The sequence below is a fragment of the Lutzomyia longipalpis genome, chromosome 1, assembly GCF_024334085.1.
Source record: "Lutzomyia longipalpis isolate SR_M1_2022 chromosome 1, ASM2433408v1".
NCBI classification, from domain to species: Eukaryota; Metazoa; Arthropoda; class Insecta; order Diptera; family Psychodidae; genus Lutzomyia; species Lutzomyia longipalpis.
Window position 1 is genome coordinate 5759246 of NC_074707.1, and position 257873 is coordinate 6017118.

Here is a 257873-nt window from a genome sequence, read left to right on the forward strand (position 1 = left end):
CCTTGTGTGTATCTTGTACACACCGACACATGCTACCGATCCTCTTCAATTCACCCCCCAAACATTGCCAGATAAAATGTGTGATGAATTTACGATAGTTGCCTTCACATGCTGTTGGGGAAATAAATTCATTGGAGTCCCCTCAACCCTAAAACTTCTAATTAATTGAACTATTAAGGTGTATGTGGAAACATGACGTTCTTTTTCCATTTTATCTTATAAAATATTATTACTTTTCTTTTAATTTGTCAAAAAAGTCAACTGAAATGACTCACAAATTATCTCGTTTAATTAAAAACTAACATAGCTCTATTAAACCAAATATTCTGACATTTTGTGGAGTTAAAAAAAAGCACCAACAGTTAGTAAAATGTACTGGTAAGCTGACCAAGCTTACGAGAGCTGTGTTTCTTTCAGTGTACCAATTTTGTGAGAGCAAACTAGAACGCGAATTAGTTTAAATACGCGCAAAGTCGGGAAAAGTTGAAAAGTCATACCCTAAGAAATCTTTAGAAGGCCATATCTCGAGAACGGATCCATAGATTTTCATAAATTTTTTTTTGTTTGAAAGGTCTTGAAGTCAGCTATAACATATCGAAAAATGAGAAAAATTTATGTCGCCATTTTCGAAAAATTCGAGTTCGAAATTTTCGAAAACTTTGTTTTTGACTTTAGCGCCTCTTACGGTCATTTCTCGAAGTTGCAATGTTCTAGACATTTGTAGGGTTTCACGAAACCTTTCATTTGCGCTTGAGTTGATCAAGATCGGACCTGTAGAACCCGAGATATGACATGCCAACTTTGGAAGGCTATATCTCGAGAACGGCGACATAGATTTTCTTCATTTTTGGCATGGAGCTAGATAATATAGTCAGCTATAACATATCAAAAAATGAAGAAAATCGATAATGGCGTTTTCGAGATATTCATCGAAAACTCATCGAAAATTTTGTTTTTGATTTTTGGCCCCCTAGCGGTCACTTTTGAAACTTCGGATGTTCTAGAGAGTTGTAGGGTTTGTTGAGATCTTTCATTTGACCCCGGGTTGATCAAAATCGGTCAAGCCGTTTTCGAGTTATGGTCGATTTTCGATGAAAAATTGTGGCGGCCATATTGACTAAACGGCTTGACCGATTTTCGAAAATGAGGCATCGTTGGAAAGCTCTTGATGGCCCCTACAACATATCAAAATTTCAGATTTTTAGCTATTACAGAAGCTGAGATATAGCGAAAACAAAATTTTGAGGTTATCCAAAATGGCGGACGCGGGGGTGGGGGGTAAAATTTGACATCATAATCGGACGTCTTCCAGTCGACTTTTAAACTTTGCCGTTTACCGCAAGTCTCTATCTATTACCGTTCTCTTGCAATTTAGGGTTGAACCACGGCGGACGGACGGCCGGACGGACGGCCGGACGGACGGCCGGACGGCCGGAAAAAAATTTTTTTGGCGCATACGTTTTTTGGAATGTGGGGACCCTAATTCGTGCTCATCCCAAGTTTGAGCCCGATCTGACGACTTTCGATTTTGCTCGGTACACAAAAGCTGTGTCTGAAAGAAACACAGCTAAAACATGGATTCGTGATGAAATATTGCTGAGTGCTCTGGGGATAGTCTTGCGCCATCACCATTGCATTTTAGACTTTTCCCCAGACACCCTTCTCCATTCACTGCAAGTAGTATAAAACATATACTCTCTGCATATTCTTTTTAACAACTTTTTTTTCTCTCTCTCAAACCCCCATTCCACCCCTTGCCCATTTCACCACATCACAATCCCGCATCCCATTTCGTCTCTCGTCGTGCATAACATATTTCCCATATTTTCTTCTTCATATCCCCCAACATAATATCTTGAGATTTGTATTTTCTATTTTGTGCAGATTTCCCGGAGCTCGTTTTTTTTCTCTTTCTCTTCTACGAAGAGATATTCCATTTCATTTTTCAAATGAATTTTTCTGCATCATACACTACATACATTGCATACATGAAGAAGTCACATAATGTCGAAAAATGTAATATAAATACATTCAAGTTGCAAAAAGTACATCATTAAAATGAAATATGTACTATTTTCATACAAAAAAAAAAGCTCTCACATGCTCTTTTCACTCGGCACCCTAAGTAGGTATTCATCGAATACACAAAAGTCTCTATATTTGATTGATTTTCTATTGTTAACTTTAATGGGAATGCCATATAATACATACATATGGGGAGGGGGTGGTAGAAGAAATTATTGTTCTCCTTTATTGTTCACTCTATTCATCCAGAACTTTTTGGAAGTTTTCTCTCAATGAAGTTTCATCATTTTGGACATTCTCGATATCAAATAGTGAGTCTCAATATGAGTATTACTTCAATTAGAGAAATTACGTTGTATACTTCAAAGTGAACTGTTGAAAATTAATTTCTATACATTTCTAATTCATTTGGAATTATATATTTACCACAGAAAGTTTTGTTGATGAGAACATTTCATTTGTTGAACTTTTGAATTATTTTATGTTGCATTAAGTTGTGTTGAAAGACCACGAATGGTATGTTGTTGCATCTACGGAAGTTCAAAACTTTGTGGGGAGTAATTGAATAAATTGATAATTAACCAGGATTTCTTATTCATCAACTTCATCGACCATAGGATTGGGAATTTAGAAGCAAAGTTGAGAGGAAAATGAATTTATTTATAAATTTGAGAAGATAAAATTTAAAAGATACAAAATGATGAAATCATGAGCAAAGAAAAAAAGCGAATTTTCTTCTCTTCCTGTACTCTCTTTACCTGCTGATTTTTTTAATCTGAAACTTTTCCAGGTTAATCTCATTAATCTGCAATTACCTCGATAGTTACAATGATGGAGATCATTAAATTTCACATAATTCTCAAAGAGTTTACCTACGTAATTTCTCAATAAGATTAATGAAGTCAAACATTTACGCTTGCTTTTAATAGAGAAACTTACAAAAAGTTCTTGATTCATGGGGGAGTTGCTTATACAATTTTCTTTACTCTTTTCAACATTATGTAGTTTGGGAGAGGGATAAAATCTTCTTTTAATGATATAGGTTCTGTGTGGGAGAAATATTTTGTAGAGTGTAAATTTTGTATGTGACAATGCGACAGGCATGCATGCGATTGCATTTATGAAGGGAAATATCCTGTACGTACATACATAAATGTATGCAAAGTCTGCATAATGTTAGTACGACGGTATATGGGTATAAATGTACATAAATGTTTGTCAGGTGGTGATTAATAACACCCACAAACGCGGATACTCATAGTTGCTGAGAACGTATAAAATCGTTATGTGGATGCTTTTGCCACATGGATATCTGCAGGAAGGAATCGCTTGCATAGGTATGTAGTGCGTATTATGCAAATTTAAATTGATATGTCGCAACATTATTTTCCATTTATATGCACTCTCTCTCCCCTCTCACTCCGTACTCTCCGGGAAGTTGAATGAGAATGGAAAATCGGGAAAATCTATCGCATCACAACGGGATTGTATGTATAGGGGAAGAGGGGGACCCAAAAGAGGCTTTGGGGAAAGCAAAAGACGATGCCTTGAGAGGAACTCTCGGGAAATGATTATTGATTCATTGCACTTACCTTAATCCGGGTACCGCATTCACTACCGATCCATCTTTATGGAGCCATGTAACAATTGCAGGAGGATTTCCGTGTGCTGAACACGAAATCTGAGACCCAGTATCATTGCTGAACGTAAGCCTCGATGATGGCTCTTGCAGGAATGATGGGGCTTGCATCGTACTACCATCCCCCATTATTATACTCTCAACATCACGGAGGAAATCTGAAAATTACACAGAAAGAATATTTCATTGTCATCCATAAACCCCCTTTTTTTAAAACATTTTGCTACATACAGGTTGATACATAAACTTAGGGGTTAAAATATAATATTCTCCTGTGAATATATGCACATACAAAGGGTTTTTGTACATAGTACAAGTTTAAAACCAAACATGTGGGTATTTTCACCGTATCACCCAACATTTGATTGTAGAAAATTGCAAAATGTGACATTTTAGTTATTGATGGACACATCGGGTTGGTTCAATTTAAAACAAACCCCCACATAGTATTTGGGGTGATTTTATGTTGTACCTACCACATATATCAAAAAGTTTCAGGATCGATGCGAAAGGATATCTATTTTTATCACAATTTGTGTGTGGGTTAAAAAAAAGATACTTTTTTTATTCGTTGAATTGTGTATACAGAATTGCATCACATATTGATTTTACTTGAGTGGATTGATTGATTAACTTTTGATTATTTGCACGTTATAAAACACATCTCATTTTGATATTAAATTAACATAAATCACCGTGCAATTGATGTGAATATGTATGCATGTGTGTCTGTGATGTGTATAATGTCAAAAACAGGATAGTCATCTAATTGATATTAATGTTTAATCCATTATCTCTATGTGCCGAATCCTTTTCCTCCTTTCAATGGATTTCCAGCCCTATAACAGTCTGCAGCAGCCACCAACCTACCACCCTACCCCCCTCTCATACTATTAATATATTGATTTAGTCCTGGAGCCATTCTATTCATCATCCGGGTAAACTCATACAGGCGCTTTACCGTGTTGGCCATAAAACCTGGGTGAATCTAATCTGAAGAAGCGGAAAATGTTGCCACATCGCATACATTGGAGAACATAAAGCGTCAAGAACGGCCTCATAAAAGGATGGATTCATGAAGGATCGAAAATTTTCCCTCTAAACGTATGAAAGGTTTCCCATTTATCCAATGTTATGTATCTCTTTTTGCGTTCACCACCTTCGCCCTCCCCCAACATGAGAGTCACACGCTTGTCTTGAATGAGTTTTCACGGAGGCTTTGAATAAAAAAAAAAGGTTCAGTTCTTCAATACCTTATTGCCGTCGTCCTTTTAAACATTCTAATACTCACTCTACTCATTCCATCTCAATGCAGCGACCCTTCTTATATCCTTGTAAAGTCATTGAAAGTGATTCATATTGGGAATTCATTCGAGGGAAATTGGCTTGAAAATTTTCTTTTCTTCTTTTCTTTTTTGCTGAAATTGATAGGTTGTTGGATGGAAATGATTATAAAAATTTCTATTTCCTCTTTTATTTTTTAAGGTTTTAGAACTATCATCGTTTGAATAAGAAAAAAAACTATTTCTATATTTTCATTAAGTCTTTAACTATGTCCTAGAATAATAAAAAGATTTTTTTACAACTGAAGGGCTCACCCCATGTAATGTGCATAAAAACTATTTTTATGCACATTATTTAGAACAATTCAGAATTGATTTTTCTAGGCAATTTTGAAATGATTTCTTGTACAAAAAATCCTGAACATATCTGGGTTAAAATGTAAAGTATAATTTCCACCATATATTTTTAATTAAAATAATCAAAATTTAATTTAAAAATAACCATAAATAAAAACAATAGCAAAGAGATAATAATGTTCAAAAGTATTTAAATTTATTTAGGCCATCTGTTCAATTTCCAATAAACTCTTTCATTCATTAATTCATCCATTCATTAATTAAATAAATAATTTTATATCAATAATTAATCAATGCTGTGATTAAATTTTGGTTAATCAACCTTCTATGCTCTCTAATCTTATTATGTGGAAATATTGCGTGTGCATTATGTAATAAAAGCCCCAAATCACAAAACGCTATGAAAATTCTCTTTGGCTGGTTAAATGAGTATTATATTATTTATGAATAAATGAAAAGTACTGGACAGCTTAACACTGAAAAATATTGTACAAGAGGACAGCAATAATATAAATTGAAAAAAAAATGTGTGTGGTATGATAAATTATAAATTTAGTGGATGAAAAGCTCTATCAATACATTTTATTGCTGTAGATTTGACATCGCTTTCGTGATTTTGAATACATTCACCGTGTTTTACCTACATAAACGATAAATATGTTATGCAAACGCACATTCGAGAGAGCATAGAGTGCATGCGGGAAATAAAAGGGAAAATTGTACGGGTGGCTGTAAAAATCACAAAAATTGCCGCATATTACATTTTTATTTAATTTGAATAAAATATTTTGAATGCCTCAAATAAATTGAATTTTAATAGATTAAATTTTTTCCCTTTGCTTCCTATCTAGTGAAGAAAATTCCAGAGAATTTTTCTTATTTTTTATGGGCTTAGGGTGGTGGTAGTATATGGCAGTTCTTTCTTCCTTCTATCCTTTTACACAATTCTTTCTTTATAATACAAATAAATCCTCTCAAAAGAATGCGGTTGTAGTAGCAGCAGCAGTGATTCATAAGTTTTGCAGAAGGAATTTCCATCTTTGCAGAGCTTTGTGCCATTATATTTGACCTAATGGACATGGTATGTGTTATATGTGAATTGTTGCTGGGATGCTGTGCATGTGCAGTGAACATGGAGCGAGGAAGGGGTACCAGGAGGGGGGGGTATGATGGCGCACTATCCTCTTAGTGGGTGACTGACCGGGAGGACCAGCACAGAGTGGGCTGATTTGGGGGTATGGGGTGTGCCGGAAGGGCAGCGGGTATTCAATCTGAAATTGAGGATGGCACAAACAGTGTACAGGCAGATGCATATAGTTATGGGGAGGAAGATTCTGTATAAAATTACATGACAAACAGAGTGTTATGCAATCTGAATACACAGAACAGAACACACAAATCCCAGTCCTGGTCACCCACACGAATTTTCGTCTGAATACTACTGGACATGAAAGTGGACTCTATTATTTCACAAACTTCCCCATTTATGCATCATACCATTGTCAAATGGCCAAATCGTATTTACCAAAAATGGTCTAAAATAGAATACTATCTGTGTTCTATGTGATGTAGAGCTTAAATTACATTATTTTCTTTTTATAAATGAAAAATGATTCATTTAATTTCAACATACGCCTAATTTGCGTGAATTGTGAAAATTCTTCACTATATCACGTTTCATTTAGTAAAAGTTTTGGTGTAGCTCCAAAAGCGAGGATATTGAAATCAGAAATATTACAGAGAATAAGTGAGAATTGCAACGCATAAGTTTTTCTTGGGAAATTCGTTTGGAAAAACCATGCCAAAATGTTTCTGCTAAATTGAATTTGGTTGTGCTGTGTGTGTGTGTGACGTCGCAATCTGATGTTGTACTAGTTTGGATAAACTTTTATTGAGTAGAAAAATCAGAAGTGTGGAAAGGCAATAGATCCTTTTAGATGGTTGGTTGTGGTATAGCGCAGACATTGCGCTGAGGAACCGAAAAGACCTATAAATAAAATAATATCAGATTGCTCTGTCTAATAAAAGTCATATCAGTTCATGAATTGAGTTGAAAAGAAGAGAGAAAAGAAGAAAATTCAATTCAATTGAATTCTATGGTGTGAGCTTTCGAGGGAGCTTTAGGCACTTTTGTTCGCCTTTCTCTCACTCACTCATGTACGAATGTGTTGGTAAAGTTTCCATTCACTTCCTACATGCAAGAAAAAATTAAATGCGTAATTATTTTCGTTGCCTAATGTTTGTTGATATTAAACAGAAAATAATGCTTGAAGGAAAAGTAAATTATATACATAATTTATGTTGTACTTTTCAATACCTACATACAGTATGTTGGGAATATTAAATAAGGTAGAAGTCTGAGGTTTTTAATTAATATTTTTTCGTCTAAAAATATTCCCAGAGACGTTTTAGTTCATTCATACCACCAAATTTTAATTAAATTTAATTATTAAATAGTTAAACATTTTTTTTTGCAAGTAATTAAATTGGTTTTACGTTAAACGTCTTTTATAAATTTTCTTGGTACACCAAATAAACCATTCTTTGTTCTATAGAGTGGCGCATAAGTGCAAAATCATGCATATTAACTTATGCGCCACCTAGTATAATACCCACCCTAAATGATTGTCGTAAAAATATTATAATTTATTGCCAAATTGCAACTCTTGTGAAAAAAAGATTTTCAATATTTTGTCTTATGAAAATATATAAAGAGGAAAATTCATTTTCATTTCTTTTACATTAGTTTTTATTGTTTCGTAGCTCAATTGATTTTTTGCAGAAAGCACAAAGATTCACATGAAAAGAATTTTCAGCTTAAGGGGTTTTTAATAAATCTTTACACAAGATAAAAAGAGAGGGAAATCAAAGACTTTTACACGCCCTTGCGTTCGCATATGGTACAACAATGTTATTTGTTATTTTATTATGTGACATGGAAATGATGCTCATCGTAAGAAAAACAACCCCTGCTGGCTACAACCCCATTGTAAATAATCTTAATTAAGCCGGGATAAAATAAATCGCAATAATGGGGCTCTATTTTGTGATTACACATTCCTCCAAGAAGTGAATTTGCTTTTTCACCGCCCTCCCCCGTCCACATTTCTCCACCGTACCGCGTTTTTCAATTCATTTCTTATATCCACTGCTGCACAAGTTGTCGACACCGTGTAGCGAATGCGGGGGAGGGTGTGGGAAATTGCTCCTCCAGGAGCGCGCGGGTATGTTGAGAATCAACTTACAAGGATATGTTGAATCGCATTCATGTACTACCTACTACGGGTTCTATGGTAGACAACCCTGAAGTATGTAGAGAATTTTCCTTTTATAAAATATCAAAATGTGTAGCAAGTAGAAATGGGAAAATACTTTTTGAGAGAAAAAAATGAGAAATGGCAAAGATATTGGAAGGAGGTCAGACAGGGTCGCAGTTGGTATAATCTTCCTCAAATTAACGTGTGTTTTTGCTCCTCACTGAGAGCTCACAAGTCAGTGTGCGTTCAATGTGAAATGTTCTTAAGAAAAATCTGGTTAGAATTTGCGGGAAGACGTAATAGCAAATTAATGGTTAGCTTGGCAGAAGAAAAGGATAAAAGCCTGGAGGGATGGATGTTTGTATAGGACAAGTTCGTCCCTGATTGAAAATATATACATATATTTTATTTTCACACAAGAGAAGAAAATCTTACATTCCATACCATTGGAGAATATCTGGAGCGCTATGAACACAATTTACACATTCCTCCTTCCTTGCTTTTCCCATACCACCATGTCTCCTCTAAAGCTCCCTCCCAAACTACTCTCCCATATATCCAGCATTATTCCCATCAAATTGGAGGACATGTTGCGGGATGAGGGAATACGAACAAAGTGTATGGGACAACCAACTACAGAGATTCATAGATTTTCCTCCTAAGCTGCAGAGAGTTGTGCAGGCAGAGTGTGATGGTTGAAGAGATTGAAAGCTCCCCCAGAGTGGAAAAGTGGGGGGTGGGTACATAAATTCATGAATAAAATATCTATTTTTCACTCCAAGCCGACCACTCATAAGCACTCTAAGTGGAGATGACTCTTGTGTGTTAGGTGAGATATATCGGGCGTGTGTATACCTAAATATCCCACCCACCCACATAGTCATTCTGGTGAAGCGGGGAGAATTAGAAGGAGGTCCCTCCTCTTTCTTCATGAGCTCTTGATGGAACACTCGGTGGTTTTCCTCCCTTGAAATATTATTCATCGAGGCAAGATGGGCCTATATGTATGTACATAAAAGAGTGTATCCCATTCTGTTTTGATAACGAAAAATAGCTAGAATTATGTGGTGTAAGATAAAAAAATGGTGATGCGACTTGGGGGGAAGGGAAGGAGAGAAAATTGTAGTAAGAAAATGAAATGAGGATGAAGCAGGGTTGAGCAAAGGGCAAAAAAATGGGTATTTGTCAACTTTATGTGTGATAGGGCTAACCGATGGGGTTGGAAAAGTTGATGATGTAAAAAAAGGAAGAAGAAGAATTTATTCGAATGATTCAGGGATTTTCGGGTTTTTTAATAGAAAAGTCATTTTGAAATATTTTTTCTCATGACTGAAAATTTATTTGCTTGAATATTCAAAAGAAATTGGTTTTATTATGAATCCATAATCCTTTTTCTTTTGATTTCTTTATGTACCTACTTTCTGTATAAAGAATGTAAATATTTGTATTGGATAAATGCTATATTTTGTGGTCTGTTCAAAAGTTTCTAATATTTATTCTTTGCATATAATTGAAATTAATTCTTAAGAAAATCTCTTCTAGGGAAAATTAATTAATTATTTTGCAAAAAAATGTCACATTTTGCCTTTCAGTTCTTTATAAAATTTCAAAACTTTTTTTAAAGGTTAAATGAGTCTAATCTTATTTATTTTCTAATCATTTTTTATTTACAGATAGCTGCCTACATAACGAACATTTCAGTTTCCTGACTGTTGTATGGAACGGATTACCAATCAAAAAAAAAAAACATTTTAATCGTCAAAATATATCAACTTTAACTGCTCGTGGCACATGGCTTTTATGCAATATTTCTTCGTTAAAGAGAGGACGAGAATTTGAAAAAGATCCCCTCTGTGATTACTAATTCGCAAGGCAATCTCAAAAATTGTGTAAACATAACATTTTTTTTGAGAGGAAGTAGGAAATGTATGAGTTTGTAGACAAAAAGAAAAAGGAAAAAACTCACCACTCGCTATAACAATTCCAAGAACAATCCTTATGTACTCCATTTGGGATTCGGTGGACTTCTCCGGCATCTATATGTTGCTTTCCTGGAAGAAAGAAAGATGAGAAAAAATGTAAAAAAAATTGAGAAATATCGAAAATTACTTGATTTCTCCCCCGCCAGTTTACAACATTCATCTTCTTCTACAAATAAAGTCATCTAATTTATTTTTCGCCCAGATAATTTTCCCCATGTACTTTGCACCCTCAACGAGTCAATGGGGGTGGCCTTAATCACAAGACGAACTTTATACGTAGCGTGTTGATGAGGATATAGGAATATAAACTCAACAAGTGGCAGATAAAATTTTCTAGTTGTGAGAATGGAAATTTTCACCCTGAGGGCAACACAGTTAAATTACCCACACCCCCCATACCCCAACTTTGCCGCAAATTCTCCTGTGTTGTAGGGTATATGTTTAATATTTTTTTCTTGCACACACATTGTATCGAGCATGGGGATTGAGGTGAGTTTAATGAGCCATTTTATAAGCGTTTAATTTATTACGGGAAAAGGCGGTTAAATTGTGGTGGAATAAAAATTGCTCTTCGCATGATTTAATTTTTGAATTGGGAGTTTTGTTGTTGTTTTGTGCTGAAAAAGAGGATTTTCCTTGTACGAATTTATCTACTAAATTTCAGCCAACGGGCAAATTGAATTTAATTGAAAACGAAAAAGCATTAAACTCATTTTCTTTGCTATGTACATTACATACATGTAGAAGTATAGCTTTTATTATTCAATGTTGAAGTGAGACACGTAATACAATGTTAAACAATTTCAATAATTTTAATGTACGTAAATATTTGTTTTACCGCGTGGAGCAAAGTTTAATCTGATGATATGGATATTCAAGAAGGATAACGTGGGTGCAGGGAGTGGAGGGATGTTGAAACTTTTGGAGAAAACTTTCTGGTTAAAAACTTCAGGGGGAGTGCATGGAGTTTGGGAGAAGGAAAGTTTCTTTTTGGGGGGTACTTTCTTCCTGGAAAACTTTGACATTGAAACTGTGACTAACACTTAACTTTTCTTTTCTATATCTTTCTTTTTCACCCATAAACAACTTGTTTTAAAAGCATTCCTCCGGATGGTTTGAGGGAATAAACAAAAGTTTGAAGAGAGAGTAAAAAAAAACTCTGTGGATTTTCCCTCAACTCGATATATGTATTATTGAATTATACTGGACGAGTGCGGGGTGAAAAAAAGATGCTGTGGAACTTTTTTAGTAGCATTCACAGATCTCATTTCTCACTCAGCAGTAGTACACAGCAAGTCAACACAAATGTAAGCACACAGCTACATATATATAGGAGCGAAAAAGCTCAGCAAAAAGTTCAAATTGAATTCTATCTTTGGATAAAGTGGTTGTACTGTATAATTAGAAACAGAATCTTTTGAAACTTTTTTCTACTTTTTTTTTTCTAGCAAGAAAATACTTTTCCAGTGAAATGTATTTTTTATACGTCATTTTATTTCATTCTGGACGACCACAAAGCTAGACAAAAGTTAAAATAATTAACAATGGAACTTAGCAATTTAGTTGTTGAATTTTCTAAAGGTGCTTTTAAGAGAAAATATGTTCAAAACCACAAGACTTCATCTTGTTGAGTGTTCTTAAAAAATATTCTTGCTTGAGTGAAGTGCAGTCGTGAAGGTGTCGGCGAAAGGTGCTATTAATGGCATAATAGAATTTTATGTACATAAAGAATTTTCAATTTCATTTCTTGCATAAAATTAATTTTCACAACGAAAATGAGAAAATTCTATTTCTTTTATGGAATTTCCATTAGAATTTTCTATTCAAGCTCATACACATTGAAAGCAAAATAATATTTTTTTTAATCCAATTTTTAGCTCACGATTCATTTTAATTTTATCGCGTACGCAATGCTTTTAATGCAATAAAAATAATAAAGTTCAATGTTTAGGGGTTAAACGTGGGGATGTGTTATAAATTTTCAGTCCCTCGACGTGTTATGTGGATGGTTGACGTGAAGGTGATGAAAATATGCATGAAAGCTCCAACCACTTTATTCTGATTAATTTTCCTGCTTGGCATACCAAAGTGCACAACATTCCCTTTCCTTTGTTAGCCCCCCCCCCCCCACACACACACACACTTTCCCACCCGCCATTGGCATCGAGTGTGTCGGAAAAGTTTCACATTAACACCCCCCAATACTCTTGCTTGCAACTCCTGATGCGGTGATTTACGAGCCTTCTTGGCAGTTGCAATAGACCGAAAATGTGATTGTGAATAGCATGGAAGTTAATACTAACCTTTTCAAAACACCATAATCCATTTCATACTCGTGGTGCCCATTGTTGTAAATTATCCAATGCGAATTTGGGTACTAAACTTTGCATTTTGCTTGCACAAATACAAAAGGGACACACAGTGAATGTTTTTGGGGGAGAAATGTGGTACGATGTTGTAGCTAAAGTTGCGCACGGAATGTTCCAACTTCATTTTTCACACAAAAATGAATTTACAATCTGCAACATCATAATGAAAAGAGGGATACACGAAAAGTGGATGAGAGGAAAGTTTCTGCATCTTTCAATTGTATTATTTTGGGTGCACTTATTTGAGAGAGCACTGGTACATCTACTTCCGTGTTGGATGCCCCACATTCTCCCACTCTCTACTTCTTGTTTTTTGCCTCTTAGCCCAAAAAAGCTCTTCAAAAGTTGAGTGTGGAAGAAGTGAAAAATATAATGCATTCTTTTGAATTTATTATGTGGCTTTCGTATGCCTTTTCAATATTCCCCATCCTTATGCTTTATTAATGAAGGGGTATATACGGAGAAAATGCCCGAGTAAAAGTAGAAAGCTCTCCTAGAAAATGTACAGGTAACTACCACTCTATGTATGTGTACGGGGAAATTTTGGGAGAAGCAAGAAAATTAGTTAAGGTAGCTTTTGCAGTTATTTTCCTCTTACGTGCTCCCAAGTTTTCTTCAAGGATATTTCTTCAGTAGTGTTGATCCTTACAGAGACTTTTCTCTCTGCGGGGGGTGGAGTTTAGTTTTCTTTTGTTGAAAAGTAATAAAACTTAAAGATACATAACAAATCAAGGGGGTAAACAATCCCACCATATAGCAAGACTTTCAAGTGCTTCAATATCCAACAGCAGCAGCACTCGTAAAAGTGTGAGAAACTAAACAGATGGTCGGAACATATACGTGCACCCCGCGTGGAAATATTTGCCCATTCACCGGTGTGTGCTGAAGATTAAAACGGGAAGGTATTTTTAATTGAAAGTTTTTAAGAGATCTAATAAAATATTTCTCAATGGGGTAACACCCGCAACTCTCATCATGAAGGGAAACACAAAGTTTTAATCGCTTTGCACAGGATTTTTCTTTTTGAAGCGACTTCTTCAACTCAAATTTATTGGTGCACATCATATGGAAGTTTGATCTATAAAATTTCACTCAATTTAAGCGATTTTAGGGGCTTGTGGATGAACTTTGAAAATATTATGATTTTTTTTTAAATTTTAAATAATATCAAATTGATTTATATTGAGATTAATAAAATTCTGCACTCTCAGGCAATTACTGACACAACTTTCATTCATATAAACAAAAACAATTAACGTCCATTTAGAGGTCTTTTTTTTTCAGTGTGAGCGAGTGAAGTTTATTTTTATAACATTCAAAGCAAATTGGGAAATGCCATCAAAATATATTTTGTTGGTATTATATTGCTTTTATAGTGCTAATTGCACGAGGTTGATGAGAATGCTGAGTGAAGTGGAAAATTCGCGGGAGCTTTTGCTAATGACGATTGATATTAATTTTTCCGAGAAAATTTAATTTGATTTTACTGAAATTATAAAATGGAAACTGTAGGTATCGCACGTAAGTATACATAGCTTTTCGTTGGTCACACCGGGTGCAAATGAACTAATTAGGATATACTACGTAGTGGTGCTATATGCATAGCAAATGGAATACCATATGTAAAATACCTGACAATGAGATACCAATTGTCATAGCCAGGTACTACGATTCAGACTTATGGGGTGGGTCCGTCCGTACGACCCCATGGCCCACGAGCAACTGAGCCAACCGTACTAGGGTGGTTGGGAGAGAGAGTCACCTTAAGACTCCCGCCAACACCACACACATAAGCCAATCTGTCCTATACCATGACAGTTAGTACCAGCGGTACTACATTCGGCCATTCCTGACTTTTGTGACGTCCTCGGCACAAGCTAGGAAAAGCAAGACAGATTGACCGAATTTTCCCGTGATCTTCGACCAGTATACTTCGCAATGAATGCGATAACAACTGCGGTCCTTTGTATAGAGTACAAGTCTGTATTAGACAACAACTCTATTCACAAACTGAAGATCATATCCAATTGTTCCTAATGGAACCGTACCTGGTAGCCCAAGTACACAAGGGTTCTGTTTGATTTAGTACGCCAGTGCACATGACACAAAATCATCACACCCATGAACCTACAGAAGGTTCTCTCAACACAGCTTTCGCCATGTTACTTGTTTCTCATGGAACATATGTCTAGACTTAGCTTACCCAGTTCCAGGAACCGTAAGCTCGTTCCATAGAGACTAGTGTCTCCGAGAAACCATTCGCCGTATGACTAACTATCAAGAACCTTGGACCTTAACCTTGGATTGATGTTAATCAATACGACATTTCAGGTTTTCAACGTAACAGGCCCACCATGCAAGCATGATGCCTCTCCGCGAAAACCTCGTCATGCTTTATCTACACCAGTATCATTTACTCACAGACTCATGATTTGTCTCTCTATACCATCCGATCAACGAAGACTCATGAATGTTGTCTTTAGTATTAACTGGTTGCATAGATACATGACCTGAATGTCTTGTCTAGCTTACAATGCGTCCATTGATCGCCCAGACCTACATTCCTATTCATCCATTCTACCATATCTACTGAGACATCATATTGGTTCTATGGATGCTTGAAGAGCCAGTTTATCACAGTATTTCTACTGATCACATAAACATAGTGAATTGCTCTTCCATGTGCACAGGCACCTTTCTCTTCTCCTGATACCTCAATGTGTGAAACAATAATTCTAGCGGACTTCGTTTCACACAGATATCTAATGCTTTAGTAAGCCCTATTCCGAAGAGAAACACTACTCCTAACCTGACACACTTTATCCTTTATACTTTATACTTTATAAGCTTCCTTGAGATCATCCCTGGATACCGTCGAGTGCTGTGCCAAGATCCTTGCACTCGGTCTGATCCACTTCTCAAATGGCCTGTTCTCAAATGGCCAAATTCCTCAACTCTTCCCCCTTTTTTCCAAGAAGAGTCCCAGTTTCCATTCCTATCGTCGGTTGCACCGTGACGATTATTTCCACGTAACTACTACTGCTACTGAATGTTTCAATTAATCCTTCACCTTGCAGTATTCTCTTGTCTCATCATTACCATTTTTCACTTTTCATATTTTCACTGAACTCATTCGTGAAAATATAGAAAATAGTAAACTGACATTCGCAACCAACATTGAAGCGACCAATTTTAATTTTTCCGCAACTAAATCGAGTTTATCAAAACTTCATGAGCGGACGTGCTTACCAAGCAACAAATAAGTTTCTTGCAAGCTTATCTTGCATAAGAATTGTACTATAAACCTCTTTTTACTCATCCATCTTCTTTGAAAGTTTAATTGATTTGAAATTCTTAATGACATTTTTAATTTCACTGCATTTAATCTAAATAAATTTCCTTAGATTGTAAGGCCACAAGGAACTTTTCCTTGATTTACTAAAACTTCAAATATTCATGAGAATTAATTAAACTTTCCAATTCTTATGCAATCTTTCAGCCCCAACATGTAAAACAATACATTTTACACCGTAGAAATAAAACAAACAAGTTTTTCTTTTTATTTCATTTTTTTTTGCTGAAAGAAAATTGCAATTTATTTAAGTTGCCCAAGCATTTAACCCTTTGAAATTTTCATCTAAATCCTTTTTTTTTTTTCACTATTTCAAATTTCATGAAATTTCCATGAAAATTTCAACCCTTTTTTTTCAAACAAATAAAACAAGGAATAATTTTCATATTTTATTCCCTAAATTCTGTAAAGAAATCTTACAGTTATCATTCTCTTAAATTTAGCATGTTACACAATACATAACATAATTTTCATCATTAAGAGAATATCAGGGGGTTGAAAAGCGCTTTTCAGGGTTAACCAAAAAAATATAATTCATCAATTATAATTAATCGGAGAATACCACTCTCCTACCAAGAGAAAATACTTGCGATTTTCCTTCTCTTTTACTCTACATGCATCGTCCTGCATGTCTTCTTTTCCGCCGCATCATCCTCAGCGTGTCAGGCCGCTGCATGATGCTGCTTCGTTGTTGTGTGTGTGTGAATCGCTGTCGCCACGATGTACGCTGCGGAGCTCCTCGTCACTCACCGCACACACCCATGCCGCATTCTCCGCATGCGAGCCTCGCTGCATCGATGAGAGACTTCGTTGGTGTGCGTGTGTCCGCTCTCTCGCTGAAAATGCTGCGCCGCTCTTCGTCGCTCGCACACACACACACACACAGAGTCTTTGCGCGCACCGAAAATGTACCGTTAATCGATGCACGCACGACTTTTGTGTCCCCTTGCGTCGCCAAATTACGCAATTTCTTTCACTCGCGACGATTTTTCTTTTTGCGGAAACGTTTTCCGCATTGAAGGAAATCACGACGGGACTTTCCCTGCCCCGAAAAAGCCCCACGAAAGACGTTTTTCCGCACACATTTCGCGCTTGGCAACTACAAAAATTGCCCAAATGTCACTTTTTCGACGCGGTTTTCACGGCTTTTCCGACGCGTTTTCACACAAAACGGCACTTTTCCCGCCGAGGAAAACTCTGATCAGCACTTACGGGTGCCACAACTCGGTTTTCTACGCCGCGAAAGTCCCAAACGGTGGACTTTTTTCCGCGAATTTCACCACGAGACGTCAAAGTGACGCCATGAAATTTTTTCACTCGCGAATTTCACGCAAATCACTTACTTTTTCACGCGTTCCACTTCCGCGAACGTTATTTGGGCTAATCCCACTTCTGAATTGTAAAATACCTGACAATGAGATACCAATTGTCATAGCCAGGTACTACGATTCAGACTTATGGGGTGGGTCCGTCCGTACGACCCCATGGCCCACGAGCAACTGAGCCAACCGTACTAGGGTGGTTGGGAGAGAGAGTCACCTTAAGACTCCCGCCAACACCACACACATAAGCCAATCTGTTCTATACCATGACAGTTAGTACCAGCGGTACTACACATATTCTTCTTTACATCCAGCAGCAATCCACAGAAAAGAGATAATTTCACAGTTGGGTGATTTTCATCAGGATACAATTTCGGAGAGAGACAGACTTCCAAGTACTCTGTTATTATGTAATTTGAGATATATGTATTTGCATCGAAGCTATATATGGGGAGAACTTCAGCTGCTTTTCGGTAAAATTTAAATGAGCCCTTCTAATGTAATTTCTGGTTAGACGCTCTCTCTTGCTTATTGGACAACGAAGGAAATTACATTCGGAACACAAAGTGCTTGCAATGGAATTATTTTCCACTATCTATGGGATTTTGCTTATCGAGGGCTGCATTGTAAAACCGGCTAAGTCGGTTCGGAGCTCATACCGACTTAGCCGGTTTTACAATGCAGCCCTCGTTATATGTTTATACTCATATTATACATATGCAGTTCATTGCAGAGATGTGTGTGTGTGCAGTGTAATTTGTCATTTAAAATTAATTTTATAATTTATTTTTAGACACGGAATGCATTAGATTTTCATGCATTTCCTCGCGTAGGTAATAAGTCAATTCTAGTTTATTTTATAAAATCTTCATGGAGACGTTTAAACTGCAAATTAAATTATAGACACACTAAGTTTGCAGCACATAGACACATCCTTTAGGAACAAACTGTATTTTGAAACAAAGAGTATGAAGTTTTACATGTCCTTTTCTGTCTCCACATTACATATAACACTTCCCTTTCCTCATCGTATTTGCCGGTATCTCAAGTGAAACTTATGGAAGTAGTTGAGAGAGAGTCTCGTGGGATTTGGGTTTCTCATCTCCCCTTCCTTCCTGGGTGTACAAATTCTACGTTGTCTCTGGATTATATTTGGCTAAATTTGAGAAATTGTTGACTTGCAACTTTTGCAGTGAAAAGGTATACATATATTTAAATATTTCGACAAAGGATCAAGAATAAAGATTATTTTCACCTCTCTCTCTCTGGGAAAGTGTTCTTGTCGAACATTAAAAAGTGAGAAGAAAAATTGTGGAAGAACTTTTCAATTTTAATCCACTCAACATTATTTTTCTGGCACTTGAACGTGAAATATATATTTATTAATATTAGTTGGTGTTCCACTTCGTGGCCAACACCAAGTATTGTAATCGTCGGAAAAACCGACCACCTCAGATCGGGCTCAAACTTGGTATGAGCACGTTTTAGACATCCCACATTTCGAAAATGGTGGTGGAAAATTTTTGATCCGGCCGGCCGGCCTGCCGGCCTCTGGCCCGAACTTTGCTTTATAACTCGAGAACGGTAAAAGATAGAGACTTCCGGTTTGAAGTTTTCTATAGAAATGTGGGTGTAAATTTTCATTTTTTCGCATTTTCAAAATCCAAGATGGCCGCCGTCCGCCATTTTGAACTACCGTCAACCACTTCCCTTATAGCTAGAGGTCTGAAATTTTAGTATGTTGTAGGGCTCAGTGAGACGTTTTCATCAACAATTTATACTTGAAAATCGGTCAAGCAGTTTAGCAAATATGGCGGCCTAAAGCGAAAAGTGTTTTTTCGATATAACTCGAGAACGGCTTGACCGATTTTGACCATCTTGGTATCAAATGAAAGGTTTCAAGAAGCCCTACAACTGTCTAGAACATTCCGAGTTCCAAAAATGGCCACAAGAGGCGCTAAAGTCAAAAACAAAAATTGCCTAACTTTAAGGGGCAATATCTCCGAATCCCCATTAGGCAAATCTTTTAAATTTTGATATGTTGTAGCAGAACTAATAATCTTGCACCAGTCCAAAAATGAAGAAAATCTATGTCGCCGTTTAGAAGATATCGCAGTTTGAAAAAATCTTTAATTTGAAAAGTTCTAAGAGTCATATCTCCTGAACTGCTTGTCCGATTTTGCTCATCTTGGTATCAAATTAAAGGTTTTACAATTCCCTACAACTTTCTAGATCACCAGAAACCTCTAGTACTATTCCTTCAGGATAAAAAATGCAAAAAACTGTTTTGTTAAAACAAAAATCCGCCATTTTGTGTTCTACAGGTGACCTTGAAAATCATTGAGATATATATCAAATTACACCTTATTTCAATACCTTTCCAAAACTAGTCAAGAAATTTCTGTAGGTTTTATAGAACCAGAGATATGACCATTTTTATCTATCAAATTGCTGAATTTCATAAAAAAAATCAACTTTGCCTACTAATTCTGCTCACAAATCGCACTACAACGCATAAACAAACTTCTACACGTTGTGGGACACCAACTCTTATAACTGGACGCGTTATGATTGACTTTCTGCTATATATATAATTTATCTTGCCATTTTGTCAATGACTCACAATTGTGGGGAGAAAATGTTTTTACGGATAATAAATTTTTATGTTGTTTATTTTTTTTGGCCTCTCACCACACACCATTCAATCGTGCTATGTTTTTTTTTTCGAGAAGATCCCTCAACTAAATGCCACGTTTTTCACATTTGCACATTTCCCATTAAAGTCTGGCGCTTGGAATCGTGTATGAATATCGTGTATAGATGTTGTTTTTTATGGTTTTGCCTCTCATCACTTTATCTCCTTCGTATATATGGGTGTAAAATAATAAAGGAAGAAAAATGTATATATATGAGGAAAAATCCCCCCTGAAAATGCACCAAGGTCCGTATAGCGGCAGATGAAAATACGAGAAATTATCGTACGTTATAAATTTCCTTTCACATTTTTCCCACACAACACAGTAAAATAACATTGACCACACAGGGTTGGGGGGTTGGCAATTTGGCTTTTAAAACAACCCCAAACTGTTGGATATTTTTTTTCTTTTAGGTTCTTCTCACTTTCTCGGAGCACGACCGTATCCTTCGAGGATTCACCACCGACTGACACACAACGACGACGGCGGAATGGAAGAGCTCCCGCAGCAAGATAAATTCAACCCGTAAAAGCACGCAAAAGCATGGCTCGTAAACGGGTGGCAAAAGCTCTGTCCCAACGTTCGGATGCTACTGATTCGTTACCATGGAGCATAGAGTACTCCAACTGAATTGATACATAGCACAGAATAGAGTATCGGATACTCTCGTCCGTGCGCACGAGAGTCAGGAGTCAAGGTGTTGCGGAACTCTCTCTCTCACCGGGGGATGTGAATGAAACATGAGGAAGAGTCAAATTGTCTCATATATATATATTTCAACATTTTGCTACGCGAGAAGTGGATTCTCCGACAAACCGGGAGGATAAAATTGAATAAATTCTTTTTACACTATAATTAAGATAATCCCATTCCCCATGGTTTTTCCGCTCATCAGATCACGGGAAGATTTTCAATTATCTCGTGCGCTTGCAACGTAACAACGAAGATATGTACATTTTTTGACTTTTTGCTAGATAAATTGTTAATGGAAAAACAAAGTGCTACACCTGAGTATTTTTTTCCGGGAGATAATTGAAAAATACATTCGGAGAAATTCGAAGCGACATGACTATTGTGACGCCCCGAATTGGGGGCACCACAGGGCTTTGGTCAACTCCCCACAGTAACCTCCACCCTCGTCCTCGAACTAACCCTAAGAGCACTTTGAGCTTGCAGCCATACCCGCACAAGGCTGAGCTCCGACTGACACCACTCTCATCATCCCTCTTTACCACTCTCCTATAATTACTCTCTCAGTGCTCTCCTACGTTCTCTTGAGGATTCTCGTATTCTCTCTCACCTATTGAGGGTTTGTAACCTGGGGGCAGAAGCCGTTGCCGAGGGAAGGGCAGCCGTTACAGTTACCGCCAATCTAAGGGTACTCACTCTATGAGCTAGGTTAATATTCGCTGGATAGTGAGTCGGGCGCTACACTATGAAGTTCATTTTAAGAAGAAAAAGTCAGTGTAATTCTTGTCCATTTTAATTCCTCTATCTATATGTACGTACATTGTATACATACATATGTTTAGGTATTTATCCAAACACCTGCATTTTATCTTTTCAATTTTGCACCTGAGCTTTTTGGGGATTTAATACAAAACTAAACAGAATATCCACAAGGAATGTAAACTTTGAAATTTTATGTAGAAGAATTTAAGGGTTTACTATCCTCTATATGTGTGGAATATTTTACTTACTTTGCCGACAACATAAATTTTACAATTTGTTTACTTTTGTTTTTTTTTTTTTTAACCCACCCCTCCCTAAGGTCTTCGGTGTTTACTTTTGTAAATGGAAATAAATGGAAGGAAGTTAACTGGATTCAGTTAAGTCAAGTTGACTTTAGAGACAAAAATGACTTCTTATTTATTTATTCATTGTTAATCCAATAAAAGCATAAAACTAATATTTTAACAAAATATTACTTTGGTAAAAGAGCCACAAAATCAATAAGGAAAAATTTGCAATAATTTTAGTAATTTTCCATTAATTAATAGTGAAAAGCAATCCTATTGAAATATTTTGCACAGCAGTCTATTGGTAATAAAAGCATACCGAAGTTTGCAAAATCCAGTAAATAATTCAATGGATTTTCAATTAAATTTTTGCCTTTAGCCGTGTATGCGAGTGGGGAGCTTGCAATACAAATTAGGTAAAATGCATAACGTGCGAAAAAAAACGTGCCCTATTAGCAAATGAATGGGAGAAGAATTAAAATGATTTAACATGTTAAATTGTTGATGGAAGAAATTAGTGCCACATAGTTTTGTTTCGCATGAATATTCAATAATCCCCCATCGTCGTTCCATTTGGCCAATTTTCAGCCAGAAAGTCACTGGACACGCTGCACAAAAAGCCCTGTGGGCGTATACCCGATTGTATATGTATGTAGGTATGTTTTGTGTACCGTTGGAAAACAAATTTGCATTTTTTTTCGTATCACGCCACCACATGCAGGGATTGTCCCAGTAACGCCACCGCAAACTACACATTGGTGTACTATTGGTCCACCTACCACGTGAAAAATGCTCAGAGTTTCGAAAATATGGAAAGGTACAGAGACTATAAAGTGAACGTTTTATTCATTGAACATGAAAGCTCTAAAGCTCACATACCTGTATTCGAGTTTATTTGTTTGTAGTTCGGATTAAACATGGATCGGAAATTTAATAAATTTCCGAGTTAATTAATTTAGGTTTAAGATTAAAGCTTCAAAAAAACAGGATTGTTGGTTTAGAGATTACCTATTAGCAAACAAATATACTCGAAGGAATAAACGACATTACTCATCTGTTTCCATTCTCAAACCAATCCGTGTTGGTGCACCCAATCCCCCTTTTTCAATTTTACCTGTAGCCTTTTCATTTCCGGCCTTGAGGCGCGACAAAAGCTAGGCAGGTGAGTCTACCACTCTAGGAGGATGCTATGTCCCACGTATCCGTACACCTGAGGAAATGCCAAAGGCAAAGTCGCGTGATATTCAATTTATGTTGTCTGATTTTTCCGCAATGATTTGATTTTTCCACTTCACATTTTTTCACACCGCGCTACGAAAGAGTGATGGTAGAGGGTGGATATTTTTCCTTCTCAGGTCCCTTCCTCAACCCTCCACTCAGCACAGGGCGGAGAATAAATGGGGATGCCGTGGTGGGTACGATGATGATGACGACGATTATGGTTTGATGAAATAATAACAGCACTCTCAACTGTGGCGGTGCTCAGACTTTTCTCCTGGCTTTTTTTCGACCCCTATACTCTTCTATTCTCTTTTCCCCCATACCCCCCAAAACCCCTGGTGCTGCTATGTATGTGAATGGGTCTAGGATTGTGCACGCGTGTAAATGGCGTAGGGGGTGTGAAAAGAACCGTGAGAGAGAGAGAGAGGAAGAGAAAAAAAGGACTCCAAAGAGGTGGAACGGGTGTGTGTAACCCTCTTCGGTGAGGCCCCGTGAGCCCTGATAAATGAAATGAAAAGTGTTATGAATAGATGATGAGGATGAGGGAAGAGCATGAAAAAGTCAATCATAACGCGTCCAGTTATAAGAGTTGGTGTCCCACAACGTGTAGAAGTTAGTTTATGCGTTATAATACTATTTGTGAGCAGTATTAGTAGGCAAAGGTCATTTTTTTTGTGAACTTCAGTAATTTTATGCAAAAAATCGTTATATCTCTGGTTCTATAACACCTACAGACATTTCTTGACTAGTTATGGAAAGGTCTTAAAATAAGCTAGAATATGGGATAAATTTTGATACTTTTCAAGGGCATATCCAGAACACAAAATGGCGGCTTTTTGTTTTACCAAAACAGTATTTCGCATTTTTTGTCCTGAAGGAATGGTTCTAGAGAATTTTATTGTTCTAGAAAGTTGTAGAGAATCGCAAAACCTTTAATTTGATACCAAGATGAGCAAAATCGGTCAAGCAGTTCAGGAGATATGGCTCTTACAACTTTTTAAATTCATGATTTTTTTAAATGGCCATATCTTCTAAACGGCGACATAGAATTTCTTCATTTTCGGACTGAAGAAAGATATTGAGTCCGGCTACAACATATCAAAATTTAAAGGAAATCTATAACAGATGTTCGGAGATATTGCCCCTTAAAGTTAGACAATTTTTGTTTTTGATTTTAGTGCCTCTTGCGGATGTTTTTGAAACTTGAAATGTTCTAAAGAGTTGTAGGGCTTCTCAATACCTTTCATTTGATACCAAGATGGTCAAAATCGGTCAAGCCGTTCTCGAGTTATATCGAAAAAACACTTTTTGCTTTAGGCCGCCATATTTGCTTAACCGCTTGACCGATTGTCAAGTATGAATTGTTGATGAAAACATCTCACTGAGCTCTACAACATAATAAAATTTCAGACCTCTAGCTATAAGGGAAGTGGTTGACGGTATTTCAAAATGGCGGACGGCAGCCATCTTGGATTTTGAAAATGCGAAAAAATGAAATTTTACACCCACATTTCTATAGAAAACTTCAAACCGAAAGTCTCTATCTGTTACTGTTCTCGAGTTATAAGGCAAAGTTTGGACCACCGGAAGGCCGGCAGGCCGGCCGGCAGGCCGGCCGGATCAAAAATTTTCCACCACCATTTTTGGAATGTGGGTTGTCTGAAACGTGCTCATACTAAGTTTGAGCCCGATCTGAGGTGGTCGGAAAATCCGACGAATACAATACTTGGTGTTGGCCACGAAGTGGAACACCAACTAATTGAGATGTTTTTCCTAAGTGAAATCCCCGCCGCTGCCGCCAAACCCCGACAAGACAAGATGAAATTTTCTCTTCACACCGACATGTACTTTTATTTCATTATTCAATTTTGTCTTTCATTCCTTATTTTAATGGGAAATTCGTTTGTGGTGGTGGCTCTTTGCACCCAATAAAATGCTATATATCGCACCACATATAGCGGAAGGGTTGCTGAATAGCGCGGGACAATGGGGCTTGGTTGGTGTGTGGTGTTGGTTAAGCACGAGTAGGTTGGGATAGTTAATCCGTTCTTGCAAAACTTCATTCACTCTCTCTCTCTCTGGGTATGTCGAAATGCAATGCTGCGGCTGACCCATCATGGCACTATATAAGTCAAAGTTTCAATAACCTAATTGTGTAAAGCTTTTGCCTGCGAGAGATCCCAGTAAAAGCACAACATATACCGGTAAATTGTAAATCACAACGCTGAAGTGAACGGAGATATGACTTCCAGTTCCGCTTTTAGCTATGTTTTATCTATTTTAGTCTCACTCCACCCACACTACCATTCTCTAAAAAACAAAACGAAAGACAAAATAAGCTTTCGTGACTGAAAAAAAAGTACATCAATGTGGTCTAATTTTCTCGAATGGATGTATATAATACGTACAACAAGTAAAGAAATGCTTTTCCACTCTGAAATTTTTCAACTATTCCTTCTGTCTGCATTAAAAGTCTTTCGTACTGCCACAAATGATACAAAAGCTCTTGGAAATTTTAATCCCAAAAAAAAATCATGTCACAAGACAATTTTCGTGACTCGTAAAAGAACATTTCTTGCAAAATACAAACTATACAGCTAACATGAATGAAATAGAAGCGCGCTTCGGAGCTGAAAGTGCAGGCGAAAGCTCCTTATGCTGTTCCCATTCCATGTAGCTTTGAATACTTGATGATGCCATTGCGGTGTAGCATACCTATGTATACGTATATGTCGCAATAAGAACTTCGAAATAGCATTGAGGTCTTAGCATTTGCTACTGTGAGGACACTCCGAAAAAAAAATAAAACACATGTACATATAAAATGGAAAATAGTTCTAGTATAAATTTGATAAGAAAAAAAAAAAGAAGGGAGCTTACACTATCAGAGGAGCTTTTTGAGAGTATATGTGTAGTGGGTGTTGTAGTGAAGAGAAAAAAAAGAGTAATTTCTGGTAAAAAACGAACTCACTGGCATGTGCAAAGAGGTTCAGCAAACTTCACAATCATCAGTATATTTATATCCACAAAATGTGGAGGAGAGCGTCATCCCCGAAACGCAAGGACTAAAACTCATATATTATGGAGACAGTTCATCCGAAAGGGTATGAGTGCACAAGAAGATTCGCAAAATCCAAGAGAAGCAAATTGAAGTGTGAGAAAAAGTGCAGAAAAGTACTGTGAATGTATTTTTCACAAGAACTTCACTATGTTTACACAATGTTCTCAAACTTAAATCTACAACGAAAATATGGTGAATTCTTTGAAGGGGTATGTTGTATGTATGTTGGATAAAGAAAAATATATGATTATGTTAACAGTTGCTAAAGTAAACACACTTTGAAAGTACCCAAAATGCTTATTTGTTATATAGAAAATCTGAAAATAGAGAAAAGCACAAATTCAGCTTTTCTGCTCAGATAACTCCCAAAAGACATTAAACATACAACATATATACATAATTTCCAAGTAACGAATAACGACAGCTGAAGCTTTTGGTAATTGAGTAAAAGCTCTTCTCTGTGCTCAATCGATTCGGTCCATTTCTTTAATTATTAAAAGGTTTAATTTGTTAACGGAAATCCATTTTAGTTGTGCTTTTTTCAAGTTAAAACAGATTTTTTTAAATCATAGAAAATAATATAAACATAAAATGAAAAAAAAGAACTAAATGTTTCTGATCATTTTTTTTTAAATAGAAAAAATTCCATTCATTTAAAAATAACTTTACCACTAAGCATCATAATTTTATAAAAGAATCTTCTCATAAAATATATAATACCTAACATTTTTTTTCTGCATGCTGTGAAATAATCTGGTGTAAAAATGGTTGTTTACTGCTTTTTGCAGAAGAAGCATAAAAGGCTCTTCTGTGGGATAAATATTTATCATGTTCCCATGGAGAAGTTTGGTTAAAAGAATATGGAGCTTTTTGTACACGCGATTTATGCTTTTCACGAATACTTTAATTCATATTATACACAGTACGTATAACCCTTACATAATTGCAAGAGTGAAAGAAGAAGGGAATGAGATTAACTATACTGATGTACAGAATGACCAATGAAAAAGCTACAGTGATGTACAAAGTGAATAAGAGCAAAAATTTATTCATTTGCTCTAATGCATCTGGATGGGAGGATGAGCTTTTTTACACCATAAATATTCTAAAGGTTTGTATGCAGCTTACATAATGTAAAATGCTGTCTTCATCTTCAATCAAGTCTCTTTTATAACAAAGTCTCTACAATCTATTCTTTGTACATTCTCACGCTTCGTCTCGCCGGTTCTTTTTCCCACAAGCGCAATGTATGTATACGGAAAGCTTCTGTGTAAAAATCCCATATGACGTATAAAGCTTCTCTGAGTCTTTTGGAAAACCCTAAATGTTTTAAAAGTTTTCCACTCCATTAAATTGCAGCTTCCTCCTCACTTTAGTTTAAACTACTACACACACAGCATTACAGTTGAGTATTTTCCTCCAAAAAGCATTGCATGATGGTTATGTATATATTATTTTGGAAATATATATGTACAACAACACACTGCTGGCTCTTTTGGAGCTTTTATCCAACTCCATGAGCATGGGAACTTTTAAACAATTCTACAACTATTCCTCCCGGTGTGGTAAGTATTGTACCAAGCTCTCGTGCTGTGAAACAAAATGGGATTAACACACAATTTGGCTACAATTTGTCCTATCATTCCAAACAATATAATTTTGTACCCAAAACTCAAAAATTCTTTTCACGTAGACGAGCTTGGTATAAAATTCTTCCTATGGACATTACCTAGACATAACGCCAAGGTGCAAGAGGGAGTCTCATTAACTCCGGTGCACGTGCTTAATAAATGAAAATGATGCTATATTGAGTGGAAAATACAGACAAAAATATTCTATGTGGAATACCAACTAATTTAAACAATTTAAAAGTAAAGTAAGTAGAGCATTAAGCTTGTTTTAAAGCTCTCTACCATTAATTTGCATAATATTTGCTTGCACACACACCTTCCATGCGACCCAAAATGAGTCCATCCCGTGCGCTCATGTGCAATGATTAATGGGAAATCTTCGAATTGCATTGTATTTTATCTGTCAGAAATTTGATTAATTTTGTGCATTTAAATAAGTTTGCAAAACCATTAAAAATTACCACATCTATAAATTTAGAGTAGTATTGGAATTTTCACATTTAAATGCAAATAGAATTGTGGAAATAGTTTTGGTTAATCTCACCCCAAATATCATGCAAATATACTTCCGGTTGTTTTGAATATTTGCCTCTTTACATTCCTGCAAAAAATTGTTAAACTTGAAGGAATTTTCCATCAATATAAAATTTCTTTTTTTCTTTCATTTTTGATCTGATAAAAGCATAAATTAGTTAGCTAAGTGCTAAAGCATATATTGGTATTCTGTGGTGTTTTCTGGATGATGTGACAAGGATTGTAGTGGATTAGTTCTGCTGATTTTATTTTATTCTCTGGCATATTCTTCTATTCCCCTCATCTTACCCCAATAGATGTGGCATAGATTGACACAACATAGTGCCACACAACACGCTTTCTTCTCAATGGAGATGGAATGCAAAGGAGTTTCCCAAGGAGTTGTCATTTGTTAGGGAAAAGGAAAACTCCTTGACAGATTTTGTGAAAAATTGTCGTGTAAAATATTCTGACAGAGAAATCTGTGTCGCAACATTCCTGTGTGCGCGGGAAAAATGACAAAGAATTAATTTGGTGGCATCTTTCACAATGAATGGGGTGAGGATGTTTTATTTAATATTTGATTATGCAGCCTTTGCGAGTGCTTGTATATAGCATGTTAGTATCTTTCCATGCATCACATTTTCCTATTTCTGTTGATTCACCGTGACTTCTCGGTTGGAGATTCATTAGTTTCTGAGTGCTTTTCTCTTCCCTCACATAGACAACATCCACTCATTCTGGTGGAAGCATCTTGTCTCGCTCAATGTATTTCCTCCATCATGACACCTACCAACCCCTCGCTGCCATTCCTCTAATACTTCAACTTGCATTCATCGCTGCCATATATAGCATAATACACATAATACAGTAGACGCCACCACTGTATTTTGTATACAACGAGATGCACACTGCTGGTCGTGGGGAGTGAGAAAAGTGTTGAGAATGAATTGTAAATTAAAAAAGCACAAAAGACAAATTGTGCCCTCCACACTCACTTGTCGACATTCACGAGCTGTGAAAGATGGGTGCCACATAGGGGTGGTAAGAAGAAAGGAATAAAGCACCGCTAAAATGAGGATGTGCAGCGTGTGCAGGAGCGCCAGACGCTCTTTGTTTATCTGGCAAATTTCTCATTCTCTCCTCTCCATCCACCAGTATGTATGGTATGTATATCACTAGTGAGCTTTAAAGCACTCAGACACTGGACACTATGAAAGTTCGTATATGAGAAGAGGAGGTCCTCCTTTTTCTCATTTTTTTTGCTTTTTCACACCGCTTCCGACTTTGCTATCGTGTGAAAAATGCATGACCATTCGCAATATGATTTATTTTAGCATCCAAAAGGGGTTACTTATTCATGTAGTTAATACCGTGAGACACCCCTTATTTTATTTACACTTCCCTGTTTGGTACATACCTATATATATTTATAGTAGAGAAAGAAGCGAAAGATTCTCTCTAGATTGCTTCTCACGTGCCATTGAGTGGAAGAATAAGCTCACAGGATGAGGGATAAGGTCTTGAATTTGGAGATTAAATGTGAAAATTTGTGCCAAAGGTTGAAACGTTTTCAGTGATTTATTTTGGAGACTTTTTGCCCTTTCTGCTGTAAAGGAACCTCTCTCCTTCTCTTCGGCATTTGACTTTTTTAAGGGACTTTTGGGATAATCTAAAATTTATCTCTATTTGCATTCAATTCCGGAGTTTTAATTGATTTGATTTTAATTTTATTTTTCAATTGAAAGATGATTTATGGAGAGGCCTGGTAAACATTGGACGTCTCTATTTAATTGCAAATCATTAGAGATACAGTGGAGGCGCCTAGTTATTTATTTAATTCATCCTATATAGTTAAAAAAAAGTTTACAAGCTTTAAATTGTCTTCTTGTAAAGATCTTTAAAATATTTACCATGCATATTAAATAAAACTAATAATCTTAAACGGTTCAGTGCTCTTTTGCGAAAGTTTTTAAAGAAAAAGTTTCTGTTCATCTTTGAAATAATTCTATATTTAAAATTTTCCTTCAAATTAAATGAAAAGATTACGCAAATAAAATCTTTAATGAACTTAAAGTGTAAATTTTACTCAATTTCTTTTATTTTAATAATGTTTTATAAACTAAAGAATATGAAAGAGAAACGAGATACAAGAGTAAGAGTATATACGGGAAGAAATAAATTACGAAAGTAAATAGACAGCGCAAGTAATGCCTGTTAATGACAAAATCCGTCTCTAATTTCGTCTCTATGGAGGAAGTTGATCAAAAGTCATGGAAATGAAGAGAAAATAAATCTTTGCGAAACTTCTTACTTTGCAAATCCACTCCATTTCGAAAGCTTTCTTTGGCACCTAACTTTCTTCCATCATTCAATCTATTTTTCCCATCCACCCGCACATACACATATGAGAGAAAAGTAATGGAAGAAATACACAACTTTTCATGGTTCTATGTAAATGGCGTAAGGAAACTCTCTCTCTGAGTCTTTTTTTGCGTATACCCCCAGAAAGAGCTCACTTGTGTAATATGATGAAAAACTGATGTGCTGTGAAGTTGATTCTGTGTATAGCAGAGAATCTTGCAACTTTTGTGTAAAGTTTCCACTTCCTCCTTCATCTTTATGAGCTTTCGACTTGGTTGTAACACATAAGTAAGAAGAAAAAAAAAAGATGTGTTTTTGCCATCCTCCACACAAAGTGAAAGAACCCCTTTTTTTTACACGACAAAATCTTATGCGGAATGAAAATAGAGAGTGTGGGAGTAAAAATGTGTCTACCTCATCCTCACCTCATCGTGGGGGAGAAGAGAAAATATTGACGATGGTGAAATGGAAAAGTTACTTGTTCTTACTTCATATTTCTCTTGCTTTATGTCTATCGTTTGTGGGGTATCTCACCCACTCTCCTTCGCCGCATCCATATAGCCCCAAGAAGCAACCATCGCCGTGGGGATGAAAATTCTCTATGTACGGGCATCCAAAGTGTGCGAAAAGTGGGTGAAAATCGTGAATCGCGGACATAAATGTCAAGAACAAAACTTTTATGGCGCATAGAAAATAAATCATGAAAGAGAATTTCATAAATATTATTGATAGAAACATGTACTGACTCTCCTTCTCTTGCAATAATGGTTGAAGATTGAGTCATTTTTCAGGCAATTTGCACTCACATGAAATTACTCCATGTATACGGGTGGGAAAATTTTCTAAATGGAGAGTTATAAAAATTCTTTTCATTATTATTGGTGCTTTTGAATTTTTTCCATGCATATAAACATTTCTTTTTGAGACATTTCAAGTGAAAAAAAAATGAAAAAAACCCAAGCATCTCAGGGAGCTTTTTATGTCATCAGAAGTTTTCTTCGTGGTTATGTAAAAGTTTTAGTTGTATACAATTTTGAAAAGATTAATTTTTTTTCATCTTTTTCTGTCCTTTGAAGAAGAGCTTCAATTGGCTTAAATCCGAATGAAAAGTTTTACTTACAATTTGGATAATATCTCTCAACGGTAGACCTGTTTATTCACGCAATTAAAAGCTCAAAAGCTCCAAAGCAAAACCCTTAGTTTATGTTCAATAGATAAAACTAAAACTTGTATTCCATACACGTACACAACCAATTTCTTATCAACAAACTTTTAAAACAAACCCAATGTAAGAGCGAAATTTCCAATGATTCTTGATATGACTGATCGTTAAGTGGACTCCTTTTGCTCCTTGTACCCCATTGAATTGGTTCTATGGAGAAACAAAATATCGAAAAGTTTTATGTTCTTTGTACAATAGTTTTCATTTTATGGATCCCCATATAGCCATTTCAATCTTAATTCATTCTTGTCGTTTACTTTGGTGGAATTCAATAAAAGAAGACTGAAATTTCGTTTTACAATTTTCTTTCCAATGAACATTGGAGAGGAGATGATGGTGCAGTAGGAGAAGAAGAAGGAATCATAAATTGATATCGAAGAGTGTACAGAAGTGGAGTCAATCAAATTGAAAGAAAAAGAAGTAAAAAAAAAAACGAATAAAGTATAAAAAGTCAATCATAACGCGTCCAGTTATTAGAGTTGGTATACCACAACGCGGATGGGTCAGTCTATGCGTTGTAATTTAATTTGTAAGTAGGATTAGTAGGCAAAGTTGATTTTTTTTATGAAATTCATCAATATGAAAGATAAAAATGCTCATATCTGAAGTTCTATAAGACCTATAGAAAATTCTTGACTAGTTTTGGAAAGGTATTAAAATAGGCTATAAATTGACATAAATTTCAATAATTTTCAAAGTCACATCTAGAACAAAAATGGCGGTTTTTTGTTTCACCAAAACAGTTTTTTGCACTTTTTGTCCTCAAGAAATGGTTCTAGAGGTTTCTGATGTTCTAGAAAGTTGTAGAGAATTGCAAAACCTTTAATTTAATACCAAGATGAGCAAAATCGGGCAAGCGGTTCAGGAGATATGGCTCTTACAACTTTTCAAATTCAAGAATTTTTCAAATGGCTATATCTTCTAAACGGCGACATAGATTTTCTTCATTTTCGGACTGGTGAAAGATATTGACTTAGGCTACAACATATCAAAATTTAAAAGAAATCGATGATGGGGATTCGGAGATATTGCCCTTTAAAGTTAGGCAATTTTTGTTTTTGATTTTAGCGCCTCTTGCGGATATTTTTGGAACTAGGAATGTTTTAGACAGTTGTAGAGCTTCTTGAAACCTTTCATTTGATACCAAGACGGTCAAAATCGGTCAAGCCGTTCTCGAGTTATATCGAAAAAACACTTTTTGCTTTAGACCGCCATATTTGCTTAACCGCTTGACCGATTTTCAAGTATGAGTTATCGATGAAAACATCTCACTGAGCACTACAACATACTAAAGTTTCAGACCTCTAGCTATAAGGAAACTGGTTGACAGTATTTCAAAATGGCGGATGGCGGCCATCTTGGATTTTGAAAATGCAAAAAAATTAAATTTTACACCCACATTTCTATAGAAAACTTCAAACCTGAAGGCTCTATCTCTCACCGTTCTCGAGATATAAGGCAAAGTTTAGAGTCCCGGACGGCAGGACGGCAGGACGGCAGGCCGGCCGGATCAAAAATTTTCCACCACCATTTTCATAATGTGGGATGTCTAAAACGTGCTCATACCAAGTTTGAGCCCGATCTGAAGTGGTCGGTTTTTCCGACGATTACAATACTTGGTATGCCACGATTGTGGTATACCAACTAATACGACTGCGTTACAATCTTCCCTTACAAACATACTTATATATATAGCATACGGTCGACCCTTAGAGATGTTAAGTCAACTAACCCCTGTTCCACTTGAATAACCTTTCCACCTTCTAAACATTTATTTACAAAGTTTCTTTCGTACACTTTCTGTCCCGACGCTTCCACCGCACACAAACTAATCAAATTACATTGATTGGGTGTTTTATATACCCTATCGATCAGTTTCTTCTTCTCTTCATCGCATATTGGGACAATTCTGCTACACAATTTTCATCTCACCAACCATCACATTGCGCCATCCTCCTCCACCAACCATCCCCATTCCCTTGCAGCTCCCGCATGGATTTCCTAACGTTGTTTGTTTCAACCTTTCCATCCGCATGCCACACAGCACAGGGGTGGGAAATATATAGCAATGTGGCCACAGTTAAGCAATTCCACCCTCGCCATGCACTTGTGGATTGGATAAATTTAAATTAATTCTCTCATTTCATTCATCTCCTTTCCCTTCAACGCTAAGGCAGGAGAAACGACCACGCCAAGAAACACGCAAAATTCATCCAAAAGCTCCAAAGAAGGTCTCAGGACTATCAATATTTCTTCGGTTAGAGGGGGTACACAAAGGAAAATTGCGGGGTAATCTACAAATTTATCCAATTATCCCTTTTACGAGTTTGCTAACATGGGGCAGAAAAACCCTCGAGATTACCCCCCGCAACAACAATTAAGCTTTTCAATGAGCGCTTATGAATATTTCACAGTACTAAAAGATTCAACAATTTCGCTCTCTCGCATCACCACAATGTTTCTTCTTATTAAATGCAAAAATTACTAAAGGTAACAATATGTATAATTTTCCGCATAATTGCTTATACAAGATACCTTAATAGGAATATTAAATTCTTCTCAAAACAACAGAGAGGTATGATAAAGTCAAATTTTTTTTCTTTGCTAGACTGAGAGGGAAATTCAATCATTTGGAAAAAAAAGTTTATGTTTAAATTCAATGCTTATCGCTCAAATTTCAATTTCATTTTACGGGAGTTTGTAATTTCAGAGGTTTTAGCAAATTGTGCTCCCCTCCACCCCCTAATGTTGTACATAACAAACATGTAATAATAATAAAATAGGAGTTTTAAATTTCAACATGAAATTAAAAGGGGGTTGTAAAATGTATGTAGTACACGGTCAGCCTTCGGTGGTAAAATTGCCCTTTCAGTGTTATCACTATATTGCATACAATGCAACTATTGCAATGCACACAGAGATTCTTTGTCTTTTGCACATCATCCCAAATTGTACATAATGTTATGCTAAACCCAATATTAGTGCGTGCACTATCTGAGCCGTAAATTTGCAAGCTTCGTGAGCTTTGTTTATGGACGCAGTCATACAAAATTAATTAAAATTTCGCAAGGGAGTCACTATGTAGGTATATGTACGTACGTGCGGGTACATCCCCTTCTGACACAAAATATCCTCGTTCAAAGTTAATGAAGCGGAAAACAATTGAAATTTTGCGGTATCACCTCTTTGGTAATGGGGTAGACAGACATGTGCAGTGATCGCATTTCAAACAGTTTAATCACGAACATTAGTCACTTGACTTTCACTCACGCACATCCTCTTGAATTTCATGGTTATTTTACTGTCTCTGTGCTGTCATATATCCCCGCCGACACGCACATGAGGAATGCTAAATACGTATGTTGGTAAACGCTGTAATATCTCAAAGCCTCTTAATTATACATAGGTAGAAGATACATATACTTTGAGTGAAATCGAGGTTTTCATCAGCTTCAAATGAAAATGAGTGAATTTTGTTCGTTTGAAAGTATCTAAAGAGAGCTTAGTCTACTTTTTTATATTAAAAAAATGAAAAATAATTTAAATTTTTTCTTGTAAAACTCAAGTAAATTAAATGAATAAATTGAGAAGTTATTTGAACGATTTTTTAGTTGATTTTGAAAAGAAAATTTAAAAATTTCTCATATTTAAGTCAAATGGCTCTCTAAAGTGGTTTCAATTTTGGGTTTTCGTTTTTAGGACAAAGCTTTTCTATCCTCTAAAAACGTTTTGAATTTTTAAAATCTTGTTCGTGCATTATCGAAGAAACTCTTGAGATTTAATTACCTCTGTTAGCTTAATTTCCCAAAAGAAAATTTAGATTATTTTTAGAAAAAAAAAACTAATAATTATTTTCAATAAATTTTATATTATTTTTAGTACAGTTTGTAACAAATTGATTTATTTTTACAATAAATGGAATTATAATTATTTGTAATCTCACCGCTGAAATATTCAATGTGTTAATTTAATATTTGAATACTTTGCTTTATATTATTTTGTAATTATTTAATTACCTTGTAATTTATTTAATATTTCGAAATATTAAATAAAAAAGTAATCTAATATTTATATTTAATATTTTTAAATATTAAATAACTGCAAATGTGGTGAAAAAATATGGGTCGTTTATCGATTTTTGAAAACTCAAACTTGTTGCTGTGACATACTATTTTAAAGATTATTAATAAAATATCAACGTATTAATTGACAGATTTTTATAAATCCTGCAGTTTTGGAAAGCAAATGAAACGAATTCTAGGAAATCTCCAGGATATTTTTAAAAATAATTTCCGCTTTTTATCCAATCTGTACGTAGGGGAGAACGGGATTAAAAAAGTCACTTAAGGGTTTAGAAAAAGCTCAAAATATCATATTTCACAAATGGATAAAGCGAAATGTATAGCTCATTTCTTTAGGAATTGTACTGCCCTATTACTCTTTCTCAGATCATTTTGTTCTATCTAGCTAGGAAATATGATATTTTAGGCCTTTTCCAAACCTTTAAGTGACTTTATTAGCCCCGCCCTCCCCTATACATGCAATTTTTTACTTCAATTCTGACTCAGATATTCACATAAATTGCACCAATTTTATTTTCAATCATCCTAATAACTCTACAAACTCCAAAGCACTTAAATTCCAAGAGAATTTCACTAGGGGTGAGTTTTGGAATTGTTGTTATTAGTCTAGGAGGATGTAGGGAAGAGATACGAATAGATAGGGGATGTGTAAGAGATTGGTCAATGTATATCTATCTACATAGCATGGTCGACATGTTAACGTGGAAATCCCAGTAATTAATCACTTGTTCAAATATTCATGAAACACTTCTCTCCAATGCATCCAATTGCAGTACTATCGTATTTCCCATTGCCCTGGATTACATCAAAATCTATCAATTCCCTCTCCAATTTTATTAATCTTCCTTTAACATCATACTTATGGGCCTACAGTACATAATATACATAGGTAGTGTACAAAGAATGTGGTAGAAGTTCTTTAGAAAATTTACCTTTCAATATGTAAAAACTCCGAAATTGTGTGCCAAATTCAGATTGTGATAGGAGAAACTCTTGTACCTACAACATAAGAAACCACACAATATTTTCGTTCAGTATTATAGAAGAAGAGATTTTCTATAATCCGTTTATGTAAAATTCATTCTGACTTATTTATTGTGTGTGGGGGTGGATTCTTTATTTGCGTACCATTCTTAGTGTCGAGTAAAATGCGGAAGTCAAGGGAGAAGAAGATGAAAAAAAAGCTCCAAAGGTACACACATATTCGATTCTACTGTAACATCAACATTGAAGGAGCAAAAGAGGATTTTTTGCGAGTGTGTGGTTAGAAGGGAAAACTCCTGTGAGAAAATATTCCAGCAAAACTTCTTGTCGGAAGTACCAGCAAAAATGTGTATGAGGTTGAGTCAAATTGCGAATGGGGGGTGGATGATGGCAATGGGTTTGAGCAAATCCTTTGAATTCATGTCAATACTAAATCCCTTGTTGCGGGTGGATAAACCCCCAAAAGCTTCCCAAGCATGAAGCTTTCTCCCCTGGCGACTGACTAGAATACCTATATGCAATGTACCATAGCTCATGTGTATGTGTACATATGTAACGATATCGAAGGCTCGTGGAAGTTTTATTTATGTGATGGGGCCTCCACCCGCCTGCCTCCCCTCTCGAAAATCCATAGCTGAGGAACCCACATAAAAATTTATTGCTTCAACCCCATACAGAGAGATCCTGTGGGACGTTTTTTTCGAGATTTTTTCTTGATTTTTATATGCGTTTTCTCGCCCTGGCGCACTTCATTGTTTCACCACGTGCCACATGGTTGGTAATAAATTCCAACCATCCGCTCCTATCGCAACACATTGCATGATAAGGGCTGAAAAAAATAGAAGGATATGTGTGTACATTTAGAGTACAAAATCACAAGTGCTTGAAGCTTGGCTTGAAGGGAAGAATTGTGTTCTAAGCAAAGTAATAATATTTTATCAATAATTCCCCAATTACGTGTATCGAGTGGGCAAAGTATACATCCCATGAAAATCAATGATTTTATTTATGGGTGAGTGATTTTTACTACAAATATATTTTTGGAAATAACTACCTACTTAACCCCCTATACTCGGGGAGCTTTCAATAAGCTCCTTGTGACAGAAAGCAATATCGCCAAGTTAATTTGCCGGTTGACATTTAATTTCTACGAAATCAGCATCTCATCATCCACTAGATTCAATTTAGTAGCTTCTCGAAATCATCCTCAATTTACGTTTATTTTTTCCACCCCCTCAATCCTCGTCCATGAAACCACTCAAATACATCACAAAATTCACCCTCCCATACCATTTTCAATGTACATTTCCCACCCCTCCCCCATCGCCGCAGAGTCGTTTTGTGGAGCTGAAAATTCAATAAACAAATTGGCTGGATATCTTCCAGAGAGTACCTACATACATACCCCAATATTTGGCACACATTTATTTGTGAGAACATCACATCCAAGTATATTTTGGCCCGAGTTAGTCGATAAAAGTATGCAAATCCTCTCTATATCATCTCCATGTGTGGGATTCTTATGGGTGCGATAAGAATTTTGTCGAATTGGGAAATTTCGGCAGATTTTTATACATATTACATAAATTGTATATTATGGAAATTTTAGTCATTATTTTTATGATGAAATTTTGATAAATGATATATTTTTCCATAGATTTTTATCGCATTGACTTGTTTGGCATAACAACAATCGCCTACAACCTACAACCCATTTTGCTGTGAGCTTTCAGAAGCATTTTCCATCGTTTGGAAGCTCAGAAAAAACTATGTTGTTAGGTATAAAAAAAAAATTAGTTTTCTCCGTTTTCTCACAATTTCCCTGAATTAAATGATATAAAATGGAAAAAAATATAGAAAATCGTGTAGTCAAGCTGAAAATTCTGCTTTTAAAAAAATTAACTTCCGCACGAAGGGTGTGTGTAGGTGTATATAGCACGGGGGAATTGAAAGCGGAATTTCATGAAGCTGCATTATCCTTGCTGTGCTTTATTTCCTAAAGTGCAATATGTCGGACTTGATAAATTTATGGCAACCTTTTGTGAGCACAGAGAGAGAGAGAGCAAGAGGGAGATAAATGAATGTTAAAATGCTCCCCCAAAACATTTCCTGGTCAACGGTGGAGTTTGATGGAATTCCTGGGAGCATGCACACTTCCTGGAATGTGTGAGGAAGGGCGGAGAATTTTTATTATTACCCACTTCCGATTTCATTGGGGTAGCTCACGAAAGTCGCGCGCTTTTGCATTGTTGTAATGTTGCTGAAGAGCGAACTTCCCTCCCCGTATAAACATAAGCGGGTGCAAAAGCAACAACCTCCGGCACATTGGTCGCATGACGATCTCTCACTAGGGAGTGGGTGGGTGGTGAAAAGAATGGGAGGGAGGGTGCTGAATGTCATTTTCCGGTATTTTAATATAGAGTGGAAAAATGAAGGAGAAGGGGTTAAAGGAAAAAGGCAAAAAAAAAGAACAACATGGTGAAGAGAGGGAATATTCGAGAGAGAGCACTTTGCATTCATTTTGTGTCGTTAAAAGCACTTCCATACTTCTATAACTATATATGCCATTATATATAGCTGAACTATATATGTTATGTATATAATTTTGGAGACACTGCAATAAATTGAATTTGCATGCGACTGAGAAATAAATTGTATTTTTCCTGGGAGGAAGAATCACTCGGTGAGGCTCTCCCAGAGCTCTTTTCCCACCCACCCACCATTCTACCTACCTGCGGCGACATTGCACAGTCAGTTGGTGGGTAAGATGGAAAAAGCTGTGAGGTGAAAGCACACCTCCCACCCCCACCCCCAACACTATGCCACGTCGAAGGTAATATATTGATAGGGGATTTTCTCCCACTAATTTTTCACTCAACTCCTTGAGCACCATCCTGGTGGGTTTTTCTTCTTCTGCTCCCAATTTCCGTTCTGTCACACGTGGAAATGGATGGCGCACACAAGTACATATTTTATAGGAGGAACCCAAAATTATTTCAACAAATTAAATCCAAACACATCCATCCCACTCTTTGCTGGTGGTGAAGCCAAAAGCCACCATCAGGATGTTCATTTGAGAAGTATGTAAGATAATCATTTAATCATTTCTGTCGTCGTCAAAATCGTACCATCTCCCACTCCCCCTACCTTGCTCCCAGCATACAAAATATGAATTTCATTTTATCATCCCTTCCCCCTCCGTGAAAATCATACCAAAACGCCACGAACAGGAGAGAAGCTTACGAAGGAAAGAGAGAGGATTTGACACTGGTAATGAGGGTGGGAAGATTTTCTCATACTCAAATTTCCATCCTTGCGCGATTTCTCCAACACAAAATCCACGTTCAAATGAACTTCGTACACCACATTCACCGCCCCCCACAAGCCCTCATCCCCCATCGGATTTCTGCAAGGTGGTCTTGAATGGTAGTGAAAGTGTTACACCCCGAAACCATTATAAAATCCAAGTCCAAAAGAGGAGAACGTGATTTTCAGCTGTGTGCTGTTAACCACACCATGGATTCAGCTGCCGGCACGACTCCAAGTGTGGTGGGTATTCCTCACAGAAAGTTCCTCCAGAATGTGCTTTAACCAGAGTCGCTTTTGAGTTTGTTGATCATGTGGGTTCGAATTTGGAGTGAGTTGTTCACCATCATCGCATTTCTAAATTACCAAAACTTTATGTGGTTTGGGGGTGGATTTATAAAAAAATTAAATGTGATAAATGAGGGTTGAAGGTCTTTCTTTTTCTCCTATTAATTTTTTTTTGTGTTTTGGCTACAATGTGAATTCCTCAATATAATTTTCTATCTTGAAGAAAATGCGTGAATGGGGTGAGAAAGAAAGTTTTCATTTGAATAAAGTTTTTCATAGTGAAACTTCATTCTGAGGAGCATTAACCTCTAGGCCGCCAAGCGGGGTCGTTGAACGACCCCAGCCCTATATTTCGTGCTATAACTTAATAAATATAAAAGTTAGCGATCCCATCTTTTGGAAATAAGTTCCTTGGTTATCTGAGGAGGTTGTGTAAAAATTTCAGCTCAATCCGTCCACCACAAGAAAAGTTATTAAGGAAAATGTAGAAGAAGGGAATTCAAAAATTGGTGTAACGGCCATGCTGCGGAAAATTTCTTAGAATGAAGTTAGTCACATCATAAATCATATGGTTGAAGGGGGTTGAAGGGTTGTGTTTACTTTCTCACTTTACCTTCTCAGTGTCAGAATTATCGCGAATAAGTAACATAAACATCATAAAACATAATTAGAAGCATATAAATGTGCAAAACAATAAAGAATATTAGAGAAATATTGCCATTTATCACGGTGCGGGAAGTGAGGGGAATGTGGGGAAGTAGTGAAAAAAATAGCAGTTGCGGTCAACTTCGTGGCAAATTTCTCACGAAGAAAGTGTGAAAAATGAGTGAAAAATGTTTTTCCCTAATATCTTCTTCTGCGTGTTTCCGGGTGGCGAATTTGTGATGCAAGGGGCAAGAGGACTATATAAGGAGTCTAAAGGTAGTGACCCGACAGTTCCCGGTTTTATAGTTTATGAGAAAATCGACTTCCTTCTTGGGGTCGTTCAACGACCCCACCTTGGCGCTCTAAGGAAGCTCCAAGGTCTTGGCGGCCAGCAGGTTAAAGAGCAGAGAATTTTGGAGAAGAACATTAAATCGATTTGTTTAATTTTCTTCCTTTTCAATGTTTTAGGAAAATTCCCAGAAGTCAGAAAACTCTTCTTATGCCAAATTAACGAGCCCGTTATAGTCCCTACGTCTTCTCGGAATCTCCTAAATAATTTCAAAGACAAGCAAGAGTGGCAAAAAAGAACTAAAATCAACTGAAGATTATGTAGGTAGGTAAGCAACAGTATTTAACCCTTTTGTGGGTAAATTTCTTTTTGCAAAAAGTTTTAAGAAGGGGTATTTTATGTTGTTACAATTTCACCTACATTCGGAATTAATTTACATTAATTAAAATTCAAATACAAAATGCGGTTCTTTCGCGAGTAATCCGATTATGTGGCAAAAAGGAAGTTTCAGCGAGATATTAGCGAAACTTTTATGCTAAATTTTTTGAATATGAAATGTAAATTCCAAGTTTATACTCCATGGCCTCCATGGAGCTTTGGGAGTATGTATTAAAGGACCTAATGGACCACAATGACCTATATAAAATTATTTACTTCATTTAATGTGAATTAAAGCCATTTAATTAAACAAATTAAACATTTTTAAGAATCTTGAGGATTCTATGGCTGAATTATATACATTTTCCCCTTGAGAAGCTTTTGGCGTAAAATTTCATCTAGAAAAAGCTGATTTCTTTTTAATTTATTAAAAAAAAAAAATAGTTTTAAGTAAAATCGTTTTATTCCGTTATTTTATGATTTTATTTTACACATATTTCACACAATTTGTTTCATTCTCATTCATGTTTCGTGTTTCGCTGCGTAGGTTGCCTGCCTTGTTTTTTGACATTTCCATTCAAAACAAAAACAAAAACAATGTCCGCAAATTGTCTAGATCCGGAAAATACGACGTATCTGGATGAATTATGCAGAATCTGTGCTGTAAAATGTAGTATCCTGGATGTTAGTGTGTACTCTGACATGGGACTCTTGAAGGAATTGCAGAAAAAGTTGGATTCTTGCCTCCCAATCTCTGTAAGTTGCATTTGGATTTTTTTCTGATTTTCCCGATTTTCCTGTTAATTCCTGATTCTTCCTCTAGGTCAGGGAACACGATCCCTTCCCCAAGAAGTTGTGTGAAAACTGCTGCTATCAGCTTGAAGCTTTCTACGAATTCCGCCGGAAGAGCCTCGAGACGGAGAACTATTTCAACAGCTTGCTGAAGAAGTCTGAAGAAACTTCCGGCTTTTCCGGGGATTCTTTTGCCCACATTGATTTTGAGGACATACAGGAGTCTGAGCAGAAGACACACAGCACCAGTGGGGGCTACATTCTCGGTGGAGATGATATTCTCATCACAGTTGAAGAGAATGGTTCGCAATTCATTGACAATCTCTCCGGGAATGAGATTATCAATTTTGACCAAACAATGGTGAGTTAAAGCTTAATACTTCTCCCTCCCTCTGTAAGACAGATGATGACTTCCTGCTTCTTTTTTAGCTCTCAGATCCGAATATTTTCAATTTGAAAATTGATCAGAAAGAAGAGGAGCCCAAAGAAGCTTCCCTTCCGGCAAAATCATCAGACTACCTTCCGGAAGATTTGAATTTTGAAGATGAACTCCCGGATCAATTGCCAGACGTGCCCGATGTGTCGGATGTGGATGATATAAAGATGGATGAGATTGATAATTCTCCCGGAATGGATTGTCCTGACATTGAAGATGCCGCCGAGAGTCCAGAAGTTGAGAAGAAGGATGAGGAGAAGAAGAAGAAGCCTCGGCAGTGTGATGTGTGTCAGAAGACTTTTCAGAATAATTTCAAACTTGAGGAGCATAAATTGAGGCATACAGACCCAAAACCCTACAAATGCTCCTTCGAGGGATGCTCAAAGGCATTCCAGTCGAAGATAGGAAGGGAACAGCATGAGGCTTCCCACAGGGGGGTCTTCCTCCTCACTTGTGATAAATGCGGGAAGGGCTTTCAGTGTCAGAGCTACTTAACCGTCCATCAGCGTGTCCATTCAGATGAGAAACCTTTTGGATGCTCAACATGCGGGATGCGCTTCAAGGCAAAGGCTACGCTGGTTAATCATGAGAATCGCCACAAAGGTATTCAGCCCTTCAAGTGCAGCACCTGCCGGAAGGGTTTCGTCACGAAGGCTCTGTGCCAGGCGCACGAGATGACGCACACAGAGGAGGGGAATCAAAAGTACCCCTGTGACGTGTGTCAGAAAAAGTTTGTCTGCAAAACCTACCTCAAAGTCCACATGCGCATCCACACGAATGATCGCCCATTCAGCTGTGAGGTCTGTGGCAAGAAATTCCGCACGAAGATTGATCTTAAATCCCACTTTGAGGTACACATCAGGGAGAAGAAGCACGTCTGTGAGATTTGTGGGAAGAATTTCTCCCGGAAAGACTCCCTGAATGTGCACAGAAGGCGGCATTTGGGCACGAGGCCATACAAATGCCACTACTGCGACGACAGATTCACCCAATCATCCGTCCGGAATGCCCATATGAAGCTCCACACGGGCGAAAGGGCTTTCGCGTGCCCAGACGCAAGTTGCTCCAAGAGATTCGTGTCACGCAGCACAATGATGACGCACCTCAAGAGATGCAGCACGCATCAAATTCCCAGTTAACCGTTCCAATTCGCCGGACAATGATGACACAACGCAGCAGTGAGAGAGATAAGGGAGCCGATCGTGAGGACTTTTTCCGAGTCCACTTAGCGGTTTCCCCTTCAGTTCGACATTCGATCGCCACAGAGGCTAGTCGCTTGTAGCACCACTGTGAGTGTCTCTCTAATCAAAAAAACAACACACAGCTAACGACTGATAACCCGGCAATTATTTGCAGCGATATTTAACATCAAAAGGCACTCTCTCGAAGCGATTTAGTTTCGTGAAAAAGTTAATTTTCTTGTTCTAATTGTTCTGTGCTTTTGTTTGAGTCTGTTTTGGGGGAATGAAAATGATGAAAATCGGCTTTATTGGTGGTGGAAAGATGGCTCAGGCCATGGCGAAAGGATTCATTGCAGCAGGTGAGTCAAAAAAATGCATTCCAGAGTGCCCAAAAAAAAAGATTTTTTGTGCTATCGAGAGGTTTCTTGTGAAATTCTTTTACGCTGGGAAATCTTCTTTAAACTTTTCCATGGAGATTGCTTAGAAATGGAATTTTACAGAGCATTCACCCAAATAACATATCGCCTTATCAAAGCTAATTTCTTTCAATGATAATACTCAGGGCCTCTATCGGCCTTTTGGAAAAATTTGTCCAAACAGAAATGGTCATAAAAATGCTATAACAGAACATTTTCCTTCCACACAGGCCTCTCCAAGGCGGATAACATGATCGCTAGTTGTCATCCATCCGATCACTTATCAGCTGAAGCATTCGAAGTGAGTATATTGTACAATTTTTTACGCGCTAAAATGCAACGTTTTTGTTCATTAATATGTTTGTTTATCAAGAAAGCAAAGTCTAGACGGAGCTTTGAAAAAGATTGCTTTTTTGAATTCATTTATAATACTTTTAGAGCCTACAAAACATTAATTTGGGGAGTTTTTTTTTGTTCTATATTTTTGAAAATTGATATTTTTTGTTTGTTTTAAAATTATTATTTTTTAATTGTAAAAAGATAAAAAAACATGTTCCACATTCTCTGCAATATCATTCCTTATTCGTTTTACAAGAGTTGGTACAAGATTTTGCATTCATAAAGAAGAAAATCGTTTATATCAGTCAAGACACACACACACCATAAAATCAATACATGGGATTTTATTAATTTTAGAATAGATAGACAGAGAAGTTTTCTGAATTCTTTTCATTTCTGAATAATACGGTTTGTTTCTCATTTATTTGTTTGAAGTTGTGAATTATTTAACAAATATTTTATAGCACAAAATGTGTCTCGACTATAATATTGCAGATTGACAACCAATTGCTATAAAATTATCAAACAGCGCCCTCATCTGTCGTAACGTCTGTAGTTAAGAATTCTGAAAGATCTACATACATTTTATAGGTATTATTAGATTAGATTAAATGTCTATCCCTAGTTGCTATAAAATTCTAAGTTTACGGAATTTGACACCACTGGTTACTATGGTAGATGAGGGCGCTGTTTATAATTTTTATAGTAATTGTGGATCAACAATTTGTTTTTGAACTGATTAACTAGTTTTTAAACAATCAAATAAAATTCTTTTCACGATTTCACAAAATTGTAAAATTTGTGAAATTATAAGAAAATAAAAGCAAATATTCTCTTTAAGTAATTTCTTGCCAGATTTCTTAAGAATTCTTTCTTAAAGATCTCTAAAATTTCTAAATTTAATTAACCGTAAAAAAATAATCCCAAAAACTACAAAAGCTAATTGTCCAGTCCACGCTTCCCTAATCAGTTTAATATTGAAACAAAAAAAAACTTAAAAGGGATTAAAAAATTCTCACGCCTTGTTAAGAAGCCAAATAAAGTGCAAATATACATTGAGATTAATCCTCTTGGAGTTCCACGAATAAAATCGGAACAATTTTCCTCCAATTTATATTAAAAATGAAGTTTTTTCTCAGAATTAAAGTCAAATATTTGGTGAAGCTCTATTTGTGTGTTGGATTTGAACAATTTCTTTTGTATCTATATAATTTATTTGTTTGCTTCCTTTTTTCTTCAAACAGTCTCTTGGGGCGCAGTGCATCTCGAAGAATGTTCCTGTTGTGGAGAAATCGGATATTGTTTTCGTGTCTGTGAAACCATCCGTTGTCCCAATAGCTCTGTCAGATGTAAAGGATGTGAGCAATGGCAAATTGTTCCTCTCAATTGCAATGGGAGTTACAATTGCTCAGCTTGAGAAAGTAAAGAAAAATTTATTGATGAGAGATTTATGGGAGATTTGTGTTTTTATAAAGAAGATTTTTGTTGTTTGTAGAGACTTTCCGCAGAGGCACGTGTGGTGCGTGTTATGCCAAATACACCGGCAATCATCCGAAAGGGTTGCTCAGTGTTTGTTCGTGGCACCAAAGCCACGGATAAAGATGTCAGCATCACGCAGACACTCCTCCGTGCTGTTGGATCGTGCGAGGAGGTCCCGGAGACGCTAATGGATCCCGTAACGGCTGTGAGTGGAAGTGGCCCAGCGTATGTTTATCTCATGATTGAAGCTCTGGCCGATGGGGGTGTGAAGATGGGCCTACCGCGGGATCTGGCGTACCGTTTAGCATCCCAAACGGTCCTCGGTGCGGGTGGAATGGTGCGTGAAACCGAAACACATCCGGCAAAGTTGAAGGACGACGTCACGAGTCCTGCTGGTTCAACGGCTGCCGGATTGCATCACTTGGAACAGAGTGGTGAGTTTTTTGTCCTTCACATAGTATTAATTGCATTCCTTTGACAATACAATGTTGTCTCTTTCGCTGATAAGGCTTCCGGGCGAGTGTTATTGGCGCTGTTGAAGCAGCAACCCGTAGATGTGTAGAGATTGCAACGAAAAGTGATTAGTTGTGCAATTTGCTCGCGTTTGAAGGAGGAAAAAAAGAAAACAACAAACTTTAGCAATATTTCTTATCTGTTTATATTTTTGTAAGTTTTAGCTGATTTTTTTATACAAAAAGATAATATATAATTCTAATTTCATTACATAATGTCCTTAAAAACATCACAGTCTCAATAATCGCACCACGCATTGTTTTTCACGAATGTTTCACTCAATCCCGGGTTTTTTATTCTTCTTCCTTTCTTTCGTTTTATATATCTCCTCAGAAGGTAAGATCCTTAATATTATATATAGTAATATGTGTAGGTAATATAAATGGGGAGATTTATGTGATGATTCACGATGATCCAATGAGGAACCACGGCAGGATGACGGTTACAGCTAATGCAGCAACGCATGTTGCACAAACAACAACAGCGTGAAACTTCTTATTTCTATCCTCATCCTCATGCTCAGCTGGATCTTTCACATACTCCAGCACTTCCACGTCGCACCGAAAGCGTACTTTGGCTTTCGATGAGCCATCCTGACGCCATATGAGATGCCCCGATGATTCACGTCTTTCTAAATTCCAAATTGGCTCAGAAGCAACTGCAATGACACACAAAGAGTTTGTCTTTCATTAGAATCTTTACGCGTAATTTAATGTTGTAGTTTGTTTGTGGAAACTTTCAAGTAGTTTCTTATCTCTTATCTTATCATTCGTATTTATTAAAAATTTTCAATGACAATAACTACTAAGAATTCAATATTGTAGTAATATTGTTATTATTGTACGCAAAGGTAGGAAAAAAAACACAGGTGTTGTTAAAATGTTGATTGTTTGTCACGGTCTGAGAGAACTTTTAAAGGTGAAGGAATGCTATTGATTTATGGAATGAATATTGATGATTCTATTGATAACATTGAGAATGTTTACACGTAAAAATATTGATTAACAACAGAAATTTAAATTTAAAATCATTTGTCTTTTAGTGCGGAAGAAAATGTCATAAAAAGAATATCCTGATCATTGTTTGAAGAATTTCTTTTTAATTTGAATCTTAATAAATTCAATAATTTTCTGCGGTAATTTTTAGTTATTTTAAGGATTATTTTAGACAACAGATTTTCTAAAATGGGGAATGAAAGGGAGGGTAAAATACTCATAAAAATCAAAACGTATCCATCTGCAATAATTTTATAGATCTTCCAATGAGTAAAATAATAATGTAATAAAAAAATATCTATGAAGGTAATTTTGGAAATTTGGGGAATTTCAGAAGCGACTTTTGAGCTTATTTTGAATTAAAAAATTAAAAATTTGCTTAAATTTTCATTTAATGATTAAATAATCATTCGACAAAAATCTTTAATTAATTTTTTTTAATTCTTAGCATAGAAATAATCCTTTTTTGATTTCTAAAGAAGATTCTGAGCTTTGAGGATGTTATTCAGGCACCTATCCTCATTTAGCTATACGCCGACTGCTTAAAAAGCTTTCCCTGAACTAATTAGTTAGTTAAAATAATTGGATTTAATTAACTTAATTTTATTTTTAATTTATTTGGAAATATTCAGCAAAATCTTTTCAATTATTCAGCATAGAATTCGTAATAATTCAACAGATAAATGCCTCTTGGGACACTTGAAGTCATTTCTTTTAAGCTTATCGTGCGCGTATCTAATACGGAACAAAAATTCTTATCAAACAGAATTCTTCAGAGAATTAAATTTTATTCTTTCTCATGCAGAATCATCTTCTATTGAGCTATAAAGAAATGATTGTAGGCAATAATAATAATGTTGTATAAAAGGATTCGTCATACGGCGATGTAGGGAAATAAGTGCAAAACGTGCCACTTGTGTATCTAATGAGCAACATTTCTTTATTACATCCTCCTCCTCCTCCTGCAATGAAGCCACGCGGGAGTTTGCTAATGATGTGGCATGTGATATCAACAGGAGGTCATTTTCATGCTTAAACCATATATGTAGCACGCATCGAGGGGGAGGAATGTGTGACGGAAATTTTAGACGCACACCCGATAAGATAGAGCTCTGAGAAGAGCCAAAGAATTTCCTAATGAAGACGTGGAAGTCGTACCACCTGTAGTGATAAATTCGGTGAAGGTTGTGTCCCCTTTAATCTTAATAATCATCCAACACTTCAAATTAATGATAAAGAATCACAAGCAAAGTTAAGATAAGAGGTTTGCCTTTTAGCCCATATTGTTATGAATCAATTTTGCAAGCGAAAGAAGCGAGCAAAGGTGTGTAGTAAAATGTACAGAGAGAGGCGGTCTTATGATTAAAAATGTGGTATGATTGAGAATGTGCTCAAAGTCCATGCGTTGGAAATCTCTGTTTTTTTAAATCTTCTTTGTACACAAAAAATGATTTCTGACGACATTTTGGGAAGGAAAAATACTGAGAAAGTCTATAAATAAATCTTTGGATCATTTGAGATGAAAAAAAAATGTCGCAACTTCAATGTGTTTGCGTGAAAAATTAGAATTGGGAATTCTTTCGCGAGAAAACCCCCAAAGCGCGCACGTGTTTTCCCATCAGCAGATGCTATTTATGTATCATTTCCATTCACAAAATTTTCCCGCAAACAAAAATAGAAAACATTTCTTTCAAAAAATTGAAGAGAAGAAGAGAATGAAGCGCATCGTACCTGTAACTGTCATCGTGATTGAGCGTTTTCTCTCTTCTTCAGCAACGCCAAACAATGAAAAGCTCTGCTTTTGACGATCCTGTGAAAAGAAAAGCAAAAAAGGGGGGAAATTGAATTAAGTTGCAACATGGAAAGAGAGAGGAAAGCCATAAGGAAAATTAATCCTGTGCTTTATCAATATTGAGACGTTACATGCCCTCGAAATTGATTTCAAAGAACAATAAAGAATAAAAAACTCCATTTAGAAAGATTTTTTTTGTAAATATTTACAAAACCACGAGGACTTTAAATATTTTCTTCATTATATTTTCATTGCAGATTAGAAATGAAATGTGTTGCAAATAAAGAGATAATTTGCTGAAAAGAAGTGAGAGAGGAAAACAATGCGAAATATTAATCCCATTTAATATTTATTCTTCTTACTTTACACATTATTTTGTACTTTTATCTCCTCAAGCTTCATGGCCCCTTTCTGGATTTTTTATCATGAGATTAAGAGCGTGGATTAAGGAGTGAGAAGTAATCTCACACACAGCAGGGGCATTGTGACTTCACAGAAGCTTAGAAGGAATTCTCTTTCACCCCGTAAATTGCTTCTCATTAAGGAAAAATTAATTACAAATTACCTTCAAAGACATATTTTGGTTTAAATTCTTCGCATGTTGCCCCTTCCTCTTTGCACATGAGTTTGTTTAATGTTATCAACACCTCTCTCTCTCTGCCTTTGCAAAATTTATTTGAGAGCGGTGCGTGAATAGTAAAGTAATTTGCTCAATATAAATAATACAATTTACCATTTATTTAATGAGGATTTAGGCTTATTTTTTTTTTAATTCAGCAAAGCTAAAATGATTCGCCAGGGAGGAAATGATTTTCATATTTTTATTCATAAACTATTTTATTATTTTCACTTTCATGCACCTTGAGCATGAGCATGAATCAGGTCAAACACGTTGAAAGGTCACAAAGAGAAATTTTGTAAATTATTTTAATTTGATTTTCATTTCATTGTAGGAATTTGCGTTGAAATTTTAATAAAATATTAAAATAAGAGTTGGTTAGACTGTTACATTTAGAATTTTTTAAACAGCTTGAAATAGACGCTTTTTAGACACCCAAAATACCTTCTTTGACTACGAAAACTGTCTTAAAAACGTATTTACAGCCAAAATATGCTTAAGCTGTTAATTTGGTAATTAAATTAAAGCCTATATATCTGCTATTTATCGCATAATAAGAGTTTATTCTGTGTGTGGCCAAATAAACCTCACAATGAAGTTGAATACATAAAACTTATTGTGGGGTCTTTAACTTGTGAGAGCTGCACCAATCATTAATAAAGATTTATTTATAAATAAAACTTTGCTTTGTGTTGATAAAATGTTTACGAGCTGTAAGAATAGTCTGTAATGGCGATTGTTTGGGTAAACAAGTCAAAAATATTTTGTGAGATGTTTTTGGTAATCTCATATGCGCAAGAGAATATATTTCCTCATGATAAGTCGTCAAAATTATCGTAATTCATACGCAAAAATTTAATTACGTCAATTGATTTTTGATTGTCTTTCCATATTTTCATTAAAGTCAATAAAATTCATTTTTTATTAATGTACATACACATGAAAAAAAATCATAAAGAGAACGTGGTTCGAGCGAAAATGTTATACAAACAAAACCTTTTGCTCATTGAGTATTTAATTGCGAAAGCAAAATATATATTTATTCAATTGTATTGCAATCATATCCGCATTTGGTGGAAAATTGTTTAAAAAAAAAAGTAACAATTAATATCTTTTTAATTGTGCAGACTTTATTAACGAATTTTGATTGATGGAGTGGTCTTAATTAAAAGTTGCGCTTTTTAATTTTGTTCAATGTGACACAAACAGGGTTGAGTGAAGACAAGAAAAAAAGCTCATTACATAAGTTGTGTATAAACAACGCTAAAAGTAATCTTTGGTCTATTTTTGTTAATAAGTTCATAAGCAGAGATAATGGCAATCTCGTGGAGTTTTGATGCCTTCAGCAAAACTATACTGAGATCACGTAATTACTTATCGAATTCATCTGAACTCTGATTGCGTTGACCGCAAATTATTTCACATCAAAGTCATTTTCAAGCTTTCAGATTTATATTAGAAGCTGATTTATTATTTTTATTCCATAATTAAAGTACAAATGACGCATAAATTGGCGTCATTTGCATGACCACTACTGTGATTTATTGTACGTTCTGGATTTTTGATTTTCTTAACTTTTATTCTTCAGTGTTTTGTTAGTGTTCAATTTTAATTTGTTTTCTGTAAGAAAAATCTTCAAAATGAAATAAAAATTCATTCATATTGCAAGGAAAGTTTTGGGAAAGATTTCGACATTATTTAATTATTAAAAAAAAACCATAAAAAACCAGGAGCCTGGCCTAAAAATCTTAGGTAAAGTTATTTTAAAGAACATTTACAGGATTGCTGTTACTCCTTAATTTATGTTCTTATCAATTTCAGAGCTTTGAACTTCTTGATGAAATTGTGGAAATTTTTCACAGATATTCTGTAAAAATTTTAATTCATGTTTTCCTAAAGAAGTTATGCGAAGTTTCTAAAAAAATAGCTTCATTTGAAGACTCATGAAAGTAAAATGATTTTCCTCGAAAAAGCTGTGAATATATTTATTTTCCAAGAGGAAGATGAAATATTGAAGTGTTTTCTTGTTTGTAAATAAAAAAAATATCACAGATTTCCCAGGATTTTCTTGCTAATTTTTACTCTTAAATCTATCGATAAAATTCATAATTAATTCTCTATAACATTCTTTAGAACAAAAAAGGACATTTTAACGACCTCTAAAGAATATTTTTCAAGTTCCCAAAGTTTTCTTTTTACCTTTCTTCGAGCTTTTCGCGAGTTTAGAATTTTATTGAAAATTCTCAAAGAACTCCGGATGTTTTTAATTTTCTCAAGCTTCTCAAATTACAAAAGGCGAGCTTTTTTTTCATGCCATAGAACTTGAAGAAAAGTTTGCAATCAAGGAAATTGTTCTATTTATGAGGTATTCAACAAAATGGCTAAAGGAGGTGTTTGCGGGGGATGGAAGGGAGCAACAAACGAAGAGGGATTAGAAGTTCTTTAGCGCGAGCTAGAAGTGTAGAATGGAATGCGAAATAACATGAGAACAAAGGGAAGTGCACGCGGTCAATGGTCACGCGAACTCGCGAGCTTTCTCTTATCATGACAAATGGAAAGCCTTTTGCACCACTATTATACCAACGTCACATTCAATTAAAATCTAGATTAGTTCTTCAGGCTTGTGGGAGTTTTATTTCCCCTTTTCATCTCTTTGGGGCTTTGCACTTGGGGGGCTATTACATAAAATATTCATGCTTAACATGGGAAATAAAAACATTTTTCTCCTTAGAGATTATCTTGCGTGCGAATTTTCTTTTAATTTTCAGAGTGAAATGGAATTTTTTTTTCCAATTTGATAAGAAAGTTAATTTTCTGTTTTTTTTTCAAATTAGACGATAAAGAAGGGGCAAAAGTCTTTAATTGCACATGGGTTTATTTTTAACACCGCATTGTTTTTCCTTCTCTCACACAGCTCAAAAAGCTCACGAGCAAATTTATATTCCGGTCGACTATTTAATGCTTCTCAAAGTCACTGCGGGTATGTAAATAATGAAAAAAAAATGAAAAGAGAATTCTTTTGGAAATGTGTGGCGTAAAATAATATTTAAATATATTCTTCAACACTTACGGATTGAGCTGGAAATTCTCCAAAGTGTGTGACGTTCAAAAAGCTGCGATTGTCGCCACAACACAACGCAAAGAGAAGCTCTCAAAACGAGATTTTTTTTTCTTTAAGAAGTCTTATTAGATTTTTCGCGTCAACCTTGACCGCACTGCGGAGTAGCAAAACTACCAGGCAGCTTAGCGAAGAGCTTCTGAATGACTTTCTAAATGCACAAACTTTTAGTGTCTGCCTGCTTGCACCATAAATGGAACTCTATTTACTGCCAAGTAGTGTTCTATGCAATGCAACACGTAGTATTGATTTCTTCGATGCTATGTATGTATGTAGAAAATTGCACCAATCCCACTTTCACCTTTTTCTTCTTCTCCTTCTAAACCATCTGTTGGATATTTCTATCGTGTGTGAAAAATTGTCTCTCCTATATCAAATTATGGGCACAACACACAGCAGTGGGGGTAGCATAAAAGCTCTCACTAAAAAATTCATACAAAGAGCACCAAGCGTGTGGTGAGAGAAAAATGTTTAAAAAAAAAGAACGGAATCCAACTGCGAGGGAATTTTGTCTCGTTCGGAAAATTCAGACCAGTATGAATGAAAATCGCGTGCGTCGTACACGACGTCAGGAGTACTTTTGTGAGACGCACTTCGGGCCCCAAAAGAATGAAGCTCGTTTGTCTGGCACAAAATCCCCACCATGAGCTTCCAATCCAAGCACTAATCGTCGTCCCATTTTAACTCACATCTAACGCCAATTTGTGGCTCTCTCGCTCTCTTTGGCGCGTTTTATGTACATAGTTTAGTTGGGAGCACACACTTGTGGAGTTTGCAATGAATTAATTACCGTAACCGCAGGCACATAGCATGAGAAGCATGAGATGTGTACGAAAGATATGATATTGGCACCTCTAAACACTTCTCACACATCCGTTTTTCCACCCACTTTAGCCATTTATTTGATAAGAATGATTTAAATACAATTGTGTTCAGCAGAACAGGCTGCATGCTCCTCGTTTTTAGGGTTTTCTCACAAATGAATTTACCAAATGTTGATCTAAACATGAAATAGCATAGAAAGCTAAAAAAGGTAAAAGGAGCTTACGTATCCAGAGCTTTTATTCAGCTTTCTGCTTAAGGGAAATAATTATTTAAAAAAAAGAGGTTTATTCATTTAAATCATTGAAGAAAAGTCAAAGAAAAGTTTTCTTTTTCCACTTATAGAAAAAATATTGCTTTAAAGTATAAAAAAATCCACGCCTATAGCATTTAATTTTCTCTTTTAATGCATAAAACATAATAATAATTTTAATTTGGGTCAATCGTGTTTGACCTTTGAGAATTTATTCTGTAGTTTATTTGGGTAAAATTAAATAAATTCTATTACTTCATTAAACACGAATATTTTAACCCTTTTAGGTCATTGGGTCATATTGTGTACGTTGAACCAAACTTTCAACATTCTCTTCCTTCTGAATCGCTTATAATTTATTTTATTTGACAAGTTGAGAGTCAAAGAAAAGATAATGTTATATCAACCCTTCTCGTTAAGCATAAAACATAAAAAAACAATCTTCATTGAGAAAATTCTTTAACTGATGCGCTTAGAAGATTATTCTCTGTAAAAATGTATTTTTTGGATATTTCGTTTTCAAAATGACTAAACTCGGTTATTTTAAAAAATAATTTTATTTAGAAAAAAATGTCTCAAACAACTTTAGAGACTCCAATGTTGCTTAACAAGACTGCTTGACCGATTTTGATAAACTTCACAGCCTACTAAACATTCACCAAAATAATTTGATTTTTTTTTCTTAAATAAAATCTAAAAAATTCAAAGAGTTAAGGACTTTGCTGGCAAAAGTCCTGCAATCTCTGCACATGACTGCTGCTACAACATATATGTATATTTTCTCCTTGATTTGCAATCATGCGACAACCAACACACCACATACGGCGTCCTCCCAGCCAAATTGCGGCAAACAACAAAATTTTGCTCTATGTTTAATTAAAAAGTATTTGCATATCTTAATGGAAAATTAAAACTGCGCCATGCGATTTCACGTTTGATTGCATGCTCCGTGAACATCAATCATTACGCCCTCCCCGCCGGGACGTTTTGTGACATCGTCGTGAGTTTTATTGGGTAGAAAATTTATTTATTTACTAAACTGGGTGACAAAATGTGGGGCAAAATGTAAAATAATTAAGACATTGCAGAGCTGCTGAATGAATTTCTGCTTAAGCTGGATCTCATTAGGTGATGCTGAGCAATTTTGTGAGGAAGCGAATCCTTCCGGAGGCAATTGGAATTGAGGGCACGACTGTAGAGCTTCAGGAGGGATGAGTCAGTTTCAGGTGGTTCGAGATATGGGTCAATTGAGCCAACACAGAGCTGCTCCACGGTGCAGGTGATGAAACGAAGGACAGCAATGTGTTCGGACCAAATCATTTTTCTCCATTTGGCGTCATATTTCTGCGCCAGTGGCACCATCACCATGGCACTGAATAAATCATCTCCATAGCTGGAGCTTTGAAAGTGATTTAGGAACACCGTGTACACGCTCTCGAAGTCGTGTTTACCTGGCAAAGCACAAGCAGAGCGTGTTGATTTGTTCTTTTTTTTTGTTCTTCATGCAAAATAAATTAAAAATTCTCACAGCCTTACCTTTCAGTTTGAGGGTGAAATCAAACACTTGACATCGTGCAAAGAGACTTGAGATTCTCCTACGTAGAATGTCTTTCACTGTTGGTTCCATAAAGCGACATTCGGTGCTGAGGAAGGGCATCATGAGGTACATGAATTCCTCTGATGGTGACACGGGGATTAGGGAATTTTCCTCGAGAATACCCAAAAGTCCCATTGAAGCTGTGATAATTTCATCTTCAACTTGGGGGAGAATATGCAGCTGCATTTGATCTGAAGTGTGCTGCTGCAGGAAGATCGTTAAGAAGGCTAGTGGCCAGTCTTGGGGCAGTAATTCCTTATCCCAGTCGCTGCATGAGAGTTTCACGAGAGCTGTGGAAGTTTCCTCTAAATTCATCGAATAGAATTTCCAATAAATTGACCTCCAACTGCTGAAATCTTCGCATTGATTTCTCGAGGAATTCCCATAGAATTTCTCACTGAAGATCACACTGTCCAGCAACTTCCGGACGCATCCCATATTCTCACAACCTCGCAGAAGCCCAACAACCTTCATACCTGTTCTCAAGATTAAATTCTTCTCACACAAATCCATTTGCAAAAGCACAAGAATCAGCTTGATTTCATGCTGCCAAAACCAATCACATGAAGCTTCAATTCGTGCTTCCACAAAAGCCTTCAGGTACCTTTCAACCTCCCTCCGGAAGTTCAAAGTAAATCCATAAGCTTTGACTGAGGCGGCTGCAATTTCCACAGCACTCAGAAGAGCACTTCCCGGATAATTGTAGGGAAGTTTCAACTGAGGTTCTCCCGGATTGTCGTCCACGGCAACACTTCCAAGATTCGGAAGAGCCTCAAAAACCTTCCTTCGATCCTTCCGGGAATGAATTAATGGGGATGTTGTGATTAAATCATCCCATAGGGAGGAAAATTTCTCACTTTCCAAGAAATTCTGGAAGTATTTGGTCACAAATTCCCCAACAAGGTGCTGAGGTTGACGTGAGATGAGCTCAAAGCAGCACGTAATAAGGATATTGTGGGAGAAATCGTGATTCTTCCCTTGAGAATAGAGAGTTGTCCACTTCCCAAAGCACAGCTGAAGTGTTGGGGAGCAGATACTGTTTCTCCAGTCAAAGGATATGTGATTGAGGACAGAGATTATGACCGCAGCGTGCTGTCTTAGCTGCAGGGAACCATTGGCAAAGGGCATAGCATTGTAGTGCCATTCAAGAGCTAATGCAATTGCTGGAAGGAAGTCACTGGAAAGAAAAGAGAGAGCTAAAGAATCCTCTTAAAGGATGAAAAATAAAATATTTTCTCACTTTAATTTGGGCTCTGATGGGTTAAAAGCCAACCAAACGCGTACCAAACGATAAGATTCTATCTGAAGTTGAAGAAAATCCGCCTGAAATGTGGAAGAATTGATTAGAAATTTAGATAATCTTCAGCCCTAAATCTCTTACATTTAGATCTCTTCGTGTGTGGCAATATTCCATCAGGATTGGAAGGATATTGAGCTGTTTGAGGAGATTCGGAGAATTTAAGGCACAAACAGTAATCCTCAGGAGCTTCAATATCATCGCTTGAACCTTCCCACTGCCCTCGGGAAGCTCATTCATCCCAACGAGATGCTTCCGGATTAAACAAGGAAGAATTTCCTCCCTCTCCAGTACATCCCTTGCGCATCCTTCCCTGCAAATTCTCACAAGAATACGCGTCAGGGCAATAACTCCTGTGTCAGGGATTTGTTCATAGGCCAGGAGGAAGTGAATTCTCTTGAGAATATTCGTCCTGAGGAGACATTTCACGAGATCTGTCTCAGCAAGGTGAAAATCATTCATTTGCTCAATATTACTCATCTCCTCATCGAGATCTGTGCTCTCAATTTTGAGCTTTGAGAAATTTTTCTCCAATCCATCGCCGGCTTCTGCATTCCCAAACAAGGGCTGAATGATTCCCAATTGAGTCTCAAAGAGGGTGTCCAGGAGAAGTTCGTCGATTTCATTGGAAAAGAGGGAGGAGAGTCCCTTTGCTGCAGCTTCCACAACAGCTGTGGCGGAGTCATCGAGAGCAAAGCGAAGGAGGAAGAAAATTTTTGAAATTGGAAGCTCTGAGATGTCATCGTAGAAGCCCTGATTGTAGATCCGGAGGATCCCTGCTATTGCATTTAGTGCCTGAATCCGTTGCTGCGTTACATTTGACCGGGCCAGCCTGAAGAGTTCCTGAATTGTGTAGCCTGGTCGATGGGGATCCTCTCCGTGAAGGTACAGCTCCCGATTGTCAGCAGTTTTATCATCTTTCTCTACAAAGGGTAAGAGGATACCCTTCCAATCGAAACGAGCCTCGAAAGCTTCACCTTTCTTGAGCTTTGGGATGTTTTTTGGCACCGAAGTCATCCATTGGAATTTATCAGCTTCGAATTTGTCAAAATGCAGCCAATTCTGTCTCTCCTCATCCCCCAGGATGGGCACTTCAGGAAGTTCAATTTGCTGAGGAGCTTCTATTTTGGTGGACTCCTCCACATCCATCACTTGAGGTGCCTGAGGAGTCTTTCTCTTTGACCGGATGTATTCCAGAAGTTTCGGATCAAGAGATTTCATCAATCTTTCTCTTTCAATCTCAATCTCTTCTTTGGACATCTGGGAGAGAACTCTCACATTCTCCTCGTGGATTGAAGAAGACTCTGCTCCTGTGAGAATGAAGCTCTTTTCCCCAAATTCCCGGAAATCTTTCACATCTTGCTTCTCATTCTGATGGATTTTCTTGACTTTTTCTTCCCGGAGCTTTGCAAATATACTCTTCCCTTCACTCTTTACATTAATGTCGATCTTTTCAGTCCGTGGGAAGGACTCTTGGGCAACCACAGGATAACTTCCTTCTCCCTGAAACCCTTCCGGGTGCCTCTCAACAATATCTCCAATTACAAAGCCCTTCTGCGTGGTGTCAGCTGATGAATCTTTCTCTTGAGCTTCCTTATTCCTTGACTTGGCAAACAGTGATTGTTTCTTCCCTGAAAAATTATTGATTTTCAGGGAAATTCATGAAAATTCCCTGGAAAACAAACCTGTTTGAGAAGCTTCCCCAACTCGTACAACTTTTGCTGAGGGCTGAAATGAGCTACTTCGTCGCTTCTCATCGAGATATTCATTCTGGAATTGAAGAATATCCTTCTCAGAATCCGTTGCTTTTGGTCTTTTAAGCATTTTCCTCTATTTTCCGGATGAATTTTGAGAATTTCCAAACAATATGAAATTGCGTGTTTGTTTACTTTTTTGTTTGGCTGTAAAAAGTTTCGAGTGAAGTTAGGAACAATTTGTATTTCTTTTTCAAAATCTACTAAATAACCGTTACTTTCTGCATCCTGGAAGACTATGCAAAAATCTCTCAATAAAAAATTCAAGAATTATTATTTTTAGAGATTGTTTATACAAAATCGAAGCTAATTAATGATAAAACACAAAACATCTTTCAGGATCGACTTTTCTTTCGTTTTCCCAAAGAAAAATCGAGTTTTTCAATTTAATAAAAATTTGAGTTGTATTTCTTCATCAATTCTTATAAATATTGGATTAATTTGTACAGAAATATGAGTTTTTTAGAAAAGTCGTGGGATAACAATCTTCACTGGGCCCTTCTTCTTCAGCAGAGTCCTATGGGAGAGGGCTCTGATGGAATTGAGGCGGTATTTGCTCGATTTGTGACGTCTGTAGAGATAGCAAATGGCCATTTGGAAGAAACTCTTCTTCTCCGTCACCCAACAATCGTCAACATGCTGAATGCACGGGAAGCGATTTATCACGAAATTCCTGTAAAGTATGATGGAGTAGAAGCGCGAACGAGAAATGTACGATGGGACACCAGGATTGTTGAGGACACAGAGAAATTTGAGATTCGGGAAGCGATCTGCGAGGACGGAAATGAATTCCGGGTAATTTGTTATGTTGCAGTTGTTGGCCCAGAATGTCGATAAACTGGCGAGTTGAGGTAAAGTACGGTAGTAGATGGACCCATTCCCATCGAGAACAAGTGTGTGGAGCTTTGTGAAGTAGCCAAGAAAGGAGAGATCTCTGCAAAGAAAGTTTTTATTTTTAAAAAGAAATTTCCTTTAATGTGGTGAAAATCTTTCTTACGTTAAATCATTTCCCGTAAGATCAAGGGAAAGCGTCCGGGGGCCGAGATATCTCGCATAGTCAGCATTCATGCACGTGAGCTGCTCATAGGACAGGGTCAGATATCCATTAAAGTCCTCCACTCTGTTAAAATGGGAACCAAACATGTTATTTTAGGGAGTTTAGAGAAGATAAAATTATCTTTATCTAAACTATTTGGTTCATTTGCTTATTCAAACTTGTTTTTAATTAAGTATTTGTACTCAAGGGTTGTACAATTATCATTTATTGTTGTGCTGTACAGTGTACAACTTTACATTCTTTCGGAGAAATAATAAATTGTTTAAAATCCTCTTTGATATTCCGAATAAAACTTTAAACATTTAAGGAATTTTGGAATTTATTCGTTTTTTTTTTTTCAAAAATTCCCTAGGGGAAATCATCTAAACGGATGGAACCCGTAATAAAATTAAATAAATAAAAAAAAAATTCCCTAAAAATATGCCTAAATTGTTTGAAAAATTTACATTTTCTGATTAAAAATTCATTAATTTATTGCATCAAATAAATGAAGGATAAAAAAAACATCAAATATCCTTAATTTTTGAGCCTAAATTAATTCTTTCTTAGAATATCTCTACTAAACCTACAATAAATCAACAAAACAAAGCTTAAAGCTCTTTAAAATTCTTAAAGCAATGAAGTTCTGTAGCTTCTCAAGAAAGGACTTTATTCACTTTCTTTGGAGAAATTGTTTTGTTTGAGAAAACAGTCAGAATTCGTTTAACCTTCAAGAATCAAACAAACTGAGAAGTTTCTGGTTATTCTTTCTTATTGTTTTAAGAAGGATTTTCTTTTAGAAAGCGGATAAACACCTTTCTTATTTTTGTAACAAAAATAGAATTTTTTTGAATGCAAAAAATCACTTAATCCGTTTGAGAAGCTCCAGTATCTTTCCTTCAACAATTTTTTCGTTCGTTTTTGATAGCTCAACACTTTTCTATTTTTTTTTGTTGTGCAGTGTCTTTTGACCCGAGCAGGTCAGGCGGTCAACAGTTCAACAATATATTCCAATAAAAATAAACATGAAAATTAAGGGAGCAATTTTGGACAAAATAAAAGACAAAATATTTTGAAAATACAAAATATTTTGACATTAAATGTAATTTTGCACAAAATATTTCTCTAAAACTTTTGTCAATCTCTCCACAAAAGAAATTTTTGCAATTTTAGGTACAATAATAGGTGAAATATTTTGAAAAACTGAAAAATTTTGACGTTTAATGCAATTTTAGACAAAAGACAAAAGATTTTTTGTGTCAATCTTTTGACAATCTTGTGAGAACGTCTCCACAAAAGATTTTTATAGGAGAATTGTAATTTTGCACAAAATAATTTATACATTACACAAGAAATATTTTGTGTTTTACAAGCATCTCGTCGAGGTGCTTTTATAAAATCAAAATCTTTTGTCAAACTGGTGTTTACGCGTTGCATTTTTTAAAAGTTTTCTGTCATGTTTCTCGAAATAGGGATAATAATGCAATTTCGGGTAATTGTGAAGCTTTGTGCAAAGGGAATTTGTGGAATGATATGAAATTCAGCCAATTTAGCTGTGTCCATTTTCCCTTTTAGCGGTGTTGGGCAAAAATGTTATGGAGAATTTCTCTGTCTTTCCGGCAAAAATTTGGGAGATCGCTGACAAGTTCTAACCCTATATAATCAGGATTTTGGATCAGAGATCCCTTCCCTATGTTCCCGATGCGACTTCTTATGTGCAAAAACGAAATATGTAGGGCTAATTAATGCAATGAAATATGAGTCAATCAATTCATGTAAAAGAGAATCATATCAGAGTGACTCATTAACATTTTCTTGGTGTAATGAAAATCGAACTGATGAGCTAGAAGCCAGATGGTTTTTGATCTTCCCAACATCCTTAGGATACCAAATAGACTACACGCATGCTTGACTTAGTTTCCCTAAAAATTAATTCAGTTCAGATTGTTCAATTGCCCCAATCGTAAACATAACCTAATAGGAATGTTATCTTCTTCTTATTTTTTCCATCTGAAACTCTCCACTCGAAAGAAAAAACACGTCACAAAAGACGACAAAATATATCAAAAGTCTCCCAAAAGATATTTTATTCAAAATTGCTCTTCATAAAATGTCTTTTGTAGACTTCACAAAAGACAAAATATATTTTATTTTGTCCAAAATTGCTCCCTAATTTTAGAGCCCCAAAAAGAGATTTTTTCACCGAATCTTTCAACGAATTCCTTCACTTTTATTGCAACAAAACAAACCTCAAGTCCTCCAGGGAGCTCTCGAGGGAATTTCCATAGGAATCACAGTAAAACTCAATCTCCATCTTCTCCTGCTCTTAATCACAAAATTTTTTTTAGCTGCACTGTCCGCCCTTCCAGCACCAACTGACAACGATGGGAAGCAATGAGAGAGCTGTGGGAGCGAATGCTCGAAATCAATGCTGAATTTGCGGTCTTATCTCGATATTTTTCACACAGGGAGCCTGCACTGCACCACATGTAGAAAAGCTTTGTGGATGATTCATTACCCATTCTTATGTATTATATTTATTTGGAGATTAACTTTTGTGTGTACAAAAACAGAAAAACTTACAAACTAAAGATCATTTCGGAAGGCAACGGAACAATTCCGGGTTCTCTCTTTCTCTCTCTCTTCCTCTTCAAATGGGAGAGTGATGAATAAAAGTTAAATAAAAATGTTAAAAGAATAAAAAAAGAAAACTTCTAAATGAGGAAAATCATTCCATCGGCAAACATAATTTGGTTATCTTCGGTCATTTGGTGGATGGCAAATTGAATTTCTCCCGAGGAGAAGGATACAGAAGGAGACTCCCTGGTGAGGATTTCTCTGAATTTAGCCAAACTGATGCACTGGAGACGTCCCTCGCGGAAAGTTTTCTGCAGGATTGACTTGAAAGTGCCGAGTTTTTCATCATCCATCGCTTCTACGGGCTCCGTTTCATCCATCGGGATTGTGGGCTCTGCTTCCGTTGCCTGCCGGCTTTCACGCGTTGTGAGATCACCCCTGTCCGGTGGAGGCATCTCCACTTCATCATCCTCCTCAGTGTGAGCTACCACCGCCGGTTCCTCTTGACGTGCTCTCTTTGATCGTCTCGTGGCTCCATTTGGGGATGATTGAGTGGCCTGAGAAGCTTGAGATTGACCCTCAGCATCGGAATCAGCCTCATCGGCTGAAGATCCCGAATCATGGCGACGTTTCTTCTTCTCCTTCTCCAGGACTTTCTTGAAGTAGGCAAATTGAACGAGTTCTATCGCCGCGTGGGCATCTTGAACAGCCACAGATTTAGCCATTCGTGCTTTTGCATGAGCTGTGGCCAGACGAATGAGCGTCTCGAGGGTACGTGCTGTAACGGGCTGTGTACGTGCCATGTCCGAATCTGAGAGATCCTGCGAACGTAGCCGAGAGTATTCATTGGAAATCACCTCACATGCCTGCTCCGTGAGCTTCGGCTTGAGACATTTGGCAATATTGATGTACTTCCGCATAAAATCCACCGTGAGGATCTTATCAGAAGCCCTCCGGGAGCTTCCGTGCAATAGAGCGTCGTACTTCTCATACATTGGCGTCTCCTTGGAGTCTTCTTTGCGCGCATTGAACGTCGTCAGCATGTCAACGTAGCTTCCACCCATTGGCAGGACTTCCCCATCCTGCTCTCCAGGTTTCCGGTATCTATGCATACGCACCACGTGATCTGAGATCATCTGATCCGTATCCGTGTCCACAACGTCCAGCATGACGAAGAGAAGATCAAAACGCGACAGGAGGGAATCCTGAAGGCCAATATTCTCCATTGGAGTCTTGTACTGATCGTACTTTCCATAGACGGGATTCGCCGCAGCCAGAACGGAGCATCTGGCATTGAGGGAGGCATGAATTCCCGCCTTGGAGATGGTAACTTTTCCCTGTTCCATCACCTCGTGAATGGCAATGCGATCGAGATCGCTCATCTTGTCGAATTCATCAATGCAGACAACTCCTCGATCTGCCAGGACCATAGCACCTGCCTCCAGGCGCCTCTCTCCTGTCTCCTGATCTGATGTAACTGCAGCTGTGAGACCCACACCCGTGGATCCCCTTCCGGTGGTTGCAATTGCTCGCGGGGCTGTTTGCAGGACGTACCGAAGTAGCTGAGATTTGGCCACACTGGGATCTCCAATGAGGAGAACATTGATATCCCCACGGAGACGTGTTCCATTGGGTAGATTCTTCTCAATGCCCCCCAGGAGGAGGCAAAGGATGGCCTTCTTCACGTACTCATGCCCATAAATTGAGGGAGCGAGACTCTTGGCCAGCAGCTCAAAGATATCATTATTCCTGGCAAGCTTCTTGCACAGCGTGATCTCTTCGCGTGAGATTGCCAAGCTGCTCTCCTTGCTCAGCTGCGAGATGTTATTGGCCAGCAGGACAGTGCGGAAAGTCCCCGAAGTGTAGCCACCTTGTTTCCCAGGAAGGCAACGATAATTCCCCACAATCTGTACACGATCTCCCGGCTTGACGCGATCCACGAGGTCGTCGTCACAAATAACATCCACAGATCGTGGCAATTGCCCAGCTGGAGCCTTCTCCGGCATCTCCTGCAGTGTCATTGTTTGATGATCCTTGTACACAGAGAGCCCGTACTCTGTTTCCAGCAGATTCCCATCTTCATCCTTTGTTGGGTAAACTGCTGACGAAGGGATGGCTTCGAATGACGTAAAATCCGTGTACTTGCGCTCCATCACCTTCTTCGTGGCAGCGCAGTAGTGAACACTCCGGACAACTTTGGGGCGCACCAGGGAGACTTTTGTTGCAATTCCCTCCACGCAGACGAGATTCCCAAGAAATCTACAAAAAAAATCCCCAAAAAACGTTAAAAATTTAAAAAGATGAGTTTTTGGGATAACTTACTGGCAAGTGAGGGATCGTGGAGTAACGTGACGATTCCCAAAACTTCCCTCAAAGCCCACAAAGAAGTCTTCATTGACCTTCGTGTAGCTCGATTGGGTTGACATAACCACATCCTTGAGGGCCCTACTGAAAGCCAGCTGCTCCTCAAAGGCATTATTGAGGAGACTGGCTGCCCTGGCGGGATTCTTCCTTCGTAGATCATTGATGTTGACAATAAGACGCCGGGAATCCTCCGATACCATTGTCTTGATCAGCGTGGAATAGATTGCCTGATCCTCCTGAAAATACCCCAAAAAGTTCATTAGAATCCCCTCCAGAAATGCATCTTCTTGGCAATTTACCTCATCGTCCAGGAAGTCCACATATTCCCTCTGAATATCCTGCAGATATCGCTCATTTTCCGTCATTTTCACGAGAGTTTTTCAGAGAATTTTCTCACAGCGAGGAAAAAACACAAACACAGGCTAATACGCGCCAAAAATGCTGTCAGTTCAGCTTGCCATGAAGTTGCAGCAAGTCGCGGTGAATTGGTAAACATAACCTCACTCCCATCCTGAAAAGTGCGGTGTTTTGCAGAATCTGTTGATAAACACTGGAAAATCCCAGAAAACTCGGGAAATTAAGGGAAGAAAAGAGTGCCAGGGATGGATAGATCTTTCCAGAGTCCTGTTTTCAGTGGGCGGAGCTCTCGGTTATCCACAGGAAGCCCATTCCTTCCGGGTACACGGAAACCGCTCTCGAACATCAAGAAATCTTCAGTTTCCAGGTAAATTTCCTTTAATTCTCGCTCTTAGTCGTCTTTCCAGGGACTTTTCTTTGCTTCCTTAACAAGGGAGAAATTAATTTGGTATTTTTTGTTTATTTTTCGGCTTGCTGTGGGGATATAACCTCAAAAAAGCCGGTACAGTGTTTCCGGACGTTCCAATCAGACACTGCAGATTATTGCAAAATCCGACTACAATGTCGTGAAAACTTATGGTCTCCCCCTGCCAGTGCTTGTGAATGAAGCCCTCACCTTTTCAGACAGAAATGTTCTTGTGTCGATGAATTCTTCCGCCAAGAATGGCTGGGCATGGGTAAGTTCTATCATTCCTTATTCCCTGGGCATCTTGTAATGATTTCTTATTGTTTAGGTGGTCTGTGGAAGACGCCTCCTGGTTTGGCAGTACAGAGAATCAAAGTTTGGCTCTCCGAGGAGCGACGGTAGCCGCCTAATTCAACGCCGAGGGATTTCTGGACAGTGTCGTGAACTTACCCTCCCGCACTGCGATATTGGGCACAAAGCTTCCCTCATTACGGTTTTTGTGGGCGAAGGACAGCAGATGGCTTCGTGTTTAGCTGTCTCCCCGACGGGGGATATTCGCTATTGGCCCTCTGTGGCGCACGATGGCTCCTCAATTGATGACACAATCAGCCTGGAGGGGCAGGAATTCGATGAGTTGCTCAGTATTTCCCCACTGGGCTACATTGTAGCCACCACAACTTGCGATCTAGTCCTGTTGCAGCTTCAATTATCCGGTGGGAGGCAGAGCATCACCAGTAGATCCATCAGAGTGCCCACAAGTTTCCTGGGGGGCTTTGGCAGGAAGTTCGCTTCAATCATTATTGGGCTGCACAATCAGGATAAGGAAAATGTGAGTGTTGGTGCTCCAAAGAGAGGGTTCTGGGCTAATCGGGGGAGGTTTTGTTGTAGAAATTGCTGAGAATGTGCGCTGAATCGAGCGGGATGAGGGAATGGACGGTTTCCGTGATGTCTGAGCGATGGATTCAACAGTGGAGATTCCACATTGGCGACTCCGAAGTGTTCCTCTTTGAAGATTCAGACTTTGTACGACGCATCCGGGAGGCTTTCCATAAGAAACTCTGGATCAATCGAGATCCCAATGAAGTTGAGATTTGGCTGCTGGATCTCCAGATGTCCGACATGGATCTCGTTGTCTTGGCAGCTGGGATGAATAGATCATTCACACCGCAGCTTCATTACGCCTTAAGTGAGTTATTTTTTTTTCTTTTTATTTTAGTTTATTTGAATGTTTTTAATTTGCCTTTTGGGGATGTTTTTCAGTAACTTTCAACTACAGCGAGAATCAGGAACATCTAGTTCTTGGGAACTTCCTCCAGCTGGCCTACAATACGTTCTACAACGAAGAGCAGGAAAGTGATTTGATGGCACTGAAGTTCATCATGAATAAGAACTATGCGTACGTTTATTCGGAGAAAACCATCTTCCCGGTTCTCCTGAATGATCTCTCCGAACGCAGCGCAGTGCCTGAGGAAGTTGAGAGGTTGGATTTTCTGGTTCAGGGAGACAAACTAATGGCCGCAAGTATGTGTCAGGGATGCCCGATTTTCTTCTCACGCGTCTACGGTGTTGTTTGCATTTCTCCGGCGGACTTTGAGCCAGGAGACTTCCTCAATGCCTCCGATGTGCTGCAGAGTAGTCAAATCCTGTCGGACAGTGGGTACCTGCAGCAATCAACCATTGGGAATCTCACGCTGTACGATCTGGATCCGGAAGTCATCAGCAGTGCCAACAGTGACATGATTAGTCAACTCAAATCTGCTTTCATTTACCAACTCAAACGGAATTCTCTGGCTTCCTTTGCCATTCTCAAGGAACTCTTCCCCGTGGATGCTGTCACGCCGGAAATTGATGCCCCGCTGGATGTTTCAGTGCTCAAAATTGCTCAAGATCTAGCGGATGATAGACCAGCAGCTGATCCACGATGGGAACACATTGATGCTGACTTTGGCAGATATTCTCTCGGCAGTTCGACTTCACTGCAAATTATTCAGCAATTGCGCGAGAAGAATTGTGCTCTAAATCACTTTATTGACTTCCTCCATTCAGCTAAGCTCTGGGAGAGATTGCGATGTGTCTCCCGGAGGGGCGCTACCAAGGCCACGGGGCATCTTCTTGGGGATATCAATGAGAAAATTATTGCAGCGATTTCATTGAAAAATTCCCACGGAAGTCAGGCTCAAGTGCTGGAGAATGCCATTAGGGCTGTTCTGGAGCAGAGGCAGGAAGTGGCAAGTGGGAGTTTGACAAATCAGGATCTCTTCTATGTGAAAGTGACAAAGATTGAGGATGTCTTTCATGCATTGGCTGAACAAATGGAGCAATTTATTGCATCCGAAGAGATTCTCATGGAGAATAAATCAACAATTATTGAGATAAATTCCGTCGTCTTGGCGGCAATTGGGGATGTAATAAAGTTCCGGGAAGTCAAGGGGGCTACATTTGCCCTTCCGGAGAGTCAGGTGAATGTGCACGAGGTGATTCCGTGGACAATGCTGAGTGGGAAGAATGGCATAAAGGATGCTCTGATGAAGTTGATTAATTTAACACTGAAATACGGGGCAAGGAGCACGGGGGAGCCGGAATTGAGGCAGAAACATTATCAGCAATTGATGGAGTTGACGGATTTTGTTCTCGATGGAAGGAGGAATTTCCTGGAGAGCAATCGTGCGAAGGAGAAGTTCACGATCTTGCAGCAACAATACGAATCACAGAGAAGTGATCTCATTTATCCCTTTGTGGAGGACGAGCAGTACGAACTGGCGGCGAAATTGGCAGAGAAGTATATGGATTTCCAGATCCTCGTGGCCATTTGTGATCGCACGAAGAATCAGGCGAAGCTGGAGGAGTACATTGAACGCTTCAAGGATATGGATTTCTCGCAGTTTGCCATTAATTGGCATTTGAGGCAGAACAAGCAGCAGGATTTGTTTGAACGTTTCCACAGCAATCAAGCTGCCCTGGCGCGCTTCCTACACGATCATCCGTCCCTCGCATGGGTGCAGTTTATCTTCAATGGGGAACTCCTCAAGGCAGCTGAAACTCTCCATGATTTGGCACAGAATGAAACGGAACTCGTGTCCAGGAAAAAGCTCATTCTCTCACTGGCTAAACTCTCCTACTTTGCTTCCGGGGAGTCCTCGGAGCACATTGAGACGATTAATAATGAATTGAATTTGATTGAGTATCAGGAACAGCTGCCAATTGTAGTCCTCCAAGCCTTCGGCTACGACACGGATAATCCCAAAGTTCTCAAAGCTGAGGAGATCATCAATGTAAGTTGATCGTTTTTCTTTGAATTTTCTTTGAAATTCTTCTTTGATTTTTCCTCCATTTTTAGCTCTATATTTCGGAGGAGAATGAAGGAGCCACGGAATATGATTTCCGGAAGGCGCTGGAGATGCTGAGCTTTGTCGAGGAGAGTCACAGTTTGAAGCACAAAATCTGGTGTGCTGCCATCCTCAGGGATTCCTGGAGTGACTACAACATGGACAGCCCACTGAATGATATGCAAAATATGATGTTCTTCAAATTAATCGATTCCTGCCATCTGAGAGATGAGAATCTCGACGATATGTTGCCATCAATGCAGGAATTTCTGCATTCACCTGAACTGGGACAACTTGTGAACAGCAAATCCTTCCAGTTTCTCCTCAAATTCGGCTACGAGCACATCAGTAGGGCCTACAAGAAGGGAGATGTTTGATTACATTTTAATGATTATTTTTCTCATTTTTTATTATTAATTACAATTTGCCAATTTGCACATTAAAGAAATTTCTTTTTTGGGTTGGGTGATAAGGGCAGCAACATCCTGATAAGAGATCAAACACTATCAAAGGCATTACATGACAGGGGATTAGGTAAGGCATTGGCCAGACGGTGCGAGTGTGTCAGTCGATGGACGTCAGTGTTGCAGAAGCATTTTAACGCGAACAAGAGGAATTTTTATTTTATTGTGAAATTTCTCCAATTTTACACGAATTTTGTGCATTGATACAGCAGAGATTGTACCCAGGATAGCACCAGCATCATGTGTGGGGGATTCACGTGCTCCAAAAACAGCCTGATTGCCCTCAATGTGCTCTACATTGTGAGTTGTCTGGGAAATTTCACTTTTGCTCTCGATTTTTCTTTCTTCCAAAATTCACAGAAAAATCATAAAATCTCTGTATTTTTTTACTTTCTCTTTCAATTAATTTGTTTGATAACAAAGAAATAAATGAATTTTCCTTCATCAGGTGGTGGGTATCTTGCTGATTAGCGTCGGTGTGTACGGCCGTGCAGCGTCCATTGTCACAAATCTTCCCATTGTCGGTGGGATTCTTGCCTGTGGAATAATCCTGCTGCTAATCTCAATACTCGGCCTCGTGGGAACGGTGAAGCACAACCAAGTGATGCTCTTCTTTGTATCCTTTTTCCAACAACAAAAAGCGAAATAATTTCGCCAAAAAATTCTTTCCCACAAAATAGGTCTAGTGTGGGGGGAAAAAGAAAAAAAATCAATATCCCCGTTCCGTAAAGGTCGCAGATGACGCATTTAGTATGATTCTCGCAGTGCGTCTTTTTTTTTAGCAGAATTTAATCCATTTTGCCATTTAGAACCTCTTTAACTCTCAATTAACACACACACACACAGTACATGATTATTCTATTCCTGCTGTTCCTCGTTCAATTCTCCATTGCTTGCTCGTGCCTCGCAGTTAATTCCACGCAGCAGAAGCAATTGGCAGAGCAGGGATGGAGCCGGGTGACGGATTCCATAAAGGAGGAAGTTCAGGAGACATTCCTCTGCTGTGGATTTAATTCAACAGCAACATCTGATCATCCTGCATGTGATAAAATTACGGTAAGAACGTCTTTTTCTTCTATTTTAACGCCTGAAGGGCTCTAGAAGAATGAGTTGAGAGAATTTTTTATTAAATTTTTTTAATTCTTAAATTTTTAAAAAATTTAAATATTTTAGGAATTTACAAGAAAATGAGCAGAAATATTTAAATTTGGGATCTGAATTTTCATTTTAATGTTTAAAATCAAAATTTCAATAAAATAATTTAAATTTTCAATGAATGACTTCAAGATTTTTTGGTCATTTTTCAAAATTTCAATGATTAAATTAATAATTTCAAGATTTGATTTAAAATTTCAGAGATTGAATTCCAAATTTCAATGTCTTGATTTAAAATTTCAATGATAAAATTATTTATTTTAAAAGATTTATTCAAAATTTCAATGAGTGAATTAAAATATTGAAGATCCTAATTTAAAATTTCAAAGACTAATTTCAGTATTTCAAGATCTTGATTCAAAATTTCAAAGATAAAATTAAAATTTTCAGGATATGAAGAAAAACTTCCAATGCACCTTCAAAAAAATCAAATAGTTTTAGCAAAAGCTTTATTTATATTTTTATTATTTGCTCGACAAAGAAAAAGAATTTCAAAAGAAAAATCCTAATTTTGGGATCAATTTTGCTAAATTTTTTTTTCTTTTCTCACAACTAAGATGTAAGATTTTGACTTTTTATATTTTTTTAAAAACTTTTTATAGTTTAGATGATAAACTAAAATTTTAATTTTCCTTAAATTGTTTAGAAAGTTCTTAAAGAAATTTTGGAAAAGCATTTTTTATTTTATATCACTATTAAAGTAGGAAACGAATTGCTAAAATCTTGCAATATTTTTCAGGGAATAAATAAAAATTCTTATAACTCTAAAATTGGAAGAAAAGAAAAACTTTATGGTAAAATCGAGCTCTTTAGTGGATAAAAAAATTATTTCTCAACAAGACTGAAATTTTCAAAATTCATTATTTCAGACATAGAAATTTTGTATTTTAACGTTATACAATTTTACTAATTATTCATTAAAAATTACAATTTATTCACTAAAATATTAAATTATAAATGAAAATCAAATATAGTTAGACCTTGAAATTTTCAACAAGACACTGAAATTCATCTTCAGACATTGAAAAATACCTTTTCGGATATTAAGGTTTACAAATTAATTACTTGAAATTATAATTTAGACCCTGAAATAAGTATTTCTTTAAAAAATTGAAAATGAAAATCAGAGCTGGAAAATTTTTGTAAGAACATAGAATTTTTTCTATTGATTTTCCTCACGAAAATAATTTCAGAAATTTTTTTGGCAAAAACAGAAATGTTCTGAATAATTTCCTGCATAACTTTTCACGTGAAAATTCTAAATATTTTGCAAATTCTTTAACAAGTTATCTTCCCTCCTCTTTTGTGGAATTCAAAATTGTAATTTAATAGAGGAATTTCTTCTCGTTTAGCCAACTTGTTGCCCAGTCCCGGCCCCCGCTGATTGTTCCTGCCCACCGTGTCTCTTTAAACTCGAGGAAACCATTAATAGTGCATTTAAAACGTGCGGAGAACTTGGACTTGTCTTCAGTTTCACAGAGGTGAGTTTAATCCCCCTCCCCGTATGAATCATCCCCATACCGAATTTTCTCTCCCACTCCGGAATAAATTTAAAAAAAAACAAATTTCTCAATGTCTTTAACCCAAAAATATGGTGCATGATTTAATATTATGGAATTTATTCCAGATTATTAATTTCTTGTCTAATAATTTATTTTCTTGTTTGAATAACAGAAAATTAATTTTTTTTATCTAATGAAAAATCTAATTTTGTAAGGCACTGAAAAGAATTTTCTTCAATTTCATTTTGGTGATGGTTTTGCAGTTTCTTGGAGTTTGGCTTACTGTTCGTTACCGAAACCAGAAAGATCCAAGAGGAAGTCCAAGTGCATTTCTCTAATTTTGCTCTCTTGCAACACACAAAAACATTCCACATGAAATAACATGAAAAAAAAACGCTAAAAATAATAACAAAAAAAATGAAAAGAAATCAAACTCATATTGCGCGATAATTTTATCAATTTCAATTTCAAATAGGTTTGTTAATTAATCCATTCTGGCGTTAAGTGTACTCGCTGTTTTTAACCTTCTTTCTCACTTTTTTTTGCACATTTATTATTTTCCATTTAGCACTTCTTTAACGATTTGTTTTCTCTCGTATTAAATACTAGGAAATCTATCTAACTTATTTTTTGCTCCAACTCTGTGATATTTTACTAATTTTGCTTTTTTTTCTGCATTAATTTGAAGCATTTAATTTGTGATAATTTCAACGGATTTTCTTCATATATAATTTCTTCATTTTTAATTTTTTTTATTTTCCTCGCTGTGGCTTTAGTGCGTGTTGAAAGAGTCAATAAAATTGATTTTATTAATTAAAATTATATCGATTTAGGTGCTGGCAGTGTTCTTAACATGGCGCTACCGGAATCAACACAATCCGGATGATCTACCAGCAAGAGCTGTTTTTCCGCAACGCAACTATCAATATTAGTTTCTTTTAAGCACACATAAAAATAGGCAAAAAAAAGACTTCAATGGGTAAAAGGAGTTTTAGGATAAAAGAAAAAAAATAGTTTTAAAGATTTATCTCCGAAACTCTTCTAGTCGCAATGAAATTATATACATAAAATACGGTCACATCAATGTTTTTTTTTAAAGTCAAACACATCCCATTGAAGGTTCATGAGGAAGAGAAAATAGAGAGAAAAAATCACCGACTGATAACGAAATGTTGATTTGCGTTGCTCTTGAAAATCATATCTCCTTCACGTACACACACTCACTATACAATAGTAAGAATAGATTTTAAAAAGAAATGGGATTTTTATTGTAAAGTTTTTATTTAAATGTAAAAAATTTCCTAATTCTGCATTTTTTTTAGAATTTCTTTTTTATAAATTCAGTTTTCAGCAGAAAAAAGCATAATTTTTTGAATGAAGTTAACGCCAAAGATTTGAAAAAAGAATCTATAAAAGAATAAAGAAAATTTATGAATGAAGACTGAAGGGAAATATCTGTAAATTCTTTTTGTTGCTCAACCTTTCATTCTGGACAATCAGCTTATAGAATTTTTGTTGCTTATTTGGATAAATTGGATATTCTTGAAATCCTTATTTTGGATGGGTGCGGAATTTTATTTTCACAAGGAGTTTAGTAAAGAAAATCATAAGAATGAGATAAAAGTTGGTCAAGAAAATAAATAAAAAAAGAGACGTTAAAGCGATAAAAAAAATTCTTTAAGAGAGTCGGAAGAACGTAAAAAGAGCAATAAACTCATAAAATTAAGAACAGAATGGCTAAATAAGATACAAAAGTCTTAAACCGTCTAAAGATGAAAGTTTGTCTTAATCAAGTTTATTAGTTTCAAAAACTATTAAACAACCAACGTATTTTAATTATTTTACTCAAAAAAAGACGATCAAAAAATTTAAATATTATGGGGCTTAGACTATTTGGTTTAGGTAACCAAATTGGGTTAGAAAGGAGTTTTCATTTTCTTCTTTGACATGTTTACTTGGACGTTCTTAAAAGGAACCAACAAAATTAAAATATTATTCTTCTTATTCCTTTTAAATTAAATTCGTAACATAAAAGAAATTCAAAATTTAATGAAATTTCTTTGAAAAATAAGTTTCTGAGTTAACTATAGTTCAAGTCTCAAGCTAATTTGTTTAAGAAAGAACTAAGTTACCCTTATTGTTTTAATTAAAGACTTAAATTTATTTTAACAGTGTAGTACCGCTGGTACTAACTGTCATGGTATAGAACAGATTGGCTTATGAGTGTGGGGTTGGCGGGAGTCTTAAGGTGACTCTCTCTCCCAACCACCCTAGTACGGTTGGCTCAGTTGCTCGTGGGCCATGGAGTCGTACGGACGGACTCACCCCCATAAGTCTGAATCGTAGTACCTGGCTATGACAATTGGTATCTCATTGTCAGGTATTTTACAATTCAGAAGTGGGATCAGCCCAAATAACGTTCGCGGAAGTGGAACGCGTGAAAAAGTAAGTGATTTGCGCAAGAATCACGAGTGAAAATTTCATGGCGTCATTTTGACGTCACGTGGTGAAATTCGCGGAAAAAGTCCACCGTTTTGGGACTTCGCGGCGTAAAAATCGCGTTGTAGCACCCGTGAGTGCTAAATAATAGTTCCCTGTCGTGAAAAATTAGTAAAATGCGGGGAAAACACGCCGAAAAATCCGTGAAAGTTTCGAGGAAAAAGTGACATTTCGGCATTTTCGACGTTTGATAGTCGCGGAATTCATGCGAAAAAAGTCCTTCGTGGGGCTTTTCCGGGGCATGGGGACGTTGTGTCGTGGTTTCCTTCGATGCGAAAAACGTTTTCGCAGAGGAAAGTGTCGCGAATTTAAAGAAAATGCGTCATTTGAGGACGTTTGAGACGCAAAAAAAGTGTCGCGTGTGCGGTTCATGAGAGGGAGCAGGCGCATAAGAATGTGTGTGTGCGGCAGCGACGGAGATCAACTCAGCATGATCGTCACGGAGAGCGAGAGCGCGCACACACACACACACACACCAACGAAGCTCTCGGCGATGCAGCGAGTCTCGCACGCCGAGGACGATGCGGCATGTGTGTCGCGGAGAGTGGTGAGAGCTCCAAGGCGTACATCGTGAATCATGACGCAGAGACACACACACACACATCAGCGAAGTCAACATCATGCAGCGGCCTGACACGCTGAAGATGCGGTGAAAAGGAGCGTATGCAGTAATGCATGCGGAGTATAGGAAGGAAAATCGCAAGTATTTTCTTTTAGATTGGAGAGTGGTATTCTCCAAATTGGTTGTCCTGATATTATTGAATTTTATTTCAATGTTTAACCCTGAAAAGCGCTTTTCAACCCCCTGATATTCTCTTAATGATGAAAATTATGTTATGAATTGTGTAACATGTTAAATTTAAGAGAATGATACCTGTAAGATTTCCTTACAGGATTTAGGGAATAAAATATGAAAATTATTCCTTGTTTAATTTGTTTGGTATGAGACTGAGTGGAGAAATCATCTTTCAGATGAAACCACAGTCTCGAGTGGCATAGACATTATGTAGGAAAAGGTTGAAATTTTCATGGAAATTTCATGAAATTTGAAATGATGAAAAAAAAAAAAAGGATTTTGATGAAAATTTCAAGGGCTTAAATTCTTAGGCAACTTAACATAAATTGCAATTTTCTTTCAGCAAAAAAAAGATGAAATAAAAAGAGAAACTTGTTGTTTTATTTCTGCGGTGTAAAATGTATTGTTTTACATGTTGGGGCTGAAAGATTGCATAAGAATTGGAAATTAAATTTCATTATGGTTGAAAATTTCATAAGGAATTTAAAAATTTCACTGAATCTGAAAAAAAAGTAAATAAATTCGGATTTCACATTATTGAAAGTTTAATTAATTTGATGAATATTTGAAGTATTAGTAAATCAAGGAAAAGTTCCTTGTGGCCTTACAATAAGGAATAATAAAAATTATTAGAAATTTCATTAAGAGTGCTGAAATTTTCTGAAATGAATTTGAGAAGAATTTTCCAAGAAAATGAAAATGGATTGAAATTTTCCAAATTGGAAAATATATTGAAATTTTCTTGAAATTGAATGTAATGATATTTCAGAAAATTAGAAATGAAGAAAATTTTATGAAAATGAAAATTTAATAAAATTTTATGAAAATGAAAATTTAATAAAATTTTATGAAAATGAAAATTTAATAAAATTTTATGAAAATGAAAATTTAATGAAATTTTAAAGTAATTAAAAAAAAAATTAATGAAAAATTCTAAAGTTAAAGGCAGTGAAAAAAAAGTGAATGATAAAGAATTTCCTGGAAATTTAAATTCAAGACAATTGAAATTTTTAAAAGAATATGGATGAATAAAAGATTTGTAGCCCAATTCTTATGCATCATGAAGATTAAGGAAAAATCGGTTATTATTTTCGGGAAGTATGTCCGCTTAGAAAAAGTTTTGAAAATTCCCGAATTAAAAAAAGTGTCATTTTGAATGTTGTTGCAATGTCAGTTTACTATTTTCTATATTTTCACGAATGTTCAGTGAAAGTATGAAAAGTGAAAAATGGTGATGATGTTGTGACAAGAAAATACTGCAAGGTGAAGGATTTAAGTGAAACCTTCAGCAGCAGTAGTGGTCACATGGAATCCATATTGAATATGGTCATCACGGTGCAACCGACAAGAGAAATTGAAACGCAATCACGAGAAAGGATTGTTTGGAGAAGGGAAGTCAAAATTGCGGACAGATCTCAAATAATCGTCAAGAGACCAGTTGGATTCTTCTTGAAAAAAAAGGGGGAAGAGTTGAGGAATTTGGTCGTTAGGAATGAGACAATAGGGCATTTCAGGAGTTGTGCAGAGAGAGTGCCACGGATCTTGGCACAGCCAAGGATGGTCTCAAGAAAACTTGAAAAATGAATAAGGAATCAAATGCAGCAGCAATTGGAGTAGTGAGGATATGAGAATTCAAGCGGAAGATGACTCATACAGCGAAGTTTGAAGAAACTACCCAGAGCTGTTGCCTTGGATGTTGAGAGGTGAAGACTACTCCTAGTCGGCTGAGAGTATAACTCTTGATGACGTCTGAAGCGGAATAGGTTGGACGTAAGAGAACAACGAGCTTTTCAAAAGAATGAAAAAAAAATCAGTTCTCTGATTCCGCGTTTTCCAGGAGTCTGTAAGACAATATTCCGAAGGTATTTCTTGGGGACGTGATGGTCAAAGTTATGCTCGCTCAGTGAGAGAGCATATGGAGGGACCATTTGGGAAAATCCTTTTAAGGATCAATGGAGAACGATTGTAGTAGAACATTGGTTGAAGGGTTGAACCTTGAGAGCTGCTGAGTATCCACTGAAACAACGATGAGAAATACCGAGGTGAAGAAGTCTTCTGTCATGAGGATAGGCTCCTGGAAGGAAATTCAGGACAGTCTAAGGCTGTTATGTGAAAAGTTGTTGACGAATAAGGATTCCAGAATCTTCATGGTTCCTCATTAAGGATTAACGTCTCGGGTCAGGATGATTGAACAAACCGAAGGAAAGTGAAGATATTCCAGAGATTCTATAAAGCGATGAGAATCGGATGGTTTGTTGACAGTGTAGTCCGAGACAAAGGAAACATGCCAGAGGTCGAAGAATCAAGGAGGAAGAAATCAAGATTATCGCTGTCCAAGTAATACACTGCAATAAATTGGAGGGAGAGATACGATGCTGTCCTTAACCATGGTGATTGTTTACTATGAAGAGTATTGTTGTGAGCCAAGGTTGCGACCTATTGTAAATTAGGAATTGGGTTGTAAAGTTGCGGATTTAGCAATGGAACAATGATGATTGTTATCCGCGAAAGGCTCAAAGGAATCAAGGCAACACAGACAACGTAAATCTTCTGATTAAATGGAGTCCTGCAAGACAACCTTCCGGAAGTATTTCTTGACGGTGGAGTTAGGCAAATGAGCGAGGTTGTATTGGTCAAGAAATGTGATCTCTGAAAACATGGAGGGACCATTGGAAATCTCTTGTAGAATAATAATGAAGAATAGCTACAGAGGCAAGTGAATCTTCTGTCAAGAGAATTCCAGAAAAGGGTATTCGCATAGTATAAGCCTACACCGTGGAAGGATGTTTTATAAGACACTGACGAAGAAGGATCGGGAGATCTTAGTAATTCTTCGGTAAGGATTCCTACATCTCAAGTGACAACATACCATAAAAAAGGAGGGAAATGCTAAGGACTCCTTGAAGTAATGAGAATGAACAGGGTTGGTTGTTAATTCAAGGTTGAGGTGGCATGAACCTTCAGTTAGTTAGAGGAGGAATCAATGAGGAAGGGAAGTTCAGTGACTGCGTAATGGTGCCGTAGATGCCTAGTATAATAAGGGGCAAACAGCACATAGGACCAAAAGTGTTATCCAGTTGGAAGGATGAAGTGAATGGTGGAAGTTGTAATCCATGAAGGGCTCAAGAAGGAAGTTATGGCTAACAACTCCCAAAACTGGATATATACAGAAGCAGTATGAGTAGCTTCTGGTAGGAAGTTCAGTAGAATTGGATATCGAAGTGTACAAGTTCATGATGGAACATCTGAGCAAGGCTGCAGAACTGAAAGAGGAAGTTCTTGAAGGCAGAAAGTACACTTATGGATGCCACGATCCTTCTGAAAAGGTAGATGAAGGATGTGTCCGAAACGGAGTGTAGCGGCAAGAATCAATTATGCCTGTCTGATGGAAGATTCACTTAATAATAGTGCCACGGCACGTAAGAATCTAGGTATGGGAGGAATCTTGAGAAGTTCTGCAAAGATGCACTGGCATTTCAGAATAAAAAGTAACGCAGACAGGAAGTCGTCGGGAAGGTCCAAAAGGAAGCAGAAATCCACTCCGGGATAAATCAGAGAATCTGGGCAGCTGTGATTAAACAATGGCAAATAGAAGTGCGGAAAGTTGGCCAGATTCAGCAGTCTTCAGAGTGATAAGCTGGAATCCCCGGATACGCCTACAGAAATCAGCGGTTCCACAAGGTCGAGGTATGCCGAGAGGCATAAGGAATTATAGCGTGGCAAGGTGGCAAAAGCTGACAAGAGGTGTAATGTGATGAGCGATAATCCTCCGCGAGTAGATAGATGTTACTGAAGCACTAGATACCTGAGAAGAAGGAAGTCTTCTGCTTTTATTGTTTTTGTGTACAATAGGGTATCGAAAGAAAAGAGAGTGATGTGCTTGTGTACATGGAGGAGTGGCTTCACTGTGAAGTATAAAATCAATGCTTGAAATGTGAGTGAAACTGATAAGTGGCTTTGGGCCATAAGTATAGATTCTCTTCTGAGTAATGCTTCATAGCATTTGAGGATACCTGGACAAAAAGAAGTTCTCTGGAACTATAGTTTCACATAGTGAGGTATCAGGAGAAGAGAAGTGTGCCTATGCACATGGAAGAGCCATTCACTCTGTTTATGTGATCAGTAGAAATACTGTGATAAACTGGCTCTTCAAGTATCCATAGAACCATTATGATGAGGCAAGGTACCAACGTGATGTCTCAATAGATATGGTAGAATGGATGAATAGGAATGTAGGTCTGGGCGATCAATGGACGCATTGTAAGCTAGACAAGACATTCAGGTCATGTATCTATGCAACCAGTTAATACTAAAGACAACATTCATGAGTCTTCGTTGATCGGATGATATTGAGAGATGTATATCCTTGGATATGTGTATAATCAATTGGTCATTCCGTGATGTAGACAAAATCATGAGTCTGTGAGTACATGATACTGGTGTAGATAAAGCATGACGAATAGGTTTTCGCGGAGAGGCATCATGCTTGCATGGTGGGCCTGTTACGTTGAAAACCTGAAATGTCGTATTGATTAACATCAATCCAAGGTTAAGGTCCAAGGTTCTTGATAGTTAGTCATACGGCGAATGGTTTCTCGGAGACACTAGTCTCTATGGAACGAGCTTATGGTTCCTGGAACTGTATAAGCTAAGTCTAGACATATGTTCCATGAGAAACAAGTAACATGGCGAATGCTGTGTTGAGAGAACCTTCTGTAGGTTCATGGGTGTGATGATTTTGTGTCACGTGCACTGGCGTACTAAATCAAACAGAACCCTTGTGTACTTGGGCTACCAGGTACGGTTCCATTAGGAACAATTTGATATGATCTTTAGTTTGTGAATAGAGTTGTTGTCTAATACAGACTGGTACTCTATACACAGGACCGCAGTTGTTATCGCATTCATTGCGAAGTATACTGGTCGAAGATCACGGGAAAATTCGGTCAATCTGTCTTGCTTTTCCTAGCTTGTGCCGAGGACGTCACAAAAGTCAGGAATGGCCGAATGTAGTACCGCTGGTACTAACTGTCATGGTATAGAACAGATTGGCTTATGAGTGTGGGGTTGGCGGGAGTCTTAAGGTGACTCTCTCTCCCAACCACCCTAGTACGGTTGGCTCAGTTGCTCGTGGGCCATGGAGTCGTACGGACGGACTCACCCCCATAAGTCTGAATCGTAGTACCTGGCTATGACAATTGGTATCTCATTGTCAGGTATTTTACAACAGATCCTAATTAAATGATTAAAAGAAATCGATCTTAAAACAATAATTAAATTCCAGATTTGTCAGGCATTTAATTTTATTTGAGCTTAGAGAAATAAATATTAATTTTTCAAGAAAAGCTTCTTTTTCAAAAAACGATTAAGGAAAACTCTCAGATAGATCAGTTACTAAAACCTCTAATGGCAGCTTCCTTTAAGTTTTGATTTAAAAAATTTTAAAGGAACCGATTTAGTTTCTTCTCCAAATTCAGTGTTAGTTGGGTTAGTTAAAATTGGTGAAAAATTTTATCAATGTGACGAAAGTCAATTAAAATAAAAAAAAAAAAACAATTCTTCAAGAAAAAATATTATTTCAAAAGAAATCTAATTTGAGGATTCAGCTTAATTTTCTTCACATAAAGATTTTTTTTTTGAAATTAGATTAATTCCTATTATAAAATCTCTGCGATACTATTTCTCGCACCCATCTGCATTATGTGTTTTTGCAGCAAAAGACATTTTCTGTGTTAATTGATACCTTTGTGTTTGTTTACGTAGAAGTTTAGAATTAAGCAAATCAATATTATATAAATTTTAAAGAGTGATTTGCAATGTAGAAGTTCTCGTAGAATTTTACTTATAGAAATGATATTTTAATTATATTATACAACACCTTTACTATATATAATTACCTATCTTTAATTATGTCCCAAAGTATATTTTTGTATAAATAATATATATGGTAACAAAGCTTCTCCTGTATTTTTGTCAATGAATAAAAGCGCTGATCATTTTTTTGGTGTAATGCTTGTGAAAGAGGGTGGTTTTATTTTATTAAAATTTATTGACAGCCTTAGGGGTTGAAATTTAGGGTCATTTACCCTTCAAACGGTGAAATGTGAATGTCACACAGTGTGGAATCTCTGACCACCATCGTCTCTGAAACAGTCCATGTTTCCGCGTACATGAATTTTGAGGGTTTTGCGCAGAGGGAGAAAGCAAAAGAATTCTTCAAGCCATGGTAAGGCAGCTGCTATGGTGTGGATGATACTGACAAATACAACAAATATCTCTTATGTCTTTCAACCCCCGTTTTTTTTTGTGGAAATAATGTGAAGTGATTGCCGAAGAAATTGGCAAAATGGGAATTTTTTTTGGGGTGGTAAATGGGCAATTTTTGTGAATTGAAATGTGTGCGAGAAAATGTCTCGATTGGCTCATCTATGGCACTTCCAAAATATCCAGCTGGTATGTGGCACGCATGGCATTTGAGTTGCAAAAGGGTGTGTTTCCACATCGTCAGTCGGTCGGAAGGACTCTTCAGTCTCTTGTGTACTGTGAGAATGGTGAGAATTATATAAGTTCTTTGTTGGTGATTTTTTCTTATCAATGCAGATCATTTAGTGAAATCAACATAAAAACAATTTTTGGATCCTTCACAACATCCTTGAGAGAGATATTCTTTTTCTTGTGGTAAGAATTAACTTCTAAAGAAAAGGAATTTACCTTTATTTTTAGCAAAGAACAAGCTAAACTCATATAAAGACAGAGAAAGAAATTCAATAAGGAGATTTTATGGATTTTTGAAAGGTCATTCTCAAATGTATTTTGTGATTTATTGATGTGGGATTTTGTTAGGCTCTCCATGTATTGGCAAAAGGGATTTTTTTTGGCAAAAATTTATATACTCCCTGAGCCATTATTTTTATGCTACATACAAACAAACCCACCCAGGATTTGGGGTGGATGTCTTTCTGCCTTTTAAATAAGCAACAAGACGTCAGACGGATCAATAAAATACTTCTAATGGGAGTTTTATTGCAAAGAAATTAATATATACGGAGTTAATTGGAATCAATTTGATGTATGTGCTGTGTCCTTCCATAAGGATTCATTTCCCGAAAGAACTTTTCTCGCAATTTTCTCCCATAAAGACACACACGCAAAGTTTCCTTCCCCCTAAAGAAGATATCTCAATTTCTTCTTTCGCCCTCACCAAAAAAAAAAATTGCCCAAGGGTCAAATTTCCTATACTTAGCCAAAAGAGGAGGGAAAAATAATTTACAAGCAAAAATTCCTTTGACCTTGTGTCATTGCACATCAAATTAAACATTCGTGTGAATAATAAATGAAATGAGAAGTCTTTCTGCTCTCTCTCTCGGGGGAGTTCTTCTTTTCCATTAACTGTGAGATTTTTCGCCTTTCAGGGTGACATCCTGCGAAAGCCATAGAATTGCGGAAAAGAGGATAATTCATTTTTCTTGATCATCCCTCAACCACGAGACAGGCTGGCTGAATTTGTGTTTGGAAGTGACGCGGGATTGTATTCATTGGGAATGGCAGGCGTGCAAAGTCCTTCGTTATCAGACGAGGAGAGAGATGAGTAAGTGAAATTACATTCTTTTACTTTTCTTTTCCTTTCTGTGTGTAAATGGCTGCTAAATCCAGAAGTGTTTTATACAGTACATGGTCATTTATATCAGTAAAGCTTGGGAAGCTTTAAAAGTTGGAAAGTTTTCTTGATTTTCCCGCGGGTGGGAGGAGATTGGAAAAGTTTATGAATTTTAGCAAAATTTGATTTTTCCTGAAATCTTTTCCAATTTCCTGTATCTAATGGCTTTATCACACTACAGCTTAAAGTTATTAAAACTTTCTAACTGCAAATTTAGAATTTGGCAATTTTTCCATTAACTCTTGAATGGTTTGTCAACCCTTCTTAATATAAAATATAAAATTTTTAAGCTTTCTAATAAAGCTTTATAAAACTTTCCTACTTCACTGACCATGCTCTGTCCATGAACGACTGAAAACATTTTACGTAACACTTGTTATCCTTTGGGGGGTTTTCAGCAGCTTTTACGGGTGCTATGTGCTATATATTTTTAATTTAGTACACACAAAAAAGGCGGAAAGAACAATAGAGATTTAACCGGGAGATAAGAATAATGTTGAAAGCTCTCTCAACCAGCAAAATAAAAAAAAGCTTTTCAAAATTTAAAAAAAAATCAATTATGCTGGCAAAAAGCTTTTGGTTCTTCTATTCTTCTCACGAATGAAGGTTAAACAGGAACATTTCTCGCTTTAGAGCTCTACAAGATTTAATTAAATCCCTCTAAAAGAAAAAAAAAGCTTTTTCAAGGTTTTTGAACAAGGTGTTAACTTTAATCCTGAATTCAAATATTTTCTTCTCAAAACGGGAGCTTATTTTTGCATGTTGCCCCTTTCAGCATTTTGATCCTATTCACCTCATTCAATAGTAATTAAATTTCGTTTCAATTTTATCGAAATACGGATGATAAAATTAATAATTTATTGCATTATCCGGCCTATGAAAATGGAGGATTTTACGCGGAAATTTCAAATAGACCCATCAAGCTTTTAACGTTGGAAAAGCTGGAAATAGACAAAGTGAATTAAACTCTTTCCAATCTCGATAATTTAATGTAATTTTTTGAGATATTCTAAATTAAGAACATGAGTTGGAGAAAATAAATTAATTGCAGCAAGAAAATCTTAATTTAATCATTTATAAAAAGAATATTTTGTTCTTTATTTCTTATGCAAGTTTAATGAATTATAAAACATCTTACTTCATTGAAAAATAAAGTCACTTGAAGGTCAATAATTAAATTTTCTCTAGGTATTTTGTTTTTCTTAAAGTTTATTCTATTGATTCTATTGAGTTTTTTTTATTAAAATTGCATATTATTTTTTTGAGTTTAAATTGTATTAAAAGGACATTATGCACGATACGTAAAACAAGTTGAGTCCTAATTAAATTAAAAATAAAAAGGATACCTAATAAAGTTTTCACTGCACTGACTGAGTTTACGGCAATTCTACCGGAACAATTTTTGAAAGTGAAAGTTTAATTAATAATTTGAAGAATTTTAATCAATATTTGACCATTTAAAGGAAAATTATTCATAAAAATCCTCAAGTTTCATAGTTTTAAATTTTATAAATCTTTTAAGCAATTTGAAGATAAATTTTATTAAAAATTTAGAATTTTTGCTTTAAAAACAACGGATGATTTATTCCTCTAGAATTTCCAATTATTCCTTATTATTTCAATCCATTCTTTTTATTCTAAAAATTCTTGTAAATATTTCCTCCGAAATTGCAATTATAAATTATCTCACGATTCCTTAGAATTCATTAAGAGCCTTCTCAATTGGATTTCATATTCCAAACAAACCCTAAAATAAACAATATATTAAATCAATCAATAAACTCAATAACAAAATGCGTTAATTGATTAAAATAATTTCTAGTAAAATAACTACTTCTTGCCTCTTATCGTCCTTTTTTTGTCGCTATCGCAAGAACACTTTATTACGTTTTTTTTTCTTCCTTTTTTTTCATTGTTAAGTATTCTCAGAATTTTCCAAGTTTCCACACTCCAATTAATTCCAATTTATATTTTCTATATGTGGGATTGAACTTATCTCTATTTTAAATCACACAAAACACATATTAACATTGAAAGTAATTATCATGTGACGCGCACGATTTAATGCACAAAGGAGTGGAATGCGATTATGAGGGATTCAAATGCTCTCTCAGTCAGTCAGTAGTTGAAGAAAAAGTGATTGAGTTATGTGGTGTGATTAACAAGAAATGAATAATATTAATCTGTGTTTATCAACAACAAAAAAAATAGTTGGTTTACATGATGTCAAATGGCGCAGGAAAGAGTGAATGTCTGCGTGGAAAATTCAATGGAAATCTTAAGCATAAATAAATAAATATGGGGAACTGGAGAAGCCTTATCGACGGCGAAAATATATACACACCACCAGGGGCGTCGGAACGTTTTCGAACTTGGGGGGGACAAACATTTTGGCGCCCCCTTTCCCTTTTTTGGCGCCCTCCTTCCCTTTTTTTTGCGCCCCCCCCCCTAGTTTGGCGCCCCCCTATATTGGCGCCCCCCCCCCTATTTTTTTAGGGTCTTTTTTTATATATATAAGTGCGAAACGAGAACCCTCTAATTTTTTTTCATGGACAGTTGCATGATGAACAAATTTTTTTTAAAGGTTTTCAAAAAAAAACTTTTCTCGAAGGAAATTACCTTTTTAAAGACCTCTTAAGGTCGTTCCACATTATTTCCTTTCTTCCACACGACGATCTTATAAAAAACGAGAGGAAAAACATAGATTTAAAAAAATGTACGCTTTCCAACAAACACAACTTTCTTTAATATGTATATAGATTTTCCGAGCTACAACTTTGTGTCAGACAATTTGTTTCTATTTTAACGTGAAAATGCATTTTCAGTCCATTTTCCACTTTCCAAATTATAAATAATAAATGGTCAAAAATATCAATTCTATAACATTATTTTAACTCAACACTATCAAAGCTATTGAGATTGAAAGATTTGCGTAAAAATTAGATTTTTTAATAAAAAATAAATGAACAATAAATATTTACAAAACTGCACATTTATTTTTTCCCACCCCACCCTAAGGTCTTTGAATTATTTTTTATAGCAAAGTTATTTTTTTATGTTATAAAATATTGAAAATAGCGGGTAACCAATAATCCTAAATTATAAGTAGTAGTTATGCCGATTAGGGAAAAATATTTTTCAAAAAATTTACAATTTTGTCTTAAAAAGTTATTTTTAAAAAATATATAGGTAAAGAAGTCTTTCCTTACAATTTGCCCATTTCTTATTTTCAGCCAGTTTCACATTTACTGAGAAAGAAAGAATCATAGTCCGTAAATTCGTTAATTCGATCTTTCGCTTTATACTTTATCATCCATTCTATATTTAAATTTGCAATTATATATTTAATTTATGTTGTATATTTATCTTTGCATTTTTTATGCATATAAACAGTAAACTCAGAAAGTTTCCGAACAAAAAAAATTTTGAGGAGTTTCCTAAAAAGAGTAAAAAGAACCAACGAGTTAACAGTAAAAGAATCTTTGGCTTAGAGATTAGCGCGTAGTACTCTTATTGTTAACATCCATAGTTCAAATCTCACCGTGAACATTTTTTTCTTTTTGTTTTTCTATTATTTTTCATTAGATACCTTAATAATCAAAAAGAAGGATCTGTTTGTTGGAAATCGTCATTCCTATACGACTATACACATCTACACCGTTTGTCCGATCGCGATGAATGACTCTTATGCACCATACACTGAGTAAATCTTTAGAATTGAATCACAATTAGTTTTAAAAGTATGGGATCGTCTAAGATTCAAAATAAGAGTGAACATTTCCCGGGAAAGCGCTGGGAAACATGCAGATTTTCCCAAATAAAGTAAAGGTGTATCATCTACTATCTTGATTAATTTCTGAGTTTATAGGAATTGTAGAATATCGTAAAAGGTCTCAGGTAAGCTATAAAAATGTGTAATATTATGAATTTAAATAATTTTCAAAAACCCATAGAAGGTGGAAAAAATAAAGTCCATTGCAATATTTTGGAAATTAGAGACTAAAAACAAAAAAAATACGTGTTAGGGAAAACTTTTTTATTTTTTTACCTTCTAATGGGTTTTGGAAAATTATATTTTTTACGAAAAAATAAGCATTTATATAGCTTTCATCTGAGACTTTTTACGATATTCTACAATTCCTATAAACTAAGAAACTAATCAACTAAATATATGATAAACCTTTACATTCTTTGGGGAAATTTCAGGAGGTTGAGGGCGCCCCATGAAACCTTCTTATTTATTTTTGGGAATTTTCAGGATCATTTCGGCGCCCTCTGATACAGCGAGGGCGCCTTTAGAACGTTCAAAAAATTTTAGGAGGCTGAGGGCGCCCCTTGAAACGTTACAATTTTTTTCTTAAATAATTTTCAGGTCCTTTTCGGCGCCCTCTGATACAGCGAGGGCGCGTTTAGAAAGTTCAAATAATTTCAGGAGGCTGAGGGCGCCCCTTGAAACCTTCTTATTTATTTTTGGGAATTTTCAGGATCATTTCGGCGCCCTCTGATACAGCGAGGGCGCCTTTAGAACGTTCAAAAAATTTTAGGAGGCTGAGGGCGCCCCTTGAAACGTTACAATTTTTTTCTTAAATAATTTTCAGGTCCTTTTCGGCGCCCTCTGATACAGCGAGGGCGCCTTTAGAACGTTTAAAAAATTTTAGGAGGCTGAGGGCGCCCCTTGAAACGTTATAATTTATTTTTAACAATTTTCAATTTTTAGTCTTTAAGCTCTTTTTGCGCCTTTGTTTAAAATTTTATTCCTTAATTTTTTTGTCTCCTTTTTTATTATGGACTTATTATGAAAAAAAAATTGAAAGGGCGCCTGCGGCGCTCCTTTGTGGTGATTTTGGTGCCCCTGTGTGGCGCCTTCGGCGCCCTTTTGTGGTGATTTTGGCGCCCCTTTGAGGCGCCTTCGGCGCCCCTTAAATTTTTTGGGGGGTACAAAAGACCCCCTGTACCCCCCAGTTCCGACGCCCCTGCACACCACGGAAATCTATCCAGTCTATATAGCGAGAGAAGGCATATAATACATAATATAGGAGAGAGAGAATGTAGTGCTATACCAATCGCCCAAATATAAAACTCTCCAACTCTGTGGTGATTATTTTAGTCTTCCGTCGAATGTCGCTGAATTAAGTTTGTTTTACTTTGTGTACGCGGCGCAATTTCAACGTGGTGCCTTTTTTTTTAAATTGATTAGCACTTTGATTGATCACATTGAGCCTAGTGGTGTTGCATTTTCGCAAGCGCGAGGTGTGATTAAACTTTGAACATCGGTGGTGGTACAAACGTCCGGCGTGGAAAACTTTTTGGGTGCGAGAAAAGCTTTTTCGGGGGGAATTTAAGTGTGTTGTGTGGGCCACAATCGATCGATATTTTGTCGTTTCATTTGGAAGTTTCAAGGAGAAAATTAATCAATTGGAAGAATGGAACGAAGGGACGACGATAGGAATTTGGACGAATACAAAAATGGGAATAATTGCAAGAATGGCACAGACAGGGTGGTGGATGATGGGGACAATGAGGAGACAAATGGAGAAAGCATATATAGGTAAAATGCAAAGAAAGAGAATAATAAATTAATTGAACCTCGTGCCACTCCTTTTGCGCGTCTTTTTTTGCGAATTTTCCAACCCTCTCAATTTTTTTGGTGAAAATGAAAGATGGAAAATAGAATGTCTCCTTGTTGTGGGGAATTTTTGATATGAATAATAATGTGAATTCTCCAAATTCCCTCTGCTCTACCCACACAGATACTCCGATGGGTCTGTTCGCCTAAGGAATCCCAATATTGAGTTGATGGACCAGGACATTCTCTATCATTTGGCACTCGGAAGTGGTAGTCATGACCTTCAGGAAATGTTTGGTGATGTCAAGGTTAGTGCTTAAAGATAAAACAAAATTTCCATGTGCCAATCGAATTTCCATAAATTGGTGCGACTTTTCGAGCTATTTAGGCTACTTAATAACATAAATTGTGATCATTTACATAACTTTTCAATGTTTTAAGTCAATCGTTTGTGCGATTTATTTAACAACTTTTTCCCACATTGAAAATTCTCCAATATCCCAAGTCTAGACTTTGCTTGTTCTAGTTCCGCCTCATTTGAAAATTAATTAGTTCTCTACTATGAAAAAAAAAACGCGGTAAAAGAGGAACAAGAAAGAAGCAAAAAAAAAATAAGGTGCTGATTGGGTGCTTTTATCGGAATATTTGCCAATTTTACAAATTTGAACTACATTTTCTATTTATTTGTGGCGCGCGCAAAGTGAGCGAAAAAAAGGCCGTTTGCAGCGTAATTAAATCATCACCTAATTAGTGCCTCTCAAAACAGCCATTATTATTTAAATAATCTCGCTCATCTCATAATTTTATAATGCTATACGATGGAGTAATTAAATATATAAACACACTGACTGATTACTGAAAAAAAGAGTGATAAAGATGTATTTAAAAGAAAAATTTTAAGAAAAAGGCCTTGCTGTGACTTTGCGGACTTTGCTGGATTTTTTTTTCTTCAAAGAGAATTCTCACTGTGATGACGTTCTTTAATCTGTTGATTTATTCCCATTACTTCCATGAATTGTATGCGATATATGTTTTGGTGGCAAAAAAATGTTGAATGAAAATTCATAATAGTGTGTGATTAGGTTGATAACGATTCTTTTATCAACACAACTTACACTAAATACATAGCAAAGAACAATGTTTAAGTACATTCACAAAAAGCTTTTATTGAAATACAAATAGTAATATTCAATTCTGGCTCTTTCGCATTGCATTAAAATGTAGCCATAATGTATCCAAATGAATTTTTTAGAGGATTAAATTTCATAGAGGTTTGTTTTTAGTATACTCCGATAAGAGGAGTTTGTATTGGACAAAACTCCAAAATGTTTATTAATGTTCAACGTGAAACATATTGTGATTATTATTTGTAGTATGGTTGCATCCAGTTGCACAATGCTACTCAATACAGGAATATAGCTATATGTACCTATAGTTCTATATAAATATTACAAAGCACAGTGTTTGCAATTTGCATACATATTTCTCTCCTTCCTCCCATGGGATGTTCAAATCAAATAACATACGAGAAAAGCATAATAAAAGGCAATATTCAATCCAACAATATTGATTTTTCAACAGGGTATGACCCGTCGAGGGATTTTTATCCAAATAAGGGTAGACTCATAACTTTTAGCTCTCATACTTTTACTGAACTTTTATCGAAAAGGAAGGAAGTACATTGGAGTTTTTTCTTCCGGAAATTGCGAATCTTTTTTTTTTTTTACAACTGTTTGTTAAAAGTTTGAATGGTTTAATTCTGGAAAAATCTTTCTTTGCTTTTTATGATGAAATTTTAGGTAAACTTTTTGAACTTATTAAATCGTTATTCATTCGTATTTATTGAAAGATAAAATTTTGTAGAAAAACAAGAATTAATTGAGCTTCTTCTCAAATCTTTCTTTGACTTTTTTAGCCAAATCTCTCCTCAATACTTTTTGAATGGATTATATTCCTTTTGTTAATTAAAAATCAAAGAAAATATAAACAGGATAAAATAATTTAAATTATAATTTTAAAAAGAGAAGAAAGAACATAAAAATATTTTAAAAATTTATTTTTAAGTTTGAATATCATAAAATTACTATTTACATAATTAAGGCAGAAATAAGACAATTTATAATACTTTAGGAAGTTTAGAAATCTTAAGAAGTTCTGACAAAGCTTTGAAAATATTCTTTTGAAAAATAAATAATTCAAAACATAAAGAAGCTTAATATTCTCAATGGAAAGTTTGAGTTTTCAAGATAAATCTCTCGGCATGACCTCCTTTAAAAAAGAAACTCAACGCATCAATGTCGTAAACTTTGTAGAATTGAAAGAATCAAGGAAAGAACTTTCAAGAACTAATAAGAGAATTAATCACTTTAGAATTTATTCTGAAGGTATTCAACAAAAATGCCCAACTCCTCAAAAAAAAAAAAACATTTCTATGCTCGTTATATTTATATTTTTTATTCAAATAAAATATAAATCAGCAATTTAAATACATATTATAATGATTTTCCGCAACGCACAGAGATAACCCGAATAAAGTAAATTTGCAATGTTGCATGAATTAATTAAATTCTCCTCAACTTTGCAGTTTGTTTGCATGGGTGGCACACCGAAGCGCATGGAGAATTTTGCCCACTTCATAATGAGTGAGATTGGCTATAAATTGCCCCCGGGGACCCAATTGCAGGACATCAGTGCATTCTCCTATCGGTATTCAATGTACAAAGTTGGTCCTGTACTGTCCGTGAGTCACGGCATGGGCGTCCCGTCGATTGGAATCCTCCTCCATGAGATTATCAAGCTCATGTATCATGCCAAGTGCAAGGATCCCATCTTTATACGTATTGGAACATGTGGGGGGATTGGTGTTGAAGGGGGAACTGTTATTATCACTGATGATGCTGTCGATGGGCTATTACGGAGTACATATGAGATGGTGAGTTATTCTAAAATGAATTTCTTCTTCCTCACATAAAATTGTTAATTTTTGTAGACAATTCTGGGGAAGATTGTTCAGCGTCCGGCAAAGTTGGATGCAAAACTTGTGCGGGATCTCAAGTCCCTTCATGACCTCGAGGATCCCTATGAGACAGTTGTGGGCAAGACAATGTGCACGTATGATTTCTACGAGGGTCAAGGGCGCCTCGATGGTGCATTCTGTGATTTTACCGAAAACGAAAAGATGGAGTATTTGGAGAAATTGCGTGACTTTGGTGTCGTAAATATAGAAATGGAGTGCACAACATTTGCAGCTCTGACTCATCATGCTGGTATCCGGGCGGCAATTGTCTGTGTTGCACTCTTGGATCGACTTAAGGGAGATCAAGTGAGTAACTTGGCTGCCTTTGTGTGCAAAATAGGGGAGCTTTTAACCCGATTTCTGCTACATCTATTTCCATACAGGTAAACACACCAAAGGAAGTGATGAATGAATGGCAGATTAGACCGCAAATTCTCGTTTCGCGTTTCATTCGGAAACATCTGGCACAGCAGGGAAAATTGAAGTCCCTCATGCAGCAACACGGTTCAATACGATCCCCAAGGCGCTTTAAGCTTGTCCAGCAGGAATCTGAGGCACATGAGTAAGCTTACCACCACTATTTATGTATGTTACCACACAGGGTGAAGACAGAACGTGTGTTTGCGTGGGAGTAATGAGTGGTAAGAAGAGAAAATTGGAGCACGGCTTTTATTGATTTTCTTTCCCTCAAAAGGAAGGAATAAAAATGTTTCGGGGAGTTTGGAAAAGGAATTTTTGAATTTCATTCCACTCCTTTGTTTCCCCCCCAAAAAAAAGACGCATCATTCCAAAAGAAAATTTTTGCTGTATGTATACCTTTTTGCCGAAGAAAACCCTCTAAAGCATTATTGGGTTGTTTGCTAAACTGCCTATATTAAAAAAAAAAAAGAAATGTTATATTAAAAAATTCTGAATTTGCAAAAGAGGCGTAATGACAGGAAGATATATAAAAACAGATTTAATTTAACTATATATAGTGAATATATAATACGAAACTATCGTCGGCCATTAAATGCAGACAATATCTTTACGCAAACTTCGAGTGAAATATGATGGGAAGGAAGGAAGGATTACGAAGGAAAAATAAATGGCTCTAAAAGCATAATGAAGAGATTTATTTTCATCTCTCTCTCTCTGCTGAACTTTATAAGATAAATTGGCACACAGTTAAAAACGGTTAAACCACCATAACAAACAACGATAGAAGATGCTTTTACCTTTAAATGAAACATTAAAAAAAAGAAGAGAATAAACTGATAATTCGTGAGATTTTTAACAAACAAAAAATACTGTTTTAAATGTTGTTTGTTGTTGTCGTTATTAACTCAGAAAAATGAGATTAAAAGAAAAACATATTGATTATTATGATCCACTCATGTTGCATGTAAATGGCAAAATATTCCTGTTGCAATGACTAAAAGGACATGACACAGAGCCGTGGTGAACAAATTAAAAAAAAAAATATTGAATGATGTTAATGTTTGCAGAAAGAAAAATCAATTAGTTAGAGAGAATTATTGATTATATTGTTGGTATAAAATATTAATGATAAAAAAGGAAAGATTTTGCATGCGAATTGTGTGCAAATTTTTTAGCCATAAAAAGAGTTTTATATTTTTCTTTTTTGATTTTTTTTACACACACTCAGGACTCATTTCTATCAATTAAATTGAGTTTTATGGAAGAATATAATAATCATTTTCGTGTACATATCAAAAAATTGACTTTGTATTCTTAAAAGAAAATTTGGAAAAAAAATATTTCTAATGTATTAAATGAGTTTTTTTTAAAAAGGTTTTATCTTTCAAGTAGAAAAAGAATTTGAATAGATTTCCAATTCTTGAGATATTTAAATAAATTATATACCTGTAGTAATTTACAAAACTTTTTAATTGCTTTAAGCTTGTATGCGGTGATATCAATTTGATTAGAGGGAAATTATTTGTATTGTTTGTGGAAAACTTTGAGCTTTTGACAAGCTTTCCATTTGACCTCAACCTAATTATCTTGCTGATTTATTGCACCGCCCGTGTGTATTTGATGAATAAATTCGGTCAGAAACTCGAGACAGATAACAAAATTATATCTCTGTGAAAATAGGATATTTAACATACGATCTGACGTTTATGCGTTGTAATTTGATTTTTTTAGGATATTTAACAATGAATTGGTTTGTTTGGAACGTTAAGAACAATTTGAGTGAATAAAATTAAAATTTCAAAGCACTGCCCTATGAAAATCCAAGAAAATTTACACTTGAGACGTTATTTTAACGTTGAACAGCTTTTAACGTTGAATCATTTGTAAAATCTCAGAGAAAAACTTAAAAGCTCTTGAAGAAAGCCTCTTTCTGTAAAAAGAAATCAAGAATAGTTAATTTTCTGAGTGTTTTATGAGGTTGTTTTTGACTATACGAGATGGGGCTGTATTCTGCGAGTTCTTACTGTAAAAATTAAACTCTTTTATAGAGAAAATTTAATTTTTTTAAATTATTTTTTGTTCTAAATTACTTTTTAAAAAAAATATATCTATGTCTTATAATCAATTCTGTAATCAATCAAAGCTTATCAAATTGATATAATCAATACAAGCTAATAAAAAAACAATTCTAAATATTTTTTTATCTATCAAATTGAGATTTATTAATTTCTAAAAATAGATTTAATGTTTTTTTTCACATTGTTAAATACTTGATAGTGAATTTCTCTGAAATTTATGGGATTTAGCGTATTTGGGATATGATCAACATTTTACCAAATTGATAAAATTGTAGATAAATTAAATTAAATTGCTGGAAGGCGCCCTCGAAAGTACATTGATAGGGGCATAAATTGAATTATATAAAATTATAAATTATTTGTTATTTGTAAAGGCTTATTATAATAAATTTTTCCCTTAAATTCTCGTATCAATATGTTTAAAAAGAAAAAAAGAAGAACGGAAATATATTTAAGGAATGTTTCAATACATATTAGTTGAATATATAGATAAAACACACACACTCACAAATAAGGAACATTTCGTGGTTGATTAATATACAATTACATATAATATAGGAATGGTTGATTTTATTGTTGGTAAAACTTCTTATTACATAAATACCCATATAAATTATATACATATATATTCTGTGTAAAAGACATTATGTATAAACATTTTGTTTTTCATAAAAAGAACAAGGATAGTTATGGATTACAAAGCTGGAAAACCACATCATCCGTCTTTCCTCTAAACTTCGTTGTTCTTATACTTAATACCGTGAGTTGAGTACTGCAGCTAGGACTAGGACAAGACTTAAACTTAATACTGTTGATGCTGGGATGAGATTGGGGGCAGAGCCACGTTGGAAGAAGTATTTGTACTTGTGACAATCCTCATTGAGGTGTTTTGTGGGTCCCATGCAGGTGGCAAAACCAACCACGTGGGCAATGTAGTTTTGCTCAAATACCCCGTAAATGAGGTCACTCCCGGGACCCGTAGCGTAGACGGGAACATCCTCTCCGGCGTGTGTTGCATCCCCCAGGGGGAAGGTGGAGAGATGCCTGTAGAAAGGATCCTCACGCTCTGTACTTGAGATTGTCTCTACGTGCTTCCATGTTTGGGACATCCCATGATCCTCTTGGGATTTATTGAGGCGATGGTAGAGGAACCCGGGGCCATTGGCATACGTCAGAGTCTCATACGGCTCCACTTGGGCTTTGTTCCCAAACTCCAGAATATCATTGCCTCGTGTTGCATACCCATTGAAAACCTGTAGAAGAATTTTTTCTTGTGAATTTTAAGCATAAATATTCTCCAAATTAATCTTTAATTAAAATCAAGCAGAGATTCGGCGTAAATTCCTAATTGCGGTTGCTATTAAATTGCAAACTTGGCGGAGGATTTAATGTTTCAGTATTACTGAGAGATACGAACAGACATTAAATTTGATACAATTAAATTAAATTCACGAAGGATTGTGAAGTGTTCATCAGAAATAAATTATCTCTGCCCACTAAATGTCTTCAGTTCTCATCAAAAATACATAAAGCATTTAGAGGTAAAATGTGTGAGAAAATTGATTTAATAAAATTCAAAAATTAAAATCACATTAAAGGAAAATTTCTTTATGCTCTTAAAATCCTATTAGAAGCATATCTGGGAGATAGAGCATAAAAATTGTGATGATTAAATTTTATTTGCTACATAAACATCATGATGATTTTGCTTATCTTTTAGCTTCTTTATATAAATTCTAACAGAGATAGAGGGAGGGAAAGAGAATGCATTCCACGCAATTATGCTGAAAGCGAAAATTGTTAGAATTAATGAAAGACAAGAATATTTCTGACGAGTAATTGCATTTAATTGCGAAAAAGAAGAGATGCATGCTGGAAATTATGTACATACATATATGCAGCGGGCATGTTAAACGTGATTAGTTTGTTTTCTAAATTACATATCTCCCTCTCTTCTGCTTCTAATCTATTATTAAATTTCATGAATTGAATTCAAATAATTTAATTTATTTTGGTAAGAATGAAGAGAACAGAATAATTCTTCATGAAGCAAAAGAAATATTTTTCAATGATTAGTTAGAATAAATTTTCTTACCATTGCGTGGGAGTGATCAGCTGTAACGATGATTAGAGTTTCTTTGGGATTTGTGAGATTCAGGGCTGTTTCAATGGCTGCATCGAGCTCCACAAACTCCTCAAGAGCAATGTGGGCATAATTCTGATGATGCCCATGATCAATGCGTCCCCCTTCAACCATAAGCACGAATCCTTTTGAGTATTTCCTCTGGAGAATCTTGATAGCCTGGGAGGTCATTTGAGCGAGCGATGGGGCCCCCGAAGCACCCTTTTCACGCACCAAATTGTACGGAATGTGATTCTGAGCAAAGAGCCCCAGAAGGTAGTCCACATTCTCCGTATCCACGGCAAGCAATTGCCCTGTATTCTTGACGAATGTTCTTGTGGAATTCACAAGATTATCCTCGAGCCATTCTTCAGCGAGATTCCGTCCATCTGTTCGCGGACAGAGTTGCTCAAAGCTTCCATTCATCTTAATCTGCGAAATGTCGTACAACTTCTCCTTGACCCCCATCATCTCGCGCCCACCGCCCATAATGACATTCATCCTTCTCCCAGGAGCTTCCTCAACAAGCTGCCGTGCAATATCCTTAAAAGCTGTACTCGGTACCACATCGGGAACAGCTGAATCACATTCCCAATCCCTATTCGGGGAGTGAGCATACAAAGCTGCCGGTGTAGCGTGCGTGACCCGTGTTGTTGTCACGAAGCCCGTTCTCTTGCCATTCGCCTGCGCCCAATCCATGATGGAAGTCAACTTCCCTGCATTGGGATTCGCATAGCTGGACGTACTGTCCACACCAATGTACCCGTAGCGGGTTTTACTGCCCGTGAAGAGACTTGTGGCTGTTCCTGCGGAATCTGGGACCTGCTTATCCGTGTTGTAAGTCTAGAAAAACAATTGAATTTTATTAGAGATTTTTTAGACGCTTTTTTATTTTTTTTTTTTTGATATTTTATATTTGATTTTATAAAATTTCATATAAAATTTAAAAAAAAAAAGTCTTTTCTGATTGATTTCCCTGGAAGGAAATTTTCTGTCTTACTTAAGCTCCAAGTGCTTGAGCATCATAACCTCTATGTGAGTATGAAAGAGAAAACAACGGTATTTTTTCTCGTTTTTCCACATGTAAAATCTTAAGCATCAAGCGCTTAGAGCTCAAGTGTGATAACTCCCTTACATCGAAAGATTTTATTCTATACCTCATTGAAATTGAAAAATTACGTTTTATGAGCCTTATAGGATTTTTTTATCCCCTTTCTATTTTTTCTAAAAATTGTCCAATATTTCGATCGGAAAATTATTTTTTTAGTGTGGAAAAATCTTCCATTTTTAATCAAAAGAATTTCATTGCGAACAGGAGAATTTTCCATTTAAAATAAAACATTTTCCTGGTCAAAATGCAATATTCTCCTGATAAAATGGAACACTTTTTTTTCCTTCTAAAAAAACATTTTTTTCTATTATTCCACTTTTTACATAACATCCAATTAAACTATTCTTTGAAGTCATGTAGAAAAATTCTGTTATGGAATTAATTAGAGCTTTATGAAACCTCTTCAATCAAAACTAAAGCTCATTAATTTAAATTAAATGCAAAAAAAACTTTCCTGACAGTTTTGTGAAAAATCCATCTCTAAATTGCTCTCAACTCCTCTTCACGTGTTTTTTAGCCAGACAATGCTTAATATTCCATTTTATTAGCATCAAAAGTATTGGTGTTGGTCACGTTTTTCCATTAATTTTAGAATTTGCATTTCAAAGAAGTCAATAAAAGCATTTTCATGGTTTAAAAATTAACGAGATTTTTATTTGGACATAATTTCAATATTAATTAGAAATACGAGAAGATAGATTTAAGTGAGATAATTAAATTTTTTTAGTATCTTTTATTCTCTTAAAATTTTAAGAAGAAATAAGGAGTATCCTCTTGATAAAATTAAAGAAAATTCTACAGTTCTTTTTCATTTGAAAGAAATCCTGATTTAAAGCGTTTAAGATTTTAGAACTTTATCAAAAAAATTTTAAGTAATTTGGTTGAGAATTATTTACTTTAGAAAATTTTGAATTTTCCTAATTTGAATAATAATTTTCTTATCAAAAGTTCTTTCCTCAAAATGCGTTTCAGGCTTAAAATTAAAAATTATTTTTTAACGAACCCACCTTTGCCAGCCCAATATTTGGGAAGACATCAAAGGATAGCTGAGTCTCCTCTCCCGAATACTGTGACTTCTTCTGCCCCTTGTAGATCCGCCCAGCTGTAATTGTTGGCATCCCCATGCCGTCTCCCACGAAAATTATCACATTTTTCGCCAACGTGTGCTCCCCTCGATGTCCATTTGCCGCCAATTTGCGACGCAGATGAGCCTCGGACAGCCTGAGCCAGTGATCCGTATCTGCAGTGACAGAGAAATTCATGCTAATTGCCTACAATGCGCACTTTGTATATCACGGAAAAGAGTGGGAAATTGCGATAATTGAACATGCAATTTTCCAAACACTGATTCTGCACAACCGCACTAATACGTGCGTTGTGAGAATATGTAGAATATTTTGCAAAAATTATACATTTCTGTTGCCACAATTTAGCGACAATTTATGTACATTACAAATATGAAGATTTAAACTATTTTTTTGAGATTAAAAAAAATCTTTCTGGGTTAACAACTGCTCTTATCAGTCACAGAATGAGAGACAGAGAAAGTTCTTTAGCATTCGTGGGATTATTTTCATTTTGAGATTATCTTATCATTCAATAAAAATATTTATGTTGCAGGTGATTGTAGCATGAAAGAGCTTGCAAGCAGCAGTGTATAGTTACCTTCTGTTATGTCTGGTGGTGTTGGGAAAACTCTCGCATGAATTGTCGTGAAAAGCACGATGAATAATAAATTAAGAGCAACACTACAATTTAACATTTGGGCAAACATTTTTTTTCTTTCTTTATTTTTCGTCGCCTTTAAGGAGATGTGTGTATCGAAATCCAAAGAACAAACACGTGTTTTTTTGGGTGGATTATTTACAGACACGATAGAATTATATCACTTTACTAGATCACACTGATGCAAATAGAATTTATTCTTTTTTTTGTTAGAGTTTATCATGACGCAATTGCACGCCCCGCACGCATTTTTTTTTCATCCAAGATCCACAAGAAAAGCTTCTCCAGACTTTATAGGCTTCAAAGCTATAGATAGATCCAATCACTCTCACGGTTCAGCGATGAATGAGAAAAAAGTATTTGAACAGTTTGAAATAATTGAGCACAGCGCGTCTTTTGAAGAAAATTTCCCGACTCTGATAGTAAATTCACCTGGACTGATGTGCTTGTCTTTAAGTGCACGACTATCTCCACCTACATATACCCCACACAAATAGTTATTATGGAAATTTTTTCCACCGTAAGCACTATTTTTCACACGAAATGAGAGCCTCGCTTTAGCTATTTTGACGGTCAAAATTTTATCACTAAAGCAATAGTGTTCCAGTTGTGATAAGAAATAAATTGCGATATTGCCAGTGGAAAAAAAAATAAAGAATCCGATAAGGGGGGTATTAAGCACGATCAGGTGGAATGAAAATGCTTTCCTTCAAACTGATCAAATAAAGATTTCCAGAGGAATTTTCACATTAAATTCTCAACACTTGAAACACTTTCTGTTTTAAATATTCTTTTACAATTTATTCAATAAATTGCCTCACGTGTCGCGGCGTATCAGAGAATTAATTCGTATCTCGTTTGAATAAATTCCCGAAAAAATTAACTGTGTGCCCACAACGGTGCCCCACACACAGCCAGAGAAAATTAGAATGGCCCCTTCTGGGGAGCAAAAAAAAAAGTCAATCAGAAGCGAACACCTCGCAGTGCACTGCTGAACTGTCCTACCGGAGAATGGAAGTGGTTGTCTCTATTTAAAGGAGAAAAATTGCCGCTCATCTGCCTATATCGTCGGTAGTCATTTCATATTTCTTAATTTAGCACTTCCAAGTCACGCATACGACGCTATATGGCCTTTTTATGAGTTGACAAAAGAGCGGGAAATTTATTCCGAGGAGAGGATTTAAATGATTTGGTTTGCAATTTATATATTGTTGTGGGTACATCATCATCCACCATCCAGACGAAATTCCGCGTGCTCGCGATCAGATTCTTTAGCCGTGATTTTTTCTCAAACACAGCTTGAGCAGTCAGGTGTGGGTGGTGTGAGATTATTTCCTGATAATGGGGATATTTTACAGCACTGCAAAGGGTGTATGAGTACCAAAATACAATGTATTTAATACTATGTAAGGGTTGAGGGGAAAGTTCTTAATTTTCTTCTAAATAAAGATTTTAAAAATAATTTATTTTACCTTCTCAATCGATTATTTGAATGTAAGATTTCTTTTAGAATAAAAAATTGAATTTCTTCCACCAATCCGTTTTATTCTAAAAAAAAAATGAAGATGTTGAACAATTTTCAAGCTTTATTAGAATTTTTCTTTATCAGTACAATCTACAACAATCTCTCCAAGAATTTTACATACGACCCACTGGATCACGTATATAAAATACTAATCATGCCAATTAAAATGTGCAGCTTGTTTCTTTGCTTATATTGCACCGCAGCTGTATTGCAGTGAGACTGCACCAGGTAAATCCCACCAATTTCAAATCTTCAATTTTCTATTTACCTTCGCTAATTGATGCTGTTGCTTAATCAAAGATTTCTTCAATGAAAGCCCCACGTGATTCACACGCGTCTTCTGCACGGAGCGGTGTGAGAACAATATCAGCATTCTTATCACGCTTCACATGACCTTCCTTCCATTTTTCGGGAGCTTTCCCACATATTTTCCCGAGATTCTGCGCCACTGTGGCCATTTTGTTCTTAACAATTCGGTTGGGAATGATTAATTTTGAGAAATCCACATCTTGCACTTCTGGAAGCTCTTCTGAAAGTTCTTCTGGAAGCTCTTCTGGGATATCTTCAATTTTCATGCGAAAAGCTCCAGTGAGTGGTGAAGGAATTTCCTTTCGCAGCTTTTCCGCGGATTTCTTTGCAGCTGCATTTTCGGGGTCAATTTTGAGAATTTCCTGGAGAACTTCCAATGCAGACCTCTTGCAATCATCCAACTCGAGAGCTTGAGCTTTTCTCATGAGAGCTTTGAGATTTTTTGGTTCAACCCGGAGGCATGCATCGCAATCCTCAATGGCTTCTCTCAATCGGTCAAGTTTTATGTCTGGAAAATATATGATAAAATCATAGCGAGAGGTTCTATGTAAAACAAATTAATTTAATAAAAGGACTTTACTTGCAATAGCACGATTATTGTACGCAATGGCAGATGGTTCAATGTCAATGCACTTGCTGTACTCTCGATGAGCTTCTTCAAAGTCTTTCGTCTTGAAATATTCATTACCTTTGATTTTGTGCTTGAGAGCCAGCTCTTCTCTCTCACTTTTGGTCATTTTGTTCCAGATGGGATTGACAATTTCCTCAATAACCACCTTCTTTTGGGATTTCTGCCTCTCAGCTCGTTCCTTTTGAATTTCCTCCTGAAGATCCATTTTTACCATCTCAGCATCTGCATCGTATTTATCCCATTTCTCATACTCGTGCGATTTAATTCGATCTGCGGGATTTTTATCAAGCTTTCCTCCATTCTGGGGAGGAGCTTTGGGCTGTCTCACTTCCGGATATTCAATTTTTAATTTCTTCGGGTTTCCTTCAACTTCCTTTTCCTTCTCCTTTGCACTGAGGGAGAACTTTGTGAGATTCTGTCGAATCTGTTGGAAAGTTTCTTGATCCAGGTGATCCTTCTTCAGCACAGGAGCTTCAGTACGAAAGACCTTGCTGTTTGGCTTTAGAGCACGGAGATGCTCTTCAGTACATTTAGTCAGTTCTGGGTAGTAGCCTTCCTCTCCTGATTGCAGGATTTTGTAAATCTTCTCCAATTCTTTTGGGTTTGTGCACTGTTTCACGTAATCAAAGTCCAGGTGGTTAATGGGAATCTCCCACTTTTCCAGCAACGTCTTTTTGCCTTCTTTCACCATTTTTAGAGGCACGATTGAGGAGAAATATATTCCCTTAAAGTCTCAAAGGAGTATTGATTAAATGATTTTATTTTCCATGGTTACCAAATATTTCGTTGAATTTTTTTCAAATTCTTTTGAAGGGGTTTTTATGCTTTCAAATTAAGGGCATTAAAGGACTTCCTTTAAAAGACAAAATCAGAAGAAAAACAAATATTTATTATGCTACATAAATTTAAAATTTATTCTTTTTTTTATCTATAATTTATTACAATAAAATACAATTTTGTAGTAATTTCTATAAGCGTTATGACTTATGAATCCTTAAAATTAAATAGAAATCTTTATCACTTATCATATTCATTGACTTTTGAAATTTTAACAGCGCCCTAACTTCTTACTAAAATAAAAAAAAAGTCTCTACAGAATTAGCCTTTTAGTGTTTAATCGGCATTTAATTAATGACTCAAATATTGATTTTCGTTTTTCTCCGTCTTATCAGAAGAATTTTTCTTTAAATAAAATATGAAAATTACTTTATGCAAATGACCTTCAATTAATGGCTAATTGCTTATCTTTTAAAATAAAGCCAAATTCATGAAATTAATGATTTCGTTTTTGTCTCTAAAAATTTTCAGGAAAATTAGGAACATTACCCAAATATTTAAAAGAATTTTCATGAAGAAATTTTCTTTTGAAAAATTCCCTTCAAAAAGCCAAGCAAAGACTTTATGTTCGTCCATCGAGTTTCCTCTGTATAATTTTCATACCGCGATTATGCAATTTTCAAATGACTATTTAGCACTTTCCCTACAAATTTTCTTATAATGTCTTAATTGTTAATATAAATTGAATACATCGTACATAGTAAGAAGGAAAATCACATTGACATAAATTTATACAAATATTCATCATTTTTCATTGACTTGCTCATGAAAATTATATAAAAAATATATATAACGAGTTAGAAAAATAATTTGGTGGCAGAATGAAACCATTTCTCGTGGAAAGATTTCGTTTTTTTTTTCGTTATAGAAAAATAAATACAATTATTACAAATTGTTCGTTTTACATCTTACACATTCTTAGAAAATCATAAACAGCAATTTGTAGGATTCTCTCTTTTTCTTTTTCTTCAGAAAGAAAAATGCTTCATTGCCTTTAATCATTGTGCTTAAATTAAATGAATTTTTAGCTTTTTCTTTCTAATTCAAATTCATGTCTGAAACGAGCTTTTCGAGGTATCCCTGTAGTTGGTAGTACGATCGTGATCTCCAGAAGATGTTATTCTTCACCTGTTCCGTTGAGAGTTTAACACTACTCTCAATTAGGGTCAAGTTGAGCTTTCGCGCCTTGGCAATGAAGCGCTCAAACTGCGACAAGTGGTGCTCCTTATTCATGTACGTCGTTGCTGCACTGACCATTTTTGAGAGAATGGAGAAACCATCGCCGAAACTGCATGAGGGAGGTCAAGATTTGAGTGTTATCACCGAGAGAACAAACACACTGCAATGCTTTGTACTCACTATTTTGATATCTGCTGAATGTTGGACTGCAGGAAGTCAAAGGCAATCTCAAAACCAACACTATTGCTCGCGACAGCCGTGAAGGCACGTGCTCCGTCTTGTTTACGAATCCCCGACTCAGGGTACAGCGTCATGTTGAGATATCTGAAAGAGTGGACGTAGTTAATTGATAAAATTTAAATGATAATGCCAATAAATGGGGAATGGGAATAAAACATACTTGGAGAGTAGCGATGGATCTCGCGTGCAACCGAGAGCACTGAGCAGCACTTCCTTCTCAGATGCGCTCGTTGTCTCCAAGTACTGCTTGTACGCAAATCTCCACTCGTGGACACCTCCTTCCCGGATGGCTACGCAGTAAACCGTGCCCTTCAAGTTGGGTTTAATGCTGGAAGGAATTTATTTATTTTTTTAAAGAATAAATAAAGGATATTCATTTTCCTCCCAAAGACCCCTTTCGTAGCGCCCCCATATAAAATTCATGCTTTTTGCGAATTTCGTTAAAGTTCGTTAAAGTTCAAATTTTAATATTTGGACCAGAAGTTGCACGCAATTTGACCATGCAACTGAAAAATTTTAAAATATTTATTTTTCCGGGAAAAACTCATTTTTGCGACTTGGGCCTACGCGGGAAATGCTCCGGGGGGCCCCGGGGAGCTTCTGTAAAAATTTGGGCTCTAAATTCGCCGGATTAAAAAAACCATTTTATACGACTTTTTTTGGCGGAAATTTTGGGAGTTTTGCGCCGGCGACACCAATCGACGCGGCGTCGCTTCCTGGTCCCAAAAAAGGTAATTTCGCTGGGAAATTCGGCGGAAAACGCGAGAAAACTGTGAAAAACTGAAAGTGTGAGGGAGACAGTATCAGTGACGAGCGAGTAAGAGAATCGCGGTGAAATAGCATGTGCATCCGTCTCATTTTCACCTCAACCAACTAAACAGCGCCATATGCCGCCTGGTACAAATAATAAAATTTGAACTTTAACGAACTTTTTGCTTGCTTTTCCAAAAATGCGTTTTTTCTTGTTTTTCCGCCAATTTTTTCTCACAAAACGCATTTTTTGGGCTTATGGGGCACTCACGGGTGCTCCGGGAGCCTCGGGGAGCTCCTCCGTGCGGAATTTGGGGCCCGCGCAAATTTTGACGGTTGGGGATTTTACACGACTCTGTTTTCCCGGAAATGGATTTTCGTGACTTTTGGAATTTTTTATGCCAAAAATTCAAAAGTGTTCTCCTGGTCACAAAAAACACAATTTCCCCGGAAAATTCGGCGGAAAACGCGAGAAAATTGCGAAAAACTGAAAGTGCGAGGGAGACGAATAGCGGTAAAAGGCATCCGTCTCATTTTCTCTTCAACAAAATGTACCAAAAAAGGGCGCCAAATTCAAAAAGTAGTCAAAAAAGCATGACTTTTATATGGGGGCTACCTGAAGGGGGGCTTTGGGGGGAAAATGAATACGACCATCTGAAACCCCCTAATATAAGGAGATTCTGTACCAAATTTCATCGCGATCGGACCAACGGTGTGGAAATGCATAGCTCTACAGACAAATTAGGAGAGATTGCGGTCATAAAAGCTCACGAAATTAATTTTCTTAAAAAAATAAATAAGGGAATTAAAGTTTAAGTAAGTCAACCCCAATCTCCCCTATCTTATATTTAATTCATATTATATTTTTAAAAAAATCACAGATGGAGAAAATAAATCAAGCTAGATCAGCTTCACAAAACAACTAAAAAGGACATAAATAAAATTCCAAACTCTAAAATGTTCAATAAACTCTAAATTTTCTCATTTTGCAATCCATCAATGATTTAACAGCCATTTTCACCCATAAAATGCGCGAGAAAATTGCGAATATCGAGAAAATTAAATTCCCAAAACTATTTAAACATTTTATGATCTTTCAATGTTGTAAAATAAATTATGTTTAGTATTTTCTCAGCATATTTTGCACTTACTTGTTAATTTTAGGAATTCTTATCCATTCGCGGAAGAGGAATTGAGCACGATTTGTACAACGATCGTAACCAAATGTGCACGCAAGTTGCACTACTCTGGCCCTATGGAGGAGCTGCACGTGAGTCTCGTCATCTTTCTCGTCGAATCCCAAGTGCTGGAAGGCCGGAAGAACAATGTGCCGCATCACCGTCTAAGAGAAGAAGTTAATAAAATTTAAAGAAATTCATCCAAAGATTTGGGAGTCTTTTGAACTCACTTTGAATGAATCAAAGGCAGGTTCACGGATTAGCATGTCGGTGAGGTATTCAATCCCGCGCATAGCTGCTGCCCATGGCAGGACATCCGTATAGCTGTGTCCCATGCGGATGAGGAATGTGAGGGCAATGTCGTACGTGACGTACTCAGCTCGTGCTAGATTTAGAGCATCATCAATCAGCTGGGCTCGATTGATCTCTGGCAGTTGCTCAAAGTGCCGGGCCAGCTGAGTGAGGGATTCGTAGTCGTATTTCACGCGATAGTACCCTGTACGATTAACATTGAGGCACACCCACTCATCCTGCCTGACCACGTCTGGGATAACAATTTGCTCATCTTCATCCGTCATCCAATACGAGGGGGTTTCACTGTGCGCTGGTGAGGATTTCGTGATGAGCGTGATTGGGATGTACCACCGGGATTTATCTTGTACCTTCGCCTGAGGCAGCATGTAGCGCTGCTGTGTGATGACGAGGTCACTCCCATTGCGGACAACACTGAGTATGGGATAGCCGGCTTTTATTGTCCACGTATCCATGATGTTCTTCACATTCAATTCCGGCGGTAGAACGCGATATTTATGCCCAAACTCCGACATAATCTGCCACAAATCATTCTGCACGGCATTTGCGTACTCAAAGCGCTTCAGGTATGACCTCACGGCATTCTGAAAGGCTTCCTCACCCAAAAAGCTATTCATCATTCGTATAAGTGATGCCCCCTTGGAGTAGGAGATTGGATCAAAAATCCTCCGAATATCCGATGGGGTGGACACTTCAAAGGAAATTGGATGGGATGTTGTGTCAGCATCTTTATCCATTGCATGCTGAAGCTCATTGACGGCAAAATTCTCCCGCAATCTCCACGTAGGCTCCACATTGTCCAACGCCAGGTAGCTCATGTAGTTGGCAAAGCCCTCCTTGAGCCACAAATCCGACCACCACTTCATCGTCACCAAATTCCCAAACCACTGATGAGCCAGCTCATGCGCTAAAATACTCGCAACATGCTCCGTATGCTCTGCAGACGAACGACGCTCTTTGTCTTCGGGCACCAGCATTGCAGATTCCCTGCAAAAGATCAAAGGCGCAAAAGAAATATGTTAATTGCCCGGCTGTTGTGTGTATTATGTATATTTTTGTCTCGAAGCTCACTCCTCAAAGTTTGCAGCGGTGTGGTCCACTCGCGCGCTCCATTCATACCATTCACACTTTCAAATTACTCTCAAAATATATACATAGATAGGTAGCTATTATCTCTCAATGTTTTTCATTGCAAAATACCCATAGCCAAGAATTCTTTTAAGGACTGCACTGCACAGAGTGAGAAAATATCGCTTTGAGGTGCATCATCGCTAATTTATGTACCATCGTAAAAACTTTTACTTAACATTTGCAATTTGGCTGCTCTGTGAGTAATTTAAACTGCAACGTTAAGTAATATATAGTTTTTGTCGGTAATAGCAGCACTTAAGCGCTAATTGATGACCTCTTCTCTAGGTTTTAAAATCCAAAACATTTTATTTTGGACAAAAAAATAAAATTTGGACGGAAATAAAAAAGCCTCGGGCAAGTTTGAGAAGCTTCAGGGGCTGATATATGCAGTATGGAAGCTCAATTAGGGCTTATAAAATAATATTGGAGGGTAATATGAGTTTTTACAGGAGAAATGTGAATGCTCTGAATTGTTTTAGTGTCTGCTTTTGAGCATAATTGGCATTAATTTTACTTTAAGAGCTTTTGAAAAATATATAACGAAGGGAAAGCTCAAGTTTAGTTTTGACTAAAATAATTTAAGAATGAGGTCGATTCTGATTGTGATAAAAATCTTTTCTTTTCTTTTCTAACACTTAAAAGTTTTTGTAAGATTTGGACAGATGATGTTTTTTAATCGTTCTATTGCTGTTCAATAAGTAAAACGAAGTTTGTTGTTCCAGAAAATAATCAGAAATATCTTTAGAGAGAATGGAAAAGTAATTTTCCCTTAAAATCCCGGTTAAAGAAAGAAATAAAATATCAAAATCTTACAAGATTTTTCTCAGAATACTAAAAATCTTATAATTGACAAATTGTAAGAATCTAAAAGATTTATATCAGAATATACCCCAAGAATTATTAATTTAACAAACTTTTAATCCATTTAATAAATAAAAAGAAGAAATATAATATTTTCTATCGCTTAATTTAAATAAACAAGACGTACAAAAAACATTGAGTAGGTTCGATAATAACAATTAAGATAAAGCATTCATTTTCATAAAATTTTACAACATAGATTAGTTATTTATGTAGAAACGTGTATTCGTGCCATATCTTAACATTAAGAGTTTCTCCGTGAGCAGCACGAATTGCTTGAAAATTTATGAAAATGAACTAAATGAATAATCCTACACACGGGATATACATACATACATATAACTATAGAATAAGACTCCAAAGAAATATCCGCCATAAACGGAAATATTAAAGAGCAAAAGTGTAAAAATATTTTCATGTGGAATTATGATGGTGTTCATAAATTTTAATTCCATTTTCACACGTTCCATATATTTTCTCCTAGACTTTCCAGTACATAAAGAAAATCGACAAGAAAAATGGGGAAAATATTCAAAGAGTTACAGAGAAAATTCTTTATTGAAGAGTTCTGGATTTTTTTTTCTAAATTCTCCAGCCATGGGATCTCTTAAAAAAATATTAACAAATATAATTTAATTGCACTCTGACAAATTAAATGATGTGAAAAGGCCTGCGCTCGAAAGTATAGTGTCGCAGTGCGAGAATAATTGCTGTTAAAATAGTGCACGCAGCGACTATGAGGGTATTTTGGAATGCGTGCCTCGCATGTGTCGCTCAACGGCACACAATTGTATGTATTTATGTTGTGCGCTTGGCTATATATAGGAATGCTCTTGGACTTGAACTGCCTTGAAGGGCGTACGATAGTAAAAGTTAAGTATACGTTTATTGGTGGAGACACTGACCTGAAGAAGATGAGCCCCCAATTTTCCATGGCGCTAAATCCAAAATCAGGCACAGCCACCAAATCAATCTTTGGCAGTTTGTACTGGATATTGAAGTATTGCTCAAAGAATGGTAGGATGTCAGTTGCGAGCTTGTGAGCATAGCCCGTCATGTCAGACATTTCAGGACGAGACCACACCCGAATTCGCGGTGCACCACTTAATGGAGTTGTGGTGTTGGATTCAACGAGATTCGAAACGATGAAGGCCACCAAGTAGGTTGACATTCTCGGTGTCACCTCAAAATCTTCCTGCACATACCCCGGGCGATGAGTGCTGCAGAGAGACAGAGAATTTTCACACAATTATTTGACCTTTTTCCCAAAAGAAAATCTCCTCCCCATGCAACTCACTTTGAGAACATGTGCTGCATATTCGAGAGGACCATGCTCTTCTCATACGGTCTCACAATTGAAATCTCAAATTCGGCCTTCTTGTCGGGTCTATCCATGCATGGGAAACACCTTCGCGCCTCAATTGGGGAAAATTGCGTGCTAGCCAGCCATCTGCACGAATGGAAAGTAAGTCATTTATGATGCGCGAATGAAATAGCCACACTGACGTAATTAACGATGTGGTTAAGCAATAAAAAAATTCTGACTCACTGTGACTCCCCACTGATCTCGTCCTTGTAGTTGACATGATAGAATCCCTGGAGGGTGTCCGACAGCCGGCTAATGAACTCCACAAATACCTTCAGTCGAATGGGGGTTGTGTACTTCCTAAAATCCTTCTTCACGTAGATCCAGAGGGTTGAATTGCTGTCGGAATTCGTTTCAATTTGCACTTGGGCTGTCCCATTGGATTCCGTGAGCTCCAGTACGTGCACATCAATTATATCAATCTGATGAATGTCCAATATAATTGGTTGAATCCCATGGACTTTTGGGTCATTGGTCATGTCAATCCATACGCTACCGTTGTTTATGGATCTCTCTACATTTGGCTCTATTATTAATCTGCAAATAAAAAGCAAAGAATTTTATGTTGTTAGCATCATTCTATTTCTTCTATTTGCTATTCGATGTAATTGAAAATTTCATGAAATTCAGGGAAAAATAAATTATTTTTCTTTAGAGAAATAAAAGAAATTCTTTTACTGCAGCAAAATTTATTATTAAAGTGAATTTTTACAAAAAAAAATGTTTCGGCTTAAAACTATTTTCATTTTCGTGGAAATGTGATTTTTTTCATCGGTCTGTCTGCCATGCAAATAATACTCTTTCGTGCAAACTACTTCCTCCAGTAACCACCGGACTGAGCACCTTGCCAGCCTTGTTGTTCCCAGCCCTGATTCTGAGCTTCCCAACCGTGATTATCGGATTCCCATCCTTGGTTCTGGGCCTCCCATCCGTGGTTTTGGGATTCCCATCCCTGATTCTGGGATTCCCATCCATGGTTCTGAGATTCCCAGCCAGATTCGTGGGTTGGCTGCCACTTGGATTCCTGGTAGACAACATGCTTAACTGGAACATGAACTGGGACATGAACCTTGTGGACCACTGGGACATGCACCTTCTGGACAACGGGCACATGAACCTTCTGGACAACTGGCACGGGCACCTTGTGCACAACTGGAACTTGAACGTGTTTGTAGACTGGCACCTCCTTGACTACGGGTACGTGAACAGGAACATGCTGCGTATGGTGCACAGTGTGCACGTTGAATGGAACGCGAATGATGCTACAAGAAGAAATAATTCTTTAGAAAATCCTTCAATTAATTTAAATAAAAAGTTCTTTAATTTACTGCTTCTCAGAGTGAGGAACGTTAGCGGAGACGACAGCAACAAAGACAAGGATGGTAGCCTAGAACAAAAATTTAGTCAAATTATTATTTTCTTTGAAGATTTTAAAAATATTTTGCCAAAAAGAAAAAAAAGGAAATCTTACCAAAACCTTGAAGAATTCCATGTTGGCCCGATGGTTTACCAAAAGACTAGTTTCCTATCACTTCTCCGGATGTACACTTACGGTGAGACTGATGAGGACTGCTGTCTATCAGCTCCAAGAACGTGGTTTATATACGATTTTGGGCAAACACTAAAACTGCCCCACTTTTCTTAAAAAGAATTTTATCACTTAAAATCACCAAATAAAACGAATGTCTTCACGGATTTAAGAGCAAATTTAATTAATAAATTGGACAATAAGACGAAATAATTGCCTAAATGATATTTTGCAAAGCTGCAAAAAAAATTTCTCCTCTCCTGAAATAATGAGGAAAATTTCAGCAGAAAGATCAATGCAGATGAGCCTAAAGAGTTCTTGTTTAACGACTATTTTCACCACAAATTAGAAACAAATATTTGTCTTTTTAATTTATCGTTCCTCTCCCCATGACGGACTGGCTTTAATAATTTGCTGAAGATGATGGTTTGTAATTAATTTCAAACCAGACAACTTTAAAATAAGCTGAAAAGCCTTTACAATAAATTACAAATTATTGACACAAAAATTCTTTTAACACATTTTTAATTGAAAGATGTAATTCAATATCTAATGCCGCATAAAACAATATTGTTCTCCATCGACCCTAAAAGAGTCAGTGACCTCATAAATCCATTTATTGAATTCTCTCGCGCACCAATGTGTGGCATCGCGCTCTTCCTGGTAATCACTTTTCCTTTTCTTCGTGTTCTATATTCCAACATCAAAATCAATATGAGGTGAGCCGAAATTTTATACAAAACTTTATTTTTATTCAACAAAATTCTCTTTAATCTCCGTGAGTGGCGAAAAGCTAGAAGTGTGCCAAATTTTTACTCCTCTCAATATTTGCAAATCCGTGAGAATCTCTTGAATTTGCTGACAAGTGCTCTTTTACAATATTGAGAACAAATTGCCAGATGCTTTTAAAAGAAATTTCAACAAAATTGCTTTATATTTCAAATTGGTAATTTTTGTTTATTTATAGAGAATGATGTATGAATGGTTTACTTTCGGTTAACCTCAGAATTTGATTATACCATACCTAATCTATTCTCAGTGCATACGATATTGCATTTTGTATGTATTTAGACTTTTCCGCCCACACACGTTCCACGAAAATTTTGTTACTGCATTACTCATTACATATTCTTAAGTGAGATTTATTGTTTCTTTGCATATCAATTTGCAAATTTTGAATTATTTTTTTAGTTTTTGTGCTGATTATTTTGGGCGATTGAGAGGCCTTTTGAGGGCTTATAAAAGGAGGAAAATAAAGTGAAAGTAAGTTTGTTTGATATGCTATCAAATGAGGCTATTTTGCTGAATTTTAACTGTGCAAAATATTTAATTCTTTTTCTCTGAATTTTCCAAAATTTCAGATAAGAAAAATCCTGCAAAATCTTAATATTAAATGAGCACAGCTTACGAGGCTTTCACTTCCTTTAAATAATAAAAATTTATCACTTAAAATTCGGTCATTGAATCATCTTAAAAGGAATCATTACCCAAAGGCAAAAAAAATGAATAAATTATAATTAAATTCATTGTATAAATTCATTACAAGCTGCTCTTGAACTTACTTAAGCATCAATCCTCTTGAAAATCTCGCTATTGAGGCTCGCTTTTTCTGGGTGTGTCACTCCATAAAGTACCAATAATAAGATTATATTAAGATAATATCGCCGCGTAGACAACATGTTGTACCAAAAAAGTACGATACTTGTCAGTTTAGCTCCACTCGCAGTGAGATTTAAAGTGCTCGCGATGATGGAACAATAAATTAAATATGGTTAAAGTTCTTTAAATATTTCCTCAAAGGAGAAAAAGACATCAAAAAATATTTGCTTTGAATATTTTGTCGTCTTTCACAGCGAAAGAGAGAGAAATGAGATCGTTGGAAGGAAAATGCCTTTAATGCAATATTTAGATAAATGAGAAAGATGAATATTGATTTATATTTTCTCATTTATTGATGACCCTTTCCACCCTCACACTGCAACGCCCGAATGATTGCCACACAAGCAAACACATTCAGCTTTTCCTTTTTTTCAATAACCGATTGTCCGATCTTTGGTATCTTAATGATCCTCATCAATTCAATATAAGCAGCACTCCAAGATCAAGTGACCCCAACTTTTGATCATTAATTTAAACTATGCGGAAGACGCGTTTACGGCTGAGAATTGAGCACTTCTCTCGCCCATCTCTCTCTCTCTATGCTTTATACAACATAAGGTTTAGAAGTTCAGGCGAAATGTTCTTCCTCTTACACACATTTTCAATAAATGTGGTGTGTTTATAAAATACACGCAATAAAGTAGCCAATATTTGAACAAGTTCTCGAGTGTTACTTAGAAGCACCATTGAGAACATAAGTACAAGAGGAACGTGAAGAAGGCAACACAATACAGCAAAAAAATATATCAGTTAATCATCTCGCGGGCCCTGTAGCATAAGAAGCATTCACTGTGAGGAGTTTATATTGAAGAGGAGTCACAATTTTCTCTTATTAATGCGGTGCATTTGTTGAATTTTGACAAACACGACACTTAAAGCAACATGAAAGAATTTAATTTTCTAAAATTAAATTGTTCACGGGAGATTTGCACAGGATTGGCGGAAAGGCGTGTCACGTTTTAAAAGACACGCGATTTTTTCTCCCGGCGGATGACATTGTGTTTTGTGCGGTTTAATGCTCACTCTGAAATATTTAATTTATTTTAAAATGTAATTTGTCTTGCAAAAACTTTGCACATTTTATATTTTATTTTATTATACAAAATAAAGCTCTTAACTTCTTTAATCCGCATTAAACCTCTTCATGAAAGCTTCAGATACTTCAGATATTAAGTTAAAAAAATTGAATTATGCCTTGTCAATTAAGAATGAACATTGAACAATTTTTAAAATTAATTTCTTATCATCATTTCAAGAAGTACTTAAGCGCCGCTTAATCATTTCACAACAGAATTGTTTGACGTGTCCTGAAAACATGCATTTTAAAGTCAGTGTTGTCATGAAGGTCTTATCGTATAGACATTTCTTCAATTAAATTCGCTAAAAACTAAAATTCAGTCTATATTTGCATTGAATTGCGATAAAGCGGCTTTTGTATGCTCTTGTGCCCTGAATTGAGGTTCTATTTTGGGTTCTGACTGCGCTTTCAGACATGCAAATGTAAAGAAAGTTCTTCTATCTTTGCATTATTTGTTAACCCTTTCACGACAAATATGTTTTTCATAAAAATAATTTTAGGAAAATTTATTTTCTTTATCTAATTAATTTTTTATTGTTTAATTTTGGATCAAAATTAATTCTTTTAAATTTAATAGAGTTTAAATATTTATTTGTTCCCGTTTTAAGGCTTCGTAGGTGTCCTACATATCCTTGTAAATATCCTTTTGTAGTCAAATCTTCAAAACATTTTTAGAGCATAGATTTTTATAGGTTTTGCAAAATTCCTATCAAATATTTTTGACTTATGCAAACATTTGTAGCTCTATAAAGAACTATTTTTGGCTATCTGAGCCCAGGGTTAATATTTAAATTTTTCACAGAAATTTGTCCTGAAAGGGTTAATTCTTTGCTTCATAAGGAAATATTCCACAGCGAATTTATCAATCTGCTATGAATTTCAATCAATTTAATTGGAAGCAAAGATTTTTAATTCAAACAGCATAAAGTTCTAGAGAAATTCTTACATCAGTCTCGTACAAAATGAAGGAAGTCTCCTAAAGAATTAACTGAACTATAAATTCAATTGATTAATAATATTTCACTATTATTAGTTCAGTGTGCTAAATGGGGATTGGCCCTTAGATTTTAACGTTCATTCGTGTATGATTCTCAATTGCCAGCCATTTAGATCGTCTGGAATTTGATGGAGAATCATTTCGATATGTTATGAGATTAATTTCTATTTATTGCGCGCAATGCGGTAGTTGAGTAAATGGCATTTAAATAAGATCTCATTTGATTTAAATTAACCAAATTCCACCACTATTGCTATGGCCCAGCAGAGTAGTGTGTACATGAGTAATGTGCACACGACTTTCAAGTGTGGCAAGTTCAATAACAAATGGCAATTTAATTAATGCCTCAAATTCCGTTCTGTCTGAATTGAACAGGGAATTGAATATTCATTGAAGAAAGAAAATCGGAATTCTCAACTGATTCACATTGCCAGGCAGAGAAAAAAAGCACTTAATTTTTTTTCTTCATGGGGACAAACAACAAGATAATTTTGCTTGGATCCCCATTATTTTATGGTTCAGAGAATAAATATTTGAGCAATACATGGGGCCGAGGGATGACACAATCGCGATAAGAATCACGTACTCTTTTCAAGTAAATTGTGCATACAGACGTTGCTTATATCTTTCACTTCAAGGAGAAACCGCAAAATGACTTCATACTGCGGGGTTCACAGCGACTACAGAATGACTCTTGTTGTGATGCCTCACCTGTATCTTGTGGGATTCCATCCTTCGTAGAGGTGAATTTTGTCCTCTTTCGAGTTGAAACTCTCGTAGTTTTGATCACTGAGTGCACCATCATCTTCCTCTTGGAAGTCCTCATCAGCAGGTGGGGGTTTCTCCTTGGGCTTCCCTCCGCGTGAAGGACTGAATATACTAGCTGAGCTCACTGTTTCATTTGTCGGGGAATCCGTGGAAGCATCGCACCTGCAATACATTTTTTTCCATGTGTGGAAATTACTCTCATTAGTCAAAAGGAAATTACAGAAAAAAAAACTCCGAATGGCAGAGGGAGAATAAACAAACAATAAATAAATTGATGTTTATGAAATTCGATTAAAAGGAAAGAAAAACCCATTTCCAGAGAGACCACCCCCCTATGTTGGAAACCGCAAGAAACTTCTGGCATATGCTGAGGTTTTCCCATAAAAAAAACGTACCTCTACATACTTTTTCATTATTAAAACATACCGAATACACCGAGAAAATATTTCCATGATGAAATTTTGAGAGTGAAACGAGTAAAAGAACCTTAAAGGCAAATGATAGTGGGAACTTTAGGTAGAAAGAATTTATTGAGACTTTCCACGCAAGCGGATATTTATTCAATATATTCCAGATTTTCCCACTGACACAGTTCCCCCCAAAAAAAAAAGAAAAACCTCAAGAAAAACTTTCAAACTCTCCATTGCAAAGTGGGATGAAGAGAGGAAGAAAGAATTACGAGAATTTTTCAATGTTATCAGGGCCATTCAGGAGGTATGTTACGTTCTTTGCCTTGAGTACTGTCGGATTTATTTTTAGAGAGAGACTGCCTGCCTGTGAGTAAATGAGAAAAAAGAGCACACAGCGCGAAATAAAATCATGCATGAAAATTGGATGAAAATTGAGTAAGAAAAACCATTAAGGATCTGCTTTTTACCATCATTGCACAACCCCATTTTGGTAGTAATAATAAAGCTAGTCGCTTTGCTGGGAGTGTTTCAACTGTTTCAATGAACTCACCTGGGTACAACGAGGAAGTAGGTCAGGAGAAAGACAGTCAGGAGTGCAAGAATAGTAGCACATGCCATTAGGGCGATGCAGCCTTTTGTGACGAAATAACCTTCCGGTTTGTGATTCACAACGTACTTCTGCCCGTTCTTCGTCTTCAGCTGACCACCTACGGATAGAAATGAGAACATACTATTAGTACACATTTACACAGCATTTCAGTAAGTCAAACAGTGTGATATTTATTGCACTGCTGGTGGGAATTGTTTCAATAAACTGCATAAATTGCGTGGGTGTGCAATGCAAGACATATCTAACTGGGTGCTGGTGAAGTTATTCTCAAATAGTGTTGAAAATAAAAGAAAATTCTTTACTTAAAATGCCATAAAAGACTTTAAGAATTTTATGATTTATGGTCAGAATTAAGAGTAAGGTTATTTTGATATAATAATTATTTGATTAAATTGTTTGAAATTGAGATGAATAAAATAAAATGATCAGTAATTTTATTAAGCAGTAAAAAGTTTACTTTGGCTGTAAATATTTTTGTAGCCATTGAATATAATTTGAAAAGGATTAAGAAATTTTCTTGGAATACACCGAATACACACAACTTAGAACAAAGATAAAATTTTAATTTGTTCAGTAAAAATTAGTAGCAGTGGTCAGTAAATAAATTAAACAAGAAACTGCCTAAATTGAAGATATAGAAAGAAATTGTTTAAACTCTTTTACTGCACAAGTTAATTTTCTAATTGGGGTTCTACTGGGTTCTACTGCCTACTGAATTTTAAATTACTGCCAGTAAATTACTGGTTGCGAAATAGAACAGTTCAGGATTTAAATTAGATACTGCACAGCTCAACTTTTTCTAAAGATTCAAAGATTCTAAAATAACGAAGAAAAGTCGAATGTGAGATGTTTAACGGGTCAGACCAAAACCATCTTCCCCTATAAGAATAATTTTCTCATAATTTTACTATTTCTTCCCAAACATTGCAGTTTAAAACAAAAATATTTTTACTCAAATCCGCCAAGGCAATGAACTCAAACTATAAGACCGAAACGAATACAACTTGTTATGATATTTCCACAAATAATAATACGAATGTTTGAAAACACAAAACACTCTGTTGGGTATAATATTCTCCAAATATTATGATTGCACTCTGAGAAAATCAACGGAGCAATGCAAGAAGTGCTGGAATCGCGGGCGCTGGTGAAGATTGAACTGAATTCCCAAAGAGTGGAGGAGAAGCTCACGAGAAAAGCGGTAAATGATGTCACCTGAGATTTCCTGGATGATCCCAGGAGAACCGGTATTTGTGACCAAAAGAGCTACGTGGTGCTATTTACTGAACAAACCAGAAATCTTATGCTTGCGAGTGGCGGCCCAGCGTGGGTAGCATAATTATTAAACACACGAGCTGTGATACTATCGGATGGCCACTTCGTCGCGCTCACAACCGCAAAAATCAAAGGTCTCTCTCCACATCCAGGTAAGGCAATATTACTTCCCGAACAAGAAAAAGAATCCGGGGAGTGTTATGGCTTACATAAATTGATTTTTTTTTCAATTTAATTTATTTGTAATATTTATAGAGTTTATTCATAAATTGCAAGAAGAAGGAGGATATCTAATGTACTGACATTAATTATTTTTGAGCCAACAATGCTGGAATGAGAATACTGCGGGATCATTGACTTGCGCGCAAAATGATAGTATCTGACTTCATTCTATTTTCTATTCTAGACCCCTCTCGCGCGTGCACATTTTCTTCAAATGCAATTTATGTGGGTACGACTGGGCATAACTTCGAGGTCTTTTATTGCAGAAATTCTTCCATTTAAAGGAGTCTCCTTTTGATATTTACCATCAGAAAGGCGGATCTGTCGGTGAGGTTTTTCTATTGAAATTGCATCTCAAGCTATCAATAATGTCTTGAAGCTCTTGCGGAGAGGTATCGGCATATTTAAAATCAACACGTTGAAGCATTTAATTTTCTTATGCCTATGTAGACTCAATCGATTGATCTAACATGTGGAAGTGCTAAGAAAACACGTTGAGTATTGAAATCTGTCAACCACTCTTCATTTGCACAAGAAACAAGGTAAGAAAATTTACCTGTTCCTTTTATTAGGCGCTACAGGCGCTACATGCTGTGCTTATATGTTTGTCAGTCATTTATATTATAGCGATTTATATCTTTTATTAATGAATCAATTTTTGAGCAATTTATCTGTTCTAACTGTGTTCATTACATTGATTACTTCCGAAGATGTTTAATTGGAGTCTTCCCATCTGATAAAACGTTAAAGGTAATTTAAGAAATTTCTCATTTTAACAGCTTTTACTGAAGATAAATAATTTAAAAACACCTTTCTTTAACGGACTCAGGAGCAAGTGCCTTCATTGCCTCAATATAGAATTTAATTGCAATTGAACTTGACCGAAATCGAGCACACAGCGATAGCCCTAAACCTTCTCTCCCAACTGTAAGTATACATCTAGCAACTATTGGTGTGATCTTCAGTTCACATTGTCTGCTCTCAATATGGTATTGACGCCTAAGTTTCCGAACAAAACGCCCACATATTAACATATATCTCTCTCCCCCTTCTGATATGTAAACGAAAGTAAATGCGCGCGGTGTGTGTTTTCTGAAAAGGTAGTTTTTCGTGGTAAATAAGGCGCGCGATTGTCAACCTGAGATTTCACTTTATATCACAAACCACGATATTCTGGCTGACATCACACACTGATTTTGCCGCGAAAATATTAATTCCACTGATATTTAATCGGTAGGCATACAAGTTTTAGTTTTCACCGCGTTAGACGAAAACAATGATAAGGAAAAACTGTGCGTAGAGGAAGTATATGGAAATGTGAAAAGCTCTGATTTATTCCTAAAAAAAAACTTACAAAGTTTCGATTGAATTTACGAGCAATAAAATGACGTTGCAGATAATTTTTATAGTTTAGAATGACCTTTCTTGGGGTAGACAAAAATAATCATTTAATTATATATCTTTATCACTATGTTTTGTGTGGGTAATTTGTGTGCCCCTTCCGATTGAGAATTGCTAATGTCACCACACATTTAGTAATCAATTAAACTCCACTGAAAGATTATTTAATCAGCGTCTCCAAAGTTCCTCCCAGAGACAAAAATATACATTAAAAGCATAAACATTGTATGGTATAGTTTCCACAGCGTAATGCATCGAAGAATGGGAGTCAAGTAGCAGCTCTAATGCTCTCTCCATACCGAGACTATCATATTACGCATAAATATTTTTCCAAGCTAACCCCTTCGTAGTGACACAGAGTCATGTAATCAATGCTTTGATTGCTATATAGAAGATTTCCTTTGAGCTCTAATCACGCATAATGAATATCATGTACAAGTACAATGTATGGTGCGTCTAATTTGTTCTTTAGAGAGAGAGAGGAGCTCCAAAAAAAGTGAAATAATGGCAGGTGACCCAAAAATAGTTATCTCGTTAAGTAAATACATTTTATTATGTACTTGTGAGACAGGTCTTCTTTTAATGCTGCTGGTGTGTTATGGATTTTAATGAAAGAATAGTAATGCTGGGAGGGACAGCCTTTTTTTTACATAATGTACCCATTAATGCTGACATGTACCGCTGAGAAAAAGAAATATCTCTTCGTGAGATAAGATAATAAGAAAACCGCGAGACAGCGCGAGATCTCGAACGAAGATCGCTGCGATGCAAGAAGAAAATTCACAGAGAATGATGACAATGGCGAGAGCAACGAGCTGGGTGACCAATTAACAAATTCATCAATCATAACTGAAGCAATTTGTCTACATTAATATGTATTACAATACACGATGAGAACACAAGAGGCGTCGTGATCTCATTTACAGAAGGAGCTTAATCAATAATAATTTCACTCAATATGATCATCGGGAAACGGCCCCAAAGCCCTGATTTTAATCTCAACGCACTCTCTATTCCAGAAGTCGCCTACCATCTTGCCCGTTTTGTTGCTACCACAGCTCACGACTAATTTAATGTAATATTAACTACAAGAAGAAAAAAAGAAGCGAACGAGTTAACCACCTCAAGTGTTCGCACCCAGACGTGATCACACTTTTTTCTTCCCGCCATCTAACTATGTAGTCATTATTCTCTATATATCTCCTTTCTATGTACATTACACAATATACATAAGAAGAGTATTTAAGCTCTCTGACACTTTCAGCATTTCTTATTCAACACAACTCGCGATTACAACTGTTTTAGCACCATAATACATGAATAACAAAAAAAAATCTAATCTCCCTAAAGTCTATCTCTCTACGTAAGCTAAAAATTAACATTGAATGAAATGCCTGGGTCAATAGCAGAGACAAACCACAGAGAGTCCCATATAAGACATTGAATTTGAATAATCAGTTATTGGAGGCTCTATATAAAATAAATTTACAAATTGCCCATTATTTTCGCAAATTATCCAGCATTATCGCACCTCATTTATTTACTTTTCGCAATTTGTTTTAAAGCTTTTTTTTCTGAAAACTTTTTTTTAATATGGACAAATTTAAATATTTATTGTTTGACCAAGTCACAGACATAAATATTTTATGATATTTTTTCCTGCGCGCGTGATTGAAGAATATTTAGCAATGTTTGAGAAAGTCTGTCTTGGGAATATCAATAAATGCGATACATTTTGATAACCTCTGTATCAGTATTCCTCCACCAAAGTTCCCCACAATGCTTTCGAATGAAGAGAGTCTTATGTAAGGCACAATGATTTTGATTATTGGAGAAAATTGATATTTCACATTACAATAAAAATATTTAAATTTAGTCCTTGATGGTGGTCAATAAAAGCTCGAATAAGTAATTTAGTTATATAGTCAAGTATACACCCTAGGAGAGCCCACAAATGCCCCATAAATATCAATACAACAATGGCCCAAAAGTAATGGCGTTGATTTTTGACGCGCTGTAAATTTATGATCAATTAAAATTGCTAATAAAAATAATAATAGTGTAAGACGATCGTTTACAAAGCACTCGCTCGCAGCCTCCAAGGCAAATTGCTATATAGGTACACTGTTTTGTTTTCTTTGGATATTTAGCAATTTTTATATAGACTGGAAATCCTTTTTTTATGCTTTTCATTTGACAAATAAAATTGAGGAGCTTTTGAAAGAAATTGCAAGAGGTTTCAAGCTTTTAAGATTTGAAAATAAAAGCTTTTTGGATGAGCAAAAATGGCACTAAAATGATTCAATTCCTAATTTTTATAGGAAAGGATTAATATTAATATTTTTACAACTCTTCATTCCCATTGCAGTGCATCATAAAATTATTTTATATGTCGTAAAATTATTGCGAAAATAGTATTTAAAATTATTAATCCCTAAAATTATTTCGCCTGGAAAACCCAACAAAGGTTTCAGCAAAAGCATAAAACTGAAACTTCAACATATGTATGCCAAATAGCATTGCATGTATTACAAAAAAATATAACAAACAATTCCTGACTGTGTTTTGTAGTAGTAGTAGTAGTATAGTATTTATTCATCATTCTTTGAGTGTGTTTTTACATTACAAAAATTTCTTTTAAAAACAGAGTTTTAAGAAAGTTTTCATGACAATTAATATACAACAGGTTTTATTCTGCTTATACATGTAACACAGCACAAAAAAATGAGAGTGGCGCTAGCTCAATTGAGCTGTAAGCTTTGAGTGAGTAGCAAAAAAGTGGCACATATGAATTCAAAACGTTGAGAATAGAGCCATAAAAACGTTACTTTTAAACAAATTTTCGTTCTTTCCAAAGAGACAAATTTGATGACGTGCAAAAGTTCAATCAGATAAACTATATGATTAATTAATCAAGCAGAATTTCACAAAGATACTTCCTAATTTTTACCTACAGCAAATCACTGAATATTCACAATATCAGAAAAAAATCATTTTACTCTTTCAATTTCTCAAGATCTAAATAAGAATTTATGAAGATCACAGGTCCACCCTCGCATTTTCTCAGCATTATTTTACCTCCAACAACCCACAAGAACTTAAAGTCCAACTCTTTTCTATATTCTTTTGCTTTCTTAAGAAGATTGCTCCGTTGTGGTGTGAGTCTCTCGTTGATGTAAATCTTCACATTATTGCGACCAGGGACTGTCAGATTGATACCACTAAAATTATTAGCTTTATGCATTTCCTGGCGAGCTTTAATAATCTTAGATTTCGTCTTTAAATCGCAGAGCCGAAGAATGATCATATTTGTCTTTTTCCCACTTCCATTTTTGATTAACCTTGCACTTTGGATTTCATCCTCACGCAGATCGTAATTCACAGCATTTTTTATCACATGAATCGTAGTCAAAGAACAATTCTCCTGAAGCATTTCATCCGGTATATTTTGAACCTCTATTGTAGTAAGCAATTGCCGTTGTGAATGATCGTCACTTTCAGCTGAGAGACGAAAAATTTGCTGTTCCATATCACTGATTTTTTTATCGGTTTGAGCACTTTTTGAGTCCAAAGAATCAATCTTTTTACGCAATTCAGTATTTTCCTTCGTGAGAGATGTCACCTTTTCCAGTAGAACCTCGAGTAGATGCATCTTCTGATAGATAAATGCAGACAAATCATCCACTTTCGCGTTGAGGGTGATTATAGTTGGAGCTCCATCAGCCAAAGAAGATCCACCAGCTGCTGACTGCGTTGACTTGCAAGAACCACATTTGAGGACGGCATTCGTGTTCTTAGACTTCTCATACTGTGTTTCCGATATACCAAAGCATTTCAGGTGGAAATACCCCTTACACGATGCACAATCTATGTAAACCTCTGCTCTAGTGAGCTTCTGCTTGCAAAGCTTACAAGTAACCATTGCACTCGATAGCCAAAAAAACTGTTAACTTTGATAAAACCTCAGGCAGAGCACCAAAATGTGAAAACGTCCAGCCAGTGTGACCACTGAATTGCTACTGTTTTTAATACTTGTTTTTAATATAATTTTATAGTGCAAATAAAATGTTTAGATACTTAGAGGAGAACCAGGGAGAACATGATATCATCGGTGGTGGTTCGATGGACTTATTAAAAGTGAATGTTATTGCACTCAGGTCCTATTTCGTATTGTTTTCTGTTTACATGCTTAAAGCAAATTATAACTCAAAGAATTTCCTAGGAAAATTCATGTTGCTTTATGGATTATAAGCAGAAAATTTACAACTCTGCTTTATTTATACTCGTCATACTCGCAAGGCTGTGATTTATGCCCAAGAAATAGTTCTCGCATTGCATAAATTGAGAATTTCTAAAAGTTCCACAAAATTATTATTAATTCCCGCACAGCACTGGGGTTTCCTCGAAACATGTCAGATTTCATTTTAGTTTGAATTGAAAATGCGGAAAATTTTTACGATGCCTTCGTAAAAAAAAAAACACGTTAAGGTGCAAATGAGAAACAAATTCATCTTGTACAGCTCTGTGCTAAACTAAAAATATTTCTCACACCATGTAAACTTTAATAATATTTATTCAAGAAACTTTATTTTAATGTACAACATGTGGTTGGAATTTTTTTTCCTTACATTAATCCCCACAGTTGGGAAGCTGTATGAAATTATTTCTGTGGGCAATATGATTTTACAAATGGTCGTAAATGGTTAGGAGATCCAATTACATTTTGTCTCTGTATCATCAATAAATTTAGTGCTAACACATCATATTTTCTTCTATATATGTATAATTTCATCCTCTTTGGTCATCATGCAGATGAATTAATGTAAATTTGAGGGAATGCATGATAATTATTCTTTATTGATGAATTTTATGATCATCACTGTCCAACCCCTTTCTCAGTTGCATTGAAAATTATTCATGCTTATAAAATGTGGGAGGAAATTAATCAAAATTGTTGTCTCTTGTCAATAAAATTCTATGTAACCATGTGGAAGGGTAAATGGCCCCTCGCATGCATCTTGTCAATTTATATAATCAAATTTCTTTCCCTCCTTCATAATTTCTAAATTGCCAAGTACATAAATGCGCGCGTTCAACGCTAAATTACTCGCTTTCCCGCTGCAGATAGACAATCTGCTCCAAGGCGTGTGAGTGCAATTTGAGATTTATCAGCTAAAATAGAGAAATTTACTCGTAGATTGTCCCCTAAAGGGATGCGCGCTTAGTGCTTCCCCGAAGATGCAATTAAATCATATATCAGTAGCTGACCATCCTACTCTCCTCCCCTTTGCCCATTTGTGTTGAGAAAGCTTCAAGCAAAATAAATTCTCAACACTTTAAGGCACCCACGTGATGGCTTCTAGACATCCAGAGGAGTAATTGTGGGGGGTGGTTAGAGCATCTGCTATTATTTAAATTGATTTGCTCTCACTCATGGGTGCCAAGTAGAGTGAATGAATAATTTCCTTGGTGCATTTCTGAGCACGGGCGATTTTAACACTTTGCCAACCCTTCATGACACACTTCCGACCTAATTCTGTCTTTTTACTGCTCCGCATTCTACGCCACAATCTTCACCGCGCACACATGAGGTTCTCTAGTCCTCTTGTATAGAAGTAGAACGCGCCCCACAATTCATTTTTATGGAAATCACAAAACTATTATACGATCTCGTTCATTTTTCAGGGAGTGACCCTTTTTCCCCCATTCTTCCACCTCGTTTTAGAATCATAATTTCCATGCTATATAGAGAACATTTAATGGTACTAAAATGTTACATTTATCATTTCCATTTCATTGTGCACCAGATAAAAATCAACCAAAGCTACCAAAGTGCACAAAAGAAGGACTTTAAAATAATTATTGATTGCACATTATGAAGAAGGGCTAGTTGTGGGGCATTTTTTTTGTTGTTGTTGCGAAGATGATGCCTTGGAGTTTATTTAATTTCTAGTCGTTAAGAACATATTGTGTACTCGTGGGAGAAGTAGGTTTATGGACACTTGTAGTTCTCACCCCCATAAAGAGTTGTCCTATTATTGTAGACATGTCTATGGACATGTCTAACAGCAATCCAATGTGATCTTTTTTCAGCGAACATATCCAATGAAAGTCCAAAGGATTATCATTGGACATTCGTTTGGGATATGTCCAATTACAGTCTTATATCTAGTCTAATGATTTTTCTTGGGACGTGTCCTTCACTTGTCCTATATGAGTCCAATTTCCGTTTACATTGAACGTTTCCAATGCCAGTCCAATGGATTATCATTGGACATTCGATTGTGATATGTCTAACAGTAGTTTAATGTTTAATCCTACGATTTATGTTAGGACACCATAATCAAACGTCCAATGCTACTCCAAGGTAATTTCATAGGACATTCTAATTGGACGTATCTAATGCCAGTCCAATAGATTACCATTGGACATTCGATTGAGATATATTCAACCATAGTCTAATGTTTAATCCTACGATTTATGTTAGGACACCATAATCAGACGTCCAATGCTACTCCAAGGTAATTTCATAGGACATTCTAATTGAACGTTTCCAATGCCAGTCCAATGGATTATCATTGGACATTCGATTGTGATATGTCTAACAGTAGTTTAATGTTTAATCCTACGATGTATGTTAGGACACCATAATCAAACGTCCAATGCTACTCCAAGGTAATTTCATAGGACATTCTAATTGAACGTTTCCAATGCCAGTCCAATAGATTACCATTGGACATTCGATTGAGATATATTCAACCATAGTCTAATGTTTAATCCTACGATTTATGTTAGGACACCATAATCAAACGTCCAATGCTACTCCAAGGTAATTTCATAGGACATTCTAATTGAACGTTTCCAATGCCAGTCCAATGGATTATCATTGGACATTCGATTGTGATATGTCTAACAGTAGTTTAATGTTTAATCCTACGATGTATGTTAGGACACCATAATCAAACGTCCAATGCTACTCCAAGGTAATTTCATAGGACATTCTAATTGAACGTTTCCAATGCCAGTCCAATAGATTACCATTGGACATTCGATTGAGATATATTCAACCATAGTCTAATGTTTAATCCTACGATTTATGTTAGGACACCATAATCAAACGTCCAATGCTACTCCAAGGTAATTTCATAGGACATTCTAATTGAACGTTTCCAATGCCAGTCCAATGGATTATCATTGGACATTCGATTGTGATATGTCTAACAGTAGTTTAATGTTTAATCCTACGATGTATGTTAGGACACCATAATCAAACGTCCAATGCTACTCCAAGGTAATTTCATAGGACATTCTAATTGAACGTTTCCAATGCCAGTCCAATGGATTATCATTGGACATTCGATTGTGATATGTCTAACAGTAGTTTAATGTTTAATCCTACGATTTATGTTAGGACACCATAATCAAACGTCCAATGCTACTCCAAGGTAATTTCATAGGACATTCTAATTGGACGTATCTAATGCCAGTCCAATAGATTACCATTGGACATTCGATTGAGATATATTCAACCATAGTCTAATGTTTAATCCTACAGTTTACCTCAGGACACTTTAATCAGACATCCAATGCTAGTCGAAGGAAAATTTATAGGACATTCTAATTGAACGTTTTCAATGCCAGTCCAATGGATTATCATTGGACATTCGATTGTGATATGTCTAACAGTAGTTTAATGTTTAATCCTACGATTTATGTTAGGACACCATAATCAAACGTCCAATGCTACTCCAAGGTAATTTCATAGGACATTCTAATTGGACGTATCTAATGCCAGTCCAATAGATTACCATTGGACATTCGATTGAGATATATTCAACCATAGTCTAATGTTTAATCCTACAGTTTACCTCAGGACACTTTAATCAGACATCCAATGCTAGTCGAAGGAAAATTTATAGGACATTCTAATTGGACATATCCAATGCCAGTCCATTGGTTTATTATTGGACATTTGTTTGAGATATGTCCAACGATGGTCGAACGTTTAATCTTACGATTTATCTTAGCACATCTAATTCAAACGTCCTATGCTAGTCCAAAGGAATTTCAGAGGAAAGTTTACGTTAGACGTATCCAATGCCAGTCCATTAGTTCATCATTGAACATTCGATTGGGATATATCCCACGATTGTATAATATCTTGTACTACGATATCTCTTAAGACGTCTAATGCAGACGTCCAAAGCTAATCCAAAGGAATATCATAGGACGTTAAAATTTCATATATCTAATGCCAGTCCAACTATTTTCATTGGACTTTCGACATATGCTTCCATCGATATGTCTTACGTTTGTTCAAATGTCTTTGTTCTGTGAAGAGTGCGTGTGTAGCAGCGTTGGAAAATGGAAAAATGGGAAAAATATCCGGAAAAATAGCAAAGTAAGTACATTATACACTAATTAGGATATAGTTAAACGATGTGTATAAGAAATTAAGTTGCAATTTATATAATTGTACGCGAAAATAGAAATTTTCTTTTTTACAGGTTACGTGTTTCGACAAGTCCAGGTGAGAGATTTTTTTCGAATAAAAGCAGGTAAAAAGAGAAGTATTTTAATTAAAGAGCGCTCTTCTGTAAATAGTAGTAGTAGTAGTAGTAATAGCAGTAGTAGTAGCAGTAGTATGTAGTAGAAGTAGTCGGGGTAGTAGTAGTAAATATTATGTATGTAATATTTGACAAATTTTTCTATTATTCCATTATTATTCATTGATTTGTCTTTTCATGCTACATGTTCCCGGACAACTTCTATTCTCCGGACTCTCCCAGGCTCCCCAAAAAGAGTGTCCATGGACAACCCAATGGATTGTCAATGGATTCGTCCCATGTGTCCCATGGACTTTTCTTGTTTTTTTCTTATATTCTGTAATATTCTTACAGCTACATGTTCCCGGCGTTCCCGGACAACTATCTTACGGATACTCCCACGTTACAAAAGCTCGCCAAAGAGAACTATCAGCATTTATGACGAAGGGAATGGAGAAAAGAAAAGGTACTTATCATTGATTGATTATATCTCATTTTATTTTGAAGATTTTACTTAATATTCATAAAATTATTTGTCTTTTCAGACCGTGCCTTGGAAAACAGAAGTAGGAGAGCATCCCGTGTCTTGGAAAACAGAAATTGCAGAGCATCCCGTGTCTTGGAATACAGGAGTTGCAGAACATCTCAAAGACCCAGGACGTCAGAGTTCAACCGCCGAAGGACAAAGTATCATACATGTAAGATTTATATATATAATTTTTAAATAAAAAAATAAAAAATTAATTCAAAGCGTTTTTTAGTAAAAAAAAAAAATAGAAAAAAATTGGACATATCCTAAGCTATTCGTATGAAATGTCCTACGACGCGTCCGCTAGAACTTTTCTAAATACGGACCTGTCCTATGCTATTCGTATGGACTGTCCATTGATGTATCCACTGAAAATTTTGCACACTGGATATGTCTTATGCTCTTTGTATAGACTGTCCCATGGATTGTCCTCTGAGGTGTCTGCTAGATTTTTACTCTACACGGATCTGTCCTATGCTATTCATATGGATTGTCCACTGACTCGTCTTCTAAAAATTTTCTAAACACTGGATATGTCCTATGTTCTTTGTATAGGCTGTCCATGGACTGTCCCCTGACGTGTCCAATAAAAAATTTTGTAAACATTGGACAAATCCTAACCGGAAATAAGTGACAAGTCCTATGATCTGTCCAAAATCTGTCGTACGAAAGCAAGACTCGGAAGTCATGAAAATGTCTTTGAGGATGTCTTATTTTGTCGTAGGACAGAATATAAGAAAAAAACAAGAAATTTCCATGGGACACATGGGACGAATCCATGGACAATCCATTGGATTGTCCATGGACACTCTTTATGGGGACTGTTTTATTGATTGTTTTTCAAGGGAAGGCTTCTTTGAGCACATAAGTACACCATAAAGTGTGAAATTCAGGGAGAGTTGCAAATTAAATGAATAAATACACGGAAAGAAAAAAGTTGAGGCGGCGCAAAAATTCAGTACTTGTTACAATAGCAAGTTATAATGTTATTGTACCCGCCACTGTCCATTTGCACTAGCCGGAGACTCCAGCTGTGCCAACTAGAAATTCCTGTAGAATCAAATGAGATTTTCTGCTCTTTTCACACATTTGTCACTGTGGCTTTTCGTCGACTGCGCAACCTTGTCTCGTATTTGCTTTATAAATCTTGTGCAGATGCGTAACATGCTACTTCAGTCGACGGCTTTGCCGACTTGTGAAAAGACGAGATATATAATTTTAAAGATATAGATGTCTCTTTTTCTCCAATTATAGCATACAAAAATCAAAACGAATGAGACAAAATGTGTGTGCATATACGCCATTTCCTTCTGACTCATTGGCGACATAGCCAGTTTGTAGTTGAGTTAGAAGCAAACTCCAGCTCTGCCAACAATGTAACAATTCTGACGCCAAACTGTTGGCATAGCAAGAGTTTCCAGCTAGTATTAGTAGTTATTTTTCTCCGTGTAGAAATTAATTAATTTACACTGATTTTTTTAGTGTAGAAAAGTCATTATTTGAGCTCAAATTAAACTAATTTTCACTTAATTTCATAAATAGAAAATTTAAAGTCGTGAAGGGGTTAATTCTTTTATTTCTTAGTAATTATTTTGCAATAAAAGGTTCAAAGGAAAATTACATTAAAATAATAAATAATAATCTTTAATAATGTTAAAAGAATCACCGCTAAAATACTTGGTATGCCACGATTGTGGTATACCAATTAATACATGAAAACGTATTTTTTTATTTTATAAAAAACATTTTAGAGCTTAAATTTATCTTTCAGCGCTTTCAACAATTATACTATAAATATATTTTTTCATGGTGGAATTGAGTATGATTTTTTTATCTATTAAAGAAAAGCTAATTGGGGATATAAAGCATAGATTTATTCTTGCTTTTTCTTAAGATCAATCACTGAATACGACACACAGAATCAAAAGCTTTTAAAAGATTCTATATGCATAGAATATCCTTTAAAAAATATAATTCTCAACGCTTTCTTGGAAAAAATTATCCAATCTTTTTGCTTTTGAGTTTGTCGCTGATTTAATAATTTATTTTATCAAAAAAAAAAGAATATTGTACACCACCCGCAGGAAATGTCTCCCCCTTGTGTGGCAATAAAACATTCATGTGCACAATTGAATGTGATGTAATGGGACATATAGCTTAGTGACACAGTAACACAACGCACAGGCTCTTCTTTGCAGGCTTTTGGCGATTTTCTATCAAATTAACGCACAAATGCTAATTGATTGTACCCACTTGCTGTGTGAATAAATGTACAATAATGTGCTTCTAAGGTCTCCCCACAATATTGATATGTACTAATTTGTGCAACAAAAAATGGAACAATTTATGGTGACGAATGTGGAGTACATAAATTGTGATTGCACTACATAATAATCAAATCAAAACTCTGCCATATGCTCCACTGAACTCCCAGCGGCGATGGCATCATTTTGGGTTTGATTGAGATGAGAATTTTTTGCGAAAATCCCACAAGTGGGGGAATTGATGAATTTATGGGTGACGTACTGTTTGACTACAGCGCAAAGTAAACTTGAGTCACATTGTGTGGACAAAAGATCATATTAATTATTACCTTCATCAGAATCAACAACAGGATCCAAGTCTTTGTGTGCGCAAGAAAAATATACCAAAAGATATAATATAAATTACATTTAGTTCTTCTTTTTTTTCGTTTTAAATGGTGTAGGAGAAAAAATGTATAAATGTGCGATAAAATGGAGCGCGAAAAATGAGGAAAAATGTCATGGAAAGTTATGAACAATATTTGTCTAAGAAATATCTGTTTGTTTGCATTTTTTGTGGGTGTAAATTTGTCTCAAATAAAATACAAAACAGCTTGAAATGACTATGTTTAAAGTAAGAATAATGATTCCTCCCCACCCTCGTTCGTGTGCAGATAATTTTGTCACTATGAGTGCATTCTTGATGATGAAATTGTTAACCTTCAACTTTATTGAGGAAACAATTAGCACTTTTTTCGCTCCCATATCGTATTAATTTAAATAAATTTTTACGAGACACATTTTCGTGGGGCATCCAAAGTTTTTTTTTGCAAATATATTATACTGCACGCACACACCATTCTGGCGTAATTGTGTGTGGTGAGACAGAATTGAATTTTATATGCAAATCTTCCTCAATATATAATGAAGCTATATAAACTAAAAAAAACATTATTTGTTGTTGAAACATACCTTCATTGATATATCCGCCCTCCATCATTTTTGCTGGCATAGTAGAAAATTTTCAACACAACGTATTGAGTTGTTGGCAGAAAAAAAGATGTGAAGATGTCACTCTGCTGTATAATTAATGCACTTTAATTGGTATTTCGTTGCTCCTTAGGCTATTATGTGTACGTACAACACTCTCATATAGGCCTAAATGTAATTAGCTAGTTGATAGACGTCGCTGAGAATTCTAATTTACAAATGCACCATCATCATCCTAGAAAGTGTTGAAGAGAAGAAGAAGAAAAAAATCACTGAATGAACTCATGTTGTCATGAAACCGCCTTTTAACACATTCGTGAATGAATTTAATTTAACGATTTAATGTCGCTTTTTTCTGGTATTATTCACATAAGCCGGGGCCAGACCATATGTTTATGACGACGAATTAGCGCATTTTGAATAGTCTCTCTTGTGCAGAAAGACCGGCATGAAAGCCACAGAACAGATATCTTTTAGGATATTCAGAACTTTCTCATCAAGTGAAATGAAAAAAAAAGGAGAAGAAAAAAAAAATGATTCAACATTCACATGATATTGTGAAAATGAAATTTTGGCACAAAACTCTGGTATTTAGAGCATTATAGTGCCTCGTATTTCGAAGTGGATGAAAAGCAATATATCACTTTAATTTTTCTTGTCTTTTGCAAAATATTAAACACGTTGTTCTCACTCCGGATGTTCTTTTTCCTTTATTTACATAAATTTTACGATCTTGTGAGAGATGAATATTTTTGTGTGTCAAGGATTTAACACCTATGATATTTTTTAATTCAAATTTTTAATGGAGTCTTCTTATAAGCATTTGAGGGCTTATTCTAATAGATTGTTGAGTTTAATATCCATGTTCTTTAAGGACTTTTTAAAATTTTTTTTATAGAAAATAATTTAAAGGAAAAAATAAACGATAGAAAATTAGAAAATTAAATAATTAAAAGGTAAGATAAAAGGTAAGAATTCTTTAATAAAAGAAGTAAATTTTTATATCAGTAAAATTAGAATTCTTATGCTTCTTTAAGAATTCTTCTTTTTTTTTTAAGAATTCTAGAACTTTAATTATTGACTCCAGATTTCAGCAGAAAGTATTAAAATTTTTAAACAAACTGTGAAAATTAACCCTTTAAAAAATTTTTATCAATAAAAAATGTTCTTTTAAAATCACAAAACCGAAAAGATATTTTTTCTCAAAAGATAAATTAATTAAACATCCGAATGAACGCACCGTTTCATTTACCACCAACGAAAAAATTAATCTAATATTTAGACACTGGCATGACTTAAGCCTTGTATCATCGCTGAAATATTTCTTTTGCAAAAAAAATCACAGACACGGTAAAAATGATAAGTTAAAGAAGCGAAGGAATCCGATTTTTAATGTGGAAGACGATATTTATGCTGATCATCTCACTTTTGGTGAGTATCACTTTCAATTTGCATAAACGAGTTTCCTCGCATAGGGACCACATACATACTACCGAACAAAATGCGCGAATTAAAAATAAACTGCTGTCTCACATTTATTTTTATTTTCTAATTCTTGTTGAAATTGTCGTGGCGGAAGAGTTTTCGCGCGCGAAAATCAATTGCTTTTAATAATATAAATAAAATATATTGAGCGGTGGTGCCCAAACACTTGAGTTGTGGCAAAATTATTGATTCTCCATGTTAGGCGCACCACATTGAAAATTGAATTCATTGAATGAAGTTGAAAACTATATGGAAATGAGTCAATGAACTCCTCATATATTATTATTATTCGTACACAATTTAGTTACAATTTCTCAACAAAGTATATTCTTGAGTGTCTTTCGGTGTATGGTGTGTCTTAGAAGTCATTCTTGAACTCATTTATATTTCAGCACAAAATTGAAAATGAATGTAGGTAAAAGGCCTGCGAAAATATCATACAATTCACCGGCAAATGAACTTCAGTCATGCAAGACTCCACCGGATTTTCCTCAATTTTTTTTTTATTTTTCTTTCCAACACACGCGGGGTCTCTTTGGCTCCCCAAATAAAAAGGCGAATGTTTAGCAAGGTGATTAAATTAAAACTGAAACCTCCTGCCAACTTTGGGTGAATTATATCGGGTGTGATGAGGTGATTGAAAGTGAATGAAAAATCCTCAAAGATATTTACAGGCGAGGTAGTCAAATTTTTTTTAAAATTAACACTGGCACGTTAAACTTGAAAAATTGTCAGTTGGTGTGTTGCACACGAAAAAATGCAACGAGGCATACAGAATTGTTTGTTGAATTATAAAAACAAAAAAAAATAATTGAATAATGAACACACGAAGAAGTCTTCTTCCCAGACACAGAATTCTCTTCTTCTGGATGTTCTGGAAGAATTTTTCTTTAGATGGCAAAAAGGTCACAGAGTTAAACACACTGCCGCAAACTAAGCGGCGAACTCGCGACCGCGACCGTATCTATCGCACAACTGATTCCAACGAGGAGCCCGATTCAACTGAGCACAGTGAATTTCAGAACCATACGAAACCCGATGCCAACCAACACAAATTATTTTATAGCTCGCCAGACATACTCGCGCAGCCACACTATACTACATTTGTGAGAAGCCAAATGGGAATTATTCCTCGGACGACTACACGCGTTTCATGTAAAGTGAATTAAAATATTGCTCTCTGGGTGGATTATTTAGAAAGGTACAATACGGAGAGAAAACATGCGAATGGGTGCCAGACTCTGTGAAAGTTTTTTTTTCTTCTTATTCTTCCTTCCCAGATGGAGATTCTAAATATATATAGATATATAGATAGCCACATATGTTGAATTTTTCAATTTTCCTTCAGAATTATTGTAGAGGTAAGACCTTCCACTCGAGAAATTTAGTTGCCGTGTGGTCTATTTGGTTAATTGTGGAATTTTTTAGAAATTCTTATTAGAAGATAAGATAAATTTAAATATAAAAATTTTTAAAGATATTTTGTCTTAAGATTGAAAATTTTAATTTAATTTATCCCGGTTAGGATTTTAAGGAAATGAAGGGGAAACAACCAATAGAAACAGCCGTTGGACTACTTCCCCTCTTTAATCGCTTTTGATTGGTTAACCGTTTATTTGAGCAAAGAAGTAGGGGTAGTTCTAATTACATGCTAATTCTGAACACGGTAAAAATATTTAAGACTAGAATTGTACTAAGATTGCGAGTTTTATTTGAAAATGAGCTTGAAAGATTTTGAGAAATTAAAGGGGAAGTCAGCCAATAGAATGATTTCTTTGACTCTTTTCCCTCTTTTCTCGTATTTGGATTGGTTAATCGATAAAGAGTAAGACAGGTGTGGTTCAAACTGCATTCTTAACTCAAATGTGGTAAAAATATTTAATTTTCATTATTCTTTAAAGCAGCTTTTCATGCTAGAATAGAGATGAATAAATCCTTAAAAAATTCTCTTATTTTAAGAGATTATTTCCGATTCTTTTCTAAGTTTTCATTAGGAATTTAATTACCTTCCAGTAGGATTTAAATCGAACATTTATATTCAGAAAAGTAAAGAATTCTAATCAATTCTAAAATAGCAATAAAAATCAACTGGAAATATCAGTTTCACTTCAATGTTTTTCATCCAGTAGGTGTTTCAATTTTAAGCTACTGTAGAGCATAAAAATAAAGATTAACATCGTTACGGTAATTTAATATTAACAATTTGTATTAAATTCATTCCTTTCACATAAATTTTTCCCTTTTACATAGAAATCCAGACAACTCAATAAAAGACCTCTTTCCCAAAATATGCGGGTGATTTAATTACATTCCAATTGTTGAAATAGCTGTGGCATTATGCTCTCTCCCCGTCAAATCTTCATTGATTTATGAGATTATCCAAAGAGTCAGGAGGTTAACAATTACGCACCACCCTCCCTGACCAATTGATCTGAATGGAGTTGAACTACAAACTTATCCTCCGCACGCATTCATCTGCCAACAATTAAATCAAACAACGTGTGACGCACAAATTCGACAATGAAGCTAAACTATTCAATTGTGGGAGCAGCTGCTTGAAACTCCTGGGCAATCCTGATGGATGCTCTACTTGGTGTGTAGGATGAATTTATGCCATTAGGCGTGAATTAAATAATAAAACAGGGTCCATTAAAATTTAGCTGACGTGATGTTAAATAGTAAAAAAGTTGAATAATTTTTGGAAGCGCAGACGCGTAGAAGAAAAATAAAACATTTTAACACTGTTTGGGCTAAAATCACCGTGATGTTCGTGAATGCAGAGTGTCTGTCCTTGAGAGTAGCTCCACTAAATCCCATAAATCTTCCAGTTTCATGCCTCAAAGAGCTTTGGATGTGGAATAGCAGATTGTATAACAGAAATGAGAAGAATGCTGGTGGTAATGGCGGTTAGTCTCTTAAGTCTGGTCCATACTTGGTCAATATATTGTTAAATTTTTTAAATGATTTTAATTTAATTAGCTATGTGTGCACACGATGGGGTATTCCAAGTATTTTCTCTGCCTGCCTTGGGAAAGAAATTTTGAGCATGAGCGCACCAAAAGAAATTCCTTGAGGAATATTGGAAGCATACACACTGTTATTGTTTATGTGGCGTTCTTTTTAAAATAAAGAAAAAAAAATATATTTTCTAATTTTAAAACACATTCACACATATTCAAGTACGCGGAGGAATAATTATGCTTTCTCTTTCAAAACTCTCCGCCAATGGAGGATGCGATGAAAAAATACATTCTGAAGCCCTTTAATAGCAACATTGAAAGGAGATGCCTCGAGGGAATATGCGTGATCTCTGTGATCTACAAAATCACCCAGATCACGCCACAGAATCATTTAAAAATCATTCTGTTTTCGAAGCATTTTACGCAGACTTCTAAGAATGAGAATAAGGTCAATTTATCAGTTTGAATATTTCTATTTTTGAGTTTATTTTTAAAAGGAACAAAATATTTACATACTAGAATTTTTCTTAGCTTATGCTAAAAGATGCAACAGAATCTCCAGAAGAAGTCCTCTAAACCATGCAATAGTGTCGGTATCTGAGAGGAGTCAAAGCAAACAATATTCTGGAGCATAAAGTCATTTGTCTGTTGGGTTTATTTTAATTCCTCCACATCTGTATACGTCCATTCATTCATGGAGTTTCTTCCCGCAACGTAGTCTATGCGTGGCATCATAAGGGCCCCGAGGAAGTCGTCCCGTGTCACCGATAAATATCAACCAACTGCGAAAAAGTTCCCCACAAGCCTTGTAAACAAAATTGTCGTGTGAATGCCTAATGTCCGAACAATCAATATAATTTTCACAACTTTATTATATGCAAAGTCTCGCATGTTCTATATGGCATTGTTCCATCAGGCTTTGCACAGACACATTTCGCGGATAATTGGGTTTTTGACTCTCTGTTCAAAAAGAAATTTATCACCTCTGCCTCATGGCGCTTTGGTTGACAAATAGGAGGATGTATGGTCGTTTCATAAATTAGCTCACCATAAAAACGCAAAAGACATTCATTGCTGCAGTCTTAGGCTTCTGCGAGCAATAATACTTCTATATTTAATGTGAAACAATCAATATGTGATATAAATAACATTTCCGGATGATGTCATCAATATGTTTTTTGAGACATCGTGTGTGGAAAGATAAAGAGTTCATGTACTGTTGTGGGTACGATGTATCGGGTGTCTCATGTTGGGCGCTCATTTTATTAAGAAGAATGATTAACCCAGATTGTACGTTTAGCAAATTCTCTTTGATGTCTTTGATTGTTTTACAATGGTTTATAAAGTTTTTATTTTAATAAAAATCTAAAAGATTTAGTTAAAAGAAAAGTTTATGGGTTTCATAAAATTTCAAGATTTTTGCTTAAAATTGAATTTTCTAGATCAGTTTAAAGTTAGAATCGTGAAGATCCAAAAAAATGCTGGAAAATTCTCTCATGCAATAAAAAGCTTTGCAAAGTAATTTTGATTTTCCTTTTAACTTTGATTTGATTTTACGCTTCCACCATCGTCTTAGCTCATCGTAATAACCCTAAAAACCTCTTGAACTTACACAACAACTGACCATATCAATTATTACTAAGATACAAAGTAAGAGAAGCTCACAAATAGCACGCATTCATCTAACAAAATCCCTAAATTCTATTATAATAAATCAAAGTACATCAATCAAAATTATTTCCATTTAATAAACATTTTTATTGAGACACCCTCTACCGGTTCATTAACTATGTTTTGCTATTTCGCGAAGGAGAAGTGATAAATAACTAAATTTAGATGGATTTAATGGGAACAAAAGGACGCAATGGCGGTATCTTTCATTATAAAAGGTAGGTAATCAACAAACTTCTACCTCAGTGGGTATTCTTGGAAATTTCCTGAATTATATAAATAAACTTATCAGTTGACTCAGAAATAGTGAAATTACTTTTGTTGTCTGATAACACTGTGTTGGATGACATCATAAGAAGGTGGAAATTCTTTGTTGGAACATTACAACATTTTATGCTCGCTCAAACAATGTTTCCCTTCCGTGAGTTGGTTCTTTTTCTTTTTTAATTTCTTTATTTATGAATTTATGGTTGGTTTAGTGCTATCTACATAAATCAAATACATTACTACTGTAGGGAGGCAAATAAGACGTCGCGGAAAAATTATGGAGAGAAGACAAATCTTGCGCAAGGTGGCAGAGAAAAAGCTTTAAGAGGAACTATAAAAGAAAATTTATAGAATTTTGCTTTAGGACCCTTTTTAGGGCACCTAAAATGTCCAGAAAGTCATTAATTTACTACTCAATCTCGACAACAGACAAGTTATAATTTTCTTGAATTCCCCAACGTCAGCTGCCTCACGTCATGTCTTTGGGACATAATCAATTTGATGAGGAAATTGTCGCATAAAGAAAATTGTTATGTAGGTCACAAGTTCATCTTGGCCATCGACAGAATAGAAATTTCTACTTGGGGTTGGCTCGGATTGTCTTCGCAGGCGCCACAAGACTCAAACATTGCAATAAAAACAATTCCAGCAATTTTTCACCCCTCCAAAAATGAGGTCATTTGAGATAGTTCCCCGCAGGATGTATCGATTTGCTCTCTATGTAATGTTTTTGCTTTTTTTCTATGAGGGGAAAGTTGAATGTTTACCAACTTTTCTCGCAAAGTTGAAAGGGAAATTATTCTGATATTTCGTAAATTTATTATTTATGAATTTATGTTGTTGAAAAATAAATATAATAGGGAGGGTAAAAAAATAGTTTTTTCAACGCAAATATATAGGGTTAAGTCAGTCGTAAATTATTCACGTTAAAAAGCTCAGAATGAAGCTTTTTTTGTTGAGATAAATCAAAAATAAAACAAAGATATTAAGAGATTTATTTTTGATGAATTTATGTTCTAGAAAGATATATATGACGAACATTGAACAGTTCTTTAACGAAACTGTAATATATAGAGTAAGATGAGCCGTAAATCAGTTCCAAAGGAGCTTTAAAAACTATCCCTTTTTCCGTTGAAAAGGGGCAATATTATTTTTTCTCTACATTATTCAATAAACTTTAACTTAAACTCTGCTCAGGCCAACCTTCTCCTTCCCCATATTAATAAAAAATAGAAAACATTTCCTTGTAAGTAGCTCAATCTTTCAAAATGTTTCTGATCCATGTTACCACAAGCTGTGTATGTTAATCACATGACTTTTGTTTCTCTCAAATAAAAATGAAATTTAGCCAATAGAGGGGTTTCCATGGTCGAGGGCCCATCAAAGTCCGCGCGCACTAGAAATGGTAATGTGTCAATTACATTAGCTCTGATTGATATCTCCAGCAGTGAAGATCATGTTTTTTTCTCTCTTCAACCTCTGAGAGTAACTCATGTACAAATTACAAGTTAAACATTTTGGCAGCGGTATACGCAATTGGGTGGAAAACGAGTGTTTGAAATTGTAAAATAAATAGATTACCGAATGATCTTTTTATGATTATTTTAACTCTGTGTGATTGGCATTTACGACCAAGAAAAATAATGTGATGTGTAGGAAACTCGGAAAAAAACGACAATTGAGCGCGTCTTTGGGTCAATATTGGCTCAACCATCAAAAGTCAAAGTCAAAAAGCGATTTATTAATAAATTCAAGAAGTCACATTGTCCAGCCCAAAATGCTCTCACCATGACGTGATTGTGAACCAACAACATGCGACGCTATTGCGGGTACGGGAATGGTTTTGTAAAAGCCACATGATGAGCAATTGTGTAAATTTTTGTGGCCTTATCGTATACTACTGTATGAATGAATAAGTTCTGTAGGTGGAGTCTTTGACAAAAGGCTTCTTCTTGTGAATTTCACAAAGTTGTGTCTTTGAATCATCAAAACTGCAAACACTTGCTGAAATTTCTAAACTTATCCAAATGATCTTACACACCGTGGATGGGTCATCAATTGCCTATATATTTACCCTTGACATTTTGCACATAAAGCCTAATCCAATTTGACAAAAAGAGAATTCTCCACAAGTTGGCAGTAAAAAAAAATAAAAAAATTTTGAACAAGACTTTTGTAAAAAGTCACGATTTTATATCTAAATAATTCTCTTTAATATCTGCCGGATTATGCAAATGGTCCCATTAATGTAATAGATTGCTGCGCGCGTATATCACGAATTGGAATACGTCGAAGAATTCTATCTCTTCTCCATTGAGAGTCATGGCAATTTTTAAATTGTTTGTTTCTTCTTCAAAAATGAAGATCGAATAAAAAAATAAGCAAAAGACTTTTGGTTGCATTTTTTACAGCCTCTCCATGATCATCATTTTCCCTTTTGACGTCGTCTTCTTTGATGCATGTTAAACCAACATTCGCTACGCAAAAAAAAACATTGAATGAAGCCATCATCAGCTTTATTTACCACACGCAATGCACCGTGGAAGCTGGATACATTTATTTTTTGAGGAGCAAGTCGAGAAGCAATTTTTGTGACTTATAAATCACGGCACTTATCTTGCAATTTAGTTAGGGAGAGCAGGGAGGACTGTAATTTTGGTATTAAATCACATTTGAGAGCTGAGAAAGAAGACACCGAGAGTGCCAGAGGAAGTGTAGGTAAATTTAAATTCTAAACCATCAATGTTTTATGATGAATGGCGCCGCTACTATATACATACATAACGAATAAATGAAGATGTATAAATGAATCTTATACAAATTAGCATTTAAAATATGATTAAGCAGGCAAACAATGTGAATCGAAATGTGTGAAATTGTTGCATAAAGAGTCCCACATGTGTGATTAATTAATTGCATTAATGCAAAGTAAATACATCGCCAAATGGGTGCCAATTCGTAATCATATATGCAACACATCATTAAATACTTTGAGAGATTTTCATACTTCATGTGGGATGTTGAGTCACGCACATAAGCACCGTGAAAAGAGAGCCATCAATTCGCAGATATTGAATCAATTCTCCCCAGACTATAAATAAAAGCAAATACAACCGACATAACAAAATATCCTGATGGCAATCTGTTGATTCGCCAATTTTTCTTTACCTCTCTCTTGCTGTAACTATTACAGCATTTTGTATTTTTAGCTGAACTTGATATCACTGTGTGTAAGAAGGGCAACAGGTGGAGTCATCTGAGTTATTTAACGAGACGTCACAATAATAATCATCCTAGACTTCAGCGAGAAATATTTAAACTATTAATAAATGAAATGGTCTATTTTCTGTCATGTTATAATGATGTCAGACGCAAATTAACAAATGCTTAAGAATTGGGATTTAGAAAATATCCAACGGATGATCTATTAGGTGAGATTTTTCTTGTACACTCAGAGAAAATTTTTTTGTTCCTTGTGTGCCAGGTGATCAAATTTTATATTTTATATGCTTCGAATTTGATTAAAGAATAAAAATTTATAATTATTCTTTATAAGATAATTTATTTTAGGACAAATCGTACTTTTAAGGTAAGTTCGGAATGTCCTTAAAAAGCTAAGGACAATTTTTTATCATATGACTTTGATTTATTAACATTTCTTTAAAGAATTCTATTAAAGATTAGGCGTTTGCTAGGTATTGGCAATTAATTTAGATAGAATCATCTAGATTCCTGTCTAGATCTAAAAAACAAGTTTGTCGCCTCCATCTTCTACTCAAATACCAAATAGAGATGGAGACGCCTGGTTCTTCCTGCTACCTTCTCAAAAAACCGTTATTAACCAAAACTAAAAACAGGATTCAATTAAAGATTTTAGCACTTTTTTTCATTTATCAAAAATAAAAAAAATGCATTCCCATAAAAAATTTTAATTTTTTTCTCAGTGTACCTTTACATTTTTACATCGAAAATCTAATGCAATGAACTGAATGAGTACAAGGAGTACAAAACAGAGGAATATGTAAAGCAATTTAACAATGATCTCACAGAGAGATGGAGATGATTTATTCTTGTGCCCATTCTCTTAACTATACAATTCCTTTCCCATGCAGTATTGAATTGCAGTCCTTTATTTTTTTCCTTCCTTCAATATGTGGCTGTTTTGTTCATTTTTTTTTCATCCTACATATGCTCCAAAAGATACAAGAGAATATTTTTGTAGCTGCATTTAGATGCTTTAAAAAAAAGAAGAAGGGAAATGAGCCTTCAGTGATCATCCATCGATATGCAATTGTGAAGTTTGATGGAGCGGAAAGTATAAAAGTGTGCTGTGTAGGAATAACATATCCACGTTAAATTGGAAGCCAAAGACGCAAATTGAATTGAAACATCTGCATGGCGGAAAGGATTACATTTTTAGGAAAAGAAAAACATACAATTCCGGATGTTGCAGTACGTCATTTTTTATTGACGTAATTATGTACAGTATAAAGAAACTATTTCACATCAGTGGGCAGAATTCATTTTTAGTTCTTGTTTAATTAATTCGGAGTAAACATTTCTTCGTCTTTTTTGTGAGACAATAAAAGAAGAAAATGTTCGTAAGACCAACATTTTCTATGATTTGGGGAAATAAGAAGAAATCTCTGTATCTGAATGCATTCTTTGAGATGTCTTCTCTGCGGTGCCACTGCGTCTAGAGACAGAAGCATCTTATTTGAAGCATGACACAGAGCTCCTCTTATGAATAAATCAATCTCCACTTTCACATTCAATGAGAAGACAGTTTGTCAATAAATACAAGCTATGCAGAAAAAGCATACCTCACAAGGACTTAAGTTTCATATTTCAGGATGCCATAAAGAATTCTATAAATATGTGATTTAGGACACTCTCTCTGTATGCTGGTGGCAAAGCAAATAGGAACAGCAACGTGACCAACATCCCGAGGATTGCATTAGAGATGCATTTGCTTAAATTTTCACATTCAAACCACACACAAACATCTTTTTCTTTTGCCTTCCTATCGTTGCCCGCAAATGAATGAATTAACAATGATGAGATGTGATGTTAATTGAATGAAAATCATTCATTCATATCGAGACTCAAGGAGAGAAGTACATTCATTTAAAATTCCCGCCATAGCACATAAATTTGCGCCAGAAAGTATGGAAAATTCTAATATCTTCATTTAAAAGATTTTTTCTGATGATTAACCGATTAACTGACAGGCCCATCAATCAAACTACAAAGTGAACACTCAAAATGATATGGAACAAATTGCTTGATGAATTCAAAGTGGATAATTGGTTTGAGGAAAGAGAAGCTAATTAAAAAGATTTCTTTTCAATTGCCGTGACATTTTTCCTCGTCACAATAATGTGGGAAATTTCTCGCAATAACCTCCCGAGCTACTAAATATTATATTTATGATGGCAAGTGTGGAAGATCGTTGCACGTGTCGGGATCGTTTTTTCTTTCACCCTTAAACTCTTCGTAAAAAAAAATCACAGCTAAAAGGATATTTCGGAGGATGAATGGGATAAATGAGACATTGCGTGAAGGAGTGCCTCTCCACGGGGAATTTTATCTCTATTTCTCTCTGCAGGGAATGAAGATAAATTTGTAAGACAAAGATTGACTTGAGAGGCAATATAGGACAAGCAACTAAACAAGTCAACTATCTTGATTCTCTTGCAATGTTGCCACTAATAAATCACCAAATCGCCTCATAGATATTGAAGATTACACTCTGATGTTGTAAAATGTAAAGGAGACACTCAAAAATTAAAAGAAATAGCGACTGTTTCCGATTCCTCCGCAAGGTGTTTCATTTTAAAGCCCCCGGAGTAGCTCAACGTCAAATTTTTGTGTAAAAAATAAATCTCTCTGAGAAAATATCACAGAAATAATAAAGGGATCCTATTTTGTTACAAATTTGTTGGATAAAAATATCTATACGATCAAAGCGGATGAGAGAAATCAAAGAAACGGAAAGGAATTTTTCTTATAAAAGATGAAATTGTGGGAAAAGAAAAGCAAAATATTATTTTCTTTATTGCAATTAAATTAATTTATGTCTTCAAGTAATTAGAGCAAAGAATCTCTGAGAATGATTTTTTTGAACATTTTTTGGTGACAAAAAGTACAAAAAAAGGATCCTTTTTTAAAGTTTTATTAGTTGGTTTCTAAAGGATTAAAAAGCAGCTTCCGAGAAGCATTAGAACAATTTATTTTCATAAATACTTCTTAAAATAATTAAATTATTCTTATTTCAAAGAATTACGAAAAATATTTTTTTTACAGTTTAATTTTAAGTTTTAGGATATTTTAAGCCCAAGTAAATGATACCTACACACGAAAATTAAATTCTTTAGAAGGTTTTTAAAAGAATAACTATAAGGATCATAAAAAATCTAATTTGTTTTATTGAATTTTCTTATTTTGGTAAGGCCAATCTAATTTATCTATTTACTTTTCCAACTTTTCGAAATAATTGTTTTTATTTTTTAAACTTTTTTTTAACTAACTTAAAAGAAACTTGAAAGATATTAGTGACAAGATCGTCTACAAAATTCATGTTATAATCATATTATTTCTTTAAAAATTATGTTACTTCGAGAAGATTTTTTAAAAAGAAATAAAATAAATCAATATTTAATTAATATCAATATACATCGCCACAAGAATTTATTCTTTCAATAAAATAGATTGATCATCGAGAGAAGATCGAAAAAATCCAAGCAACTCTGAGAATTATGTTCAACAATATAATTCTGGGACAAAATGCGAAGATTTAAAAAAAAAAGCATAATGAATGTATTTTATTCTCAATTTGACGGTTTCACTTCTTAAAAAGCACATCGGCTTGTGCCTGGTAAAACGATTAAGCTTCATCGCGAGATTGCCTTTTAATAAAATAATAGCGCAATTGAAATTTTTATGAGATGAAAAATATTGTCATGATTTGAGATTTATCGCATTGCCCATCTTCCACAACATGATCATCGGCACTCGTTTACAAAAAGCATGGGGCTACCCTTCGGTACTACATATAAACTCTGTGGGGTTCGCTCGTTCTTCATACAAAGATTTGATCGTGTTTTGTTTTTATTTTGGCTTCCGATTGTTATTTTCCCACAAGTCACCCGCCTTGAGATGCAATAAATTTATCCATAAATGCCGTTCCTTTCTTCCCATGGCGACGTTTCTTCCTACAAAATCTTCAATTAATCTTTCAGTAGAATAATTTACGTAAAAATCAACATCAAACCAATGAGAGTCGTTTGGGATTGGGACAAGCAAACGCCTACCGAAAAATCTTCCACATCCAATTGGACATCATCTTGCTGCGGATAGATTTCGAGGAGACATAGACACCGAAAGAGATTAAAGAGAGACATCTCAGTTGGGATGCTGCTCATTTGCATACAGTGCGTGATCATGTGAGGATCGGTGATCTCTTGAGAGGAATATTTTCATCTTTTCTTTGCCTTTAAAATGGATCATTCGCGAATTATTTTTCATAAATCAGAATCAAGTGAAAATTTCGTTTCTTCCTCAAATTCTGGGAATTTTCTACCATCACCTGAGAGAAATTTGAGATTTTTCTACGAATCCTGCGGACAAAATTCGGAAAAATTAAATCTCCTCAACTACTACAGTGTGTTCAATAGTTTCAACTACAATTGGGGCTCATTAACTGATCGCAATTATTTGCTATCAGCCTTCAATGGGACTCCGTATTATGAGAAAAATTCAGCAGATACAGAACGTTGTGCCATCCCAAGTGAAAGTGTTGCAAATAGTGAGGATATCTTGAAATTCATCCCAAATTCTGAGCCAATGTTCAATTATGAATTTGATGTGCCTGAAAATAATTGCCAAAGATCATCAACTAATCAATTCTACGACGATCCTACCAAATCCATTGATTCTGTGGCAAATGAAAGAGAAGCAACGCCTGAATTTTGGACCACAGAAGATAAATCTGCGATTGAGGAGAATCAATCAAATGACGAAGAAATCCTCCAGGATACTTCATCAAATCACGCAACAGAGGACAAAGGAAGGAAGATTGCAATTAATCGAAAGGCCAAAGGTAAAACTCTCTCATTCGCACAATGCCGCCAAAAATAAAACAGAAAGGAAGATTAATTTAGTTAATTCATTGAGTTTTATGCACAAATAGTTCATCTTTGTCGCGCTTCTCTGTTTACACACAGCCATCGCATAAATTATGTGCCATCATTAAGACGTATCACTCGATTGAGATGATTACAATCAGATGCGATATTTAAGTTAAATGATTCAACACTTTGGCGGTGCTTTTTGCTGCCAGAGCGAGAGGATATTTTATCATCAAAAATGTAATTTTAATAAATGCCCATTTGTGTCATTTTCCGCTTTGTATCGCAGATATGAGTAAAATGTCGGCAAATCGGAAGGAGAGGACGGCATTTACAAAGTCTCAGGTCCGAGAATTGGAGGCGGAGTTCAATTATTCCAACTACTTGACCAGATTAAGGCGATATGAGATTGCTGTGGCGCTTGACCTCACCGAAAGGCAGGTGAGAAAAATTGATTTATTTATTTTTCATTTAACTGAGTTTTGTGAATTAATTTTTAAAGATTTGTTCAAAAATTGAACGATTTAGTGATTTTAAATTTTTTACTCAGACTTCCCCTAGAAGCTCTTCAAATTTTCGTGAAGTCTAACTTCAAAAATTGAATACATAGAGAAAAACCAGTTCTCAAACAAAATTCTTGAAATTAGACTTAAAAAGTTCTAAAAATTCTTCTTTTAATGGAATTTATTCGAATTTCGTGAAAATAAAGTTGGGAAAATCCGAGTAAATCAATCTGATTCATCTGATTTAGAAGAAATTCGAAAGATCTTAATATTCCATCAGATTTGCAAAAAAGAACTCTTTTGGCAAAAAAAAATTGGTCAGTAGACCGGGGCAAAAAGTCACTTAAGGAATCAGAAAAAGCTCAAAATATCATATTTCTTAGCTAGATAGAACAAAATAATCTAAGAGAGTTGTAGGGCGTAAAATGTCCTAAATAAAGAGCTAAGAGCTATAAACGCTGTATCTGTTTAAGAAATATAATATTTTTAATTTTTTCCAAACCCTTAAGTGATTTTTTTTGCCCCGCCCTTCTCTAGGTAATTTTATACTTATTTTCATTTTATTTTATTGAGCGAAATTAATCGCAGAATAATGATTTAAAATTTCATCATCTTACTATTTAATTAAAAATGTTATTTTAGAATATTTTTTTTTATGTTTTCTGAAAAGGTTTTATCTTTTTTATCTCTTTAATCCAAATATGTATTACCTTCAGTTTGACCAAACTTACCTACACTTTTGCCAAAACTACCGACAAAAAGAATTATTCCAATCTTTATTAATAATTTTAGTTTTTCAATAAGAAAATCTTTTTTTTTTTTTCATTTTAGGTAAAAGTGTGGTTCCAGAATCGTCGGATGAAATGGAAGAGGGTGAAAAATGCAAGCAAAGATGGAGCAGCCTCAACCAAATCCACGGAAAAGGAAGAAAGTTTAACACCAGAATCAAATTATATTGATTGAAAAAAATATATTTCATTTCTATTTATTTCTTAACAAGTTTTTTGCTCTTTTTCTGCCCCATCTTGAGCACCTTTGACCCCTTTTTGTTTTCTTTACTCACCGATTCCTTCTTTTTGGGCTTCTTGGGAGCCACAGGAGCAGCTTTTGGAGGGGAAAGTTCGGGAGTTTTCTTCTTCTTCGTCACTTTTTTCTGCAATTTCTCAAACTTTTCGGGTTTTTCTTTAAGTTTCTTAGCTTTTGAGGCTTTCTTTGCCACCGACGCTTTCTTAGGTGGTGGAGCTACTTCCTCAGCAGAGTCTTCTCCATCTTCCTCCTCTTCTGACTCAACTGCTACTTCCTCTGGAGTTTTCTTTTCCGGAAGAGACTCTGTGACCTTCTTTTTGGTCCTCTTAATGACTTTTTCAACATCAAAAGAAATCCCTGCTTCTGCAAGTTTTCGCTTCTTGGCCTCAAGTTTCTTTTCAAATCTCTCCTGACGTTTCTTGATGGCTTCCTCCGTGGGTTGTGCATTGTAAACTTCAATTGCCTTCCTCTGGCGAGCCATAGTTGATGAAAGCACAACTTCCTGCCCATCGATAACTTTTACCTTCACACGACTCTTCATAATGTTGGGCGTCACCTTATCGGGTGGAATGTACTTCGTCTTCAGGATGTTCTTCATCAGGAGGTAGTTATTCATTGTTTGGGCAGCAATTTCAGCCACTTCAGCAACACGGAATTCCACAAATCCTACTCCAGTGCTCTTTCCCGTTTTCAGGGATCGTTTAACACGTACTCGGTGAACTGCTCCGAATTGTGAGAAAAATTCCCGAAGCTGCTCCTCGAAAAATCCATGTGGAAGACATTTTATCTGGACTACTCCAAAGGTGTTTGGTTTTCCTTTCCGGAGAGGCTTCACATCGGCAGGAGTTTTAGCAGCAACACCGGGAGTTTCCTCAGCTTTAACCTCCTTCTTCTGTTCAGGATGAATAAAAGGATCTTTAGACATACAATTTAGTTAATAATAGTGGCAAAATAACTTACAATTTTAGGTTTCTTTGCTGGTTTCTCAACATTGAAACGCTTTGAGATGCCTTTCAGTTTCTTGGGCGCTTCTGTGGGTTCCTCTTTAATTTCCGGAACTGCCTCAACTTTGATACTTTTCTTCGGCGCCTTCTTTACCTTCTTCACTACTTTGGCTTCCTTCTTCTTCACACCGGCACTGCTTTTCTTAATTTTTGCAATCATTTTTGCTTGTTGAAAAAAATAAACAAAACGTGCTTTTTTCAACACGCGGTAAATGACAGAGAGGCGTACCAATAAAAATCACGTGCAGAGAAACTCTCATTTCTCTCTCATTTCTCCATGGACATTTCTGCAATTTTTCCGCTTCATCTCAATAATTTTCGAAAAAAAAACTTTCTCAATATTTTCAATTATTTTTTTTTTCTATTTTATTCTTAAGTAAATATATATTTTATACTAGAGAAAATAAAGAAAATCATTTATAGTTAGAAAGAAAACTCTCTCTGCAAATTCTCTCTCTAGAGAGATTTTTTAATGGGCGTTGTTAGCAGTTTGTTTACAAACAAACCCAAAGAAACGGCCTTTTGTGCAAAAATGTCTCGTTTTCGCGAATTGCATCGAAATAAATTAGTAAATGAAGTGAATTCTCAGAGAAATTTAGTAAACAATACGAGTGATTGGTGCAAGATTGACCAGAATGCCCAGACAAAGCGTTTTCAGCGCCAATACCGGGAAGAGAGGGATTTTCTGGAGCAGGAGAAAATTCAAGAGGAGCTCCAGAGGCAGAAGCAGCGGCAGATGGATGAAGAAGATCGAAGAAAAGCTGAAGAAATGTTTGAAGCGGAACGAGAGCGAATCTGCAAGGCCAAGATGAGGCAACAGCTTAGGGAGAGATGCCAGGAATTGAGGGAATTGGAAGCACAGCTGAGAAGAGCATATGTAGCGAAGGAACTGGCTGCTCAAGTTGCCGAAAAGGATGTCCAAAAGCAAAGGCAGAAGCTTGAGATCCAGAAGGAGCAGGAATTTATGGATAAAGAGTTGGAGAAGGTGCAGAAATCCTTGGAAGAAGAACGACTACTTGACATTAAGAAGAAGGAAGCACTTCGGAATGATTTAAGGGATCAAATGGAAGCTTCTCATCAGCGCAATAAAGTCCTGTATGTGGAGTTCTTGAAGGAGAAGCAGTTCCTCGATGAAATTGTCAATCAAATCTATGAGGAACAAATGGAGGAGACGAGACTGAAGATGATTCGAAAGCGTAGAGCTCTCTCTGAACTGGATCAATTCAGGGCGTCTAAAGAAATCTTCAAGGAACAGCAGAGAAGGATGAATGAAGATGAGAATAAACGAATTATGGAGTACTTGGAAAAGAAGGATGAACACATTCAGAAGGAGTTGGAGAAGAAAAATCAAGAGAGAGTGGAGAAAGATAAAGTAACTGAGAAATTGTCAAAGACACTCACGGAAATTGAGGAAGAAGCTAAGAAGAGGGAGGAAGTCATCGTTGAGCTGCGGATGAAGGAAATGGCTGAGAGAGAGGAGGAAAATTTAAGGCAGCAAATGGAGCGACAGCTTCGCAGACGAATCCAAGAGAGATTAATTCTTGAGGAACAACGACGTGAACGTTGGATGCGTGCACAGGCAACCAAGGAGGAAGAGATGCGCTTCAGGGAGGAACAATTGCAAATTCTAGCTGAGCAAGATAAACTGGAGCAACTCACCAAGGAAGCTAAACGACGGAAGCAGCTGGAACATCGTAAAGCTATTGAAGAGAGTCTAGCAGAGCGTAGGAAACGGCGTGAGGAAGAAATTTCTTCGGCACTCCAGGAAAAGGAGATGAATCTCCGAGAGGAGGAGCGTATGCAGCAGCTCATTGAGGAGGAGAGAATAAAGATGCTGAAGGAACATGCCACGGAACTTCTTGGTTTCCTTCCACTTGGGATTCTGCGGGAGAGTGATCGTCAACATATTTCATTGCCATCATCATCGTCCAATGGTCCAGAAAGGAATGGAAAAGATTAATTAGCGAATTATCCATATAATTTTAATTGAAAAATTTAAGAAAAAAATAATTAATTAAGAGGGTGCAATTCCCAATACGACTTGCATTTGCTATGACAATCTTTAAATCACAAATCGTTGGGATTAACCTACGCACACCCTGTTACAGCCATGGGCAGCTGTATGTTGCCAGCTCCAGGGTAGGAAACCTGGAATCAACTACAAAAAAATGAATTTAAAAGCTATGCAAAGCATATGCTGTAGTGAGTGATAAAAGCATATGCATACAGAAGGATTCTTCGGAAAAGCTCGTGGAAAATCTTTGCGAAAAAGAGAGCAATAGTCGAATGCCCCGGGATTCCCAATAGGTATGAACGAGATGGGGATTGATGTGCAGATATAAAAGGCTGATGTTGGACAGTCGCGTGAGAGTCGCGTGCGCGGTGTCAAGGCCACTGGACCAAACAACGATTCGGGTAATAAAAAAAGAAACAGCGAAAATTGAAGACATATCATCAATCAACAAGTTCATTAAAAACGTAGTGCATAGATCTGTGAGGAGCTGTGAGCAGGATGTGCTCTGTGGCTGCAGTGGTGCGTGCGCTTGTGGATGTATCGGAGAAAGCTGCAAATATTGCGCGTCTCTGTCGGGAGAATGGGGACATCTTTGAGCTGCTGGTAGAGGAGAAGAGCAAAGATGAGGCAAATCCGCGCTTTGTGCGGGACTTCAAGACACTCGCTGACGTCCTCATCCAGGAGATGGTTCGGCACGACATTGGGCAGGTGGTGAGTTGAGCTCACGCAATAATTTGATTTAACACTGCTTGGGTACGATCGATTCGCACCAGGCGTGCTCCAGCTGGTGGGGGATTACGTAATGAGACTGCCACCCTTTTTGGCATTCTTATGGTCTAATACGATGGGGATGGGGGGGTTTAGGGGTGGGTGGGCGTCCGAATATTTGAACAACGGAATGGGTCGCATTTGACGGAGAAAATTGCTGGTGGAGTCGCAATATTGATATGTATTTTTCCACCCCCGCTTCCCGCTCTTTCTGCACCTCACAGTTTCCCGATATGAAGGATAACATCCGCGGCGAGGAGAGCTCCACATTCACCAATACACTTGGGGAGACAATTACGGTGGAGGTGTGTGACAGCCTCGAGGAGACAGCAAATCTATTAGAGAAGGTATATTCAACTTTTGTGCTCTCTTGAATCCTTTTTTTTTCTACACCCACATTGCTTTTTAATATCCGGAAACCGGAGAGAGGCTCAAGGCTATTTGCACAGACCTATATTTAGTCACCACACACATATAAGATGGGGACGATTTGCGTTATCTCTCACCAAACTCATATAATATACATAAAATATGTATGTATATAAAGGCACCAGACCACCCTTCCCACAATTCAGGACACTCTGAAAGCGTGACTGTCGCGAAGATACAAATTTCTCCCTTCTTTGTATATCGGAAGGAATTTGTCTAAAATCCCCACCACCCGCCCCCGCATCCCCTTCCGCTCTCACTAGTCACGCTAATTCAATTGGAATTCCCTTGTGGCAAATGTACTTCCTTTTGACGAACATTATATTGCCCATGAAGCTCCGAAGCGTTCAACAGTCAAGTTCTATTTTGGGATCCACTTTAAACAACGCGCCATACTCTATCGAAATTTTCAATTGAGGACCATTACCCGGTGGTATGGTGGAGGGACTTTCCCATGAGTGAATTTTATCATGATTAATGAGAAAGGTTTTGCAGCATAATTGGACAGAGAATGCCGAAATCTAATGCAATTTTGTTCAAGCAAAAGGTGTTCTATTTGTGATTAAAAATTCATTTAAGAAACCATGGCGGTAAAGCGCGCGCAAAAAGGTTCTTTAACACCTCAAGAAGATTGTAAAATATTCAAAAGAAATTCCAATGGTGTGGGTGGGGAGGAGGTGTTAATGTAATAAGAGCTTCAATGAAATTTAAAAATAAATTCAATAAACTGAAGAATTTATTGCATTAGCGAAATTTTCCCACGGATTTAGTAAGTATGAGCGCTTATTGCATTTCAGGATAAACATTCATTCATCTCAGAGAGATTAAAGTTATATTTGCTCTAATTTCAATGGATTCATTTGACAATCTGGCAATATAATTTGTTAGAAATTCTAGTTTATACGTACACACATTTCTCTCTGCTCTATGAGTAAACAAAATGAAAATGAAGAGAAATTTTATTTCATTAGCATTTTGTTACCTATATTCTATATCTTGTTGGTTTCTTTCTCTTTTTTTTTGCTGACGTATTATATGTTTTCTATTTAAAATCGAACGCACAACAAGCTAGAAAATAAATAAGCTTTGAGTGCTTTTGAGCTTTAATGTATATACCTACATAAATTGTAGGTAGAAGAATGAGAGAGTCTTTAAACACGCGAGTTGATAATAATTCTCTTGTCCATCTCTTAGTATTCAATTCAACCCCCTGCTAATGGTATATTGATGAAATATTAATCTCAGGCTCTCTCTGTAATATATGGGTGGTGGTCAGTTGTTGATTGAAATTTGCATTTAATGATGTTCCACATTCAAATGCTAGAAGCCAACATATGTGTACCTGCGATGTTAAATTAAATTGTATGGATTGTATTTTGTGTACCTGTCCTTGCTTTCATCCATATTCCTGTCACCTCCTCCTTGCTATATCGAAGGGGTGGTGTAAAACATGCTACATATGGGGGTTGTCTGGTGCTAACACGTATACATAACATACCTCATGGGGTGGGAGATATAATACTTTTTTTGCGAGGAGATTATCCTATGAATCTTTTATGACTTTGTAGGTGTTGAATGGGAATAAATTGGTGGCAGATTTACTAGCAGCCGAAGTTCATCGAGACATCAAAACAGACGAGGGGCAATGCATTGAAGACCTTGGGGGTGAGATTGTAGCATGTGATGTTGGTATTTGGGTGGATCCCATCGATGCCACAGCTGAGTATGTGCAGGGAAAGGAACGACCAACTGTGGTACCCAATATTGTGGCATCAGGACTGAGATGCGTCACCATCCTTCTCGGTGTGTATGAGATTGAGTCCGGACGACCGATTGTGGGGGTGATTAATCAACCCTTTCACATGGAAAAGGAAAGCGGTGGTGGGTATTCGGGTAAAATCTATTGGGGTGTAGCTATGGATGGGCTGAAACGCTCCAATATCCCACCGCGGGAGGGTGAGGCAGCTGGGCGGAAGAAGGTGGCAATTCTCTCGAGTGCTGAGAATAAGAAATACATCTACTATCTTAGGGACACTCTGGGGTACAGTATTGTCTTCTCAGCGGGTGCCGGCCATAAGATACTCAAATTGATTCTCGGTGATGCCGATCTCTATCTCGTGAGTACTGGCTCCACATACAAATGGGATACTTGTGGTCCACAGGCAATTCTTCGTGCCCTTGGTGGTGGATTAATAAATTTACAGGAGACCATCGATACCAAATCTGTCATAGAATTATCATACACCAAAAGCTCAGGGAAGTGCAATATTGGGGGTGTTTTGGGATTCCGGACACACACCCAACTCATGGAATTCAGTAAATTGCTGTAAACTTCCTCCTTTTAAACCACTGTGGTATACGAAGTGTATTACATAATTTCTCGTAGGCGCTTCAGCAAGCAGCATACAATGTGTATGGGATATAAACTCTGTGAAAATATCTCTCTCCTTTTTTGATGGGTAGACAACTAAAAAAAAATTGTAAATTTAGCAAATCAATCATTTTTCTGATGTGTTTTAGACGTCCATGGAAAAGGGATAATAATTCATAGAGGAGAGCAAACTTGTACTGTATATCGTTGTACGTTGTGTTATGTGATCAATGGAAAGCAAATGCAATTATGTAAAATAGACAATAGAGTTTTATGTGAGGCACAAAAATTCAACAATGGTTTTTCTTTCTTTTTTCATCAAATTTCCTTCACGCTCAGGATATATCTACATGGTTTTTTTGTTGCCAGGAAATTGACACTTTTTTACCTTCTACCTATATACAGGTGCAAAATTCATGGAAAATGTAATGCAAAAGTCAGGAAATAAGTGAGTATTCAATTGCAAATTTACTCCCACATTTTGTGCCCATTGCATATTTCTATTGAATTCCTTGAATTCCATTAAAAATTTACAATTTCCATTTTCGGAAAATACATACCTAAAGTGAAAAGGATACAAATGATACATGAGGAAAAGGATGAGCAATTTATTGATTATGAAAAGAGGAATTTTCTACTATGTCTATATGCTTATCTTCACTGTACTCTGGGGGTTACGCCCTGTTCATAACTCACCCATGAACAAAAAGGCTTTGTGATTGATCCTTGTCTGGGTCATGGTCAGAAATCTCACTAAAAATCCTCCGGCATACTTTTTTATACTCTTTCGAGGTCTTTAAACCGGGATTAAATTTTCAATTAAAGAAAGTATTTTCAGCTCACCTGCATTGGGGAAAAAAAAAGTCTAAAAAGAGAACATTCTGTGAGTAGGTGAAAATGCATTCAAGTGTGAAGGACGTATAGAAGTTGTAAGGATTATAAGCCTCATTCGAAACTTCTACGTCCTTTTCATGAAGGAATTGAGATGTGAGAGAGCCTCAAGTCTCTAATGAATAAACTTCTGAGTAACTATAATAATCCCAGAACTTACCAAACTTTTTTGCAGAACCCTCAGCAGAACAGAAATTGACTGACAAAGCTGTGGCAAAAGATTGCATTTTCCGGCTCAAAGGATCAAATTTCCCTCGAGTAATGAATCTTAGATGTTGATAGGTAATGAAATGAAATTCAATTCACAGAATATTGACAGTTTTCTTGAGAATTTTCAAGGCGTGAAATTTTCACAGAAATAGAAACAAATTATTTTGTTTTGTTTCTTGTTAACACTGGAGGACCTAACCAGCTGATAAAATATGCTCAATAATTAATTATTAGTCAGTTTATTGAACGAGGAACGAAAGTTTCATTGATTCTAAAAAAAAAAAAAAATTTTCTCAAATTTTTTAAGTCTCGGAAATTCTAATAAAGCAAGAGGATAAATCAACCCAAAAACAGGAAGTTGGCATCACGGGAGAATTTATTGTTTTTAATTTAATGTATTTTAATCATTTTAGTAAAATTGAATAAAAAAGAAATAAACGTTTATTTTAAATTGAAAAAGTATTTTAACGGTTTTAATTATTGCAGACTTTTTGCGGAATACTGTGGAAGTATTCTTCAGAGAATGCTCCTTCGGCCACACAAAATGTCTGTAGAATTTCCTCGGAACCTAAGAAATTTTCTGCAGAAATTCGGCATATGGTTTTTGATGGGAAGAACGAAACGAAAAGTCGGCCAATTTGACATTTTGTCATGACATTTCGTTATTTCAGTGCAAGTTTTTCTCAATTTTCCCTTTAATTCCTTGTATTTATTTCCCAATTTCATGTATTATGAATAGATATTCCTACAATACAGGTGAGTCAATAGAAATCTTGTACCCGGATGGGGTATTTGGGGCAGGAAATGAGTGTGCGGAAAGGTGACCTCATCCGCACCCCAACTTTATCAATAATTGCCCGGATTTCGCTGAGGAGGGGCCCCACACAATGCTAAATTGCTTCTCTGTGCGCAGATTCGACGTATCAGGAGCACCAGAGTGTTATGGGAAGTGAGAACATCATGGATGAACTTGCATCACTAATTCGCACAGACATTCCGGAGGGGCGACAGAACCTCAAGGAGAGCTTCACAAATCTGGAGCGAGTGGCTGAGTACTGTGAGGATACGTATTACAGGTGAGCCGTAATTGCCCCAATTTCAGCGCCGGACGGTGGTTTGTGTTGCATGCTAATCCAATTGACTTGCTTTTTAGGTCAGAAAACAAGAAGGCAGCCCTCGAAGAGACGAAGAACTACACGACTCAGTCGCTGGCCAGTGTGGCATATCAAATCAATACACTGGCCTACAACTACCTCCAGCTGCTGGATCTGCAAGCGCAACAATTGGCTGAAATGGAGTCACAAATGAATCATATTGCACAAACTGTTACAATTCACAAGGAAAAGGTGGCCAGGAGGTACTTACTGACTTGCTTCCCTTTTCCCGGATGTTCCTGGGGGAATTTAATGATTATTGGACCTTATTCAGCGACCAAGAAACCCTTGAAATTCGCTTGAAATCTTGAAATTTCAGTACAAAGTTTAATTTTTTTTCAGGGAGATTGGCGTTTTAACAGCCAATAAAGTGAATTCGCGTCAGTACAAGATTGTAGCCCCAATGAACCCGGAGAAGCCGATAAAGTACGTCCGGAAGCAGATTGACTACAATTTGCTGGATGAGATTGGACACGGTGTAGCTGCAACACATGCAGCAATGAAGCAGAAGCACCGTGGCTCTAGTCAGAGTTCCATTCAATCCATGGGAACACCCACAGTTGGCCCTCCGCCCACAACAAAGCCCCCAACGCCACCGCAAATGTCCCGTGGGAATACGGGGACACTGGGCAAGGCAGCTGGTAGCACGGGGACACTGGGGAAGAGTTCCAGGGAATACAGAACGCCACCAGTTGTTATTCCACCCCAAGTTCCGTCTCACTATGCACCCAACTACCCAATGGGGCATCCCCGGAGGACAGGGCAGGAGCGTGGGCCGGGCTATAGCGCTCTCCCAATGCCACCGAGTCAACAGATTGCTACGCACATTCATGCACCTCAAGTTGGTATGGTGCACCCAATGCCAGCACCCCCAGCTTCCATTTACGATGACAGGAACAACATGCCGCGTAAGTACTTATCAAGAAATTCGCATCATGGAATTTTGCATTCTTCCTCCTGCGCGTGGCTTCGTTTTTTTTCCTCTTTAAATCAGTTTAATGAAATTCTCGGAAAAAAAATCTCTGCCAATTGCAACTGACAAGGCTATTAAATGGAAATCATTAGAATTGCTACTAAATGAGCTTTAAAGCATCTTATGCAGCTAAAATCTTTTATATTTTCTTTGAATTTATTATTAATTTACGAACATTTCTTCTCCTTAGGAAATTCTTCTTTTCAAAAAGTGCTTTAAATGATTTTTTTTCAAACTAACAGAATTGAAAGCATTCAATTTCTCTTCATTGGCTTTTGCATTTCTTTTAACTCCGATTTTCTCATTAAAAATTTCAAGAATTTATGTTAAAAATTGACTTTTCTAGAAAGTTTTGAATTAAGATTTAATTTCATTTTTAGTCTTAAAATGAAAGTTAATTAAACTTTAATGATAGTTTTAATTAAATTTGGAAGATTTATAGGATATTTTTCTATTTCTATATTCACAAATTTAATTTACTTTCAATTAAAAATGTCTAAAAGATTTTTTAAAAGAGGTTGATTTTTGGATTCTTTTATATCATGAATAGAATAAAATTGAAAAGAATTTTTATTTGCCTGTTAAATGAGATGAATAGACGCGAAACGTCGTAATATATTGAATAATTTTGTTCGCAGGAAAATCTCTTAAATCCTAATTTTATTATTGGATTTAAAGGCATATAAAAATTTGAAATAATCTTTTAACTAAAATCAAATTTTTTGTTCCCTCCAATCACTACGATTCCATTAGGATTCTAATAATAATTCATTGATCAAGATCTTTTCCTTAATGGTCTTAAGGGTCAATTTAAAGGTCAATAAATACATATTTAATAAAATTAATCACTCCTTCTTTTAAAATTTAATTAAAAGGTATTATCATATCCCTTAAAAACGTGCTTAGATTCCTAATGAATTACTAACTAAGCACCCTTTCCCTTTCATTCACACAAACTTAAACCCTAAGAAGACTTTTAGAGAAAACTTTTCTATGAAGTTTGTAACAAAGTTCGCTTCAATGGAAAACTATTTGAACTGATTAGAAGTATTGAAATTATAATTTGATAAATATTTCTTTGGTGGCCCACAAAGTAATGTCACACAAAAGACAAATCTAGGAATGGTTCAAAGAGATTTATCATTTTACTATGTTTTGAAGTGAAAATTAAATTGAATCGGATTTAATGTATCAACATCATGAATTCCTAATTTGATGTAAAAGAAGATTTCGGGGGAGGAAACTTTAGGGTTTCTTGGGTGCTCTTAAATTTCCTGAAATATATTAAAATTAAAAATTAAAACATTCCCATTGAGATGTTTTCCGAGGAAAGACCTACAGCACTCGTGAATAGGTTATGATTATCAGGTTCTGAATTTCTCAAACATCCCTTATTAATGCATAGAAGTCACATTTCTATCTTACTCCTTTCGAGGCATTTAGGCAAAAGGGGCCAATTTGTCTTTTCCGCTGAGGGGAGAAGATCATATATAAAGAATTCCATGACGCGTTGAGATAATTTAAAAAAATTAAAATAAATCAATTTTGCCTCGTTGTCGTTTTCATGTCTTTCATTAGCGCCCCCCTCATCACTAACAATAACTCATGCCATGCCAGATCATGGACATCCAGCTCCGGGGCATATTGGGATGCATACGCTCAGCCGCAACAGGCCGGGTTCGCAGTCACCCCCATTGCCACCACCTCCACCGCCCGAGGAGACGGAGCACTCTGATTTTGGACGCCCACGCACATCTCAAGGTCCTTTAGCACCAATTGTGCCCGATGATCAAAATCTCCCTGGGTGGGTGCCGAAGAATTACATTGAGAAAGGTAAGAGATGTGTATTACACTTGAAACCCACGACCTCCAGCCTCTCTCAGGTGTTACGTCGTGGGATGCTTGTTCACAAAGAAAAGAGATTAGTCTCTGTTAATTTAATAATGCTCAAGATTTGATGCAATTTCTCCCTTTCAGTTGTCGCCATTTACGATTACTACGCCGACAAAGATGATGAACTTAGCTTCCAGGAGAGTTCTGTACTTTATGTGCTCAAGAAGAATGACGACGGATGGTGGGAGGTAAGTAATAAATTTCGCGCTAAAGTTCACTCGTGAGTTCTGTTGAAGGATTTTAGTTTATATCTTGTTGGCAAATATGACGGTTTATTGTTTGATACGAAACTTACTCAACGGTATAAATATTGCTTTTAGTGTGACTTTGGAGTTACATGAGACTTTACCATGCATTAAACATGTGTTAAGTGAAGAAGTGAATTAACATGATGATTAAATTAAGTACAGACTAAATTATAATTAAACAATCCTGTCCTTTTGATGCGAATTCATTAAAGTTTATCAAGATTTATTTGATTTGCTGGAGGTAAATAGTTCTAAAGTGAAGTATTTGAGTTAGAAGTTAAAGGAGTGTAAGATCCCTCTTACATTCCAAGCGGCAAGGACGTGTCGACACACCTCCTGTCGCAGTCACTGCCATCACAACACTGACTGTCCCGACAAGGTTTGCGATCGATGTCCCGTTAATCCGCTCATGCCTTACTGTTAACCTTACAGGAGTTTATTCATTTTTATATGGAAAATGTCTTCTTTCAATAAAATCATCAGGATACGCCTAATATTGTGGAGCACCAAGAAAAACAATTAAAAATCCCCAAAATAACTTTCTATTTTCCACAAAGATTATCTGAAAAAATAAATACTGGAAAAGATTTGCTTAAAAAATCCAAAGAATGACGTCACTATTTTATTTGTTTTACCTCTTTAAATGCATGAAGCATAAAAATAATAAAAATTCGCAACGCAAATGCTTCATACATTGTTTGCATTTCTGAGAAGATCTTTTTCAGATTTTCCCAGCTGGAAAATCTGTGAGAAAAAAGGAAATTTTTTGATTTAAAAAAAAAAAATATTTTATTGAAAAATGTAAGGAGAAAACGATCTCCGTCCGGTGAGCGAGCACCAAAAAAAATAGAATTTTACAAGAAAAGTCACAATTCAGTCCTCAGAGCTTTCGATGCATTCTGGAGGATTTAAAAAACTTAATTATGAAAAGGCACAAACTAACATTTTGAGGGGTGGCGGGTGGATAACCTCCAAGAAAAATTAAGCAATAAAAACTACTCGCCAATAGCAAAAAGTAAAAAACGTTTTTTAGTTTTTTAAATCCTCCAATTGACTCACTGAGGATGATGCAGTGTGCATTGAATGTTCTGAGGATTGAATTGGAATTTTTCTTGTAAAATTATTTTCTTACTGGCGCTCACCGGACGGAGATCGTTTTCTCCTTGCATAACTCAACGAATTACGCTAGACAAACTTTGCTTTTATTGAAAGTTTCTAAATACAGAAATGAGTTAACTCCTTTTTAATCAGTTTCGGTTTTGTATTTAATTTTTGTGTTCAAAAGATTTAGTTTTCTTAATGATTATTTAAGGACTCGACGTCCCCACAAGAAGCAATTAAACTTATAAAAAAATCTCCTTAAACTATTAAAGTTTTAGTTAAGTTTCACGTCTTGAAACGGGAAAATAAATGAAATATTTTGCCTAATTTATATGAAATTTTGCAACAGAACTCACGATGTAACTTTATTTTTATTATTATTTTTAATACCGCCAATTTGGTATGAATGTGAAGGCGTGCGAATGAGAAAGAAAATTGGTCAGTTATGGGTAAATGGTATAGGCATTGTGGGTGGATGGGTGCGTTGCTAGGGGCTACAAGACATTTCAGGGATTTCATAAAATATACTTGTTGTACATTGAGGAGTGGGACGGGAGGGGGTGAAGCACATGAAAGCAGCTGAAAAGCTTCTAGAGAGAGAGCGCAGCACGACGGGACAGAGATGAATTACCTCCCCTTTCCACTGCATTTGTGTATACCTTTATTTATGAATGATGTAAAAAGAGTGACGAGACCGGGTGTGGAGAATTATGGACCATTAGTGAGTCACACTGTGTGTCTCCCTCTTATTTTTTTTTATCACAGTCTAGGCGTAAAAGTGCTGAGATAAAAATGAAATTGCACTCCTGGTGAGCTTTTTTTGCTATATGTAGGTTCTCATTACATATTCATCAGGCGAAGGGATAGTAAAAGGCAAAAGAATGGTCAATTAATTTGGCGAAGAGAGTCAAAGGCAAGTGGGGATGGAGTTACTTTATGCTCTTGCTGTCTCAATCAACTTTGATGGGGTCCATTATTTGCAGTGTTAATGGGACAATTGCCGCATCATTAACTTACCGTTCTCACCTCACAATGGGGTTTAATGATTCCTCAAAAGACACATCCTCATCCGATTATCCTCCTATGCGGAAGGTTTATAAATACATAATGTTGGCATTATAAGGGCAAAACGTTTATGGTTGATGCCAAAAGAGAGATTGGAGCACTTTCGAGTGTTTCCTTTTTTAGCAACAAAAAAAAAAATAAGGAAACATATAGAAGAAAACTCCAAAGAGGAGCTACGATTAGGAAGCTTAAGTACTTTCTCCACAAAATGTGCTACAAATATTAGTAGGGGAGGGAGCTGTAAAATTTTATCAATTTAACTTCAAATGGGGGATGCTATAAATCAAGTTGAATGTAAGTGATATCCCAGAAAAAGGAGAGAAAGAGAGAGAAAAAATGCCTGACATCGTGTTATAATTTCATGGCATACAGACACATTGAAAAAGCATTAAAAAAATTCTATTCCCACCTTAGCTCCACCATCACACTGTGAGCTTTTATAATGCTGAATTTTACATTTTTCTTGAGAAGCATTAGTGTGTACGTGGCACATTTAATCCTAAAAAATTTGGTTGGAAAATTGAGTTTGAAAAACTTGATGGGTCTGTTTGGGAATGAATGCTCACGTGAAGATAATTTTTAATAAGTCTGTAAAATGCTATATGAAATACATAATTGAATGTAGGAGAGCTTTGGGAAAAATTAAAAAGACTCATTAAAGAAAAAACAAAGGAAAGAAAATTGAAAAGTTGAGGGAAATCAATTAGGATTAATTTTAGATTTAATTTGAAAATAAATTAAATTGAAATCATCCATATATGCTGAAAGCTCCCTTCGGACACTCTGCAAAAAAATGAATATTTTGAGAAAACATTTTTTAAACAATTCATATTTATTAGGAATTTAGAAGATTTTTTACGTTGATTCTTAGCGTTGTTTTGCGATGGATTTTTCTCCAGATGGTGGCCCGTACTTTAATACATTCCAGCCAAGAAAACTCATTAAATTCCAAATGCTTCTAAGGTTAAATTGAGCTTTTTCAGTGTCTAGAAGGGAGTGAATTTAGGGATGAATAATAATTGAAAAGTGTATTTATGCATTAAATATGAATTCATCTCTGTCCATTCACTGAGGAAAGCTCATACTGGGGGTGAAAGCTTTGGGAAATTAGGATGTTTTCTTAGCTGGATGAATTATTCCATTACCTGTCAATTATTGAATAAATTTTTCCTATTTTTTTGGCAATTTTTCAATTTTCAAAATTTATTCTTTATGATGACATTTTAAGGACAAAGATTTGCCTCATTATAAAAGGAAATCAAAAAAAAATTAATTAAAAAAAAACCTCATATTTTTGCTTTTCTTTGTAAGCTAATAACGTTTTTACTTAATTAATTTCCGCAACTTTTGATGTTAATTTTATTCAAATGGAAGCATTAGAAATATACCCTTAATGAATCTCTAAAAAATAGGCCAATCAGATAATAATTAATTCTTTATTAATTTAATAAAATTCAAATACATGTTCAAACATTTCCAAGAAATTGTTCAGTGAAGTTTTCATGAAAATTAATTCCACACATCCAAACTTTTCTCAAGTTTTTCTGATAAAGTTTGCAAATTAAAATGAATAAGAAACGTGGTTACAGAGCAAAATAATAAATTGAACGATACATCTTCCCTTTAGCATTTTACGTGTTATTAAATGAAAAAAAAAAATAGAACGATCAATTAGTTGCAGATACCATATCAAGATCCACCCACTCACAAACGTACTCTACAAACTAAAAGAATCCTTTCAAATTAATAAATGAAAAATCAATAATTTCCATTCTTCTACGCGAGACTTCATAAAATTGTGAATTTCCGTACAATGTGGATGTAACCTACAAATGGGTATAAATACCATCAATGACGGGCAATATAATAAACAATTCATAGAATGTAATGTAAAAGTCCATGCAGAAAACTTTTCCTAGCTTCAGGCATACCTTAGAAATATTTTATATATATGGAAGGTACATAAGATAAAATTCTTCTAAGCATCCTTAAAAGTATTTCGTATTCTTCGAAATGTATTTTTTTTCTTTTTTTAAAAAGCTTTTAATTCTGTGAAATTCGCGGAAGAATTTTTCTTTTCACCAAGAGATTAATCCATAATACTTGTCAATGTGAAAACTGGTAATTGCGCTGCTTTAAGCTGCTGAAGTGTGCACGTGGGGGATGCCGCGGGGGTGGTGTGTAATGTGATAAATTTGATGTGTTGCTCTTACGAAGAATGTCTTGTAAATTAAATCTTTCTTCTACTTTTTTGGGGGAGCAACACTCTCTGTGACTTTTCTCAGTCGTAGGGTGAGGACCCACAATAAGCTTGCTTTAGCTGCAGTGGATTGGAAACGACCTTAGTCGCGGCCACCCCAAACAAATCTGAATCTGAATCTTCGAGATATTGGGCGTTTTTGTTAAATATTTAAAGCGATAGAAAGTTGTTTAGGGGAGGATAGAATAAGGGGGAGAGAAAAAGTGGTGGTTTGTCTCTATAGCATTTACTCACACTGAGGGTGTTTTCATTCATAAACCATCGCTATCAAAGGAGCAAGCTACAAGTGGGAACAGATTGTGTTGTATGTGTTATATATGAGCATACTCTGTGTGCTTCCGGTTTAAATTGAGAGCTTGAGAGAGAGAGAGAGCTTTCAATGGTATTTAAAATGATTTATTTTCCCTTCTCTTTGCGTCGTTTAGGGTGTAATGGATGGTGTTACTGGATTATTTCCTGGAAATTATGTGGAGCCCTGTGTTTAAAAACTTCCACCACATTTCAATGTATTACAACTTTAACAAAAAACAAATGATTTAGGGAGCTTTATTAGTCTTCTTTCGTTGCAATCTGTATGACTATTAATACCTACATACTATTTAATACTCTTCTAGAGACCATTGTATGTGCAAATGAGGCACTTTAAAAAAAATCACATGTCATTTAACTATTTCAAAAGTTTCTGGTTATACCTACAGAATGCTGAATGTACGTAAAATTGTGCGAACAATTCGTAATTGCTATCCATAATATTTTAGCTGAGAGAGAGAGAGAAAATTAATTTTGATCCTAATATAAAGGATTTCCATGCATTTTGTATGCTTAAGATTAATAACTCTTTTGCATGGGGTTGAAAAGGATGAATTTGTGCAGAAGAAAAAAATATGTGGGAGTCCCTTTTTTTGCGAGAGAGAACTTAATGAAAAGTTTCAACAAAAAGCTCGAGGAAATATTTATTAATATCAAAATTAAAATGAATAATGAAATAGGAGAAGGATGGGGGAGACACGAGGGATCCCTTTAGGAAATATTTTATGTGTAGGCGATTGATTAAATTAAAATGCATTATATTATATATTCAATTTTATTAATTATATATTCTAGACTTTTAGACATATATTTTCTACATATAATATAATATATTAGAGGATGTCTCATAAATATTTATAATTGAATTTATCAATTATATCTTCTATTCCTATGGAGCTATTATTATAACATGAAAAACAATGGAGGTAATTCAATAATTTACTGGCCACCGAAATGGGGCGTAAAGCTCCTCTCTCGTTAATTTCTTGATTATATAGGAAAACTTTTATTCACCATTATATCATGGGAGGAGCTTAACTTTGTGCTATGACCGGACTAATTGATTAGATTTTTATTTTTGGAGACTGTCAATTGGAATTTCTAATATTAATTTTTACAAAAAAATCTCTTTGGTGCGTCACGGAAAAAGATAAGTTGTAAAAGTTTGTCAAAGTTTGCTGCCCATTAATTAAATTTTCTTTTGATCGTTTTGTGATATAAATTTTTATCTTTTCCCATTACCTAATTAAATGAATATTTGAAAAAATGTTTAGTGGGTAAAAGTTCCAGTTTCGTCACAGATTAATACCAAAGTATTTCTTTCATTTTAATTTTATCTTCATCAGGTGGTTGAAAAGGTAATTGCTACGGACTTTGTATTAACAACGGTGCAAATAAAAATTATATTCAACCCCTAATGAAGGTTTAAAAGAAGAAAGATTTTGAATTATTTACACAGAAAAATCTCGCAATCTTTCCAATCCCAGTGAACAAACTTTTACAAAATAACTTTTTTCCGTTTACTAAAGAAATTTATTACATTTACGCAGCATAGCGTTAAATATTTTATTTATGCCGCAAATAATCCTCTCAAATAGAGCAACAAATTCAAACTATTACATATAATAGAGATAACGAAAAAAAAAACATAACACTTTTTAACCATAAATACAGCAGTAAATCTACATAAACTATACAAAAAATAAATAAAATAAATTTTTACACCAAGGATACAGAGAGGTTACAATATATATGGAAATAAAATTGCTTTATCAAGTTTTTACAATTTTTAGTATAATATTTTATACGCTGTAGCGGAACAGCTGAGCAATAAATGTCATAAGAATAATAAAGTTTTCAATTAAACATTTGATGTGGCGGAAAGGGTGCAAAAATGCCGAGAATAGGGGCTACTGGAGCTACGGCACGTGGCTTGGTGCGCTGCTCTGTGACATCATACGGAGCTGAGAGGAAATTATCTCCATTCACAAGTTCAGCATTTGTCGCAATGTTTATGAGGTTGGCCCGTGGTATGTGCAGCACCCCATGCTCGTGGCTTAATGAGTCCATTTCGTGGCGATATAACCAATTGTTTCACACAACAGTGTAGCCCCTTTCTCAATTAAATTAATAATCAATTGATTAGCTTTTCCTGCGGGGCCCACTCTCTGTCGGACCCACCCCCAAATACCCCCTCGGGGGCTTCACGGGAAGGGACGTGTGGTGCCTCAACTCGATATTTTGATGTTTATTTTAGCTTCCATCGCAGATGTTTCCCACTTACTTTCTCATCATGAAACTTTCTTCGCATTGGGGGTAGTTGATGAGGCGGAGAGAATTTTTTGGCGCAAACATACCCAAAGCAATTCCCGTGGTGAAGTGTCAGCAAGACATGGCAAAAACACAAACCACCACAACACGGGGGGCTTAAATTAGAAATTATCACGCAAAGCTGAATTCATCTGGAATTTCCCGCTGATATTCCTATGTGCTATGTGTGCTAAATGTAAATCATTCCGGGAGGGTTGGGGGCACTTTAATCCTCACTCGATGTACTCTGATGATCTCCACTTCGGTTTTCGCTAATTTTCAATTTTCACGCAACAACAAAGTGACGATTAATTGTTAATTGGTGCGAGATGGAGGGGCTTTTCAGTAACTTCTACACGGTTAGAAATGGTTCTTGCGCTGAATTATTTTTTTTTTATTAAAAAGTTGCTGTATTTATAGCTAAAAATATATTTTAAATTGTTCTTCTAATGCCTGAGAAATTGAATTTTATTAAACAGACTTTCTTGTATTTTTTAAAGATTTTTTTATAGAAATTTTTATCTCAATAGCTTGAAATTTTAATTTATTTTAAAGATCTTTTTAAAAAATTAAAGCTTAAATCTTCATAGAAATTTTTTTGGAAAATTAACTTTTCCCCTGGTCAGCGTCGGAAAATCGAATCTCAGCCCAGAATTATAGGCACAATTCTGCCAAAGCTTTCTGCACAAATCAGTGCCTTCGTCAGTGGCTGCGTGTAAAAGGAATTTATTTACAATCAATTATACATTGATTTACAAAAGGCAGAGGAATACACTGATTTGTGCCGAAAGCTCTGGCAGAATTGTGCCTATAACTCTGGATTGAGATCCGATTTTCCGACGCTGACCGGGGGAGAAGTTAATTTTCCAAAAAACTTTTCATCATACATTTACGTCGGCTTCCAAATAATTTCTTAAATCTTCATTTCTTGAACTATTTAATTAATGCTTTTAATATAAAATTTCCCAAAGTTAAAAATTTTTTTTTCAAAAGATTGCCAAAAATTTACAAGCTATTCACAAATTAATATTCTTTTGCTTATAAATTGTGATGTATAACGATTTTTCACTTAAAGAAAATACTTTAAAATTGTTTACGTTCCATTGAAGCTTTCAAAGCTCCTTCCCATTTCTAACAGAGCTTTCACGTGGATTTAATTAGCAAATTAACTTACCGCAATGTACGAGTACGTGCAGAAATTAGGGGTAGTTTCGGTCCAACGGGAGGTCCCATGAGTCCATCAGGTCCATCTGCGGTTGCTTCGACATTCCTGCTGCCGTTTAGTGGGGTTGGGGACCAATCTGAGCCGGAACTTGAGCTCGGTGGTGTGTGCCTCTTGTAGATCGGTGGTAGCTTCCTGTCGTAGCCCGCAGCTGTGGATGGGGTACCCGCTGAGCCCCCTGTGTAGGTGCTTGCGTGAATTTCTTGCTGATAGAGCGCATACATGTCCTTGAGTTCCGGCGGAAGCTCCAATTTCCCCTCTGTGTTGGATAGAAATGTGGGTCAGATATCAATCGGAGAATCAAATTTCGTGGCCCACTTGTGCAAAGTAGGTTCCCTTTACTAATTACCACCCCCCTAAATACTCATTCTTACCTTCAATAAGACGTCTCTGCGTGCTTATAATGTCCTCACAGAGGCGTCGTTGTCGCTCAGCTCGCAAGAGTTGCAGATCCCGCCGCCTCAGCTCACTCTGCCGTGCTAATCGCTCAGCCTGGAGTGACACCTTGTCCGCTTCGAGCTCGTGGACACGACACAGGAGCCCTAGTAGCTCACGTTCCTCATCACTACTAATCCGTTCTGGGAGTTCATCCTCCAATGCAACACCCTTTTGTCTGCATGCCTCCAAATCCTGCTCCGTAGCCAGCACAATGTCCTTGTAGCGTTTCATCTCACGCTCAATTACTGCCAATTCATTCCATGCCGACCGAATGGCTGTACTCCCTTCAGATTCGGATTCTGTGTACATTATGTTACACCAAGAGATGAAATAATTGGGAATGTACGTGAACTCCTGAATTATTTCCTAAATGTTTTACGTATAACCTCTACTAAAGCCTCCATTAAAAGGAGTTAATAGGAGGGAATTTTCTCAGGATTAATTTACCAGGAAATGACCAAAGCAAATGAATTATTTTCTACAATTTTTCAATGTTCCTTTTGGAGTGTGAATTTAATTAACAAAAAAAAATCATTTTCATGATTACTCTTGCGGAAAAGGATTGACTTTTAAGATGGTTGTTCTCGTCTTGGTTTTGATTCTGTCCCAAATTGATTTTCTCCGAAATTACGATTAAGCAAAAAGGGTTTGAGATTGAAATTGTTTAAAATAAATCTTGAGATTTGTAATCTTGTATTTCTTGGAAAGGATTTAATGTTTTGTGCTTGAATGAAAGTGATTAAAATGTTGTTATTTTGTGTGGAAAATTCCGCAAAATTTGCTATTCTTGGAACATTCTTCGCACTCAACACCAATCAACACCCTTTCCATTTTCTTAATATTAAATTAGAATGTGTATTGCAATGTATTTGCTAAGGAAAATTCTCTGGAAGTTTCTTTGGGTAGGTAGAAGTATCGGTAAAGCCATCAAAGGTAAGTTGAATTATGTATGCTGACGTTATATGTAATCAATTAACCTTGTAGGTTTCAACGACGCTTGTTATTGATTCTGAAAAATTTAATTACCACGATTGACACGAAATTGTGCCATTAATGTTACAAAATGATGGTTTCCCTTCTGAAGGAGAGTTCTTGCAATCTTAATGGTTTCTATAATTTTTGAAAAGGATATTTTCTTTTGAAAAATCATTTTTGATAAATTGAAAAGTTTTTAAAGGATATTAAAAGTTTTTTCCGGAAGCTTTTAATAAAAAGAAAATATTCCAGAAAAGAAAAGTAGATAGATTTATTTTTTAAATGAATTTCAAAAAAGTTTCAGGTGAAAATGGGCTTTTATTAATAAGGACAAAACATAAAGAAATTTAATATAATACCACTTGAATTTTCCCCGTAATTATTGGGAAAATAATTTCGTGTACTAATTAGACCTAATTTATCCACGGAGCGTAATAAATATCACAATTTCCATAGCAAAATTACTCCGCCGTCAACTATTGAAAGATTTTCTCGGTGGAAAAATATAAAATACTTAATTAAAATTTTCGCAAAACTTTACTCCAATAAAACAATGGATTAATTAATAAACTTCCCGTATAAATTAAGTATTCTTCTATGGAATGAATATCCTACATAGCGTAAAAGTAACAAGAAAATTCCATTTATTTAAAGTACTTGCCGAAGTATATCGTATGATTTGTAAAGCGGAGTTGAATTTTCTTTTGAATAAACCACGTTAGAGTTATAAATTGTGGGGGTAGATGGTCCAAAATTGATCCAAGAAAACTTTAAGCCTTTTAAGTGTTTGGGAAAAAGTTTTTTTTTCAATTATCCAGAAATTATAAAAATATTTTTTTTTTAAATTTAAATTCCATTTTAATTTCTTATAAAACGAAATTAAAAAAAATTGTCTAAAAAAGCTCAGATCTGGATTATTGTTCCCTATTCTGCAACTATGTATAAACTTGTGGGAGGATTTCCTGTGAATTGTTAAATGGGAAACACACTCAGCATAGATTGCTTACCATTGTCATTTTGGGAATCATAGAGTTTTCCCATGCGTCCCTGCCAATGGGAGATAATCATATGTTGCCTCTCAGCATCCAATTCCAATCCCATTACATGACTTTCGGCTTCCAAGAGGCGTCTCCGGAGCTTCATCTGTTGCTTAAACGTGAGAACAATTTGTTCCCGCAGGAAGCGCAATTCGGCCCTTCTCTTCTCATCATTTGGATCAATTTTTAGGGCAGCCCCACTGCGAGGTCTCTCAGTTAGCATTTTTGTCTTCAAGCGATTGACCTCCTCCCTTAGCTCTGTCACTAAATTCTGATAGTGTGTCGTTGGGAATTCACGTGTTTCCTCCATTAGAAGCTCGGGGTTCTGCATGCGTGTTGTTATGTTGTTCGCACGATTAGCATAGACGAGGGTATTTTTGGTTTCATCCCTATGCCTATTCTCGGGGGCAACGTGAGCAATCATAATGGTGCGACAGTGCCCACTTAGGGCTTCCTTGAGGAGTCTCGTTAATTTAGAATCGCGGTAGTTGACGTACCTGGCACCCCCTGAGAGAGCATTGATGCAATTTCCCAGAGCAAGGAGGCTCCTATTGATGTGAGCACCTTCCTGAAGACGTTTTCCGCGATTCTTTGTTTTCTTTGCCCTCTCCGAACCCGCAAGATCCGTTAGGAAGAGCCTTCCTTGCTTAGTTCCCAAAGCTGAGGATTGTGTCACTGTTACACTCAACAAGGCATGACTCCTCGATGAGGTCTGATTGGAAGCAGTTGGTTCCATTGTGCGGGCTTTATTTCCCTTCAAAAGTAGGGAGATTACTTCATGCCTCTGTGTCGTTGTGACTTCAGACAATCCAGCCACGGTGATCTTGGCACCTCTATTGTCTTCTCGCAATTCAAGTGGCCCACCTGGCTGCAAAAGGTCCCTGATGAGTTCATTGTAGATTTCCAAATAAGAGATGGACACCTGTTGCAGGAGGAGAGAAAAATAAATAATTCAAGGATGAGGAAAATTCAAACGAATTCCTCATTAGCGAGCTTAATACGCAAAAATTTAAACATTATTAAAGTCTTCATTTTCTCCTCGTCCCAATGGGGCCACCCAATCGATCAACACTCTCTTTACATTGACTTAATTTTCAACGCACTTTTACGCACTTTTGCGTCTCTATAAAAGGAATGAAGAAGAGGGTGGTGTGGCTTGGGGGTTGCCATTCATTCATCACTCAACCCCCACAATCCACCTCCGCGTGCTTCCTATCGCCCACGTTCGGAAGGAAACATATTATTTGCAGAATTATCAACACTCCAAGGATACGAACGTTCGTCTCTATTCTTTTTCGGACCACCCTTCGGGAATCATATTAAAAGATACCTTAACGAATTGTCTTCAATGTCCTTTTATACTCTTTTTCTCTTCTTCCTCCGTGATAATCATTTGTGTCATTTCTCCTTGAAATATAGGTGAAGAAAATGGGGTTCAAAGGAAACTTTCAACCTCTTTAGCTACCATGATGTTGTATTGTGAGGAAAATGCTAAAAGTCATTTGTTAGACACCTTTAATTGGGCACTCTTCGCAGAAGTTATGTGGGTTCAAGGGTTACAAATTCAAAGCCACACTTCGTCATTTCAAGACGCTTGATTAGAGACTCAGGAAATGATAGTGAAAATTTGTATTTTACTCACTGATGTGGAAAAATCGAGAAAAACATGTATTTGGATAGAGAATGAAGGTAAATTGTAATCCTTTTCCCAAATTTCTAGTTCCAAATTGCTAAATTTAAACCACTAGAATGGTATTTATTTGATTCTCTGCATTATTAGAATTCTCATGAATTTTGAGCATTATTTTGTCACTTTTAGAGGAAACAATCATGCTTTCTGTGCCTCAACATATGATTCCGTATATGGTTTACGGAAAGCTTTTCGCTTGGAAGTTAATAAAAGGAATTTGTTATTAATATTTTGCTAATGAATTAAACGAAAATTTATACAATTTATTTGAGAGAAATTGAGAGGCTTTGAAAGTTTCCTGGAAAATCTATAGTAATTTTACTTTTTCCGCATATATCGAAAAAGGGAATGACGTTTTATATCCCTTTTCCATAGCCCTTTCCCCGGCATGCACATTCTTCATAGTTATCTATGTGATTTACGATGTAGGATAAAATAATACAGACAGAGCGTAAAAGTAAGGGAAGTTGACTAATATACAAAATATTCCTGGTAGAGGATCAATTCACATATTGGTAGTAATCTGTACCTATATATTTATTGTTTAGTGCGCAAAGAATTGCTGGCATAGCATTCCGAAGTGGTATGAACTAAATGGCCATGTTCTGGAGTGAATGGTTTAGGCGGGGAAGCCCATACTTTTGGATGTGTGTGGAATGGAGCGACCAAAAGAGGTGTCGTGCGATAATTTATTGAATATGTCCTTCTGACGGGGTAAGCTCCGTGGTCAAGGAGACAATGTTGGGCCAACAGTGTCAATAAGAGAAAATGCAATTTACCCCAACATGCAAACCACTACTTATGGTGTTGAGCATTTGATGGCAATTAAAATTAATTATTAATGTTACAAAAGGAAATCGCTTTGCAAAATAGCCCGTGCGCATTGTGCTCAAAAACTTTTCACCACCCCAGTGCCATTATACTTTTTTGCTATACATGTACTGTACGTTTGTGCTAAATGAACCGCACACGGTAAACTTTTCGAAATTGAATATCCTTGGCGGAGTGGTGCGCGAGATGTTACATAACTATTTGCATACCTACATATGTATGTATTTTATGAGAGATGGTGTAACATGGTGGCGATAAGCTCTCCATAAAACTGGGGAAATTTTATATTATATCCTTTACATCTTTCTCACTGTGTTTACAAAGATGGAAGGAGAGGGTAGGGGGATAACTCAAGAGTGGCACGAAGTCATGCAATACGTGCTGTTATTAATTATGGCTACCACCTCGTAAGAAACTGCATGGATGAACATTGTTCTGTGCTCTAACTTTGCCATTTAGTTGGGGATATTGTGGTGCTTCATTTCACATGAAGAGGTGCTTTGTAGGTATGTCCATGGTATTCAGCATTAAGAGGAGATATGATTTCATCCATGACTTTGTACTACATACTAGCATTTCATTCAGGCTGTTTATATGGTTGTATTGACAAGGTAAAATGCACAAATACATCTCGAGGAGAAGCTTTAAGAAGTTCTTGTTCTAACTGTGTTACTTATCTCAATGATTACGCACTCAAAATTCTACTGAAACATGAATATTATGTAAAGTATTTAACTGTGCTTGAATGACTTGAATATCGTCTTAAATGGATCTTATTTGATTTGAATTTGAATAAATTATATTATTTATTTTCTTTAAGAAATGCTAATGAAAAATTCTCTGGAAGATTTAAAATGAATTCTTTATCAGTCATAAACAGATTTCATAAATTCAAATGAAGTTTAATGATGCAAAAGGACATGAAGAACATTATGTAGGATCCTGATTGCATTATAATCCATTTAAGCGACCATTTTATCATGCCATAATAAGTATTATTTTGAGCCCTTCTCACCCAGATTATCATAAATTGAACAATCCGTTGATATATCCCTCTTGTATCTCACATTTCACGCTATCATTTTGTACCAAACAGGCATTAAAGGAATGTGGTACAATACTCCTATCAAGAGGATCCTTTAATCCATGAAAATTCATTTGCCGGAATTGAATAGTAATAAAGGCGCGCACAGCATATTAGTTTAGCATAATTAAATACGAAGAACTGTAATTGACAGTGAGGGGTTTTATAGTGTGTACCAACTACGTTAATAATTAGAATCAAACATCGACGCGATTTTGATCCATAACTCTCACTTTAATTTGCACATAGCACAGCGCTGTTCCACATAATTGAACCCTTTCGTTTATTTACATAATGTATTATACAGCATCAGCCATCATTTAAAGTTCTGACAGAGATTTTCAAGGGATATAGGAGGGATTCGGTGAAACTTCCGACTGGAAGTAAAAATCAATTTCAAAAGCTCAACAAATCCCATAAGTTGACGCTTCCAATTTCCTCCTCACTTTCTTTCGTTTTTCAGATTTTTCACTATTGAAGGAAAAGTTCTGATTTACTGTGTTGAATTTTATTTTCCATTTTCTTATGTGAGAATGGTGTGACTTTTAGTTGTTTCTTATTTCCTTATTTTTTTGTATTAATATATCATTCTCCGTAACAGTTACTAATTAAATTTTAATAAGGTACCTAGTTCATTTGAGAAATTTAACAGAAAGAAGAAAGCGTAAACTGAGAAATTTCAATTCGATTTATTCAAAAAATCATAAGAAAGATTTATAATTCACAAAGCTGTGTATGAATAATTTTAAAAAGAAAAGAAATTTTAGTAAAATGGCAGCGGGAGATCTTTCAGTTTGGAGCTTAGCTAAAGTCTTAGTTTTTGAATAAGCATTTATCCAAGGTAAAATGTTATGAAAAGCGGTCAGCGTCCGAAAATAAGAAAGTCTGGCAGAATTGTAAAGTCAATTCTGAGCTTAGGTACATTTTTCTAACGCTAACCAAATTGAAATGCAAGTTTTCAACTTCTTTTTAGTATTGCAAGGGCATGTATGTTATATTTTTAGGTTAATTTAGGATAATCTCCTGCCAAATGTTAGAACCGGAGTTTTACGATTAAATTTACTCCAATTTTCCCTCAATTATACCCCAAATAACTTTAAATGTAATGAATAAAAGAATATAAATAATTTTGGTCTGTTAATGTATACACCTTTGATTTTAATTAAACGTGTTATTTTGAGCATAACCAATGTATCAAATAGTTCGTTAAAAATGTTTTATTATGCATGTAGTATATAAATGCAATGAATTAAAAGCTTAATTAAAAGCTTGGCTGTAATTGAAATATGTGTACATGCATGAGTAATGATTGAATTATTTATTTTCATTTAAATGATACAGGTATTTTCACAACTTTGTGCAGGAATTCTTTTTTGTTGAATTTCTATCTAGAATCTATACTGAATAAAAAATTCAGATAGACGTTTGACGAAGAAACTCCATTGATTGATGGTTTTTATTTTACATCGTTCACTTTCTTCTACTTTTTTTTTGTACTTTCACGTGTTCACGATTACATTGACGTGCTCCGTCTGGCTTGGATTGGGGGTGAGATGGAATTGAAAAAGGTGAATGAAAGTGAGAATATAAAAAAGCATATATTATATAGAAACTTTAATAGCGCTTTAACTGCAACCCCGTTGAACATGGTTATAAAGTTTAACGTGAAACTTTCATTGGGATGTGTTAGATGGTGTATTTCGTACATCGATTTTATGCTCGACAAATTGTGTGCGGGAGAAAGTGAAAATTCGCTAAAAGTTTACACAATTCATGCTTCTATCAAACTAGAATATGGGGGTGTGACTATTTGGTGTTTTCTAAACCCGGAAGGTACGATATGGATGTGGAGCAATATTTCCATTGAATGCATTTTATGGTTTTTATATTATTTTGGATTTCTCTTGTCGGTTCGATGAAGGAAAAGTTTAGCATCCCCCGCACGGGATCTTCTCCACCTATTCTTTTCATCCCTCAAACTGACAACAGCTCCTTGGTGATTTTATTAAAAGCTAAGAGTTTTGTGAAAAAGCACGTTTCACATTTTTCGTAACATCTTTTTTCATCCATCCCCCACAGCAAACACTCGTCATTCGTATCGCATTATAAATTAGGGCTTTTGGATTAGGTGATATGAAAGATGAAGAATTTCTATTTCAACATCACATTCCAACCTTATTTTATTTATTGAAGAAAATATTTTCTGTCTGTATTTTTGATGAATTTAATTTTCTTATTTTCTGTACATATTCCATGTGCTGTGCACCCTCCCCCCTTCCTCGAGCTTTCCAATTGCAGCAGCATAAATGTAGAAGTGAAAATAAACCCCTTAAAGCCTTTTTCAATTTCTCTTGTGTTGTTTTCCTTGAATATTTCATTGGCTTATGAATCAATAAAAAATGTCTAATGGCATTTACGTGAATATCAATAATTCATATTTAGGCCCCTTTTACTGATTAATTAGGATAATTTAAGTGAAGATACCATCGCTCATATAGTTTTGGATGTATATTTATTTTGAGCCTCCCAGCACATGGGGTTAATGGCTGGTTTTATGGGCCAGGCAAAGAGGTGGAAAAAGAGTTGATTTCTAAACTGATTTTCAACTATTTTCCATGCTAATTTCCACAATACTCTTAACTCTTGTCTATATAGGGAGCTTTTTGGTGGCTTTCAGAAATTCCACCCATGAGAATTGTGCTAATGTAGCGTATGTTTGTGCAAAAGTTTTCACGTTTATTTCCCACGAAATTGTTCTGAAAATGAAGCACTATAATTCTTCCCAAGAGGATTGTGGTACCCAGAGAGCATCAGTTTAATTTTTTGGGAGGGAGAATGGGTTGGTGTCGTTGTCATAAAGACCATTGCGTGCTTGGTGCTTTAGAGGAATATAATGGGGCAAAAATGATGCTAACGTGGTTCATATTGCCACAAACTGTGGATGGCTTTTGGCAAAAGTTATCACAACCCACCCGGAAAAGCATATTGTCAGCATCATCTTGAAAATCCAATTTGAAATTATTCGAGTGTGTGTTGGGATTTTTAGAAGTTTGTTTACTTTCGGAAATTTTAGAATATTTTTAGAAGAAGAATAAATAAAAATAAAAATAGGTTTTATTGTTAAAATAAACAAAAATTAAGTAAATAGAAATTGCATAAAATAGTTAAAGTTTTCCTTGAAACTAGAGCTAAATATAAACTCAATTTAGCTTCCTGTATTTCACAATATTCCATTTTCTATTTGCAAAATTGTTTTTACTGCTTGTGCAACAATTCAAAAACTCGTAGAGATGAATTGTTTAACAAACAAACAAACAAACAATCATGATGCTGTGAAATATGTTTTCCAATAAAGTATATTGCATTTGCTTCCTTAATGTCATTTCTTCCTGAATATACAGAAGTTCCGAGAAAATTTTGTTGAAAGAGTAAATCAAAATTAATATTCTCACAATAAGGATGTGGTTTCTCTCTCCTTTCGAATTATTTAGCCATAGAACTTTTAAATAAACAAAATAATTTTGTTTATTGATGTGAAAATTAGTTCTTTTGAAAAGATAAAAGTTCAAAAGCGGTTCTTTTATAGCAGTTTAAGGTTCAAGAACAACATTATTTCAATAAGTCAATATCTTATTATTTTCCCATTATTTACATTTTAATAAAAACAGAAAGTTCTTCGTAAAATTACTTTCTCCCCAGGCGAAAATTCAGAATTTCCATCTATATTGGAAAATTGAAATGGAAAAGGAATTTATTCTTGCAATGTATATTCTATATAGCAAAAATATATAATATTTCTGATATACACGTGTTGCAACTTTTGAGAATTAGGCACGTCTAAGGAATTTCTAAGCAGATAATGAGGGCTTATTGGAGAGCTTTCTGCAAAATCCCATAAGATGCGGGAATTGGGTTGGTGTGTGGCAAACTTTTAAAAAAATTTCCAGATAAAGAGAGGATTTGTGTGGGATATAAATTGATTAAGCTTAGGGTTTTTTGGTGTAGCAATAAATTTCATGCGCCCTGATAGGGAATTTAATCTCTAATTCCTCTCCTCTAAATGGGCTTCATTGAAAAAAAAATTCTTGTATATTAAACATATAGAATTTTGTAGAGAAAATAATGCAGAGGATATGAGATGAATGGAACAATTTATATTTGCTTTATTCTGTATTCAATTCAGGGGAAATTGCTCATGTATTATGAATTATTTACTGTAAATTTTACATATTATTCATCCTCAAAAATCAATTTGTTTTTTTTTCTGATAGTTTATCGTGATTTGATTTTTGTGGAAAATGCAATTTTAATTTATGAAAAACGTGTTTCAGCGAAAGGACAAACTTTTATGTAACTTTGCATAAGAGAACTTCATGGAATGATGTCCATCAAGTAAATGAATTAAATGTTTATTTTGATGTTTTCTCTTTCAGTGTCTCTACCACAAAAATGTACTTTATGAAAAGTTTTATTAAAAGCTTCATATTTCCTCTTTGTGAAATTCGTGAGAATTGTTCGCCACTGATATTTGGGGTAAAGCTGCTTTTAAACATGAAACAAGCGACATGGCTTACTATACATAGCTATTTAGATTGGTTCTACATACACTACACTGAAACTACATATTAATAATGTGAACTTTAGTAAAGTATTGCTAATATACCTTACGTAGGTAATTGAAAGTTTTCTCTTCGTTTAATTACAGATAATTAAATTCTCTACCCTATGTCCCTAAAACACTAGTCTGTAAAAGGGTGAAATAAATTATTATTATTTTTATTAAATTCTCTATTGTGTAGTTCAGAGATTTCTTGGAATTCTTGTGAATAGAAGAGAAGCTTTTAGAATTTCAGTAAAGATAATTATTGCCATTAACTGCAGTCTCTTATTACTGTGTCTTTGAATGAAACATTTGCAATCCGATACGGAGTCTTCCATTTAAATTTTTTCTATTCCATACCAACCACATTACCTAGAAGTATCTACTATTCAAGGAATTTTTAATGCAGATTTTCAATTCAGACTCGTAGTTATCCTCAAGAGTGAGTACTTAAAGGCTTAAAAGTTAACCATTATTGATAGAGTTTCGTCTACTTTTAACATTCATGTGGGATTAGGGGTGTTAGCTATATGGATTGTTTGTGAGCTTAAAGCTCAAGTTTGTAGTTTAACTATGTATGTACTCACCCGAATTGCTTCAGGCTTTTCGGATTTCTCAACAAATTCAAATATTTCCGCAATAGCTCGCACCATGAGTCCATCATTGTGTTGGTCGACAGTTGTCTTGGGGGTGGTCTCTGTTTGTGGTGTTGCGGCTTTTTTGGGATTGGGACCCAACATTGTGTGTGTTTTTCCCGAACCTGGAAATAATGTATTCCCGCAACATTTTCTCCTACTTTAATGTTTTTTTTGCAAAATAGTTCATACCAGTGGCTCCGTATGCAAATGCTGCGGCATTTAGTCCACTGAGAACATCCCGTACAAGGGGTGCGGTAGTTTTCAAGTAAACTTCCTCCTGTGTGGAATCCTCACCAAAGACGTGGTCGTAGACATATTTCATTGGCTTGGTTTTGCTACCATCGTCAAACTGAAGGGTTTTCTTTGATGTCACATGGACGCATTTGTGATCACTGGGTTCACTCGAAGGGCGAATACGAACAGCCACCTAACCCACATTGAATTGAATACATAGCATACACAACATGTCATCAGTTGGAACATCTCTCAACTCATTAAGTTAATTAAACAAGGAAACTTACCGTCAAATGTTCCTCAGCAGGAGTTAAGCATACCGAAGACGCACTACCTCCACTACTCGAGGCATTCCCATTATTTTGCGTCATTTTGGTTGCCATTCACAACTGTTCTTTTTATTTTTACATTTAAAACACTAAAAGTCTATGTTGCAGCATGTTTTGAATTCCATTCAAGAGGTGAACTTTTTAAATTTTTATACTGCGGAGTATAAATTAATATTTGAGCAAGTGATGGCAAAATAGTAAGGAATGGGAAATGGAATTTCTAATTTCAATATCATCAGCTACTTATTTTCCCTACGTATGTTAGCTATTACTCATGAAGGACTTCACTTGCGGTTGCCACTGAAAAGAACCAATCGAATCAATTACTTTTCCGCCAGTCACTCACTATATATTTCCACCCCCTTGAGGCATTCTACTTCTACTTTTTTTCCTTTCTCCACACCATTTAATCCAAAAGCTCTCTTCCAGTGTGAAATGACTCTAGAATGGCATAATGTTGAAGCAGTTGAGAACACCCTCTTTTCCAAGGTCATTTCCCAAACTAATTTCCCATTTCACTAAAATCCGCATGTCTTTAGTGAAATGTGTCTGCCGTCTTGTTGTGTTTTATATGCTCTGCCTATGCTATACTTCTCAATTGGACTCTACCACCCCCACGTTATCCTTAACCGTACCACGGCCGACACCATTGCGTTGCGGAACAATATGTTTAGCAATTTGTGAAGAGAGCTTGCCTACCGCGGTAACAATGTAATCGATTTGAAGGGGTTGTTGTGAATATGATTTTATTGTTAGCGTATGGTTAAATTTTCGTCTGCGACTTCCAAAGAATAACGATGAGAATGTAAAGCTTCTTAACCACTTTTTTACGTCTTATCTTCAACATACACCAAACATGCTTTTCACGTGACGAATTATCCGGAATTTCATTATAATTTTGCTTGAGTTGTTCTTATACCTTTATTTAACATAGAGGGAGGTTTTTCATGATGATCTTGTCAATATAACTCTAATGCATGAATGTAACCAAGAAAGTAAATAACGTGCTAGGAGACATTTTTATTACAGCTACACACGAAAAAAAAGAGTTTGAAACTCTTTTTTTGGGATCGATATGAATTTAGAAAAAGAGAAAAGTTAAGTTATTTGTTGTTAGATGATTTTGAAATATTGCAATTGATCAATTTATTTAAATTTAGAATTTTATTTTCTAAAAAGGTACCCTCTTAAAAGAAAAATTCAATAACTTTCTTATGGGATAACCTTTTCAGATTATTGAGAGCATCGCAAATCTCCTTTAATGGTCATAAGAACCAAAAATAGAACTAAGCAAAGATGTAAAGACTCCTTAATCTCAATAAATAGAGACAGCTAAAGAAATTTCCGCCACGTGATGTTGGTTTTAGACAAAATTACTCCGTCTGTCCTATATTTTATTATACTTTGTCAATTTGGGTCTTAAGGGCGAAATATTAGATTTTTCTTTGTGTGTAGTTTTCACCCTACACATATCACTTCTAATTTGAAATAATTCGTCAAATAAAATTACATGTCTGCCTCTCTGCATCCAGAAGTTCGTGCTGAACATTTCAAAAGAATAAATTGATGTGGTTGGGTTGATATAATTTGAGTGGAGTGACTTAGAATAAAAGAAAATATGTGGACAAATTCGTCCTTTTTCTTTTTTTTCCTTAGACACTATAACTATCAATAACTTTGTCAAGGAATGAGGACTTTATCCACAAATGAGAGTTTGAATTTTTCTTCTTTAGAAATAAAGAAAAGAATTTATATATTTTACGGTAGTTTATGTAGGTCAATGGCTTCTAAAGGAAGTAAAATATTCTATTTTTCTTTTCGAATATCTGACTATAAGAAATCAATTCCATTAAAAGAAAATTGAAGTATTTTCTTTTGATATACGGTTGCTCTGAATCACTCCTTAAGAAGGATAAGGATTTGCCTATTGTGTTTGCTATATTGTATGTCCTTTCACTTTCTTCCCAACCGTGTGTGATATATTCTGCAGAGAAATCAGCACAATAAATCATGTTTATTTTACATACACGGATTTGTATGGCATAGTTGTTGATTTTGTTGAATTTACAGGGTGATACCGTGGTAAGCCCCATAAGTATACATATATGGTATATAATTGAAAAACCAAATAGTCCTTCTGAGAGGGCGATTAAAATAGCATAACAAGGAAATTCATGGAGGTGTTATGATGAGAAATATCATTTGTTGCCGGAAAAGCCCTCTTTAGCAATTTTTGTCCCGTGAGCCTCTGAAATAAATGTTATAAATATCCTACGAAGAATTGTTTATCCATGGTCGAAAGCAAATTTTTTTATCTATAGTATATAAAAAAAGATATTTCTTGTAGCATGGAAAACTTACACGAATGAGGAAATAATCAATAACAAGACAATATTATATAGCAAAAAGTTTTACTGTGACAAGAGGGAAAAATATAGTCATTGGAAATGCCACAATTTTTTGCTTATTTCCCTTGTCCATCAAACAATGTCACTCCTTTTGCAATTGGTCAACAATTTTCCCAAATAGATTTTTAATTGCATATCATACTGTAGAGAGAGCTTTCACATACATATATTATTAGCAAAGCTAACAAATAGCAGCATAAGCTGCAGCATTTGTTGCAATCAAATTGAACACTTAATTTAACTTTTTTTTCACAATTCCTCTTCTATAAAAATATCATTTAATTGAAAATTGACCCAAATGCGTCAAATGGAGTTTTACGAAAAATTTGTCACCCACAGCTCTTAAGCACCACCCTCACATATGGAATTGATTCAATATGTAGTGAGAGAGACACTGTATCAATTGCAAATTTCACAATGATAAAAAATAAATGAAACAGAATCACTATTAGTAGGAAATCGGATATAAATTTTTTTCTCCGCTTTTTTTTTTGTCTTTATTCTTGTATACAGAGGAAAAATCACAAATGTGGTTTGAGAAAAAAACTATATGTCCACAACATTAGAGGAATAGTGAGCGCGGTGTTGTTGCTTCAGCAGTAAATGGAACGAAACTAATGAAAACACGAAGTTTTTACCGATTTTATACAAAGCACAACGTGCATTGATGTTTGACTATACGACGCGGGGTTCAACAGGGTGGTATGGAAAAGCTACAACGAAACCACCTCAACATTTTCCAGCCCATTCCGGCTTTTCCTTTTATTTCGGTGGTGGGGTGACGAGCAATTTTCCATATAGAATCGATGGGTAATGTGGCGTGTAAGGAATTTTTTTTCTTCACCTCCGTATGACTCTATAAATATCTAATGAGTGTTTACTGAAATACCCAGTATAGATAATGTACTGAAATACTTAGCGCACTTTGACTCTGTCGTTAACATCTACCGCCATTTCTTGCGAGATATATGTACATATGTAATGTAGGTATGTATTTTCCAATGTGCATGTGTGTCTGTTTGTACGACAACGGAAATACCCCTTTTGCCATCTTCCTGCAATATACATACCACCCTATGTAGTACATGGAATAACATTAGATTGGATTTGCCATGCATAGCATGAAATTTCCATATTTGCTCCTTTTTGACTTTGTTCTTTTTCCGCCTTTCATGTTGGGAAAATTAAATTGTTAAGGAATTTCACAGAATAATTGTTTATCTCTCAAGAGGTTGTCATTAAAATATATATGTATGGATACGTAAAAGCCTTTTAATTCTAAAAGGGTAATGCCCTGTCTTTTACATAAATATTTTGAAATTTTCTCTTATTTTTTCATCAAACTTTGTAAAACCAACTAACTAATTCGAGGGTTGGAAAATACACTATACTAAGTCGAGTTAGTATAGTATATTTTTAACGCATTTTTCGATAGCTTTTGATGTCCTTCATCTTCCCTCAAAAGGACAAATTCGAATATTTGTTCCCTACAAAGTTACAGCGAAAACTGTAAAAAATTTTACATAAGAAGCAATGTAAATCTCAAACTTCAAATCGCTCTCCTGAAAATCAACAAAAATGAGTTAGTATTATTTTCCAACCCTCGAATTAAGGTTTAAAAAAATGACTTCTTTCCATTCCTCTGAAGCACCAAAAGTGAATAGGAAAACTAATACAAAAACTTTTCTTGTGTAAGAATTGGGCCCATACTGAGTCTGAAAAATCCCCTCAGTGGCCCATCCCGACCCTGAAGCACTATTTTAGTGCCTCCTTAACGCCCCCAGGTGTTCTTCGGGTTCATCATTGACCCAACCGCACGAATTCAAATTCAATATTTATCGATCGATCACATCGATCGATGAAATGTACGTGCGTGATGTGAAAATGTTCACTTTTAATCGGGACGTCGTGCGGGACGGTCAGTGTTGAGAAGGTGGCCCGAAGTTCGGCCAAATGTTGATCTTACACTTGTTAGTAACATTTTTATTCAAAATCTTCGATTCCATTATGTAAGTTTTTCTTAATCATTTTCTTTGTAAACTTTTTTCTAGAATTAAGTTTATTTTATCAAAAAATTTCTCCTGAGACATTTCGGCAGTTTTATATAATTTTTACCACTTCTACTTTGAAAAGAAAAATAGTTTGTTTAACAGTATATAGAACTTTTTTTTTTAAGTTTAATTATTTTAAGATTTAAAAAAAAATTTTTGCTAAGCAATTAAAATATTAGTAAACTTCGGCAACATTAGTTTAAGTTTACAAACTTTGAAAAACCAGTAAACAAACTATTTTTTTTTCACAATAAGAACACATAAGTAATGAACATTTTTTATTCCCAAAAATTCTTTTATTCAGAGTTTACATCAATTGAGGATAGAATTTTCTGACCTCTAGATTCCCTTGAAATTTTTATTAAAGGATAAGATCTCCCAAGAAAAGATTTTTAAGGGTATTAAGGATAATATTTACTTTCAAAAGATGTAGAGTTAACTCAAAGAATTAATTTCGTAGAATATTCATCATTGTAAAGAGAAGAAAATCACTGATATCTTCTTTAATATATAAAGCTGAAAAGTTTGTTTGTTTGTTTGTGGCACATGAACTTCTCCTAAACGGCTGGGCCGATCTTGATGAAATTTGGTATGGGGGTAGAGGGGGTCAATACGAGTTGCAAGCGTTATATGGGATTCCGCCCCAACCCCCCTTTATAGCGCCCCCACAGAAAAAATGATTTTTTTTCCATTTTCTACCTGCTGTAGGGTCAGATAACGGGATTTTTTATTTCAAAATTTTTTAGGGTACCGTACTATTCATTCCCCCTACTAATATACGCCCCCTTTTATAACTTAAAATGGAGTTTGCTCACACGTGATTGGGGTCTCGGGTTGACTAGTAAGAGATATTTGATATTCTTAAGAAGTTTAACTTGTATACACACTTAAATTTTTCACCGTAAATTTTACGGAATGGGCATTCTACGGTATTTCTGCACGCGTCTTAGTTAAAATTCTTTAACTAAAATTTTAGTTAAATGAATTTAACAGAGAAATACGAGAAAACCGAAATATTTTAGTTTTTTTAACGAAATCTTAGTTAATTTTTCTATGATGTCTCCGTATATTTTAACAAAAATCTTAGTAATTTTTACGGTAACGAAAAAAATTTAAGCGATTTTTTTTAGTAATTTTAACTAAAATGTTTTAGTAATTTAAACTATTTTTTTTAGTAATTTTAACTAAAATAAAACAATTTAAACGGTTTTTTTTTGTTTTTTCTTTTTATTAAAATTCTATATAAAAAAAAATATAAAAATCATGGGGAAATTCTGAATGAGCAAGAACTCCTCGGTGGGTACAAGTTGACTCCCTGATGGAGCGAAAACTTCCACAAAGGCACAAGAACTTCTCGGTGCGTACGAATTGGCTCCTGGACGGAGCGAAAACTTCCACAAAGGCACAAGAACTTCTCGGTGCGTACGAATTGGCTCCCGGACGGGGCGAAAACTTCCACAAAGGCACAAGAACTCCTCGGTGCGTACGAGTTGATTCCCTGATGAATGATGTGGGAAATCTCGGTGCTTTAGCGTTCACGCAATTCCCTGTCGGTGAATAATGTTGTCATTTAGATTGAATTTTTAAAGAAAATAAATTAAATATGGCATTACCTTCTTTGCCGGAAATTCTGAATGAGCAAGAACTCCTCGTTGCGTATAAGATGACTTGGAACGACGAGATGACGTGGGGAATTCCCTGAACAACTTCACTGCTTGACATCAACTGACAAAGTTTTTCTTCGTGGCGTTTCTTCAGGAACAAATTCAAAAACCGTTTTTTTTAACGAATATTTTAGGTAATTTTACTAAAATTTTAGTGAATTTTCATCGAAAAAGACTAAAATTTAGTTTTATTTTACTAAATTTCTACGTAATGATTAAAAGACTAAGAAATTTAGGTTTTTTTACTAAAAAAAAAATTAACTATATTGATTTCGTAAAAAAAAACCGAATGAATTATTTAATTTAACTAAAACTTTTGAAAATTTTCTGGTTTTCCGTTTAAAAAAGACAAATTTTCCCGTAAATGTACATTTACGGTGAATTTACCAGCAAATTGACTAAAATTATTTTTAGTGTGTATTGAATAAACTTTGTGTGGGTGGACAATGGTAAGTGATTCCACATTATACCTGTGCAAAAAAAAATCAAGAATATTTTCAGGTGCATCAGGGAGGGAATGCATGTTGTTATGACGATTTTCTTTGCAGGAAATTAGTTGGTATACCACAATCGTGGCATACCAAGTATTGTAATCGTCGGAAAAACCAACCACCTCAGATCCGGCTCAAACTTGGTATGAGCACGTTTTAGACATCCCACATTACGAAAATGGTGGTGGAAAATTTTTGATCCGGCCGGCCTGCCGGCCTGCCGGCCCGGACTCCACATTTTGTCTTATAGCTCGAAAACGGTAACAGATAGAGACTTCCGGTTTAAAGTTTTCTATAGAAATGTGGGTGTAAAATTTCAATTTTTCGAATTTTTAAAATCCAAGATGGCCGCCGTCCGCCATTTTGAAACACCGTCAACCAGATCCCTTGTAGCAAGAGGTCTGAAATTTTAGTATGTTGTAGAGCTCAGTGAGATGTTTTCATCAACAATTCATACTTAAAAATCGGTCAAGCCGATTAGCAAATATGGCGGACTAAAGCAAAAAGTGTTTTTTCAATATAACTCAAGAACGGCTTGACCGATTTTAATCATCTTGGTATCAAATGAAATGTTTTAAGAAGCCCTACAACTGCGTAGAACATTCCAAGTTCCAAAAACATCCACAAGAGGCGCTAAAATCAAAAAAAAATTGCCTAACTTTAAGGGGCAATATCTCCGAATTCCCATTAGGCAAATCTTTTAAATTTTGATATGTCGTAGCCTGACTTAATATCTTTCATCAGTCCGAAAATGAAGAAAATCTATGACGCCGTTTAGAAGATATGGGCATTTAAAAAATTCTTGAATTTGAAAAGTTCTAAGAGCCATATCTCTTGAACGGCTTGTCCGATTTTGCTCAATTTGGTATCAAATTAAAGGTTTTGCAAAACTCTACAACTTTCTAGAACATCAGAAACCTCTATAACCAATCCTTGAGGACAAAAAGTGCAAAAAACTGTTTTGGTAGAACAAAAATCCGCCATTTTGTGTTCTGGAGGTGACCTTGAAAATTATTGAAATTTATATCAATTTATAGCCTGTTGTAATACCTTTCGAAAACTAGTCAAGAAATTTCTGTAGGTCTTATAGAACCAGAGATATGACCATTTTTATCCATCAAATTGCCGAATTTTACAAAAAAATCAAATTTGTCTACTAATTCTGCTCACTAATCGCATTACAACGCATAAACAAACTTCTACACGTTGTAGGACACCAACTCTTATAACTGGATGCGTTATGATTGACTTTCAATTTCTTTTTTCAGATGAATGAATTTGTTATGAAAAGAGCTACATATTTTAATTCCACGTAACTTGTAGTACCTATCATGGGTGTTATGGTGCTTAGATTTGGTTTTTCTGACATCCTGAAATAGTTTATTTCTCTGTTTGAAATATAGTTTTGTTCTTCAATGGTGATTGCATAAAGGTGAAATGTATGTATTAGGTTAAATAACCGCAGTTGCTCCCGTAAATGCAATACATAACAATGTTGGTAAATAACGTCGAGAAATTTCAATCTACTCTATTTCCCATACAAGTTTTGAGTACAATATTGAGATTCAGTGCATTTTAAAGGAAATATAGAAATGCCTTCACTTTGCACATAGGAGACGAAGAAATGATATCATCGGGGTATTTTTAAAGGTACTGACATGTGCTTTTAAAGTGAATATTAAATAAAGAGCATTTCCATACATTTTTAATACTTTAACAACTTCTGAATGTCTTCTCTTTTTGTTCTGTTGTCTTTCTTTTGATCATTTTCATTCCTTTTGAAATTAGAGTGTTTTGGGAGGAATCAAAATTCAAGACAATGAGAATAGCTGAATACCTTGTATTTGTGGGATTTATTCAAGTTCTTTGTAATGCTTAGCTACTATTTAAAAAAAAAAGTTAACAAAAGGAATACGCGTAAAAGAAGAAAATGCTTTGAAATTTTTTATTAATTTATACACTTCAATTTATCTTTAATATTAAAATCAAATTTCACTAAATTACATGATGTTGTGCCATCCTTGAACAGAACTTTTCACACTTGTTTTTCCCCAAATTTAAAATACAACATTATATACATTTCCTCTAGATACTTGTTTTTGCTCCCATTTCAATTACATTTTACATTGTTGGACAAGCAATGAAAATAGGATTTTTTTTCCTTAAGTGGATGCTCGTTCAGTTCACAAGAACTCTTATAAGTAAACTACCCAGCGAGGAAAGTGGAGCAGAAAGATATAGGTGTGGGGCGAAAATAAATTGAGGAAAATGCTACATCTGGTATTATTATCTTCCTTTCTCGTAATATTCATGAGTCCTTGGAAGACCAAACTTCCGGGTAAAATACGGAAGTAAAAAAAATGGCAAGGAACTGACACGAATTAATTTTTAATTGAATAAACGTTAATTGTATTAATCTTTTTAATTATTGATCATGTTTAGGGGTGATGTTGGGGCCAGCACACTTACTAATCCGAATTGTATTAATCTTTTGGGAAATAAGGGATGATCAGGACATTTTTCAATTTTCCCATTTTTATTTATTTGTAATTTTTAGCAATAGTTCGTTGGATTTTTGTACAGAATTTTCTGTATAAAACAAATATTCGTAGCATATTTATGTAAGATACGTCAACATTTACAATGAATTCAGCATTTAAAATTATTCCGTAATGAAGTTCTCATTTATTTTCAAAACCCAACATCTTGTTTATGAGAACAAATTATACTCATTACTATTTTTCAAGCACGGAGGCTATTTTCACATTACAACACGTACATAATTTTATCTCTCTTATGTACTTTTATAATTACGAAAATCGAGTATTACGTACAACTAATTAAATGAATGCTCAGCAAATTAAGAAGCTTACTCTTGAAAAATAAAATTGTCTTCAAGTGGCTTCTCTCAACATAATATTTTTCTCAGATTGAACATTCTTTGTAGCTCATACTATACATAAAAAATGCATAGCGTGGCTGTCAAGTTGCAAAAATTACATAAAATGAACATGCAAAGGATATCAGGAAAATGAGAAAAATATTTTCTACTGAAGAAATGCAGAAATAGTTGGAACTGACATTGAATTTTTATTTGAGCTTTTTTAAGCTTTCTTTTCACATATATCCTTTTCTGCTAATATAATGAATAAACAAATAAAAAATCAGGGCAGAAATAGCTGGTCAGTGGCTTTGATGCAACTTATCGATTCAGTATGCATTTACCCAATCCGAAATTGGGTGAAGTGCATGAGGGATTATGTAACGAGAGATTCCTGTAAATTGTGGAAAAGCTTTAAAAACCAATAAATTATTCACATCTGTTGGAAATATCATTTTCGCGCTATCAAAAAGCTTTTTTTGCCACAGGCAAGATTAATACAAACGAGCAGTTTAAAATATTTTACTTTGATCCGAAAAAAGGGCTTTAAACTGAAAATAACAAGATTTTGATCAATTTACGAACTTTTTTTAAAATTTAATTTTGAAAGTTGAGGAACTTTAGTTCGAAACTATATATTATCGATATTGTCAACCTGAAAGTGTTATGTAGAGTAGAAATATAATTTTCATATTTACTGCAGCCTAAAATTGAACTTTCAGCATACAAAAGTTTGTCTTTTGAAGTGCAAAGAGCTCTTAGGAGTTCAAGTAATGTTTAACAATTTATGTGCTGCAGTATTGTCGCTAAATAAGATTTAGTATGAACAACAAAAGTTTCTCTGCGAATTTTAAACCAAAATCTAACCAAATAAAGAAATGTTGAAAGTGAATGTCTATGATAGAATTTCTCTGATTAAATTTCACGTCATGATGAGCTTGTGTGAAGAAATTACGCAGATCTATGGTTTCAAAAAAATGTCTGTTAGTTGGTTAGAGTGATGAGAAAATGAGTGATAGCTTTACGTAACAGATACTCTATTAAGCTTATGGTAACTTCTTCAAGAGGATGGAAAAGGTGAGTGATGTGTATTGTATGAGCGAAGAGAAGTTCTGTGTGAGGTGTGCTCGGGATGTTGCGGAGCGGATTTACTTGCAGAATTGTTTCTCTCTCAATGAGGACCAACTTTAAGTCCCAAAATACGCATGAGCAAAGCTTTCTGCTGAGCTTTTGCACGGCTCGTGGTAGAGGAAGTCTTTCCAATCTGGCAGTTGATTCACAGAATCCTCCAGTTTAACATGGTTGTGAAAGAGTTCTCAAATGTTTGGGAATTTTTGTACAAGATTTCATTGAGTGTCAACCTTTCTTTAACAAGTTACACAGAAAACTTACAACAAAAAGGATAAGAATCCCTTCTAAAGGACTAAGAAGTGAATAAACAGAGAAGTTCATCTAAATTACTAAAGACTTCTTCTAGGGTAAACCGGGGAGTGATAATGAACTTTGTTAATTTTATGTGCAAACTAGAGTTGTAAGTGAAGGCATCTTCTCTTTTTTCCTCTCTCGCAAGAAAATTGTCTGTGTAAACTCATCTTCTACATGCAGTGTTTCCGTTAAAAGTAAAAAAAAAATCTCAAAAGACTTTACTCAAGTTAACGAAGAAGTAACCTCTTCATATTATCTTAGTGTTTAACTTTTTCGTGTCTTTTTTTCTTCTTACAAGAATAAAAGTAGAGTAAAGAACTCAATATCCTGTGGAGGAACCGAGTAGAAAAAAAATTAAGAGAAATCTTTGTTTGTGTTTGAAAGAAAGATTCGTTCAGTGTAAATAATCACAAACGGAAGTAAAGACGACTTGTTTAAAATGCAAACAGAAGTAGGTTTTATTTCATTTTCCCAATAGAATTGGATAAAGGAAAATCCTTGATAGAGATGCTGCTGTATATTCCTTAAATTTAATGTTTACGTAATTAATAATTCCATTGGGTATATGATGTAATTTTTGCTCCAAAAGACCTACGTAAGAGCTTTTGATCTTCTTTCTCCAATATATGTTATGTAGCATTAATATTACACACGTATGGCTTCGTTTTTGGGGCACGCAATATCCTTGATCTTTTATATTTGAGGAGGTACGACGTACATCGGTATGTATTATGTGGGCAGGATTGAGCCTTGACTTCTATTAAAAAAAATTCTCACCGTAAAAAGGAACGGGCCAAAGCGGATATTGACTAAATATAAAATCAGGGTTCTGTGTACATAGTTTATTTCTTGGTGAACCATTTACACAATATTCTTTAAAACAAAATTATTTTCTTTTACTGAAAATTAAAATATAAAGGAAACCTTTTTAAATTCCAATAAATCATTTCAAGGATTATTCAAAAAAAGCCCCGAAATTAGCCTCTCTCGTGTGGAATCCATTTAGAGCTTTTTTCTACCCCTAAAAGTGGCGGGTTACCAAATAAAATCTCACTCAATATTTTTATTACTTGTTGATTGAAAAACAACAGAAACCTAAATATACATTGTGTGATAGGGACATGAGCTTTCCGGCACAATACATATTGTACATTTCCATTAGGGTAAAATGAATTTAAAAGCTTTTTTACTGCCCTCCGGCACCTCATTCAAGTGCTATTGAATGTAATACATATGCCTCAAGCTTTTTGTTTCTCAATGCAATTTCTTACAGATCGCACTTCTTGCAAAAAAAATGCTAATCCACTCTGTTTATGCTGAATTGTTTCTTCAACGAGACTATGTTAAATCCCTCATTGTTTCATTTATTTATTCGTTGCAAATCAGGGGGTGGTTGAGCTGAAATTTTAACGAAATCCCATGAAAGTTTTAAACGAAAATTTGTAAGTGGCAAAAGTTTACAAAAAGGAGATTAAAATTGCAAAGATTTAGGACTAAGATTGAGATCATTTGTAAAGTTTCTTTACATTAATTTTTACTTAACAGTTTAGTCAAAAAATTGAGTTGGAAACATTAAAAGAACATCTTTTGAATCTACAATTTTTGAGTTTGTTTTGTTTTTCGCTTCAACCTCATAAAAGCAATTTATTCATCAATTTTTTTTGAATATTCAAGGTGAAAAAAATTGTTTATCCAATACAAAAATCAATTTCAAGTCTAACAAGCAGATATACCTGTGCTAGAGAGAATTTTTGATTTTATTTTCAATGGAAAAAAAGGATTTCATTCGCTAAATCAAACCCGGGGTAGAATGATGTGAAAAGCTATATTTGGGGTGAAAAATTGCGAAGGCTTTTGTGCGATATATATTTGTGTATGTATATTTACATACAATCGCTATATATCGTATATTCACCTTTTATATTTCAAATAACCATAAGCAAATAAAACTCCAATATAAAGGAATGCGAGATATCTTTCTAGACAATGGGTGGGCTGCAAAAAAATGTACAAGAATATTTTAATGGACTTTTATGGGATAAGTGTGACAGGTTGAAGTCTGCTTTCAGTTCAACATTGTGTGATAATGCCATATTATTCTTCTATTATATGTAGTACATCTGTACGTACAACTTTGTATTAAATTTAAAGGGGATGATAAATTCAGAATTTCAATCAATGAAATTACTGAGAATTTATATGAGTTAGTATGCAATAATGGCTAGTCAACTGTTTAAAATTTTATTATGTGTCTACATTGTATGACTTTGCATAGGATGCTGAAATCTAGTCTATAGACTATATATAGACTATAGACAATTTAAAAAAAAAAAACAATGCACAAATTGTAGTAAAATTTCAAAGAGATAGGTACCAGCGAAGCTTTAAATAACCAAGGTTCTATTATAAAATTCTTTTTTTTTAATTCATAAAAATCCTTCAAAAACAAAGATGAAATTTTATACAAACGATGATTTTAGAGAAGTTTCTGAAAGTTAACAGTTTCAATGGGATAAAAATGTTTTGTATACAGATTTTTTTTAGACCAGAGAATTTTCTTTACAAAAGAAATTCCAGAATTTTGCCTCAATTTTTAGATGAAAAAAAAAACTTTAAAAAGAAATTCAATTTAGCTCTCCTTGTTCATTGGAGTTTTAAACGTAATTGTGGTAAAAGAGATTTACAGGAGCTTTTGTGAAAATTTTTTGCTTAATGAAGTCTTTACTACTGAATTCTCTATGCAAATGCAGATATTAATTAAACTAATATAGTAGATTAAACTTTCACCCTTCCATGCCATGTTCAGTCTATACCATTCAGTTGGATGTTTTCTGAAAAGATCTTAATTATTTTATGAAATTAAATAATTTCGTAAAGTTAACAATATATTTAATTTTAAGTTGAAAAAAAAAAGAAGAAACATAAATGAGATTTCTTTGGAATGAAAAATAAACAAAATCATAATGAGACTGGGAATTGAAATTGTCTCAAACTCCGCACAATGGTATGGGATTGGGGGGAAATTATTCTTCTTGTTTGTAATTTGACTCAAAAATTATATAGAAATACATAATAGAAATCATCAATTCATTAAAATTCGTATATTTTTGCTTTTTTGTTGAAATGTTTGTACACAATAAAATTACATTGTTGAAATAATAGAAGATAGATAGCATAATGTGTTTTAATGACATGGTTACGAGACGAATAGGAAATATTAGAGATTAATAAACTATGAATACTCAAAGAGACAGGTAATTAAATTTACGTATAAGGTAGACATTATAATCACTGTGTAGTGTGTAGTCATAGCAGACCACATCACAAGGTAATGAGGAAATTAATCTTATAGTACAGGAAGGATGCTGTGGTATAATTACTATCTACAAGAAGCCAGAGATTATATACATTTTAAAGCCTCAAAAATAATCTCTTAAGAATCGAAGAGGTGCGCTGCTCACTCAGGGATGAAAGATTAAGAAAATAATAGTTCTCAAGGAGATTTCTCCTCAGTTTTCAGTAAAAATTGCATTAATATACATATCTTTCATTCATTTTTCCCTGATCCTATAAAAAGGTGAAGCAAAAAAAAAAGCGACAAATTTTTTGACAATGTTTGATATGACAGACTAAAAGTAAGAAATATTATAAAGCTCTTCTAGGTTTTGGGGATTAAATGACATCATCTCATGAAAAGATTTCAATTCAATTTTTTTTTCGTATGTCAACGATTTTTTAACATTTCCCAAATCAACCCTAAATCCCCAAGGCATTCTAAAAAAAATTATAATTTTCATCCTGATATTTTCCCGCTGGTAGCTCCTGTGGTGACTGACATGATAAAATATAAAATTGTTTAAGAATTTTATCGTCCCCCAAACTTATGCCACATTCCCCGAAAATTCATTCCATTCCTGAACTTTGGTACTGTTTTATATTTATTTTTTCAGCTTTGAATTACAATTTAAATTCTTTCTGTAATGGGCCGAATGCTAAGAAATGTGATTTTTTGAGAAATATGGAAACACTGCAATGGAGAAAGAATGAGAATCTAAATTTTCATTAAAGGGAACTTTATGTGAAAGTAATGAAGGGAAATGGCAAGAAAGTTTTGTTTGGTGAAAATGTTATATTTATCCCAAAGTTACGGAATATTTACATAAACTTGCAAAGTGAATTTGTTGTATATAACAACCATTTGAAATGAGATTATCAAGTGAAAGAGGACGCAGAAGGCGAATAGGCAGTAAAGATTGGGATCTGAATTTAGGACTTTTGGTCCCCTGTTAATGCCTAAAGTCCTGTGGAAGCTTTCCGACGAGAGTTTATACTTTTGAGTAATTTTTTTTATTTATTAAATTGGACATCGAAAATTATTGTGATAACAAGAAATATGACAAATATGGACAACATCACACTTTCTGAGAATATCTCCAGTACAGTGTCGGATGCGGAGGCCTGGAGAGATTTTTCACAGCAACATCTCTACATTATTCTTCCTGTGACATTAATTTACTCCATCATCTTCCTCACTGGCGTTCTTGGCAATGTCATTACATGCATTGTAATTTCAAACCATAGATCAATGCACACCGCAACAAATTACTACCTATTCAGCCTCGCTATATCCGATTTAGTGCTACTCATTACAGGTAAGCTTATTTTAATGGAAATTAGAAAATTCCATCACACAATTTGTAATTTGTAATTTGTAGGTTTTCATGTGGTTGAAAAACTTATGAATAGGCAATTTATTTCCAAAAAAACTAATTAATTAAAAGACTTTGTTTTTCATGTGAAATTCTTGGAAACTTCATGAAAAACCTATTAAAAAAATATATTGTCATATACCGTATAAAAATTCTGAAAAAGATTCTATTGATTTTTTTTTATTTGCAAAAGCGCCCAAAAAAGATTTTTTTTCTATTATTGCTCTTATAAATGATTAATAAAATGCGTAGGTGTAATTTGATTAAATTATTTTAAACAATTTGTGTGTGAAAAAGAATTTAATATCCCAAATAGTTAATTTAAAAAACCCAATCATGCATTATTATGAAAAATATTTAATTAATTGAAAAGCAATTTTAACCTTAAAATAGATTACAAAATACACCTGATCCTAATAAAGTGACCATTCATGCGTAATTACTGAAGTGTGTGTATAAAATTTTATGTAATATTTTAATCGGTATATTTTGTACCACAATGATGAGACCACACAATGGGTTTATATGTCAAAGTCACTTTAATTCAAGTGGAAATTATTATTAATTATTTTTCACTATAATTTTAATCCGCATTTATGTTGAAGTGAAAGTAAAATTAAAACTTGTTTAAATAAAATATTTAGTTCATTTTGCATTAATGTTTTTGGGAGGAATCGAAGAGTAATTAAAAATTCCTCTTTATTTGTAAAAAAATTAAAAAATTTGTATGAAAAGTTTGTCTTTTTAAGAATTTTTTCTACATACTTCACCATTGCAGGTCTACCGCAAGAAATGTACAACACGTGGCACACTTGGGAAGCTCCCTTTCCATTCAGCGAAACAGTGTGCATCCTCCAAGGATTCGCCGCAGAGACATCAGCCAATGCAACTGTCCTCACAATTACAGCATTTACGGTTGAGAGGTGAGTTCCTCTGAAGTAGCTTTTCAAGTATCTCTTTCAGTATACCAAATAATCATCTAAAATGAGATTTCCTCCCCGTTCTGAGAAATATCATTAATCACCATGAGAGAAGATTCATGGGCAATACAGGGGAACGATGATTTTAATTGGAAATTTCTCATATAGAGTCCCACATGGTCCCACCAGACTTTCCAAGACTTTTTTTTCTTGTTCCTAAAGCTTCATTTTTTTTGTATCGAAGAAAAGTTTGTTAAATTAAACATTTCTGCTTGGTCGTGTGTACACATCTGAGAAGATGTAGGGCAGGAACGTGTGTTGAAATTCAATTAGACTTAAATTACCATTTTTTTTTCCTTCGTAGATACATGGCGATCTGTCACCCATTTCTCTCGCATACCATGTCGAAGCTTTCCCGAGCAATTAAATTCATCCTGGCTATTTGGGTTATTTCCATGTGTATGGCTGTGCCGCAGGTAAGAAAAAGATTCACCAAATATTTTCTCCTTCCAATCGTTGTCATTATTTTTTCATTAAGCTTGTATTCCATTACGGAAATTAATCGGAAACTTAATATTCTAACGAAAAAGTCCCCATCCTAAAGGGTTAGTTTTTGCAGTATTTAGGCAATTTAGGTGTATTAGATAAAAAAAAATATGATTGAATTGATACATGATGGTTTTTCCCTCATTTCCCTGTCATTTTAAAGCTATATTTTTGAGAAAAAAAGAAATAATTCAATAAGACATAATTCAATATTTTCTTTTGAAATATTTGGCTATTTTGTAGGTTGTTTTTTGAGCTTTCATTAAACACAAAAAAGCCTAAAAAATTGTTCTAATTTTCAAACAACAACAAACTTACCACGAGATTTAGAATGAAAAGAAATAGCTTAATTAAATCAATAAAGTGGAACTTTTGCAATTAGCTATTATGGTTTAAGTGGGTTGGTATCAAACCATAATACCGTAGTAAACATTAAAGAGAAAACCGGTGATTTATGGTTTTCCTATGCATCATCCCCTGACCACAATTCCTAACATTTCAAACATTGCACTGAAGCGACTGAAACTGATGTAATGCGTTCAATTTGTGGTGATAAAATGAGTGATATAGTGGTAGTAAACACTCTTGCACCTTGCTTTGTACTACCGCAAATCCTATTAAATTAGTCAATTGGTATTAAGAGAAGAATTTAACGAAATATGCAATGAGATTTAATTACAAATATTTATCCAGGTGTAAATTATTGCAATACTTTATTATGCGCTAAAACATGTAATATTTTACATCTAAAAAATAATTTTTCTTTGTACCTACTTTAACAATTTTAAACGCATTCTACTGGAATATTTTAATTAGTGCACTAAAGAAAAAAAATTAAGCACAGCTGAGAAATTCTTTACAAAATTTTCCTAACTAATGGAAAATTAATAGCAAATATGTACTTTCACTGCTTTCATGTCGTATTAAGTGAAAATTATTAGTAGAAGAACATTTTTATGAGCAAAGAAACTTCTTTCTTTATTATTTTAAATTTTTAAGACAACATGTATTTTATTTCAAAATTTAATTAAATTCTATTTTCTTGTCTGCCAGACAAGATAATTAGCTTTGCAAATTTTTTCAACGAGGAATGTAAAATATTGTCGTAGGTGGGCTTATATTGTATGTAAATTAAATGTTAATTTGTTGAAAAAAAATCTAGAGCTTTTTTTTATTATCTAAAAGAAAATTTCCATCTTCGGTTTTTAGATGTGGTTTGAGATGAGACTCACACAACTCCTTTTCTCCAATAAAGATATTCAAGAATTCTATAATATGTGAATAGATTCGATTTAGACCATCTTACCTCAACATTAAATCATTTATGCAAGAATATCTCTTCTGTTTGCGCCGTGGAATACATAACTCAATTACATGATTGAAACATAGGGAAAGTTTGGAATTACAGAATTGAATTGCACAAAACTTTCTTTTCATTTTGTGGTGCTGAAAGTTTTACCAGGGAGCTTTGGACAATACTACAAATTTTAACATTTTAGTGAAGTTGAAATAATTTAAATGAAGTCTCAAATGAAACTTAATGATATACCCTAATGGTGTATTCAAATTCTGTCCCCACAAATTGTTCTGAATTGTTTATCTTTACAATACGACTCGGATGAGAGACATTTCCAAAAAAAAATTCAATTAATTTATTTTATTAATTCCCTAATAGGTTTTGAGAGATTTTATTCCTTTTAATGGATAACTTTTGAGAGCTTTGGGAAATGGGACTATTTCGTACAAAAGTTTTCAAAATTATATTTAATGCTATTTTGATTAATCATTTACATAGCATAAATATATGTATTTTTACATAAATAAATAATAATTAATAATTTGGCAAACAAAAACTTTTATTATATGTAGAAGAAATATAAGAATAAATTAAAATATTCTTTTTTTTGTGTACCTATCTGTTTGTATTTTTTTTTCAGACTTGGGATTTAGGATTCACCAACGGAGACTACTGCACATTGAAGCTTGGAGCTTACAAGCATGTCTTCCTCATTTCCTCTGTGCTTGTTTTTGCCTTCCCAATGGTGATAATTACAGTGTTGTATATTTTAATTGGGTTGCAACTGCGGAAGTCTAAAGTCGTAACGAGAGGAACTGTTGCCGGTAGCAGTGTCAGATTGAAGGTATGTTGCATGGCCAAGAAGAATTGTTGAGTCAAGCATAATTATATTATTTGGAATATGTTTAAATTGTAAAGATTTCTCTCATTTTTTATACAATTTTTCTTATCTTTATTCTTTAGTTTAAATTAATTATTTAAAGTTTTATTGTTCTTTCTTGTACTGAATTTATGCAATTTTTTTTTCAAACGTAGTTATGCTATTTTGGACGAAACTTACAAATTAATATCAATTTCATAAATTGAATTGAATTTCTCATCTGATGTGCAAAGTGAATTTTCCCCCAAAACCATATTGATGAACGAGGGATTTTCGTTGAAATATTTACGTTTTGCGCATTTTACTTTACACGGATAAATCGATCATTAGAATCAGAGTAAATTGCCACCACAATTAATTGGAATTAAATGTGGTAAACATACAGCCTGTTATGAGGATCTTGTTCAGTCGAGTGAAATGTTGGAAGAATTGTCACATAAACAAATTAATTTAACGCATGGCAGTTATGGGGGAAAATGTTATGTTGCGTTGTTTACCATGAATTTCTGAGGGTGTTTACATTTTCTCTTTTGTGCGTTTTGAAAAAAAAAAAATCTGAAACTTGCAGAGCAGCACTTTCAAGCGAAGAGCGCAACAAACTATCATTACGACAGTTGATCATCAACAACCCTCACCCCAGGCAATGAAGCGTCTCCAATCGCAGCCAAACATGATTCCAGCATATCAATTTCCCATAAATGGTGGGGATGCAGTTAGTGGGAATAATGGGGATGTCATGGAGCTCAACAACACTCACAAGAATCCCACCAATGGAACAGTCGATGAGGAAGGTCGGAAGAATTTCTCAACACGCTCTCACAACTATGCATCCCGCCATGTGGTCAATATGCTAGGTGAGTGCTCCCCCCTCTGTGTTACCACGAATGCAACATGAAGAATTTACTTGATTGAATAATTCCTCTGTGCACTCTATCACCTTTGGAATTTTCATAAAATAGATCTTTTCCAAAAAATATTGAATTGTTTTTGAAATATGTACAAAATTGTTTTGAATGGTGGTTTTATTGCTTTTTTTTTGTAACCCCCCTTACCTTCCCCCCCATAACCCAGTCTTAAGCTATACAGCTTATATGGACTACCGAATCACAAACATACAACAAATAACATCTTAATACATTCAATCACATTCATACTTGCACTCCATTCATTCTAATAAACGAAACAATTTTTCTCAGTGGTTCTAGTGGTTTTATTGCATTATAAACCTCCTTCAAACCTTAATATTCTTTGGAGAGTTTTCTTAATTAATTTTTGACCATGTTTTAAGAGTCCTTATGTATGTTACACGAGGTAAATTGTCGCTTCGCTCCAATTTACCTCGCCCTGCTTCGCGGGGATTTTTTGCGCTTCGCGCAAATTTTATATAGAGAAAATAATTGAGATGAAAAAAGTCCAATAGAAAATGTATTCGTTGGTAACAATCGCCTGGTATCAGGAGTCTCTGTACCAAATTTCATCACGATCGGACCAACGGTGTAGAAATGCATAGATGAACAGGAACGAAATTTTAGAGAGACCTTTCTTTATTATATAGATGGGTTAAATCCTCCCAGTTGTAACGGAATTTTGTTTTTCAATTTTTTTCAAATTATAAGTTATTCCCGGAAAAGCTGGTTAGAAGATTGTACCATATTTTATTTATTTGTTTATTTATGCTTCACGATTCCGACATATGGAATTCCCGATATTGAAAAAAAAATGCGAAGGTCTTTTGCATACTGACTTCCTTTTTCGCGAATAGCGAAATAGCAACGCAAAATACGAAACAAAATAATTTGTACCATCAGCTTTAAAGCCATTTGAGAATAATTCTTTTTGTGTAAAAATCCAAGCTATAGTTCGTATATTTCTCAACGTTTCTCTGGGACGTTTTTTGGGTGAAAATGTCTTAAAATAATTTAAAACCTAATTTTGCTTAAGATTGGGGAACTTACCCTATATAACTTGCTTAAGGCTCTATTTTTTGCATAAAGCTACACTCATGTTTATTAATTATATTTTTTCCGCATTCATTGAATATTATCAAGTTTAATAAAAACAAATAACCCATTTATTAATTCATTGTCGGAAAATTCAGAGAATTTTTTAGACACAAAATATATAGATATTTCTGTAACAGAATTCTGCATATATAGTGATTATATGTTTTTGGAATGAGGAAAAGTATGAGCTTTGAAACTTTTCTCTGAAAAGCTTCTTTTAACGTGATTTTCTTGAATCTTTAACAAACTATTTTTCTTGAAATATTTGAAAAAGAAATTCTTGTTCTCAAAGTTCTTCGTTCTTTGACCTTTTCATGGTTAAGCAACAACTTTATCATCTTTTTCTCTGATAAATTTCCAATAAATTGTGTGCCCTTCTCTTAATGAATTAAATATATATTTTTAGTTTACAATGGTGGCCTTCTTCTGAATTTTCCTGTGTTCCGATAAGCATTCCACGTCGCTTTTCTTTTTTCATTCCTTCCCCATGAAGCGGTGTGTCCTCGGGAAATTTTATACGATGTTGAATCTCCTTTTGTATTTTCTTTTCTCGCGAATTCGTAATTGAATATGAATGTGGCAACGTTGTGTGATACTTTGATAGCCCTTTGAGACAAAATATTTTTCTTTTGATTTCCTTATGAAGGAAGAAATGTTTTACAACTTAAACACACTATGACAAGTGCAATAAAAATAATTTCACGCATCATTGTGCTTTTATATGTGGAATAAGTATGTGTGACAGATATAACGAAATATGAATGCTTTTACATTCTTCGTGTTAACAATAGATACAAAAGACAAAAAATTGGAGTATAGAAAGATTCTGTCATTTTTATTAGATGGTGCTGCGGTGACTATTTCTTCTTATTTTACTACCATCAATAAATCGAACAACATCCCTTGGGGGTGGCTATAAGGGGTGTATTTTTGCAAGAACAACACATAAAATGAGTGAGATTGAATAAGTATTTGAATATTACGAGTGTGGGAAGCTTTTGTGCTATTTTTATCTATTTTTTTTATCTATTTACATGCGAAGAAAAAAATGAGTATTTTAGAAGGAATCTTATGTAATTTTGAATAAAGGATAAATTGCGTAGGTAAAAAAAAAAGAATTTGCTAAAAAATGCTGTCATTTCGTTGTGAAAGCCAGTTTAACAAAAGCAAAATTTATTCTCAATTTCCCGTGAAATTGTAAAATAAAAAAAGCCATTCGATGTACTTTCCCGGAATGTTGTATACGCTTTAATAAAAGCCCGACAATATTTCACAGCGTGGATTGGGGAGGAAGTGTATATAATACCCATTCAAGTATTTGTTTAATGAGACCGCCAATAATGAGAAGGGACATTTTGACTTTTCTAAAATGTATTGCGGAACGTTGAGATAACATCTACAAGCCCATTGAAGGACCCTCCACCACAAACCTATTTATCCCCATCTCAATTTTAGAAGAACCCCATTGGATTGTCGAAGGGTGTTTCTTCGGGAAAAAACATGGGGTATGTCTTATGTTTTTTCTCCGGTGAAATATATGTTGTAATTAGAAAGAGATATACCTACCAAGTTACATGTAAAAATACCTAAACGTATATGTATAATTTTTTTATCATCCTCTTATCTCTAGTACATGGGGTTGTCTTTTGATGACATTCTCGTTTATTTTTCCTCTTTGCAAAATATAAAATCCCTTTTAGAACATCTCTCATCGTGTTTTCAACGCGCTGGGAAATCCCGAAGAAAATGGACCTAAATTAAATTTTGTGATTTTGTGCTTTTAAGGTGATGTAAAGAAAAGATGTGAAACCGTATTTGGGTGAACTTCTTGAAATGATTTGATAAATATTTATCTTATTCTCTTTCCTGAAAAGTTAATCTTTTCACCAGTATTACAAAGAAATTCTTCGAGAGAGTTGTTTCTGCGGGGATGAATGGCGGGGGAAATTCTAAAATGTATAGGGTGGGTAAGGGCCTAAATGGTGCTAATTGAAATTGATTCTGAAAATTAGAATTACCGTGTAAAGGAAAAGTGGTAAAATATTTAATAAGATTCTTGCTTAAAGATTTTATCAATTGTTTTGAATTTAATAGCTTTAGCTTTAAAGCTTTCTCTTCTGAGAATTGAATTAATTGAATTTACTGTTGAATAAGGGGTATATCCTAGGGAGAGTGTTTGGGTGTCAATAAACACCTCATAAAAGTTCAGAAAGTTCAGGCTTTTCTTAAAACATTGAGAAAAGTTATTGAAAAAAAATTGTCAACGTTTGAAAAAAAAATCAACAAATATGAAATGAAACATCAAACGTTAGAAAAATTGTCAAATATTAGAAAAAAGCGAATAACAATAAAACAAATAGGTAACAAATAAAATATATTTTACATCAAATGTTAAGAAAGACACGTTTGACGGTAAAGAAATATAACAAACGTTAGAAAAGAATAAAAAATAATTCAGGATGTTTCTTAATCCATTTTCGATGTGTTTTTTAATTTAAAAATTTAATTTCAATTTCCAAAAAAAAACTTTCGATTTATTCATAGCTTCAGAGATAAAATATGTAGTGAAATTCTCAAACATACAATATACGTACATAATGTAGCTTTGATTGGTTCTTTGAGAGAGCACAGATTTCAAAATTTTTTATTTGGATTTCTTGCCACTTTTCCGCACTTCCTCTAACCTTGCGACTTTTAGGATGTTCTCATTAATTTAGAATTATTCTCATGCCTTATGAAAACAAAACCTCTTGCACTTTGGGCTTATTTTTCTTTTTTTTGTCGAATAATTCTTTCATTTTCCTGCAACAAACTTTTTCAGAAAGAATTCATCTAAAAATATCTTCCTGTTTTCCCATCGTTTGTTAATAAATAATTTTTAAGAAATGGAATGAGGGAGGCATTTCTCAGTTCCTTAATTACACTTTCGAATGAAAAAGTTTAAACGTATGCGAATGATTGTTGAATGAGGGGAGGAGAAATTCTTTCTTTGAGCTTCTCCTAAAAAAAGAACAAGCTTCAAAGAACATCGTGCGTGTATTTTATTTGAAAAATTCACACGAAAAAGCACCTGAAATGAAGGAGCTTTTATGTACTCTGTGATAACACGTGCACTTTGAAATATCTACAAAAGTTGTTGACTTTTAACTTTTACGTTGATTTTTGTAAATATATATGTTTTTGTCTGCATATTTCAGTGGCCGTTGTCGTGGCATTTTTCATCTGTTGGGCCCCTCAGCACTCCCAGCGTCTCTACTCCACCTACGCGGGGGAAAACAATGACAAACAAGTCTTCATAATAATATACTACACAATGAACTACACGTCTGGGATACTCTACTACTTGTCGACGTGTATCAATCCATTCCTCTACAGCATAATGAGTTATAAATTTCGAGAGGCCTTCAAGGTATGTTTATTGAAAGCATTTAATTTGCCAAATTTTTATTTTCTTTTCGCTCTTTTTTTTTATTATTCACCATCAAAAAGGGAGAACGTATTTATTTCGTAAACAAATCTACAATAATTTTAAAAGGTCCCTTTAGCACCAATTCTAGACAGTTATGGGACATTTTCTTGGTCATTTCCAAATTTAGGAATTATATATTTTGTTATCGACGAAATGACAAAAAGTGCCATATAATAGGAAAATTGGGTGATTCAGAGCACGTCCCGGGGACTAAAATGGAAATACTTACACTAAACTGACCTTTACCCACAATCACAATAATCTTAATCTTCACCACAAAAGCCATGATTCAAGTCTCCGTCGTAATGCCTGCGGAATGAGAGAGGGAAAGCTTCTGATATTGGGCGAAAATTGCGTTCTTTTGCCAAGAAAATATCTATGTTAGGGTGTGGGAGAGTGGTGGTTCAGGTGTGACACCCCACAGAGCTTTCTCTCAATTACTTCGCCACGTTATACTTGTGAATTTCTTTCTTATAATAGGAATGTCTGTGAGATAAATTGTAACATAATGGAAAGCTTCTGTTGAGAGCTTTACGATGGATGACAAAAAGACATAATTTACTATGGAATTTTCTTCTTTATTTGATCTCAATGATTTAAAACCATGACATTTCCTTATTTGAATATTTTATTAACGGCTTTTCTATTATGTTTAATGTTTAAACTATATAGGCCCATCAATTCTTCTTAATGATCTTTTATCTTCTATTTCATGGTTGTTTTTTTCAATTATTTGAATGTTGTTTGGCATACTTATCATATCCACGGGGAGCATAGAAAAGCTTCTACGTGTGCTTCACTCAAAAGGGATATGAAGATACTAAAAGGATGTAAAAAAAGCAAACATACACATACACACACGTTCTGTATGAGAATTCAAAGAAATTTTCCCTACGGCGGAATTTTCTATTTATGCCTCTCACCTGTTGTTTCCTCAAAATATTCAACCACGAGTTGTAGGTATAATACTGCTAAGTGAATGTTCAATTGATTGAGTTGTTGCTTTGCATAAAATTTTCCACGCCATCCAAATAGTCTTACAAATGAGGGTTGTAAGACTTGCATCTGCACGAGCTGTTATGTGCTTTGTGTTTTCTAAATCAAAGGCATGCGTGGGAGGATGTGAAATAGTAATAGAGGCACAAAATTAACTTCCCCTCTGTGACCGAACTGCAGTGATTTACTTTAACGATCCTGTGCCTCTGCACATCACCGCCCAATTTGTACATTTAAATGGGGTTTATGGGAGTTAATTTGGGCAGGAAAACCTTTGACCACCGTAAAATGGGAATGTTAATTAAGAGTTAGGCTACCCAAATGGCATTGCCAATTATGTGCTTTTTTCAGTGTGGTTTTTCTAAATCCACCTCCATCCAATAAAATATATATTTTTAGCCAGAGCGATCACTCTGTTATCCTCGGTGGCGGTAATGGTAGTAAGTTTCGCTCAAATGAGGGTGTGAGGGATTGTGGGTGGTTTTATTCTTGTGAAGGATTAGAGAGCTCCGGGACAGAGAGATGGCATTGAGAAGAAGAACGAAACGAAGTGATGGGAAAAGGAATTGACGAAAAAAAAATTGTGGGAATGGGGTAGAACAGATTATTTGTGGGTATAAAATTCAATGGAGATGAGGTTACTTATTGCCAAAACAATATGAATTGAGACTCAATTTCGTATTGCGCCTCGGGGAATTTTCTCAATTTTGATACAAACGCGCCCCATACATATCATACTTATAGGTATATAATATATGTATAATGTACTTTTTCGTTGAATTTATCTTTCACATCTGTTTGGTGTATTATTATTAAAATTGTTGACTGTGAAGACGAATACTTTTCTAACATAATTCCCTCGAAATTCTCTCTCTTTACACTCTCCATTTTTCTGATGTGTGTGGCTGTGAAGGAAACCATCGTATTCTCCTTCCATCGACGCTCACCACCATCCGGTCGTCAAGGTAGGTTTTATCGAACTGTTTCGCAGCGTTCTAACTCAAACAATTCTCATTCGGCAAACACTTGCTCGTCAATCTGTTCCACCCAATACACGCCGTATGCACATCGGCGTCCGAATGCAGAATCCGTACGTGTGCCCTCGAATGCACGGCGTCCACTTGTTGTTTCCTTCCGACGCTTTGAAAAACCGCGTCCGGGCGACCATGATTTTTCCGTTGTAGGCATATCTGAGAAATCAAGCGACGATCCTACTTCTTCCACAGCTAGTGCTGAGCCCATTCTCAAAGGTCAAAGCTGTGGTATGACAAATCGTCTAGCAGATGCATGCTGTACGGGGCAGAAGATACCAACTAGATTGCCACTAAGCACATTTATGGGTGCCGTAAAACCCCTCCCTGAGAACTTTCTGCCACGCCATGTGGAAGCGGATGGCATGTGGAGCGATGGAAAGGAGATTTTTGCGTTGAATCATCCCACACACGCTATGTCGACAAACACCATGGATTACCCACAGACGAAGAGTTTGACCCATTCAAACCTCCTGACACGTAGCGATGAGAATTTACCCCGATTTGTGCATGAAGCCACCGAGGAGGGCATGTACACGTCAGGGCACCATCATATGGGGCATTTAAGTCAAGCTGTCGGCATGCAACAATCCATATTTCACACAGTGCAGGAGAAGGCTCAACAATTTGTATCGCGACACGTGTACATTGATTTTAGTGGACGACGGAGCAATAGGTCACCCTATGATAGCCCCGAAATGTCCAACAGCTCCAAACAGCTCGAGGAGAATCTGCAAAAAATCCTCGAGGACGTTGTTTTGCATCCCACAAAGCATGCAAAACCCAAACGACGTGTCACAGATTTTATTCGCATCAACGGTGGTAAGAGTGGTATTTGCTGCCTCAGTAGTTCCGGCACATCCAAGGGTAGCAGTGACAATGGGGAGCATGACGCAGAGAAGAAGTGCATGGGCAAGAGCAAGAGTTTGCCAACGTTTTCGCATTTGAATGTGGCAGCAACAGGTGGAGAAAGCTCACAGCAGAACTTTTATCACCACCCACCGGATGTCTATGCTTAAGTGCAACGAATAACGGATATGTAGATAGATTCCGATGAAGTGGAGCTTTCGGTACCAGGCGTCTCCACTAAATAACTACCCTTTTATGAAGCCGTGCTGTTAGATTACATGCGTGCTTTTCCATTGATTACATTTTGGTGTAGACTTTTCTTTTTCATCCATTGAAATCTTTTTTCTGTTGCTTTTTCTTTAAAAGTTTATTTGTTAAGTTAAAACGACAAAGAAAATATTTTATTATTGTGTGCGTGTGTTTAAAGTAATATTTAATTTTATTCTCATTCCGCACTCACTTAGAAAATCTCCTATTTAAGCTCTCTTCTATATTTGCTTGTTAAGTTTTAATATTAAGAGTCAATTTTAGGTTTTAAAAACTTAAAAGTTTCATCTAAATATAATATTTTGTTAATTCATAAGAAATTTAATGAAGAATTCATTTTTTTGAATTGAAAGTTATAATAAAAATTAATTCATATTTTTTTATGAAAGGTTGGATGTGGGAAACATGCGTTAAAAATAATAATTTCTAATAGGTAATAATTTTTTTTGTCAAAAAGAAAAAGTTTCATTTATTGTCTTTTTTTCTTTTTTTATCCATGAATTTTGAATAATTTTAATGATGTTTTCTAAGAATATTCAACGGATAAATGTTTAAGCTATTTCAGTCTATTAAATTACCATCAAAACATACTTGAAACGGGTACGAAACATTCGGTCTTTGTATCATGATTTTTATTCTTTAAATCTTTTTTAATCCTTGGAGGATTTTGCTGGCTAAAGTGGCCAATTCGACTTTTTTCAATCGCCTAAAATCTATTAAACATTTCTTGATAATTTTTACATCTGTGTATAGGGAAGTTTCATTACTTCTGTATCGTCGAAAGAAAACTTGGAAAAATATTTTCTTTTCAAAGAAAATGAAGGTCGAACTTTTGAGGTTAAAAACCTGGATCCTCCAAGTGTTAAAGGTTAATTTTCAGTCTAAACGTTGTATTTTAAACTTCTATACGTAGTAAATTTAACTTATTTTCAATTTTAAAAAAATAACATTTAAATTCGGAAAAATATAATGTTTTACCTTTGGGTCAGAACATGACCTTATAGACGCAGAAGGGTTAATATATACTATGTAATTTTTTTTTATTCTTCTCTAAAGTAGCATAAAAATTTCAATTTGATTCATTTTATTCTCAGTGTAATCTTACTTTTGCACGTTATACACGATTTTTAAACAAATTGAATTCATTTATTACCTAGATTTTTAAAACTAAAAAAAGTTTCTTTAATTTTATACTCCATCGCGTAATAAATTAATCAATAAGCATGCAGAGTAATTTAACAGCACGCATGACGAAAGCTCGTGTCTAGGGAAGCTTTCGCCTGAAATGGAGCGAAAACTCGGCGCCTCCACTTGAATGTGTTGTTTTATATAAAACACAGACCACGTTTAATAATAAATAAAACTATATAATATAATGAATTAAATGTGTGATTGATGTACCTGTGAAAAGAAACATTTCATTGATGAAATTATTTTGGAAACTAGAAAAACATACCGCTCTGTATGAAATTGAATTTAAAGTTATTATTATATATAAAATTAAAATCAAATAATTTCAAATGAATTTGACACCTCATGAATCTTTTATTTATTGTCAACAACCATTACTTTGCAGATGAGTGCACGTCCTTTTTTATTATTCAACCGACCACTACTGTGTGTATTTTCAGATGACTGCAAATCAACATATCAATTATGTTCGTTGGCAAATCATTCAGAGGGTTTTGTTTGTTCAAATCACAGACGAAGACGCTTGGAGAGTGTATAGGAAAGCACAACAAATGGATTAGCGTTAGGTGTTCAATACTTATTTTTGGCACATTTATTGCATTCGAAATATATGCGAATTTCTTGTAAATTATCTTTTAATTATACATTATCAACATACATACATTGAGCGCTCTCTATCATACTTTCAGTCGAAACTTTTTCATTGAATTTTATGCAATTGTCGTTATTAAGTTTAATGAATCCACGTAAAGATTTTTTTCCTGCTCTAATTAAAAAAACATAGTTCTTGGAAAATTTCCCGTAAGATGGTTTACTGCGAAAATCCGCTTTTTATCTAAAAAAAAAATCACAAAGACAAAATGTTACATAGACCATTTTGATAGTTTGGATGTACCTATCTTTTCAAGAATTCTCTGGGGATTATGCAAAAGCTTTTTATTCGAGTTTCAGCAAAAAAGAGAGAGAAAAATTTTCTCTTGCATGTCAGAAAAAGGTAGATAACTTCGTTTTTACATGAAATTGTGTCTATTCTTTTTATAAAATGATTAGTTCTAGGGCAAGAATTTCCAACAATAAGATTCTGAATTTTCTCGTACACAATATTATAGTATAGAGTTGCAATTGATTCAACGGACATTCTCAAAATGAAAAGTAAATATTTTATCATAAAATGAAGTTGTTGAGATTTGTACTAAAGCTTCTTTTCTTGCAAATGCGATGCTACATATTTCCTTCAGCATGAGAATTACCTCTTTCAGCTGCAAGAGCAAAAAATTCTAATAAAAACATGATTTTGTTCTTTCCATCCTCTCTGTTGAATTTCACAACCCTTGTGTCACATTCGGTGCGTCAATAACAACACAGTCCTAAAAAGAATTTACATTTTGTAGAGAGAGAGGGAAAAAAGAAGATAGATACTCCTCCAAGTATTTTAATCGTCTTCTTTTTTTGAAAATTATTAAAGTTTTGAGGTATTTTTACTTCAGTAAGACTCAAAAAATTTCTGAAATCAAGAATTCCACAAGAAATATCTTTATTAGGTACCTACCTATAATATATTTAAACGTTTTCGTCTGATATATTCTCACGTGGTTTTCTGTAATATGGTCGGTACACCTATATTTCCTCTTTCAAATGCGGGTGGAAAAGAAACAAATTGTATAAATATTTATAGGGATTTGTTTTCAATTCTTTGAGTTGTTGTTTTAAAAAAATATGTGGAATTTATTCATATCTACTTACACAGAGGGGCGATAAGGATGCCTTATAAATTCCCTCATGGCTGGAAAATGTTTATTATAGAGGAAGAGTCAGGGCTGAATATTGCTGAAATTATTGCTTTCGTTGCTTAATATTGAAAAAGGTTTCTTAAGCTAAATTATTGATAAATCACAAGAAGTGCAGATAATCAGCACGATTGGAGACGCTTAAAGGGGACCATGTCTTCAAAGTACATATTGGCACAGAAGAAGAAGCCAAGAATAATTAAGAAAACATTGATTCCTTTTTCGAATTTTCCAAGCTTTGAGTTTACATAGAAATTAAGTTTGAAATACCTACCTGTGAATGATAGTATAGTGGTTATATTCTAATAACCTTTCTGTACGTTTTTTCTATAAGTTTTTATTACATTACATATTTTAAATTATTTTTCGAGAATTTCTCGTCTTATTTTTGGAAATTATCACAGCAGAAACACATTAGAAATAATTTATTGCATTTAATTTATAAAGAATTTGAAGTAAAATCATAAAAATAATGTGGTTTGTTTCAGAATACAACGATAGATTAAATAAATTTTCATTTAAGGGAGGATTGGGGTAATTTAGTTTATGATTTTCGTGACTAACATAATAGAATAAAATAAATAGAGAATTTTATTTTCAAAATTAAAATATTCTTCAATACCTCGATTTAAGAATTTGTTAAATCCATAAATATGAGAAGAGTTTTTATAAACAAAACTTCCCTCAATTAACCTTCCTACCCTCTCGAAAGCTTTAACAAAGCTTTGGTGTAATTTTACGAATATCCTTTAGTCTCAAAATATGTATTTATGATCAACATTTATGGGAAATTTGGTTGTGATTTTAAATATTGGATTGCTCCATAATGATCCGAATTTATTCTCATACTTATATATTATTTTTTTCTTATGAACAATCAATCCGGAATAATATTGAACAAGACAAATTTTTCAGAAAAGAACAAATCTCGATTTATTTTCTATTTATTTACCTTTTTATTACTTTAATGTGTGGGCCTGGGGTGCAGTGGATAGAGCGCTTGAGTGCGCATCCAAAGGTCGCCGGTTCGAATACAGAACCCGGCAACGCGCCCCATCCGCCAACGTGCAATTAGATCACGTTGATCGGTTGGATCAGGAGATTGATACACTCCTATCCGTAAAATGGCCCACACGTGGTAGTATCTAGCAAGGCCGCCCACTACTTCTCCGCAAGGAGAACAACAACATCATATAGGGTGGCCGGCCCTGTTCCTATATGGGACGTAGCGCCAAAATATTTTTTTTTATTACTTTAATATTTTTTCATCAATTTATTCTTCCTGTACATTAGAGGTCATTGAAAGAAAATTTCTATGATACTGCAAGGCTTCTCAGGAGACATCTGGATTGAGTCAATATGTTCAATTTCGTGGAGCTTTCGTTGTTCCCTGGCATATGTATACATCCACGTGTGTAGGAGGTTGGATGCTTTTCCATTATGGCATTTATTTATTTGAGATTTCCAATTGATATAGGACACACAAAAGGAATTCCCCAGCTCTCTGCTCAATTCCAGCGGCGTGTGTGTATCCATTATCACCGCAATGGAATCTGGGCCATTTCTCTAGGCATTGCATGAATGAAATGATGATTAGTCTTGTGCCCAAATAAAATAACCCACAATATAAATAATTATACAAGTAAAAGAAATGAAGGGGCGGCATACTTGCCACGCGGGGGCTTTCTATTTGTTCTGAGGGGTAGGATGCAATTAAATTTGCTCTGGCTGTTGATGAATTCACCCACCCGTAGTGATAAGGTGTGGATGTTGGATATGGGACACAATGTGAAAAAGAAATTGACAAACTCCGGTGATGGTGTATCACATCAATCTGACACGCAGTTGGGAATTGGGATGGTCCCTTTGATAAATGATAGAGTCCACATCATTTGACATCGTCCTTAATGCCTTCTGCAGGAGAGAATATCTCCATTTGTGTCACTACTATTATGTAGCTGTTTATTTACTGATGCTCAATGCAAAGGATAATACAAATATCCGCGAGTGACGACCTTTTTTCCATTCAGAGTTCATCCGGCTATAGCAGAGCTTAAATTTCACAAACCAAATGAGCTCCAATTCTATGCCATTTTCCAAATTTGTATTCTTTGTTCCGTCTTACCCTTAGGCGGTCTTCTTTTTTCCTTACACTGTGAGTGAATATCAAACTCAACTTAATACCCATAATTTAAATGAAATTGAAGAGGAAGTTTCAATCCACACTGTGTGCGCTTTATCATTTTTTTCCCTCTTCACCAAATGAGCTTTCAGGAGCTTTTCCATCACACTGTGGGTGGGGGAAAATCATCAAATTCTCTGTGATCTCCCCTACTTGAAGACGCTAATCCCCGTGCTTTTTATGACCCTTGATTTTTATTTACTCGCTTTATCGACAATTTAGGTTTCACTGATGAGATATCGCGTTTTAGCTATTTCTTCGCCGTAAATGTGACCCATTGAGTGCCTTTTCTCCCACAATTCGGGAAAGTTTCTTTTAGCTTATAGAAGTGTATAAAATTTCGCACATCTTTGGGAAAACGCATCGAAATGTTATGGCAATCGTGCGTGTATTTGACACGCCTTTATCTCCAATGTAATTGGATTTTCCGATATATGTATTTCTCCACTAACACACACGACAGATGCAATAAATCATCATCCCAGGGTCCAGTAAAAGCGAATGATGTGCACATTAAGGAAAAATCTAATTTACACTGAAAATTGCAAACCCTGACCGAGATTGAGTTTTTCTTTTCATAAACTTGTACTAATGATTCTTCATAGATGCAACCTTAAAGTCAAAATGAAGCAAAAATTATTACATACATATATGTGTTGTACATGTGTTGTTTAAGAAACTTTTTAAATTAATAATCTTGTTGCAGAGTGTAGTGATAAATTGTTGAATAGTGGTGTTACTTTATGCAAAATGCCAATGTGAGTAAAATTTATTAAATTCCTCTCTTTTAATTTGAATAATGTTGCTTACGTTTAATATTCTTGGAAGAGCTTATATATTTTAGGGCAATATAACCAGAAATATTGAAAAATAATGTCGGGAGGGGGGAATGAATAATATTGACAGGAGCTTTTTACATATTGCCTTTTGCTTTTTTAACCGTTGAGAATTTTCCATTACGTTGAAATGGTTCAAATTCTAACTTTAAAAAAAATTCACCAATATTTGTCCCAACCTCTGTTTTCAGCATTAAAAACCATTAAGTTTTACTGCGAATTCATTTTCATTCTATGCGATAAATAAAGATTGCAAATGATAAGGATTATTTATGTCCGAAAACTTTTTCATTTGAATGGAATAAAATAAACTCACAAAACACCGAGTTGCAATCAATTTGAAAGTGCTCCCAACAGAAGTCGATAATTTCGATAATTTTACAAAAATTAATTATATTTCAATAATTTTTAAGACACAAATTCGATTACCTATGTTTTTTTTTAATTTGTGGCTTTTCATCAATTATTGAAAATGAATGAACATGCTGTACGTGATTGATTTAGCATCAAAAGGCTTCAAAGTATGTACCTACAATGTAAATTATACCTACAATTATGTTTCAATTTTAACGATGCAGTTTTACCAAGAACGCAATGAAATTAAAATTGTATTTTATTGACTCGTCCAAAGTAGACAACAAAAGTTATTTCCAACTTTAATTAAATACTTTTAACACAAACTATAAGTGTGGAAATTTGCGGAGCTTTTCTGTGTGCTATCTAATTTCTACATCATTTCCGCTAAAACCCATTTGCGTAGTTTATTGTAAGCTTCTCTGGGGGTACTGACATGATTTTTTAAGCTGCTAGAACATCCCATAATGTGGTCTATAAAAAGACTGAATAAAGCTATGCATCCAAGAAATGTTGCAATTATGGAAAAAAAATGCTCTTTTTTTAGCACAACTATATATTGATTCTTTTATAGAACTTATGTGTACAAATGAAACTATTTTCCTACATACATACACTGTTGACTATTTCTTTTTACTGGTTTAAGATCAATTTGCAAATTATGAGAAATTATGCATAACAATGTTTGATTTCTATAATGAGTTATTTTGTTGAGTATTACAAGATCAATTCATGTATATTGCTATATACATAAATGATGAGCAAAAGGGCTGCACTATAAGGTCTGTAAAAAATACTATTTTATAAAATTCTGGCAGCTTTTTTTTCTTTTAAAAATATTTCTTCTCATAATTCGCATAGGGATCTCTTTTTATGAACATTTCTTTTAAACTCTGTCGGAACTCACTTAGAAAAAAAAATATCACAATGTCTTTGAAAATTGAATTACTGGGTGCAATAATCACATCAATTTTACATCATCATCAATTTTTTTAATGGGGGAATTTAGTACCACTTGCTTGTGGTACTCAACTCCATTTCTCATCTCTTCTCGCGTAGCTTAACTTGCTTCATGTATGCATCGAGTTCCGTCTCCAATGGTTGCACTTCAAATTTCTTGGGAGATCCCTCGGCGGAAGGAAGCTCCTTATTGTCTCCACTTTCTCGTAACATTCCCTCAGTTATCTTCTCCTGACTATCACTAGCACCATCACTCAATTCTAACCCATCATTAGGGCTCTTATGGTAGAAATAGTAGATGTGATTGCAATTCGATGCAGGCGGAAGGTCTTCAGCCGGAAGTGTGGCTTCACATGGGTAGCACTTATCTTTTGGTCTCCATGCGGATTTTCTGTCTGCTGCGAAAAAGACCACGTCACTCCTGTCGAAATCATCGTCATTCAGGGGAGTTTCCCGAATGGCAAATTGTTGGGATACACTGTGGTTACCGCTGCATTGACCATTCATTGGAGACTTGGTACGTGGATGGAAGTTAATCACAGTCTTCTGCTGATAGCTGTGGGTACACAGTGGTAGTGTCTGCGGGGGTTTACTAACCGTCCGATACGGCGAATAATCTTCCGCATTTGACTTCCTCAGGATGTCCAAGGAAATTGGGGGTAAGTATGTATCAGACACTTCGTCACCCAACAAAATCATCGTTCCATTGTTGTGGCTATTTACAGAATAGCCTCTGGACATAGTCACCGAATCGATGGATTGCTTCTGAGTAGAGGAAGAGTAGACACTTTCGTCTCTGAGTGAGTTCCCTGCAAATACAGGAGAGAAAAATCAAATAAAAAGACTGTCTCTTCATTGCATTTCAAAGTGTAAAATGCAGAAATTCCCATTTCCATTCAATTTATTCTATTTTATTGCAAGAGGAAGTGACGCATATGTAGGGGAGGTGGCTCAAATAAAGCTTTCGTATTCAAGCTTTTGTAATTTCTCTTTCTAAAGCATTTTTATATAAATAATAAAAATTGATTTATTAACGTACTTGACATTTCTTTTTTAACGTTTTTTTTATTTTTTTTAAATTAAAATAATTATTTCAGGCCCCCAAAGGGAAATCTGAACTGGCTTAATCGAGGGTATTTATTAGATATCCTAACATCCGCTCTGACTACGACACTATCAGTAACTAATCAAAAACTAAAAATAACTACCTAATAAACTTTGTAAAGAACAGAAATAATTAAATATTTCAGATAACCTTGTAGGGTCGTATTTGTGCAATCTTCCCATATTTACTACAAACAGCTATCTGGAAAATTCAAATGAATCATGGCAAGTTTCCCAGAATATATTATTGGTTTCATAGAAAATACAGGAATATTCTGAGAAATTTATCTTATATTTACATACTACATACATCATTTTAACTAAGGTACGTTATGTAGTAAAATGGAAGATGTTTTTTTGCAGCTTTTTGTTAACATTGAAAGGACAATCCGTGAATTGAATGCATTGCTAATGTGAAATACATGTGTTTGTCTGCAGTTAATATTAAACAAATCATTGAATAGTATTGTTCATTATACTTGTATTGAATTAAATCGAAAATTAACTAACTGATTGCTCTTCTCTAATCTAGAATAATTTAAAATTCAATTATTTCAATATTTGTAAAAGAAGTTCCTTTTCTAAGAAATCTACAGATCCGTAATTAAAATAATATACAAGAGGATTTAAAAGAAATATGTTATTTAGGAATTAAGGACACTTTGTCTATTTATAGAAGAACTTGCCAATTCTTAATTGCTTCTTATAATAGGTAATTTAACCTATTATATTTCCTAATATTAAGAATGTCCTTTAAGTTATTTTTGACACAGATCTGTAAAGACAAATTCTGTGATTTCCAAAGCATCTTCACTTAAGACTTTGTTTGCTCTTTCCCAGCATTTAATGGAATTTCCTCGTTGAACTACCCCGCCTCTCGCACAATTATTCCGACCATGAGTCATGACGAAACTTAGCACGTTTTGAGCTTTTTCCTCAATAAAATGTGCCTCGAGTCATGATTTTTCTTCTACGACCAAACGAATAAAAACTGTGTGAGAAAAAGTCTATAACGACGAAGAAGTGATTGAAGTAAGAAATTGAGGGAAAAAGCTTCCTGCACGTGCTGTCGTTAAGATTTAAATTTTTCTCTGTAGTCCTGGCTTTAGTTTTCTTTTATGTACCTTTGTCTCTATTTTTAGGACATTATAAATTGAGTATCCGCATGATTCCTTTTTTTTTTTTAGGATAAAAGAAGAAAAATCTACTCGTTTATGGCACACCTCTCATGAGATGTGAACACAAATTGAGATTGAGTTGATATTTCCAAAATATGACAAAGAACATGTCAGGCATTATAAGACGTATGTATGTAAGTATAATGTAGAAGTGGCCGGGTCCTGTTGTAAAGGCTCATAAATACGCAATTGAGCATGAAATTTGGATTCATTGGATGTCTCGCTTGTCACTCCCATATTTGTCTACCATACATAAATGTATTTATATACAGGTGATTAGAATGATTTGGGGATTGTATATAGTGCAAAAAGTATTTATATATAGATCTTCTTACCGGAATATTCTGAAGACTCTTGAGCTCCGAAACGTCTTCGCTGATTCCTCGACAGTATTCTGTAGGCCCGCTTCGTATGGTGCCGTTGCCGCCGAAAGCGGCAGACTTTCGCCAAAGTTTCCTGAATAACACAGACTAAAATTGAATTAAGGTATATTCGCCATGCATAAAATATCTACATAGATATCAAATGCGTCAATTGTTTACAAAAATTTAATGGAGATTTAATCATGAATAATTGTCTTTCACAATTGCAACGCCATGGAAAGGAGCTTTTAAGTGAATATGAAGGATGATTGTTCATGGCATACACTGATAGGTTATTCAAAGCTCTAAATTGTAATGCTATTAATTGTGATATTATACCGTGCATTGTGATTATATATATGCTGATTTATGTTGTATGAGCATGAGCTGGCAAAATTTCTAAAACTAATTACGTGGGAACTTAACATATTCCCTAAAATACCAAAAAGCTTATTAATATTTCTTGTGAAAACAAACTACATATACTACATATAACCTACAGGCAATATGGGGGTGGGTGAGAGCGTTTATACAAAAGAGGTCTTACCTTAAATGCCTCACGGAATTTGTTGCTCATGATGTTGTAAAGTAAGGGATTAATGCAGGTTGATAAATAGTATAGAACTCCAGAAATGTACGTCATTATCACATAAATTTTAAGCATAAAAGGATCCAACGATTGCTCGGGTCCCGTCCCATAAATGGCCACAAGACGCTGAGCATGAAATGGTGCCCAGCATATAAAAAATGCCACCACAACAGCCACTGCGGAAGGTAAGAAAAGAAGTCATATATTCGTATATTTCATCGGTAAAAATATAACCTTTTTGCGGTTTTACTCAAAAAAAAAAACTTTTGCGGAGGTTTTCCAATACGAAAATAATATATTGGAGCAATAAATATATTGGAAATGCTCTCCACATGTTTGGGGGCCCTGTATTCGGGTGAGTTGTTGAGCAAAGCCCCATGAGAGCTATTAAAGGTCTTAAAGACACCACCCCCTTGTGTTTCAGTCAGTTAAACATGTAGGCATAATTCAATTTTCCGGATACGAATAGAAGTCAATAAATATTACCTTTTAAATACAACTTATAAATCTCTCTTCCTTAGTGTCAAGCAAGCGAGCCAAAAGTTGTATTTCTTATTATGTACCACAAACTTTTGGGATGGTTGAGGAAGAACAAAAAAATCGAAATGCCAACTTCACGCAGGATGATACATCGATGCCTCTCCGGGGGAAAAGCCTGTCATTTAACTTCCAAACAACATTCCCTCTGCGTGAATTGAATCTTTCTTTCACAGATTGTTCTACACGTCGCTCAGAATATACATATTTGTCTAGAAAATTCCACAAGAGTGGCGGAATTTCATATTCAGAAAGTTTATGTACAAACTTGTAGTTTTTCCCCGAAAAACTTTCATCTGCGTGTGAACTTCTGACAACTTTAATAATTTCAAAAACAAACGGGGAATTAAATTAAAGGGATTATTGTGGACTTATTTAAATGCTAATTAAATAATTTACAGAAATTAAAAGTTGATTAACATTTATTTAATTACTACAATAGACTTATTTTTAACATTAAAATATTACAAAATGTTGTAGCGTATTGAGCTTATTTTGCGAAAGCTCGTATGCTTTAAAAATGATTTCCTTTTAAATCCATTTAATCCTCTTAGGAGCATTCTCTGATTTCTCTTACAACTACCACTGAATTTTCAACAAGGTTCTATTTTATTTTCTTCGACTTTTTTTCACTTCCGGATCTCTGGGGTACTTATTTGCTGATAATCCTGACTTTGTGTTAAATGGATTATTTCCTAAACACGATATCCGGTTTTCTCATGTTTAACGAAATAACTTTCTTTCACTTTCTTGGAATAAATTCTCTTCTATGTACATTTCTCCCTTCTTTGAAGCTTCCTATCTCACACACTTTGCTTGTTTCTGAATGAAATTCGCTAGAATTGTGTATGCCATACATACCTCAAAGTATCGAGAATGAGAAAAATTAAAGATTTTCATGACTTTCGTCTTGATTGCCTTCTTGTTTGTTTCTTCATCCGTCTCGTTCTTATTATTTTCATGGTATTTTTTTTTAAATATATTTCTGTCCACCGTTTTATTTCCCAGAAAGTTATTATTAAATGACATTGTTGGAAATGTAGGTTCCTATATGATAAAATGTTTCCATCGTTACATTTTTTTTATAATAAAAATATAATAAAATCTCATATAGATGCTGCAGAAGTTGAGATTTTGTAACGGTAAAAATGATATATTTCTCACATTCTATACAGAAAGCTTTACCCATTGATGCGACCTATGCTATGTTTAGCTTTTGCATGCAATTCATAGAGCTACAATGTGGAATATATTTAACTATACGTAACCTTTTGATGATTTTTTTATGTGTTGCACCAATTATTTTTATATGTTGCACAAATTATTTAAAAATATATAATAAAACCCATTAATTAATATTTCTTGAACACTTCTATCTAAATGACACCACACATAAAAAATCATCAAAAATAATTAATTAGTGGCGTGAATTTTGTGCAAAAGGGAACACTTTGAATATAAAAAAAATAATTAAAAATTAACTCAATTTGTGTTTAAAATTAAATGATAGGTACCTGCTTTATACCTTTTGATAGATTTCTCATTAAAAATTTATTATAATGCTTTCCCAAATGAAAAGGAAAATTGGAACAAATTAATAACGTTTTATTGTATTTAAAAATCTCTTTGCCTTTTTGTCATTTTAACATGATGGTGCTGAAATACTGCGATTTATTACGTTCATTTGGTTGAACCTATGACGTTTTATTGGAAGATTTTCAAATCATATATTCTGAATTTTAAAAATTATGAATAACTGTGAGCACATATCGTGTATATCACAGTGAATATACATACATACTACATAGAAAAATATGTAAGGAAGAATCTTTACATGTCATCTGATAAATCTGATTTAGATACATTTGACACTGCAATAAATTTGGTATTATGATAATTTGGATTGGATAACTCAAATTTTACATGAAATTTTATATTAATGTCAACCATATAACTAAGAATAAAAAATGATGACATTTAATATTGATTTTATTTGTTCGAAATAAAATCAATATTCCTTTAAAAACTTTTCATGTTTTTTTATGTTTTATTAGTAAGTACTTCTTTTATCTTTATAATTTTAATTTAAAAACTTATTAGTTACTGGCTCATTTAGGCAGTAGTATTTAGGAAACTGAAAAGACATTCATTTAAAATAAATTAAATTTCATCAGAATAGAAATTATCAAAAAGAAATTCGTGGAAAAGGCTCTTTATACAAAAATATTTAAATCATAATTTCACCATTTTCATTATATGTACATGATCATAACATGCGCAAATTACAATATTCATAAATTTACAATTTACAAAGCTGATTACCCAACAATAGAGCATTTGTGAAGGAAATTGGCATCAAAGAAATATTAATTAAGCCTATACCCCCTATAAACCATTCGATTGTTGCACTGATATATAATGAAAATGTTTTAATAAAGTCTCAGCTGGTGAATAAATCTGTCCTATATGTTATAATCTAGTAACAGTGGGTGGGATTAATTAATTATACGTTCCACAACGCATTTATATATTACCCTTGTACTCTCAAAGAAATAACATCGGGGGTTAATCAAATTTTCTATGTAGGAAAATTCAACAGTCATAAGCCACGCTTACACTAAAAGAGCTGCTTGGAAAAAAAGCAATTAATTTTCGCTTATACAATATTGTCATATCTTTCTTTAAAGTATGTATGTAGCTATGTATATTTGCTATATATCCTGTTCAAATGTAATACATAACTTATTGAGATTCATTCCAAGAATTTCTTAAAGACTTTATAAAAAATTTCTTTGTTCTTCTAAACGTACCTTCTTTCAAAGGTTTGTACAATGATATACCTACCTTCAAGCAATATAAAATATTACGATTACTTCTTTAAATTCTATTTCCTGCGTACATTATATTTAATTGCTTTATTACTGTTGAATGCCATTGAATTTAAATTTGTTTTCATTTAACAAAAATAAATGAATTTTCAGTTAAATAATTAAATCAAAAACGTACAAAATAATTGAAATAAATTAATTGCATTACCATTATGGCTTGGTCAACTGAACCACGAAAATATCCACTTTCAGACCTTTTGAGTCAATCAACAACGACGACTTTCCTTTTATCAAATAAATAAATAAATTTTTAGAAAATCAATTGAATTCATGAATAAATGCGAAAATAATATTCACAATTTTTCTTTTTAAAATTTAATCTCTAAAAAGAAAAGTAAAAAAATGTGAGATTTAGTTCTTCTGAGTAAATATTCTTATTGAGATTAAAAAGCATGGATAAATTGTTAACATTCTGTTCAACGTTGATTCTACTTTCTGCAATATTAGACTGTTTTCCTTTTACATATTATGTTGCTTAAATCTTCTTTGAACTCATAAACATAAATGTATCTTTTGAATAGGATGAAGGATGGAAACTTTACCTGCAATCAGTTAATGTAAACTAACAGCTACTTTTACACAAATTAAAAAGTGCAAATGAGAGCAATCAAGGGAAAGATTTTAAGTGCTAACCCGCATACCACATTAAACTCTCACGGGGATTTATTATATACCTACCTATGTAATATGTATTAAATGCGAGTGTGGAAATTATCCATAAAATGTACAATATGATGGAAATAGCAAGTTGACCTCTTAGAGATGAATTATCTAACGCAAGAACGTCCATAATTTTTAATACTGATATCTCATAATTTTTAATACTGCTACTAAGCAGGCAAAAGTCAAGCCCAACGTTTCTTTTCGAAGTTTTTTTTTAATTTTTCTTTTAAAAATTCCCAAACATTGGGTTGTAATCAACGATGACGATCCTTGAAATCAATGAAATTTCAGAAGAAATACTTGAAACAAGGATTTCTTGGTAGCTGAATACGACCCATTTTCCACATATTAAAATACAAATAGATAGTACAAAAGAAGCAAAACTTACCGAGCATTTTAAGTACACGACGTGTGCCCAAATGATTTTGCTGTCTGCACGAATTAATGTGAGCTCGTCTATTCCACTGTGTCCCACCGTCTCCCTTCATCATGTTCGATGTTCGCAGTTTAAGACCAATGAGTAGGTAGAGCACTGTGATGAGGGTCATCGGGGCGAAGAAGAAGAGGAAGGTGGAGAGCTCAAATGAATGTTTTATAATTATCCGCTTGAATCCACACTGATCGATGCCCAGGTGATTAACAATGCCAAATTGGAGGGCTTGCGGGATGGCAAGGGCCAGCGAGAGGAGCCAGATGAAGACAATGAGACGCACGGCACGCGATAGCTTGGACATGGTGTGAGACAGGAAGGGATGGCAAATGGCCACGTAGCGTTCAACAGTGAATGCTGTGATTGTGAGGACGGTAGCATTGGCCGATGTTTCAGCTGCTAAGCCACGGAGAACACAGAAAGCCTCCCCAAAGACATAGGGGTACTTGGACCAAATGTAGTACATTTCCTGCGGGACCCCCGAAATCAGGAGGAGAAAGTCGGAGATGGCAAGGCTGAAGAGGTAATAATTTGTGGCCGTATGCATTGACTTGTTGCGCGAGATCACAATGCACGTGCTAATGTTGCCAACGAGGCCACTAATAAATATCAACAGGTATATTACCGTGATTGGCACCACAATGTACAGGGGATCCCGCTTTGGTCCGAAGATATCAGTGAGATTCACATCCTGATAGTAGTCCGTTTCATTGTCACTCTCATAAGCACCAAGTCCGTCCGTTGTTAAATTCTTAAATGCAAGCGACACCGTAATGTTACCATTGCGGATATTTTCACTAAAAAGTATATGCAAAATATTTTCATCCATCTCGTTGCTATCGTTGTACAATATCTCACAGAATGAAGTCTCAATCGATACGCGCATTACATCACACTCATGTGCTGGGGCATGATTAAGTTTTATACTAAAAAATCATGTAAACAAGTCGTTGATGGTTTGGAAGAGTATATTTTAATTGAAACACTTCTTAAGTAAATAACACTTGTTAATATAACACTGACGGAAGATAATTGAGTTTATATTATATATTGCTGTATACCGCTAAAGACACACTGTATGAGAAAACACGCTAAATACTTAACAATTTGCATATTATATTTTCTTTATTTAAACATTCCATATAGAAGAATTCGTATTCAACAGTTAATTTGTTCTTCTTTTTTTAAAATAAGTATTAAACACATGTGTGCAAATATTTCTAATAAGAATTTTAGAGGATAAATAAAATATAAAAAGCTGTATTTTGTGGAAGAAAATTTCCCGGAAAATGTGCCCTTTTTCACCCAATATATTCAAGAGAAATTTAATGGCAATTTTCAATTACTCAGTGAGCATAAAAGAAGATTATTTTTAGGAGTAAAATATTATTCGCAGTACGAAGAAGAATTTGGGAACTTTTTCCTCTATTTTAGTTCATCAAGAACTTTATACAGTCAGGTATTGATTAACGTCGCATGGGATATACTCTTTCCACTCATTATTTTTAATGGGTGGAAAAAGTATATCCCATGCGACGTTAACCAATACCTGACTGTATTAAAAATGCGATGCGAGTGCTTGGTTATTTCAAAATTTCCAAGAAAAGGATAAGCGAGATGCAAAATAAAACATATCTCATGGAAAAAAGTTTTTTCAGAATATGTACGTGGAACCTATTCAGGATTCTATTGTTTTATTCCTCTATTGAGAGCATATTTATTCAACAAAAGCATTCAATTGATATATCAGTGTATGATTTTCTTTTATAGTTGAATTTATTCAATTTATTAGTTGGTGTTCCACTTCGTGGCCAACACCAAGTATTGTAATCGTCGGAAAAACCGACCACCTCAGATCGGGCTCAAACTTGGTATGAGCACGTTTTAGACATCCCACATTCCAAAAATGGTGGTGGAAAATTTTTGATCCGGCCTGCCGGCCTGCCGGCCGGCCGGTGCGCCAAACTTTGCCTTATAGCTCGAGAACGGTAACAGATAGAGACTTCCGGTTTGAAGTTTTCTATAGAAATGTGGGTGTAAAATTTCATTTTTTCGCATTTTCAAAATCCAAGATGGCCACCATCCGCCATTTTGAACTACTGTCAACCACTTCCCTTATAGATAGAGGTCTGAAATTTTAGTATGTTGTAGAGCTCAGTGAGACGTTTTCATCGATAATTCATACTTGAAAATCGGTCAAGCGGTTTAGCAAATATGGCGGCCTAAAGCAAAAAGTGTTTTTTCGATATATCTCGAGAATGGCTTGACCGATTTTGACCATCTTGGTATCAAATGAAAGGTATTGCGAAGCCCTACAACTGTCTAGAACATTTCAAGTTTCAAAAACATCCGCAAGAGGCGCTAAATTCAAAAACAAAAATTGCCTAACTTTAAGGGGAAATATCTCGGAATCCCCATTAGGCAAATCTTTTAAATTTTGATATGTTGTAGCCTGACTCAATATCTTTCACCAGTCCGAAAATGAAGAAAATCTATGTCGCCGTTTAGAAGATATAGCCATTTGAAAAATTCTTGAATTTGAAAAGTTCTAACAGCCATATCTCCTGCACTGCTTGACCGATTTTGCTCATCTTAGTATCAAATTAAAGGTTTTGTAATTCTCTACAACTTTCTAGAACATCAGAACCCTCTAGAACCACTTCTTCGAGACAAAAAATGCCAAAAACTGTTTTAGTAAAACAAAAAGCCGCCATTTTGTGTTCTGGAGATGACCTTGAAAATTATTGAAATTTATGTCAATTTATAGCCTGTTTTTAATACCTTTCCAAAACTAGTCAAGAAATTTCTGTAGGTCTTATAGAACCAAAGATATGACCATTTTTATCCATCAAATTGCCGAATTTTACAAAAAAAAATTAAATTTGTCTACTAATTTTGCACACAAATAGTATTACAACGCATAAACAAACTTCTACACGTTGTGGAACACCAACTCTTATAAATGGATACGTTATGATTGACTTTTAGAAATATTTTCAATGAATTTTCAATTGAATTTATGTTGAATCAGAAAAAAAAGAAAATTCAATAATTTATTTTGCAAGGCATACAATCAAGCACTTGAACTTGAATTAAAAGTTCAAAGCATCGCATATAGGTAGCGTAAGAACGCTTGATTTTATTATCCGACCAACACTTTGATATGCTTCAATATGAAATAGCAAAGCCATAACTCAAGTTCACATAAATAGAATCTAAATCTAATATTTATGTGGCTTTTCCTGCAGTATGGTTTCAAATGAACAATAATTAATGAAAATGATATTTCACAAAAAAAGGCATTAATTGATTTTTAGCGTTTCAAGATCCCATCTCTCTGCTCGAGGGGTGCGAAGCTTTTACCGATAATTTATACAAAAAATTTCATGCTTGTTCCCTAAGTAAATCATAAAACGCATAAACTCAACATTAAGTATCCCCACCCACCCCCATTCACTTTTATATAATGTGGCAAAATTTTATATATTCAAATTTTCGAAGAGTTATATTTAAAGGAAATGATACCTTATCGTGATTCTGCAGAGCTCATTTATGTATACATTGCCTATGTACATTAAATATTATATAGCGAATGTCTTAATTGTCTTTAAACTTATTTGTGGTTCTAAATTTATGAGAAATTTCACTGAGGCGAATTATTTAATTTGACCATTTTGCTAGCAAACTAACAAATTTCTTTTGTCTTTTTGTACAAATTATTTCGCGCGCAAATTCAATAGAAGCGGATATTTTTCCATCTATATAGATAATTTGAAGACCTTATAAACTTACAATTTTAATTAAAATGCAATAAGCTTTTGCTCGGGTATTTTAAAAGTTCCATTCAGATTAAAAGCTTCAATTTGAAAAACATGAATACCGCATACTATACTTAAGAACTTTACTTTATGGGATATTGCAAAGTGTTGTACATTTTTTTTACAGTTATGATCAAAAAAAAAATAGTTTATTAAGAAATTTTCCGTGAGAAACTCTACAGTACGTCTTCATCATGTTTTTCAGCTTTATTTATGTTCAATCTTGGTTAAGAAGTTTATCTGTTTATAATTATTGAGCAGCCAAGAAGTTTGTTTTTGCCACTAATAAACGCAAACTGACATATTTTACAAAAAGAATAAACTTTGGTAATTAAAATGAGAGGAGCTTTTTGAGATAAAATTAATTTCAAAGATTTTTCATGCAGAATTTTGAACTAAGGCATGATCACCTTATTTTGGAAAATCGGGGACTCTCAAGAGCGATTTTCAAGCCAAAAATTCGAAATTGGCTTGCACTCTTGTTAAATGGCCAAATACTGATAAAAAAATTAATTCAGTACTTTCGATTTAGAGAATAAATTTTTTTGCTCAAAAAAATTATTTGAAATTCTCACATTTTGGCCATTTTGTTCCTGTAGAGTTTCCAATATAAAGTGACCGTCCCTTATTATTAATGAGAGCCGGAATAAACTAAGTTTTTTTTGCATTCTATTCTAATGAATAGAGAAAAATAAAATGAATGATTTTAAAAAAGAAAAAAAACTTTAGATTTTTTTTTCGCAAAATTCACTTTCTAATAAAATTATTCACAAAGTATTAGAAGGTCCATTTAGAACATTCTCATTGAAATAGGGTTCATATTCATATTTTATAGTTCATTTAAAAACCTAATCCTTTTACGAGTATAATGCTGTAAGTTCTGTGTTGTGAATTATGTTCAAGGAAAAAAAAATTATTTTATTCTAGGATTTTAATTTTCTTTTTAATTGAAATAATTCTGTGTAAAAAAAAGCCTTTCATTGCACAATCCTTTTATAAATTTGTACAAAAAATAAATTCAATTCTCAGAAAGCTCGGTGCAGAGAATTTGAATTTTTAAAAACAATTAAAAGAGGAATGTCATAAAATGAACATTTTTGCATTAATTAATTTTTAGTTTGAATAAATTATTGAATACGATTCAATTGATGTGAAATCAATAGGTAGGTTAATTTGAATTTTTTTATCACACAATACGAACTATTATTTTTTTTATTATGCACCAAAAATATATAATCCATTCACAAACTTAGAAATCTCTGTATGAAGCTTTTATCCTTTTACTATGAAACGCATTTTTTATTTAATCACTTTGAACTGCATTGTTCTTTAGGGAAACCATTTTTTTTACTTTTTTTGCAGAGAAACCATTTGATTCACAAAATTCAGTAAAATATTTTTTTTGTCACACACTTTTGTCAGTACTTTCACAGCCTCGTAGTTGAAGATTAATTCGTGGTAAATTCCTGTGGAATACGTTCTGAAATGCTCGTCGGGATGCCATGCGAGAGACGCTCTCTCTCTGTGGCCGGTCTGCTCTGGATAATGTCGCGAAAGATACTGACTCTGCTGTTCGTACCGTTTACAACTCCAGCATATTCTTCAATCACCACGCACACACATTGTGGAAGTTTCACTGAGCGAGCATTTTGCTATGTACCACAATGCTATGTACAAATCGCGAAAGCTTAAATTTAACGGGAAGAACACGCTCGTTGGATGCTCTCTCCTTGTGACACTTTCAATCGGAAAATACATTTTGCACATTGCATTAGAAAAAAAATTTTATACTATTAATTGAATTATTGCCCTGCACATCAATGCCTTTAAGGAAATTCGGAAAATTCAATTTATATTCCACGAATAAAGTTGATTTTAAAAAAAATCAACGGAAGTAAGCTTTTTCTTACCTTTTCAATGAAGTACCTTACCTTAAATTTCCATAAAATAATAAAGAATTATTGGGAATCCATTAGTATACCTAATGACGAGGAAATTAAAGCTCAAAAGTCTAATTGTAAATGGCGGGAGCTTTGAGAATCAAGTTAAATGAAAATTAAATTCACAGTCCCGATAATTTTGCAAAGGAGGACTTTTTCCCAAGTAAAATACATAAATCCCACCAAATTCACCCTCCGAAATTGATGGCATTATACGCATTATACGAAATCCCTAACCATAATGGGAGAGAAATATAATAAAACTTTACTCAAGTTCGAAAGTCACGAAATTTACGTACCTATATATAAAATTCAAAGGACTTGGTGCTTTTCTCCCACCACACACGGTGTTCTTTTGACGAGGACTTTGATTTTCTTTACCTTCAAAAAAGCGGGGTAGTTTTTAACACCCGTGGTGTGGTATATAACTAAAATTTAATTAGGATGTTTTTTTCTGATTAAAAAAATTATGGAAAATTCCGTGAATGTTAAAAATTTGAAATGGTTCGTTAGGAAATATTAACAAGTTGATTTTTTTTTGCTTATCAAGTGAACAAATGTAATTAGCGTAACGGTGGGTGAGCTGACGCTATACTTGTCTGTCAGATATATCCCTGGAAATGTCTAAAAAGTTTTAGATAGGGGAGAGTGGAGTGTGGTGGAATATTATTCAATAATTTGTTATCTTAAAAACTTTTCTTCTTCTTTCCGAATTTTTGAAGGTTTTGTGCCTGGCTTTTTGAGAACCTTCTAAAAGCTTTGAATGTTTTAGGGGCAAAAAAAAATTTTTTTAACCTATTTATCTATTAAAAAAATCATAAAAATTGCATTTTTCATTGATCAGTTATTGCATTTTCATAATTAAAAAGATTGCGGGAAAGCTCGCAAAAATGAGAAGAGATAAAACCTATTAAAAATCCATTTTATTTCCCACATTATACTTTCTATAGGAAAAACTATTTTATGCAAATTAGTTACTCACTCTACCCTTCCATCCCTTATTGTTCTACACGTGACAGGCTAAATGAGAAGAATTTTCGCTGGGTATTTACTTTTAATTTTGACGGTAATTATACAGTCAATTCAGCAAATTTAATTTTCATGTACTACATACTCGTGGCAAAAATTGTTTCCATGTAACCCCTTTTGGCCTCTTTTGTGCGACAAAGTATCTCGATAAAATGTCTGTTCAAAATTCACATACGCAAGTTGATGAGATGTAGTATGTGTACATAGGTAAAACCATATTGGAAGTATCATATGCATAAAGTCCGAAGTTGTTATGGGATAAATCGACACCTCGTGTGTACCCTTTTTTTCCTACTCATTAAACTGATACCTTCCGTATTATATATAGGTAGATAGACAAGATTCCTTACACAAAAAGGATATTCTCTAGAGTCTTGAGAAAAAGCACGTGCTAAAGAGCTTATTGATTTCCATTCTATGAAAACTCGAAGTGAGGCGTGTGTGTTCATTTAATCAGATTACTTCTTAGAAACTCCTAATGTTGATACATCATGAAGGTATTAGAGATCAAATAGATTAAGTTGCTTCATGCATAATTCTGTATTATGAACTTTTTTTTTGCACAAAAAACATAAATTTAATTTAAATACTGGTATTATCCAAATTATGTAAAGTACATAGCATGGATGAAATTTGGTATGACAACTGTTGAAGATATACATACATTGTATGTACATAATATGTGTCCTTGTGTGATAATACGAATTTCCCATATATAAAATGGTATGTCGCATTAAAAGCATATTATGATAACGAGAATGTAATAAAGTCTCAGCAGAAAAAAAGACTAAGATTCCTATTTGTTGTGTATTCTTACCTGTTGTAGGAGCATCAAAAGGAGAGAGAGATTACATTTCAAAATTGAGGTATTTTTTTTGCAAATTGGATGAAATTTCTTTGATTTCTTTAAAATAAACAAAACATTTTACTAAAAGATCTAAGAAGAGAATGGGAGAAAAAAGGTTTCTTCTATTTGCCGACTTTACAGTTTACTCACAGAGTGGTTGTTTTGAAAGGATAAGTGCCTCCCCACCCTACGCATATATCTAAACTAAAGGGAAACATTTTATGTTACTTTTATTCACTCATTTTTGCACATTTTCGGGGAGGATGATTCTCTAACTTTCAGCAATATTTTTGTGAAAATGAAGTGTTTTGTGGTCAGAAGTGTGTGTATGTGTGGTTTCAATTTTCTTTTATTCCCAAAACGTCAGTCTGGCTCGTACCATCCAAACTGCTGCTGCTGGGAAACATCCAATGTCATACTTTCGTATTTTCATCAGTTTGAGCATTATATGTTGAGGTCGTATTGGATGAAATATTATGTGATGATCAGCTTTATATTGACATCCCAAGAACTTATGACAAAGGAAAAAGCACAAGGCATGGAAAATCGTATACTGTTGCAAAGTATCATGTGTGTGGACACATAATACAGCATAATATATAATATATGCGTATTTTATGATCTAATGTAATATTTATGCTATGAAGATAATTTTTTCCACTCTTTTCACATAAAAAAATAACTTCAACGGATAAATTTCATGAAAGGAAGAATAATTTTATTTATGCAAATAATATGTCTACATCATCTTAAATTTCTCATAAAAAAATTCTTCATGGTAACACGTGTTAGTTTTTTTTTTTTGTGTGTGTGTGTGTGGTAAATAAAATCAGGAAGGAGCACGCAATCAGTGACACATTCTGTATGCTTTTTTCATTATATCTCTGCACGTTGGCGGCGCAAAAGGGTGTCGCTTTTCACTTCCTTCGACAGAGAAACAATATTGTGCGTAAAGTTGTTTTTGATTGGATGAATTTTTCTCTCACAGGGATATTTATGTAATCTATACCTATCCCAAAATTAGTTGTAGATTAGAATAGCATTTAATCATGTCAACATTCATATATACATATTAGACTATTGATTAGAATTTCTCCAATGGAAGTATGTTATTTATTTTTGTTTTGTTGGTAGCTATTATATGAATGGAAAAATTACATGCTTTTGATGTTAAGGTATTTCGATTATTAGCCTGAGAGATACCTGGAAGGTATCTCAATTTCGTGTACGAAAAGTAATTATAAAGTTTCAGATTTAACCTCATATTATGTCTCAGGAATTTCTATATTTTACTAAAGCTGGTTATAAAAGCTAAAAGCCCACACAATAAGTGAGAGAATGAGTTAAGAGAAGCTCAGTTTTTCTGGGAAATCCAAACCGAAATATTAAACTTTTCGCTTTTTAATCATTTAAAATATACATATATTTTCAATATATCATGTTTTTAATAAAATTAAATACTAAAAGAAAAATTCTTTTTAGTTCAATGCAAATGAAATAAAGATCTCTTGAACTTCATAAAGATTCTTTACCTAAATACTTCACTCAAGCTGAAATATTGCAAGTCGCCAACTTATCAGTCATATATACAATACAAGTTCACATTAAGAAAAGATATGTAAAGAGAAAAACAAGTAATACTACTTTGTTTCTATGTAATTGCAAAAAAAGATTAACATGTATTTCTTGTGCTTGTGAGCATTACCTTCTCATTACGTATTGTAGAAACAAACTGAATTTATTACACTAGATTCCATACATAACGAACTCTGTAAACTTTTTCCAGCATTATAATTATTTTTTGATATTAATTTTCATATATTAAATATCTAGATTTTTATTTCATGTCGTTGAATAATGAGGGAAATTTATATAGAAAATTTGATATGTTGTGGAAATGTAATGTAGAATTGGTCTAATTGCTAATTTCTCTTGGAAACGTTGAACAATTAAAATCATATTTCCATTCTGCATTCAGTAGTTTTTAGTCGTTATCACTTGAACTATGAATAATTTATTATTTTCTCAGTAATTTCCAACAGCTAATTAGAGCTTAAAGTATATAGGTAGAAGATCGATGTTTCTTTTGTACTCCTCCATGTAAACAAAATAAATTTTATTCCACATCGTCATAAACCTGTTGAATTTTTTTGCACATTGCAATGCACTCCATAACGCAACGTTTTGCACGTGAATAATACATATAGAAGGAAAACTTTTCAAGAAAATGAAATGCATAATATGGGGAATTTGAGTGGTTGGCATAGGGAATAATATTTTGCCATTCATAATAAGTTTTCATTTAGTCATTCACGATAGTGGAAACTTTATTTTGAATTCAATATACGATAAAATAAATATTCGTATTTCATCAACTGAAGAGAAGGCAGCTTATATTTGTTTATTTGATAAATTTTTGATTCTCAAAGTGCCTTCAATTTTCTTGCTTTCTAATACAAACATCACATCTCATAAGATATATGTGTGATGCTATTAATAAATCCATCCATGCTGTCATAGTTTCAAAATAGACCAAAGAGACAGAATTATGGGCTTTTCAATATTATTCACTTTAATCCTGATCAGAAGTAAATATATTCAATTTGCATATTGTGTACTACATATTTTACATTTTAGGATATAATACAAAATTGAATTGATCTCAAGTGCATGAAGTTTGTTCTCCTGTTAAGTTAATTAATTCATAATTTCTGCAAATTAAGAGAATTTGTATTTAGTAATTCAAAGAACACAAGCTGTATTGCATTTCTCCTTGCTTAAGGATATGTACGTTGGAACTACAGCAAGAACTCTGGCAATAACTGATTGCGGTAATCATCAATAATATCAAACATACATATGTACATATATGTGTCGAAAAGCCAAGCTCGTTGAAGGCTTTTGAAGAGAAACATGAATTGCAACGAGGTGTATAAGCTACCAAAGTATTCACAGGGGAGAATTGGAAAATAGCAACATTTCATGCTATATTGCACATCATAGAGACTACAAATACTTGTGTGAAGTACATAAATACCTACTCTCACAATTTTACAGTTTCATAGAGACATCCTGAAATACACATAAAATTGCTTCCGTGTGCCCTTGTACAAAAATAACTTTAAAATCTCGAGCTTTAAAGTAAAGAGCTTTTCTTCTACAATTCTTCAGCTATATATATGTTGTACATACATATATGTAGCGTATTTATAGAGGGGGCGTCTCAGAATGTTTTATATTAATAAATGTGATGAAAGTTTGTATAATGTGAAAGGGCATCATAATAAATCATTTGCTCGCCTCTGTGATTTTTGAAATATGCTTAATTGTGTTGAAAATTAAATGCTTCCTTTATGAATGTTTGCCTTAAACTCCAAGCAAACAAGGAATAATAATATGAAAAATACTTAAAGAGACTTTCAAAGAATTTATCTTTTCGTGTTATTCTTTAAATAGATTTTTTTTTCATAATTTATGCTTTTAGCGAAAAGAAAATGGAATGGGAAGATATTTGAACACGTGACTCTGTTTAAAGTCATTGGACCTACAGTTTAATACTTTTATGTAAGGAACATTAAATTCCAGCCTTGTGAGTACAAATTGTTCAGCAAAAGAAATTTAATGGAATATTGAGAATATTTTTTAAAGGTCATAAACTTTTCTCTTATAAAGTAGTTTGTTTTCTGGTAGTACGTACAAGTAATAAATTGAACATAAATTATTTTTACTACGAGCAGTGTTGATGGGTGCATTGACGCATGATGACAAACTTATAGCATAATTCCTATATAATCTTGTGTACTTATATTGTTATGTTCTCTTCCATGTATATAGCTTAAAATAAGTTCCAAAACAAATAATGTTGTTAATCACGAAACAATAAAAAAAATCCCTGGAAGATGATACTCAATAAAGACAGTGACAGATGAGAAATCTCTGTCTCTATACACACTGTCTTCATGGGAGATTATGTATTTTTATGTATGTATGTACATAAATTTACAAAGAACAAAATTAATGACATAAACCAATAAAGAAGTATTATAAGCTGGCGTGTAAGAACTTGCCAATCAATATTCCTGAGACAAAACCGCGTCTAGCATAAGGGCTGTTGTAATTTTGCAATGTCAATCCCCTCCCCCACACCCTTTTCCGTGCGGGCTTTTACTATGCTACTCACCCTGGCATTTTATTTATTACTTATCCAATTTAGCGCCATGTTATTCACACATAGATGGTAGGCTGATATAGAAAAGTCATAAAATTGTGTGTCCATTAAATTGAGTCCGTCGCTCCCAGTGCGAGCTTTACCACCCTCACTCTAAATTCATTCTATTAATTTCTTACATTTTCCCATGTACATGCCCCGAGCAATGTCGTGTGTTGAATATAATGGATCGCTGAGTATACCTACTATAAAAGGGTGGTCACTAAATGTCGAAGCAAACACACTGATGGTTGAATAATTTTATTAGAAAATTCAAGAGCAGAGCTTTTTCCACCAAGTTTCCATTAATTCCTCTTCTGTGTTGAAATGATTCAAAGATCACCGCAGAGCGCTATATTTTTTCAATGATATACTATGTGTACGCTACAGAGTTTCATGTTCACTCACAAACGATTAATTTCTTGTTATGACGCCACTTAAAGCTCTACAAAAGCTCTACATAATTGTGCGCTTTAAAGTTGCGACTCATTCACCAAACTCATTTACAAACAGTGCCACGTGCTAAATTTTAATCAAAGAATGTTTTAAATTAGCACTCTTGTAAAATTCATGAGTAATGCGATTATATTCTTCAACATTCCCGCAGAATGTATGTAGGTATATAGAATATGGTGCGCAAGAGAATCTTAGCTGAATATCATGAAGAGCTTTTTATTTTGAACTTAAATTTCCTTCTACTCTGAGCAATTTACATCAATTTTCTGAAAAAAAATTTAATTTGGATCTATTCTATTTTTGATGGAATATGTACAGTACATCCAATAAATTCTTATAATAATTATATAAAATGTTAATGAGAGAAACCTCTCTGTTAATGACTAAATTATTTTAAAAGAATCAATCATTCAAATAAATTGAATGACTAGAACAGATATTGTTCTTGATGCATCCCCCATTCTACCTTTCAAAACTACATAAGAGAATTTTCAAATTCAATTTTGCATTGAGAAAATATCCATTAATAGTATTTTATAAATGTGAAATTCCTGTCTTGAAGAAAAGATGCATTTATCGATAAAAAACCTATCAATTTTATTGAGTAAAAAATCCATTAAAAATCATATCAAGTACCAATGGAAATATTAGATTATTTTCCTTCACCACCAATATTGTAAGAAATATATCAATATGTACATAATTCGGTCCTATGCAGCGCAGCGACCAAGAAATTCTTAAAATTTCAATGGTCGCTGAATCGGTCCCATTTCCTAAAAATTAAATTTCTTTTTTTCTTTAACATTAAAATGCTTCAAAATACAATAATGTAATAATCAAATAATTCATTGTACGCGAAAAGAACTCATTAAAAATTCCCACAGTGTAGTGCAAAACAAAAATTTGTTAATGCCGCGTAAGGATATACTTCACAGTCTCCATTGAATACATAATGAAGTACCCCCGCGATGTACAATTTTAAATGGAGAAGTTTTAGTCTTAAGTGTAACAAATAATTGGAAATTTCCATGCGTACTCCAGGGGCTATTCCCCGTTTTAAATCTTTTCCTTTTTAAATCATCCAAGAATAGCTGAAAGTGAATAGATTAAGTGTTTTACTTGTTGTTGAGATATAATCATCGTGCTGTATAACCTTGGCTGTAATTCCTCTTCTTATGTCCTAAAAGTTTCCTTTTATGCACCCTTTGTATCATTTTGTTTTGCAATTAACGTCCACAAAGGGAAAAGAGCTTCTTCCAAAACACTGATTCGCATCTTCAGCTTTTTCGACAATTAATTATACACCAAGCTTAATTATCTACCTACACTAAAGAGCGTTATTCACAATACATACAGTAAGTCCCCCGCATGTAACCAAAATTGGTTTTTAAATTATTGTAGGGGATCATTAAAGGTTCAAAATAAGCGTGGTGATTTCCCGGAAAAGCGCTGGGAAACCTACGAATTTTCCGGTTTTAGGTGTAACCTATATTGATTTATTTCTCAATTTCTAGCAATTGTAGAATATTGCGATTGGCGTCAAATGAAAGCTATATCAATGCTTAATATTATATATTAAAACCATTTTCCAAAATGCACAAGAAGGTGAAAATTCGGAAAGATTTTCCGAACACGCATTTTTCTTTCGCCTCCCATTTCCACAATATTGCATGGGACCACCTGGAACATCCCTCATTTTGTAGCTTTTTTAATCCCCTTTCATTTGGTATAGCACTTGCTGGGGAAATCTGCTGGGAAAACTGTTTTTTTTTTTTAGTGATTTTCAATGTTGGAAAAACTCACTATTCGAAGGCTGCAATGTTATACCGGAGCTCACACCGACTTAGCCGATTTAACAATGCAGCCCTCGTATTGCCATCTCATCAATATTGCATTAGTTAGAAAGAGACAACACGATTCCTCTTGAAGCTTTCAAAGCTAAGCTAAGCTGCTGGGAAAACTGTTTTTTTTTTTTTTTAGTGATTTTCAATGTTGGAAAAACTCACTATTCGAGGGCTGCAATGTTATACAATGTCATAACATTGTATAACATTGTATTGCATTGTTAAATCGGCTAAGTCGGTGTGAGCTCCGGTATAACATTGCAGCCTTCGAATAGTGAGTTTTTCCAACATTGAAAATCACTAAAAAAAAAAAACAGTTTTCCCAGCAGATTTCCCCAGCAAGTGCTATACCAAATGAAAGGGGATTAAAAAAGCTACAAAATGAGGGATGTTCCAGGTGGTCCCATGCAATATTGTGGAAATGGGAGGCGAAAGAAAAATGCGTGTTCGGAAAATCTTTCCGAATTTTCACCTTCTTGTGCATTTTGGAAAATGGTTTTAATATATAATATTAAGCATTGATATAGCTTTCATTTGACGCCAATCGCAATATTCTACAATTGCTAGAAATTGAGAAATAAATCAATATAGGTTACACCTAAAACCGGAAAATTCGTAGGTTTCCCAGCGCTTTTCCGGGAAATCACCACGCTTATTTTGAACCTTTAATGATCCCCTACAATAATTTAAAAACCAATTTTGGTTACATGCGGGGGACTTACTGTATGTATTGTGAATAACGCTCTTTGTTTGAATCAGTTCATGCGGATTTCCGGAATAATTATGATTTATTCTGGGTGTTTATTTTAATAGTCGTATTTGTAACGAGTAGGTGGGTATCATTTAGATAACATGTAATATAAGTAAATATCACGTGATTAACCGATAAGATTTTCACCATGAGATTAAATTACATAAAAAGCTTTGATTTATGTAATAAAATACCTTCCTTTATGCTCAAAATGTTTATTATTATATTTTTTTTATTTACTATTGTCTACTTTTGAAATATCCGTGGTACAAATTCTTCAAACATAATGTTTTAGAATATTGAATATAGAATGTGATACAAATTATCGAATACATAATCCTTTAAGTTGAAAGGTTTCGATAATAATACGATATGTATGTACTCGACAATGTCTTCTTCATCGAATTAAACTTTCCAAATAAACTAAAGCTTAAAATTTAATATTTCCTGTTGGCTATACCTACTATGTAATTGAAATGCTTGATTAATGTAACAACAAAAGCTCCAACAAGTATGTTATGTAGACATTAAGACATTTTAAACATACATATGCATTTACATAGTTTACGTAATATCTATACGTTGGGGTCGCTAAGAGATGTTAAAACTTTAAATGTTATTCCAAAACAGAATTGGAAATTAGCTTGTGGGCAACATAAATATTATGGTTAAATTTTCTAGTTGAAAAACTTTTAAAAGCTCTTTTCAATTCCATTTTCCATTATGAATAGTTTGCCTTGCCAGCAACATTATTGCGATGAGAATTACATTAAGTGGCAAACAGTAAATCAGTAGAGTTTTGTTTACATGTTCATCTTAATATATAAAGCTGAAAAGTTTGTCTGTCTGTCTGTCTGTCTGTGGCACATGAACTCCTCCGAAACGGCTGGGCCGATCTTGATGAAATTTGTTAGGGGGTAGAGAGGGTCAATACGAGTTGCAAGCGCTATATGGGATTCCGCCCCAACCCCCCTTTATAGCGCCCCCACAGAAAAATTGATTTTTCCTCTTTTTCTACCTGCTGAAGGGTCAGATAACGGGATTTTTTTATTTTTAGAATTTTTCGGGGTACCGTATTATTCATCCCCCCTACTGATATACACCCCCTTTTATAGCTTAAAATGGAGTTTGCTCACACGTGATTGGGGGCTCGGGTTGACTAGTTATACATATTTTTCAATATATGATGAAAGAGGGAGAGCGAGAGAGAGAGAGAGGGACAGTAAATTCATGCATTTTCCATTTCTCTTATCTAATACGTTAGGAAAAATTGCAAGAAAGTGCTTTAGTCATCAAGATGAGCATATTTAATGAGATGTATGAGATACAGAGGCTACAGTCTCTCTCATAATAAGTACATCGCAGTGCTATAAGAATGTTACGTATAAGTGTGGTTTTGAGCATCATCCTGTGGGTTCTTCGCACACAAGTTGGAGGTGAACACATTCCCACCCTCCCAGCGACACCCGTTAAGTGACTCCATGTGGAATATTTATGTGCACACATATGGTGTGGGGTGAGACTTAACAGGAAGTTACTTTATCTCTTGTAGACCGAAATTATTCGTCACTATGGGTACACGGCGGAAGAGCACTCCGTCCAAACACCTGATGGCTACATTTTGAAGCTACACCGTATCCCCCCATATGGTGGCAATGAATCCGCTACACATCAAGTGGTATTCCTCCAGCATGGTGTATTGGGATCTTCGGCGGATTTTCTAATTCAAGGCCCACAGAATTCTCTCCCATTTCAATTGGCTGATGCTGGATACGATGTATGGATGGGAAATTTCCGCGGAAATATGTACTCTCGGAAGCATCTCACCCTCAGTGCGCAAGAGCATAAATTTTGGGATTTTGAATCGCATGAATTTGGTGTATTTGACTTACCTGCTATGCTGGATCATGTATTGTTGGTGTCTGGTGAGAAAAAACTCCACTACATTGGACATTCTCAGGGTGCCACAGCAGCTTTAGTTCTCCTCTCAATGCAACCGCAGTACAACAAAATGTTCAGAACTTTCCAAGCTCTAGCCCCGATTGGTTTCATGAAGAATGCAAAGTCCCCATTCCTTAAGACACTATCTCGTATGACCTTAAGCCCTGAGATTGTGTCTGAGTACATTGGCAATGGAGAATTTGTGCCATCAGCAAGGATGCTTGACTTGGGTGGAAGGATCCTTTGCAAGGACCACGCATCCACTCAATCCCTCTGTCTCAATACTCTCTTTCTCATTGCTGGTTTCGATACGGACCAACTGAATAAGGTAAGGGGCATTCATCAATTAAATTTACATTTTCCCACAAAGTCGTAAACTTTGTTCGTTTGCTTACCTTCTAGACGCTCTTGCCGGAAATTTTCTCACGCCACCCTGCTGGGACTTCCGTTTACGAGCTCATTCATTACGCCCAGGAGGTGAAGTCGGGTAATTTCGCTCAGTACGACCATGGAACCGTTGGTAATTTGAAGCGATATGGGTCAATCAATCCACCCTCGTATGAACTCACAAAAGTAACAACTCCTGTAACGTTGTACTATGCTCAAAATGATTGGCTCTCATCCATTGAGGACACGGAGCGGTTGGCACAGAAACTCTCCAATTGCATTGGAAAAGTTCTCATTCCTGCTGAAAAGTTTAGTCACTATGATTTCCTCTGGGGGGCAGATGTGAAGCAACAGGTCTATGATAAGATTGTGAAAGTGCTGAATAAAGTGTAATTAATCTCTGTGCTATAGTGCAGAAATCAATGCCCCATAAAGCAAAACACGCATTCAATATGTCGTTGTGGTGTGATTAGTTTGTGATGCATCATGTAAAATGATTTTCTATTTGAAATAAACACTGCGCATAGAATTTAATTAACTAAGTATATATTGGAAAGCAATATTTCAATAAGCCATATTAATCGTTATATATGTGGTCGATATATCGTTATATATCGTTATATATATATATATAACAGTTGCAATAAAAATGTCAAGCAGTGAGGACGTGTGCGGGCTTTGCGTCCGGCCGCTACGTGGTCGAGAAAAGGCCTCTAAGTCGATCCAATGCAAAAAGTGCGCTAGAGGGTATCATGCGAAGTGCTGTGGACTAGAATCTAAGAGATTCACTGAGGTAGTGTCTAAGAAAATCGCGTGGTATTGTGTAAAGTGCAAGAGAATGAGCTCCAGCAGAAACAGCATGGGCCGTGCTCACTCTGTCTCGGACGAAGTACTTCATGAAGCAGCGTCTTCTGCCTCTCCAGAGGATCTCCTCCTTGAGGAGCTGGACACGATGGATGGCCGCCTGAGCCAAGTCAAGGAAAAAGCTAAGAAACTTGAGCTTTCTACTGAAAAAGATGTTCATAGCGAGCCAGAAAAGGGGGAGAAATTGAAGATCATCGGCGAAAAAATCAGTGCGTTGGAGAGGGAGATCGAAAACATCAGAGGCATAGTGAGGGAGCAGGAAAAAAGAATTGTGGAAGTGGTCGATGCATTGATCGAGCAGCGCAGTGATAACGTCAAATTGAGAGCTGAAATTGTATCAGTAAAAATATCGCTCGAGTCGGAAAGACAACGGCAAAGAAAGGGAGCGCTTATCATCTGTGGACTTCCCCAAAACAAACCGGTTGATGCGGAGCAAGTGTATAAAAACATCTGCAAAAAACTCAAAATTGATCCCTCATCAGCTTCGGCCCCAACACCAACGTACAAAATCAGCAAGGTGGAGAATAAATCGGTGGGTGAGCAGCGTTTGGAGATGAGCAATTTGGGAATTGAGAGATCGACTCTCATAATGAAAAAATAAAGAGAGGAGAGGAAGAAAAAGATTGCACTCACTGCTGCCGATGTGATGGAAGGAGGTGACTCAAAGCCTCTGTACATCAATGAGTCCCTCACCGGTTATTATCAATTGCTGTTTAAAATGGCCCGAGACATGAGGAGGAACGGTCAGCTTAAGTTCGTGTGGACTAGTGGGGGAGTACTGTTCGTAAGAAAGGAGGAAAAAGGCAAAATTTTTCAGGTCAAACATCAAAATGACCTGGAAAGATTCAAATAGAGGATGCCTACATCTTTCCCACATACATATGTCGACACGCTGCGAAAACTGAACATGCTATAAGGAATCACCAGGAATCATGACTTAATAAAATGTTGCAATAATTAAAATAAAGTAAAAAAAAAAATATTATAGAAAATTTTGAAAACAAAAATAATAATTAAAGTAAAATCATTTTTTTTTTTTTTTTTTAAATTCTTTTTTTTTTTAAAACTTAAATTCTCACTATTAAAATTTATATACATAAAATGTAATATATAGTCCTATTATAGATAACCATGTATCTCTTGGATATAATAAACCATTATTCATTCATTATTCATTCATATATATATATATTGATCAAAGTTTGTGAGATTCTTTTCTACGTTTCATAGCGAAGCTTTCAATTTCCTTTCATGATAGTTAAAGAAGAAGATATTAATGAAGAAACTTTTTTTTACTGAGAACGAAAGAGCTTTTAACCCTTCAAAGCTCTATCGTACGTTATGTAGCTCTGATTTACACCAGACTGTTGATAACAACAAGTCCTTAAGGTCAAAAAAAAAATTCTTAATGCTCCATAAAAAATTAAAGAAAATACTTCATCTTTCGGAAAAATAGCTTTTTATTACCAAAGTCTTTTAGCTTCTTCAAGCTCTATGCCACTCTTGCTTCCAGTGAGCGCATCGCTATATTTTGAAAGATTATCTCTCTGTGCAAAAGAAGATATCTATCAATACGTAAGCTCAAGCACGAGACAAAACGTACAAAAATTAATTCCTTTTCACCTTTCATCACAATGGAATATACACCTGAAGATATTTTGTACTATCTGTCGCTACCAAAAGTCAAAATAAATCTTTACACCGATAAGATACTGCGAAACTTTATAAGAGGACCACCAGCTGAATTAGCAGCCAAAGTGAGTTGATTTTTTGCAATTTGTGGATTTGTGAAAAAAAAAAGTTCCTACAATGCTACGAATACTTCTATTTGTAGCAGCTGTGGTTTATATCCAGGCTCTCCCCGCGGAGACTCCTGTGGAGGTACCTGTGGAGAGTCCTGCGGAGACTCCCAAGGATTTTCATGAATTACCAAAAGTTAGTCCAGTGGAGGAAAATGATAAATTTTCCAGATTTCCCAGTGTGGTATGTATTTCAGTGCTTTGTAGTTGAAATAAAAGAACTCCTGAGCTAAAAAGGACTCTTGATGGGTATGTTTATAGACCGAAATGATTGAATCCTATGGATATCCAGTTGAAACACATGTGGCACAGACAGCTGATGGATACCTACTCACCTTGCATCGTATTCCATATGGAAGAGCTCCTGGTGCTGGACCAGCTCCCAATAAGAACGTTGTCTTTCTGCAACATGGTCTATTGTGCTCTTCCGCCGATTGGGTTGTGATCGGACCGGAAAATGGTTTAGCATACTTGCTAGCAGATCAAGGATACGACGTGTGGATGGGAAATGCTCGAGGAAATACTCATTCCAGGGCACATATCAGTATCAATCCAGATCGTAGAGCTTTCTGGGATTTCAGTTGGCATGAAATTGGAATTTTTGACCTTCCAGCTATGATTGATTATGTTGAGAGACAGACAGGTCGTAGAAGAATTCACTATGTTGGGCATTCGCAAGGAACAACATCCCTTTTCATCATGCTTTCCCTTCGTCCTGAGTACAATGACCGCATTCTCTCCGCTCATGCACTAGCTCCTGTGGCCTTTATGAATAACCTCCGAAGTCCCTTTGTACGTGCTTTTGCTCCTTTCGTTGATTCACTAGACACTATCACGAGTCTCCTGGGCATGAATGAATTTATGCCGAGCAATTCAATGATGCAAATGGGAGGATATTTAACATGCAGGGACTCTTCGCCATTCCAGGAAGTTTGCTCCAATGTTCTATTCCTTATTGCAGGATTTAATTCTGAACAATTGAACCGAGTAAGTAAAACTTTTACTTAATAAGAAAGTTTAGTTATAGAAAAATTTTAAAATTTCAACAGACCCAACTCCCTGCCATTATGGCCAATACACCCGCCGGAGCTGCAACACGACAACTAGTCCACTATGGACAACTCTATAATTCCGGGCACTTCCGCCAATTTGATCACGGCAGAATTGGCAATTGGCAAGAGTACGGCTCCTTCTCACCTCCAGATTATCCTCTTGATCGCATCACGGCTCCTATTGCTCTGCACTTCAGCGACAACGACTGGTTAGCTGCTGTTGTGGACGTTCAGCGTCTTCGCTCGCAGCTGAGGAATGTTATTGGAGCTTTCAGGGTACCTTTGCCTGCTTTCAATCATCTCGACTTCCAATGGGCTATCGATATACGACCATTGGTCTACAATAGAGTTATCAGTCTCATTGATCGCTTCAACGACTAAATAGTCAAAAAACTCTTCTAATCATAATGAAAATTGTGGCATTATGATTTCTGAGGCATTTACATAATAAAATCATTTCATTCAGAAATAAAAATCTTTTTGTAGGACGATATTCCTACATGGGCTAATAACTACCCTTATTTGAAGAGCTAACGGGTCCCGAACTGAATCGGACGAGCAACAGTGGGCTACTGAACCTATGAGTGCCTGATGAGCGGCATAGAGCTAACGACTCATCTCACTCTTTCACCCAGAGCTGTCCAACCCTAGACACACATAGTGCCACAGCTCAACATATAATACGGTAGAAGGGTTTCTCTACCGGGGCACATAGCATTGTTCTACATCTCGGCCTTCCTGATATGATCAATGTCCTCATTGATGAAGTGAATGGTCAATCCAGTGTACTGATTTCTTCCGCTATAATTCATTGTTGTCATCCTGTTTCTTTAATCTCTTGTTTCTTTCTTTTTCCATGATGGAGTACACATAGTACTATGAGCTCTGTGAAGCAACTAAGCCTGGGGCTCAGCTAGTGAAGACGAAGTCTTCTTGCTTCGGCTCTCGTCTTGATTAGCGATTTATCTTCCTTCTATCCAATTCTTAATTCCTATTATACGCTTCGGGTTCCTTTCCTTCTTTGTATCTTGGTTTAGCGCACTCAGCTTTCAAGCGGCACATAGCCATTGCTTGACTTTGGCACATAGCCTTCCTTAACATCAATCCAGTCCTCAATTCCGGTCGTAGGCTTAAGATTCTCTTCCTTCATTTCCTCTAGATTGTGTCTGAGTGGGGCATATAATATTTGATATTTTAAATCCTTCACATTTCTTTGTTGCTTCCTCGTTGTATGTCCATTCTCTAAAATGACAAAGAAATTATTCTCCATTTATATTTAGTAGGCTTACCTTGAGATCTTAATTTCACTTTTCTGTCCTGAAAAACAACTAATTAAAATCTCGAATAAATAACAATGCATTTCTGTAATTTCTTTTTATTTGACTTCACACTTGACTACACTCAGTAGGCTTAAGTTTCTTTATTTCTCGAAATTCAATTTAATTATCCCTACATTGGAATTCATCGGAATTATTGTGGGCACTGAGCAATCAAATGTCCGGTCTTCTTGCATCTGTAACAAAGTTCTCAGAGCTTCGTCGATCTTCGGTGCTTTTCTACTCATTCTCCTTTTTGGCTTCCTTGTGTGCTTCCCAATGTCATTCTTCTTGCCATGGCGGTACGGATGGTATCGCCCTGAATTTTACCCAGATTTGCGCTTGGAATAGCGCCTGTCTTGCTTGGAATCGTCTATGTTTCAGTGTTTTGTTCCGCATCAATTAGCACGCGGAGAAGTTGCGTGAGAGATTCAAAGTTTGTGTCAACAATGATGCCCTTAAATCCACAACGGTAGGAAAGAATTGCAACAATTCATCGCGAAATTTTTGCCACGAATCCAGCCTCGCTTTGGCTCAATGAACCATTTTTTTTGCTGGTCTCCTCAATCACATAGATGCCTAAAGAATTATCACTCTCTCTTCCCAATGATACATCAACGCGCCTTTTCAACTTCTACAAGCCAATCTTCAGTGTCAATGCAGTCGGTCAATCTGAATCAAATCGCTGTATTATTGCGCTTAGCTTCTTTGTTCCCATGGGCATGGCAACCGTGTTGTTTTGCCTTCTCGACTTGTGTTTCCTGCAGTTAAAAGAGTTAAATTACACATAGCATTTTTAACTTTTTATCTTCATAAGCTTCTCCTGTCTCACTTCTTTATCTTCTTACTTACTCTGCAGCAATTTCTTTATGATATTTAATGGAATTTTTCTTGCATTTCCTCACAAAATACCTTGAATATTCAAAACAATCAAACACGCATATAAAATGACATTTAATATGACGCAATACCCGAGTATTCAATCGGCACGACCGAAATGTCACGATGTGGTCAAATTCCAGCAAAAACATTTCGTGTTTCATCAATCTTGTCAAAACTTGTTTCATGAAACACGGCTAATTTCACTTTCGTATGAAACACTTCTAAAACATTTTGCATTTTTTCCTATGATTTCGCATGAAATATGTTCAAAAAAATATCATGAATAGCCTGAAAAGGAATTCCTGTTACGACATGTTATTGCAAGACAAGACAAGACAATTATTTTGTGCGGGTGGCCACCATTCACACATAGCATACATAAAGGGTTAACACATAGAAATTTCTGGAATCGCCAAAAATTTCTTGGAATTTCATGATAAATGTCAAAGCTCAAAGAAACTCAATTTTTCTCTCTTTATTTCTCTTTCCTGGGGGCACTTAGGGGTACTTGCGGTATTTCCATTGCCGGGAGTTCCTCCACACAGTCGCTGGGGCGCTTCTCGATGGTCTTCGCAGTCCCATCTAGCCGCTTTTCGCTGCTTCTACGCCACATTTTCTTCCACACGGTGGCGGCCATGTTGCCTCTCGCTGCTCTTCTGCGTTGTCCTCTCCGCATTTTCACTTTTTTTTCACTCGCGCCGTGATTTTCACGGTTTTCCACACGCAGTGGCACACGCGGACCCTATCCCACTTCTGATATGTAGGACGATATTCCTACATGGGCTAATAACTACCCTTATTTGAAGAGCTAACGGGTCCCGAACTGAATCGGACGAGCAACAGTGGGCTACTGAACCTATGAGTGCCTGATGAGCGGCATAGAGCTAACGACTCATCTCACTCTTTCACCCAGAGCTGTCCAACCCTAGACACACATAGTGCCACAGCTCAACATATAATACGGTAGAAGGGTTTCTCTACCGGGGCACATAGCATTGTTCTACATTTTCAATATCAAAAGGTTTTGGGGTCACGGTCAGCATGTAGCGCACGTTGGTGAATTATTTTTTTATTAGGACAACTTATTGTAAAAAATTGTTACCGGAACTTAAGTTTATTAGATTGTTTTTATTTTCTTTAATAATCTTGTTGCTAAATTTTTAGCAACAGTCATTAGTAAAAAGCATTGTTGTACCGTTTAAAATTTTCTTAAACGTTCGCGTATTCAGGTACGAGTAAGATTACAACAATTAAATTTTTATTTCGCATTACTTACAGAGATTTACGACTTTAAATGCCAAAATTAAGAATTTCTTCCATGGGAGCGATACTAAAATGCTTCTTAGAAAATATATTCTTTTGATATGTGTCATTCTCATTTTCTGAAAAGGAAGTAACGTTTATAGCTGTGATTGTGTAGTTTTTTTTAACTTTCAATGATCTCTTTTTATTTTAATCTGTACCATTTAGTAAAATAAAATAAATTTAGGTGTTCACGGTGAGTATTAATCACATCTCATTTAACATTCCACCTTAAAACTTCACAGAGAATTGTTTTAATCGATAAATAAGATGTTTTCAAGTGTATTAAATTTTTGTATCTTAACATTTGTACTTAACTTTGTTAAAGGCTTACATGTAATCGCACAAAGTAATCCAGTGAGATTTCAGAGAGCTGTAAGTGTGTTGTGTTGCGATTTTTCTTCCGTTTAAGCATTAATTTTGTGAATTTTCTTAGCCAGAAATGATTCGATCAAACGGATATCCGGTTGAATCTCATGTAGTTCAAACCACAGACGGATATCTCCTCACAGTGCATCGTATTCCGTATGGAAAGGCTCCTCAAGCAGGGCCACGAGAGGATAAACCTGTAGTACTTTTGGTGCATGGTGTATTATCATCATCTACCGATTTTGTAGTAATTGGACCGGGAAATGCTTTAGGCTACCTCCTAGCAGATCAAGGGTATGACGTATGGATGGGAAATTGCAGGGGAAATACTTATTCCCGAAGACACATCAGCCTCAATCCTGATACTTCTTCAAAGTTCTGGGATTTTAGTTTCCACGAATTAGCTCTATATGACCTACCAGCTACAATTGACTATATCTTGAAAAAAACTGGGCGGAAAAAGCTGAGTTATGTTGGACACTCTCAAGGAACAACGAGCATGTTTGCAATGCTCTCATTGTTGCCTTCATACAATGATTTAATAGTTTCCGCTCATGCTCTTGCTCCTGCAGTTTTATTGGGACACCTAAAAAATCCAGCAGTTCATATTGTAATCAATATACTCGATAAATTCGGTTTACTCATTGGATACGATGAATCTTTGGAAAATTTTGAAGCACTACCGAGTAATTATATTACTCAATTAACTGGAAATGTGTTATGTAGAGACGGTTCACCAGTGCAAGAGTTTTGTGTCCGTCTTATGCATCTCTTTTTTGGTGATGATCCCATGCAAATAAACAGGGTAAGTTTTTACTTAAGTTCTTAAATTTTTCATTATTCTTAAAAATTGTTTTTACTATCTTTTAGACTCTTATTCCACTATTTACGTCTAATGTTCCTGCTGGAGCCTCATTTAAGTCTGGAATACATTTTCTTCAACTCTCCAAATCTGGTCATTTTAGACCATTTGATTACGGTCCTGCTGAAAATATGAAGAAATATGGATCAAGAACTCCTCCAGATTACCCGTTTGACCGCATAACAGCCCCAATATCCCTCCATTATGGTGAAAATGACTGGGATGTAGCTGCAGAAGATGTTGAAATTCTAGGTACCCGAATTACTAATCTTATCGGAGCATTCCGAGTGCCTTTTGCAAAATTTAATCATGCTGACTTCTTAATAGCTAAAGATGCTAAAAATTTAGTGTACGATGATTTAATTGCACTAATTAATAAATTTAATAAAAAATAAGATTACATTGGTTTTTATTTAAAACTTTCTGTAATAAATAAAATGTAGTAGATGTCATAAAATTCACGTTACGAGCACGCTCACAAAAATGTTTTTTTTAATGATTTTTTAATGGTTTGTGTTTATTGCTCAGATAAACTTAGAATTTACAAAGCAAAAGCATTTATTTGCTAAGCGAGAAATACTCAGTTAATAATATAAATGTACGGGTAAGCTGACCAAGCTTACGAGAGCTGTGTTTCTTTCAGTGTATACCAATTTTGTGAGAGCAAACTAGAATGCGAATTAATTTAAATACGCGCAAAGTCGGGAAAAGTTGAAAAGTCATCCCCCAAGAAATCTTTAAAACGCCATATCTCGGGAACGGCTCCATAGATTTTCGAGTTTGAGCTATCGTTGGAAAGGTCTTAACCTCAACTATAATATATTAAAATATGAAGAAAATCGATAATGGCATTTTCGAAATATTCGAGTTCGAAATTTTCGAAAATTTTGATTTTGACTTTAGCGCCTCTCGCGGTCATTTCTCGAACTTGCAATGTTCTAGACATTTGTAGGGCTTCACGAAACCTTTCATTTGCACTTGAGTTGATCAAAATCCGACTTGTAGAACCCGAGATATGACATGCCAACTTTGGAAGGCTATATCTCGAGAACGGCGACATAGATTTTCTTCATTTTTGGCATGGAGCTAGATAATATGGTCAGCTATAACATATCAAAAAATGAAGCAAATCGATAATGGCGTTTTCGAGATATTCATCGAAAAGTAATCGAAAATTTTGTTTTTGATTTTTGGCCCTCTAGCGGTCACTTTTGAAACTTCTGATGTTCTAGAGAGTTGTAGGGTTTGTTGAGATCTTTCATTTGACCCCGGGTTGATCAAAATCGGTCAAGCCGTTTTCGAGTTATAGTCGATTTTCGATGAAAAATTGTGGCGGCCATATTGACTAAACGGCTGAACCGATTTACGCAAATGAGGCATCGTTGGAAAGCTCTTGATGGCCCCTACAACATATCAAAATTTCAGATTTTTAGCTATTACAGGGGCTGAGATATAGGCAAAACAAAATTTTGGGGTTATTCAAAATGGCGGACGGGGGGGTGGGGGGTAAAATTTGACATCATAATCGGATGTCTTCCGGTCGATATTTAAACTTTGCCGTTTACCGCAAGTCTCTATCTATCACCGTTCTCTCGCAATTTAGCGTTGTACTCCGGCCGGACGGCCGGCCGGACGGACGGCCGGCCGGAAAAAAAATTTTTTTGGCGCATACGTTTTTTGGAATGTGGGGACCCTAATTCGTGCTCATCCCAAGTTTGAGCCCGATCTGACGACTTTCGATTTTGCTCGGTACACAAAAGCTGTGTCTGAAAGAAACACAGCTAAAATTGGTAAAAACTTACGAAAGTTCGGCAAAAATAAGTAGGTATGTACCTACGTAATTTCCTCTACAAAATACTGAAAAAGCTCAACTTGAAATCTTTTGTTTCGCTAGTTCTGAAAGAAAACTCTCTTTTTACTGAGAAATTTTGTCATTTAATAATTTGGCGAAAAATATATTTTTTTAAAATTTTTTCTACTAAAAAAAAATTTGCAGAGCTTTTTGTATATTTCTTCCAATTACTTTTAATTTTTTGATGATAAAGGGTCGTATTGAGTAACCAAGAAATCCTTGAAATCTTTCAAATTTAAGAAGAAATTCTTGAAATTTTAGGGATTTCTTGGTCACTGAATAGGATCGAAAATTAAGATTTTTGAAGTGAAACCCTGAGTGAAACCAATATTATTCCTCAAGTTCTTTTTAAATTTATTGCATTGCAAAAATACTTTTTGCTGATGAATTACACAACTTTGCTTTCCATTTTTTTTCTAATTTTAATGACACATTTTTGATTAGGTTTAAGATAGTGTCTATATACATTTGAAGTGAAATATAAATTTAGGTAATCAGTGTGAATGGCACCACATTATGTTCAACCACAGCTGAAGTATGGAACACAGGAAAATTGGATTTATTTTTTTCATTTTCCAACTTTCTCTTGATTTTGAAAGAATTTTTGGGCAAGAAACAGCACAAAGTATTCCAAAAAGCTTTCCCCGAACTGTAAGTATACACTGTGCGGTGTTTACTTTTGATATAAAATAATTTTGTGAATTTCTCCAGCCGGAAATTATTCAATCAAATGGTTATCCTGTTGAATCGCATGTAGTTCAAACCACAGACGGATATCTCCTCACAGTGCATCGTATTCCGCATGGGAAAACCCCACAAGGAAGACTACGAACAAATAAACCAATTGTACTACTGCAACATGGTTTGTTATCATCGTCTGCTGATTGGGTAATGATTGGACCGGAAAATGCTTTGGGGTACCTCCTGGCAGATCAAGGATATGACGTCTGGCTGGCAAATTCAAGGGGAAATACTTACTCGAGGAATCACATAAAGCTCAATCCTGATAATTCTTCCAAATTTTGGGATTTCAGTTTCCACGAAATGGCTCTACATGATCTACCAGATACAATTGACTACATCTTGAAGAGAACTGGGCGGAAGAAGCTGAGCTATGTTGGCCACTCTCAAGGAACAACGATCATGTTCGCAATGCTCTCAAGTCGACCTTCTTACAATGATTTAATAGTTTCAGCTCATGCTCTCGCTCCTTCGGCATTCTTGTCACATTTAAGAAATCCAGCAGTTCGCATCTCTAGTCTCCTTTTGCTTGACAGATTGGGTTTACTCGTCAATTTTATGGGAAATTTTGAAGTTCTACCGAGTATTTATTTCTTTCAAATGACTGGACACCTTATGTGTGCAGATGGTTCACCACTTCAGGACTTATGCTCCCTTCTTCTGTATCTTGGTTTAGGTGATGATCCCATGCAACTTAATAAGGTAATTCATGATGCACAGAGTCTCGTAAAAAAATTTATGTAAAACTATCTGTTTAATTTTAAGACTCTTCTTGCCCCATTTACGGCTAATATACCTTCTGGTGCTTCTACAAAGCAGGCCTTTCATTATCTTCAACTCGTTAACTCTGGCCATTTTAGACCGTTTGATTACGGCCCTGCTGAAAATATGAAGAAATACGGATCAAGGGCTCCTCCAGACTACCCGCTTGAACGCATTACAGCCCCAATATCTCTGCATTATAGTGACAATGATTGGTTAATATCTGTGGAGGATGTGGATAAACTTCGTAGAAGAATTCCCAATCTTATTGGAGCTTTTCGTGTGCCCTATCCGAAATTTAATCATGCTGACTACCTATTAGCTATTGATATTAAATCTCTACTGTATAATCATTTAATTTCACTGATCAATAGTTTTAATCAAGATTTTAATAATAAAATATAGTTTAGGTGAAGGTAGAATCTCAACTTAGAGACTTTAGTCTCCAATCTATGTGTGATATTAAAGAGTCTTTCGTTTTTTTGAATTATTCGGCGAATAAACAATCTTATCTACAAACGCAAAATAGTAACGATAGAAAAGAAAAATTTCTTTTTATCAATCAGCAAAAATTATAAATCCCAAGAATGGGCACTTAATTCCATGATTTGTGCTATACGATAAGATAGGAATAACAAATAAATTTGGACCTCCTGTCGAAGTTCTTTTTATTGCAAATTGAAAGTTTAATTCGTGGACATTGGAAACGAGGTGCAAAAAAATGTCGCTCTATTTTATATTACTCTCAATTTTGGGGTGTGCCTATGCCCTTCCCAAGGATATTTCTAGTAATGGTTACAATCGCTTTCCGTCTGTGGTGAGTTGTGCAAAATACAAATTCAATTAAAAACATAAAATGAGTGATTCGTGTTAATTACAATTTCTTTTGTCTTAAAAGACGGAAATGATTGAGTCTTATGGATACCCAGTTGAGAGTCACGTAGCCCAAACTGCCGATGGATACCTTCTTACCATGCATCGTATTCCATATGGCAGGGCTCCAGGAGCAGGACCTGAACCTAATAAGCCCGTTGTATTTCTCCAACATGGATTACTCTCATCATCTGCAGATTGGGTTGTAGTTGGACCTGAAAGTGCTTTAGCATATATGCTAGCAGATCAAGGATACGACGTCTGGATGGGAAATGCACGAGGAAATACCCATTCAAGAGCACACATCAATATTAATCCAGATCGTCGAGCTTTCTGGGATTTCAGTTGGCACGAAATTGCCGTATTTGATCTACCAGCTATGCTTGATTATACCCTAAGAGAGACTGGAAAGAGAAAACTTCATTACGTTGGGCATTCCCAGGGAACAACATCTCTCTTCATTATGCTTTCTCTTCGTCCTGAATACAATGATATCATGTTGTCAGCTCATGCATTGGCACCAGTTGCTTTCATGTCCAATCTTCAAAGTCCTTTTATTCGTGCCTTTGCACCCTTTGTGGATACGCTTGACACTATCACGACTCTTCTGGGAATTAATGAATTTGCCCCTAGTAGCAATATGATGCAAATGGGTGGATATGTCGCTTGCAGAGACTCCTCACCCTTCCAGGAAGTTTGTGCAAATGCACTATTCCTCATTGGAGGCTTCAGCTCGGACCAGCTCAATAGGGTAAAGAAAAAAAATCTTCTATCTAATACGCATTCATTTTTCTTTTATCTCCCATAGACTCAACTCCCAGCTATCATGGCTAATGCACCTGCTGGGTCATCCAGTCAGCAATTAGTCCACTATGGGCAACTACACAATTCCGGACATTTCCGCCAATTCGATCATGGACTAATAGGAAATTTGCAGCAATATGGCTCAATTTCTCCTCCACATTACCCACTTGAACGAATTACAGCACCAATAGCTCTGCACTTCAGTGATAACGATTGGCTGGCCGCTGTTGAAGACGTTCAGGAATTGCGCTCAAGACTAACCAATGCTAATATTATCGGAGCTTTTCGGGTTCCCCTGGCGTCATTTAACCACCTTGATTTTCTCTGGGCTATTGACGTTAGAACCTTGCTAAATAATCGTGTTATCAGTCTAATTGACCGATTCAATGAATAAAAACAAATAAACAATTTTATTTTTCAGCTTATCAGTTTAACTTTCTAATTAATGCAATAAAATTCTTTTCCTACAACGTCTCCAAAAAGTCTGTTCTAATTCTTGGGCTATAAATAACTAAATATAGGGAAGTACTTGAGATGTCAAGTGTCTTGTCTTGAATTCACAGGAATTAAATTAATCTTCAACTAAGCTGACCTGGGTCAAGAAACAATTATAAATGATGTAGGAAGATTTTTTTTGGTCAACGCTTCGATTCTATATTCAACCAACTTTCTGATAATTTGCAATATGTATCCAATCATTGCATCCTGCATCAATTTCATTATCATAAGTATGATAAATGGTACGTACCCTACATGACATTGTGAATAATGATGGAAGTCACTTTATTACTCCATAAATCGTTTAATTTCTTTAAATTCATCGACAGATTGTCAATGACAAATTAAATTGACTACCCTTAAATTTTATAACTTTTTTTTGCACACGATAAGATAGGGAAAAAACATATAAATTTCGGCATTTCGATGATTTTTATTTACTGGAAATTTGTGTGTTTTAGAAAGTGCCCAAGAAGTGTATCAAAATGTTCAAAATTTCATTATTTTTTGTCATTCTTAGTGTAGCTTCGGGACTACCTAAGGATTTAACTAAGAATGGTTTTAAACCTCTCAATGTGGTAAGATTTAGACACGATTAATAAATAATTTTTAAAAATCATAAAAAAACAATAATTCAACGGTTTTCTGGCAGGTTCAAATGATTCAATCAAAAGGATATCCCGTGCAATCTCACCAGGTTGAAACTGATGATGGCTACCTGCTCACTATGCACCGTATCCCCTATGGAAGAGCTTTTGGGCCATCATGGAGGAAGCCTGTTGTATTTCTTCAACATGGATTGCTCTCATCATCTGCAGATTGGGTTGTAGCTGGACCGGATAATGATGCCCTGGCGTACCTTCTTGCTGATCGCGGCTACGACGTATGGATGGGCAATGCCAGAGGGAATAAATGGTCTAGAAAACACGTTAGATTAAATCCTGATGGACCGACTCGTCAGAGATTCTGGGATTTTAGTTGGCATGAAATTGCAATTTATGATATACCTGCAATGATTGACTACGTTCGTGAGTTAACTCAACGGAAGAAGCTGCACTACGTTGGGCATTCACAGGGAACAACTGTTTTATTCGTCATGCTTTCCCTTCGGCCTGAATACAACGACGTCATCCTTTCTGGGCAAGCTTTATCACCAATTGCTTTTTCGTCACATATGAAGAGTCCCTTCTTACGTGCTTTTGCTCCTATAAATGGTCCCCTTGATGGTTTAACGAATCTCCTGGGATTAGATGAATTTCTTCCTAGTACTAGAGCTCTTCAGCTAGGAGGATATTTAGCATGTCGGGATTCTTCACCTATTCAAGAATTATGTACGAATGCCCTATTTCTTATATTTGGCTACGATTCTCAGCAATTTAACAAGGTAAATTGGTCTTAATATTGAAACATTCATAATTTAAAATCTTCACACTAAACGATATTATTTTTAAATGATTTCAGACCCTACTTCCAACTATACTGGCCAATACACCTGCTGGTGCTGCAACAAAACAATTTATACACTACCTACAATTGATTAATTCAGGACGTTTTTGTCAGTTTGACTATGGATTGATTGGAAATTTGAGAAGATATGGCCGTAATTCACCTCCGGATTATCCACTTGACCGGATTACAGCACCACTTGCGCTCCACTATAGTAAAAATGATTGGGTGTGCGCCGTTGAAGATGTTGCGGAATTAGTTCTTAAGCTCTCCAACAATGTCAATTTCATAGGATCCTTCCTCGTGCCATTTCCAGCATTTAATCACTTAGACTATCTCATTGCAATTGACGTAAAATACTTGCTATTTGATAGAGTTATCAGCATAATTCGCTATTATGATGAGTATTAGTTTTATCGGTTTTCTCTGTGATTTTATTTATTTATTTTCTGATTAAATAAAAGTCTGTAAACTACAAATTAATATTTTATAGTATTTTGAAGTGGATTTTGTGAAATAACCCATGTGTAACGTTGGAGAGATGCCCTATATTCGTTATACTTACTAAATAGAGAAAAATGTACTGGTAAGCTGACCAAGCTTACGGGAGCTGTGTTTCTTTCAGTGTACCAATTTTGTGAGAGCAAACTAGAATGCGAATTCATTTAAATACGCGCAAAGTCGGGAAAAGTTAAAAAGTCATACCCTAAGAAATGTTTGGAAGGCCATATCTCGAGAACGGATCCATAGATTTTCATAAATTTTTTTTTGTTTGAAAGGTCTTGAAGTCAGCTATAACATATCGAAAAATGAAAAAAATTTATGTCGCCATTTTCGAAAAATTCGAGTTCGAAATTTTCGAAAACTTTGTTTTTGACTTTAGCGCCTCTTGCGGTCATTTTTCGAAGTTGCAATGTTCTAGACATTTGTAGGGTTTCTCGAAACCTTTCATTTGCGCTTGAGTTGATCAAGATCGGACTTGTAGAACCCGAGATATGACATGCCAACTTTGGAAGGCTATATCTCGAGAACGGCGACATAGATTTTCTTCATTTTTGGCATGGAGCTAGATAATATGGTCAGCTATAACATATCAAAAAATGAAGCAAATCGATAATGGCGTTTTCGAGATATTCATCGAAAAGTAATCGAAAATTTTGTTTTTGATTTTTGGCCCTCTAGCGGTCACTTTTGAAACTTCGGATGTTCTAGAGAGTTGTAGGGTTTGTTGAGATCTTTCATTTGACCCCGGGTTGATCAAAATCGGTCAAGCCGTTTTCGAGTTATGGTCGATTTTCGATGAAAAATTGTGGCGGCCATATTGACTAAACGGCTTGACCGATTTTCGAAAATGAGGTATCGTTGGAAAGCTCTTGATGGCCCCAACAACATATAAAAATTTCAGATTTTTAGCTATTACAGGGGCTAAGATATAGCGAAAACAAAATTTTGAGGTTATTCAAAATGGCGGACGGGGGGGTGGGGGGTAAAATTTGACGTCATAATCGGACGTCTTCCAGTCGACTTTTAAACTTTGCCGTTTATATCACCTTCACAACAAAGGCTCGGACGTGCCCTCCAGTGCTTCTCCATGGGAAACCAATACCAGCCAGTGATGATGTAAAATATCTAGGCATGCACCTCGATAAGCGACTCACGTGGCGCAAGCATATCTTTGCCAAGAGGTGTCATCTGGGCCTCAAGCTTCGCAAGATGTATTGGATGATGGGTAGAAGATCCAAACTCTCCTTGGAGAGCAAGGTCCTGCTCTATAAGGCGATACTGAAGCCGATTTGGTGTTATGGGATCCAAATGTGGGGTGCTGCCGCGCACTCCAATCTTGAAATCATTCAGCGCTTCCAAAACAAGGTTCTGCGTATGGTGGTGGATGCGCCTTGGTTTGTGCCAAATGACGTAATAAGGAACGACTTGCACATGCCCACAGTGGAGGAGGAAATTAAGAACCACGGAGTAAGGTACGGCCACAGGCTCATGGCCCACCCG

The 257873-nt window shown here is 35.2% G+C and overlaps 24 protein-coding genes and 1 long non-coding RNA gene across 37 annotated transcripts in view; 14 read left to right on the forward strand and 11 right to left on the reverse strand.

The window, feature by feature from the left end:
- LOC129786641 (cell adhesion molecule Dscam2) overlaps positions 1-20852 on the reverse strand; it is a 41525-nt gene extending 20673 nt beyond the window's left edge. The window contains exons 1-4 of the mRNA XM_055821767.1: positions 20569-20852; positions 12847-13062; positions 10528-10612; positions 3618-3822 (exon numbers count right to left, since the gene is read on the reverse strand). Of these exons, the coding sequence (XP_055677742.1) occupies positions 3618-3822; positions 10528-10597 (275 nt within the window). The 5' untranslated portion in view covers positions 10598-10612; positions 12847-13062; positions 20569-20852. The remainder of the gene's footprint in view (positions 1-3617; positions 3823-10527; positions 10613-12846; positions 13063-20568) is intronic.
- Positions 20853-42577: 21725 nt separating this feature from the next.
- Positions 42578-44372, forward strand: LOC129786664 (zinc finger protein 37-like). Its single transcript, XM_055821822.1, has 3 exons — positions 42578-42761; positions 42829-43158; positions 43227-44372. Exons 1-3 carry the CDS (start codon positions 42603-42605, stop codon positions 44370-44372), a joined length of 1635 nt encoding a protein of 544 aa, XP_055677797.1. The 5' UTR covers positions 42578-42602.
- On the forward strand, positions 43883-47368 carry LOC129786706 (pyrroline-5-carboxylate reductase 1, mitochondrial). Its single transcript, XM_055821892.1, has 5 exons — positions 43883-44773; positions 45061-45131; positions 46414-46590; positions 46665-47082; positions 47157-47368. Exons 1-5 carry the CDS (start codon positions 44698-44700, stop codon positions 47231-47233), a joined length of 819 nt encoding a protein of 272 aa, XP_055677867.1. The 5' UTR covers positions 43883-44697; the 3' UTR covers positions 47234-47368.
- LOC129786738 (uncharacterized) lies at positions 47283-54272 on the reverse strand. The gene is made up of 3 exons (XM_055821931.1): positions 53638-54272; positions 49888-49966; positions 47283-47819 (listed from the first exon to the last, which is right to left on the reverse strand). The coding sequence occupies exons 2-3, from the start codon at positions 49898-49900 to the stop codon at positions 47566-47568; spliced, it is 267 nt and encodes an 88-aa protein (XP_055677906.1). The 5' UTR covers positions 49901-49966; positions 53638-54272; the 3' UTR covers positions 47283-47565.
- Positions 54273-55379: 1107 nt separating this feature from the next.
- LOC129786647 (RNA polymerase II-associated protein 1) lies at positions 55380-59559 on the reverse strand. The gene is made up of 5 exons (XM_055821787.1): positions 59340-59559; positions 57739-59285; positions 57598-57680; positions 56297-57534; positions 55380-56211 (listed from the first exon to the last, which is right to left on the reverse strand). Exons 1-5 carry the CDS (start codon positions 59476-59478, stop codon positions 55835-55837), a joined length of 3384 nt encoding a protein of 1127 aa, XP_055677762.1. The 5' UTR covers positions 59479-59559; the 3' UTR covers positions 55380-55834.
- A 226-nt stretch (positions 59560-59785) lies between these two features.
- Positions 59786-62846, reverse strand: LOC129786723 (uncharacterized). The gene is made up of 3 exons (XM_055821912.1): positions 62694-62846; positions 60406-60528; positions 59786-60342 (listed from the first exon to the last, which is right to left on the reverse strand). Exons 1-3 carry the CDS (start codon positions 62756-62758, stop codon positions 59871-59873), a joined length of 660 nt encoding a protein of 219 aa, XP_055677887.1. The 5' UTR covers positions 62759-62846; the 3' UTR covers positions 59786-59870.
- A 105-nt stretch (positions 62847-62951) lies between these two features.
- Positions 62952-65835, reverse strand: LOC129786653 (DNA replication licensing factor Mcm3). The gene is made up of 3 exons (XM_055821798.1): positions 65685-65835; positions 65344-65621; positions 62952-65280 (listed from the first exon to the last, which is right to left on the reverse strand). Exons 1-3 carry the CDS (start codon positions 65748-65750, stop codon positions 63159-63161), a joined length of 2466 nt encoding a protein of 821 aa, XP_055677773.1. The 5' UTR covers positions 65751-65835; the 3' UTR covers positions 62952-63158.
- Positions 65836-70027: 4192 nt separating this feature from the next.
- On the forward strand, positions 70028-81911 carry LOC129786721 (tetraspanin-13). 3 transcript variants are annotated; one of them, XR_008750161.1, is made up of 6 exons: positions 70028-70238; positions 70387-70554; positions 70785-70994; positions 72446-72574; positions 73429-74766; positions 81107-81911. XR_008750161.1 is itself a non-coding variant. In XM_055821907.1 (5 exons), exons 1-5 carry the CDS (start codon positions 70179-70181, stop codon positions 73525-73527), a joined length of 666 nt encoding a protein of 221 aa, XP_055677882.1. In that variant the 5' UTR covers positions 70028-70178; the 3' UTR covers positions 73528-81911. The 3 variants fall into 3 exon arrangements, 2 of the variants coding, with proteins under 2 accessions (XP_055677882.1, XP_055677884.1); XM_055821907.1 differs by having other exon boundaries at positions 73429-81911; XM_055821909.1 differs by lacking the exons at positions 73429-74766; positions 81107-81911 and adding an exon at positions 72859-73023 and having other exon boundaries at positions 70037-70238.
- A 207-nt stretch (positions 81912-82118) lies between these two features.
- LOC129786686 (uridine phosphorylase 1) lies at positions 82119-95342 on the forward strand. 2 transcript variants are annotated; one of them, XM_055821860.1, is made up of 6 exons: positions 82119-82568; positions 83303-83478; positions 89298-89421; positions 91698-92045; positions 92103-92435; positions 92513-95342. In XM_055821860.1, exons 2-6 carry the CDS (start codon positions 83432-83434, stop codon positions 92693-92695), a joined length of 1035 nt encoding a protein of 344 aa, XP_055677835.1. In that variant the 5' UTR covers positions 82119-82568; positions 83303-83431; the 3' UTR covers positions 92696-95342. The 2 variants fall into 2 exon arrangements, with proteins under 2 accessions (XP_055677835.1, XP_055677834.1); XM_055821859.1 differs by lacking the exons at positions 82119-82568; positions 83303-83478 and adding exons at positions 85669-85757; positions 88546-89095.
- LOC129786660 (alkaline phosphatase 4) lies at positions 95178-100593 on the reverse strand. Of its 4 annotated transcripts, none has more exons than XM_055821818.1 (5): positions 100334-100593; positions 99526-99891; positions 98868-99100; positions 96723-97592; positions 95178-95880 (listed from the first exon to the last, which is right to left on the reverse strand). In XM_055821818.1, exons 2-5 carry the CDS (start codon positions 99632-99634, stop codon positions 95380-95382), a joined length of 1713 nt encoding a protein of 570 aa, XP_055677793.1. In that variant the 5' UTR covers positions 99635-99891; positions 100334-100593; the 3' UTR covers positions 95178-95379. The 4 variants fall into 4 exon arrangements, with proteins under 4 accessions (XP_055677793.1, XP_055677792.1, XP_055677791.1 ...); XM_055821817.1 differs by having other exon boundaries at positions 100018-100593; XM_055821816.1 differs by having other exon boundaries at positions 100383-100592.
- Positions 100594-101400: 807 nt separating this feature from the next.
- On the reverse strand, positions 101401-102741 carry LOC129786863 (sperm-associated antigen 1). Its single transcript, XM_055822111.1, has 2 exons — positions 102000-102741; positions 101401-101927 (listed from the first exon to the last, which is right to left on the reverse strand). The coding sequence occupies exons 1-2, from the start codon at positions 102739-102741 to the stop codon at positions 101401-101403; spliced, it is 1269 nt and encodes a 422-aa protein (XP_055678086.1).
- Positions 102742-102936: 195 nt separating this feature from the next.
- Positions 102937-134682, reverse strand: LOC129786650 (aminopeptidase N). Of its 3 annotated transcripts, none has more exons than XM_055821794.1 (13): positions 134318-134682; positions 132143-132395; positions 131521-131550; positions 116895-117051; positions 115878-116096; positions 110088-110441; positions 109836-109988; positions 109444-109758; positions 106465-107533; positions 106208-106398; positions 104467-104634; positions 104247-104390; positions 102937-104175 (listed from the first exon to the last, which is right to left on the reverse strand). In XM_055821794.1, exons 2-13 carry the CDS (start codon positions 132180-132182, stop codon positions 103926-103928), a joined length of 3090 nt encoding a protein of 1029 aa, XP_055677769.1. In that variant the 5' UTR covers positions 132183-132395; positions 134318-134682; the 3' UTR covers positions 102937-103925. The 3 variants fall into 3 exon arrangements, with proteins under 3 accessions (XP_055677769.1, XP_055677768.1, XP_055677770.1); XM_055821793.1 differs by having other exon boundaries at positions 134474-134659; XM_055821795.1 differs by lacking the exon at positions 131521-131550.
- On the forward strand, positions 127492-129142 carry LOC129786740 (uncharacterized). The gene is made up of 2 exons (XR_008750164.1): positions 127492-128864; positions 128944-129142. It is a non-coding gene; the product is annotated as an uncharacterized LOC129786740 (long non-coding RNA).
- A 1727-nt stretch (positions 134683-136409) lies between the features above and the next one.
- Positions 136410-148138, forward strand: LOC129786864 (homeobox protein Hox-C6-like). The gene is made up of 4 exons (XM_055822112.1): positions 136410-136551; positions 146078-146644; positions 146962-147113; positions 148007-148138. The coding sequence occupies exons 1-4, from the start codon at positions 136410-136412 to the stop codon at positions 148136-148138; spliced, it is 993 nt and encodes a 330-aa protein (XP_055678087.1).
- LOC129786684 (MKI67 FHA domain-interacting nucleolar phosphoprotein-like) lies at positions 148126-149417 on the reverse strand. The gene is made up of 2 exons (XM_055821856.1): positions 149162-149417; positions 148126-149093 (listed from the first exon to the last, which is right to left on the reverse strand). Exons 1-2 carry the CDS (start codon positions 149363-149365, stop codon positions 148161-148163), a joined length of 1137 nt encoding a protein of 378 aa, XP_055677831.1. The 5' UTR covers positions 149366-149417; the 3' UTR covers positions 148126-148160.
- Positions 149418-149737: 320 nt separating this feature from the next.
- On the forward strand, positions 149738-151410 carry LOC129786670 (meiosis-specific nuclear structural protein 1). Its single transcript, XM_055821837.1, has one exon. The coding sequence runs from the start codon at positions 149738-149740 to the stop codon at positions 151163-151165; it is 1428 nt and encodes a 475-aa protein (XP_055677812.1). The 3' UTR covers positions 151166-151410.
- Positions 151411-151564: 154 nt separating this feature from the next.
- On the forward strand, positions 151565-155076 carry LOC129786687 (inositol polyphosphate 1-phosphatase). Its single transcript, XM_055821861.1, has 3 exons — positions 151565-151930; positions 152212-152334; positions 153985-155076. The coding sequence occupies exons 1-3, from the start codon at positions 151718-151720 to the stop codon at positions 154744-154746; spliced, it is 1098 nt and encodes a 365-aa protein (XP_055677836.1). The 5' UTR covers positions 151565-151717; the 3' UTR covers positions 154747-155076.
- A 1427-nt stretch (positions 155077-156503) lies between these two features.
- Positions 156504-165657, forward strand: LOC129786671 (abl interactor 2). Of its 2 annotated transcripts, none has more exons than XM_055821839.1 (7): positions 156504-156644; positions 156802-156964; positions 157042-157245; positions 157385-157950; positions 159594-159848; positions 159993-160096; positions 165008-165657. In XM_055821839.1, exons 1-7 carry the CDS (start codon positions 156620-156622, stop codon positions 165065-165067), a joined length of 1377 nt encoding a protein of 458 aa, XP_055677814.1. In that variant the 5' UTR covers positions 156504-156619; the 3' UTR covers positions 165068-165657. The 2 variants fall into 2 exon arrangements, with proteins under 2 accessions (XP_055677814.1, XP_055677815.1); XM_055821840.1 differs by having other exon boundaries at positions 156514-156644; positions 159633-159848.
- Positions 165658-166817: 1160 nt separating this feature from the next.
- Positions 166818-182750, reverse strand: LOC129786656 (kinesin-like protein KIF19). The gene is made up of 8 exons (XM_055821802.1): positions 182641-182750; positions 180238-180433; positions 179906-180143; positions 179666-179838; positions 170844-171795; positions 168798-169160; positions 168376-168682; positions 166818-167473 (listed from the first exon to the last, which is right to left on the reverse strand). Exons 2-8 carry the CDS (start codon positions 180331-180333, stop codon positions 167428-167430), a joined length of 2175 nt encoding a protein of 724 aa, XP_055677777.1. The 5' UTR covers positions 180334-180433; positions 182641-182750; the 3' UTR covers positions 166818-167427.
- Positions 182751-195273: 12523 nt separating this feature from the next.
- LOC129786655 (dopamine receptor 2-like) lies at positions 195274-208364 on the forward strand. Its single transcript, XM_055821801.1, has 8 exons — positions 195274-195851; positions 196687-196831; positions 197193-197304; positions 199312-199515; positions 200120-200405; positions 204752-204963; positions 206933-206984; positions 207246-208364. The coding sequence occupies exons 1-8, from the start codon at positions 195593-195595 to the stop codon at positions 208067-208069; spliced, it is 2094 nt and encodes a 697-aa protein (XP_055677776.1). The 5' UTR covers positions 195274-195592; the 3' UTR covers positions 208070-208364.
- A 6693-nt stretch (positions 208365-215057) lies between these two features.
- Positions 215058-228586, reverse strand: LOC129786657 (pyrokinin-1 receptor). Of its 4 annotated transcripts, none has more exons than XM_055821803.1 (5): positions 228247-228586; positions 223186-224325; positions 218668-218885; positions 218094-218214; positions 215058-216285 (listed from the first exon to the last, which is right to left on the reverse strand). In XM_055821803.1, exons 2-5 carry the CDS (start codon positions 224111-224113, stop codon positions 215558-215560), a joined length of 1995 nt encoding a protein of 664 aa, XP_055677778.1. In that variant the 5' UTR covers positions 224114-224325; positions 228247-228586; the 3' UTR covers positions 215058-215557. The 4 variants fall into 4 exon arrangements, with proteins under 4 accessions (XP_055677778.1, XP_055677781.1, XP_055677780.1 ...); XM_055821806.1 differs by having other exon boundaries at positions 215064-216285; positions 223186-224301; positions 228295-228580; XM_055821805.1 differs by having other exon boundaries at positions 215064-216285; positions 223186-224301; positions 228397-228407.
- Positions 228587-239442: 10856 nt separating this feature from the next.
- LOC129786679 (lipase 3-like) lies at positions 239443-240989 on the forward strand. Its single transcript, XM_055821852.1, has 3 exons — positions 239443-239587; positions 239672-240388; positions 240463-240989. Exons 1-3 carry the CDS (start codon positions 239495-239497, stop codon positions 240838-240840), a joined length of 1188 nt encoding a protein of 395 aa, XP_055677827.1. The 5' UTR covers positions 239443-239494; the 3' UTR covers positions 240841-240989.
- Positions 240990-243061: 2072 nt separating this feature from the next.
- Positions 243062-244631, forward strand: LOC129786674 (lipase 3-like). The gene is made up of 3 exons (XM_055821843.1): positions 243062-243294; positions 243372-244097; positions 244160-244631. The coding sequence occupies exons 1-3, from the start codon at positions 243121-243123 to the stop codon at positions 244541-244543; spliced, it is 1284 nt and encodes a 427-aa protein (XP_055677818.1). The 5' UTR covers positions 243062-243120; the 3' UTR covers positions 244544-244631.
- A 3473-nt stretch (positions 244632-248104) lies between these two features.
- On the forward strand, positions 248105-252230 carry LOC129786865 (lipase 3-like). The gene is made up of 3 exons (XM_055822113.1): positions 248105-248836; positions 248902-249270; positions 251457-252230. Exons 1-3 carry the CDS (start codon positions 248105-248107, stop codon positions 252228-252230), a joined length of 1875 nt encoding a protein of 624 aa, XP_055678088.1.
- A 686-nt stretch (positions 252231-252916) lies between these two features.
- Positions 252917-254353, forward strand: LOC129786678 (lipase 3-like). The gene is made up of 3 exons (XM_055821851.1): positions 252917-253065; positions 253147-253872; positions 253930-254353. Exons 1-3 carry the CDS (start codon positions 252970-252972, stop codon positions 254317-254319), a joined length of 1212 nt encoding a protein of 403 aa, XP_055677826.1. The 5' UTR covers positions 252917-252969; the 3' UTR covers positions 254320-254353.
- The last annotated feature ends 3520 nt before the right edge of the window (positions 254354-257873 follow it).

Excerpts from the sequence above, each read along its gene's own strand:
- LOC129786653 (XM_055821798.1), bottom strand. The coding sequence starts at position 65,750 with ATGACGGAAAATGAGCGATATCTGCAGGATATTCAGAGGGAATATGTG. Across the intron at positions 65,622-65,684 it reads TGGACTTCCTGGACGATGAG|GAGGATCAGGCAATCTATTC; the intron begins GTAAATTGCCAA and ends GGGTATTTTCAG. Across the intron at positions 65,281-65,343 it reads CCACGATCCCTCACTTGCCA|ATTTCTTGGGAATCTCGTCT; the intron begins GTAAGTTATCCC and ends TTTTTTTTGTAG.
- LOC129786863 (XM_055822111.1), bottom strand. The coding sequence starts at position 102,741 with ATGGTGAAAGAAGGCAAAAAGACGTTGCTGGAAAAGTGGGAGATTCCC. Across the intron at positions 101,928-101,999 it reads CAATAATCGTGCTATTGCAA|ACATAAAACTTGACCGATTG; the intron begins GTAAAGTCCTTT and ends TATATTTTCCAG.
- LOC129786670 (XM_055821837.1), top strand. The coding sequence starts at position 149,738 with ATGTCTCGTTTTCGCGAATTGCATCGAAATAAATTAGTAAATGAAGTG.
- LOC129786864 (XM_055822112.1), top strand. The coding sequence starts at position 136,410 with ATGTTCGTGAATGCAGAGTGTCTGTCCTTGAGAGTAGCTCCACTAAAT. Across the intron at positions 136,552-146,077 it reads GAATGCTGGTGGTAATGGCG|AATCAAGTGAAAATTTCGTT; the intron begins GTTAGTCTCTTA and ends TTCATAAATCAG. Across the intron at positions 147,114-148,006 it reads TTGACCTCACCGAAAGGCAG|GTAAAAGTGTGGTTCCAGAA; the intron begins GTGAGAAAAATT and ends TTTTCATTTTAG.
- LOC129786865 (XM_055822113.1), top strand. The coding sequence starts at position 248,105 with ATGATTCGATCAAACGGATATCCGGTTGAATCTCATGTAGTTCAAACC. Across the intron at positions 248,837-248,901 it reads ATCCCATGCAAATAAACAGG|ACTCTTATTCCACTATTTAC; the intron begins GTAAGTTTTTAC and ends ACTATCTTTTAG. Across the intron at positions 249,271-251,456 it reads ATTTAATTGCACTAATTAAT|CCGGAAATTATTCAATCAAA; the intron begins AAATTTAATAAA and ends GAATTTCTCCAG.
- LOC129786674 (XM_055821843.1), top strand. The coding sequence starts at position 243,121 with ATGCTACGAATACTTCTATTTGTAGCAGCTGTGGTTTATATCCAGGCT. Across the intron at positions 243,295-243,371 it reads TTTCCAGATTTCCCAGTGTG|ACCGAAATGATTGAATCCTA; the intron begins GTATGTATTTCA and ends GTATGTTTATAG. Across the intron at positions 244,098-244,159 it reads ATTCTGAACAATTGAACCGA|ACCCAACTCCCTGCCATTAT; the intron begins GTAAGTAAAACT and ends AAATTTCAACAG.
- LOC129786664 (XM_055821822.1), top strand. The coding sequence starts at position 42,603 with ATGTCCGCAAATTGTCTAGATCCGGAAAATACGACGTATCTGGATGAA. Across the intron at positions 42,762-42,828 it reads ATTCTTGCCTCCCAATCTCT|GTCAGGGAACACGATCCCTT; the intron begins GTAAGTTGCATT and ends TTCTTCCTCTAG. Across the intron at positions 43,159-43,226 it reads TCAATTTTGACCAAACAATG|CTCTCAGATCCGAATATTTT; the intron begins GTGAGTTAAAGC and ends CTTCTTTTTTAG.
- LOC129786678 (XM_055821851.1), top strand. The coding sequence starts at position 252,970 with ATGTCGCTCTATTTTATATTACTCTCAATTTTGGGGTGTGCCTATGCC. Across the intron at positions 253,066-253,146 it reads ACAATCGCTTTCCGTCTGTG|ACGGAAATGATTGAGTCTTA; the intron begins GTGAGTTGTGCA and ends TTGTCTTAAAAG. Across the intron at positions 253,873-253,929 it reads GCTCGGACCAGCTCAATAGG|ACTCAACTCCCAGCTATCAT; the intron begins GTAAAGAAAAAA and ends TATCTCCCATAG.
- LOC129786723 (XM_055821912.1), bottom strand. The coding sequence starts at position 62,758 with ATGGAGATTGAGTTTTACTGTGATTCCTATGGAAATTCCCTCGAGAGC. Across the intron at positions 60,529-62,693 it reads AGCTCCCTGGAGGACTTGAG|AGTGGAGGACTTTAATGGAT; the intron begins GTTTGTTTTGTT and ends CCATTTTAACAG. Across the intron at positions 60,343-60,405 it reads CTTACGGGAAATGATTTAAC|AGATCTCTCCTTTCTTGGCT; the intron begins GTAAGAAAGATT and ends CTTTCTTTGCAG.
- LOC129786660 (XM_055821818.1), bottom strand. The coding sequence starts at position 99,634 with ATGTTTGCCCAAATGTTAAATTGTAGTGTTGCTCTTAATTTATTATTC. Across the intron at positions 99,101-99,525 it reads ACCACCAGACATAACAGAAG|ATACGGATCACTGGCTCAGG; the intron begins GTAACTATACAC and ends CTGTCACTGCAG. Across the intron at positions 97,593-98,867 it reads CAAATATTGGGCTGGCAAAG|ACTTACAACACGGATAAGCA; the intron begins GTGGGTTCGTTA and ends TTGTTTTTCTAG.
- LOC129786655 (XM_055821801.1), top strand. The coding sequence starts at position 195,593 with ATGACAAATATGGACAACATCACACTTTCTGAGAATATCTCCAGTACA. Across the intron at positions 199,516-200,119 it reads GTAGCAGTGTCAGATTGAAG|AGCAGCACTTTCAAGCGAAG; the intron begins GTATGTTGCATG and ends TGAAACTTGCAG. Across the intron at positions 200,406-204,751 it reads CCATGTGGTCAATATGCTAG|TGGCCGTTGTCGTGGCATTT; the intron begins GTGAGTGCTCCC and ends TGCATATTTCAG.
- LOC129786684 (XM_055821856.1), bottom strand. The coding sequence starts at position 149,365 with ATGATTGCAAAAATTAAGAAAAGCAGTGCCGGTGTGAAGAAGAAGGAA. Across the intron at positions 149,094-149,161 it reads CAGCAAAGAAACCTAAAATT|AAGAAGGAGGTTAAAGCTGA; the intron begins GTAAGTTATTTT and ends CATCCTGAACAG.
- LOC129786706 (XM_055821892.1), top strand. The coding sequence starts at position 44,698 with ATGAAAATGATGAAAATCGGCTTTATTGGTGGTGGAAAGATGGCTCAG. Across the intron at positions 44,774-45,060 it reads GAAAGGATTCATTGCAGCAG|GCCTCTCCAAGGCGGATAAC; the intron begins GTGAGTCAAAAA and ends CCTTCCACACAG. Across the intron at positions 47,083-47,156 it reads GCATCACTTGGAACAGAGTG|GCTTCCGGGCGAGTGTTATT; the intron begins GTGAGTTTTTTG and ends TTCGCTGATAAG.
- LOC129786686 (XM_055821859.1), top strand. The coding sequence starts at position 88,971 with ATGGAACGAAGGGACGACGATAGGAATTTGGACGAATACAAAAATGGG. Across the intron at positions 89,422-91,697 it reads AAATGTTTGGTGATGTCAAG|TTTGTTTGCATGGGTGGCAC; the intron begins GTTAGTGCTTAA and ends TCAACTTTGCAG. Across the intron at positions 92,046-92,102 it reads TACGGAGTACATATGAGATG|ACAATTCTGGGGAAGATTGT; the intron begins GTGAGTTATTCT and ends TAATTTTTGTAG.
- LOC129786647 (XM_055821787.1), bottom strand. The coding sequence starts at position 59,478 with ATGCTTAAAAGACCAAAAGCAACGGATTCTGAGAAGGATATTCTTCAA. Across the intron at positions 59,286-59,339 it reads TGGGGAAGCTTCTCAAACAG|GGAAGAAACAATCACTGTTT; the intron begins GTTTGTTTTCCA and ends ATAATTTTTCAG. Across the intron at positions 56,212-56,296 it reads TTTCACCCTCAAACTGAAAG|GTAAACACGACTTCGAGAGC; the intron begins GTAAGGCTGTGA and ends GTGCTTTGCCAG.
- LOC129786671 (XM_055821839.1), top strand. The coding sequence starts at position 156,620 with ATGAATAGATATTCCTACAATACAG. Across the intron at positions 157,246-157,384 it reads AAGGAAAAGGTGGCCAGGAG|GGAGATTGGCGTTTTAACAG; the intron begins GTACTTACTGAC and ends ATTTTTTTTCAG. Across the intron at positions 160,097-165,007 it reads ATGACGACGGATGGTGGGAG|GGTGTAATGGATGGTGTTAC; the intron begins GTAAGTAATAAA and ends TGCGTCGTTTAG.
- LOC129786679 (XM_055821852.1), top strand. The coding sequence starts at position 239,495 with ATGTTACGTATAAGTGTGGTTTTGAGCATCATCCTGTGGGTTCTTCGC. Across the intron at positions 239,588-239,671 it reads CCACCCTCCCAGCGACACCC|ACCGAAATTATTCGTCACTA; the intron begins GTTAAGTGACTC and ends TATCTCTTGTAG. Across the intron at positions 240,389-240,462 it reads ATACGGACCAACTGAATAAG|ACGCTCTTGCCGGAAATTTT; the intron begins GTAAGGGGCATT and ends CTTACCTTCTAG.
- LOC129786687 (XM_055821861.1), top strand. The coding sequence starts at position 151,718 with ATGTGCTCTGTGGCTGCAGTGGTGCGTGCGCTTGTGGATGTATCGGAG. Across the intron at positions 151,931-152,211 it reads GGCACGACATTGGGCAGGTG|TTTCCCGATATGAAGGATAA; the intron begins GTGAGTTGAGCT and ends TGCACCTCACAG. Across the intron at positions 152,335-153,984 it reads CAGCAAATCTATTAGAGAAG|GTGTTGAATGGGAATAAATT; the intron begins GTATATTCAACT and ends ATGACTTTGTAG.
- LOC129786721 (XM_055821907.1), top strand. The coding sequence starts at position 70,179 with ATGTGTGGGGGATTCACGTGCTCCAAAAACAGCCTGATTGCCCTCAAT. Across the intron at positions 70,555-70,784 it reads ACCAAGTGATGCTCTTCTTT|TACATGATTATTCTATTCCT; the intron begins GTATCCTTTTTC and ends ACACACACACAG. Across the intron at positions 72,575-73,428 it reads TTGTCTTCAGTTTCACAGAG|GTGCTGGCAGTGTTCTTAAC; the intron begins GTGAGTTTAATC and ends ATATCGATTTAG.
- LOC129786650 (XM_055821794.1), bottom strand. The coding sequence starts at position 132,182 with ATGCCAGCAAAAATGATGGAGGGCGGATATATCAATGAAG. Across the intron at positions 117,052-131,520 it reads TGTTGTTGATTCTGATGAAG|GTGGTCAGCTGAAGACGAAG; the intron begins GTAATAATTAAT and ends TTCTATCCGTAG. Across the intron at positions 107,534-109,443 it reads TGGGGGCTCATCTTCTTCAG|GGAATCTGCAATGCTGGTGC; the intron begins GTCAGTGTCTCC and ends GATCTTTTGCAG.
- LOC129786656 (XM_055821802.1), bottom strand. The coding sequence starts at position 180,333 with ATGGCAACCAAAATGACGCAAAATAATGGGAATGCCTCGAGTAGTGGA. Across the intron at positions 168,683-168,797 it reads GCAGAGACGTCTTATTGAAG|AGGGGAAATTGGAGCTTCCG; the intron begins GTAAGAATGAGT and ends TATCCAACACAG. Across the intron at positions 167,474-168,375 it reads GCACGTACTCGTACATTGCG|CGAAAACCGAAGTGGAGATC; the intron begins GTAAGTTAATTT and ends ATTGAAAATTAG.
- LOC129786657 (XM_055821803.1), bottom strand. The coding sequence starts at position 224,113 with ATGCGCGTATCGATTGAGACTTCATTCTGTGAGATATTGTACAACGAT. Across the intron at positions 218,215-218,667 it reads AATTCCGTGAGGCATTTAAG|GAAACTTTGGCGAAAGTCTG; the intron begins GTAAGACCTCTT and ends TGTGTTATTCAG. Across the intron at positions 216,286-218,093 it reads AGAGTCTTCAGAATATTCCG|GGAACTCACTCAGAGACGAA; the intron begins GTAAGAAGATCT and ends CTGTATTTGCAG.